At 41.2% G+C, this 215,647-nt stretch overlaps 10 protein-coding genes and 2 long non-coding RNA genes across 25 annotated transcripts; 8 read left to right on the top strand and 4 right to left on the bottom strand.

The window, feature by feature from the left end:
* Positions 1 to 2,201: 2,201 nt before the first annotated feature.
* On the top strand, positions 2,202 to 3,210 carry LOC139300881 (uncharacterized). The gene is made up of 3 exons (XR_011598872.1): positions 2,202 to 2,434; positions 2,814 to 2,868; positions 3,077 to 3,210. It is a non-coding gene; the product is annotated as an uncharacterized lncRNA (long non-coding RNA).
* A 1,130-nt stretch (positions 3,211 to 4,340) lies between these two features.
* Positions 4,341 to 21,029, top strand: sec31a (SEC31 homolog A, COPII coat complex component). 2 transcript variants are annotated; one of them, XM_070924223.1, is made up of 28 exons: positions 4,341 to 4,471; positions 5,361 to 5,440; positions 5,997 to 6,120; positions 6,215 to 6,413; positions 6,519 to 6,614; positions 6,971 to 7,111; positions 7,253 to 7,395; positions 7,987 to 8,086; positions 8,198 to 8,359; positions 8,588 to 8,740; positions 8,844 to 9,074; positions 9,168 to 9,242; positions 9,354 to 9,395; positions 10,804 to 11,289; positions 11,469 to 11,643; positions 11,788 to 11,966; positions 12,046 to 12,172; positions 12,275 to 12,420; positions 13,487 to 13,660; positions 14,713 to 14,970; positions 15,961 to 16,062; positions 16,416 to 16,518; positions 17,196 to 17,534; positions 18,078 to 18,133; positions 18,268 to 18,522; positions 18,829 to 18,948; positions 19,046 to 19,117; positions 19,454 to 21,029. In XM_070924223.1, exons 2-28 carry the CDS (start codon positions 5,362 to 5,364, stop codon positions 19,631 to 19,633), a joined length of 4,317 nt encoding a protein of 1,438 aa, XP_070780324.1. In that variant the 5' UTR covers positions 4,341 to 4,471; position 5,361; the 3' UTR covers positions 19,634 to 21,029. The 2 variants fall into 2 exon arrangements, with proteins under 2 accessions (XP_070780324.1, XP_070780325.1); XM_070924224.1 differs by lacking the exon at positions 17,196 to 17,534.
* Positions 21,030 to 22,874: 1,845 nt separating this feature from the next.
* Positions 22,875 to 26,475, top strand: tmem150c (transmembrane protein 150C). Its single transcript, XM_070924906.1, has 7 exons — positions 22,875 to 23,033; positions 23,387 to 23,470; positions 24,249 to 24,341; positions 24,441 to 24,508; positions 24,688 to 24,815; positions 24,928 to 25,105; positions 25,896 to 26,475. Exons 2-7 carry the CDS (start codon positions 23,397 to 23,399, stop codon positions 26,102 to 26,104), a joined length of 750 nt encoding a protein of 249 aa, XP_070781007.1. The 5' UTR covers positions 22,875 to 23,033; positions 23,387 to 23,396; the 3' UTR covers positions 26,105 to 26,475.
* Positions 26,476 to 26,997: 522 nt separating this feature from the next.
* Positions 26,998 to 32,537, bottom strand: enoph1 (enolase-phosphatase 1). The gene is made up of 6 exons (XM_070924135.1): positions 32,219 to 32,537; positions 31,278 to 31,379; positions 29,921 to 30,123; positions 29,029 to 29,161; positions 28,708 to 28,831; positions 26,998 to 28,000 (listed from the first exon to the last, which is right to left on the bottom strand). The coding sequence occupies exons 1-6, from the start codon at positions 32,300 to 32,302 to the stop codon at positions 27,861 to 27,863; spliced, it is 786 nt and encodes a 261-aa protein (XP_070780236.1). The 5' UTR covers positions 32,303 to 32,537; the 3' UTR covers positions 26,998 to 27,860.
* An 87-nt stretch (positions 32,538 to 32,624) lies between these two features.
* Positions 32,625 to 37,740, top strand: hnrnpd (heterogeneous nuclear ribonucleoprotein D). 5 transcript variants are annotated; one of them, XR_011598875.1, is made up of 9 exons: positions 32,625 to 33,079; positions 33,230 to 33,398; positions 33,727 to 33,888; positions 34,070 to 34,201; positions 34,333 to 34,432; positions 34,816 to 34,971; positions 35,076 to 35,169; positions 36,423 to 36,507; positions 37,390 to 37,740. XR_011598875.1 is itself a non-coding variant. In XM_070924134.1 (8 exons), the coding sequence occupies exons 1-7, from the start codon at positions 32,913 to 32,915 to the stop codon at positions 35,141 to 35,143; spliced, it is 951 nt and encodes a 316-aa protein (XP_070780235.1). In that variant the 5' UTR covers positions 32,625 to 32,912; the 3' UTR covers positions 35,144 to 35,169; positions 36,423 to 37,213. The 5 variants fall into 5 exon arrangements, 3 of the variants coding, with proteins under 3 accessions (XP_070780235.1, XP_070780234.1, XP_070780233.1); XR_011598874.1 differs by lacking the exon at positions 37,390 to 37,740 and adding an exon at positions 35,515 to 35,616 and having other exon boundaries at positions 36,423 to 37,213; XM_070924134.1 differs by lacking the exon at positions 37,390 to 37,740 and having other exon boundaries at positions 34,333 to 34,429; positions 36,423 to 37,213.
* On the bottom strand, positions 36,678 to 39,409 carry LOC139300927 (vesicle-associated membrane protein 8). Of its 2 annotated transcripts, none has more exons than XM_070924136.1 (3): positions 39,290 to 39,409; positions 38,343 to 38,513; positions 36,678 to 37,433 (listed from the first exon to the last, which is right to left on the bottom strand). In XM_070924136.1, the coding sequence occupies exons 1-3, from the start codon at positions 39,290 to 39,292 to the stop codon at positions 37,296 to 37,298; spliced, it is 312 nt and encodes a 103-aa protein (XP_070780237.1). In that variant the 5' UTR covers positions 39,293 to 39,409; the 3' UTR covers positions 36,678 to 37,295. The 2 variants fall into 2 exon arrangements, with proteins under 2 accessions (XP_070780237.1, XP_070780238.1); XM_070924137.1 differs by lacking the exon at positions 39,290 to 39,409 and adding an exon at positions 38,838 to 38,917.
* A 2,175-nt stretch (positions 39,410 to 41,584) lies between these two features.
* On the bottom strand, positions 41,585 to 42,964 carry LOC139301796 (uncharacterized). Its single transcript, XR_011598882.1, has 3 exons — positions 42,862 to 42,964; positions 42,202 to 42,377; positions 41,585 to 42,034 (listed from the first exon to the last, which is right to left on the bottom strand). It is a non-coding gene; the product is annotated as an uncharacterized lncRNA (long non-coding RNA).
* Positions 42,965 to 45,093: 2,129 nt separating this feature from the next.
* On the top strand, positions 45,094 to 49,721 carry mat2al (methionine adenosyltransferase II, alpha-like). The gene is made up of 9 exons (XM_070924499.1): positions 45,094 to 45,352; positions 46,221 to 46,298; positions 47,122 to 47,244; positions 47,347 to 47,459; positions 47,810 to 47,953; positions 48,108 to 48,326; positions 48,441 to 48,623; positions 49,065 to 49,198; positions 49,277 to 49,721. The coding sequence occupies exons 1-9, from the start codon at positions 45,277 to 45,279 to the stop codon at positions 49,377 to 49,379; spliced, it is 1,173 nt and encodes a 390-aa protein (XP_070780600.1). The 5' UTR covers positions 45,094 to 45,276; the 3' UTR covers positions 49,380 to 49,721.
* A 1,535-nt stretch (positions 49,722 to 51,256) lies between these two features.
* On the top strand, positions 51,257 to 70,716 carry LOC139300894 (aryl hydrocarbon receptor-like). The gene is made up of 12 exons (XM_070924091.1): positions 51,257 to 51,543; positions 54,592 to 54,770; positions 61,069 to 61,181; positions 61,274 to 61,363; positions 62,216 to 62,336; positions 62,421 to 62,426; positions 64,066 to 64,205; positions 64,731 to 64,933; positions 65,038 to 65,147; positions 65,256 to 65,397; positions 65,788 to 67,372; positions 68,448 to 70,716. Exons 1-12 carry the CDS (start codon positions 51,485 to 51,487, stop codon positions 68,541 to 68,543), a joined length of 2,844 nt encoding a protein of 947 aa, XP_070780192.1. The 5' UTR covers positions 51,257 to 51,484; the 3' UTR covers positions 68,544 to 70,716.
* A 19,910-nt stretch (positions 70,717 to 90,626) lies between these two features.
* zswim6 (zinc finger, SWIM-type containing 6) lies at positions 90,627 to 127,420 on the top strand. Of its 3 annotated transcripts, none has more exons than XM_070924518.1 (14): positions 90,627 to 91,053; positions 113,040 to 113,396; positions 114,690 to 114,838; positions 114,948 to 115,098; positions 117,141 to 117,320; positions 118,088 to 118,264; positions 118,362 to 118,508; positions 119,259 to 119,405; positions 120,347 to 120,607; positions 122,115 to 122,250; positions 123,118 to 123,275; positions 124,169 to 124,332; positions 124,422 to 124,503; positions 126,052 to 127,420. In XM_070924518.1, exons 1-14 carry the CDS (start codon positions 90,627 to 90,629, stop codon positions 126,912 to 126,914), a joined length of 3,399 nt encoding a protein of 1,132 aa, XP_070780619.1. In that variant the 3' UTR covers positions 126,915 to 127,420. The 3 variants fall into 3 exon arrangements, with proteins under 3 accessions (XP_070780619.1, XP_070780620.1, XP_070780618.1); XM_070924519.1 differs by having other exon boundaries at positions 119,259 to 119,425; positions 120,376 to 120,607; XM_070924517.1 differs by having other exon boundaries at positions 119,259 to 119,447; positions 120,362 to 120,607.
* A 28,796-nt stretch (positions 127,421 to 156,216) lies between these two features.
* Positions 156,217 to 168,498, top strand: LOC139301626 (kinesin-like protein KIF2A). Its single transcript, XM_070925063.1, has 20 exons — positions 156,217 to 156,277; positions 157,211 to 157,305; positions 157,591 to 157,710; positions 158,157 to 158,211; positions 159,222 to 159,358; positions 161,063 to 161,188; positions 161,391 to 161,486; positions 161,700 to 161,754; positions 161,855 to 162,017; positions 162,388 to 162,478; positions 162,555 to 162,618; positions 162,706 to 162,797; positions 163,352 to 163,494; positions 163,601 to 163,805; positions 164,804 to 164,914; positions 165,055 to 165,122; positions 166,378 to 166,522; positions 166,896 to 166,997; positions 167,432 to 167,567; positions 168,413 to 168,498. The coding sequence occupies exons 1-20, from the start codon at positions 156,217 to 156,219 to the stop codon at positions 168,496 to 168,498; spliced, it is 2,151 nt and encodes a 716-aa protein (XP_070781164.1).
* Positions 168,499 to 177,900: 9,402 nt separating this feature from the next.
* On the bottom strand, positions 177,901 to 201,989 carry LOC139300982 (membrane-associated phosphatidylinositol transfer protein 2-like). 6 transcript variants are annotated; one of them, XM_070924202.1, is made up of 27 exons: positions 201,912 to 201,989; positions 193,899 to 194,113; positions 192,792 to 192,913; positions 192,191 to 192,424; positions 189,626 to 189,961; positions 189,446 to 189,541; positions 188,679 to 188,783; positions 188,507 to 188,571; positions 187,868 to 187,924; positions 187,085 to 187,175; positions 186,763 to 186,916; positions 186,450 to 186,639; positions 186,241 to 186,360; positions 185,606 to 185,817; positions 184,967 to 185,142; positions 183,982 to 184,152; positions 183,736 to 183,876; positions 182,653 to 182,814; positions 182,283 to 182,549; positions 181,617 to 181,765; positions 180,674 to 180,790; positions 180,176 to 180,292; positions 179,899 to 180,047; positions 179,643 to 179,792; positions 178,893 to 179,076; positions 178,687 to 178,815; positions 177,901 to 178,269 (listed from the first exon to the last, which is right to left on the bottom strand). In XM_070924202.1, the coding sequence occupies exons 1-27, from the start codon at positions 201,987 to 201,989 to the stop codon at positions 177,901 to 177,903; spliced, it is 4,356 nt and encodes a 1,451-aa protein (XP_070780303.1). The 6 variants fall into 6 exon arrangements, with proteins under 6 accessions (XP_070780303.1, XP_070780304.1, XP_070780307.1 ...); XM_070924203.1 differs by lacking the exon at positions 187,868 to 187,924; XM_070924206.1 differs by lacking the exons at positions 182,283 to 182,549; positions 183,736 to 183,876; positions 187,868 to 187,924 and adding an exon at positions 188,090 to 188,093 and having other exon boundaries at positions 188,502 to 188,571.
* Positions 201,990 to 215,647: the final 13,658 nt, after the last annotated feature.

Below are 215,647 nucleotides of genomic sequence, written 5' to 3'. Positions count from 1 at the left end.
TCTTTTAGATGTTGTGAGTTTTATTGAGTCCTCCTGCTCTGAGAGGAACACGGTGTGTTTTGTAAGGCTGTGTGTCCCAAATCCATACTACATACTAATCGTCATAGTATACAAACATATCGACATACTTCTACACCATTTTATACTAACAGGAAATGATACAAAGCTTCACAAATAGACATCAAAATGTTTTTTCTAAGCTGTAGCAGCTGTTTGGGTTTTTTTTATTTTCCAAGATCACGCTGGATTTGGGACGTGAGAGCAACAGTTGTGGGCGGTGAAGAAGAGAAGTTAGCAAGCGAACACGAGGAAGAAACTGCATTCAACACGTTTAGTCTCAAGGATACAAATAATGTGTTTTGCTCAGAATGTAAAGTGGCCACCAACACACCTGTTCTGCCATAAAGTCGACTCTTACGATGCCAATAACGTTCTGTTATATTCTGCGTTATATTCAGAGGTGTTTCTAATATTTTGACCCCCTCATGTAATTAATTAGGGAGGACACCTCTCAATATAATGTAGTCCAGTACAACACCACCTTTAACTATGACTTCAGGAAGAAACATATAATTGAATTAACACGTTTTCCACAAAAACTTGAACAATATAATCTTCGTAAAATGTAGAATTTATGGCAGAGCTGTCGCAGTAAAGTAAAATAAAGTGTCCCTGAGTGTAACTTTAACTCCACGGTTTACCTGCTGTGAAGGAATAGAGCGCAACACACAGCAGCTCAGTATCACTCTCTGTATGTGACTCAACACTTTGAGTAAATTAATGTACCAAAACCCACTTTTTGCTCACTTGCCTGCTCGTACGCGTCTTGTTGGGAACCAGTGTGACTGAAATTCTCTCCCATTACACACGTCCAAAAAAAGTATGCAAACCGTTTTTGTAATTAGGTAACGTTCAACAATGTGGTGCATTTCTTTCACACAAATTAATTTATTCGGAGTGCTCTTTAGAGTACTTCAAATGATAAAACCCCACCGTGCCACCTCCTCAGCATCACGTCTAATAACACGATGTTTGTCTGTTGTAGAGTTGGCTGCCTTTCATCATTGTGGCTGAATGAGTTGTTTCACCAGCTCATCCTGAATAAACTACATCATGTTTTTTAAGATGAAAATGTGTCTGAATGCCTTTAATGTAATGAAAGATTGTGAATTTATTATTTCACCATTTATTTAGCCATGATAAATGTACTGTCACATGAGAGTCAATGTGTAAACAATGAAAAATATCTACAGGGCTCATGTAGTCAGCTGGGTTGAAGGTTTTGCATTGTATGAGACTATGTAAGGAATACATTTTAGTTTAAAGGGTTGTTCAAAATATTCTAATTGGCATTAGAAGCATCATTTTTAATGAGACTGAGATTCCACAGCCATGCTATCAGCTCGGGCAGAGTGGTGCTTTGAGCTAAATGCTTTTATTCTGTAATTATATGACACAATAAAGTGGAGGGTCAACTAAATCCTGGTCTCAGCTGCACCGTACTGATTCACAGAGGCAACCACATAACCCTTAATAAGAGTTTACTCTTATTAAGCAGTCCGTGACACACACATCTCATCACACACAGCTCCACGGTAGCACTGCACAAAGTTCAAGACAGAAAAGGTTTCTGAAGCATTTTTCATCACATTTACGTATGTGAGCTTGTGTAAAATTGAATTAATTAGCAAAAAAAAAAAAAATAGAATACTCTTAATTAAATGTTACTGGTTATGCAGTTGTTTGGCAGTCAAAGGACTATGTGCAAATATTTACACCATATACTGGTAAAATATATAGTTAGAGCAATGGAAAGTGCCTACTGTAGATACTGTCCCTTGTTTTGCTCACTCTTGCTCCTCCACTGCACCCTGAATGCATGGCCTAGTTCCAACTCTTGTTCGGTTGGAATTTTTGTACATTTCTTCTAACAAACATTCATATTTTGTTATATCCCAATTTTGATTGAAGTGTGCAATGTAATTAATCTATGAAAATGTATTAGTTACAACAAACTGTTAGGTATATGATTGCGCATGCCCAGTCTTCTTCACAAATTAGAGTAAAGTAGTACATCCCACGCAGTAGGTGGCGGTAACGCGCACAGAGCCGCAACTGTCAATAAATAAGACGAAGAAGAAGAAAAAGAAGACAAGTCGAAGAAGAAGAAGAAGTAGAAGTAGAAGTTAGGAAAGGGCTGGGTTAACAGCGTGTCGGATCCCGTCGGGTAAATGTCCATCTTCGAGGCAAGAACAGGCATTTATATTTGTATTTCACCTACAAGTGTTTTAAATGCACATTTTGTGCGTATTAAATAAATATAGTCGATATGTGTAGCTAGCTAGCTCGCTGTTCTCTCGAGCATAATTTTGAAGCGAGGTCTCGTTAGCTGAAGTTGTATCTCTGCACGTGGGGGCCCGTTTTCGGTAAATAGGTAAGTAAATTGTCAGTTGAATCTACTATTGCTTTGTTTTTGGTTATAATGTTTTGTAGACAACACACTTAGCACGCTTCACGTAGTAAACCCACCACCGCCAGAGCACGTGGTCAAGGAAAGTCACCGAGTTCCAGTGCGTGAGAAACGCGTCACGCCAAACTCCTATTTAAACTGTTGTTGTTTGGTGTCAACTCGTTTGTCAACAAAGATTAATTTAATTAACAGAACACAACTCAAACATGGTTAAGTTTAAGCAGCAATTATTCAATTCGGCACACATCCTATTCTCCTAACGCTTGTTTTTTTAATGTACAATTCGATGTACAAATGTATTCACGGTGTCCATAGTCTAAAAATCAAAATCTTGTTTTGACAGATCAACTGAAGAAAAGGAGTTCCAGTGAATTATGCTGTGTGGACCTGATATGAGCGTATGTATAGCAGTTCTGTTATGTTGTGAAGTGAATAGCCATCCCAATGATTATATCAATCACTACCCATCTGACCCATTCATTTGTCTGGGGAAGATTATCTTAGAACTTCAGAATGAGGGTTTTGGCACTCATCATCTAAAGAGTTTGCTGCTATTGTGTAATTTTTAACTTCTCAGTTTACTTTAATACTGCTTTATCATTTCAGGGTGCACCTGCTGAAGTGAAAGTGAGTTCAGGTGACGTCTTGACACAACTTCATCTACCATAAACACTTGACTGGTTTGTCTTTTTATTTTAAGTCATTCACTGCTGAATAAATACAAATTGTGAAGCAAAGTTGTTGTTTGTGTTTTGTGTTTTTTTCAGATGGGCGGGTATCTTTGGTGAAATGAGGTTTACAAGCTTTTTCAGACATTTCCATGCTTATCACCAGTGTGTTGATTTAATTAAATATAGAGGAATCTCATACTACTCATATACAGGTTGCTATTTTACAGTAAAAATGAATTGTTTAAAAAGATTAAGCCAATGGCACCCACCCTTTTTGGCTTGTGACACCTTCCAAGGTAGGGTGCTTAGATAGGGCTCCTCAGGTTTCTATTAAAAGGAACCCATTAATAATTCCACAGCCCCTCAGATTTATTCCCTGGGTCGGGAACCACTGGACTAAAGTAACTTGACTATTTTAAAGTAGTTAAAACCAGCTCCGCCTTGTTCCTGCTCTAACATTCATGTATTAATCTTAAAAGTTAAAGTACATTTTGCTGGTAATACTTACTGTACTTTTACTTGAGGGCAATTTTGGATGGAGGACTTTTACTTGTAATGGAGTGTTTTTACTTGTTCACTGTTGGTGCTGTTATTTAACTTAAAAACAATTTCTGTTACACAAAATATTGAGCAGAATTTATCAATCAGAATCAGAAATACTTTATTGATCCCCGGGGGGAAATTGTACAAGAACAATATAAGAAAAGTGACTTAGATGATTGAACCTTAACATGAAATTTTTGAGTATAAAAATAACTAACTGAAAGTAAAGAAAAGTATTTAGTTCGTTGAGTATCACTGTTTTCGTTCATCCTCTCCAGGGCTTTGATATATGATTTAAATGCATTTATAAATATATTCAAGTGGAGGTGATTATAGAATATTTGCATTCATGTATGAAATACTTCAATAAAATTATATTCTTAACAAATTCAATGTATTTGTCCTCCGAATTTCATCGTTTTAAATGTAAAATGTTGTAGTTCTTCCAGCTTCTCTTGATATTTAAGGTGCGGGAGTAGACTTGTTATGAAAATGTGACGCTAGCATAGTTAGCATGCTAGCAGGCGTAGCAGTGTCGACGTCTCCCGGAAGTTGTTCTTCTTCGCGGTAGGAGGAGACCGCTGCTTAGTGCCACGTTGATGGAGACCAGTGGGGACGTGGAAATCTGTCTTGAGTCCGTAGCCGGGACCCGGTAGCCGCTTCTTCTGTTTTTACAACCGTTAATCTTTAAGCAGAACCGAAAGGGGAACTCGCACGGCTGGAGGGCGTTTGTGTTTGTCACCTATTTTATGTGTGCGTTCATGTAAGAAGGAGCAAAGACGGGAAGGTAAGCCTCTTTGGTGAAGTAATAATATATGTGAGTGGGTCTCAGTGAGTGTAACTGTCTTCCCACTGTTTTATCTTGCCTGCACAGGCAGCTAGCAGGCTAGAAAACGTAATGTCCTCTTGTAGCTTGAGGACGTGCTGTACCGTGTCCCAGTAAATATGTACGGAAAGTGACAATAAACTGCAGCCCGTTTTCTGCCTTTTGACTTTCATTTCCACAACCACCGAGGCTCCTTATTGCCACTGCTGTGTGGCGTTTAATTGTTCCATCAGCTGTTAGCTTGCTGCTAGCTCCTACTGTACTTTTTGTTTGTTATTGTTAACCTTTGAATGCAAGAAGTGGACCGACTGGTTCCCCAGTTTCTTGAGAGCCAGATAATACACATGTAATGGTGTTGCTCCAACACAGCTCTACTATGCATTGCCCAAGTCGTCCTTAGTGTCAGTCAACGTAGGCCGTTGTCTGTAACTCTGTAACTAGTGTGTCTGTTACAGCAGCGGGGCTGAATGGTGGCGTGCAAAACCTGGTTTGCTTGTTTATAAACCAGACCAACCTCGTGCCTCGACTAGTTTGCCTCCTCTTACCTTTAAAGAATTGGTTCACATATTTTCTAGTCTATCTTAACACAATACTTACACTCAGTCAATGAACATATGGGCATGCAAAGTGCTTTTAGACACACTTGGAAAAATGTGAGTCTGTCCCTTTAATGTAAAGCCCAGCAGTATAAGCTATTTTTTTATTCATTCTGTCAGAGCTAAAATACATCAAACACTGTACGCTGTGCTGTCTGTGACGATCCCTGCAGAAGCCACATGGAGAGGAACAAAAATAAAATGATTGCACCTCATTGCACCGTAACCACTCTGTGGTAATTATTTTTTTCCAGGATGAAACTTAAAGAGATCAACCGCACAGCCATCCAGAGCTGGAGTCCTGCACAGCACCACCCCATCTACCTTGCAACAGGTATGAACATGCAGCGAGCTCAGGCGCAGGCCTGCTGCTATCTGGACTTTTGACAGGATGTTATATCACTTTTGTCAAGTCTTCCAGCCGTTCATACAACCACTGCAACTAGTCTGAGTCACGGAGAGTCCGACAGTCCCAACAGAAGACATGATGCTGCGTCATTTCCAGCACTATGCAGCGTACATTTATTTCATTTATTTAGTTTGACATTACAAGAAGGAGCACACTGACTCACACACAGCTGCAGCATCGTCAGACTTTAGACTGCTGTTAAATGCAAGTGTTATTGCTACAGTAGATATTAAAGATTACTTTTTAAACATAATTACATGTGTTTTTGCAGAATAATGCATCACTAATAAAATGTAAGGATTTCTTTAAAAGACTGAACAATATGGCAGATGTATGGTCTCTGACTGGCTGTTCTGACTCTGAGGAAACATGTTATTAATCATGTGATGACTTGAGAGCTGCTCTTAAAGGTTACTCTTACACTTTGCTGTGGTTATGTGGCAGAACATGCACCAAAGGTTCCTGTGCTCTCTTTCTGCAGGAACATCAGCCCAGCAGCTGGATGCCTCCTTCAGCACCAATGCCTCCTTGGAGTTTTTCGAGCTGGACTTGACTGATCCATCTCTGGACATGAAGTCATGTGGCAGCTTCTCCTCCTCTCACAGGTACTGAGAGCTGCTGGCTTCACTCAGGTTGTTGACTCTTCCCTTTCAGTGCAACTCCTCATCACTCACGCTTTGTACTCCTGTCTCCGCGCAGATACCACAAACTGGTGTGGGGTCCCTACGGTATGGATGACCAAGGTCACCCATCTGGGGTCCTTATCGCAGGAGGAGAGAACGGCAACGTCATCCTGTACGACCCCGCAAAGATCATCGCTGGAGAGAGCGACGTGATCATTGCTGAGAGTGAAAAGCACACGGGGCCAGTGAGAGCGCTCGACGTCAACCCGTTCCAGGTAGGATCCCTTGAACTCCAGCGTCGGTGACTTTAACATTATGTTCATGCGCTCGATTTAAAAACAGATGCAGGGACTCATTTTATGTTTTGTCCTCTGCTGCAGACAAACCTGGTCGCATCAGGTGGGAATGAGTCTGAAATTTATATCTGGGACATGAATAACTTCGGCTCGCCAATGACGCCAGGACCTAAAACTCAGGTATTTCTTAAACTACGCTTTACATTTATCTTCTACTGTTATTCGTAAATCTCAAAATTGACTTTCTGTGTCCTTCAACACGTTCAATGATTCAGTGATTTCTGCTGCCAAAATCTGAAGTTATTTTGTTTATGTCAGCTGGCTATCGATGGCTACTATTGTCAGATGTCACCATAATTAAGCGATAATGGCTATTTTCAAACAGTAGTAGTCCGAAGCCTAGTGCACATTCATGTTTGTTTTTGTGCCGTCATATTATGTGTGTGACATAATCTGTACCATCTCATGCATACAAGTGACAGTTAGAGTGTAATGAATGTATAATGACAAATAGAGCTCGTGTTTCTGCCTTAAAGCCTCAGGAGGACATCAGCTGTGTGTCGTGGAACAGACAGGTGCAACACATCCTGGCCTCCGCCAGCCCGAGTGGCCGAGCCTCAGTGTGGGACCTCCGCAAGAATGACCTCATTATCAAAGTTAGCGACCACAGCAACAGAGTACGTCGTCTCTTCTGCGCTCTGATGAAGTCACACAGATGCTGTCTCGGACAAAGAATATGTTGTTGTTGTTGTTCTGACTGATCTTTGGTCTGCTTTGACTTTGACTGTCTCCTTTTGTGTGTATGTGTTTGTTTTTAGATGCATTGCTCCGGGCTGGCGTGGAACCCAGAAGTGGCCACTCAGCTGGTCTTGTCCTCGGAGGACGACCGGATGCCGGTCATCCAGATGTGGGACTTACGTTTTGCTACCTCTCCTCTCAAGATTTTAGAGAATCACACACGGTAAACACACCTGTGACATGTGGCAGCTTTCCTTTGCAGTCTTAAAGGATATGACTGGTGATAGTTTTCATCTTTCTTACCGTCAACAAATCTCATGAAAATCAACAATGAATTGATCCTGTGAACGAGTATTACCTGATATATCTTCTTCCTCTTCTTCCTTGTTGTCCAAAAACTATTAAAAACACATCACTGAACCACACTGTTGCTCTGGGCGACATGTTCCTTCATCACCATGAACACACACACACACACACCGTCCTGCTGCCCCAAATACTCACTAGAGCACCTGCTGCTGAAAGTAGTGACTATAAATGCTCTGTTTCCTCTTGTTTGAGTGACGTTTGATACAAACTACAGCTGTTTAAAGAAATTATTTAACCTTTTTTTTAAAAAATCAATCTCTATATTTGTGACCTGTTTTTAAAGATTTACATCTTCAGTAGGAACCAGTGGGCTTGTATTGTAAAAAGTTTTGAGAGACGGACTAAGACATAGCCTGTTTTTGGTCTTTTCATCGGTTTTGTCGACAATATCCCTTAAAAATCATGTGGCTTTTTAAGACATAACTGTACTGTTCTTTATGTCCAGGGGCGTCCTGGCCATCGCCTGGAGCTTGGCTGATCCGGAGCTGCTCCTGAGCTGCGGGAAGGACAGCAGGATCCTGTGCTGGAATCCAAACACAGCGGAGGTAAAAGTTTACGGTATTTATATGTAGGTTATTGACACGACCAAAGTAGACAAAACACCAGCTCTCCTGTTGTCCCTCTGATGTTAGTAAATCGTCTGCCTGATTCTTCAGGTGCTGTACGAGCTGCCCATCAGCAGCCAGTGGTGCTTTGACATCCAGTGGTGCCCCAGGAACCCTGCGGTGCTGTCGGCCGCGGGCTTTGACGGACACATCGACATCTACTCCATCATGGGAGGCAGCAACCAGGCGCAGAGCCAGAGACACGCTGACCAGGTGAGATTAGATGGAACAAACCAAAACATATGCGGGTCAACAGAGACTCAATAAAGCCACAATGAGCCTGTTAGCTTATAGCAAGTATCATAGTTAAACGTCATTGTCTTCTTTTATATTTTGCAGCCGTTTCTTTGTTATTATTGATGCCTTTTCAGATACTGTGTGATTGCTGGGTGCTGTTGGGTTGTTTAGAGCTGTGATTTGGATTCTGGGTGTCTGTTACAGATCAGCAACTCGTTTGGGAACATGGATCCTTTTGGGACGGGACAAACTTTGCCCCCGCTGCAGCTGCCCCAAACTCCTGCCCCTCCAGCTGCAGTGAACCCCCTGAAGAAGCCACCCAAGTGGATCCGCAGACCTGTAGGAGCTTCGTTTGCTGTGAGTTCAGTTTTCTTCACCCTTTATGACATTGAGGATTGAGCTTCTTTGTTTTACCATCTGAAACAAAAATGACATTCTTTTGGCTTTTGTTCCCTCCTAGTTTGGTGGGAAGCTGGTATCTATGGAGAACACAAAGCAGAACCCTCAGCAGCCCCAGCAGCCCACTTCACATGTAGTACATATCAGCCAGGTTGTTACAGAAACGGCCCTTTTGAAGCGCTCCGATCAGCTGCAGGCCACTCTGAGTGCGGGCAGCTTTGTGGATTTCTGCCAGGAAAAGATCGGTGCAGCTGAAAATGAGTTTGAAAAGACTGTTTGGTCTTTCCTCAAGGTATGAAATCTGAATAAACTTGGAAATGTACAGTTTTCAGTAAATAATGCTGTCATTCTTTAAGTTGTTTGTGTGACTGTTTTGTGTTTCCAGGCTAACTTTCAAAGTGATATCCGCAGCAAGTATCTGGAGCTACTGGGGTACAACAAAGAGGAGCTAGCCTTAAAGGTGAGATTTTCTGGGCCCCCATATGACACTATTTACAACATTTTCTGTTTAATACTTTCATCAAGTGTCTTTCAGCACGTCCTGTGATAAACGTGTCCCTTTTGTTGTCAGATTTCCGCAGCACTAGAGGAGAAGCCTGCTGACCCTCCACAGGTGAGTTTGTTTAAAGCAGCAACTCTCACGGTGCATTTTAAAGGAACAGCTTTGTCATTTTGTGAAATACACTGATTTGCAGTCTTGCAGATAAAGACTGGAAATCGCTAGCCTGACTCTGTCCGAAGGTTAGAAAAATCAATCTACCAGCACCTCCTAAAGCTCACCAATTAACATGCTATATCTTGTTTGTTTAATTCATACAAAAGTGATACCAGAGATAATTCCCCGTAAAACATGTCCCGGACTCAAGGAAGGCAGAGCCACTAGCTGTGCTGTTTCCAGTCTTTATGCTAAGCTAAGCTAACAGTCTCCTAGCTCTAACTACTATAAACTAACTATTGTATTATGTAGGTTTCTAAATTACTGCTCATTCTGGTGCCCACATAGATTTGAATTAGACCCCGTGTGGCGATAAGTCACCACTGTTTATGACAACAACCAGTGATTATACAAGTGATGTGATGCAGTCTTATTATTATGGTGTTATTTGACCTTTCCAATGAAAATGAATTTAGAAAAACTTCAAAATCAGCGACTGTTTTAAATCTACAACAGGGAAACTTGTTTCTGTCCAGTTAGTAGAGATGTTTCCAAGTTGTCCATTACCTCTCTACTCTACTCTCCCTTTGTTCCCGCTTACTGAGCCGTTCACATTCTTTCACTGACAACAATAGTGACGGCAGCAATTAGCGCTTCAGTTCTTGGCTGTCTTACATTTTGCAATAAGGAAGTGTTGTAAGTATTTATAGAGATGAAGCCTCGTCTACGACTAAGACTACGCAGAGGAAGCTTTGTACAGATTTTACAATCAGCGAAAAAGCTAAAAACGATTTATTCTGCTTCAGGTTTCTGTTTTATTTCTTAAATCTGCACAACACTCTCATACACATTTGACTTTTTTCTGTGGCTGTGGATTGTCTCTGTGAACTCGTAAAGGTCTTGTCATGCTCTGAAGTCAAACATGACCCTGACTCCAGAGTCAAAGCCAAATTAGCTTTTATGCCAACCACTGCTAAAAAATGTGTTATCTTAATTGGACCAAAGAGCAGCTGATCCTGAGCTGTCTTTACCTTAAAATAAAGCCAAGTCTCGTCTAATATGTGCATGAATCCTTAATTAGCAAATTTGTCTTTACTTACTTACTTACTTTACTTAAATTTTACTTGAATTTCTGCGTCACATATCGAACACATCGTCTCCAAAGTTACTGAAGTGCAGACATGACCAGCAAATATGAGCATGGGTGCCAATTTGCAGTCCACATTTTCTCCAGCATTTGTTTGACCTGATCGGACTTTTATCTGTGGCGTCCAGAAGTATCTTGTTATTACTCCCCTACACACTTCCCCCCAAATATCGAATGATATCTCTGTGTTTGACCTCTTATCTTCCCCACAATATTCAGGTGGAGGTGCCTGCTCCAGCCAGCCTGCAGCCTTTGCCAGACCTCAGCCTTGTGCCGCCTGTTGACACTCCCGAGGCAGCCTTCGACATGATTGCTGCAGCGAACCTCCAGCCAGAAGCCACACTGGAACTGGACTCCACTCCTGAGGCAGCCTTCGACATGATTGCTGCAGCGAACCTCCAGCCGGAAGCCACACTGGAACTGGACTCCACTCCAGAGGCAGCGTTCGACATGATTGCTGCAACGAACCTTCAGCCAGAAGCTACACTGGAACTGGACTCCACTCCCGAGGCAGCGTTCGACATGATTGCTGCAGCAAACCTTCAGCCGGAAGCCACACTGGAACTGGACTCCGCTCCTGACCCAGAGACTGAAGAGCCAGCAGCAGCAGATCCAGAGGACGCTCTTACCAGCGAACCAGAAGAAAATGTGGACCAGGTTCTCCCAGAGGAGGAAGGAGAGGAAGAGGAGATCCCCTTGGAGGAGGTACACCTTCATCACTGCACATTTCCATAGACGCTGTCTTCTAGCTCAGTTAAATAGGCTCCAGAATAATGGTTGAAACTTAATTTGTGTGTTTTCTGTCTGCTAAACTTTTGGCAACCACGTGGGAGGAGGAGAAGAGTAAACTTGAGACATGACGGGATGCTTCTCTGGTGTTTCAGGAGATGGCAGCACCAGTGGAGGAGGAGCCCAGTCCTGCTGAGACCTCGGCCCCTGTCGAGGAGCCCATTGAGATGCCAGCTCCGGTTCCAGCTCCGGTTCCATCTCCAGCTCCGGTTCCAGCTCCAGCTCCAACTCCAGCTAATACAGAAGGAGTCAGTCTCAGCATCAGTCAAGGTAACAGCTCTTTCATGACATGAACCCACGGCAGCAGATTTCACTGAACAACAAACGAGACCAGAGAGAAAGAACGAACCAGTTAAAACGACTCTGTGTGTCTGATCATTGTAAAATATTCACGTTCTTTTGTCCTCCTGGAAGATGTGGACGGGCTGATCACACAGGCCCTGCTGACCGGAGACTTTGAGGGAGCCGTGGAGCTCTGTCTCCATGACAACCGAATGGCAGACAGCATCATCCTGGCCATCGCCGGAGGGGCCGAGCTCTTAGAGAAAACCCAGAAGAAGTATTTTACGAAAACACACAGCAAGATAACCAAGGTAACCACAAAGGACAATTGAGAGTTTATGAACTGAGAGTTTGTTGTCGATGATGTAACTTGATGTGTTTGTCCTGCAGCTGATCAGCGCAGTGGTGATGAAAGACTGGCACGACATCCTGAAGACGTGTGACCTGCAGAACTGGAGGGAGGCTCTGGCTGCTGTCATGACCTACGCTCAGCCCGAGGAGTTCTCCTCCCTCTGTGGTTAGTTTAGCCTTTTCCTCAGAGTTTCTGCCCCTTCAGTTAAATTCCGTTGTCTCTCAGCTGTGAATTTGTGCTCTCTAACTGAGCTCGTCTGTTTGTCAGACCTTCTCGGGGGCAGACTGGAGGCAGCAGAAGACGCTCAACTGCAAGCCCAGGCCTGTCTGTGTTACATCTGTGCTGGAAACGTGGAGAAACTGGTGACTTGTTGGACTCGAGCACAGAACGGACAGTGTCCACTGTCTCTCCAGGTGTGTTGAGACTCCAGCTCTGTATCTTAAACCTGCAATAACCGATTATTTTAGACACTTTAGGCAGCATATCTGTCCATCTGATGAATTTAAATCCAATATTCACTCTCTTGTACCTCTGTTTTTGGTCTCTAGTAACTCCTCAGAGAATGATCTGGCTCTTTAGCTGCTAAATGCTCAACTACGTTCACCAGCTGGTCGCTAACTTTGTTTTTTCTAGCCTTCAAACTCAGCTTTCATCAACCTTGTTTCCAGCAGCAGCAGAAAGCTGTTTTCAGAGAGAATTCTTTAATAAAATCTATTATACGCTACCTAGCACCAAAAGGCAGACAGACACTGTTAGAGACTGTTCTATTCTGGGATGCCCCCCCCCCAGACTCAGTGGAGGTGGTGGGAGAAAGCTATCATCCCTGAGGGAGAACATGTCCCACCCCATGCAGGACACTCTGGCAGCACTGGGCAGCTCCTTCAGTGACAGGCTGCTTCACCCGCGGTCTGTGAAGGAGAGGTACCGCAGGTCTTTCTGCTGCTGTCAGGCTCCACAATCAGACCTGTTCCCAGTAGACCACGCACACCGAAATGGACAATCCACTCAATACAATATTTCTGAATGTGTAACAAATGGTGCAATGTCTACGTCTCTTGCTATTGCATTATCCTGTATGCTGCTGTAACAATGCAAATTTCCCAGCTGAGGGATTTAAAGAAGGATTATCTTATCTTAGCTGGTGAACATAGTGGAGCATTTAGCAGCTAAAGAGCCAAAAGTTTCCCTCAGGAGTTGGTGGAGATCAAAGAAAAGTAGAGTGAATATTGAGCTTAAATTCATCGAGTGGTAATAAATGAATGCTAATGTTATTACATGTCTGCTGGATGTGCAAGTGTTTGCTAAATCCATAACCAAAATAAAAACTGGTGGAGAACAGGATCTTGGATAAGATGGAAACAGCGGGAACAGAAGGAAAAAGATGTTTTCAGCTTGTTCTGTTGTGACCAAAAAAGTCTGTTAATGCAGCTCAGATGTTTATTTTTAGCCATGCTAATGTGCTGAGTTTACGTCCCCCAGGACCTGGTGGAGAAGGTGGTGGTGCTGCAACGTGCAGTGGAGCAGACCCAGCGCTCTGGTCCCGCTGCTATTGGCATCCTGCTGGCTGAGAAGATGAGCCAGTACGCCAACCTGCTGGCCTCCCAGGGCAGCCTGTCCACCGCCATCACCTACCTGCCTGACAACACCAACCAGGTGCGGAACACATCAGGACTGGGCTGCACCAGCTGTTTGTAAATCCACCACTAGCTTTGTGTGTTGAGTTCTTAGAAACAACAGTGCCTTTCGTAAAGTGGGGGCAACATCTTTTCCTAGCGTCACTCAAGCAAAAGTTCAATGAAATACGTCAACAGGAAGTCAGCTGTAACAAAACTGTTTTAGGGGGGGCAAATTATATATAACTGATAACGTGTGTAACTCAACTGCAAAATCCGTTTTATCTATATATGCATACATTGAGAAAGTTAGTGTGAATGAGATTATGCTGACCTAACTGACATTATGTGATCAGTAAGTCATTAAAATATTATTATATTATTATAATGTGATTTAAAATCTTCCAAATTTACATCATTATTAAACAGCATTTTCAGTGTCGGGTCTTTTACTCTTAATCCTAAACGGGTCATATATTAGCAAGCTAACGCTAGTTTGGTCAGTTAAGCATAATTTACTAAATGAACATCAAGCTGTATTGAAGAAGACTTGAAACTAGCGACTGAGACCATAAAGTCATCAGGAAAATGTTTACTGAGGTAATAAATCGAGTGAGAAGTCGGGTCATTTTCTCATAGACTTCTATACAATCAGACTTCTTTTTGGAACCTGTGGAGTCGCCCCCTGCTGGCCATTAGAGAGAATGCAGGTTTAAAGCACTCGCATTGGCTTCACTTTTCAGACCCTGAGGTTGGTGCTTGGTTCAGTTACCTATGCAACAGGTACACCTGGAAGTTACTGGATGTAAACTAGTGGAACTAGTTTGTGTGGTGCAGCCCGTTTAGATTGAGTGATGTCTGAAAAGTCTTAAAAAGCACTGAATTCAGTTTCAGGTTTGATTGTGAAACAGGTATTAAATTACATTCTAAGTGGTATTGAAAGGGTTTTATTGAGTCTTTAATTTAACTGTGAACTCCACTTGTAAACACTAATATTATATTATAGCTCATTTAAGTTAATTAAATCATAATGAGACGCAGAGGGACTAACCCAACCTTTCTCATTTCACTCCACCCGTTTGGACCACGCAGGTTGCCGTACAGCAGCTTCGTGACCGCCTCAGTCGGGCTCTGGGGCAGCAGGCGGTGGCTCCTGCAGCTCCGGTACAAACCCAGAGGTCTCAGCCGCGGCTGCCCGCCCCCGCTCCGGCTCAGCGCGGCTCAGCCCTGCCCCGGCATCCGTTCGCCCCGGTCCAGCCCGCCATGGTGCCTCAGCCCGTCGCAGCAGCTCCAGTAGCCATGCCTACACCTGCTGCCTCCGCCCCAGCACAGCCGCAGTATTACCAGCCAGTATGTGTTTCCATTGTGTCACATAACACACAAGTTTTTACTGTTCTTATCACTCACAAACCTGAATCTGTGTGAAACCTGGTGTCTTCTTTTCAAACTTGTTCGACATCAGGACTCACACAGATTTAGGTTTGTGGTTTTATTAAACCTGAAGGCAAACTGGCCTTTTTCCTGTTCTTCCTCTAAAAACTCACTCGCGAGGGATGCGGTCCTAAAGCTGGTTTCCAGTCTGCAAAATGCTTCGACACTAACGGATGTCTTATCAAACCTTTCTCTTCCCATCACTCCTTTTATTAGCAAAGAGCAACGAAACACATAAAGGCAAGCAGATTATATCAGCTGCTCATTAAGTTTGTCGGTTCTCTGCAGCTGTTGTCTGTGAGTGAAAAGATCAGCTGATCATCAGAAATCAGCTGATCATCTCACGTCAATTTGAGAATCTCCCACTTAAAACTTCATTCGTGTCAACATTTTAATGAGATGAATTGAATAGTTGTGAGTCAGGACCTCCTCCGGACACAAAAGGTGATTATTCAGCCCTGAGTTTGAGTTATTTTAGCCTTTAGTTACTTGTGGAAAGACGAGCCTGAGAAGATTTTATAATCCATGCGGAGGACTTGCATTTGATAATTGGATTCTGTTTGATTGATTTGATGAAACGCTGTCAGACCTCATCCCTGTCACATGCTAAGGAACCACCTGGTGCTCATTGCCGTTTCCTGTGGTGCTGTAGTCATTTGGTTGATTGGGATTCCACTCATGCCGGGGTTTAAATCACACGCCGAGCCCTAAATGTACTCATGAAATATTAATGATGATGATGTTTGCCAGCAGTGCTTAAGAGCAAAATGTTGTGTTTGTGTAATTTGAACCCTGGCTCTGGTCCAATGTGCTGTGGTGTTGTTTTCTGGTGCCCCCCCCTCCTCCTCCTCCCCCCCCTCCATGCTGCGGCCATCATTGGTATGTGCCGTGTGTCTCTGTGTGCTTCAGGTGAGGGCTGCCTCCACTGTCACCTCCTGGAGTAACCAAACTCCCACAGCCCTCCCCAATGTCCCTCCTCCTCTTCAAGTAGGCAGCGCCTCAGACCAGCAGGTATACTGACCGACACACACCTTTGCTGATGTTTACAGATGTTCTTGCACGCAGGTGACCTTAATGATTGTGTTTTCATTGATCGGATCAAAACCTGATATCCCAAATTCTATCTGCTGTGGTTTCGGTGGTGACGCCTTCCACCTGTCTGTCCCCGTGGCTACACATCGCCGTCCCACTTCCTGTTGACGCTGTTTTCTCTGTCTCCTGTGATGCGTTCACTGTCTCCTCTCAGTCTTTCATGTGTCTGTGTGTTTAGATGTCACTCTTCACACACAGACGGTGTATCAGTGGATACTTCTCTATCTTTTGTTTTGAAACATGATTTCAGATTTCTTTTTGTGTTTTTGCAGGCGGAGCCTTCAAACTCCATGTACGGGATGCCCCCCTCCGGCACGGCTGCTGCACCTCCACCCTCCTCCACTCCTGCATACATGTTCTCCCATCAGTACCAGCGTAAGTGTTTTACATATTCTACCAGAGCAGTTAGCTGTGGATTACGAGGGTTATTGACTTCAGAGAGAAATCACAGTCTGAGGTTAAATGTCATCAAGCAACCTTGTCTCCTAAAAATGAAGTTTATAAACAACTTACATTTTTATATTGAGCTGCAGAATGTTTATACTGAACGCATCGTTTTTATAGTCACGTGTCGACAACAAACACAAGATCAGTATTTAACCAAAACCACCATCTTTCCCTGCCTTTAACTTTAACAAACAGAACTGTCAACTCTGACCTCTTCCACGTGACTGTTGCAAGTGAAAGTCATCCAGGCTGCGATTAAGTGAATTATTGGAATAGATGAACGTTATTTGTTGGAGACGGGGTTGCGTGAAGAGGTGGACAACATGCAGCCGTTCTTCTCTGTAAAACGCTGGCAAACATTTCCTCCTGGAGATGTTTGACTCTGTGATGTCTGAGCTCCTCGATGTCGTCGCACTCACTAACAGAAGAAGATGTTTTATCTCTTTGCCTGTTGAGTCTTTAACCTACAAGCTAAGCATAAAGCTCGTTAGCATGTTAGCATGCACTGTACTGTGAGTAGTCTGTATCTGTTTACATTGCGTGATACAGTTAATAGAACTTGCATGAGTTTTTCCACTAACATCATCTGTTGTATTGAATCCCAGCCTACCCCCAGGTCAGCCAGTACCCGCCTGGAGCTGGGGGGGCGCCTATCTATCAGCCTCTTCAGTACTCCTCCTCTGCTGCTGCTCCTCCTCCTGCTGAGCCTCCTGGCTTTCTCTCTCAGTACACACAGCCCGTCTCCTCTCAGCCGACATCTCCGGTCTATCCCGGACTACCTCCCATCGGCCCGTGCCTGTCCTCCTCTCCTCCCTCTCTTCCTCCTTTCTTTCCAACCTCCTCCTCCTTTTCCGCTCCTCCGTCCTCCGGAGCGCCTTTCCAGCACGGCGGGCCGGGATCTCCTGTGTCGTACATGCCTCTTCCTCCGCCGAGCGGATTCTCAGGTACACAGCTAGACCCCGACCCCGGGCTGATCCCCGGCTCTCAGAGACCAGGTCTGCATGGCTCTGATGGTCCTCACTGTGATGGTCCTCGCAGACTCACTCAGTCTGTGTGTTCAAAGACAAACGTGGCTCCAATTTCTAATTTCCTGCAATAATAGTTTTTCAGTTCAGGGCGTCTGAAGATGTATGAAGCCTGGAGTAGAATAATTATATATATATTAGATATTAGAATTAGTTTAATTACAATCAATTAATTATTTGATAAATTCTCAAAAAGTTGTTATAAATTAACAATTAACTAAATATGCATCGAAATTATACATGCTCTCCTTTAAAGAATCCTTTTTAAAATTAATTTTGCGATTCAATTAAAACATTATTCAGTCAATAATTAACATTTAATAGCAGAGTAATCAAAGTTTGTGATTAAAGCTATGGCTAACAAGTTGCATAATTTTCTGACACATTTTAAAAACCTAAAATATTGACTGTACCCTGGTTGTGTATGAACGAGTGAATGATTTGGGGGGGGTTTTTCTGCAGGACCTCAGAATGGCTGGAATGACCCCCCGGCTCTGAGCAGAGCATCAAAGAAGAAGGTAAGGCTGCGGACTGAAGTGCGTTACTGCAACACATCATGTGAATCTGTAGCTTGAGTTCACGTCTTCCTGCAGACGAAGACGGCGATGAGGATGGTGCACGTTTTAAATGACATGTCTTTGCCATCTTTCAGCAGGTTCGAGAGAACTACACCCCTCCCGCCCCCATCACTGCTCCCATCATGTCTCCGCTGGGCGCTGACCCTCAGGCCCAGCCGGTATCCTCCGTGGCCCCTCAGGCCATGGTTCAGGGCCCACACGGTGCCCAGGTCCCCTACTCAGGCATGCACCACCACCAGCAGCAGCTCTCCCCTCCACCCATGAACCCTGCAATGCCTAAGACCAGTATGGAGGGGGCGCCAGGAGCACCTACCGGAGATGTTATACAGGTATGTAGTTTTCTGTAGATTCTGACACAAAACAACACAAGTAAGAGTTTTGATTTGGAAATATTATAAAACTGGTGATTTTCTGTCTGTGCGACCCTCAGAAAACACATTATTGGCTGTAAGAGTTCATTATATGGTCTAACTCTCCAACTGATGGTTCAAAAAAGCTTTAATGTCTCACAAAATACACAGTTCTGTTGTTCCCTGATAAAAACATAACCATCTTTTAATATCCTAACTGTGGCCACTTGATTATAAACGATCTACTATTTATACTAATCTTTACTATCTGTTTAACCCTTTCAGCCGCTGCAGTCCATCCCTGCTGAGAAGATCATGAAGAAGCCCATCCCCGACGAGCACCTGGTCCTGAAGACCACATTCGAGGGGCTCATTCAGAAGTGCTTGGCTGTAGCTACCGACCCTGTGAGTCTTATCCGACAGGGACAACAATTAGACGTATCTCTATTTACCAAAGCGAATCATTAGATGTGTAATCGTACTTTATTTTATCTTTTCGCAGCAAACTAAGAGGAAGCTTGATGACGCCAACAAACGCCTGGAAGCGCTCTACGACAAACTCAGAGAGCAGACGGTGAGTATCCCGCTTGGCTTGGTTTCTAGCGTTATGACAGACGACAATAATAATAACAGGAAGAGGAAGAACTGGGATTCTAAAATGAGTTGGGGGCGACTTATTCTGAGTTAAACCTGGTCTTAATCTGGAGAATATCTGCCCGGTTTAAGAGGGTTTGGTGAATCCGTCTTGGAAACACTCGAACGAGCTTCACGACAACAATAAGAAGAAGAGACGTTCAGGATAGGATTAGGAAAATGTTGTTGCAGGACAGATCGATCCTGTTAAAGAGCAGTATTTGATAAAGTTTGCAGGATGTCAGAGCTCTGATCTTTCTCCTGTTCTTCTCTCCAGCTCTCTCCCGCCATTGTAGGAGGACTCCACAACATAGCCCGAAGTATAGAGGCCCGATCCTACGCGGAGGGTCTGAACATCCACACCCACATAGTCAGCAGCAGCAACTTCAGCGAGACGTCTGCCTTTATGCCCGTACTCAAGGTGGTGCTAACACAAGCCAACAAACTCGGGGTCTGATCGGGCAGAGAATCCCAGCTCCCAGCTCCCGGTGGAGAGCGGCCGGTCGGGGGGGGGGGTCGAGCTTGTTTCACGGGGAGCCGCGTTTGACTCGCCGTGCAAACGATGAAGGATTCTGAGATGTATGAAAATCCCGATGAATTCTTCTTTGTGCCATTTCATGTTTTCTGACACAACTCAAACACAAGCCATGCTGTCAGTCGCACTCAGTGGTGAAAGTAAATTCTGAGCCCACGCAACAAACAAAGGGCTGTTTGATAATGAATGCGACAATCTTATCGAAGCATAATAAAAAATAAAACCTCCAAACTTATAATGCAAATATAAGGAAGGCACAGTTTCAGCAGGAATAAATATAAAGAAAGTAGGAAAAGCAACAGGAGATTCAGGAATTTTAAGGGCATTTCTGTCTACTTGTGTTGAGATGATACAAAATAAATGAAGTCAACTTAAAGAATAAAGTTTATCTCATTGAATTAGGTATTAATAACAGACTGCTTACACAGCAGTGCAGCATGCTTTTGACTCACAACTGCGTGATCATGCAAACAATAATCATTTAAGAAATATTAGCTTGTTCGTCTTTATGTCTGTCAATATTTGTGCACTACAACAACAACAACAACGCTCGATACCTTTATAATCCATAAATACACAGAATTTTCTCTTTAAAGTACAAAATCATGCTTTATTTTTACATATAAATGCATCATTTCCTGCATGCAGGTTGCAGTAGAACTGCAAATGAGGCTGCAGATAAGAGAGAGAGATGATAGAGAACAGCAGGAGACAGAATATGGATTCATTTAACAACAGGGCATCAGAATTAAAGTTAAAACTAATAATAACATTGATGCTTGGAGTGCCAGTTTTTATTTTTATTTTTTTAACCTAATATGACTTTTGTCAGGGCTCTAAACCCCCTCGTTCTGCTTTTACTGTCTTACTTTCACCACTGGTGTCACTACGTACAACACATTGGACCAAGATATTGTCAGTGTGGGATATGTCAATGCAAAGCAACGCAGTCCCAGTTATTGAGGATGTTTAATGTTGATTTATTTCATTTTATTTCTTTTTCAGTGTAATCACGAGGCTCAGCTGAGTGCAATGGACTTTAGAAAAAAAAAAAAAGAGCTTTTATGGAATTTTAAAGTATGCATGCTTAAACAAACGCTAGCAGTCGTCTTTAATGGCATTCGACGGTAATTGTCTGCTAATGAATCAGACCTCAGAGGGAAACTGGAAGGAGACTTGTTCTTGATTTTCATTCCAACTATGATGAGGGCTGCAGTCTGAGTGGTCATCCTCAGTTTATGTTGTTAATAAAGGAAAACAAGTCTTTGTTTTAGATTGACTACATGCAATATTTTCAATAAATAGTATTTATTTACAATATGATGTTGCTATTTTTTATTTTAGTCGATTTCTTTTAAATTCATGAAATAAGAGATGGGAAGGGAAACGGCCTCCACCTGCAGTTAGTCTCTGCAGGAGTGGGTTTAATATTATATGTCAATATATAATGGCCCATTACAACGGGCCATACTGTCTCAACTACATTGAATTGAATTGATTGTAAATCATTCTACTTTAATAGCTTTCAGGCTACAGCCAATGCAGAAGATTAGCAAAGTAACTGGATGCACATTGAAACAACTGTTCAATTACAGTATCTGTATTTTATTGAAGGTTTAAATACTGTTTCAAAGGAAAAATGATGATATTTATTTATTATTTTGTTTCCCTAAAAGTGGTCAGATTTAAATGTATGCATGTAAAAGAGTTTACAACACAACAGCAGCTCTGTGAGGCTGCACTTAGGCACAGTGGAGCTTTAGCTAAATGCTAATACTAGCATGCTAACATGCTTACAATGACAATGTTGACATGCTGCTATCTAGCAGGTATAATGTTTACCATGTTAGTTCAGCATGTTAGTATGCAAATATTTGCAAATTAGCATTAAACACAAAGTACAGCTGAGGCCGGTGAGAATGTTATTAGTTTTATATTTAGTCATAAACCAAAATAGTGGACAAATAAAACCTTTGACCTGCTGGTGGCGCTAGAGGAAACGACAGAGGATCACCAAGGTGATTCATGCTGAGTGGAACATCTGTACAAGATAATAGCTTTCATTCTTACCATAAGGAGCAACATGTAGTCTGTCAGCTATAATCTTTGTATTGTAGGTGGTACATTATATCCCTCTTGGTTTAAAGAAGCATTTAAACAGTATACATGATCAGATGATAATCTGTTAGAGTGAACACAAATAGATCTTTTGTTTAACTCACAAAAAGCTCAGTAAACTGATCTGTCCTGTCGCTGTTTGAGACACTGCGTTAGATAAAGCTTCTGTACTGCTGTGTATACAGGACTCACCTGTGTTTGTCATGGCCGGATTAACTTGTTTGGGGCCCCGGAGCATTTGCTGTTGAACCGTTGACGCCTCCAAGTCCCCCACATGGCAAACTATAGATGGCAGCTTCATTATGTTTTGCACAAACACCCAGAAAGCAACCACCGCTGTAGACAGAAGTAGGCAGCTCTAGCTTTGCCGATTCAGATTAATAATACAAAATGTAATCAACAAATTAGTTCTTAGATATTATTATATGTTAAGCTGCCCAGCAGTACACAAATAGTAATAGTAATTAAAATTAGCTCCACTTAATCATCAATAAATCCAGTAATATAACAGATTATTCTGAAATGGGCCGTTCTGCATAACGAGTACTTTTACTTTTGTTGCTTTAAGCATATTTTGATGCTAATAATTTTACATAAGAAAGATTTTGAATGCTTGACTTTTACTTGTAACTGAGTATTTGTACACTGTAGTATTGCTACTTTAACTCAGAGGTGAGAGAAGTATTCAAATCCTTTACTTAAGTAAAAGTAGCAGTACCAGACTGGGAAAGTACTCCATTACAAGTAAAGGTCAAGCATTCAAAATATTACTTAAGTACAAATAAGTATTATTAATTATTATTATTATTATTATTGCTTAAAATAGCACAATAATAACACATAATGCTTAAAAACTGCTTTTACTTCAGTAAAATATCTGAATACTTATTCCACCACTATATTTATGACATTTGGATATTCTATTTATTTATTTATTTATTTATTTATTTACATTTCCGCGCTTTTCTTCTGAAGGACAGGCGCTCAAACCGGAAGTGTCATCTTACCACTGTACTGCTGTATGATGCCACGGCGACGTTACACCTTTTGCAGTATATGGAGGAGCTGTTAACGACGTTTATAAATGACATAGAAAGTAGATGAGAAGTTTATGTTTACAGTACTTTCAGTCTCCACCCACAACTGAACCCGGAGCGCTGGGACCAGACCGGGTCCGGTGAGAGCTGAACCACAGGGCGGACAGGTATGGTCGACAGTTTACGACAGTTACATGCTGTTTACAAACCAACGAGAATAACCTGTTTCCATAGTTCCCTACCTTTAATGTTTACGTACGTATGGAGAAGTGCTGCGTCCTGCTGCTGCTGTCTGTTAACAGTATTAAAACTTTCTCACTTCCTGTTTTGTCATTAAGTTTCATTTTAATGCAGTTTCTTAAATACATAGAAAAACTATAGAAGTTCTGACTGTATGATACATGTGACCTGAAGAATGTCTATTTCCCACCATCTCCCTGGCGACATTACACATCAAACATATTTAACAAATTAATATCTTCCAGACAAACTAACACAACTTCTTCTTCTGTGGTGTCAGAGGAGACAACATGTGGAATTGCAGCCCGTGGGCTCTTCTGCCTCTCATCTACTCTGTGTTCACTGCTGCTGGACTGTGGGTGGTGTAAGTTCTGTTAATTATAGGATTACCTTTAACTATCAGTTTGACAAAATAAAACCCACATCTCGAGCTTTCTTTGAAAGCTTCCTATATTATTTTGTATCGTCTGCTCTAGTATTAAGTATAATTTCTGTCAGTGTGGATCTGCTGTGGCAGGAAGCTTTGGACGGGAGTCAAACAGCTTTTCTTCCTCTCCGATGTGAATTAAATACTGAAGGTGCGGCTTTTGAGCCAACAGCAGAGTTCTGGTTCACCTGCAAAATGTCACTGAAAGACACACAAAAAGACAACAAAGAGAGACACAACTACTACAAAGGTACACAAAACGACTACAAAGAGACAAATGACTGCAAAGTGCTACAAAGAGATAAAACAACTACAAAATGACTACAAAGACAATGTCTACAAAGAGACAAAACGATAACAAAAACACAAAACACCTACAAAGAGATAAAAAAAAAAGGCTACAAAGACACGAAAACGACTACAAAGGCACACAAAATGACTAATGACAGAAATTACTACTAAGCCAGAAATTACATCTAAGACAAAATGACTACAAAAAGATGCAAAATGACTACAAAAAGACCAAACGACAACAAAAACACTAAACAACTACAAAGACACACAAAATGGCTATAAAAAGATAAAACGACTACAAAGACACAGACACTACTACTTAGAGACACACATCTGCCCTTCCTCCTGTAGCTGGTGACATTACAGTATTATTATTATTATTATATTTATCTTTAATATGTTGTTCCCTCCTTTTTAATAGATACTTTGTCGCTCTCTGGAATGAGAGGATAGTGCCCCTGGGCGCAAGAACCATTATTAGAAGAAATGGATCCTTTTATCCTCCCTACATTAGGTACATACTCATCATTTTCTTTTAACCATTTAATCATAGTTATTGTTGTAATATAATCTTTATTTTAGAAGAAGCAAATACAAAAGTCTCCCCTTTCAGTGTTGCAGGCAACTCTCCGCCCGCCAGCTGCATCTTCAGCGAGGTCATGAACTTGGCTGCGTTTGTGGGTAAGATCATGTTAATCCAGTTATAACTGATACACTGATATTCTATATTATTATTCTCATTAAATCCCATGAAAAGACCAAAAGAAACGGGAGAATATCACACTATTAATGCATGACCAGACAGAGTTGAATTAAGCCAACAGTTTAATTCATTTTCCGTTGGTTCTTCTGTATTACAGGGTTCATTATTGCCCTCCTCAGGTACTTTCAGCTGAAACCCAGAATAGACAAAGCGTGGCTGAATATCGGGAGTCTGGTGGCTTTCTCTATTGGCTGCTTTGGAATGACACTTGTAGGAAACTTCCAGGTAACGTTCATGTATTTGACCATTAATATGCCAGTTTATAGACTCACCTGCAGGTTCGGCTGCAGAGACTCGACGGGTAAAGAGCGAGTTCACTGATTGATTTCGGTTTTAGTTATTCACTGAGGAGATGATCCACAACTTCGGCACCTTCGTGACTTTCGGACTGGGGACGCTGTTCTGCTGGATGCAGTCCTACATCACCCTGAGAGTTAACATAAAGAATGAGGGGAAGCTGGCGGGTATCATTCGTTTCCTGTTGTCAGCATCCATCACTGTCAGCATGATACTCTGTATCCTTTTACTAATGAACTTATTTAAAAAGGTAATCACTGACATATTGTATGAAATCAATTTAAAGGAGCTCCGTGGAGTTTTCTTGTAAAGATATTCAAAGATAAATCCTGGAAACATCAAATATTTGACAATTTTGTTTGAAAAAATGACTTGAATAATTCAATATTTTGGGAAATCTTGCCGAGAGTTAGATGAGAAGATCCATACCAATAAATGGTAAGTGGTAAATATAGCAACCAGTTAGCTTAGCTTAGCATAAAGACTGGAAACAGAGAAACCGTTAGCCTGACTCTGCCCAAAATTTGTCGTTTTTACACTTAAGTGTTTGTACAGATTAAACAAATGAACAAATGGGGGTTGTTACCTTTAAACCGAGCCAGGCTAGGTGTTTCCAGTCTTTATGCTAAGCTAGGCTAACTGGCTGCTGGCTTAAGCTTCATATTTAAGGCACAGACATGACAGTTGCTCTACATTTTAACCCATCAGCAACAGGAGCTAACTGAGGTTATTATAATAATTATTATTATTATTATTATTATTATAAGAACCCTGTGATGGAATAGAACAACTTATCCTTTGCAAATATTTATTTACCTAATCGGTTGTCGATTTAATAATTGAATTGAATGATTTCAAAACGTTTGCCCTCTGCTCTCCGGTTGGATGGACCCAATTCTGTAAGTGAATCCCACATTAAAGTAGATGCAGACTGTGGTGGCAGAATCTGCTTGCATGTACTGTAATCCTTCATTGGCTTGTGTCTCACCCTTAACTCACCCGATGCGGTCTTCACCCTGATGTCTCGGCGTCTGCACATGCAAGCAGCCGAGTGCCAGTGGGCGCTGGTCATGTTCTTCCTCGTCTTCCTCGGCACTTTTGCCATCGAGTTTCGTCACTGCCGCTTCGACACAGTGTGCACGGACGTCTCTGGGCGTCCAGTGAGCCTGTCAGAGACCCCCCCTGAGGGGGCCAGGTACCAGCTGGACCAACTGTAAAGGTGTTGCACTGTCTCAGGATCCTCAGGTGTAGCTTCAGGAGACAGCATCGTGCTTTGAGATGCATTTATTCTACCTGACAAAGCTGCAAATGTTTTTTATGACTCTCATTTAACACTGTTGTTACCACTAGTGACACATCATCACCACTTAATGTTTGCATGTTTGACTGTTACATATTTTCTATCATTTAAAAGTTAAATTAAAAAAAAAAAGCTGGTTTATCAATCACGTTTCTTTATATGCAAAGAAGTTTTAAACATTACAAACTTTTAGATTATTTTTGTAACATTTCAAATGTTTTAGTTTTGGCTGATTGTGTGAATCTACAGAGATCATGACTTAAATGTTAAAATCATGTTTGCACAGTACGCAATGAGTATCAATAAAAATACAGCAACATTTGTCTAGAGTAAAGTTTGTGGATTATTTACAGTAACTGGAAAGAAGCTTAGTTTAGCTTAGCTTAGCATACAGACTGGAAACTCTTTGGGGAAATTCATTCTACAGTTATGAACTTTATTTTTAAGGCTGATAAGTGTATTTTTAGACTCGATGTGTTTAAATTGGACAGCCTTGAGGCTTTTAAAGCATTCAGCATTACCCCACCGGATTTTGATTCCTGGCAGCATCAACACGGCTTTGAGACTTACAGTCACACTTTAAACATGAAAGGAAACTGCTCCATTTAAAAAGGAATTTTTCAGCATTTTGGGAAATAAGCTTAATCACTTTCTTGCAGAGCATTAGATGAGAAGATTGATACCTCTCTCAAATCTGTACGCCACATATGAAGCTATCGCTGGCAGTTTAATGCACGAGCGATTCCATTAAAGGGAACATCAAGTATTAATATTACTAACATTTGGACAGAGGGAACAGACAGATGTCTGTGTGAGACAAGGCATTTATTGGAAGCAAGTTTGTAGATATCATTTCCTGACTTATACCAATTACGTTTCACACATAAATCATCAGTTTGGCAATCTTTAGGTAACTTTCCAACACCAACGTTACAGATGATCAAAGAGGATGGCACATTTAAATAGACACCATTCACCCGCGAGGGGACTAATTAAGACAAACGAAATGAGAACTTTCTGTCGGCAGCACCACCGCTGACTGCATCTATACTGTAGTTCTACTTTCTAAAACATTAATAATGTTAAACAGCTCAATCACGGGGTAAAACTTCATACATCTGGAGCACATGTGTATGTGTAGAGGGAGGAGGACAGCGCGTGGAAATGTTTACAAAACGGTGACAAATACGACACACACTTATAGTTGGAAAGTCGTGATTAACATCGGAGAGGTTCAGAACTGGCAACCGAATAAGGTTTATCTAAAAAGGTAAAAAGGTAAGTTAACTGTACATGTCATGTGCGGTTTCCTTCAGGCTCCTTTTGACTACAGCTTTTCTCTTCCCAGTCAATCAAACGGTCCAATGCGAGTGACGTTGCATCTGAGTTCCTATTATGCTGCGTAGATCTTGTTTCCATACATGCGAAAGGCATCCTGAAAAACCGGGATAGACTAACTTCTTACAGGCCGGGACTTCAGCAGCCCTACAGGTGGCTAACCGCAGCCTCAGCAGCACCTCCTACACTTCTTAAACTGTCAACGTGGAACAAACAAAAACATCAGAGTTGCAAAAAGGGGGAAGGGGAGAGGGTGGGGGGGCAAAGAGGAGAAGGAACAGGTCATTATGAAATGAAGACTGAGAAGTTCTCCCCGTCTTCCTCCACGCTCTGTGTTAAGCACGTCCCTTCAGTTCAAGTTGGCTAAAGGACGTAATGAGGTTATAGTGGACCCTCTCGTCATCTGTCAGCTCCATGTTTCCAGGCCGGACCACCACCAACACGTTCGCCCCGGCCTCTTCAGCTGCTTTAGCCTCTGCAATGACAAATTCAACCCTTTAAACTTTAATCCCACATTAATAGAGCCTTACTGCAAAGTGAAACGCATTAAGGCTTTTTGGCATGCTGTGCCTGTCAAACTCAAATCATCTTGAAAGGCTGGGCTTCCTTAAAAAAAGGTTCCTTGTGGAGATTGTGACACCTATTAGCGTGATGGAGCAATGTTTTCGTGTGTGGGTGCCTGTTTTGCTCCAGCCAATGGCTTCAAACTATTCCATTGATCAACAGGTGGCGGTAACTTGTCAAGAAACACACTAATGTGCCAATAAAGCAGGGAAGAAGAAGAAGACTGCAAGCCAGTAAACATGCATGTAAACAATGCAGAATTCAAACCTTTAAGAAAAATCAGACTTCTTATGAGGAAGGAAATGCATCCAACACGTTTGTTAGACCTCGGGGAGGCACACAGTGTGTTCTGGTGAGTAACACTGACTGTAAACAAACACTTTGTTTACATGAAAACGCAACAGGGCACCTTTAACAAGACTAAGAGTCTACAGTTATGCTAGCAGCTTTGTGAGGAGGTGCTTCCAGCTAAATGCTAATGTCAGCACGCTAACATGTTCACAAAGATAATGCTAGCATGTACTAAATCATAATAACATGATTTATATATATATATAATACATAGAGGGAACAAAATATGCAACATAATAATAAGATTATTGTTGCTAACAGACTTACCTCGAGTGACGTCGGTCAAGAATGTGATTTCCTGAGGTTGACAACCAATCCTCTCAGCGATTCTCTCATAGCTTTTGCCATCTACTTTAGCTCCTATACTGGTGTCAAAGTGACCATCGAATAACTGCAAGGATTAAAAAAAACATCTCATTAGCCACAACATCTGTGACTAATTAACAGCATGAGTTTACAATTTCTTCAACCAATTACAAAAACAACAAGCTCCTTCCCTGATAACACAGAAAGGTTATGTGAAACTACACAAATATGGACACCAGTTGGACAAATACAGTGCTGAATACACGATGAGAGAGTACTTACATCTAAAACATCTCCTTCAACAGAGTATCCAAACAGAAGTTTCTGTGCCTCCACGCTTCCAGAGGAGTAAATGTACACTTTCAGTCCTTGGTCTTTCCATCTTTTGATGGATGGAATCACATCCTGGTAGACTCTGTTCACGACGAGACAGAATTCAGAAGATAAACCGAATTCAACGACTTTTAGAAAGCTGATTAAGACCCCGTTTTTAGGTCCCAAAATCATCATGAAATTCAGAAATCAAACATTTGTAATAAATTTCAGCATGGTTTACAATTGTTTTCTATATTTCAACCCGGTTTAATTTAAAATAAATGTAACATTGACATATGCTGTCTGCACATCTGCAAACCCTTGTTTTGTCTTGTATGTCACGAGACAAACATAAAATATCTTTCCACGATCAGATAAAAACATTAAGTCAGAAAAAGTTTCCATTTAAAATATTGATATTTGCTAAAAAGAAAAAAAAAAGACAAAAAAATCGAGTATTAAAATAGTTGCTGATTCATTTTCTGTTGCTTGACTAATCAAGGTGGTAATAAGGGAGGCAATTTGAATCCAGCCCAGGAATGGCGGACTCCGCCACTACCAATGAAAACTACTATATAGAGACTTGAATAGCAAAAAATAACTACTCTTCTCTGTGTGGGACACAAACACACTTTCCAATTCAAACCACATGAGTCGTTACGTTTTCCAACTTCCTGGTTTTAAACGCAGTAATAACAGATGTTGTGAAACCGTCCTGGCTGATGATTGAGTTTGAGTACATACAATATTCATGATGATTATGTTTCTGGAAACCTTGTCATGTCATTACTTCAGTTTGAACAGAGCATTCGTATAAATGTATGAATTTTGAAGTGAGGAAAATGATCAGTGTACTTACTCGCCTTTGATTCTCCCAGAAGCATAAGCTGTTCTCCACATGTGACCTTGGAGCTGCTTGAGTGCTGTTGACTTCCTGTCTGCCGCCATCTGCCACAGCACATTATCCACTACTTCCCTAATGGCCTTCTCCTCGTCTGTGTGAACCGTCTGGTCCACGGCGTGGACAGGGCACGAACGGTTCTGCTTCATGTCCTCTTCAATCTGCCACGACAGTCAGGCTTTTCATTAAAGGGAGCATGTTTTGTGTTGTCTTTGCCAAAATAACATGAATGATCAGGTGGAGGTCAATTCATCAGGTATCAGGGGCACAACAGGCGTCATGGGCCAGTTTTTCACAAGGTTTTGTATCACGATTATTTAAATCAAGTCATCCACAGGTGTAATTGACGTATTATGACCACAAACTTTATAAAACATTTTTTAAGTGCAGCAATATAATATTACAATCCCTGCTTAAAGTTCAATAATTTGAGCAGAATTCAGTAGTTCACAGTAACGCCCACATCCTGACACATTTGTTGTTGTTTTGTACTCCAGCACACGGAATTAAATGTGTGTTTACATCCGTATGGTGTGAAATTATAATCCTTTTTATGCAATTTTAGGGGGACCAAATGAACAAACTCCATTGTATGTAAAATGCTTTACAATACTATGAATAAAATACAACAACTCCATCATCTATGCAAATCACCAGCTATAATATGATGCAATAGGAAGTAGGGCTCATTAAGGAGCCGTACAAAGGTTTGTTGGAAAAATGTATGCCATATGTCTATATTATATATATATATATATACACACACACACACACACTGTAGAGCTGAAACGAGAGCTGAAAATGAATCAGCAACTATTTTGATAATCGATGAATCATTTCTGTCATTTCATTCCACTTTCTCAAATGTGAATATTTCCTGGTTTTCTTAATGTTATATGATATTAAACTAAATATATTTTTGTTTTGGACTATTAGTAAGACAAAACAAGCAACATGAATATGCCAACTTGGAATTTGGGAAATTATGATGCCCATTTTTTTTTTTTTTACTATTTTCTGACATTTAATGGACCAAATGATTCGATAATCGATTTATCAAGAAAATAATGGAGGAGTTAATCAATAATAAAAATAATCATTAGTTGCAGCCCTAATACATTGACATTCATAGCAAAGGCCAAAGTATTCCCTCCTGCACTCACTAAGCTGTTGACACTAAGAGATTGTTAGCAGGAGGAGATTGGCCTCCTGTAGAACACAGAATACTAGATGCTGAATGACAACCTGCAGTAACTTTGGAAATAAAGCAGAACGTGATTCAATCAGTTGTGAATCGCACTCCTCATCCCTTTACCTGTTTCTTTAGCAGATGAACATCTTGTTTGCACTCGTCTTCTTCCCAGTGAGTGGACAGGTAATCCTCGAGGTGCTCCCTGATGTATGGAAATAAAATATCCTGAAAATGACAATGTGGAGTCATTAGGTCTGTCACCAGAGGGTTCTTGCAGAGAAATAAAATATTAGAATATCAGACACAAAATGTTCTGGTTTGTATTTATTTAAAATTTAACAAAATATATTTTCTGTGCCTTTGGTGCATAATATTGTGTCACATTAACGGGTTTGCTGCGTTCACGCCATATGGGATGGTAAAGATGGAAAAGATGTCCTGTGATAACTCCTAACATCTGTATGATTACAAAGTTGATTGTGTGAGAGTTAAAAAATACTGTGCATTGAGAATTTTACACTATATCCACTATAATTACTGTACATTGAACGACGGATTGTGGCTGATGGGAGTTGTCCATGTTTGTTTATCAATCATGTATACAATTATAAATAAAAGTTTATAAAAGTCAGAATTTCTCAGCAGTAATTTCGGCTTAGATGTTGACGTGAATGTTATTTACAGGTGAGAAACTGATATTTACGATAACTCTGATGCGACATGAACGCAGCATATGGTCTGTTTCTATCAAGTAGTGACTCTGAAGATCCTGACAATGACATTATAAACGATTTGGTTCCGTAAAGCGAATAAAAATTGAATCATAAAGTAAGAGAGCAACGAAATGTAGAAGCAGAAAAAGAAAAGTAGCGTTAGATTGAGGTATGACTGCTACAATGGTCAAACACCACCAAGCTATGCTGGTTTAGGTTAGCTGGCTGTTACTAGTGACAGGCATCTGTTAGCATGTCCGTACAGTCGGCGATCAGCGCTACACAATTAGCTAACATTACTTACTTACTATTGCTATGCTGAAAACAACAGTTCAGTCTAATAAAACTTACCTTTACAAATGTGATCGGCGTCGTTGTTCCTTCAATATCAAGCAAGAGTGCACTGGTACCAGCAGGAATTGAAACAGTGGCCATTTTTGAGGAGAGTCTGCAGCTGGTTAGCTGACGTTAGCTTAATTAGCAGCACCACAGTGTTAAAAACAACGCTACTCCTCGCTAGTTATCTCACCCGGACAGGTGAAGCAGAGCAAAGAGTATCTAACGCGCTAAGAAACGTACCACCTGGTTAGTTGTTAGCCACTAGCTAGCTACCCTTGCCATCACCTCGCAGCCGACACACTGACTCGACTCAAAAAACAGTGAGCACACATGTTCACAAGTGTCAGTTCGGCCTCCTGCCCGGTGGGAGGCGGCGCTGAGCCTGTCTTTGCAATCGCTAAACGGACACGAAGAAGAAGATGCGACGAAAACAAAACGACGCTCACAAATCACCCTTTAAATTATAGCAACCGAAACATTATTTTTTTTTTTTGCCTTACTGAAATACACTTTTGTCTAAATTCAGATTAACGTTACAATTTGATCCATCTAGACTAACGCCAAGAGCCGTTACTAACGATATATGATAATAGATTAGCTAGCTAGCATTAGCTGACAGCAAGTCGATAGCTTAGCTGCAACAGGGGATTCTGACGTAGCTTGACTTTCCGAGCTGTTTGGCGACAACTTTAGTTAGCAACTAAACATGTCGGACGATTACGAATTCAGCGATGACACGACCATGATGAGAATGGAAGAGGATGGAGAGGCTAACAGTGATGACCCGATGTCTGCGGCCGGGGACTGTGGCGTGATGGGGGGCGAGGCCGAGGGATCAAGAATTGACGCCAGTAAAAACGAGGAGGATGAAGGGTACGGTTACATTACACTTGCAGTTGGAATTAGTCTCCACAATTCAACGTGTTTAACAAACCAGTTAAATATGACAGCAACAAGTGCCGCTTTCTCGGTATGCAGCGATGTAGTTACGGTTTCTTTAAATGTGCTGTTTTTTGTCAATAGGAAGATGTTTGTGGGGGGGCTCAGCTGGGACACGACTAAGAAGGACCTGAAAGATTACTTTTCCAAGTATGGAGAGGTTGTAGACTGCACATTAAAACTGGACCCCATGACTGGCCGTTCAAGGGGCTTCGGCTTTGTGCTCTTCAAAGAACCTGACAGTGTCGACAAGGTGCTGACCTGCTGCCAACAGTAGTGTTTACAGTGTTACATGTAAAGCCACATGCACACTACTGGCTTATAATGTCATATAATGTATAATATGTCACTTTTGGCTCTGTGAACTTGAATTGCAAACATTTTCTTGCTTATAATAGAAAAAAAAGTGAAATTATTAATTGACAAATGAACAACATGAAATGAAACATTTAGTCTGATTATTAGGATTACAACAAATAAGCATTCTTTGCATTGGGGTCAGATGTCTTTAGTATAAACATAAACAAACCTGTGAGAACATTATGTTTCTATATGACCCCTTTGATCATTTTGTTATGAAGGTTGTTACCCAGAAGGAGCATAAACTCAATGGAAAGGTCATTGACCCCAAAAAAGCCAAAGCCATGAAGAGCAAGGAGCCCGTAAAGAAGATCTTCGTCGGTGGTCTCTCTCCAGACACCCCTGAGGAGAAAGTCAGAGAGTACTTTGGTGCATTCGGAGAGGTATATTTTTTTTCCTAGAGGCTCTGCATGACTGCATGTAGGGCTACTGACTAATTATATTAATCTCAGCTCTAGTAAATCAAAATTTACCTGCCTAATGTTTCCCTCTATAAACATAATTAAACACTTTTCATGAAGACTACTAAATATTATTTTATACATTCATTGGTGATGTGAACAGGTGGAGTCAATTGAACTTCCAATGGAGAACAAAACAAACAAAAGGAGAGGCTTCTGCTTCATCACATTCAAAGAAGAGGATCCAGTCAAGAGTATCATGGAGAAAAAGTACCATAATATTGGACTAAGCAAGGTAGAGGTTCCTTCTTCCTGTCAGATAAAACTTTATTACCTGGTTATGAGTTTGTCACATTCTGTGGTGAAGTTGTATAACTGACACATGACCACAAAGGAAATAAATCACCTTTATTGGTGTTTCTTTAGTGTGAAATAAAAGTGGCAATGTCCAAGGAACAGTACCAGCAGCAGCAGTACTGGGGAGGCAGAGGGGGGTACTCATCCAGGTCTCGAGGAAGAGGTGGTGGTGAGTGGAGAAAACGTTTGTGTTGTAAATAATGCGACCAATTCACCTTTTGAATCTCTGCTAAACATAGTTTAGTATATTAAATATAGTGTAGGACCTACTTAATCAAATCTTTAGTAATTTCTTTTTACAGGAGTAGTTCAGCGTTTTGGGAAATACGCTTATTCATACGAGAGTGAAGATGAGAAGATTGATATCAAAATGCCCAATAATGTAATGATAATGATAAAAAAAAAAACTTGATCTGAGTTTCTTATAGAACAAAGAATTAATCGCATGTGAAAAATAAGCTCAAGGTTTTGACTTGAAGTTTGAGTTTAGTGAAACGTGAGATGAAAAATGTTACGAAAAGCTTTTATAATTTAAATCCTGTTTGATTGCAGGTCCCAATCAAAATTGGAACCAGGGTTATGGCAACTACTGGAATCAAGGCTATGGAAATTATGGCAATTATGGTTACAACAATCAAGGATATGGAGGATATGGTGGCTACGATTACCCTGGTTACAACAACTATTACGGATATGGTGACTACAACGGTCAGTAAACCCATTAGTAAAACACTGATGATTTTCAGTTTCGTGTCAACCGTTTATTTTCTGTTACTTTATAAAATGATAAACGTTTTGTTCCACCCTTGTAGATCAATCTGGAGGATATGGCAAGTCTCCACGGCGTGGTGGTCACACCAACAGTTACAAGCCGTATTAATGGGAGAAACCCTCATCTTCAAGTAGGTATGTAAAAACAGAAATACACTACTTACTGTAAACTTAAAGTAGTCATATTTACTTTGCTGTTTGGTAACATTATGTGTAATTTCCTCTTGTAAATTTCTTTTTCTCAGCACCCTCAAGTGCTTTACAGTAGTGGTAACATAGAGGCTACACTCTTGTGGCGATTATTTTAACAGCTGGCCTTCTGCTGCCTCTTTTGCACCTTCTTTTTTTTTTAAACTGTAAAGTTAACAGGTAAAGTACTGCTACTACAGTAAATGGATGCCAAAGTTAAGGATGTGCAAGGAAACAGAAAAGGAAGTATGTTGTCTCCTAACTCTGACATACCTTGTTTGTACCTGCCAGCGGAGCTTCCTTGCAGGCCATGAGCTGACTCCCAGATACTCTCAGGGCCCGCTCAATGCGGACCGGGTACGAGAAGCATACGCTCTCGAATGCTGCCATTTGGTATGGTCTTACAACATCCTGTATCAGCATTTCTAAACTAAAACAATATGGGACACGTCCAGCTTTGTCATCTTTCTTTTCCATTTTAATTTGTTTGCAACTGTTTGTAATGTAAAACTTAAAATATACACATGTAATTGTCATTTTTTACAGGCCCTTACTCCCCCACAAGTAATGATTTATAAATATGAAAAAATAACTATTTGCTTTTCAAAGGATACGTACAGCATTCTCTGGACTTCCCAGTTCCTATTGTTAATATATGCATTCCTAATCTTATCTAAAATGCTTGTTTCTTTATTTAGCTCTTGTAGCCAGTAGTCCATGAGCTAAAACCTGGTTCGTAGTTGGACTCTACCGTGTTGGGGGATAAAGTGCTTTACTTTGTGTACATGTATTGTTCTGTTTTGTGTTACTGACAGCGATGGAAAAGACTCCTCTTTTGTTAATTTTCCTGTAACGAATTTTCCTCTTATAACCTTTTGTAAAACAACAAGTGTCACCACATTTCCAGAAATTTGCATGTAATGCTTTCTTTTAACGTGTATTTTTGACCAATCGAAGGTTTCTTCCATTTAGTATTTTGGCTTTGACCTCTTCAATTTATTGCACTTCAGGATTTCTAGCTTATGGACTAACTGTTTTTTAAACTGTAAAATGTAAAAATAATTGTTCTCAGTTTGTTTTTTCTTATTGTTTTTTACATTGGACATTAAAAACACGGGGGATTCCTATTTTCTTTTTTTTATAAATTGGACAGTTTTGTGTTCATCGCTAGCTGATTTGTTTTTGTTTGTTTCTCGCAGGTTTCAGAGTGATGAAAGACAGCTGAGGGCTGGTGGAGCTTTGGCCAGAGAGATGATGGTATCCAGCAAAGATCACTAGCTGATTGTAAGAACATAAATGAAGAGCACTATGACCTACAGCACATGTCCTCTATATTTACCTGTTGTATCTTTAAAAGTTTTGGATTTTTGATGTTTTGCATTTATTTAGATTAGTTTTAGCAGTTTGTGTTCCTCATCCCTTCTTGTTTTGTATTTATTGCTCTCAAATGCTGTTTGTGAATTGCTTCATTTATTACATAACTGTAATGTTAGCTTGGTTGGAACAGATTACACATTTATACAGTTCTGTGGTAGCAAAGATATATATAAAATGCGTTGTTACAATTTATCCTCTTTATCATAGTCATCAGTCATATAATATGTTATTACAGAGTTTGACATTCATAAACATACAGTATATATATACACACAGGTAATTAGACAAAAAGAAATGCGACAAAAATAAAAATAATAAACGCTCATTTGGATTTGTGATCCTTTGTGAAATAATGTTAATGACTGTTGGAGTGTTCAAGGAAGGATTTCAGCCAAGTTTCTAACAATTTAAGCTCTGCAGCTCTGAATTTTAGCCTCACATCATGAGCTTTTATCGCAGAGGAACCTAATCAATATGCTCGCAGATGTTACTTTTTTGATTTACATAAATATTTAGATCTATAAATATATCAGATCTTGTAGTTTGAGCTGAAATGGTCTGAGACTCTCATATGAGGTCAATTAACTGCTGAAATGTTCAATAAAAGCTGTCTGCAGGTCAGCCTCTGTCAAGCCACCACTTTGATTGCTTTCAGTCCTGAGCAGGTGACGGAGAACAGATGAGGATTTATACAATTATATAACCTTCGTGGCAAAGAGGATGATGAGGATCACGACGATCAGCACGATCACACCAATTATAATCATCATTTTAATGTTTTTCCACCAGTATTTCCTGGCAACCCGTGTGGACGTTCTTTGGAACGAGTCAGCCTGAAAAGAAACATAACGGAAAACCGAATAAAACACCAGAGAAGGAAGAACTCAGAGCCTCTACTTAAAGGGGGACGCCACCGATTTTACACATCAGTCTGTTCATCAGTCTGCATACGTACAAAATCTGATAAAAGTCTGAAAATGAATAAAATCTGTCGATGTGGAGTTTACCAGACCTCTGTAGCTCGCTCCTCTGCTTAAAGCTAGAGGCTCCAGGCTACATTAGCCACGGCTAGCATAACACACCTGAATCTCCTACTGAACTGAACTCGGTGATTGAGTGGCATTGTGGGTAATGTCGGCAGATTGTTAAAAGGAAGAAGAATGCGCGGAATAAAAAAAGACGTCATCTCTGGTTCTGTAGCATTGATTTTTATCATTGTACTTTAAACAGTCCACCACGAGTCCAACAATGATGTACCACTGCAGCGCTAAATCGGTGGGGTACTCTTTTAAGTAGAAGTACCAATACAATAATGTTAAAAGTACTCATTCTGCAGTAAAATGTCCCCTGTGACTGACACATCTGACATGCTACGTCGACGTTAGAGCAGCATTTTACTGTTGGTTTAAATACTTCGTTTTGTCACAGCAATGTTTGAAAGCTTTTCATGTTTTTTATGTTAAATCTTAATCTGAAATGCAGTTTTGTCTTGTAGTGTCGTATAAAGGACAATATTTCTTGGTAAATGTGGTGGAGTGGAAGTATAAAGTAGCAGAAAAGGGGAATACTCAAGTATCTCAAACTTGTACTTGACTACTTAAGTACATGCTGCTTTCCACCACTGCATAACACATTTTTCTAACAGCCGTGTTGTTTTAATGGGTCGTATATAAAAACGTGGTCTACAAAGTCCAGGACAGAGAGAGAGATCTCATCCTGCACCATCACGATCGAACACTTACAGAAGCCTGCAGGTCATCAGTCTTGCCGATCAGATCGTCTAGTCTGTCCCCCCTCTCCAGCACTTTGCTGATGTTGTCTTTCAGGATAACTTTAACCTCGTTCACCTGACCTTGCACTTGGTCAAGTTTAGCCGACGAGCCAGCGGCCGGTGGCTGAGAGCTTGTGGCAGCCTGGGGAAAAGTTTGTGTTCAACGTCAGTCACAATCTAAACAAATGTGCGACCATGCAAAGCAGACTGAAAGTCTGTAGCCACACTTTTTAAAGACAAAACCTCACTTCCTGCAACTGAGATAACAGGAAAAGGGCGCTATCAGGCTAGAGTCAGTTTACAGAGAGGCCAGAGTGACGGAAAACCAAGAAAACCTCACTGCGCTTACAAAGTAAAGCTGGTTAACAGACATGGAGACCTATAGAGGATCGTTTTAGATGATATCGAGATGAAAAACAAGCAGTGGCACATTTAGGATGACAAGTAGAAGAGGTACACCACCTACCATAGCAGCACTGTTTCAGTCACAACCAAGAAAAACAAAACAACTCGGCTTCATACAGAAAAGAAGAACCTCCACAAAGTCCTGTTTTCCAGTCCAGCCAGTATACTAAACAAACCCAGCGATCTGAGCTTCTTGTGACTGCATGAGTCACACAGTAAGAGCTGAACAAATGTCTGCTGAAGGTTGCACCTTTCCTGTGTTACTCATTAACTAACCTGTTGCCTCAATCAAAGTCTCATTGGCTTAACAGGAGCCGGTCATCAGCGCCACAGAGAACTAGATTTAGTCGGAACATGAACACGCAGTACTTTCATTTCCTGCTTTTAATGAAACATACTGCGTATTCATCACACCAGTACAGAAATATCAACAGTTCTAGACATTTAGTGGACAAGAAAGAACACATTTCAGTTTTAAACTTAGTTAGTCCCGGTTCTATGTGGTCTACATACCATCAGCTGTCAGAGCAACAGATGCAGGCGCTGGACTGATATGTCTGGGCAAAGGGCTCTGTTTTCAACACAGAGATATCTGCAAGGCAATAAAGGAGTGAAGTCACCCGCTTGCTTCACTTCATTTCCTCATCCTGTGCGGAGCAGTGTGTTATTTCAGCAGCGCAGAAACCAGCGCCCGGCAGTTTCTCTGTGCAAATACGCTTCATTCATCCCGTGCTGAAGCAGGAGTTTAGCTCAGCTGGTGTAACAGTACCTCCAGCTCTTCAACGTTTTACTACATTAGTGATGTACAGGAACAATGTCTCAGAAGTGTAAAAAGAAGTATGTCACACCACCTGACAGCGGTCTGTAATTTAAAGTCATCTGTGTTACTAAAACTGACGAGTGGAAGAAGTACTCAGATCATTTACTAAAGTAAAAGGAGCAATACTATATATATATATATATATACTATATATACTCTGTTACAAGTAAAACTAACTGGATTTAGTACTCTGATGCAGAAAAATGTCCTGTTTACTATTTACTATTACTATATAATATTATTGGATTATTATGACTGATGCTCTAATGTATAAGCATCATTTGACTGTTGTAGTTGGAGCTCATTTTAATTATAATACATTTCTATTTTATATACTGTAGTTTAACATCTTTCATAAACTCATAACAGGTTTTGTAAAATCTTCATTTGAAAAGTAACAGCTGAATATGTAGTGGAAACATAAAGTAGTATGAAATATAAATACTCAGTTTTACTTAAGGACAATACTGGAGTAAATGTACTTAGTTACTTAATTACTTTTTTAAATAAAAACAAGCTGACATAAGAAATTACATCTTCTGTCATATTTGAGTTTCTTTAAACAAACTGTTTACAGATTTCTAACTAGCTTGTAAACTTAAAGTGTTTGACAGAGAAACGCTGAAACGTTGAACCTTTTTTGAATATATATATAAAATGAAATGACATATTCAAGAGATAAATTGCACTTTAACGATTATTAATACTTTAATTAGCTTGTTAGTTGGCTAATAGTACTTTTAGCATTGTTAGCAATGCTAGCAGGATGGCTACAGGAATAGCAATGTCAGCCTGTCCAGACTTAAATATCTTAACTATTAAAAGGATTGCCATGAAATGTTGTCCAGACATTCATGTTCCCCAGAGGATGAATCCTCCTGACTTTGGTGACGATGACATTTTTGGTTCTGAGTGAAATTTCTTGTCAATTCTTGGATGGATTGCCATGAGATTCAGCACACGCGATCATGTCGCCCTCAGGATGAGTTTAACCCTTCATCTAGCAAACACCTGCAAAACTAATGGCATATTCTGATCAGCCTCAGCTGTAGCTACTGTGCTAATTAGCAGATATTAGCATGCTAACACGCTAAACTAAGATGGTGAACATGGTAAACATTATACTGGCTCATTATGAGCCTGTTAGCATGCTGATGTTAGCAAAAGTCTTGTTATCCCAAACATGTTGGGTGCCACATAACTTCAATATGATTCTAACTCAACGCTAAATCCTCCTCCACCACTTTTTGTTGCAACACAACTATCACAATGTGTGTGTGTGTGTGTGTGTGATCATCAGTCCTACACAGGGAAGTAGAGAGCAGGGTGGGGAGGAAGAGGTATAACTGTAGCCTGTGTCGTGGTAGTAACACTCCTGCATTCAAAATAAAATAGTAAAAGTACTCATTATGCAGCCAAAATGGGCCCCGTCCTTGTGACATTATTATATGGGTCATTCCGCCAAAAGAGTGCAATTTGCTCGTTGTAACTCTTCAAAATTAAACTTCATTTTTCATTCCATTTCAATATAGAATTTAGTAATATACACATTTACTCATTCAAAATGAGTACTGGTCAATCTCAGGCTACTTTATTTAATTTATTGCAACTTTCGAAAGTTTATTATCATTGCATTTTTTCTCTGCTGTTACCAAAACTCAAATGCCATTTTAAAACCATGTTTAAAAGAATATCAACCACATACATTTTTTTCCATTAGAAAAAGAGTTAATGTAGAAGAAATGGTTGGTTACATGATGAAAATACTAATATTTATGACAAAAAAATTACTATATTTTGACCAGAGTTGTATTTCTCTAAGAATGCAAAACAAACCTTTTCCTTTATAGGACATAAAAAAAACAAATTTAATCCAAAGATTGAGCATGTATTTCATTAAGCAATCAGACAACTGTTGGAACCAATATAAATGTAAAAATACAGTTTATTTTCTTTATTTTTGAAGAAACAATTGAATAATCAGAAAAAAACATTTGGTAACAGGAATGAAAATCGGTAACAGGAATGAGTATGTGAGTGCGTTATGTGAGTGTGTGTGATCTGTTTATTGTGTCAAACCCATTGCACTACTGAGCTACATGAAGAACATCATATTAAAATACATTGTTGCTAGTATTGGTAAGATTAAAAGACAGAACATATACAAAATTATTAAAATACATCAACATTTCAAAAAACTGTTAGAGGTAGTATAATGGGAGTAAAAAAGGAAAGGCCCACCAACTGCAAACTATGTGAGACATCAGGTTTGAATGAGAGATCTGAATTCTGTGTGTGTGTGTAAACGTACTGGCTTTGTGCCTTTGTGTATGACACAGTGAAAGACGAGAAAGAGTGATGTACTGTAGTGGTTTGTCGGTTTGTCTTGCTTCTCTCCCTTTAGCATGTCACGGATCCACAGTATTGGTTCTTTACATCTGAATAAGATAAAATGGACACAGATGTTACGTTCTTGGATCTATGCATTGACCATCATTTCCAATAAATTTGAAAATATTCTACACCTTCTACAAAATATATTCATTATCCCCAGTTTTACACCAATCATGACTTTAATAGATTTAAAAAAAAACAAGTAACTGACCTCTTCTAAGACTTTCTGTAGCTTTCCCCAGATTTCTTTGTCAATTTCCACATGACGTGATGTGACTGGTTTAGGGGGTTTGATGACGGACACAATATCATCGAACAGGTACCACAGAATATCATCTCGGGCTGGCCAGAAAAACCTGTTAAACCCCTACTTTTACTCAATGGTCCCTGTAATTATGATTCACAAAACTGATCTCAGATGACAGCAACTTTAGTTAGCCTATTTCATTTAAAATGTATGCAATCATGTAAACTAATTAATATTCATTCATTCATTATATTATTTACATTCATTCATTCATTGTATTCTTTTAATTAATATAAAAGGGCATCAGAGGGCACTAGCCTACTCATTGCTGTTACCGCCAACTCAGTGCTGTTACTCTTTATTTGAGTAACAGCAATGAGGGTAACAGCAATGAGTTTTTAGCATAAAATTAGCAATTGTGTGAAATCTAGCCACTTAGCATCTATGCTAGTAGCTTGAGCACATGGAGCACATTCTTAAGATTTAACTGAATATTTTACTTTTGATATCAACAAATATCGTCTTAGAGATAATTGAGGTAACAGGACTGAGTTTTTAGATTGACCGTCTCTGACACAGCTAATATATCATTAAATTTAAGGAAAAATAAATGAGATAACTTACTTTTGGTCTCCCCATGACTTGCAGAAGACCCAAATGATGTCACTTCCTGCAGAAAATGTCACTGGTGGAATATTCCAAAATTTTCAGAGGCGGGAATGTGTTTGGGTAACAGCAATGAGTGAAAACCTGGGGACAGCACTAAAATGTGAATTTTAACCAAAATATAATGATGTTTTTGTAAAACTTTTGTTTTACAAGTGTAGATAGAATATGGAGTCACACTTAAATGCAAAAAAAAATAGATTTTGGAAGGATTTTGTTCATGATGCATTGTGGTAAAGTGTAGCGTTTGGCTGTGGGGACAGGCAAGAAATGCTATGTATCAGTGTTTTGGATGCCTTTTTAAAATATTTAAAAAATATTTAAAAAATATATATCTGTAATTTCTACAATGATTCATGTGTACGGTGTTTTGTATATAATTTGTATTATATTATTACTTATGTTTATACATTTAATATACAATAATATGCTGGGGACGGAAATGTCACTCTTTTGGCGGAATCGCCCATATATTACTCTATCAGATTATTATTATTATTGATGCAATAACATGTAAGATACATTTTGTTTACATGTTGTAGCTGGCTGCAGTAGAGCTATTTTTGGTGGTTAAATCCACTGTTTAACAATGCATTTGTACTGTATACGCTCATTAAAAGTTTTTAAAATCTTCATCCGCAAAGGCGCTAGTCACTACAGGTAACTAATAAACGTAGTGGAGTAGAAGTATAACGTAGCATAACATTTAAACACTCATATAAAGCACCACTAACTCAGAATTGTACTTGAATAAACATACTTAGTTACTTTCCACCTCCGAGTAACAGTAACAGAAGTCCATATATTAATTCTATAGAAACAAGTGAAGAAATGCCTCAACAGTACTTTGTAGTACTAGAGATGTACTTCCCTGATGAAGAGGATCTCATGAGTCACACAAACTGAACTTTGCGAGTGTGCTGCACTTTGATGAGTGCTTGCCAAATACTAAAGAAACAGTGAAGGCATGCTTGAAGTCAAGTAATATAGTAAAATATATAAATGTACTATTACCTTAGATTATGAATAGTAAAGACAAACTGTGCAGTATGTGAGTATGAAGGTGCAGTATGCTGACTGTGTCTTATATAAGTAATCACAGACGTCATGGACTTTGTACACGTCAAGATGTTTGACTTTCAAACAGCTACTCAGTGAAGTATCTTAGATAATGTATGTTACTAAATTTCAGTGGTGGAATGTAAGTACATTTATTCAAGTAAGTACTGTACTTAAGTACAATTTATTATTGCTCTTGTACTCTTTACTCCACTACATTTATTTGATAGCTTTAGTTATTAGTTACTTTGCAGATTCAGATTATTAATACAAAACATAAATAAACTAATAAATGGATATATTATTATATGTTAAGCTGCACAGCAGTATATAAAGTAATTAAACTTAGCTCCACCGTTACCAGCCGCAACAATAAAATGACGAACTCATTAATGCATCAATACTTATAATACTATAATTATAAATAATATATTTTTCTTTTCTCTATTATTCTGAAATGAGACATTCTTCATAATAAGTATTTCTACACTGAAGTATTGCTACTTTTACTTAAGCAAAGGATCTGAGTACTTCTTTGATGATATGTTACCAAATGTAAGGTGATTGAGGTGAGTTATTATCATAAATATTATATTATTATTGTGTTATGATACAATACAGTCATATTATATTATATTAGTGCAGTTATTGTCAGTGGTGGAAGAAGTATTCAGATCTTTTACTTGAGTAGAAGTACAAAAGTATTAGTATAACATCATCACTTATTTGTTGATTATATTTTGTATTAATAAATCTGCATCTGCAAAGTAAATACAGGTATTAAATAAATGTAGCGGAGTAGAAATATAAAGTGGCAGAAAATGGAAATACTCAGGTGAAGTACAAGTACCTCAAAGTTGTACTTAGGTACAGTACTTCCACCACTGGTCATTGTTTTCAGGCGCCGTGTTGCGTCATAACAGCGACATCTTGAGGCTGCCCCGGCTGCTGCCTGAAGGACTTTCACTTGGAAACATTCCTCCTTTAGCCCACAGCCTTTCAAACACAGAAGGTACGCCGAGAGGGATATTAGTATTTAAAGTTGTAGTTTTTTAAGTATACTTCCTGTTCCTATTTACGGACGAAAAGTTGCATCAGTTTTTTTTCCCTCCGTTTTCCGCTGAATCCGTCGGTCCTAAGTCGAGCGTACAGCCGTCTAAAAGCTCCTCGGCTCAGCCCTCACAGTTAATTATTGCTTTTTATAATCAGTGTCGGCGAACATCAGAGGACACTTTCACTCATATATCGCGTTCAGCTGCTTTTTTTTTTAATCCCGTTCAGTTCAACTTTCCTGCTCCGACCGACGAGCCGAAGATGAACCCGAGCGGAGGAGCCCGCGGCGGGAAGACGTTCCTGTTCACATCCGAGTCTGTGGGAGAAGGACACTCTGGTACCGTACTCACGTCTAACTGTACACCGGCTACTTTGAACGGACTGTCTGTTACAGTGAAGAGGTGGAAGAAGTACTCAGATCCTTTACTCAAGTAGAAATACCACAGTCTAAAAATACTCCATTACAAGTAAAAGTACAGAAGTATTATCAACAATGGTGGTACTGTACTTAAATACTAATTTGAGGTACTGCTTGAGTGTTTCCATTTAATGCTACTTTATACTTACAAATATTGTACTTTTTACTGAGCTACATTTATCTAATGACTTAAGTTACTAGTTACTTTGCAGATTCAGATGAATAATACAAAATAAAAATCAACTCATAGATTATGATTATTCTTATTATTATGGATTAAGATACCCAGCAGTATATCAAGTAGTTGAAATGAACATTAGTGATGCTTATACGTTAATACATCAATAATTCCTCTTGAAATAAGGCGTTATCTTTATTCCTCATGTAAAGGTCTAAATGCTGAAACTGAATCCTTTATATATTTAGTTATTCCTTCATTTTATTAGCCGAAATGTAGTCAAATTTTACTCAAATCAGCCTAATAAATACCCATTGTATGTACGTTTTTAACTGTAGAGTGTTATTTACCCGATGAATTATCAAATTACAGAGCCCTCAAAGTCACTAAAGATTAGTCTGACACTGATTATTTAAAAAATCCCTTCTTGGGACCTCAGGGACTTTGTATAAAACCCCAAACAAATTCCTAGAAAGAATAATGACAACATGACCTCAGTGTCCTCAATGATAGCTATGGCCCTGTCAATTATATATATATATATATATGTATATGTATATGCTTCTGTCCCTGTTCTTTCCTTTTACGTCTCTGACTTTGTGTTCACAGATAAAATGTGTGATCAGATCAGTGATGCTGTACTCGATGCCTTTCTGAGTCAAGACCCTGACTCTAAAGTGGCCTGTGGTAAATATTCTGTCCTATTATACTGATGTTATCATATTACTGTCTTCAGGGGTAGATGGAAACATGCATTAATTCACATTTTCCTTTTGAAATTAACCATATTTGTGTATTAAATGAGGGAGAAGTAATAGATGTAATTTAGGAGTTCTTAACAAATTAAATTAACCATTTTTTTGTAAAATCATGTTAGACACAAATTATTATTATTCAGAGTAGAGTATTTTTATATGTCTTAAAAAATGTCCAGAGGGGATCTTTAAGTGTTTTTTGACAAAAACTTCTCATATATCGAACACTTTATGTCAAAAAACCTATTGGAACAATTAAACATGGAGCCAAATTCATTGTATGTCTTGTTCTGAGGCTTCACAGAGACCCCTCCCTTTGGTTTGTGTACTCACCACTCACCAGCTAATTGGAAAGCAACATGAGAATCATTAAATCTTTCCTTTTAGACAAACACGTAAGTCGTATAGCCGTCAATACTTGTTTTAATCTTATAAAGGTATATAATTAACTAATAATCTGAGAGTGGGCCAGTTTTTACCCTTTAGCTCAAAGTTCAGTGCATCATTATCTCGCTGGTATTCAACTCCCTCTAACTACAGTTAATCTCGTCTTTTTCTGCCCTTGTGCTCTCTTCTTGTGACTTTTTCCATTTATGTTCTTTGCATTTGCTTCATGAAAAAATTACACAAGAATGGACTGTTTTAGAAAATGATGACAAGCCATGATTATGTAATGCATTCAGTAAAGGAGTTCGTTCTACATGATACACAAAGTGCCTGAGTCAGATTCTTAACAATATAATGTGTTGTTACAGAGTGTGTGGCAAAGACAGGCATGATTTTACTGGTTGGAGAAGTGACATCTAAGGCCATAGTGGATCTCCAGTCAGTGGTCCGAAACACTGTGAAGAAGATTGGCTATGATGCCTCTTCAAAAGGTGTAGTATGGTGGGATTCATTCATTCTTATTGATAATAGTATTCAATAGTTTGTGCAGAATCTTACCGGGACATTAAGTGATTCTCAGCTGTGATCTGCAGGTTTTGACTATAAGACCTGCAATGTGCTGTTGGCGCTGGAGCCGCAGTGTGTGGAGATATCAGACTGCGTGTTTGAAGGCAGGGATCAGGAGGACATCGGTGCCGGGGACCAGGTTCAGTATCTGACCTTCAATCCTCAGCTTTATCCAAACTGCCATGTTTCACCACGTGGATTTAGAGAAGTTTGTTTTTGTCTTGTGAAGATGCTTGTAAAAAGGCACTTTGGTAAAGGAACCATGGTACGTTTGCAGTACAATCAGAAACACAGATTGTTGTCATTCGTTGTGTTTTGATCTGTCACTTAATATTTATTTAATATAAATGTAACAAAAACATTTCTACCTTAATTACATTTAGAAAAAGTACCACGTTTGGCATCAGGCAGGTATCTGATACCTCTCTTGTTGAAAACCATGCCAGGACTGCTCAGACTGGGTTTCCATGTTTCTGCTTGTCTCTTCAGGGTTTGATGTTTGGCTACGCCACAGATGAGACCGCGGAGTGTATGCCCTTAACCATCCTTCTGGCTCACAAGCTCAACTACAGGATGAAGGAGCTTTCACGCAACGGAGAGTGTCCTTGGATACTACCCGACTCCAAATCACAAGTGAGGCACTTCAGAAGAGAACAAAATGGGGGGCAACGTTCCCGGCTGGACTCTGACCTCGGTTGCATGACATTACCCAGCTCTCTCCCCTCGTTTCCTGTCTAATGAAGGCATAAAAATGTTTGCTTTTAGCTTTTTGCCGTCTTTGCTGCAGGTCACAGTGGAGTATAAAGACAACATGGGAGCCATGGAGCCACTCCGTGTTCACACTGTGGTCATCTCAGTACAACACAGCCCGGACATCACCCTGGAGGAGATCAGACGCAATCTGATGGAGAAGGTGGTGAAGGTCGTCATTCCTGCCAGGTACTTGGATGACAAGACCATCTTCCATCTGCTGCCGAGTGGGAAATTCCTTATAGGCGGCCCACAGGTGAGTAAGGACCGAACCACGGAGTTTCTTATGTAATAAGAAATGATAAATCAATGTGATTTTTTTTGATACGAGTGGTCAAGCAGGAGTTGATTCATGTTTTTGTTTCACCAGAGTGATGCAGGACTCACAGGGCGTAAAATCATAGTGGACACATATGGAGGATGGGGTGGGCACGGCGGGGGGGCGTTCTCTGGAAAAGATTACTCCAAAGTGGATCGGTCCGGAGCTTATGCAGCACGCTGGGTCGCCAAGTCTTTAGTCAAAGCCGGACTGTGCAGGAGGGCCCTCGTTCAGGTGAGGACGTTTATAAAGCTTCACCTGTTGCTCACTTCTTGTAAGTGTAAGAAAACCCGGCTTTTTTGCATCAAGGGGCTTTACAATCTGTACAGCCTACGACACCCTCTATCCTGAGACCACCTTCAATCCGGAGACGGAAAAACTAAAAAAATCTCTCTGGAAAAAAAGAGTCTGTCAATCAGTCTGTACCAAAAAACTTTACTTTTTGTTAATTACAATTTTGACCAAAGAAGTGCACAAGTCAAAACAAACCCTTAGGATATATCCACTGATATCTCATAAGCACTGGCATCAGCTGTCTTTCTGCCACTTATTTTAAAAAAGCAGGTTATTATTTTGTGTGTAATGCGTCTCATTAATCTTGAAATCTGTATATGAGATCAGGTTTCTGGTTGTAATGACTGAAGGCTTTGGTGTCCTGCCTGTTTTGCCCTTCAGATCTCATATGCTATCGGTGTGAGCCACCCACTCTCCATCTCAGTGTTTCACTACGGCACATCGAGCAGGGATGAAGACGAGCTGCTGCAAATAGTACAGAAGAACTTTGACCTGAGGCCTGGGGTCATAGTGAAGTATGTGTAGTATTAGTATGTAGCAGTGTTGTATTTATAGTCCTTTTCTGTACGTCTAACAGTGTGTTTCCTTTACAGAGAGCTGGGTTTGAAGCGGCCCATTTACCAGGCCACCGCCTGCTATGGTCACTTCGGCAGAGAGGAGTTCCCCTGGGAGAAACCAAAGTCTCTGGTGTTTTGAGTTTGAACCAGTTGGTCACATTCCACTTATAAAACAATCAAGAGTCCAATATGAGTCTCAGAATCCGTAGATCTAAATACAGCCGTGAATGACAACACAAATGTCTTTTCTCTGTCTTCTCTATAATTTCTGACCTTAAACTGAAAGTGCTCAGTGCCTTTATTGAAGCATGAACTTAGATTTTTTATTTTAACAAAACCACAATCGAGGTACTTTTCTGTATGAGAGACTGTAGTTACTCTTCGAGAATAATTATGCAATACATGTTAGATTTTTCTTGGAATGATGTAAAATTCATCACATATTTTGGTATTATGTAAAAAATAATATCTGGTGATTAAAGAGCAGCTAAAAAAAACTCACTGTTATGTTTTATTACCAAAGAATGGAATGTAGGACTTCCTCAAGTACTTTTACTTTACTAGTATTTCCATTTCGTGCTACTTTATACTTCAACTGCACTATAGTTCAGAGAGAAATGTTGTACTTCTTACTAATTTGTTTGACAGCCATAGTTCCTTAAGATCAAGATTTTACACATAAAACATAGGATGAACTGAGCAGAATAAATATGATGCATTGTTTTAAATGTATATATATTTATTTTATGTAATATATAGAGAATAGGTATAAATAAAAAACAACACTATAAATAAGATGATCTAACCTAACATTATATTCACCTTGACAAGCCACAACATTAAAATGCTTCTAACACATTAATCTAATATATAATCTGTGGTGGAAGAAGTATTCAGATACTTAACAAAAAGTAACAATACTACAGTTTAGAAATACTGTGTCACAAATAAAATCCAACACTTCAGTAAAAGTACAAAAGTATAAGAATCAAAATATACTCAAATTACCAAAAGTAAAAGTAGTCATATGCAGGATGGTACATTTCAGAATAGTATATCATCATATTATAATTATTGATCCATTAATGTGTTCACTTTAATGTTGCAGCTGGTGAAGGTGGAGCTTATTTTAAACACTTGTAAAAATTGTGAGTTTACCTTCCATGAATCAATAAAGTCTAATCTTTATTAATAATAACACTACTTACTTTGTATTATTATTATTATTATTATTATTATTATTATTGTAACTAGTAACTAAAGTTATTCAAATAAACATAGTGGAGTAAAGTAAGTATAATAATTCCCTCTGAATTGTAGTGGAGTAGAAATATAAAGTAGCATAAAATGTTTAAGTACAAGTACCTCAACATTTAAGTATAGGCTACTTGAGTAAATAGAGTACTTATACTTTTAGATACTTTCCACCACTGCTCACAGGAGACATTACGTACTTTCACTGTTGATACTTTAACAACATTTTGCTATTAATACTTATTACATTAAATACTTTTGCTTAAATAACATGCTCAATGCAGAACTTTTACTTGTAATGGAGTATTAATACAGTGTGGTACCGTTACTTGCACTGGGCCTCAGTACTACCACTGGATGGCGTTACAGGTTACACAACGCTGCTCAGGAGGAAGGACAACATGTCAACATGAGAAAACGACACAAAGCAGGGCTGCTGCCTCTTTACTGGCTTCGTGTCAAGCTCCACAGATTCTCCGGAAGTGTTCTCTATCTGTCTTGAGCCTCTGAAAAAGCTTCAGTAACAAGAGGCAGAGTATATTTACATGTACGCTGTGTTTTACAACCGAGGACACGGAGGATAAAACAAAGGCGAAGGTTTACGCCAATCAGAAACGGCGAGACAGAGAAGCCCGGATGTTACAGTGACGCTGATTGGCTGAATCCGACAGGCGGAGGACTGGGTGCGGTGAATGCCGCCGTACTTCCCCCGAAAAGTTGCGACTTTTTAAATGAGCTTCTGGCCGACGGGGTCGCTGCGAAGCCCCGCCAGACTCCAGACATGTGGATTACTTCTTTTCTGGGTCGGAGTGAGCTGAGATAAGGACATATAACTTGGAGGTTTTACTTGTTTTACAGGAGAAACACATCCAGGTTGTGTCGGGAGATTCAAAACATCAAACTTTTTATGCTAGTTTGAACATTTGGTGTTTTTTTTTTATTCTTTGAAGTGAAAGCAAAGAGAAAGTTGGTCGAAACCTTGGTGCCACCATGCCGGGGAACGGTGGAGTATATGCGGTGAAGAGGAGGAAGAAGCCCGCTCAGAAAATGTAAGTTTTAATGTGTAAAAACGTTATTTCTGTACCCTTATAAATGTCACCGCAGGGTACGAAACAGCCACTGCCGGCGGAGCCCAGCAGGCCTGGACTCCGCGCACCGTGGGCGGGCTCATGCTGGTCACTGTCAGTGGATCAATCAGTCATCTCCACCGTAATAATTACCGTATTACTATTATTATTAGTTGTAGTAATGCTACTAATCCTGTTACATTCACCTCGTGTTTCCACCCAGGCAATAGTCAGGTTGTTGTTTAGCGTCACTTGTGTGATTTATGATTTCCAAGCAGGCGGGGGCAGGTAGTGCGGGCAGGTAGTGCGGGCTACCTGCTGCAAATGTCACGCAAAGTTAATGACGTCAGGAGCAGATAAGGTGAGTCGGGCAGGAGAAGGTGGAGGAAGCAATCAGATCTTTTACTTAAAAAAAAAAAATGCAATACTACAGTGTAGAAATACAAGTAAAAGCTACACTTAAAAAGTAGAAAAGTATTAGCATCAAAATATACTTAAAGTACCAAAAGTGAAAGTACTCATTATGCAGAATGGTCCATTTCAGTATATTATATTATTGTATTATGATTACTGATGCGTTCATCACATGTTGCAGCTGGTGAAGGTGGAGTTACCTTTATATAATTACTTTATATGAAGTTGCTTAACTTATAATATATAATTTATCAGCTGATTTATATATTATATTGATATTGTATTAAGTAGTAGTAGTATCAAATAAATGTAGTGCAGTAGAAGTATAAAGTAGCATAAAATGGAAATGCAAAAAAGTACAGTACTTGAGTAAATGTACTTAGTTACATTCCACCACTGTAATCTGGTAACATACTATATATTATCAGTGTTTTATCTTTTACTTAAGTAAAAAATAATTACACCACAGTGTAGAAAAGTCACACATTCAAAATTGTATTATAGTTATTGATGCATTAATGTGTTCAACACTGTAAAGATGCAGCTGGTAAAGATTGAGTTCATTTAAATTACTTTATATACTGCTGGGGATCAATGATAATACATCATCACTTATGTTTTATTATATTTTGTATTAGTCTGAATCTGCAAAGTAAGAATAATATTTGCTCCTTCAATATACTGGAGTAGAAGTATAAAGTAGCATAAAATGGAAATACAGATGGAAGTACAGGTACCTCAAAATTGTACTTAAGTGCAGTACTTGAGTAAATGTGACTTTCCATCACTGAAAACAACCTGGATGATTCTGCATGATGAGCTGAAGAATCACACTTTTTAAAGAACAAACTTTACTTCACGTGATGTCCAGTGGATATCCAGTGATTTGTTATGGATACACTTTATTTATTTATTTATTTACTCACTCTCTTAGGAAATGTAGTATTTAGCTGTATTTGTCACAACCAGAGACTACTGTTAAGTTTTAAAAATTACTTTTTGTGGCACTTTTGGGTGGAATAATGCTTTTTTTCTACCATGTTATTCATCAGCAGCTGACATGTGATTCCAAGATAATACATTTGTCAACTATCTGCTTTTTTCCCTCTTAGTTTCCACATGATTTTTCCTCTCTCTCTCTCTCGCCGTGTTTCATGTCCTCATTCCTGCCTGCTTTGTTGTCCCTCCTCGTCCCTCCATCTCTGCTCTCAGATCTCTGTGTTTAGTCAGGGAGGGCTGGCACACAGCGCTGCAGCGTGTCCTGACACGCTGGAGAGGAATTACATTGTGGTAATTTGTTGTAGTAATGGCACAGGCCAAGTGGAAGATCAACACACACACATGCTGTCTCAAAATTATGATGTAACTTTTAAGGTAACTTGGCAAATATCTTTATTTTTAGCCACGCTAGCAGCATGACTGCGTGGACAGATGTCAGTCGGTCTGTCAGTCAATCACTTTGGTCCAGACTGAAATATCTCAACTGCTATTGGACGGATTGCCATGAAATGTGTTGCACGCATTCATGTTCCCCTCAGGATGAATTGCATTAACTTTGGTGATCCTCTGACTTCTCATCTAGCGCCACCGTCGGGTCAACGTTTTAAGGTGTCCGACGCTTTATGACCAAGCTGATGACGGTCCCGTCAGCATCAGCTGTACTTCTTTTGTGTTTAGTGCCATCAGCAAGTTATGTTAGCATGCTAAACTAAAATAGTGAACATGTTAAACATTAGACTTGCTTAGCATCAACATGTTAGCATAGATTTATAGTGACAGTTGACATAAATGATGAGACAGTTGAACTGCGTATTTTAGCACCAGAGCTAACCTGCTAACCTGCTACAGTAGATCACTGTAATGCAGTGATCCTCACCCCAAAGGGAGGAGAGCTTTTGTCATCAGCGCTCGTTTGGACTATAAAACATAAAAAAACGGTGAAAAATACTCCTCACAGTATCCAGTAGTCCAAGGTGAAGGAAGACATGAAAGCGGCTTATTCTTACATTTAAGAATCTGAATGTTTGGCATTTATGACTGAAACAATCAGTCAATTATCAAAATAGTTACTGATTCATTTTGTGTTGCAGCTCTAAAACAGACTGGGCTGCTTATACTGATGAGAACACTTAACTTTGTGGACGTCATTTCAATAATGAATTCTCAGTAACTCTGATATTTCTGGGTATTTATTACAAACGAAGGCTAATAGAGTGGATGTGCTAACCAATGACATTTCTCTCCGTGTGTTTTCCAGTCTTGTATATAATAGTAATGAAAACATGAGCCACACTGTCAACCTTTGCTGGCTCTTAAAACGCTTTGTTTGATGTGGTTCAGGGTTTATTTGGGCAGCAACCAACCTTGTCTCTTAGAGATTAAACACTGATATGTTCAAGAGACGTATTGTTTTCATAAACAGGAACAGTCTCCCACGTCCAAGCAAACAGACGTTTAAGTGCTCGTTACAGGATATGCAAAATCTACCTCGTACCAAAAACTCCCACTTCAGTTCTGGATGGAAATTCCACTATGTGTTGTAGATTCAAGTAGAGAAAGCATGTTTTAGCAAGCAGCATCACTGAACACATCCTCTTGTCTTGTGTGTTGTTTTAGTGCGAAGCCTCCACCTGCGAAGACCAATCCGTCCAAACGCCACCGGGACCGTCTGAACATAGAGCTGGACCATCTGACCAGCCTGCTGCCTTTCTCCAAGGAGGTCAGAGGTCGCCTGGACAAACTGTCCGTGCTCCGGCTCAGTGTGGGATGGCTCAAGGTTAAGAGTTACTTTCATGGTCAGTGACGTCTACCTCATAGTTTCGTGGAAGTTCTGGCAACTAACAGTAAAGGTTGCGCATAAAAGGTCACATGAAACTCGTGTATGTGGGTGAAATATTGAAAGTGAGAGACAGTATGTGTGGGACAATGTCTCAGGTGTGCAAATATGCTGCTCCAGACATTTTTGTGGCTGAGCCTTGAGTGTTTGGGGGGTGTCAGAGAGGGAACTTGACACTGTGAATAATGAATAGTCGCCCTGCTGGGAGGGAAACAGGAGAGTGTGCTGCAGGGCAGATGGAGTGTAGGCAGAGGAACATGAGACAGGCAGCAGAACAGTGGGTCTTTATTCTAACGCTGATCAAATACACACCCAGTCAAAGGTGGCAGTTAGTTGCTTACACCATCGGTACATTGTCCTGGTGTCAAAATGTGTCACTGAAATGATGGAGTCGTCCTCCTGTCAGCTCAAAGTGGGATTGAGGTGATTTAAGCACAAACAATCAGTTTAATCACATATGTTGCTTCGTATTGTTGTCTTCAAGCACGTAAACCACATGTTAAGATGTCTCTGATTAAAGGATAAGGCTGGTGATATTCTATATTTTTCTTATTTTCAACAAATCGCATGAAAAAACAAACAAAACCAAGAACGAATTGATCCTGCTAGTAAGTGTCATCCGTGTATCACACAGCCTGATGTATCTTCTTCCTCTGTGCCATAGAGCTCCATTGATGTGTCCACAAAAACACATCAGTGAGCCACACTGTTGCTCTGGGCGACGTGTTCCTTCATCACCATGAACACACACACACACTGTAGTTTATTTTGACTCAGTCCCACACAAACCGCCCTGCTGCCCCAAATACTCCCTAGAGCACCAAATGTGGATTCATCCGCCACTGAAGGAAATTATTTCGCCTTTTTAAAAAATGAAACTAATGTAGTTGTGACCTTTTCTTTTCAAGATTTATGTCTTTAGGCAGAGTAGGGAAGTCAGAAAGGATTGAGAGACGGACTAACTTCTTGTTTGTTTTGGTCTTTTCATGGGATTTGTTGACAATAATGAAAACGTAGAATAACACGAGCCTTACCATTTGTGTTTTGCAGTACGACATGAGCTAATTCAGTCCTTTTGAATTCAAGTTGAATCACAACAGAACAACATCGGGCTTCTAACATTCACATTTTGACAGGGTTTCTGTCAGCTGGAAGACTTGAGGCAGATTCAAAAGAACGGTCAAAATCGGAGCAGCAGAGCTTTTTTTAGTCCCTTCTGTGTCATAAGCTCCAAAAACAAACACTGAATCCTACATTTCCCATAATGCAACTCAATTGCATCTTTCATTAGACCCTCCCTGCCTGGTAATCACCCACATCTCTCAAACGCCACACCCATAGTCTGTAACACAGGCACTCTGTTATATATTCGAAGTCCCCGAGCCCAAGCTAACCTTGATGACATCACTATGACATCACCAGTGGTCATTTTCTCAGGCTTCACAAATCTCCATTCAGAGCCACAGAGGACATTAGACGACTGTTTACACCAGTAAACCCGACTTTTATATGTAAAGTCTTCCACTTGGCTCAGTCTTTCACAGCCCGGTCAAAGAAAACCAGGCTGCTCTCGTCTAAAATCTACCCAGCTATAGGCTTCGTTTTAACAAAATAGCAAGTAACCGGGGCCATCGTGGCCTCTCCTGCTCTGCTATCGGCCGGCTGATCGCTGCTGTTGATGGAGCAGAGGGGGGGGGATGAAGCCCGGTGGCACGACATGAGGGCTCTTGAGGAGGTGTGTTTGTGAATGGAGACGTTTGAACGACCGACACACTCAGTCGCCACGTTACCTGAGTGTTTGTTTATTATATATAGAGTGAAAGTCTGACCAGAGAGAGAAGTTGTTCTACACGTGAAGATGTTTTGATAATACATAATCTGCTCGCCACAAGGTTAACGTACAAGTAAAGGAAATGAAAACCGAACGAGTGAGTCGAGAGGTGGAGCATGAGAAGAAGCTGGTCGAAGTCGCTCCATTTTTGAGGCCTATCAGATGACGACCGTATCTACATCAGCACGTTCTGCCCCGCGCCGTCATACGTCAACATCATTTTATCTCCTCTCAGCTTTGATGTTGGTCCAGCCCGACATCACACACAAGCCGTCGTCAAGCACCGCTGTGCCTTGTTTAACGTCACCCACGAAACATAAAAGCATCAAAATGGATGTTTTAAGTCTCAAACTTACAGGCGAACCTCATGTCATTATCTGAGAACAGCTGCTGTCTATCAAACCAAACCTACATGTAAAGTCAGAGCAAAAAAATATAGTGGGATAGAAAGTTTAAAATGCAAGCTTGAGTAAATGTACCACTGTTTGAAGTATTTGAGATGTGCTGCTCAAACATTAGTGGTTTGAGCTTTTTGTTAGCTTCATTAAGCTTTTCCTTCCTATGGGCATTGACGCAAAGAGGTGAAACTAAATCTTCTTGACCCTGATTTGGTTATGCAAAGCAGAGGCTAGAGTCCAGAATGGTGGACCGATTGAACAATTAACATCTGTACAAAATGTTCTGAGCAGGTGTGGCGATATTTCACTGGATAAGTGAGAACTTCATCCTCCGGACACCGTGAAGCAAAGCCAAATTTCATGGCAGTCCGTCTAATAGCTGTTGAGATATCAGTCTGGTGGACTGACAGACGTTACCTCACTAGTGTTGCTAAAAGCACTATTGACCATGAATTTCCAGGATGAAAGCGCTTCAGTTTTAAGGTCTTAAGACCTCTCGCTGGCCTCCCCAATTAATTCTCTAATCTAATTCTCCGTCTAATCTTCTGCAGCAGTTTCCTCTGATTGTGGAGGATGTTTGTTCAGGGACGTTTAATACTGTCCACAACAAAGCCTTAAAAATAACCACAAAACGTTCACACAGTCTTTGAGGTGTTTTTTAGTTGATGGCTGAAGTGTGTTTGGATGTTTCAAATCTGTTGTTACATCAGGAGGAGGGAACAAAAGCAGGGAAGGGCTGTTGACTGATACGCTTTGTTGTTGTAGTTCAAGTGTGTAATATGAAAACAAATGTCTTGTTTGAGTCTGAAACACTCCCCTGTGTGCAGCATGTGTCACCTCGAGATATCAATAAACAAAGGAGACTTTCCTGCAGCAACATAGAGATATCTGTTCATATTCAAACAAACTATATTCCCATTTAAAAAAAACAAGCTCTCTCCGTCTCACACTGACGTCAGTTCAGTTAATGTAAAGTTTGTCCTCAACATATATATCATACATTAAAGGGTTCCTCTGGGGAACCTGTGTGGTACATTTACATTTGGATATCTGGACATCTGAGCACAGACTGTTGTTTCCTTCAGTCCCCGGTGATGCTGCTGCTGCTGCTGCTGCCATCACCTGGAGTGAAGGTTACCATGGTGAACCCATGTCACCGTAGCAACAGAATCCAGAGTCTGAGAAGGGCTCAGGAAGTCTGTCACCACGGGGGGGGTGGCGGGCTGGTTGTTCACGGCTGCTTCCTGTGTTTGTGGATAACGAGGGTGAACGAGGTCGACTCGAGGTCAGAGATGTCATTAACTCGGCCTCCAGCTGTATTTTCCTGCAGGATGAATCTGCTCTGCTTAAACAATGTGGACGAATATTAAGCGCAAGTAAAGGAAGCAGAAATGAAGCACAACTTCACCTAATTTTGTATTTCAGGTTTGATACTGTTAGTGGATGGTGGAAATAACAGAGTATATTAAGTGTTACGGGGTGGATCAACAAATTTGATGTACTTTGCTCAGGTTTTTCCACTTCAAGCTACTTTATACTCCACGACATCTCGGAGGGAAATATTTCCTTGGAATTAATGCTAATGACCTGACTCGCCCATCATCAGGTCAAAATTTAAATTTGTCCAATAATTAGATTTGTGTGTGTGTGTGTGTGGTGCTAATTAGGAAATGTTAGCATGCTAACATGTTACACTAAGACGGTTGAACACTAGACCTGCTAAACATCAGCATGTTAGCAATGTCATTGCGAGCATCTTAGCCTGCTGGTGTTAGCATTTAGCTCAAAGTACCGCTGTGCCTAAATACATCTTCACAGAGCTGCTAGCATGAATGTAGGCTGTTATTGTTGCGTTGTGCTCAATCAGAACTAGTGTGTAAGTGTTTGTGTTTGTTAACAGTTGTTCCAAATGAGCACGGTGGAAGGCGGAGTGAAAATCCGGCCGCCGCAGAGAGGCAGGAGACGGGATATTGTTTAAATATGGGGATGGCGGTGCACATTGTCAGGCGGTCTCTCCTGGAAGACAGTAATGCACCCAGTTGTTCACATGAAAAGTGACAAATAGTTGAATGAAGAATGAAAAAAGAGCACGAGAGAGAGGTTCAAGCCGTGGCTCCTCTAAAGGTGTGTGGGGGGAGGCACACTGGCAGCTCTAGTCTTGTTTCTCTCTCAGCTGTTTCTGAAGGGATACAGCTTTTCACACTCATCAGCACCCCCAACCCCCCACCCGCCCACCCACGTCTCTCCAGGACCACGTCTTTGGCGAGGTGAACTGACTCTGCGTGTGAACCCTCCACAGTGCTGAGCAGAGGAGGAAGACGAGGAGAGGGGAGGAGGAAGGGAGGCAGGATGGGAGTGAAGGGAAGAGGGGAGGCCAGATTTCAGTTTAAAACATTTATGAAACAGAAAGTCGACTTTTCAGTAACTCTGTTTGTGTGTCTGATATGTTTAGACTTTAAGATCACGTGTTTCGGTGTCACACTGAGTTTAATGCCTGAAGACGTGTTGATTATTATTATTATTATTATTACACCAATTCGCAGATCCCCAGAGTTGGTTACAGTTTCTGCTGTAATAAGAAACTCGAGATTCTTTCGCTCGTCTGAGTTTGTAGAAAGTTGCTCTTGACCGAGATGACAGGGCAAATTCCTGGGTTTGTGTGTGGGGGGGGGGCGAGAGGCAGATCCTGTGGTTTTGTGCGGTGGGAGGGGGAGGGAAGTTTGTTGGCGTGCCACAGAGTCATTACTGTAAGGAAAGGAAAGGAGGTATTGCTTAGCTGACTGAACGCCAGCGATCACAGATTAGATTACAGCTAGCTTAAAAAATCACTTTTTAACACAAAGACAAAACGCTGTTCCATCCTGCTTGAAAAATAAACTGACTTGTGTCGAGCAAGGTTTCCCCTGTTTTCAGCTTTTCTGTAAATGCAATATTTCATGCTTCCATCAGCTTAATTTGCAGCTAATTCTGTGTGAACTCTGGGTGCCTTTTTCCTACACAAACACTGTGCAGATGTGCAAACATAAAAGCGCATGCTCTCACTTGCTGTGTGTGATTTCTGATGTCTCCGGTTGCCCCGCTCACGGAGGTAAAAGCTGCCTGTAGGACGTCACGGATACTCTGATCCGTCCCACAAATAAACCAGTGAAACATTAGCAGGGATGCAGCAAAGACACATGCAGCGAGTTGTTGTAGAAACACACTGGATACCAAACAGTGTTGTGCTTTTGTTCACTTTAGCTCGAATGTTTCTCGGAGCCGGAGCATATTTGACCAGTTAAGAAGACAAAGCAAAGAGAAGGTGACACTTTTTAGGTTTTATGATTAGTTCAGCTCATCATAACACTTCTGGCCACCTGAAGAATATATAAAAGATTATTCAATATTCTCTCTCTTTCAGCTCTGTTTTTGGTCTCCACCAACTCCTGAGAAACATGTCTGTCTCTTTAGCTGCTAAATGCTCCACGATGTTCACCAGCTACTCGCTAACTGTGTCTGTCAGCAGGAAGTCTACAGCGGATTTATCAGAGCACTGATGACAGTGAACCAAAACAGTAAAGTTACAGTGAAACGATGACTGTCGGGTGATAATTCTCTGTGGGTTTGTCACTACGAGCGACGCCTTTCACATTACACCTTGTCAATTGCCCCATTAATAATATTAATAATATTGATCACAGCAGCTAATATCCACTACCAGCTTAACTTCAAACACTAAACTACCAAGAATAGAGCAAAATATATGCAGTAAATAATCCACAAGCCCTGAAAAGATAAATGTGAATTCAGATTTGAATAAAAGCCTGAACCTTTTTCATAGTGATTTGGTGAACTGACCCTTTAAGGCTTGTAATAAGATAAATTAGGGACATCATGACGTGAATTTATCCTCTAAGTTTGGTTTTATTTGTCACATATTTTGCCAGAGTGCTGTTCAATGTGTCACTTGTATGATGAGCTCACTTTTTTCCCGTTTGGCAGTTTCAGGACACTGAAAATCAGATTCTTTGTTGTTTATTTTATCGTAGCAGCATTCCAGAAGAACGCGAGGTCGGCTCCTCTCGTCTCTGCAAATGGCAGAAATGGACAGTCGGCGTCCCTGGACGGAGTCAGTTTCTCAGAGGGAGACCTCCTTCTCCAGGTGCAGCAACAAAACACTGGATTACACGCATGCACACGTGTTTATTCGTCAGCGTGCATGTGTGTCATTTCGTATTTCCGTGATTTCTGTAGGCTTTAAATGGTTTCGTGTTGGTTGTTACGACCGATGGCACCGTCTTCTACACGTCCCCGACCATCCAGGACTTCCTGGGCTTCCATCAGGTAAAACTGTGACACCAGACACTGTAAATATCTTTCTTTGTACCCGTGGTGGAGGATTTATTAACATGCTTTACTTACGTAGCAATACCACAGTGTAGAAATACTCTGTTACAAGTAAGTCCTGCTTTGAAAATGTGACTTAAGTTGAAGTATAGTAAAGTATTTACAGAAAAATATACTTAAAGTATGAAAAGTAAAAGTAGTCGTCCACCCACACAGGTGTTTTCACTAATGTTTCCCAACTAAACCTCTTCAGTCAGTGTAGAAACAACACTTGATTGACGTCTTTCTTTCCCTGTCTGTTGGGTTTTATATTACCTATTGGGGTGGGACAACCTGCATTACATCATTCTTATTAGTACATTGAGTTTGGTGACATCATGCAGTTACCAACACAGCTAACACACCCGGCTTACACCTGACTAGAGGTCAAATCAGCCAGAGTGACTTAAAACACACAAAACACAAGCTTTGTTTTATTTATTCCGTTAGCTACTCTGTTATATGTGTTTATTTAAAGAAATAGTTCAAGATGTGGAGGAATTTGCTTTCCTGCCAGGAGTTAGATGAGAAGCCAGCTAGCTTAGCTTAGGATAAAGACTGGAAACAGCTAGCCTGGCTGTGTCCAAAGGTAACAAAATGCTCCTACCAGCACGTCTAAAGTTCACTGTTAACACTGTCAACATATTATATCTCATTTGTTTAATCTGTACAAAATCAAACTGTGTGTGTAAACATGATGATCTGATCAGGCTAGCTGTTCGCCCTGTTCCCAGTCTTCATGCTATGCTAAGATAAGCTAACTAAAGTGAATGGAAGTGTAATTTAATTTAGATTCCTTTCTGTCATCAGTCCGACGTGGTCCACCAGAGTGTGTACGATCTCATTCACATGGACGACAGAGAGGCGTTCAGATGTCAGCTCCACTTCGCCCTCAACCCGAGCGAGAGCGGCTCACACGCCGGAGCAGAAGGTATGAATTCAACCTGTTTCATTCAGGGATTATCTGTAGATTTGGCTCGTGACCCCCTCTAACAAAAGCAATGTCTACTTGCAGCCCCTCGTCACTGGTCGCGTGTGGCCGCTGGTTGTGACCAGTTGTTTTATCTGAATCATTTCCAGATGCCAGAAGACATGCGATTATTAAGTAACTCACAAGAAGAAAAAGCAAACATTAGAGTGCAGCGAGGTCCCCAGGTAGGGAACGCACTTTATAGTAAGTTCAGTGTCAGCACTGGGTTGTCCAAATAACATGTGACCAATAAAACGAGAAACTCAGGACCGACAAACACAGATGTTCAATAAAACCTGACATACGGATTCACACATCAACTTTGGATATTTAAAGCAAATCTGGTGGAGTAAAAAGTGCAGTATTTGCATCTTAAATGTTGTGGAGTTAGACGTATAATGTTTCATAAAATGGAAATACTCATGTAAAGTACCTCAAATTTGTACTTATGTACAGTACATGGGTATAATACACTTAAATATACAGAAAACATCAGTTGAGTCACATGCCTCACACACTGTAATGGGTCAATGACAGGACGTTCTCACCCAACAAGAGGGCAAAACATCTTAATAGCAGTTCACTCTCCACCTGCTCCTCATATACTGAATGTACTGTATGTATAAGAGACTGTTTTAGGGGTGGGGGGGGCCTGTGGAGGGTCGTGGGGGTCACAAGCCTCTCGGCATTGCAGGGATGCTTTCATTTCACCTTCAGTCTGTTTCTGGAGCCGCTTGCAGTTCATGTGAACTCACAGACTGTCGATTCAAATACGTATCTTGTTTAAATGAATAAATTACACTTGACATGATGGATTTCATTTAAAATTATTGAGGATATGATTTCAGTTGCTTTCTGCAGCCAGAAAGACAAGAATTAAAGGTAAACTGTGGAGTTTTTGACCACTAGTAGAGCTCTGCAGCTGTTCATTTATGAATTTATTTATGTACATGCAGGCGACGCAATACACTTTCCCACCAGTGGTTTCATGCCATTCCACAGGTGGCAGTAATGCGTCAAACAAAGGCGGGGAAGAAGAAGACTGCTGACAGGCAAACATGGATGTAAACAATTCAAATTTCAAACTTTTAAGAAAGATTAGCTCTGCAGATGTTTTATGAGGAAGGAAATACATTCAACATGTTTGTCCTCAAGGACTCACACACAATAAGTTTTGGTGAAGTTTGTTTGTTTTACGTAAAACTCCACAGGACCCCTTTTAACAGCACGCAACCAAAACATGGACGTTTTGTATCCATAGAAATAACAAAATGAATGGGATCCTGATAACCATCAAGAAGATTAGAAGTTTTGTTTTTTTTACAGAAGAGGATTCTGTCTCTTTAAACTATCTCTGCTCTGCAAGAAAATTAACTGGCACCTATTTTGATCGATCAAATATTCCCTACTTCCAGTTCAACAAAACTGGTAATTGATGATTTCAACTTTGACAAGCGCTTTCACTTCCTGACATTTTATGGATGAAAATAAGTTAGTTTCAGCTCTAATTAGAACATATTTTGTATGATGTGGTTAAGTGTCTGTGTCTGTTTTTAATGGTATTCAGACACAGTATTTGTCCCACGTGGAGATGTAATAGGCAGAATATCAGATGCTGATGAACCTAGAAGGCAGATAAGGTGTTTAGAAACATTAACATCACTTTGATATTAGGGTTGTTTCTCTGCAGATGGGCAGTCCGGCAGTAAATCTTCGAGCAGCTCTGTGAACTTGTTTCCTCAGCACATCCCTCCGGAGAACTCCTCGTTTCTGGAACGAAGCTTCTGCTGTCGCCTTCGCTGCCTCCAGGACAACACCTCTGGATTCCTGGTACATTAAAGAAAGCATTTGTTAAGCTAAGAGGCTGCAGCTCTGTGAGGCAGAGCTAAATGCTAATGTCAGCATGCCAATGATGGTACTTTATGAAAGGTCAGATGAAGTCAGAGGATCGTCACAGTTGTCATGATTCAACTTATGAGAGCCAAAACATTTTGTGCCATCTGGCAGAAGTCGAGATATTAGTGAGTATAAGTGACACCTTTGACCTGCTGGTGCTGCTAGATGAAAAGACATCACCATCACCAAATTCACTTTTAATTAGTCTTCTGGAAACCATCAATGTCTGAACAGAACTTCATAGTAATCGATCTGATAGTTGTTGAGATATTTCAATCTAATTACGTCAGAATTTCACTCAAAACCAAAAATGTCAACCTCATTGTGCCGCTAGATGAAAAGTCAGTAGGGTTCATCCTCTGGGGATCGTGAATGGCAATCCATCAGTCAGACATTGCCATCTCTAGAGCTATTAGAGCTGTTAGCATCTCTTGATATGTTTGTTTGTGTCTCCTCCAGGCTCTAAACTTCAGTGGACGTCTGAAATACCTGCATTTGCAGGGAAACACCAGGCCTGATGGGACTGCTGCTCCTCCTCAGCTGGCCCTGTTTGCCATCGCCACACCCCTGCAGCCTCCTTCAGTCATGGCAATCCGGACTAAGACCCTCATCTTCCAGACTAAACACAGAATGGACTTTGCTCCTATGGGCATAGACACCAGGTTGGCATTTTTGGTGAATCTCTAAATATTTTTTTTGACACCAGCTTGGTAAGAGATTTAACCAGATCAGCTTCCATAACAGTCTGTCCCTTGTTTCCTTTCAGAGGGAAGCTGGTTTTAGGATATTCAGAGGTCGAGTTGGTCACAACAGGCTCTGGCTATCAGTTCGTCCACGCTGCTGACATGATGTACTGCGCTGACAACCACCTCAGGAGTGAGTTCTCCTATAAGACACTCTCTACTTCTCAGATCTAATTATACATTTGCTTTTAACCTCACGTCATTGTCAGTCTTACGTCGGTCTTACCTGCTCTGTCCTCAGTGATGAAGACTGGAGACAGTGGCTTCACCTTCTTCAGGCTGCTGACCAAAACAGGACACTGGTTGTGGGTTCAGGCCACCGCCAGGGTCGTCTTCAAGGGAGGGAGACCAGACTTCATCGTCGCTCGCCAGAAAGCCCTCACGTAAGCATCAGCTTTTTATCGAGCTAAGGACTCTTAAAGGATAGCGGGATGGACGACGGCCACAGTCCTCGTATTGTGAGGCTTCAGAAATCTGTGTTCAAGAAGTCTTCCTCTGAAGTTACGGTCTTTTAAGTACAAAATGATCTTTCTATCCTTTCACTGCAGCTCATCATGTGCTGCTACCTTATTGGTGAAAGTTGTTTGTGCTGCATGCAGCTTGAGAGAAAGCCTGCAGGCAGTACTCAGGGCTCAAACAATGTTTTTCATAAAAATAAACATAAAAATACGTTCCAAACCAAACCTACAGTCTTGATTTAAGCATTTAAAAGTACAGTATTTTCTAATGATAATAATATTAACCTTTGCATGTTGCAACTTATTTTTCTGTAGAAACGAAGAAGGAGAGGAACACTTGCACCAGAGGAGACAGCAGCTCCCCTTCAACCTCGCCACCGGTGAAGGAGTCCTGTACGACATTTCTCTGGATGCCTTCTCCGCCCCTGGTCCTCCTGGCTCCGGTGCACCGGGCACCTCGGAGCCCACAACAGAGAAACCTTTGGACCCGGCCTCCCTCCTGGGATCCCTTCGCCGGCAGGACCACTCTGTTTACACCCAGCCACAGAAACCCAGTCCCCAGCTCCCAATCTTCACCCAAATAGTGGACCTTGATTTCGAACAACCCTTGGAACAAGCCTTCCTGGACAGCCACGCTCTGCTCAGTGTGCCCGGCCAGATCCAGGCTTCACAGAAGAGGTCTATCACAGGGGACCTCACATCGGAAGCCATGATTGACTCGTTGGAGCAGATTTTGGGGGATATTGGGGATGGAGGGATAGAGGGTCTTGAGGTTGAGGAGACAGAGCTGAGGGGCTGGGAGAACACCATCGTCAGGATGAATAAAGAGAGGGAAGAAGCATCGAGGGAACTAAATCACATCCTGGCCAATGACGTGTTCTCATATGTGGAGGAGGCTCTGAGGAGAGAGACTGGAGGGTATGTGCAGGATTCAGATCAGACCGGGCCTCATGTTTCTGGGAACAGTTTATCCATTCAAGGACCGCATCCTGGGTCTGTGCTTTCAAACAATGAGCGTCAGTGGCAGCCAGTGACGGACATGACATCTGGGTTTGCAGAGCAGACTCTGTTGGAGGACGTTCGCGGGGGTGTTGGTTGTTCGACCGGACTAAAAGGTGCTTCTCAGGCTGTGTCTCACATGGCGGCACCCACACAGTGTCGTAACACTCAGCAGGGACACAGCTTTCGACTGTGGCCTCCCAGCAGCGGCAGTCACCACTGTGGCAACCAAATCATTTCAACACAGTCCTGCCGTAATGTTCACTCACAGCCCGACGTGCCGCAGCAGTCTTGGCTTCCATCTGCACAAAACACCAACAACTTCCACGGCAGCCGCCAGTCTGGCTCGCAACAAAGTGCACGATATACGTTAAGCCACGCTGGTTCGCAGCAGACTTGCATGGGGCCGCAGCTTCAGAGCCCTTCAGTGTGGCAACAACAGCAGCTGCCGCAAAGTTTTCACCATCACACACTGACACATTCCACACACACACCAGGCGGCGTGAACTCAACAGCTCACCCGCAAATACAGCGATTATCTGGCAGCTGCATGTATGAAAAAAGAGAAGGTCACATACCCAACGCTGCTACTGTTCCTACCGGACAGAACGGGCCCCTCCTGGGACCTACGTGCTCCAGAGGACCCACGCAGGCTGCAGGGACGACCGCAAACGCTCCCTTCATCCTGCCGCATCCAGGCATGGCAGTCGGGGTCATCAACCAGGGGATGATGCAGTCGTCCGGTCCCAACGCTCACATGGCTGCCTGCGTAGATGTGGGCAACATCAGTTTGGTTCATCTGAGTGGAGACAGCGCTGGCCTGGGAACAGCTCGGTCAGGATATCCACCTGAAAATGGATCATTACAGTCGTCGTTCTTCTGTTGGAACGGTGACACTCAGGTAAATAAGACACATTTTAAGTCATTTTGAGGTCAAAATTATTTCGGGATTACTGGCTGTATTTCCCAACTGTTTGTCCAGATGGTTATAATTTGTCTTAAAAACATTATATGGGCCTGGGCGCCCTGGTAGCTCACCGGGTAGAGCGCATACCACATAAGGCTGAGGTTCGATTCCGGCCCGGGTCCTTTTGCTGCATGTCATCCCCCTTCTCTCTCCCGCATTTCCTGTCTATGTATAGAAAACATTATATGGGCCTCAGGCAGTTCTTGTCCTGTTTTGATGAGCCTCTGAGTGTTGAAGTGAGAGTTATTTCAGACCTCCCATTCATTTTCTGCACAATGTTAAGGGACTGATGGTTGGAGCACTTCAATGTGCATGAACCTCTCCAGGTTTAATAGGAAATATCTGAAACATCCAAGCTTTAAGGAATAGTTTGACATTTTGGGAAATATCTGTCCATGTAAAATATAAGGCTATAGCCAGTTCGCGTAGCTTAGCATAAAGACTGGAAACAGGGGGAAACAGCTAGCCTAGCTAATTAACACATTTCATTCATAGCTGATCTTCTATTCTCATCAAACTCAAGAATAAATAAGTTAGAACAATAAAAACTGGTAGCCTTAACATAAACCTATAGTAGCTATAGTTAAATTATCCCGGCGGCACCTTTCTATGTTGAGGAACATTGAAGTTATCATTAAAAAACTGGCAAAATGGGAATTTACACTCTTTGAAAAAAGAGACGGACAGCGTGTTGCGTTACTATGACAACCAGCAACCGTGAGCTGTCATCATTAGTCTGAGCTGCTGTGTAACTCCACAGTTAACAGGCTTTTTAAATATGGTGATTGCTATGTGTATTGCTTATTTCCTCTGTTTTGATTAGTTTGAAAACAGTCAAGAGATCTGATCCTCACATGAGCAAATATTCTGTACTGATCAAGTATCAAGACCAGATTTATCAGCAGGGACGACTAGACTGGTAAACAGGACTTAACCTCCTACAGTCTTATCCAGCTGGAGGTTTTAATTTTCAGGATTATCACAGCATTTCTACACTTTTCTTCCACAGATCCCCAAAGTTCCCCTGAACAGTGTTGTTGACCCGTTTGCCTTCGCCGCCCTTCCTACTGGGAGCGTCAACCTTTCCCAAAACACTGGTCCATAGTCGCCCCTGACTGGACCGACAGATATGCCTGAGTGCGATGAAAGCACTTCTGAGATTATTCCTGTAGACAGAGGAGGAGATGACGAGGACCTTCCCTTCTAGGATACTTACATTTTATAGATGTTGTGTCTGCTGTGGCTCACCAAGAGATACAAACCTTCTCATTTCAAACCTTTCAAGTCTTTTGCTGATGATGTTAAAGTATCTTAACGTCTCTGGGCTTCTACCTTTGAGCCTTGACTCTTCAAATATTTATCTAACAATAAATAGCTTTTTATACATATTCATGCTGCAAGTAACCGACGATGTTGTGAAGTGACCTGTCAGCAGAATGGAAGCTGGACCCAAGTGGACTTGAGACCATAAGAAGTCTAGACTACAGCTTTTCTGTATCACATAAACTGTGAGGAATAACAGACGTGCAGTCTTCATGTGGGGGAGGATTTGGCATCAGTTGAACTGTGAATCTGTGAACACTCCTGTCCTGTAAACCTTTATATCTGTTTGTTAATATCCAGTTTATATCAGTGTTGTTCTTTAGAGTGCCGTTAAGACGACACATCATAGACCAGGAGGACTTTAAACCGGGTCATGGACCTTGTAATATCATTCATTTCCTATACTTGGCTTTAAAAAGTAAAACAAATGTTTGTCCTCATTATTGTAAAGTGAATGCAGCGTCTTATTATCAGTGAACCCAACCAAAGGGATTTGTATTAGCTTTAAAGGAGAAGTTCACACGTCCATATGTACGTTGAAACACTTTTTGCTTGCTGTGACCTTTCCTGCTGTTCGTACTGGGACATGAAAAGATGCCTTCCTGTCAAGCTTCCAGTGTAAGTGAACCCAAGTTTATCTGAAGTTAATGTGAGGCTTCATCAGTCTGAGTCAGACAGTGAGTATCTTCCAGTCTCTTCACTGCAGCCCAGCAAAGAAACACAGGAAACACACAGAAAAACAGACTTTAAACTTTGGAAGATACCCTTTAGATTTGTCTCAGACTACGTTGAAATCTTAGTAGTAAGGGGTCTCTTAACGGAGGAATGATTACAGCTCGATTAAACGGTTTTAAGGTAGACATCGTGAACTTTTCCTTTAACTGGGATGGTTTCGTTTCTGTCTCAAAAGTCGTCGTTTGGATTTTATTCAGCTGTGAAACTAAAGAGTGAAACGTAGAAACGAATCTTTTCCCCCACACAAACGCAGCTTTGTTGGAAAGAAAAGCAGACAGATGTTCCACATCTGACCATTTAGACTTGCCAATTATCTGGCAAGTTAACTTAGTTTTGTATTGATTGAACATGTTAGACATGAAACAATGCAGTATTAAAATACTGTAAAAATCTAGTTAACTTGAGCAGTTCTCTTCCCTCCCTCACTACCAACTGTTGATGTGCCCTTGAGCAAGACCTTTAAACTACAGTTGCCAACACTGTTTAACAAAAGACAGAAGCACCACCCACATTTAGCACCTATTAGTAGTATTTAAACATTGAATAAATGGCAGATAGAAGGACATTATAAGTGTTTATTTATGTACAGTATTTGTCAACAATTATAACTATATTTTCTAACTGTGCGGTATATTGTCATTCATTATCTGTTTATACACCAGCATCCAGTTATAGGTGCTTCACAGGAGAAGTTGTACTTTAAAAGGTCCTTATATCTACTAACAACTACATTATAGTGTGTTATAAACATGTGTTCATTGTTTTAAGTACTGATACTGCTTATAAATGCTAAATTATACTTAAACTGAATGAATTAGTGGTTAAATCTTCTACAATAATCAAATTTGGGATTAACGGTCTGCATGAGGGTAATGGATCCACGCAACCAGTAATATGTAATTCATTATTTCTATATGGGAGAAGTGGCAGCTCAGTGTGAACAGATCCAAACTACAGAGTCAGAACTATAATAACATACTGTATATTTTCAGTTTAAATGACGCATCCATCTCAGCCGTTTCAAAGAAGAACTTGCCTTGTCAAGTCAACTCGCATTCAAAAAGTAAGATGTGCACATTTCGGCCTGTAGGAGATTGCCATGTTATTGTGCTTCTGTTATTACAGGTAATGTTACTCTCTGTAGCTGCTTTGTATTCCTTGTGTTCAAGATATAACCGACAAGTCTAATTTATTTTGCCATTAAAGAACTGTAACCCCTCCTTTTAGCGTCATGTGTTATTCTCCATGCCGCACATGCAGTGTTATCTCTGGAGGGGTTCATGTGAGGACAGTGTGTGATTGTATTCAAACTGGGTCACCTGCTGTCATTAGAACTTCAGACCTCACAGCAGGTTTCAGGTTCAGCCCATTGTGATCTTGTGCTCTGTGTGGAGCTCCAGTGCCAACTTGTATTGTTATCTGTGGAGTATCTGTGTGCCTGATGGCATATTTAATGTTTTTGTTCCAGTCTTCCTGCTCCCACATCATCCCTCCTCTGAGATATGTGTTCCCACAAGCCGTTATGTAACCGCCAGCAGCCTCCCTGCTCTGTCTGTCCTTAGACAGCTGATTCCCCTTAATGTCTCTCCAGTGTCTCCTCTAGGCAGGACTGTGTGTCTGAATAAATGGATATAAAATCATTAAAAAAGGCTGCAGACAGAGGCCTAATACTTCGAGTCCACAGCCATGCAAGCAGCTCTGTGAGGCTGTACTTATGTACAGAGGCGCTTTGACCTAAATGCTAATGTCAACATGCTAACATCCTCACAATGATAGTGTTAACATGCCCAATGTTTAGCAGGAATATATGTTCACCATCTTAGTTTAGTGTGCTAGCATGCTGGCATTAGTTTAGTATCACGAAACACGCTCACAATATTAAAATGCTAAAATCAGCATGTTAACATGGTCCCTTATGTTTAGCAGATATAATGTGTACCATGGTCACCATCTTAGCGTGTTAGCATGTTAACATGAGCTACCTAGCACAAAACGCAACTCTTAATTCATCATAGCATTAGTATAGTATTCAAAATTCAAAAGAATTCACCTCAGCTCTGATTTGTGCGCCTGACTGGCTTAATTCGCCATAGCAACTGCACCTGAGGCTCGTGGGTATTGTAGTATTTACAGCAGCCAAACAAGATTAAGAGTCTACAGACATGCTAGCTCTGTCAGGCTGTACTTAGTAGTAGTGGTGCTTTATTCTAAATGCTAACATCAGCATGCTAACAATGACAGTGTTAAAATGTCATGCTGATGTTTACAGGAAACATTTGCTAATAGTCACCAGGTTTTGACAAGGAAGAAGAAATCTCTGCTTGCTTCTTAACAGACAACGTTATAGGAATGTAATGCTAAGTGTGTCATTTCCAATACTCTTTTAGCTCCCTCCATAGCAACAGAAGACATCATACAACAGTTTTCACAGGCTGAGTAGTCCTATTCATGGTGAATAAACTGATTTTCAGTTATTTTCCCCTTTAACAAGAGCTACTTTTGTACATATAAGTAGTTTAAATGCAAGTAATTTATTTATATTTAGGTTAAGTGACTTCAGGGTACTTCAACTGGAGTAGGATATAGTTGTACTCTTTCCACCTCTGAGGGACGATTCATGACCATAAAGACTTCAGAGCAATCACATGAACTCTTTGCTTTGGTGGTCAAGAACAACATACTGCAGATACATATTTATATAACGTGTGTAAAAGTTTAATTTTGGTGTATTAGATAAATATCGATTACTTTCCAAATTGAAGATAATTGACGATAGACTCAATTTCCTTTGTCTTGTGAGACGTAGTCATTGAACATACCATTCCTTTTAGAAATGGACATCCTGTTTCATCTCAAATCCTCAGATTACCATTTGTGTTGTGCTTAGAATCTTGTCTAAGTGAGCAATCACATAATGCAAAGCTAAACCATTATTTTACTTTTGGAAAACACTCAAAAGACCTGTACTTTAGCTGGGTGTTTTAAGCTTGTCTAAGTCCAGCTCTGAAATCCAAGCTGTCCCCGAAGAAAAGGCTGACTGGTGTGTCTGAATGAGGGATTAAAGACAAGGAAAAATAAAGTAACCCAATATCACAATCAACTGGACCCGATACGACATTCTCACGCGAGGAATCTGATGCTCTGTTAGGAAGCAAAAAGAAAGAGAGGAAGACGGGGGTTGTGAGAAAAGGGGAGATAGAGGGAGGAAGTGGCTCTAAAAACAAATGGCCGCTCTGGGAGCTGGTTCAAGCTTAAGGCAATAATGACAAAAGGTAGACTAGTGGGGAAAGAAATGCCTTAGACAGAAGATATTAATTAACTTTCTATGAACGTCCTGTCAGTTTGAGTCAGTAATTATGTGAATATTGCCTAGAAGTAGTCTGAATGTGAGATGAATGGATTAAAATCAGAGTTTAAATGTTTTGCAGGCTTGCCTCAGGCATTTTACTGATGTTTTTCTTATTTCAGGAAGTGCCGTATCATGTTCTTGTGGTTGCCTTAACAATATAATTGACTGTGGTACAAAGCTGTTCTGAATGTCCTAAAAATTAGTATGGCTGACTTGTACTTGAGTATTTAGTATTTTATAGGTTTATACTTCTATGTCACTATATTTCTATATTGTTTTTGTAAATGTTGTACTTTTTATTCTGTTATTTTAAGATTAAGATTTGTGACCTCTTACAAAGAAGTCGAGTCTGCTCGGGTCTTGTTGCCATGTTCGAGATGTTCAGGGCGAATTGTGTCTGAATTCAGACAATAAATGTCACTAATGTTGTATAGTAAAAATCTAGTTTTCACCAAAGAGAACATTTCCACCGTAAACTTCTCTATTTCATTTAAATAACAGTAACTAGCTAGCAAACTGGTTAACTGTAGGCTATATAAAATAGTTCAAACTAGCTAATTGTATATAAAGTTGCTCAAACTAGCTGACTGTAGGCTATATAAAGTAACTCAAACTAGCCAGCTGTCGGCTATATGAAGTGGCTAAAACTAGCTAACTGTATATAAAGTAGCTCAAACTAGCCACCTGTCGGCTATATGAAGTGGCTAAAACTAGCTAACTGTATATAAAGTAGCTCAAACTAGCTAACTGTAGGCTAAATAAAGTAGCTCAAACTAGCCACCTGTCGGCTAAATGAAGTGGCTAAAACTAGCTAACTGTATATAAAGCAGTTAAAACTAGCTAACTGAATATAAAGTAGTTAAACTAGCTAACTGTATATAAAGCAGTTAAAACTAGCTAACTGTATACAAAGCAGTTAAAACTAGCTAACTGTAGGCTATATAAAGTAGCTCAAAGTAGCCACCTGTCGGCTATATGAAGTGGCTAAAACTAGCTAACTGTATATAAAGTAGTTAAACTAGCTAACTGTATATAAAGTAGTTAAACTAGCTCCACCTCAAGCAGCTACAACAGTAACATGCTGCTCTTACCTTGATGCATCAGTATTAATGTCATGTTTAATATTAGTCAGAGGGGCAGTTTTACTGTTGATACATTTAGCTGATAACACTTCTGTAATGGATTCTTTTTCCATTGTTGTATTGAAGGATCTGTGTACTTCTTGCATCAGTGAGGCGTATCCTGACCCAACACAGCAGCAGGAAACAGTCTGCAGCTCCACACCAGAATGATACTTTGGCTCCATCATGTGGCAATGAAGAGTCCTACAGGAAATACTAAAGGTGCCCCTCAACTGTGACTCAGGAAATGTCAAGTTAGTCAGATAAATGACGTTGTTAATACTGATGCATCAATGTTAGAGCAGCATTTTACTGTTGTAGCTGCTCGAGGTGGAGCTAGTTTGAACTACTAGTTGTAACTACTTTAGCTGGTTAGCTAGTTTAGTCCAGTTCCCAACCTACAGCACACAGTCACGAGATAAATCAGGGCAAAGAAGGAAAAACAAAGTCCCGCTACACAAATCTGTTTTCATTTTTCTGACTTTTTCTCCAGTCTTTGTTTTCTGTGAAAACTGAATAAGTTGAACGGTTATTTAAATGAAACCATGTGAGAAGTTTAGAGGGGAAATGCCTCTTTGGTGGAACAACAGTAGACATCTGCAAAGTAACAAGGAGGCACTGAATTTATATAAGAGGTCAAAAATCAAAGAGGTTGGAAACCACTGGCTTCGTTTTAAACAATGCAAGTCTATCATTGTTTTTTTAATGTAAAATCTTAATTTAAAAGACAAATGTAGAGGAGTAAAAAATACAATATGTAGTATGAGATGTAGTTCAAGTATAAAGTAGCATAAAATGGAAATACTCAAGTAAAATACCTCAAAAGTGTACTTAAGTACAGTACTTGACTAAATGTAAAAGTAGATCATTTATTCTTCTTTTACAAATTGTTTTATATAACAAAGCGAGAGTACTGAGAAGTAGTTTGTAAAATGAGTTCCCTTTTGTTTATTCCCGTACTTAACGTGCATTATATCGACGCAGGTGAACTTGTTCTGCAGCTGCGCTGCCTGAAGGTGGAGCTGTTGTATTACGAGTGGGATGAACCCCAGTTTTGCCCTCCCAGCTACTGTACTCGGTGAGTAATGTCCCCAAGAGGAAATTCTTTTTCACAGTCAGGGCTAAAAAACATGACATACACCTACTGACTGAACAGTTACATCAGCTGTTTCCGAGAAGCTGATGAATAATTTCATCATGTTGTGATATTTAAATCCAGAGGGGGAGGCTGTTGAACATGTGGGGGAGAGAAAACCACTCTTTTTACTGACATTTTACCTGCAGAAAAAGCAGCTTCATTTCTAACATTTCACACACCAACACAGTTAAATAGAAGTTTGAAGGTTAGTTTCATTCTCAAATCACAAGACATCCAGCTGCAGTCAGTATAACACTGTACTTCAAGGCATTACTCAGTGTACATATACTCTAAAGGCAGTGATCCCTGTTCATTTACTCAAGTGCTATATTTAAGTACTTGAGTGTTTCCATTTTCTGTTTCTTGGTATTTATACTCCTCTACATGTCAGAGGTACATATTTTACTTTTTAACAGTATTATCACCAACCAGCTACTTCAGGTTTCAGCACACAGTCAGTTTGAGAATACTCTTTAGTGCACTAAGACTAACTTCTTTTACTCGTTTTAAACAAAATAAGGTCTTTGGGACCAGATTCTATGCATATTTCATAAGACTGATGCTTTTGCACTAATAGGGACTGAACTGCCCAGTGAAGTATTAAAACTATCTCCACCTGGAGCAGCTGCAACGGGATAATGCTGCTACACATTCATGCATTAATATTAACAATCTAATAATCTACATACTGTATAACACTGCTGTATGAAATACTAAGTACATTTAGCTGATAATACTTATGTACTTGTACTTTTAAATGCGTCCAGGGCTGCAGTACAGACACACACTTCCTGTCAATGAGGCTCAGGGGTGGAATTCTACTAAATACTAAATATTGTACTTTTTACTTCACTACAATTATCTGACGGCTTTAGTTACTAGTTACTCTACGAATTACAGATTTTTGCACACATAATATTTGAAGAGCTTATAAAATATGATGTTGATGAACTTGGAGAAGATAAAAAAAAATTAATCAAATTACAGATAGAAACGAGCATTAATTTGCATTTTCTTTTGGCGATTTTCTTGAAATTTGATTAAAATTTGTGCTACGTTTGGATGAAAACCTGGTTAATGTTTCAGCTACAAATGACGTGTCCATGTAGAACAAAAGAAGAAGCGTGAACAAGACAGCAGCTGCGTGTTTTGCTTACTTTATATACAAACCTGCTCTCGCTGATGTCTTTTTGGTATTTTTTGCACATATCATATGAAAATATGTCGTCTGTTTTTGTTCCAAAAAGGCTGAATGTGTGTTTGAAGAGGTTAAATTTCAAGATCTTCTATCTTATAAAAGAAATGTCATATTGCACGCTGAATGGCTGATATATATATATATATATATATATATATATATATATATATATATATATATATATATATATATGACAGGTAAAGTTGCAGGTATGTAATGAAATAGCCACGTTGACAAAGTGTTTTGTGAAATCCTTCTTTTGTTCTCACATTTTACTTTCAGTCCTTCTCACTCTGTCAAAGAAATTATTCATAATTTTCAATCAGCAATTCGTCAGTGTTTAACAGTAATTGAATTTTGATATGGGGGCAATTATTCATCATTTAAGGTTATTTGCATTAATTTGAAATATTAATGGGTTCTTTTGGGTGAGAGAAGAGATGAGTATTTGGTCACAGAGGAGCTCCACCTCTCCAGGCACATATCCACTGACATTACCCAGCATCCTTTGCACCGTCCAAAGAAGGGAGTCTGCAGATTTTCTTTCTTGAGAAATTAAACTGAAAATATAAAAAAAAAATGGGGGGGGGGGGGGGGGGGATTCTTTGAGCATTAAGCTTGAGCAAAATCCACAAAGTGTTTCCTCAAAATTATAATTGCAAATGATGATTTTCATGAAATTCAACGCCGTCTTTTAATCTCCCTCCAACGAACCTGTCAAGAACAAACATGTTGTCATGGTAACTGTGACATCTGCCTATCAAAGTCCTCTTTTTTTTCGGTCGGTGGTTCGGTCCCCTACTTTGGTCTAGTCTGAAACATCTCAACAACGACTGGATGGATTATGACATTTGGTTCAGACATTCATGGTCCACAGAGGATGAGTCTCTCAGACCTGATTTTTATTCTCTAGCGCCACCATGAGGTCGATATCAGAGGTTTTGAGTGAAATGACTCATCAGCTGTTCACGTTCTCTTTAGGGTGAATTGTGATCACTTTGTTGATCCCTTTTTACATCTAGCGCCATCATCAGGTCAACCTTTCAATTTGTCCAATACTTTGGTTTATGACCAAATATTTATATATTTATAACTGATGACATTCCCATCAGCCTCGTGTGTACTTTGTGTTTACTGCTAATTAGCATATGTTAGCATGCTAGCACGCTAAACTAAAATGGTGAGAATGGGAAACATTTTACATTTGACTTGCTAAACATCATTGTGAGCATGCTATCAGTGGCATTAAGTAAGTACAGCTTCACAGAGCTGCTAGCATGGCTTTTTTTTCTCCTTTTCGATACCAGATGATAATAGACAATCCAGTGGTGTTACATTTTCCCCTCAAATTTCAAGTATAATGAGATTTTGGGGCTGGACACACAGAGGTTACAGTATGAGGCTGTGAAGGTGTGAGATAAGACCAGATTAATAACAGAGAGAAGCTGGTTTCAGCCTGGAAAAGCTGATTTTCTGATTCAGCGCTCAGAGTGTCAGATGTCAGCGCCACGATTGTTTTGACACCCCGTTAAGAAATTCAGGAGGAGGACGGCCAGCTCATGAAATTTGCAGATCCTGATTGAATTTAGGATATTTTCATAAAGGCCGTGTGTGTGTGTGTGTGTGTGTGTGTGTAGGCTGTTGTTGGCTGAGATGGGGGTGCGATGGCTTTCTCCGCCTCTCTTACCTCCTCTCTTATGGGATTTGAGAGAGGAGGAGGGGGAGACTCCTCCACCCATCTATGTAGGTGCTCTCTTATATCAAGCAGACAGATATTGGATCTTTTTTTTTGTCTCACACACCTTTCTGTCTGGTCACGCTTGACTTTGCTCAGTCTTTGTACGTTTGTCAGACCTCAAAGCCTTCAAAGGGTCCCAGTTCCTCCTAACACCACCCTCCCACCAACCTCCACTGCCACAGACATGTCTAACCGGACTCCATGAGGAAAAATATGCTAACGTCACAAAGATAATGCTAACATAACAATGTTCGGCCGGTGTATTGTTTATCATGCTAACACTTGCCAAGTAGCACTACAGACAAAGTACAGCTGAGGAAAAGTTAACTAAAGTTTTTCCAATTCATCCTGAGGGGACTCATTTCATCCATTTAATAATTGTTGAGATATTTTACTCAAAACACACAAATCAACCTCCTGGTGGCGCTACAGGAAAAGTCAAAGGATTCATCCTCCGGGGACCATGAATGTCTGTACAACATTTCATGCCAGTCCATCTAATTGTTGATGAAACTTCGACCTCCCTGGAGCCGTGTCGCTGCAAATATGTGTTATAGCAGCTTTCAACATCTTGAATTCATACTTCTGAATGGAAACATCTCCCAGGTTCCTGAAACTCCCAGAGGAATGACTGACCTCTGCGTCCTCGGCCCTGATACTGTATTTCTTGCGAGGTCGTATAATAAAGTATTTAGTACGTGACTTTGTGAAGTTGGAACGATTCATTTTCGTGACCTAAATCTGCCATCTTCTCAGAAAACCCACCTCTTGAATATGAAGCAACCCCACTGACTGAAAGATGTTGGCTCATATGCAGATCGGGGGGCCGGATACTTTCCCCTCCTTTAACTTCTCTGTTTTAATGTATCACCTTGAGATCCACAGGGCATCCTCCCAGGAGTCCCTTTGTCTATGAATGCTAATGGGATCTTTCTATGTTAATAATAAATAGCTGCTGATAAAATAATAAATTTCTAATGTCCCTCTCAGACCTTTTTTCTTTCTCCTCCGTCTCAGATTAGTTTATCAGGGCTTTGCCGCCCCAAACACTTTGGGCTTAATTATTTAAAAAGCCTGAAAAATTCATATCCTTCTTTTTTTGGGTGCAAAAGCCATCGTTCAGCCTGTGAAAATTTGGAAAAAGAGGCGGTGGGGGATGAAATATTCAGCAGCGTGCAGGCCCTTCAATTATTTTTCAGATGCATGAATGTTAAAAAACACATGCGGGCTGAAATGAGCATTTTAAGGCAGAATAATTCCTACAGCAATATAATACAGCACTGTCAATTATTCAGGGCTAAATCTCCCCCCGCCGACACTTTACACATTTATGTTTAATCACATTCAGGGAATTTGGATACAATCACTTGGCTTGTCATTTGTTTTTTTTTCCACCCCGAAGCCATGCAATTAAATGTAAAGAAAAAAAAGTTTGAAGACATTTTATGCTGGCAAATATATATATATATATATATATATATATATAAAGTGCGTCCATTTGGGAGCAGAGCCCAGAGCTCCGGTTTGCTGCTCGCAGGCTTCCAGTTGCTTTACTGGTCAAACACTTTCTCGCTGCCTCCGCTGGTTCGGCTCCCATCAATGTTTAACAGACAACAAAACGTCAAATATGAAAAAAAAGCTGTTTCCACTCTCATCTGTAATTTAAGCATTGCTCCGTGTTATATCCTATCCCCGGTATCACTCTTCGCTACACAAATGCTTTTGTTTGCTGGCTGTCATTGTGCTGTATTATTTAGAAGCAGAACAAACAGAAAGCCCCCGCTTGTCTTCTTCTCTTCTTCCTAATTCATTTGAACACTGGCTCCTCGGGCTTGTCAGTGTATCTACCACAGGGATCAATTTCACCACTGCAAACCCACTGGATCAGATCAGGTGGGACGCACACACAACTCAAACGCCCACGCTGTCTTCGGCGAGCAAAGGCCCTCTGAGGAGGAGGAGGAGGAGGGTGACGACATCTTTTGGGGTGCTTTTTTTTTCCCCCCCTTCGCGCTGAGACGAGACGATGTGGAAAAAAAAAACACTAAACCTCCTTTTGAAACTTTCTGATTAACTTTTAGGAGAAGAGGTTGCAGTTTAATAACAGTTTAAAACTCCTTCATGTAATTGAAAAGCACATAAATGATGATGAGAGTTAAATGATGGGCTCGGAGACGTACGTGAGTCTCAAATTAATTTAAATGGCTGCCTGACATGCCCAGAGGTTCTGGGTCAGTTTCTCTTCCCCTCCCTCCGTCTCATCGTCTGTTCCTGTTTCATCCACTATTTCAATAAAGAATAAGCGGATAAAACAGACGAGATCTAGAGATAAATCTCTGAGAGGAATCTTGTCACAGACGTCACACAATTGCTGTTAAATTGAATTTTGAAATGAAGTAGAGCTAAACAATTAATCGATTAATCAATTATCAAAAGAAGGTTAACAAACATGCCAAAAGTTCCAGCTTTTCAAATTGTCTGTGTTTTATATTGTTGTAAACTTTAGTCTTGGAACTTGGACTAAAGTGACACTCTCCAACACTGACTGGATGTATCTCCTTCAAAAAAAAAAATATGGTTGTAAACTGAAAATATTTTTGATGAATCGATTTATCAAGAAAACAGTCGGCAGATTAATTGATAATGAAATGAATCATTAGTTGCAGCCCTAAATTGGATTACTGGATACTGATCATATTTGACTAAGAAGCTAATGTAGCAACAGTACAGGAGGAACTGGCTGTATTTTAAATTATTTAACCATTTAAGATACTAAAAAGTATAAATAATATGCATAAGTGCACTTGGAACCTGCTGAACCTCGTTCTTATTATTTATCATTATTTATCAAGAGTTTAACACTCACAAACTCTGTCAATTAACTCCAAAAACTCCCATCGCACATTCAGTAAGAAGCTGTTTGAGAAATTAGGTTTTCAGGGCCTTTAAACAAAGATGAAAGCCAGTGAATTTGCTTGAAATACACGTGCTGATGTAAGATTGAACAATATCTGGTCAAAAGCTCGATATCCAGACAGCTACACTTGCAGAATTGTGTGAAAGTTTCTCACTTAATCTTCTGATTGAGTGTAAAAAGCGTTACGTGACCTGAAGGTGACACCCATGTGTCTTAGCTGCTACATGCTACCCTCTGTACACCAGCTAATCGATAACTTTGTCTATCTGCTGTTCGGGTGCTACTTAACAGGTACGGTGGGTTTCTAGAGCCAAAACAGCAAAGTTGTGGGATAGAAAACCAGAACAATGAGCTGAAAGACGCTAAAACCCTCTGTAGTGCTGAAGGGAGTTACAGAGTCATATAATGCATTGTTGGTATACAAATATTGATTCCTTCTTTAATAACCCTCCATCTGAGAGACTTGGTTATTATGTCGTAACTTGTTCTCCATAGTCATACACTTGAGTACCAGTAAGAACCGGTGAGTATTTTATTGGTACCTGAACACTATGAATCACTGTGTTATAAAGTGTTACCCGTTTAATAGAGTCGAGCTTTGGAAGGATTTCGCCGGGCGATGTGAGGTCCTGTATCAGATTATCAGAAGTGAAACTAACGTCTAAAATGAACTTCAAAGACTGTAAACTGTGCAGGAGAAACATCTTTATCAAACTACTGTGCACAAACGTGAATAAAACTAAATTCCAGTGTGTCTGCGATGTGGACGAAAGCATTCAGCTGCGTTCGTTTGTGTTACACTAATAGATTTTGAAAGCGGACAGATTATTAAAACATTTATTAACCAGCTTCTTGCAATAAATTATTCATTTTGACGGCTCATTTTAAAAATCATGTCTGGTACATAGCTTACATTATTATTATATTAATACTGTTAGCATTAGCATAGCAAATTAGCATTATGGCATACATTATTAAGGATTATGGTTAAACCATGGATATCTTTATATACAGTCACAAGTCACGTTAAATAGAAAAAGAGCTTGTGACTGTAAACAAAATGAAACTCAATGCTCAGATTTTCTAAATCTTAGAATGAAAGCAAACAATTGAGTTCATGTTGATGTTTATTAAGTTATTAATCAATTAATTAAAATAAATCTCAAAAGTATAAACCTGGACCACAATTTAACCCAGTATTTTGGGTGTTGCAGTGTGTGAATGTGGGTAATGGTTTTTAAATGTATTTAAATGTGAAGCATTTTTTCACTCTAGCGCCATCATCAGGTCAAAATGTTAACTTGTTCAACATTTTACGTTTATGAGCAAATACCAGAAAAACTAATGACATTCCCATCAGCCTCAGCTGTACTTTGTGTTTAGTGCTAATTAGCAAATGTTAGCATGCTAACATGCTAAACTAAGATGGTGAACATGGTAAAGAGTATACCTGCTAAATGTTAGCTTGCAGTGGTGGGTCTTGGCTAAAAAGTCCCAAGTCATTTGCTCATTAGCAAATGTTAACATGCTAATACGCTGATGATCGAGAACATGGTAAACATTATACCTGCTAAACATCAGGACGTTAGCACTATCGTTGTGAGCATATTAGCATTAGCATCTCGCTCAATATGTTCTTATTCTTACCCTCACTCAGTATTACACACTGGCTCCATACATACATAACACTTCATTTTATAGCAAAATACGAGATATGAAATATTTAAATCTTTGGTGTATATTGTGGAGATATTATGGGGCGGGGGGTGGCGGGGGGGGGGGGGGGGTGGACTGGAGGTGCATAAAGAAGTGGGCAGCAGAGGTGGAGGGCAGAGACTGGAAGGAAGACACAGACAGAGGACAAAATATGAGAGGATACTGTATGTTTTAAACATGAAGTATATGCAGCACCGACGATGAGTTGTGGTTACACACACACACACACACACACACACACACACACACACACACACACACACACACACAGACTGTCTTATAATCCCTACAGGCCCCGGGGCCTCGCTCTCAGGCCCCTCAACTGGGTGACAACAAACCTGCCTCTCTGATTTATGGAAATGCAGATGGAGTTTTTATTACGCCTCCTCCTTACACACACACACACACACACACACACACACACGCATACACACACACACACACACGCATACACACACAAACACACACACATCCCTCTCTATTCAGCTTAAAGGAGGACAAAGGAGGTCAAACACTGTAAGAAATGTGTCAACTCTGCAACGAAAATGGTGATTAGATTATAGGCTGTGTGAGTGTGTGTGTGTGTGTGTGAGTGTGTGTGTGTGTGTGAGTGTGTGTGTGAGTGTGTATTGGGTCTGTGCATAAAGACATCTTGATATTTAATTGCAGTAATTAACATGTTTAAGGACACAATAAATTATACAGTATTTTGGGCAGCAGGTAATTCATGCAGGTCAGTGTGTTGCTGCATGAGAGTAGCTTTGTCTGTGTTTATGGGTTTATTTAGATCCTTTACTAATGTAAAAGTACAAAAGTATTATCAGCAAAATGTACATAAAGTAGCAAAAGTAAAAGTACTCCTGCTGCAGAAAAATGCCCCCTGTAACCCACTCACATCCCTTCACCCCATCGACTTCTTAATGTAATGAAACTAGTGAAACTAGCTTCATACAATGTATGTTTATATATATATTACACAATAAGGACACAATAAATTATACAGATATATATATATATATATATATATATATATATATATATATATATATATATATACACACACAATTCTAACTAGACTGTCACCTGATCAGAGGTCAATTTTCGATCAGATATAGCGGTACTAACTTACTCTTATTCTCATTTGGTTAAAAGTCTTAAAAAGCATATTTATAAAAGACTTTAGTCTCTGTTTTATAATCTTATTTTTTCTCATGTCATAAAGTAGTTGAGTGTAGTTTAAGTTTATGAAGTATTCAGTAGTGTAGTAGTATTCATTTTGTCTCCCTGAACATTACCTTTCATTCTTATTTGTATATAACTTGTTAGATTTTTTAAATAAACAAACTCAGTACTGTCCTGCTCGAGGTGGAATTCATAATTTGGACTTTTCTTTAATATTTGCTATTTTGTGAAACATAGATGGATCATTTTACCTCTTTGGGTGTCGAGCAGTTATTTAAATGAAACCATGTGAGAAGTTTAGAGGGGAAATGCGTCTTTGGTGGAACTAAAAACAACTCATAGACATCTGGAACAATCTGACAAGAGGCCTCAACTAGACACGGTTTCTTGCAAGAGATCACAAAAAGGTTGAGAACCTTGGAATGTCTCATGAAATGGAAGTAAGTATCTCTATATTAACTGAGCTTGTTAGTGCTGTTTTTCGAGGGGGTGGGGGGGTGGGGGGGGGGAGAGGTGTGAGAAATCCAAATGAGATCATATGTGCATTTGTTTCTCTGAGATGAATATTCATAACCCCCCAAATCATCTGTGTCGAGGCGCGGTGGGGGGAAGGTAAAGGTGCAAAAGAACCGCTTGGTTTTCGTTATCAGGGAGCGTAATCCTCTTTGTGAAAGATGCTCGTACTCTCTGTCAGTCTTTCGAACAGGAAGAGGAACAAAGGGAGAAAGTGAGGAAGGAAATGGTGAAGAATAAAGGAAAGCACCAACAGGAAGAGCGGGGCTACGCTTGTCCACTCACTTGTGAGATAAAAACACATAATTCATCCGCTGTTCCCGTGGTGACGCCTCTTCCAGCTCCTCAACACTTGAATATAAGAGCTCTCAACTCAATCCTCTCTTCCTGTCTTTCTTTCTTTCTCCCCTCCTCCTTTTTTATGCTCTTAACTATCCATCCTTTTTCATTTTTCACTTCAATTTCTTTTCTCTTTCGCTCATCCTCTCTGGAGTGCTCTTTATCCCCCAGTCCTCACTATCCTCCCCTCCCTCCCTCCCTCCCTTCTCTCTCTCTCTCATCTCATCCCCACCCCTCAGCGTTTAGTGATTAATGCGAGTTTTAATTGTCATGCTCACTTTTATGCTCATTAAAGTGTATTATGCAGCAGTTAGGGTATTAAAGTTCAGCGAGAAATTTCATGCATACTGATGAGAATGCAAATGAACCCAGCGTGAAAGGATACTATGGTTTGTGTTGTGCATGTGTGTGTGTGTGTGTGTGTGTGTGTGTGTGTGTGATTATCCCCAGGAGTGAGCCAGAGTGTCATTATCACCCGTACTAGCCATCTTAGCTGAGCAGAGAGAGTCCAACCATAGAAATCATGTTAATGGGGGTCTTAAAGCATTCTTTATGCCTGAATACCTGAATAGTATTTAACATACGATGCTGTATGTTGCTAAAAATGCTGCATGGGCTTTATTCAGTGAGGAACAATCAGGCCGAGTACTCAAATCAAATCGTTCTTAAATCATGTACATACAAAATAAAACTGAAAAAGTTGAAATTGAAGGTTTAGCATGAATATCTGCTACGAGATTCGAAGGCGTGCCATGTACAGTGTATGTGGAGTGAAAACAAAGAAAGCACATGTTCACGAGGTTAAAAAAGCAGCCATGTAGCAACAGCTTGAATGCAATTACTATATATTTATTTCAGTTGAGTGCAAGCGTGAAGATTTCGTTTTTTTCAGAAGCTAACAATAAACCAGGAAATGAGTATATGTTTCCTAACACTCGGGAGGAAGTAGTTCATTTCCTGTTGCACAGTTGTGTTTCCCCTGGTACGTGTTGTTGAAACTGTTTTAATACAACAATGACCCCGAGTGGGCAAGACTCATCGGCATTGAGGTCCTAAACTGCGATCCCGAGTAGCAAACAACTGTTAAAACGAGCGATCTCACATTGCGACACTGCGTAAAATTTAGCTTTTTTCAACTTCCCCCTGTAGTGCCGCTGGGCGCCTTTAATAATAATGATCTCTTTAGCTCAGCAGGTGGCTTCGGGCTGTAACGCCTGGTCCCGTTCAGCCTATCGCTCTCCCAGCTTTAAAGTCTGTATGTGTGAACGGCCCGTAAGAGTCTACAGCCATGCTAGCAGCTCTGTGTAGCTGTACATAGGAACAGCAGTGCCTTGAGCTAAATGCTAACCTCAATAGGCTAACACGCTCAGAATGACAATGCTAACATACTGATGATAAGTAGGTATAATGTTTACCATGTTCACGTTAGCATGCTAACATTTGCTAATTAGCATGAAGCACAAAGTACAGCTGAGGCTGATGGGAAGACAGATGCTGTATTTGGTAATCAACCAAAGTATTGAACAAACCTTTTTGAGCTGATGTTGGCGCTAGACACACAGTGAGCCCGGGACTTTTGGGGCCCCTGGAGGTCTAGGGCCATGGGGTAGCTGCCCAGTTTGCCCAGTTGGTAATCCAGACTAGTCTCCAGCTTTGCTAGCAGCTCTGTGAGGCTGTGCAGAGAGCTAAATGCTAACACGCGCACAATAACTTTGCTAACATGATGATGCCAAGAGTAGCTTAAAATAGCTTTAAATCTCATTTTCATTGACGTCAAACGTAAATGATAATGAGTTTTGACACAGCAAAGTATTAAACACACTTTGACCTGAGGATGGCGCTACATGAAAGGCCAGAGGATCCCCAGAGTTACTACAATTCATCCTGAAGGGAACAGGTCTGTGACAATCCACCCAGCATTTCTCTCACATATCAACCTCATGGTGGCACTACAGGAAAAATCGGGGGATCGCCAAAGTCGTTAGGATTCATCCTCTGAACATGAAGGAATGAAAATGTCACAGCAATCCATCAAATAGCTGTTGAGATATATTTCAGTGTGGATCGACCGACAGACAGACCGTCCGTGGAGCCACGCCGCTAGCATGGCTAAAACAGACAGCAGCAGCATGGAATAATAAATGAGGTCTCTTTATGAAATGTATGAACTCGGCGAGGAAACGATAAGAACCTTATTAACATAATGATTGTCTGAAATTTAAATGTAATACAGTGAAAGAGGACTGCAACCCAGTGCCTAAAAGATGAAGTTGTTCGAAGGTGGGTGTATTAATTCAAGACAGCTCGTCATGTGTGTCTATATTGCTGTCTTCCTCTCTCAGCCCACCTACTGTTGCTACCATGCTGAGTGAATAGGCTCAGTCATTACAGCGCTTCAACTGCGCTGTCTGCGGGGTAAAATGAGACAATAGTAAAGATTTTCAACCAGGGGGCCTAAATCATTTACACAGCATGGAGCAAGTGTGCTGAAATGAGGCTGCTGATAACTCTGTCCTGCAGGAGCAGCAGGTGGTACTGTAACTGAAAAAAAAAGAAATGGGAAGAAACAAGACAGACAAGCTCATTACGGTGACAAACAGTGTGTTTATGCATGAATAAAACTGTTTAAAATCATGAGTGAAATGTTCCCCTGGTGCTGATCAAAAGAAGACATCAAACATCTTCACCTGAAAGACAAAATACCACGAGTGTTACTGTTGGAAAGAAACAGAACTGTTAAGTGGGTGGGATGTTAGAAAAAATGAAGGTTTGTATTTCAGCTATAAGAGCTATCTACTACTACTACCACACTGTGAAAATACTCTGCTACACGTAAAAGTTGTTAATTAAGTTAAAGCATGTGACTAGAATCAGGAAGATGTACTTAAAGTATTAACAGTAAAAGTACTCAAAGCAGTAAAATGTTCCCTGTGACTGTAATACTATTATATTTACTATCATTTTGTATCGGACTCGGACCAACAGTCCAAACATCAAAATTACTGTTAAGATAAATTAAAATAATTAAAAGGAAAAGCAGCAAATCTTCACACTTGAGAAGCTGGAACCATTAAATGTTTCTATGTGAAAAAAATGACTTAAAAATATTTCAAAATAGTCAATTGACTAATTGATTAACTGACTAACTGTTTCAGCTGTACTTGTATAAACTCTTGGGTAGTTTCATTTACAACAAAATATCAGATTTTATAAGCTCCTCATATGTTTTGTGTGCAAAAATCTTAATTTCTAAAGTAACTAGTGACTAAAGCTGTCAAGTAATTGTAGTGAAGTAAAAAGTACAATATTACCCTCTGAGATGTAGTGGAGTAGAAGTGGAAAGTGCCATAAAAACACAGTACAGTACTTTAGTAAATATACTTATTATACTTAGTCACTTAGCTCCACCACTGCTAACCTCAGAGGCCCCTCAACAGCAGCTTCGCCATGTTAACCATCTACTGTATGACTCCTGACGTGGTTTTGAATCATTCACCTTCACATTTATGCATCTGTTGAACCAAATCACACCACATTCACTGCCCAAAACGCATTTCAGTTTCAACTGTCTACGTCACATTTTTCAGTTTAGCTAAGCTTTCCCTCTGGCTATGAAACACCAGCGAGACCAGATTAGCTCCACTTTTCTTGAAGCCCCGTTAATCAATATTCCTCATATTAACACTAAATTAAACAACTTCATGTAATGTGAAAGAAGCCACAGAGAACCATCGCCCAGCTCTGCAGCTCTATGGAGCTTTTTAGCCACTTGATAACACTCATTTCTGTGTGGCACATATGAAGCCAGACAGTTAGCTTAGCACGCATATTTATCACACGCACACACACACACACAAAGAGTGATATCAATCTCCTCTTCTAACTCACTGCCGATAAATGAACAAGCACATTTTCCAAATTGTAGAACTATTTATTTGAAGTCATAACTAGTGACGTGAGATGCAGTTTTCTATTTTCATAATGTGTTAATTAACTATCAGAGAACAAAGGACTACTGCTTTGTGTCACACACAGCAGTTCAACCATAAAAATGGTGCAAAACATTTTCACAAAGAACCTATTGTTTCAAGTGTAGCCCTCTATTCAGGGACCAGTTTACACCTGAGACTCCAGGTGAATGCAATTACCCATCTAATAAAACACAAACCCAGCAGTTGGGCCCCCAGGCCAACTGGCCAACAACAACATGACGATTATGCATAGTGAACTGTGTCCAGTTGGCCTGGGGAGAAAACGTTAATGTAGAAGTAATCAGGGTCAAAGAAACAATTACAAGCCCTCTCTAGACAGCGTGTGTTTCATTGTATTATCAGTGACTGAACTATGTATATCTACTTCAGTGCTGTACTTTACTGGTACTTTATATATAATAATATTCTGCTGCTGCTGTATAATTTTATTCCTGATACTTTGATCTGATTTGATCTGATAATACTTTTTTGAATAAATGACTTTTACAGAGTAGTATTACATTGTTGTATTGCTACTTTTACTTAGCAAAAGTTTGCTCATTCACTTTGTGGTGAAGAGTTGGAGAAGATGAGAAGATTGATACCATTATTATGTCTGTAGGATAAATGCTAATATAAGCTATCTATACGTTTAGCTTGGCTTAGCATAAAGACTGGAGACAGGGGGGAACACCTAGCCCGATTCTGTCCAAAGATAACGAAACCTGTGTGCTAGCACCTCTGAAGCTCACTAATTAACATGTTATATATGTTTGTTTAATCCTTGCTAAAAACTAGAGTCGTATGAGCGGTTGCCAGGCAACAAGTGGAGACTCCAGGAAGTTACTGTCCCTTTAAGGTAAAGATCTCAATACCTTTTCCGCCATCTTGTGTGTTATATTTTATTACTTTCCCATGTAACTACGAAATAAGAGCAACTCTGGCAGAGAGCTGGAGGAGATGAGAAAATTGATAACATACTCTTGTTTCTAGGGTAAATATTAATATAAGCTAACCGGCCACTTTTAATGCTAACCTTAGCTTGGCTTAGCATAAAAAACTGGAGACAGGAGGGAACAGCTAGCCCGATTCTGTCCAACGGTAACAACCGAATACGCCTGCTAGCGCCGCTGAAGCTTAACTTGGTTGTTTGATTCGTAAGAAAACCAGAATATTCCTTGGCTTTGAGCAGTTGCCAGGCAACCAGCGGTGACTCCAGGAAGTCGCTGTCCCTTTAAGGTAAAGATCTCAATACTTTTTCCAACATCGTGTATTATATTGAATTATTTCCCTCCTTGATGTGAGCTACACATTTAGCCTTTCTGTGAATTCACTCACACACGCAAACTTTCTTCAGACACACGGCACATCTCTACTATATATTTCCCATAGCGAGTTGTATTTTTTCTTTAAACGGATCCACATTCCAGCGGATCTTTAAACGTCACGGCGGTGGGGGGGGGGGGGGGGGGGGCTGCGTTCACCGCCCCCCTCCCCCAAAACCACGAGGCTTCAGTGTTGACAGGCCCATCACCGCCCATATTCAGTCCGGCTTTTCTAGTTCACCAGCAGACAAAGCAGCTCCCCCCGTCTCCCCATCTGTAATATCTGTAAAACGCCCACCGGTTAAAAACCACAGCCTGGAAGCAGAGACGGTCGTTCCTGCAACGACCCCCTTTTCAAAGCCTTTCATTCTGGTCTTGAATGTGGCTCACAAAGGATTAGCGGCCGTGCGGGAATTCCGCCCTCCAGTCCTTTTTTTAGCGCACGGTTTTCTGTTAATTTGTCAACAAAGGGGTTTGACAAGCTCGGAGAAGCCCCGCCCCCGTGTTTCCTTAAAAGGATGATTTGGCCATACACGGCCAGCAAGCGAGCCGTGGGTTTTCCCTTCCCCATCCCGTTCATATGGTGCGTTGACTTCCTCCGTCGCCGTTAAAGCGGAGCTATCATGGCGGAGCGCGTACAGCAGCCCCCAGCCAAGCGGCTCTGCTGTCGAACGGGCTACAATGCAACATGTAGACAAGGCCAGCGGGCCGCGGGGGCGCCGTGTGGCGGCTCGGCTTCCACCCAGGGCGAATCGAGCAAAACCCAGAACCCGGAGACTCTCCTGGACATCGCGGCGAGGAAAGTCGCGGAGAAGTGGCCGTTTCAAAGGGTAGAGGAGCGTTTCGAGCGGATCCCGGAGCCCGTCCAGAGACGGATCGTTTACTGGTCTTTCCCGAGGAGCGAGAGGGAGATCTGCATGTACTCGTCGTTCAACACCGGCGGGGAGGAGATCGGAAGTAGCGGGGAGAGCAGCGACGAGACGCGGCTGCCTTTCCGACGGGGCATCGCTCTGCTGGAGAGCGGCTGCGTGGACAACGTACTGCAAGTCGGTGAGTGATGCGATGGGACCGGGCACACCGAGAACAAACACAACCGCCCAGAAAACAACAACAACAACAACAACAACATGATCTATATTAATGATTACATGTGTGAGTGGCTCGGAGAATGTAGGCAGATAAAGTGACACAGTTTGACAACAAAGGGGGAAGCGGTCAGGCGGCAGAGGAGAGCCGACAATGGGGCTTTAAATCTGCTGGGTGCGTGAATGGGAATGTGCGACTGGGGCATTTAAATCCTGTTTTGCTCGGGGGCACTTTGAATGTGAAATGGAGGGTACAAAGCCTCAAAACCCACTAATTGCGTTGAAAATCAAGCTGTGGCTTTAACAAAGAGGACGCCACCGGACTTCATTGAGAAACTTTAACAGAATAAGGATAAATAACCAAATCTACTGCCTGCTGCTGCTTTGAGGGGCGTTAATAACGAGGCTAATGTGAAATTCAACCGTGTCAATTTGTGGCACTAAAGTCCCAAATATTTGTAAAGCTGCTTTGGGGTCAGGTCATCAGAAAGCATCTAAAAGTGCCTCATGTGTCCTTAATCTCAACAATATATCGAGCTGACGTGACTTCCTTAGCATCTGTAGGCGCTGAAGCTCATTTTCTATATTTAATGTCACAATTTCTTGCTATTAGTTTAGACTTTTGCTCTTCGGGAAGCACTAAAAAACGCAGCCTGACCTTTTTAAAATCAGTAATAAATGATTACATGAAAGTATTGAGTAATAAGGGAAGTGCTCAGTGTTGGGTTGGGTCTCAACTGACACACATTTCATTTGAATGAGTTGTTCTGCACGGCACAGTTGAGATGCTGTTGAATAATAATTGCACATGCACAGGGTGTCTTTGTCAGCAGAAACGTTGTGCGTCGCTGTGCTGCACAGAGCAGCTAATAAATGTGAGTTGGAAAGCAGTCAAAATATGCAGTCTCACATTATTGTTGTTATATATTTAGGCCTAGTGTGTTTATCACTGGGATGTTTTGGTGCAGAACAGCCAGTACAAGTAGTCTTGTACAAATGGCAAAAACGAGAATAGAGTTACCGTAAGGCGGTGTGGATTTTTTTCAGAGTGAAACAGGAACAGACACATGTGAACTGACAGCTGCTTGTGCATGACAACTTTTCTCCACCAACGACACTAAACTATGATCCAGTAAAGTTTGATTTTTCCGTCATTCAGTAGTAATGTTCTCACTGTTTTTTTTTTTTAATGTGCTTAGAGCAACGGCCCTCTTTGAGATTTTAATTACCCAGCACACATATCAAATGCCCAGCATTCCTATTATGAGTTTGGCACTTTGTTCCTATTTTCATGTTCATTTGTGTCTTTCAAGCTTCCCGTCGCCTCCAAAAGGAAGGCAAACAAAAGCATCTTTTCACTCCCTTGTTAAGTAGAAGAGATTTGGAAGGAGGAAGCGTATTGAGCACAGCGATTCTTTTAAATGGGCCATGATTCACACCAGTCCACAGCCAATTGGTTCAGGGTTGTGTCTTTGTGTGTGTGTCTGTAATCGAAAAGAAGACGACAGCGAGCTCTTTGGCTGTGAGGGAAGCAGACGTGGAGTTGAGTTGAAGAGATGGCTCGCTTTAATCAAGACGGTCTTGCAGCAGTCTTACAGCCCTTTATCATCACATGGTCGTCCTGAAGTCTTTGATTGTGTTGCAGCGTCTGTCACCTGTGAGCTCACCAGACTCGGGACACCTTCTCAGAGAGCGTTGAGGACTGTAATCCCATTACTCTGCATGGTTAATTTGAATTGTAATGCAATCTGAACACTTGAGTTTCTGCATGACTCGTCCCTCTCCCCCCACTTTTAAATGCAGGAGGTTCATGTGGGCTTTGTGAAGGGCCTCAGGGAATACACAATAACAACACACACCAGCCTCTGTCCTGCCAAAAGGAGGAGAGGCCTATATATTCCCAGATATTGGGAAATGTCTCTGTTGGGAAGAAACAGAATCTAGGTTGTTGTGCCAGAGAGTGAGGGGGCTCGATCTGCATGCTTACAAAGAGAAATAACAGTAGTGCTCATGCACACACAGGGAGGGTTTCTTTCTTGGCTGATTGCACCCCAGCCTGGAATTTGCTGGAAAAATAGAGCCAACAAGTGATAAATAAAAGATGTAATCTCCCCATGTGTGGGCTGTACCAGAGGAGGGAGGTTTTCTCGCAGCAGACCTTGAGGAAATGAATTGGCACACATTTGCTGTGGACCCTCGTCCTCCACAACAAACCCTCACTGTTAATCAGTGCAAAGATAAAGGACGCCAGTTTTTCTTTACAAGAGCAAATACTGCAGCTTCTTCAGTTTAGACTTGAGGGCTACTTTATTCCCCCGGTTGTACCCAATATCATAGTTTGTGGTGATATTATTGAGCTGCGAGCTGGACGACCAACAACAAAGGAATAACTGAAGTGTGCTGCTGCTCCAAATACACTCTGGGCTGAAGGCAGTTTAATACCAAACAATAATAAAAGTGTCCAGAGCTGAAATGATTAGTTGATAAGTCGACTCTTTTGACCAGCAACTAATCGTTCAAACCGGTTTGCAGCAAAAATGCCAATGATTTGATGGTTCCCGCTGCTGCTTTTCATTGTCTTACATTATAGTAAACTATATATTGGTTTTGGACTATTGGCCGGACAAAAAAAAAAGAACGTTTGAAGACATCGTCTTGGGCTCAGGGAAATATAATGGACATTTTACACACTTTTCTGATGTTTTGTAAAGTAAACAATTAATCGAGTAGATAATCCTTTGAAAATAATCTTAAAAAAAGATTGTGTGCTTGTTTCAACTCAAAAATCAAACATTAAAGATGCAAATGCAGGTTTTTCAGTTTCAATACAGTATATAGTAATTATTTCTTCATTGAGTGTTGCTATGCCTGCCCATTTAATTGCCATAAACATTTCATTGAGTTTCTAATTGAAAGTAGGAAAGTCAAAGTCACTGCCTCTGCACATTACATTTGAAAGACTTTTACTGATCAATGCATAAAATGAGATAAAAAAAAATTATATGCAATCAATTTCATGCATGCAGCACAATATTTTTAGTAAATAAAACATGAGACCTAGTGAAGATAAAAGTGTGATGTTGAATGTAAAATAGGTGAAATCAACATAAGCAGACTAAGTTCAAAGTCAATATATGATCACTAGAAAGAAAGTATTTTACTGGGTCCAAACCAAACTAGGACTCCACTAAAAAAGCTCAGAATTGGCTCCTCTTATTGAGCCCAATTCAACAACCTCCATTATCTTTTTAAACTCACAGAGGAAGACAAGCTCCTCTGGTGTGAAGTCATTTTGCAGTGAGTTTCATGCAGAGAAGCAGCTGAGGACATGAAAGCCTTTTGTCTAATTCGGTTTGCACTCAGGGTCAGAAAGCAGAAATACATCCTGTGTGCAGAAACAGGAGCTTCTACAAAGATTTCTAGATATATTGCAGAAAATCCTAAAGCAATAATGAGGTTAACATCATGACTCTGTGTCTGAGGTATAAGGAGACGTCCAGCCATAATACTGCTTTAGTTACCACAAACATAACATGACTTTCCTCCAAGTAAACCCACTAAATGTAGTCTAAAACGGCTGAATATAGATCTGAAACTAAAGCTTTAGACGGTCTGATGTCATTCATCACTTGTATCTGTTTGTAATTCAGAACGGGTTTCAGTTGGTTCAGATACAAACATCATCACTATAAAGCTACTAATCTACAGCCATGCTAACATGCTGGTGTTAAGCAGCTTTGATGTTTATAATGTTCACCATCTCAGTTTAGCTTGTTAGCATGCTAACCTTTTCTATTAGCCTTAAACACAAAGTACAGCTGATGGGAATGTATTTCTGTTTTTCCAGGTATTTAGTCAAAAACCAAAGTATTGGACGAGTTAAAGGTTTGACTTGATGATGCCACTGAATGAAAAGTTAAGGGATGAGACATGTACATGTCAGATAAAACAGTGAAAGCTTAAATTGAAGGTGTGAACATGTTAATGCATTTGAAAGTACAGCTATGGAGCAGTAGCTTGAATAGTATATGCATGAAGATTTGACCAGAAGCTAACAATAATTAAGGAAATAAGCTAATGTTTCCTGATGCATTCGCTGCCTTATATGAAACAAGACTAGGAGTCTACAGCAACACTGAAGGATGGACTTGTGGTGCTGTGAGCTAAACTCAAATATTAAGCAAATATGATGTTTACCATGTTCACCATCTTATTTTTGCTCTGCGAAAAGTTGCTAATTAGCACTGAACACAAAGCACAGCTGAGTATTGGGCAAAATAACATTTTGACCTGATGGTGGCGCTAGAGGAAAAGTCAGAGGATCACCAAAGTCTTTAGGATTCATCTGCTGAGGAACATGAATGTCTGTACAAAATTTCATAGCAATTCATGAAATAGTTGTTAAGATATTTCAATCTGGACCGACAGATGTTACCAACACGCTGCTAGTGTGGCTAAAAAAAACAACATTTCACAATAAAACGTCCTGGGTGTTGATGCTCAACTTCCAGTATTGTGGTCAGTATAAGAGGCCTAACTGCTTATTCATGAACACTTTCGAAATCCAATAATTCTTCTTTGATAGTGACACTAAAAACGAAGAAGTAGCTTCATCTCCGGCCTCGATGAGCCTTCTGGACACTGAAGGTTTAAACATGACGTGGACGTGGAGCAGCCCGTCTCAGCTCATACACATCAGTGTGTGGATGATGTCGAGGTATAGGTTTGAGCTGAAGTATAGGCTTCAGAGGCATGTTAAAGTATAGGCTGCAGTGTGTGTGTGTGTGTGTGTGTGTGTGCACTGAGCATGGTTATTTCAGACGGACAATCTGCACCGGCTTCGTCAAAACAGCTTCAAAATGGAGGGGAGAAAAAAGAAAGCTGTAAACTAACGTACACCACTACATTTACCAAAGTAAGGAAATACATGGTTTCTATATATGGTGGGAAAACATATACTGTAATATGTTTGTTACCTGTCTTACACAGTTATTAGGTCCCGTTTAAGCTGCTTGCACTTTACAGGAGGTCAAGTTCACACCTTCTCTCTTCCTCTGATCTCTTGCTGATATGCTTCCGTCTGCCATGTTAGGTCAAAGGTCATTGAAACAGCAGTGCTGTTAGTATGCAGTGTTTGTTAATTGGAAAATGGGAATCCCTATTTCATCTTCTTACTTACCTGCTCAGACAGGAATTAAAGGAACTGGGCGATAATTATTTTCATTTCGATTAATTTGCAGATTTTTTTTTTCTCAATTAATTATTTGGCCGATAAAGTGTAAGACAGTGTCCCAAAAGCCCAAGTTGACCTACCAACAGTTCAAAATCCAACAATATTCACTTTACTACTATGGAAGACTAAGAAAACCATCAAATATTCACATTTGAGTAATGAAAACCTGTAATTTCTTTAGCATTTTAGCTAAAAAAGAATGACTCAGCTTATTACTCCAATGTGTACGTGTGGATTTCTTACTTTCTCAGTGATGAGAGCATGATGTTTGGTTGTTTTTTTCATCTAAAACAGAGGTTTTGAAACTTGCACATAAACATCCATAAATCTGCTTAGAAATCATAGACAAAAGATGCTCCTTATGACTCCAGAACTTGCCTGAGAATCATCATGTTTTTAAGTTTTCTTCAGTATCAAAGTAATCCAGTGATTTTTGTCTTCACGTCCACGAGTACATTGCAAACAGGAACTGCTAATAGCTAATCCGGCATACTTTTTACAGTGCCAAGTTGCCAAAATGTAAACCGATATAGGCTAAAGAGGCATCTTTTCACTCGCTTGTTAAGTAGACAAGACTTGGAAGGAGAAATGGAAAATATCCTAAAATGCTGTTGTTTCAAACATTTACAGGGACGTTGTGTCTTTTCTGTCTGAGAGACATTTATGTGAGTTTGTGTCTGCGTGTTTGCACAACCCTACCAATTAAAACTCATGGTCATAACCGAGTTTGCATCAACATTACTGTCATTTTGTACACTGAAGTGCAGAATTTGAGACTCAGCCCTCAAGTCTGTCACAGGCCTGTTGCTTCATAGACGGAGGGCTGATAGAGAGTCATAGTCTGTCACTGCAGTCTGTGGATTCTGGTCTACCAAGTCTTGTGTATCTGTAGTTTTCCTCACATTTCCTCATGTGATATTTGAGAGGGTTTTGTTCTGCTGGCAGAGTGGCATACTGTCACCACACAGTGAAATCTCTCCGGGTCTCTCTGGTGCACGTCTGTCATCACACGAGTGCAGCCAAAAGTTTGCCGGCTCTGCCCTGAAACGGATGTTCTGGCTCTGCGGTCATCCAGTGTTACTCCCTTCATTATGTACTCCTGGTTTGCAGTGGTAGTACTCAGATCCTTAAGTAAAAGTACAAACACCACAATGTAAAAACACTCCATTACAAGTATTAAAAATCCTACTTAAGTAAAAGCACAGAAGTATTGTCGGCAAAATGTACTTAAAAATGGCCCCTGAGGCAGATTTACTATTATATATGACAGTGTAAGAGTTTAGTAGTAGTAGTTTTGTATTATTAGTAATACCTTTGAGCTTTAACGTCTTTCAGCTCTGTTTTTGGTCTCCACCAGCTCCTGAGGGAAATATCTGGCTCTTCAGCGGCTAAATGCTCCACTACCAGAACAGTAAAGTTGTTGGTCGGACAGATACACAATGAGCTGAAACTCACTATAAAGCTGCACATTCAGCTGATGATTCTCTGTAGGTTCAGCATGATAATTGTTTTCACGTTCACGTCATCTGACATATTGTTGTTATAAGAATATCGAATATAGCCGCTTTAACTAAATCTCCAATCGTGTGATGCAGTACATATTTATGAACCTGACTGCTAAACTCAGCAAACTATATTGAATTAAACTGTGTTATCTCTCTCTCTCACACACACACACACACACAAACACACACACACACACACACACAGATGCATATGAAGCCTCAGGCCTTTTGTACACTGATCACTGCCGACCAGCTCTCTCATCTGCAATTTTATGAAGAATCAATGGATCGGAGGCACACCTATTGAATGATGCAAAGCTTTGTGAGCATGCTGAGGGAGAGAGGCCCCCCCCCCCCCACACACACACAGTATGCTCAGCCTTGCAGGTTGTTGATCAGCATTAATGGTGTATGCATAGCACCTCAATATGCTTCTGCTCTGCAAGATCAATTTTTATTGGAGCTGCCTCGTGCTCACGCTTTGAAAACGAACGCTTGGCTGGATTTCACAGATACCAGTCACTGGCAGAAGCTGCCATTTTGAAAAATAGTTTCACACTACAGTGACCACAATAATAAAATTAAGACATCCAGTCAAACTGGCTGTTAACAGAGGCAGTGGATGTTAATGTCCTTACAACCGAGTCAGTGTTAGTTTTCCAGCTGTTGCTGGTTGAAGTCTTGGAGTTCTGCCCAGGTATTTTCCAGGTCAGTGTCAGACACCACGAGGAATGTGGCTAAACTCTTCATTTCTGCTTCCACACGGATAGAAGAAGCTAACACACATAATTGTAGACACACACTTTTAATTAGCTTATGCTGTTTAAAACACACTGGTGTTATTCTAGAGTTTTCCTTTTGTCAACGAATGGCATGAAAAAAACGACACACTTCTCTACTCGGTCTTTGGCTCTCGGCTCAAAGTCTGTTGGTTCCTAGATCTTAAGAAAACAGCCCACAAACATTTCATATTTAAAAAAAGGTAAATAACTTTCTAAAACAGCTGGTCACTGTGATTTTCAGCAAAACGTTACTCCAACAGGAGCGAATAGTCGATTTGTTGGGGACTATTTTCAGCTGCGGATTAATCCACATTTAGTGCTCTAGTGAGTATTTGGGGCAGCAGGACAGGCGGTAGTGTTGGATTGAGTCAAAATAAAGTCATACAATGGAACAGAGAAATAAGATAGATCTTGTTAAAAGGATCAGTTTATTATTGATTTTGCTATTTTCATGGGAGAAATATAGAATATCACCAGCCTCACCCTTTAAGGCGCAGGTTGGTTAGTAGATACATCTCACCACAGCAGCTCCAGACTGGTTGAGCTCTTTCTACATCCATCCACGTCTCCCTGATCTGTATTCCTCCGCCGTATCGCTTCATCATTAACCTTCAACTCGAGGGAGAGGAGAGGCGGCGGAGCAGAGAGGCGGGTGGAGGAGGGGAGTAACTAGTTTACCTCCGCCTGCCCTCAACCGGCTCGATAAATCCCGTTTTGTTCTCATCGGCACATTGTGCTTCTTCTTGGGCTCCACATAATGTTTCTGTTAATTTAAACAACTGGTGTAGATGCAGCTATCACTCTCATCTTCAATTAACCCCCCAGTCACTGTCTTCATTAATAGTTTGTTCCATGAAATGTCAGAAAATACCGAAAAATGTCCTCCATTATTTCCTAAAGCCCAAGGTGACGTCTTCACATAGCTTGTTGTTATTAATCAGCAACTATTTTGCTAATCGATTGACAGTTTAGGTCATTTTTTAAGCAGATATGCCAACCGTTTGTTCATTTTCTTTGTCATATATGACAGTAAACTCAATATCTTTGGGTTTTGGATTGTTGGTGGAATAAAACAAACCATTTGAACACATCTGCTTGAGCTGAGGGACATAATAACTTTTTTAAACTGCTTTCTGAAGTTTTATCGACAAAACGATTATCTAGAAAATAATCAGAAGATTAATCGAGAATGAAAATTTGCGTTCGTTGCAGCCCTGTTCAGGATGACTATCACAGAAAATCCAACTGAGACTCTAATGTTGGGGAATGTTTGACATAATTGACTAATCAATAATTTTTCTGTAAATCGACTAATCGATTAATTGCCTAATACTGATTTGCCTCTCAGAGTTTGTTGAAAACAGTGGAGTAGTCTCTTTTCTTCGGGCCGTCTGGGGAGTTTTATTCAACAGTGTCTCCACAAGTCAAAGCTTGCCGCTGTCCTCGCCTCATGGGAGCCCTGGGCCTCATGGGGTGGTCTTCGCCCTTCGGACCTCCGCAGCTCTGCAAACAGAGCACTTTAGTTAATAACAGGCGGAGTGCTTCAAGCATTTCAAACATATTAGCACTGCTAAGATTGCCCGTTCTTGATCTTTTCGACTCTCTTGAAAAAAGAAATGAAAATAAGAGCGTTTGCTGGCGGCCTGCGCCGAACGAGAAGCCCGAGCTTTTGTCTTTGTAGAGCAGGCGGCCCAACCTCTGCCCGAGTGTAAATCAGAAGCTGCTTATGAGCAATGCTTAGCTTTTAATGGGAACTTAAAGGTGTCATCCATCAGAGGCTGTTACCTCCGCTCACAGCCAGAGCATGCTTAATGAAGACTGATGGTCCCCCTCGCCTCGCCTCACACCGCAGAAACATCATGGCAGCTGAAGTCGGACTGAAATTCAAATAAACGTCCTTAATAAATTCTTCCTTAAAGAAGTCTGCATGTACTGTATGTATCCTTTAGTGTTTGGACTTTTGTAATTATCAAAAAGAAGAAATAACTGAAATAACGTGAACCAGAAGTAACATCTAGTGGGAATCACTGCTAGCGTTAGCATGCTAGGCTAACTAGCTTCCACCTTACGAGGGAAATACAGACTTAATAGCACGATGGCTTCTCCCAAAGGTTTAAGGTTGTAAAGAGACGGGTGTCTTAATCTGCTAACAGTAAACCCATGCTAAGTGGACTAGAGGATCCTCAAATGCCAGTCAGCCGTTGCCATGGGAACCCCCCCCCCCGAGAGGCTTGAAGCTGAGACCCTATTCCCACAAATCTATCCAAATAGGTTTTTATCCTCCGTTTGAAAACTGGAAAATTGTACACAATAGATGCAGTATGATTTTAGTTTATATATTAATACAGTGTGGAGAATCCAAATGTAAGTCTGACTTCTAATACAGCCCCCCCCCCCCACCCCTCCTGCTTGTGAACCTGCTCTGCCAGATAACTCTGCTGCCATCTGCTCTCAGTATCTATACGCCTGTGCTCGTTGAGCCCAGGGAGAGAGATCATCATACTGTTTGCTTAGCCAAATTTACCAAGTGGCCAGACTGTGTGTCTCCTGATGTTGTCACGGGACCTATAACCATCGAACTCCTGCCTTCAGCTCCTCACGCGGGGATCTCCTGCCTGGTTTCCGTTTATTATTCTGCCTCTTTGCATTCTCCACCTTTTTGCTCCGACGTCTCTATCTGCAATAACAAGCGAGCGATCTCGTTCTCCTGGTCCGACTGTAGCTGCAGGCCTTTCCCCAAACCTTCAGCAGAGATCTGACTCATCGATGAGTCTCTGCTTCGACAGGTACAACGTGTTGAAGTTTAGCAGAGTTAAGCAAAACCAGGTTTTGAGGTGCATCGTGAGACTGTTTGATCGTGTATTTATTGTCTAAACACTTCCAGGCAAACTGTTGCACAACCTTTTCACCACACATGAAACTTCGTCATGACTTTATGGTTTCAGCCAGCGTTTATGTGACTTGTCAAGCAAAATGACACAATTTGAAGCTCTGTGATTGGATGTTTCTTACAGAGATGCACCTTAGAAGTTATAGTTAACATCTCCTCTGATGTTTTTTTATTTTTTGTCAGAAAAAAGTTTCTTAATGACATTTTCAGAGCCAGTAGACTTTATACAACTATTTTCACAGGCTGACTAGTTTTCTCCGTGACGAGCGAACTGACCTTTATGTATGAGATCAGTTTAATAGAGAAGATAATTGACAGATGATTAGATAATGAAGGTAGGTTGCAGCCCTAATCATCGCGCATGGTTAAGCTCGACGACGTATTGCTTTTAGAAACCTGTACAGTCGCTCTTCAAAACTCTCACACACCTCAGAGATGACACAAGCTCCCACAAGCCCTGCAAACCCATCCGGTATGTTTCTGCGGGTATGCCTGGCATGCGCCTACAAGTTGAGTCATTGTTTTCATCTGTTAAGGATGAGTAATGTCGGTGCATTTGAAAAGCGTATCGACTGGGCTTTAATGCAGTTTGTAGCAGGGAGGGGTGGTGAGAGAAATGGATGGTTAACGGAGGATGATCCGATAAATGTGCAGTGCAGCTAGAGTTGAAATGAGGGGAGGATGGAGGACGTTTAAAGTCCTCCATTCAAAGTACTACTTAAAGTACCAAAGTATCATCAACAGAATGCAGTTACAGTATCGGACGTTAAAGTACTCGTTCTGCTGAAATACTGACGTTAGAGCAGCATTTTACTGTCGTAGCTGCTCGAGGTGGGTGTTCGAGTAGTTTGAGCAGCCAGTTGGTGTAATTGTGATCATCACTCTGTGTGTGTGTGTGTGTGTGTGTGTGTGTGTGTGTGTGTGTGTGTGTGTGTGTGTGTGTGTGTGTGTGTGTGTGTGTGTGTGTGTGTGTGTGTGTGTGTGAAGCTCTCAGTCGCTGCGAGGTGACATGACGAATCACATCGCAGCTGAACAGGAAGGCAGCTCCAGCTGGTGAATGAGATGCAGTGAGGAAAGGAGCCGGTTGGTTGAAGGCAGGAATAGAAAGATAACGTGAGACGACAGAAACCAAAATAACCGTGAACGCAAAGAAAGAGAGAGCCGGTTGATTAGGAGGAGGGTCAACGTGATCGTGGTGTTGTTTATCTCCTGGTCCGGTCACGCCTGCCGCTTCAGCCCAGCGGTTCTTTCCCCAGAAATGTTGAGCGAGCTGTATCGCCTGTTTAGCCCAAATAGAAAGGAGGTTGAGGGTGTGTGGTTCTGGTTTGATGTGCTGCCATGATACGGCGTGGCCTGCATCCTGTTTTGACAGTGAGGGGCCTCCTCCTCTGTGACGCCGTAGGAAAGTATTCCTTCCTCCTGCAGACGTTATGACGTTACGCTGACGGTTTAACGGTTGCTCTCAGTCGACTCCAGACAAAGACAAGCCCATATAATGTTGTTGGGCTAGTTCAGGGTACACACACACACACACACACACACACCTGATTTTATTGTTGATGATTTGACAAAAGCCTGCATTCTTCAGTTCTTTAAACCGACCTGGAGGCTCATTCACAGTCAGCTGGATCACGATTAGAGCTGCAACTATTGAACGATTAGCCGATCTGAAGAAGATTAGCAACTATTCGGCAACCATTTTGATAATCGATTCATCGGTTGAGTAATTTTTTAAACACAAAATGACAAATATTTTATTGTTCCATCTTCTCAAATGTGAGAATTCGCCACTTTTCTTGGTCTGACATTATAGTAAATTTAAAATGTTGACTTTTTTGACATTTCACATTTTTTTTTAGCATTTTTCACTTTTTTCTGGTGTTTTATAGACAATTAATCGATTTAACTATTGAAATAATCGTTAGTTGCAGCCCTAACAAGTTAACAACAGATCAGTCCTCTAACTGTGTTTGAAGAAATAAATGAGTTGGATGATAATCAACGGGATCATGTTAGCCTGATGACAACATCTGGTTTAGTTAAGCCTCGCCTGAAGAACAGGTCGTAATGATTCAGTCAGATGCTCTGAGTCATCTTGTACTTTAAAGCAACCAACATGAAGGAGTTGTTCCTTTTTGGTTCTCACTTTGTCATGTCTCTGTTCTCATGTTTATATACGTATTTATGCAAATGCAGCGTGTGAATGTGGAGATATGAACACACACTTACTGGAAGGAGTCGGCCCAGCCAGATGTGTTTTCACTACTAACTGCTGTAAAGTCATTTTTACCCCACAGGCTCTGTGTGTGGCTTTACTTCAGTGACATTTTTTTGACTGCAAATGTTTTTAAAATGTAAAAAGACAACAAAAAAAAACATACGGACGCATGTTGTAGTTTTTGTGCCAAGTTTGACGATGCTCGGATATGATTTGAATTATCTGCCATCCTCCCTGCAGGCTACTGCAACAGCACTTTCACCTCTGCACACACCCTCATACAACCCACCCACCACTCCACACCACACACTGGGGTTGTCGGGCTGCTTGTGACCTCAAGGAAGCAACTGTTGTCAGTTCAGAGGTCAAAGGTCACACTGGAGCTCGTGAAGAGCAGCTCTTCAGGTTGGACTGAACTTGTGTCCTGCAGGGTTTCTTCTCGGCCGTCTTGCCTCTTATTTCGTGCGTGTCTCAACGCTGAAGGTCCAGTTAACGTGACAAGATTAACAAGATTACCGCAGACAGCACATCCTAAACATAAAAAGTCCGCTAGTTTCTATTCATTACAATGCAGAGACTTGAGAGACGTAATCCATCACAGTGAAAATGTCAAAATACATTCTAATCTGATAATATAATATACATTATTCTGAGACAAGGATTTTAAGTATATTTTGATGCCAATACTTGACTTCTACTTGTAACAGAGTCTTTCTACACTGCTATGTTGATACCTTTACGTGAGTACTTCTTCCGCCACTGCTAGCAGATGAAAATGTGTCAATCCATTCACATCAGTGCACAGATGAGTCTGTTTTCTTTGGTCGCAGCGAGACTGTGGCAGAGTAGAGACTGTAATCTCAGGAGACGGTGAGAGCTGATCCAGTGGAGGGAAGCTGTGACATAAAGCTAAAACAAAACGCAGAAACAGCTGGAGTTGCACCACCACGCTCCCACAGGAGCAGAAGCTACGTTCAGGTTACTCTGAGTTAACTTCACTCAGAGCCCCGACGTCTCCCAACGCATGTGTTCCCACAGACTTCAGAGTTTTCTCCTCCCGTCGGCCTTTTGTCGGCCTGCTCCACTGATGTGCTGCTGATTCCCACATCCAGTTTCTCCTCTTTTCTTTGCTGTAGTTTCTTCCTCTTACTTTCTGGTTATTTTTGTCAGTATGTTAGCTGATGTGATCAAAGACGTGATGTAAATAATTTAGAGGAGTGAGCATACTTTCATCTTTTTTTCTTTTTTTATTCACCTCCTGTGAAAGCTACCAGATAAATCAAAGGCACTTAACAGCACAAGATGATCTTCAGTGAAGCCCTATCTTGTAGCTGTTTTAAAGGAACAGTTTAACATTTTGGGAAATATTTGCTTTCTTGCCAAGAGTTAGATGAGAGTTAGATATGAAGCTAGAACGAGGAGGTAGTTAGCTTAGCTTAGCATAAAGACTGGAAGCAGGGGGCAACAGCTAGCCTGGCAGGAAGTCGCTGCATCCGGCCAAGAGAGAGTCCAGCACAAAACCATAACTTTCGAGAGCTTTTCAAGTGCAGGTAGAGGGATTTTCTCACCTCTAGATAGAGCCAGGCTAGCTGTCTCCCCATTTCCCGTCTTTATGCTAAACTAAGCTAATTGTGTCCTGGTTTCAGCTTCATGTTTGATATAACATGAGACGGGTATCGATCTCCCGGGCAAAAATGTCCCAAAAATGTTGAACATGTACATGATTCAGAGAATATTCACATCCGTTGTATCAACCACGGCTCACATCTCGGAAAACAGCATTTAATAAACTACAATCACGCCGACATGTAAGCAAACACTAAAAGCCTTCATTTGATTTCGTTTGTGTCTTCGTGGGATTCCTGCGCTCATTAGCAGCAGCAGCGCAGCTCTGCGAGGATCTCTGTGGAGATCGCGCTGTATCTCAAGAGTGGGAACAAATGCATTTGGAGAGGAGAGGCAGTGGCCGGCCTGCTGATGGTCCTCAGAGGCTAAACAAATGTCTTTCACTGAGCACATCGGGAACAGACAGCACTCAAACAAATGCTTTTAAATGGGGAAAGACAGGGGGGAGAAAATCCCCTTCTGTCCCTTTAGAAGCTTGTTGTCAAACCTCTGATGGCCGTTATTTATCTTAGCAAGGACACATTGACGTAAACATGCTGGTGAGATTGCATGTTTGTCTGTCCGTGATCCTCCACGGAGGAGCCGCCTCCATCAGGGAGCTCGACGGGAACTGGTGGTTGTTTTCTCAGTTATTCTATTCTCAGAGTATTCTCAGAGTCTGGCACTGCTACTTTTACTTCAGTGAAGTATCTGAATACTTCTTCCACTGCTGGTTGTGAGAACAGTCAACAAGATAGCGTCTGTGTAAAAGTAGTGTCCAGTGTAAAAAAACAGGGGGGGTTAATAGGGGCCCAGCAGCTGATTTTGCCCCGGGGCCCCCAAGTAGATTAATTTGGCCACGATGAAAGCTGAATCACACCAAATTACACTGTAATTTTGAATATTCCACTCAACCAAAGTGAGCATGTAAGTCTAAGTAAGATATCAGCACTTGTACAGTTACATGCTACTCACTGATACATGGGGTGGACAAAATAATAGAAACACCTGTCAGTATAACGCAGTACAGTTCACAGTACACGCCTCAAAAGCAGTTTCCAGACTGAACATTATGGCCTTCATGAAGGGAGGATTTATTGCAGGACTGTTAGCTAGGTGTACCTAATAAACTGGCAGTTACGTGTAAATCTTCCTGTTTTTATGAACGTGTTAACATCTGACTTCACAACAGCACAAGATAAAGCTTTTTATATACATCTTCTCGGGCAATTTGACTGTTTTGATAATTAAATAATAGTTTTAGTAATTTTTTAAGTAAAAATGCTGGTTTTCTTTAGCTATGATAGTAAACTCAATATATGCACATTTTCATATACTTTTTCACTATTTTTGTACATTTTATAAACCAAACAATTAATTGGATTATCAAGAAACTAAACAATAGATTGATCAAAAATAAATAAAGTGTAATGCAGTCCTAGACTTGCATTATAATTATAATTTACAGTCTCCACTTTGCCTCATGTGACACCTGCCTGCACAGTCCTCAAATTACATTTCATGCGGCGAGTGTAGCATCTCTGAGTGCTTTCATAGTTGTTTTAGTAATTGACTCGTGCTGCCGCCACTATCTGCTCTGATAAAACCCTCTGAGAGGTTTCTACCAGGCCCGTCTCTCTCCTCTCACTGGCAGATTGAGTCATTGTTTGTGTTCGGTGGCTCTTTTCAAAGAGTTTCCAGTTTCCTCCCGGTGCTCACCACAGCCCGGACGGGCCTCGCTGGAGCCTGAATGGCAGCAATTGGACACAAATTTCAGCAGAGGCCCCGTTTTTATTGGACGGTGAAATGGACGCCATAAAACAGCGGCGTCCGCTTTGAGGAGTCGTTTTCTTGTCTGAGTGACGAGGCCGTTTGCAATTTCTCATGTGTTGTAAAGGCGGCCTCTAGTTTTTCTGACAGAGCTGAGGAATTTCAGTCCACTTGGTCGCGAAGGACTCCGTCCTCCTCGTAGTATTTCAGTGCAGTTTGCTATTTTCTAGAGGTCTGTTTCAAAAGCAGGAGATTTTATTAGACTGAGAAGCAGATAAATGGCTAAATAGTTAGTGGCAGGTATATTTATGAGTACACACACACACACACACACATATATACAAAGAGAGCATTGATTAGTATGTTCATACTGTAAGGAGCTGTTGGCGATCGCTTAAGAGGGACAGAGATTGACCCAGTTAACTGAAATCCTCATTGACCTCATTTTGAGCTCGCATGGAGGTGCATCCTCCTTACAACACACACACACACACACACACACACACACACACACACACACACACACACACACTTCAACCCCCCTTTTCTTTAGCACAACTCCTCCCCAGTTTACAACAGTAACAGTGGCAGAATTGCCACTCTAGCGTCTACCATTAGCCAGTTAGCTAGCTAATTAAGTTAACATTAGCGCTAGAGTTGTTTGAAAAGACCGTCTTCGTTTGGCTTTTTAGTGTTTTCAGCTGACCTGTTTTTAAAATTAGATGGTGGTCTTAAATAAGCAGTTATTGGCTACATTCGTGATACCATGCTTAAACATGGAGGCTAAAGCTAGCAAAAAGGTTAGCATCCTCACTAGCTTATTGTTCCTGTAGAAGACATGGGCATATAGAAGCAGTGTAGAGCGTGTTTGTCCTTTTGCTTTAAATATGATTGGGAGAAATGTAAGATCAGTCTATTATTTTGTTGTAACATAACCCTTTTTACGGCTGCTTAGCTTACATACTTTGACAAGCCAGACAGAGGTTAGAAGCTCTATTGTTTGTTAGCGTTAGCCTGATATTGTAGCATCCAGAACCAGCTTCCACACACAGTTGTTGTGCTAGTCGTGAACTATAACCCCACAAAATAATGTAGTTAGCTAAGTTAATGATATGCTAACTCTTTGTTTTAGAAGTAAAGCTGGGTTAGGTTATTACTGTGGGCAGTTAGCCGCGCATGCTAACGTCTGCAGCTTACATTAGAGCAGATAAACACATTATTTTGGTTTTGGAAAGGTTTAAAAAGAGAAACATCCAAACTTCTCAGAGTATTTACAGTATGTACACTGCTTCAACATGTGGAGAAAGCCTGTCTTGCTTAGCTTTGGTTGCTAACAGTTAGCGAATATTCAGTTGGCTACCTGGCTAGCCTACTTACTGAGTTTTTATATACCTGGTATCAATCCCTATAGCGACGGATGATCCAATCAATGCTCAGAAAAATGTTTCAGCCTGATTCTTGTTAGTTTTAATGGTGTCTGTGCCGTAATCACAGTAATCAGTTACACTAGTAACTACGCCATAAACTTATATAAGTGCACTGGGAAGCTGATCTGAAACCAGTCTTAAAGGACAGATGGTAATCAGCACACCGTAAGTATTGATTGGTTGTTTACTTCTCCTTCCTACAGCCCCAGAGGTGCCTCTGCATCTCCACAGGTGAGAGATTAGGTTCCCTGTTGTCATCAGAAGTACACACACACACACACACACACACACACACACACACACACACACACACACACACACCTTGACTGAGAAGCTCTCACTTACGCCCGACTGGCCAGCTTTGGAGGCCGAGTCGACTGAATGGTTGACTGGTGTGTATGCATGTGTGTAATGGAGTTGGGGGGGGTCGTGTTAAATGAAGGCTTTGGCTGCAGAGCTGAGAATGACCCCCTGCAGCCACAGTTTCACTGGGCGATGTTGCTCACAGCCTCTGGCATGAAGGTCTCCTTAGGCCGAACTCTGTTGGGAGCTGAGCTACTGCTCTTTCACAGGCTAATGTCCTGGCCTTGTTTTCAACCACAAAGACACCCCCCCCCTCCCCCCTTTCCCCCTCCTCATAGAGACACCCTCCTCTCTGAATCCTATAGAGACGGCTTAAGTCGACTACCTCGGGCTTAATTGGGAGTTAAGTGTTAAACCTCGGTTTCCAGGCGAGTGTATTCAGGGTCTCTGCAGGTCTCTGACGGTCTGAACAGACACTGAATGTAGTTTCTTTAAAAAAGGCCTCAGAAGTTATTAAAAAAATAAATTCAATTTACAAATCTGATATGTTTTCATGACATATACCTACAAACTAAAAGTGACCTGTAGCACTACTGCTAGCTACATACAGCTAGCTCATTGTCTTATGGGCAAGAGAGAACTTTTAGCAAACACTTTTGTTTGATCCATCCATGAATGTCCTGCTTAGCTTAGCACAAAGACTGGAAACAAGGGGACGGGGCAGCTAGCCTGGCTCTGTCTCCTCTCACTAATCAACATGTTATATCTCGTTTGATTAATCTGTACAAAAAAAACAAGTTATATATTTTTTTACGGGGGGATATGTGTCTGACTATTTCTTGGCCGGGTGCAGTGACTTCCTGCCAGGCTAGCTGTTCCCTGCTCCAGTCTTTATGCTAAGCTAACGACCTCCTGGCTCCAGAGAGTGGTATCAATCTTCTCATCTAACTCGTGGAAAATATTTCCCCAGATGTTGAGCTAATTATACCATTAGGAATTACTGTTATCCACCGCTCGGACGCACTGAAGAGATGTGACAAAATAATGAATCACTCTGGGCCTCGCCGTCCCTGCTGGTTGTCGTAGCGCTTTTATCGAAATTGCTTTCTGTGTGGCTTTAAAAAGTCTTGAATATAACTTTCAGAAACCCTGATACTACGCTGCGTTGGGGGTGAAGGAGTTAAGTTTGGTTGCTATGCAGTGCGCGGAGCTGTATTATGCAAGCTGTGAAGCGCAGACACGGGGAGAGGAAGTGCATTACAGAATGCTGAGCTCAGGGCTTTGGCTCGCCGCCAAGCATACACTCCTGCATGTGCACACACACTCAGCTGAGGGCATACCGATTTTTCCAGCAGCGCAGCGATCTCCTCCTCCTCCTCCTCCTCCTCCTCCTCCTCCTCGAGTCACTCTCTCTCTCTTTCTGTTACGTCAGTAGTTCAGCTGTGGGCCAGGCATGACTGGGGCAGGGCTGCGTAACGGAGAGCGCCACACTTTTTTTTTTCTGTGTGTGTTTGTATTTAACAGACAGGATGTGGACTTGTGGTGGTGTGAGGTGTGATCCAGTGTGTGCGTCTGCTCAACAGGGAAAGCAGCAGCAGCAACAACTGACAGCTCTGTTTCTATAAGTTTAGTTTTTTTTTCTGTGTCATGCCAAACGTGTGGCCTATCGCACATGAGATTACACAACACCACTATTTTACAGAACATACATCTTCCGGTCGCACATATACACAAAAACAAAAGATTACCTCATTATAAAGTACTTTAAAATGAACTGCACAGTGAAAAGAACTGCTAGTTTATCCCGATAAAGACGTAATGTTTCATATGTGAACAACTCGATCTTTGCGCGTCATCCCTGTTTACAAAAATCTGTTTTTATCTTCCTAAACAAAGTTCTGCCTTTCGGTTCCCAAGACGGGCAATAGAAAACCATCGCGCAGGTTTCGCTCTCAGATATTCTTTTGGTTTTGCTCAGCTCTGTATCACACAGCTCCACCACATATGCAGACAAACACCTACTCTGTTTACAGCGTTCTTCCACCCAGCAGGGGTGATATGTGTCAGCTCTGTGGTGTGTGTCACATGTATGAGAACATTTGAGAGGGGAAATCAAAATGTCCCAGCTAACGTTCCAGGGTGAATAGCACTGATAGTATTTTGCGCACACACTGAGCTGTTAGTCAGACCTGCGTAACACGAGAGACGCATTTCAGCTACGGTATACTGCTGAAGTGTGCACTGGTGGCCCACAGTGTGCAGCTCTGTCTGGTGTCACGGATTTCACTTCTTTTAGATGTAGGAAATGTTAGCTACAATGCTAGCTAAGATGTTTAATAGTGGAGTGTAGTTATAGACGGGAAATATAGTGAGAGACTTGGGGTTAGACATGCAACAAAGGTCTCTGGAAGTGGAGCAAACAACACATTATTCCTCTTACAATCAAAAGTTGAATTATTGAACAATGAAATGCTTAATTCAAAACACTTGTACTACTAGGAGCTTACGGTGGCTAATGTTAGCTTCGCCGCTGTGTTACTGCCACCACATTTAAAATAAACAGCTGTTTTAGACTCTGTCATGTCTCCACAGTAAATATGTAGCCAGAACTAGCAGCCAGTTAGCTTAGCTTCAAAACTAGCATAAAACAGGGGTTAAACGGCCACCAAAGGTAACAAAGTCCGTCAACCTGCACAAATTAACATGTTATGTCTTGTTTGTTTAATCATTGACAAAAGTGTAACAACAACAATTCACTGTTTTATGGGGGGGGGGGGGGGGGGGTTACGTGTTGGACCCCAACCCGTCATCGGCCTCACAGTCTCTCAGTCTGCACGACAACATGATGCAACAGGTACATCATGCAGCTCTGGTTGTGTGTCTCGGCGTGTGAGGCGGAGTACACGTCAGTTCATTTACTCGAGTACTTATTTTAGATTTAAAGAACAACATGCAGCGAAACTGAATCAGCACAGACCTTCACTAATTCACACAGATGATAAACACTCACTGTTGGCATCTGACAGCATCTGTTATCTGTGGTAACCCACTAACCCAGTCAGACACATACTGGTAACACGCTCACAATCTCTACGTCTCGTCATTGCAGGAGAATCTTATCATAAAGTATTTGTTGCTTAGTCATCTCTTGCTAACACATGTCCATCTCAATACTTAAACCCACTGCAGCTCCCATGAGCAGCTGCTGTGTTTTCAAATCTATATGAGTCATGGGTTTTTGTTGAAGTGGAAAATGTCAGCTCTCTTGCCCGGTCATGTGTGGTATAGATTATAAAGCATTTGCATCAGGGTTTATTTTCCTGTCAGAGACTCAAATACCTAAGCATGGAGAGGTATGTTCAAGAATGAGATTAAGGTCACGTCCACGTTGAAATCTGCCTCTCCGTCTCCGTTTACTCACACGGAGACGTATAGGTTTTAGCTTGAGAGAGGCCATAGGGTCGCCGCACAATAGCAGGTCTCTCTGCCTGTGGTGAAATGATCCCGTCATGGGGTGGAGGTAAGCACTGGAGGTGTTGTGGAAGGGAAATGAAAAGGAAATGAGAATATTTGAGTCTGTGCACTTTCCTCTCTGCCCTTTCACTCATCTGTCTTTCTCCTTGTGTCTTTCTTCTACTTTCCTCTTCCTGCCAGCACTTTCCCTGAGCGGCCCTGAGTTAGGTTGGACCACATTCCTGGTTTTGATGTTTACTCGAGAGTTGAAAGTTCGCACAGAAAGAGATGCAAAGGTAGAAAAGTAGTTCATGCGCCGGTATTTTTATTCACCCACCTTCGCAGCCCTACAGAGAGTTTTAGCAACTTTCAACTCGTTGTTTGGGTTTTGATTCACTCTCAGCGCTCTCATTGTGACGTTTTCAGCCTCAGCAGGCAGCCATTTTCAGAGGAAAAGCTGTTTAAACCCACCGTACGCTACCTGCTCAGCAGCAAACAAGACACAGTTAGAGGCTAGCTGGTGAATTTCCCTCAGGAGTTGGTAGAGAGTAAACAGAGCTAAAAGAGAGATAATATTGCTTCCATTGATGCTAATATTGATGCTCCGTATCAACTTAAGAAGCGCTAACACGTCAGGCTAAAAATCAGTTAATGTAGGTTGAAGTTAAGTGTTTTTATTTCTTTGTTTTTAAGGAGAGCTACACAGTGTAGCTACTCATTAAGTGCAGATGATTAACAGTAAATATTTCCTTGTTTTCTCTGCAGGGTTTCACCTCAGCGGCACAGTAAGGGAACCGGCCACGTCCTCGGAGCCCGAGCTCGTCTGCAACGTGAGCGTCAGCTTCGACCGCTGCAAGATCACCGCAGTAACCTGCAGCTGCGGCAACAAGGACATCTTCTACTGCGCACACGTGGTGGCGCTCTCGCTGTACAGAGTACGGAAGCCCGAGCAGGTCAAGCTGCGCCTGCCCATCTCAGAGACTCTTTTCCAAATGAACAGAGATCAGCTGCAGAAGTTCGTTCAGTACCTGATCACAGTGCATCACACCGAGGTGCTGCCGACGGCTCAGAAACTGGCGGATGAGATACTGTCGCAGAACTCCGAGATCAACCAGGTTCACGGTGAGTTCGGGGCCTGAAATAAGGGTGGTTATTTGTGATTTAAGTGGAAGAACGGGCTGAAGTCCCCCTTTTAACATGCATCCAGTAAAAAAAGCACCAACAAGCACGCACAAGCACCAAAGCACTTGTGTTAGATGTCCTCCATCTCGCTCCAGTGGAGGTCCAGCTGGAGGCTGCAGTCCTGAGAGACGACTCAGGAAAAACAAGCTGTTTAGGAGGACAGGAGGGAAACACACACCCACACACACACACACACACACACTTAAATCAGGCCATGTCTGAGTTGAACGCACTGCAGGAATGCATGAAGTGGGGAAAAGTTTGTGAGGAGTCTTGTTGTGTTTATGTGTTGCTGTTTTGGACGTTACAGAAACATTAAGGTCGCAGTGTGTTTAACATTATATCCTGAAAATCACTCAAATAATTATTTATCTGTTTATATAAACACTCAGTGTCCACTTTATTAGGTACACCTGCACAGTGTAGTATCATCACTTGTAGTGTTTTGTGACACACTCCGTTAGTTCTGGATATTTGGTACTACTTTGTTAGATGTTTTGTTGTGGAAATTTTGCTGCTTTGCCTGTTTGTGGTAATCTGAAGCACTTTGTGTTACAGTACATGAAATATTCCACTTTGTGTACATGTACACAGTTTTTTTAAATCTTTTATCTAACAGTAGTTTAATGACTGTATACATGTAAATACTTGCAGGTACTTGGTGGCTGTGCACTTTGGATTGTATTGCAGTTTGGCTTCATGTTCTCTGAGTCTCTGTGTTGAACATGAGGATGTATTCTTCATTATTGTTGCAGACTTTGCAGAGTCTGTGGTATTGATCAGTGTTTAAGCTTAACCAGCACTGCATTAATGCATTAATGCAAAAGGTGAAATATATGCTGACGCAGGAATATTCACGTCTGCTCCTCCCAGAAACAACAGCTTTCTGTTTAAACGTCTGTCAGCCAAGTGCTGCACTTAAGTACAATTTTAAGGTAATAATAATATTTTCTGCTACTTTATACTTCTACTCTACTACATTTCAGAGGGAAATATTGTACTTTTTACTGCACTACATTTATTTGATTGCCAGATTCAGATTATTAATACAAAATATAATCAACAAATACATTATGATGTATTATTATAGGTAAAGATAAGACTTTATTGATCCCCGGAGGGAAATTCAAAGCTACCTGTCAAGTAGTTAAAATCAGCTAAACACATAAATAATTATAATCTAATAATGTCAACTATTTCAACTCCGTGGTTTCCGTTGTCGTCCCGGTGCAGGAGCTCCAGATCCGACGGCGGGCGCCAGCGTGGACGATGAGAACTGCTGGCATCTGGACGAGGAGCAGGTTCAGGAACAGGTCAAGCTCTTTCTCTCCCAGGGCGGGTACCATGGCTCGGGAAAGCAGCTCAACTTACTGTTCAGCAAGGTGACAGCATCAGTTCCAACAGAACATCGTTATCGCTCTGCGGCGGCTTGTACGGCGACATTTACCTGCAATGCCCCCCCCTCCCCCTCCCCCTCCCATGTCTCTGCAGGTGAGGGAGATGCTGAAGATGAGGGACTCCAACGGAGCTCGCATGTTAACGCTGATCACAGAGCAGTTCATGGGCGACCCCAGACTGGCGCTGTGGAGGCAACAGGGAACCACCATGACTGACAAGTACAGGCAGCTGTGGGACGAACTCGGTACTGTGAGATCTCATTACAGCTGCATACACATCTGCATCACTACAGTACACATCTGCATCACTACAGTACACATCTGCATCACTACAGTCGACTTTAACTGAAATCATCTATTCTATATATCACGTCAAAGTAAACAATGCCTCATTCAGCATTCACCGTGTCCTTAAATAACCGCAGTTAGATAAAGATAGAAGATCATGAATGTAAACCTGGAAGCATGCAGCAAAACAAAAGCACGTTTTCATTTTCGTGTAACAAGGAGTTCATCTATTAAAGGCAGCAATGCTTTAATTAATCCGTCTTCCCGAAGATCGCAGTCTTCATGAAATACAGGATTAATCCCCATCCTGCTGTTTTCAAACCTCCCCCCATCCACTGATAATTATATATTAATTATTATTCAGCACGTGGCTTTAATTGAGACCCTTTTGCTTCACTTTGTTTTGATAATATTGAGCTTTATATTTAAAGCACTTCAGCATGAACTGGTTTGGTTTTAAGTGAAATATTTAAACTAATATTGGATGGATTTCTATGGATTTTGGTGCAGATACTCACGTTCCTCTCAGGATGAATTCTGAAGGTGCTCTCAGACAGCGACAGGTTGCCAAACAATGAATTGATTGAGATCAAATAAATGAATGAACAATGAACATGATTGTTAGTTGCAGCCCTAATTTAAACACTTCATGTGGCTGTAAATCTTCAGGAAACTCTTTAAAATCACCAGCAGAGCAGAACAAATAAATATATAAATATATAAATATATACATATATAAATATAAATGCACCTGTTCTGTTTCGCGGCGTTAGCGTTTCACAGATACGACCGCGGCGGTGCAGAAGCACCTTTGCTCTCTCCGTCTTCAGACTGCAGGTAGCCGATAAAACAGCAGCTGAACAAATGACTTCTGCTCATTTGCTTGCGATGGAAAGTGTTCAAAATCACTGGAAAATAAGTCGGGCTCTGCTGCAACATGTAAATGACGGCAGCCTGTAGGTCAGGTTTCTCCTCTCCCACCTTCTCCCCCCTCTGCTTTTGTTTTTCTTTACCCAATAACCCCCCCCCCCACGGTGTTGTAGATTTTTGCTCTGCATTTCGTCACTCACGTCTGACATCACGCTTGTCGGCGCTCTGTTTCCCCCCCCTTCGTTGTTGTCCTTGAAGCGGCCCTAACAAAGAGAGGAGGATAAAGCCTCTCTCCTCCTGTCCCCTCCCCCCATCCCCAGCCTCCCTCCCTCCCTCCCGCATTCACTTCCCCCTTCTTCCCTCTCCTCCCTGTCTTCCCCTTTTTTTTCCTCACTTCACTTCCTCTCTTTTCTTCTCCTGTTTCATTTTGTCGTCTGTCACGGTCGGACAAAAAGACGTCACCTTGGACTCGAACTGTTTTCTGACATTTTATAAACCAAGAAAATAAACTGCAAATGAATCAATAATAAAAATGATCATTAGTTGGAGACAGACTTCTTTTTAATAGACCTAAATATAATCTAATGAATGAATATTTGTGTTCAGACAGATATTTATAATGTTTAGCCATTGAGACCATTGTTGGGATTAATATCACTAGTAAAATTTATTAGCAACTTGTTTTCCATCTCAAAAGTAATATTTCTGTTAAACTTCAGCACCAACAATCATGAATTAAACGCTTTTATGTTTTCAATAAGCTGCCAAAAGCCTTCTTTTCTCTACACAGTGTTGACTGTGTTTCATCTCAGCTGGCTGGGGGCTTACCCGTGTCACAAATCCATCAGTCGATTAATTGATACAGAAAATTAATCCTCAACTATTTTATCAATTTTCAAGCAAAAACACAAAACATTTTATGGTTCCAGCTTCTCAAACGTGATGATTTGGTGCTCACATTATAGTAAAATGAATGTTTTGGGGTTTTGGACATTGTGATGGACATTTTTCACTTTTTTTCTGATTTATTTATAGACACACATGAAGATAATCGTTAATAAGAGTGTTTTGCTGCAGGGTGAGAGAGCACAGTGTGTGTTTATATCTCTGGATGTAAATGTGTGTGCAGGCGCCCTGTGGATGTGCATTGTGCTGAACCCCCACTATAAACCCGAGCAGAAGGGTTTCTGGCTTCGACAGCTTCGCAGGTGGAACAGCGTGGACGTCTGCCCCTTGGAGGACGGTAACCATGGCAGCGAGCTGACCAATCTGACCAACGCTCTGCCCCAGGGCCCTCCTGGCAACCCAGGTGAGATGACACCCGGCTGTGGAAGAGATGTCGCCTCCCTTCTTTCTTTATTTCCAAATCCTGAAAAGCATCTTTTCTCTTTCTCTTCTCTCCTGCAGCATCTCCTCTTCCTCCTCCTCCTCCTCCTCCTGTATTAACACTGTTAAGTCTTCGTTCTCCCCCCTCCCCCCTCTCTTTTAATCAAGTCTCCTTTCTTCAATCTCAGTGCGCCTGCAAGCCTTATTACCTTTTTAGTGTGGCTAATAGAATGAGCCTAATAACACAGTTGAGGTCCTGCAGCTTTTTCCACTAAATCAGAGAAAATATAGACACATGAACGTTTCTATCAGGTGGTAATAAAACTGTTTCGAATGAGAAGACAGGCGCCGCTATTACTGCTGCTGTTTTGTCCGTAATGGCCCTGCATTTGTTGTGTTATCGACGTTTTTTTAAATCCTGCTACAACAGGGGTTTTCAAAGTCGGCCCCCAAGAAGAGTGTGTCAGTCTGAGCCAAAATTTAGCTTATACTTGTTTATGTTTTAGCCGAATTAGCTATTAACAGCTCCTGTTTGCAGTGTAAACATGGATGTACAGACAACTTTCTCTGGATTACTTTCATACTGAAGAAATCTTAAAAACATGACAATTCTCAAGCAAGTTCAGGACTTACAAGGAGCGTCTTTATTCTTTGATTTCCGAGCAAATGCATGGATGTTTAATGGTGATGGACGGAGATGATGCTATCTTTGGAAAGTGTAGCATGACGCTTTGTGTTCGTCTCTCACAGATTCACTGACCCGGCCTCACCGGACGGTGTTCACGCGAGCGATCGAGGCCTGCGACCTGCACTGGCAGGACCCCCACCTGCAGCACATCATCACCGAGGACCACTACACCAACTACTGTTACCACGGCAACCTCGACAGCTCCCTCTTCGACGCCCGAGGGTGGCCCCTGTGGCACGGTGAGAGAGCAGGGACACGTGAGGTTCAGAGGGGGGACAAATTTAATTAATAAGAAGAAACAGAGGGAGAAATCTGAATATTTTCTTGTCCCCGCAGAGCACGTCCCGACCGCTTGTGCCCGAGTGGACGCCCTCAGGTCACATGGTTACCCCAAGGAAGCACTCAGATTGGCCATCGCGATAGTCAACACGCTGCGGAGGCAACAGCAGAAACAGCTGGAGTTCTTCCGCACTCACAAAAAAGGTCAGTTATCCTCCTTCAGTCTGTTGTTCAGTGCATATTTTCACATTTTCTTATTTTGCTATCAGTTCTTATTAAATCTTTTCTTCTTCTTCTTTATATATTTGGGCTCATAAAACATTTTAAGGCTGATTAAAAGTGAAAAGCATACATTTTGTAAACAAAGATTTTGTGCCTCTGGAAAAGCATAATTTTGCTCATTGTTTTTCATTTTACATTGAAAACTCCATAGAAAAAACTTCAGTATTCCGTCACTGAGAATGAGAAGCCAATAAGTCAAAACATGTAACAATGGGCTATAAACATACCTAACATATATTGATGATTTCATCCTGAACACGTCTGCCAGCTACAAAAAGAAAAGTTAGATAAATTTACAGCTTAAAACGGCTGCTTTCTGTCATGAAAGTACCTCCTTAAGATGTTGGTTGTTTTTAGGAAAATAGCAAATAAATCCCAGTTTGTGGGGTTCTAGTCAACACCATCAGACCTGCAGCAAACACCACCACTGCTGATTCAATCTGAATGGGCTGGGGTCGATTTCTAGCAAAAACTTAAGTGAATTAATTATTTTTTAATTGGTTCATTTATCCATCAATTTTCTGCCGCTTAATCTGGGTCCAGGTCACGTTAATTGATTAATTATATTAAAGAGAATTATTGTTATATACAGCTGAAACCCTGATAGTAACAACAAGGAGTATTAACTGTGTGTGTGTGTGTGTGTGTGTGTGTGTGTGTGTGTTACTGCAGAGCTGCTCCATAAAGGCATAACATCAGTCACCAACCTGGAGGGTTGGGTGGGCCACCCTCTGGACCCCATCGGCACCCTGTTCAGCACCCTCATGGAGACGGGGCGGGGCAGCGAGGACGTAGCCGCAGTCCTGCTCGACTTCTCAGGTACAAAGACAAGTACTCAAGTAAAAGCACTAGTACAACAGTGTAAAAATACTCCATTACAAACATTCAAAATTCTACTTATGTAAAAGTACATAAGTATTGTCAGCAAAAAGTACTTAAAGGCCCCTCCAAAGGGTCACCAGGTAAAGCTGAGGGGTCGTTTTTTTATTAAGAGGTCAGAAGCCAAAAAGGTTGAGAACGGCTGCATTCATCTTCAAAAACGTGTTGTATTTTAAGCTTATCATGAATGTACTTTGGTCCTTTAACCACTGACAGACGCAGTACACAAACACACACACACACACGTTCCTGAGTGTGATTCAAACATTTACGCTGCATTGATTGCGTCTTCCTGTCAGAGCTGCACGCCCTCAGGTTGCAATCAGCAGCGATGACACAGACGTGCTGATTGGCCTCCAGTCATCCTCCAATAACAGCTCATGAATAAGAAATGCAGCAGGAAAAACACTCCAATTAAAACGCATTAATTATGCAGGAAGCTCAGTTAGACGGATTTCAACACACTTTAGCCGGAGAGGACGGTCTCGCGTCACGCCTCAGTTACAGTTTCTCTTCTCAACTACATGAACTGGTGACGCTGCTGCATGGGAAAAGTTGTGAAAGTTTTCAATTAAGACTTCAAGCACTCTGCTATTTGTGTGTGTGTGTGTGTGTGTGTGTGTGTGTGTATTCATTAGGGACTGTTAACCCTCCTGGGATGAACTGTGAGGTCTGCCAAGACATCATTAAGCCATTAAAACACATGATTACCGTCCTCAGGAGGATACACACTCTAAAAAAGAACACCAGAATGAACAAATAGATCAATAGATTTATCAATACTCTACTCAATCCACAGCCCAAAGGGAACACCCCCTCCCTCCCACAAGCCATCTCTCACCCTGTCTCCCCCCCCCTCTCTCTCTCTGCTTCGCCCTCAGGCTCGCTGGCCTCAGGTAGGAGGACGGAGCATCCTGTTTTCCCAGCGCAGCGTTTCCTGGAGGAAGGCGAGTCGTTCATGTCGCTGGCTGTGGAGACGGCTCTGATTGGTTTAGGGCAGCAGAGGGTGATGCCAGACGGCCTCTACGCCCAGGAGAAAGTGTGTCGCAACGAAGAGCAGCTGTTGGCCAAGCTTCAAGAAGTCGATCTAGACGACAAGTTGGTGAAGATTTTCCGGAAGCAAGCTGTTTTCCTGCTAGAGGGTGAGTGAGAATCAAACATCGCAGTATTTACAAGTGTGTGTGTGTGTGTGTGTGTGTGTGTTTTCTTTGTGTTATATGATATTAAATTGGATGTCTTTGCACTTCTGGTCCACCTCACCTTTGACTATTTTGGACATTTTATAGACTCATAGATACTGAAAATAATCAATAGTTGTAATCCTTCTAAACTGAAGTACATGCAATATGGAAGTACAAGAGCACTGCGGAGCTTTGAGCTAAATGCTAACATGCTGACGTTTAGCAAGTACAGTGTTTACCGTGTTCACCGTCTTAGCATTGGTAATTAGGGTTGATGGGAATGTCATTAGTGTTGCAAGTGTTGGACGAATTAAAGGTTCTTCCCCGCTAATAGTTTTTGTCGTTACAGTCCCTTAGTGAGCTTTAGAGGTGCTGGAAAGTGGATTTTGTCAGCTTTGGACAGAGCCAGGCTAGCTGTTTCCACCTGTTTCCAGTCTTTATGCTAAGCTAAGCTAACCGTCTTAGATGAGAGTTTTATTGATTTTCTCATCCAAAAAGGTCAAACTATTCCTTTATATGTTTTCCCCAAATCCTGGACCCACGAAGGAAAACATGGTCCACACACAGGAGGACTCCGGTTTCACACCCTGAACCACAATCAGCTCTTTGTGCTTTAATTGTCTGTTAGTGTGCGCGGCGTTGTGTTAACTCTGTGTACATTTACACTTTGAATGTTTGTACGTCTGCGTTCACAATTGTGTGAGTGTATTGTTTGCATTGTCAGTCTGTTTGCTGACGTTGTGTGAATGCCTGTGTGTGTGTGTGTGTGTGTGTGTGTGTGTGTGTGTGTGTCTCATCATGGTTCAAGGCCGTTTTCGCTTCAAACCCACTAATGATAGAGCCGCTCGCCTCTCACATATGGCTCTGTTTGGTTGTGATTATAAAGTGGAGGCCCAAAGGAAGTCATTGTTCTTATCTTATCAAGGCAAGAGGTCATAACAAAAATCCCTCTTTTGTTCTCTTCCTTTAATATTTTAAAAGATAAGCTTAGTTTCTTTTTGTCAACAAATCCCATGAAAAGAAACGGGTAGAATAACAGCAGCCTTACATTTGTTTTCATTTCATTGAATTATTGTCTTAAAGAAAATCAATAATTAAACTAATTCAAGTTGTTTCATTGATTCCTTTTCGTGCTGCTACACTTTCAGCACTGACTAAAATGGCTTCCGCCTGCATAGTGAAACAAACTGTGCAGAGAAATCCAGCTTAGTAGCTTTTCCTTGAAGCCGTCGACCCTCCAGTTGTTGTTTCAGGATGTTCTGTGACGCTGAAAAGACAACGAACAAAGTGATCATCGTTCTGATTCACAGCTGAGCTCAGATCAGTCTGTGTGTTTGAATCAGTCTGAAATAATCTCATACACGAGGTCACCGTCCAGTCATATGTCACTCAGCTCCGCACGCTGAAATCTGTGTTTGTACAGACTGAACTGATCCCTATATCGTGTCCTGGTTTGTGTTTCTTCCAGCTGGTCCTTACAGTGGTCTGGGGGAGTTACTCTACAGAGAGAGCGTCCCCATGCACACTTTTGCCAAGTATCTCTTCACCTCCCTGCTACCTCATGACGCCGAACTGGCGTACAAAATTGCACTGAGGGCCATGCGGTGAGTAAACCTCCTTCCTCTTAAAAAAACTGTCATAAAACAGGAGGCAGGAAGTCACTCTCTAATAACGTTAAATGATGAAAATGATGATTAATCGGTTAAAGCATCAACAGCAAAATAAGTTTTAAAATCCATCAGTGATGCAGCCTGAGAGAGAAGTCGGGCTGATATCACGTCGTCTGATGAGGAGGAGCAGAAATAAAGAGGGAGTGAGACGGGGAGTTGCTGCCCTGGATCGGACTTTAAATGTAACCGCCTCCTCTTCCTCCTTTCAGTTCTGGTTTGGTTTGTGTGTGAAGGAGGTTGATGGATACCGAGAGGAGGAAAGAGAGAGGCAGATTTAGGAGCTATCTGGGGCACTGTTTAATGACAAAACCTCCTTTTGCTGGAATATTCACTAAATAATTCAACGCTGCTGAAAACGAGTTTTATAAAATGTGTGAATAATAAATACACACTGTTGGTTTCCTCCCTGACCGCCACGGGTGTTACGAAACTTTATTTCCTCTCGCCCAAATTAAACCCCTTTTGATTTTTATGATATGTAAATCTTTATATTTTTTTTAATCCCAGACTTGAATTACAAAGGAGGAATATTAGACTGCAGAAACGCGGCATCACGGCAGCTGTAATGGGATGAAACAGGAGGGCGTTTGGGGGGAAAAGGAATTGAGCTGTTATTTTTAAACTCATCCTTATTCTCGGTGAACGTGGCCTGAGGGGAAGATCCACCTGAGTCGACTGTGAAGGGAAACTATTGATTGACTCTATAAAAGCAACACTGCTCTCTGATTTTGCCCTTTTTTTCTCTTTACCTTTATGTCTAATAAAGAACTAATAAAGTTTTTCTCCTCTGTGTGTCTTCAGGTTGCCGGTCCTAGAGTCCACGCCCCCCTCCGGTGACTTGTCTCGGCCTCACCATATAGTGTCAGTGGTGCCCAACCGCCTCCCTCGCTGGTTCACCCTCAGCCACATAGAGACCCAACAGTGTGAACTGGCCTCCACCATGCTCACTGCTGCTAAAGGTACAACTAGCCGGCCGTCGCGTACCGTTTTTTTTGTTTTGTTTTGTTCGTAGTGTGCCGAGCTGAGCTGAGAGCAGCCTCAACCATCGAAGCCGCGCAAACGGCTTTTTAAATACCGCATAGAATGAAATGAATGACCCTTTTTCACAGTCAAAGAATGGCAGAAAACCAGTGGCGGCAATAAGGCGTACAATGATTTATAAAGCACATTTTAAAAAGACTTTTAACTGCAGCACAATCCATCCAGTTTATAGATAACAGCTGACGAAACAAGTTCAAACTGTACTAAAGATATTTAAGACTGTTTCATACCTTCTAAGGCCTTTTTTTTTGCTGGCAAGGAAAACTAAGCTGTTTACCTTGATGATGTGCTCGACGTGTGCTGGTCACAAGCCAACAAGGCAATTTTTATTGAAGAATAGCACTGCAGACAATAGCGCTGCATTTCCAATAGCTGCTTCACAGTAAAAGCCGGTGGAAGCAGCAGCAGTATGTTTTTCTTTTCCTATCTTTATTGAAGAGCGTGGTCTTTCAATTTAAGAGCACGACTTATTGATTTCACGTTCAGATTTTGTAATGCTTTCCCTCAAAACCCTGCCCTCGCACCCCCCTCTGCTTCTGCTCAGACTGCATTCAGCAGCTCCGATGCAGCTGAAAGCACGAACATGAGCGTCAGAGTGAAACTAAACTACAAACCACAGAGATTCAGTTAGACGTTACGAAAATACTCTTAAAATACACAGAGCTTTATCTTGTCTTGTGCGGACATACAGCAGTCCTGTTATGTAAAACCGATGCCTGTGAAAATCAATATCCGATAAAACAGGGTTTAATGGAGGATTTATGAGAATGACTTTGCCTCTGTGTCCCTGTTTTGTTTGTTGTGTTACCAGGCGATGCTCGTAAGCTAGAAACAGTGTTAGAGTCCATCCAGAAGAACATCCACTCCGCATCCCACATCTTCAAACTGGCCCAGGATGCCTTCAAAATTGCCACCCTCATGGACAGCCTGCCGGACATCACGCTGCTCAAAGTCTCCCTGGAGCTGGGTCTTCAGGTAAACAACACACACACACACACACACCGATTAACACACTTCATATCCTTTATAATGCAGACTCGGAGCTAACCTGGTGTTTGTTGCAGGTGATGAGAATGACGCTGTCTACCTTGAACTGGCGGAGGAGAGAGATGGTGCGATGGCTGGTCACTTGTGCTACTGAGGCTGGTGAGTTTGTTTCCCCACAAAAAGTAATGGACGCTGGCACGGCACATATGCAGCTTACAATGATAACGATGGCAGAATTACCACTTTACATGTTGAGTAATCTTTGATTTCATGCAGATAAAAAAACCAAAACAAAGCAGCTTCTCTTTCTAGTCGACGGCCGTCAATTTTATCAACTGTAGCTAGCTAATTTATTAATAAATACTAATTAAACTAAATGTAATTTAACTTAATTTAATTTATGATCACACAAGCCATTTTAAAGGTATTCTAAATATGCACTTGATAGCTTCACACATGAAATCATGTCAACAGCTTGAGGCTAAAACTAACTGGTTCCAGCCAAAACGTTAGCATCTCTGCTATGCACAGTAGAATGGTCCCCTTTGTTATAATATAATATATATTTATTATTATAATTATTGATGCACTGACCCATAAGCAGCTCGATTTCTTTTTCTCTACTATACAAGTATATCATTTGGGTAGTTTAATCTATAACGCTGCACTTTAATAAAGAATATCTCTCTAAGATTTGATCAGACATTTTCTGTTCAGAGGAGGGTGTTCCGGCGACCAGGACAAGACCTTTAAAAGTGGATTTCGGAGGGCTCTCAGCGGGAGGGAGGGAAGGGGAAAGGAATGAGTGGCAGGGTATAATTATGGAAGATTGTGGGCTGTTGGCTGATTAAGTGGGCCTCGTGTTTGGACTTGAATACTGAAACCCAGTGGCTGATTTTTCCCTGAAGTGGACAGGAAGCTGTGTCCAGAGGGACGGAGCTCTGTAGGGGAAAACCCCCTCCTAGATGATTTCTTGTGAATGTGTGTGTGTGTGTGTGGGGGGGGGGGGGGTTGACAAGGAGTCCCTGTTCCTGTGAGCCGAGTTTGAATGGATCCATTGAGAACATGCCAGTTGGTGATGTAGAGGGGGGCCAGACCATATAATGTCAGAGAATTAGAAATAGAATATTCAATAAGAAGGTGAAAAGCCATTGTAAGGCTGGTGATGCATTCAGTTTGAATTCTGGGAGTCTTTTATGATTTTGAGTACAACGGGTCAATAGGTCGAAGTATCGCATCAGTTAATCAAATAGAGGTTAAGGTTGAAAATGAAGGGTTTTAGTAGTATGACTTGTACATTCATATTGGTAGATTAGTTTGAATGTTGTCAGGGTCTAAAAGGGGCATTATAATTTTGCCAGCAGCAAAGAATTGTTATTCCTATATTATCTAGACTGCAGGATTCCTACTGAAGACATAAATCTTTAAAAACGGCTCACAAATATAGTTTCATTTTTAGAAGAAGGCTCAGTAATTTGTTGGGGACTATTTTCAGTGGTGTATGAATACATATTTGGTGTTTACAGGAGCAGGCTACTTAACTTTTAAGGGTTCATCTATGGTGTTTGACCAAATGGCAACCTGTAAAATGGATAAAGAAGAGGACCTAAGATTGAACCCTGGGGGACTCCACAATGACCTTAAAGCAGGCAGAAGACTTTCCGTCAGTAAGATCTTAAACTAATGTTTATTTTCCTCTCTTTCTAGGTGTGTTTGCGCTGGACAGCATCATGCAGAGCTGGTTCACCCTCTTCACCCCGACCGAAGCCACCAGCGTCGTGGCGAGCACAGTCATGTCCAACAGCACCATCGTCCGCCTGCATCTGGACTGCCATCAGCAGGAGAACCTGGCCAACTCCGCCCGCACCCTGGCCCTGCAGTGTGCCATGAAGGACCCCCAAAACTGTGCCCTCTCAGCTCTGACACTCTGCGAGAAGGACCACATTGCCTTCGAGACAGCCTATCAGATTGTACTGGACGCGGCCGCCACGGGAATGAACTACACACAGCTGTTTACAATAGCACGCTACATGGAGCACCGCGGCTATCCTATGAGGGCGTACAAACTAGCGACGTTAGCCATGACTCACCTGAACCTCAGCTACAACCAAGACACACACCCGGCGATCAACGACGTGCTCTGGGCGTGCGCTCTCAGCCACTCGCTGGGGAAAAATGAACTGGCATCCGTCATCCCCCTGGTGGTGAAGAGCGTCAAATGTGCCACCGTCTTGTCGGACATTTTGCGGCGGTGCACGTTGACGACGCCGGGCATGGTGGCGCTGCACAGTCGCAGGAACTCTGGGAAGCTGATGCCTCTGGACAAGGCTCCTCTCAGGCAGCTACTGGACGCCACGATCGGGGCCTACATCAACACGACGCACTCACGGCTGACGCACATCAGCCCGCGCCACTACAGCGAGTTCATCGAGTTCCTCAGTAAAGCCAGGGAGACGTTCCTGATGGCGCACGACGGACACATCCAGTTCACACAGTTCATAGACAACCTGAAACAGATATACAAGGGCAAGAAGAAACTCATGATGCTTGTTCGAGAGAGATTTGGTTGAAAGAGGATCAAATGACCAAATCGCCCCTTTTTACTTGAGTCTCCCTTTTTTTTTAAAAAATAAATAAATAAAATCCTTTCTAACTTGAAGTGAAAATCCTCCTAAAACAACATTCATGCAAAATCTTGTTCCTATGATTTGGCAAATGATGGACTGTGTGTGTGGAAGGAAAGTCACATTCATTCACAGCGAATATTTCCTTTTCATTGTGAGTTGAACCGAGCACGAGCGCAGTGTTGAAACGGTAATCGGTCAGCTAAAGATGACGGGAACGAGATATGAAACACGTCTGAAATTGAAGAAAAACACTGTAAACCATAAAAGCAACAGCTGGTATTGATTTGTATAAAACCATTTGCAGAAGGAGAGAACTGTCAACTCGTGGAAGTTTGTGTGTTTCCCTTTATATGTATGAAAGCGAGAGAGTAAGAGTTTTACACTGAGTATAAACTGTCCAGTGGCAGAATGTCCACCTTGCACTCTTCCTACTTCCCCCAGCTAACGTTCACAGCCTCAAAGAGAAGACAAACGGCTTTAAACCAAATGGAGCAACTCCATCTGAAGTGACAAGTACCTCTTTTTAAAAGGATCCAGCTTTACTCCCCCCCCCCTCCCTCTTCCTCCTCCTCTTCCTCTTCACCCATCTGCTCAGCGAACTGAAAGAAAATCTCCAAAATCACAACCAGAATTCATTCACTGGGTCGATATTTTGTTCCTGCTGATTGTTTTGGCTTTTGCAGTGTTGTCTCAAAACATTCAGTGTGCTTATTTTACGGACACATTCGTCACAGAAACACGGAAACAAACTGTCACAGTGCTTGCTCTTGTGGGAACTTGGCAACTGTCAACATACATTCTCAGGGATTTCTCGAAAAGAAGAAGCAGACAAAAAAAAACAAAAGAGAGAACAAAAGCATTTTATTGTCCTGTATATATGAAAGTATATGTCTGAATATTGAAAAAAAAAATGTATATGTTAACTAATTTATGAGAGAATATTCTATGTAAGGCACAATACTTGAAGCTGCAGTACTTTTGGTTTTTGAAACAAACATATCAGAAGGACTTCAACACGTTCGCCTTGCATCGCATCAGGGGGCCAGTTCAAAACGGTGAACACGCCGGCCGGTTTGGCTCTGCAGACATGTGATGGACTGCAGACGCTCGGCCAGCTTGTGAGACAGGAAGTGGACGTACAGGAAGTGCGTATTCTCCCGGACGCAGAATAATGAGGATCGTAGGAGTCGGAGAAAGAGACGACCGCGGACCGAACAGCCGTCTCCTCCTGCAGCGATTCAACACAAAGCCCGCCGTCTCTTCTTCTTCTTCTTCTCCGTCTTCTGACATCTCGACTTTGTGCAGGACAGAAAGTTGCTCTATACTGTAGGTCTTGACTGTTCCACTTTGTATTTTATTTTCACGCTTTTTGTGTATCTTTCCTCCTCTTCTTCAATTCCGTTTGTTTTCATTTCTCTCTAGAATTCCTCACACAAGAACAGCCTTCTTTCTTGCCTTGTCTTAATGCTTTAAAATAACCAAATGGGAGTTCTAACTACCAAACTTTTTTCATACGCCAGCCGACTTTGGTTACAACCTCCTTTAGTGTCTTTGATTTCTAGCTGAACTGGCTCTGTATTCTGTGCTTTAAAAGCTCATTTCATCTGTTTTTCAGTGTCGTCTCTTGTTAGTAGCTCCTCTTTTGTTTAGAAATGCTCCCTTTTTATTTATTACGTTAGGTAAATGATTGTACAACCATGTCAACATGCTCATGAAGTTGAAACTAAGATTTGATACACTGATCAATTTATTTATGTAACTAAATCACTGTTTTATAAACTTGTTAATGAAACGACATTTTGTTTTGATTAAATTCGTTTTTTGAGAGGACGAAGTCTTCCGTGTTCTTAATTATTTAAACTCTGAGAATAATTATAAAGTTTATTCTTGATCTTGGAAATAAAACAGTTTGACAAAATACTCTCAAAGCAAGAACCACTGTGCTTACTAGCTTTTTTTCTGGAGCTTTCAACTGCATCGAAGATTGTACGTTTATTTAATTTGTGAGAACATTTTCCGACCGCAGATTTATTATTGCAATTTATAATAAATTATAAGTGAAAATAGGAACAGTTATTGAAACATCCATCGCTTAAAGTCCGAAAATGATTTTTATTAAAGAATAACAAGTGTTTCTGTGAAGTAACGGAATAAAAGAGATTCCATCAACAAATTAAGACATTGTTAAGCCCATGAATGTTGACATTAAGGCGGTTATGAACTGGATTAATAGGACTGTCTATCAATTACAAAAGTTCCAGTGGCAGCAAAACCTTCATGGCTATTGATCCACGATGATCAGGATTAAAAAAAAAAGATTTGAGGAGCACAATTTATCAATTCAGTAAATTGGGAGGAGACTTGATGCGTGAGGGGGGGCGACCGCAGGAGTCTTTATTTATCTATGTGAGAAGAGAGAAGAAGAGATCATTTTGTATAGATCCTCAGTAAAACGTCTGTTAGTGGTCAAAGTGTCGATACCAGTCGTGTTTATGTAAATTTGTCCAGCAGCAGGATGTTGACACAGATGTTTATCCCAACGTTTTAAAGTTGAATTTGGTCAGAGGGCGAACAGAGCAGGAGAGACGACTCACAGATTAATGTCCTCGAGAGGGAAGTCATAATTTCTCGTAGTGCTCCTTTTACATCCTGCAAAGATAATTTGGGAATTTTAAGCTTTCCTTATCCCACTTCCTGTCTCTTGTCAGCAGCAGTCAGGAGCCTGTTGAAGGCAGGAAGCTCTTATAAAAAGGAAGTTTAGTTGAGGAAACAAAGGTCCATTAACTGATGGATATATGGTCCAAACTTAACATAAATACAGACTTTATTTGACTGAATTAGTGTCGAGCTCTGCGGCATGAAGAGGCTCCACGTATAAGCTGCATTTAACTAATATATAGATGAATTACTGAATCATCTGTCAGGTGTTACTGTCTTTTGATCAAGACGTGAGTATCATCACAGACCAGGATGCTGGTGGAGGAAATACTCCGTGAAGTAAGTGTAGAAATACTCCGTTACAAGTAAAAGATATGTCATGTTGTATCTCTGAGCACTCGGCTCTAGATGCCATTGCTTCTTCAGGCTATTTTTTTGGACCACACACACACCCCAAAATGGTGTCTACGTCAATCAGAGCACATCCTGTAACCAGGCAGCAGCTTATTTCTGTAACCCCATCTGTGTAACTGGCACCACAGATAAATCTTATCACCCTTAATCACACGTATCCTGTGTGGACCGGCCTGTTATTCCACTCCTGCTGCCACATTAGAGAAGCCATCGAGTCCGTATTATCTATCTATGATGGGAACTGCAAAGAGGGCTTCACATCTCAGAAGTTATTTATTTATTACTTATAAGCTCTATTATAAAAACAGCTGGACATCGTTGGGTGAAAGGCTGCATTATAATTCATGTTGATAAAGTAAAGCAAAAATCAGCAGGTTTAGTGGTCGTCTGTGGAAACTGTAACGTCATCGTTCTGATCATGAATGTGGACGTGAGCGCTCAGTTTTTTTATGCTGTGTGAACGGATCAGGACCAGAACTTTTAATCTGAGTTTACTTGTGACAACGAGCGAAGCATGAGATCAATATCAGAGTCAGAAATCAGTGGAATATTCGAACCGGATTAAATATGAAGCTCACGACTAAATAATTTAGAGGAATGCATCAGAATACAAGAGGAGGCAGATGATAAAATACAGATCCAGCCTGGAGAAGAGACTGCTGTAATCAATCAAATGTCAAACAGAGTGACGTGATGCAGATGGTCAAATCAGCGATTTCATTTTTCAGTTTCTGTCTGTCGGATTCTTGTTCTTGTTTCTCTTTTTTTGTGTAATCTTCCTCCTTTACATGTTATTTCTTTCCTCTTTTTGTTTACTAACTTTTATGTCTTTAATTTATTTTTCACAGTAAAATATAAGTATTGTAAGAATGCTAGAATTATAAATATCATCGTGTAAATCTATTACGCACTCTTGCAAGAAAGTATTTCTTAAAGGTTTATATATCATATAATTTGTGCAAACTTTGGTATTTGTACTTAGAAGCCTGTTAAGTTTTAATATATTTTCTTTTACAGTGCAACCTTTAAGCATCAGTTATTCTGGAAAAGTTGAGCACCTACTGTTTCCACTGAGTATGAACACGACTACAAACGTAAACAGCGATCTAGACTGTAAGATGGTTCAATTAAATGAAAAGAAGTGCCTGATATTTGCGATATTAGCCGAAGGTATCCCTGAATCGAGCCGCGGACTGAGGGTCTGACCCTGGAGCAGCTGAGCTGTAGATCACTGCTGCTCGGGTTTCGAGGCAGAAATACGAGGTTGGACAAAGCACCTTGGTGAAGATTACTAGACTGCACCAATCATCCATCACGCTCAGGCTTGTCCTTGGAATACATAATGTAATGATAATCTGATCCAGTATGCAAATGACGGCACAGTGGGGTGACTGCAGGGAGAACAGTCCACCTGTCCCCCCAACGCAAGTAGCCCCTGACTACAGATCTGATGTCAGATTACAGCCCTCAGTGGCTTTAAAGCAGACTGGAACAACTGAGTTTAAAAGACTTTTACTGAGCTGACCAACAACCTCATCTGCAGGGAGGTAACATGTGATTTAGCTGCTTTGTTAGAAACACAGTCTTCAGTGCAGTGGGAGATGTCACAGTTTGAGCAGCTCTATTTCTAATCCATATCAGAGCTGGTGGATCCACAATCCCATTGACTCAACGCGCCGTGACTGTCATGCCAACTTAGGTAATTAGACGAGGTGTCTGGCACTGAAACCACAACACACACATGCAGAGATGTTGTTGTTGCGACAGGAAATCCTCATGTGGGCGATGTCTGGAAGCCATTTTGTGTGATTCCCTTTTTCCCCCCATTGACACCAGACATAAATCTGCACGTCACACTGTGTGAGAAATATCAGATAAAGACTTCAGCTTTCTTCTGTCTGTCTTTCAACAAAGAAGGACTGTGGGAAATACACTTATTCGCTTTCTTGCCGGGAGTTAGATGAGAAGATCGATACCACTCTCATGTCGGCCTATTAGATGTGAAGCTACAGCCGGTAGCCAGTTAGCTTAGCTTGGTATCAAGACTGGAAGCTGGGGGAGGGGGGGTGGATCTAGCCTAAGCTAAATTAAATGGTTGCTAAAAAACAATAAAAATGAGAGATAAAAACACATTTATTTTAGAGTGCATCTGTCAAGAATGTATGGATTATATAAAGAACAAGTTAATGACTGCAGAGTGGAATGGGGCCTTTAACTTCTAGCAAGTAATCTGGAAAGCCTCCTTTACCTTTTCCCAAACTTTAGCCCACTTTAAATGATATGTTCCCACTCCTTAACGAAAATGACAATAAAGACGTTTTCTTTGTGCAAGATGAACCCTTCCCTCTGCCAACCAAAAACCACCACCAAGACTACAAATGTTAAGTCTAATGGTGACACTGGAGAGTCACGGTGAAAGTCAGGGGATCACCTAAGTCATTGGTATTCCTCCTCTGGGGACCATGAATGTCCGTGGAATATTTCATCATAATCCGTCCAATAGTTGTCGAGATATTTCTCTCAAATCCAAAAATGTCAAGCTCGTGGTGACACTAGAGGAAATGTCAGGATATCATCAAGTCAGTAGGCTTCATCCTCTGGAGGCCTTGAATGTCTGTACCACACCACCCTTACTGTCAGTCAACCCATGTATACATACATACAGTATTCTTACATAAACATACCATTATCTAAGTACCATTATCTGTCCATGTCTGACTGCCAGAATTTCCACTGTTATCGTCTAATTTTTGTACAAACAAAAATGAAAATCTTGCAAACAGAGAAGTTTGAAAGCTCTTTTACTTTGCGTGGAGACACAGAGATGTTCATCTGGTTGGAGTGTTAACCATCAGTGGTTTGCAATGCCAGTGAATTCTGTTCAAGTGAACTGGAACTGATGTCTTTTCACACATTCAAATGAAAACATAAGCCAAATAGTGTCACACTTCACTGATAGCCGATGCATCTTTTGCTCGTGTTGGAACATCCCTTTATTATTTCATCATTTCAATTACCTGCAGAGTTCAACGACCTGAGAAAAGATCTCAGTTTCAATCCAAACAGGACCTTTGTCTCCATCAAGGTGCATCACATTTATGACCTTTTCTTACAGGATGAAAACACTGTCGCTCTCTCCTCTCTCGTCACTCTTTCATCTGTGCCGACCGGACTCGGACTGGGAGCTGCTGCTGTTTTCATCTTGAGTCCCGTGGCCCGTAAAGTAGGAAACCTTCATATTCACAGCTTTAAAGGGGAATCCAAAATGTCACAAGCTGGAGCGATTGTTGTCCATAAAGTTTTCATAAATGTCACAGCGAGCGAAACAGCCAATAGCAATTAGGTGTTTCCTGAAAGGCCACCTTTTCACAACAAAATCCTCCTAACTGCCGTGCAAAGTCCAACAGCTACTTTGGTCAATTCATGAAACTTGCTTGATTCAAAAAATGGCTACTCTCAAGACAGAAACTCCAGCAATTACACTCATGGTCAGTTACACCGGCGGCCAGTAATGACAGTCCAATCAGAGTCTCGCTGGACCGATTGAAAATATCCTCTCCAGTCTCCTAGCAACAGAGCGGGGCCTCTCCGCCTGTTGATTGGCATTAACGAGCGCTGCAGATGTAGTGAGGCAGGTATCATCTCTTCACTGGGAGCCTTTTCAGAGGTGAATGAATGAATGGAAAATATCTGAACAAGGATTTGGTAGAAGAGTGTGGTCAACTTATTCAATCAGGCCTTTTTCTCTTGTGGAGAGGACACATGGGAACACTTCACTTTAAAACTCCCTATTTAGCATTTGTAAGGAGCATATCAGTATTTAATAAATGGTTTATAAAAACACTATAATGTAGTTGTAAGCAGCTATAAAGACATTTTTAAGTGTTTACTATGTGTAGTATTTCTTATCCACCATGGGAGGAGTTATCATTGTTAGCAAATACACTAATAAACATTATAGTCTGTCATAAACTATATATTAAATATTGTGTTATATACTGCCTGTAGAAAGCCAAAGTGCTACCAGAAACATTTCCGGGTATGTTTTTTGCTGAAATACTATGAAGGCTCCTTTATGGACATTTATGACCAGTGTCTATAATTAAATACCAATTAATAAAACTTACAGAGCTTACCTGAATGTATTAATTAGTAATAATTTGAGTACCCCCTTTAAATGATATATCTTTCTCACAGGTGGATTTGTGGGGAAAGCTGCCACTCATAAAAATGACAATAAAATAAAATTACATACAAATAAAACAAACCCATAATGTTTTGACATGTATTTACTGTTACACTTCTGGAGTTGAAGGCATGTTAGCATAGCTAACAAGTAATGGATAAACAGTTCAAACAGTAAGCTAAAACGATAAAAAAAAAAAAAATAGTTCACCAAAACTAATGGAGAAATGATTGAAACAGTTAGTTAATAGATAATAGATAAATGGTTGGTATAATAATAGCTAAAAGTAATTGGAAAATTATTGAAATTGTTAGCTAAAAGTAATTGAAAAATGGTTTAAATAGGCTAGTTAACCTAGCTAAAGTAATAAATAAATGGTTGGAGTAAATAGTTAACAGTAATGGATAAACAGTTGAAATAATGTATGTATGTGTAAATGTAGCGTATGGTTAGCTTAAAGTAGGCTACTAAACAGTTGAAATAATGTACGTACATGTAAATGTAGCGTATGGTTAGCTTAAAGTAGGCTACTAAACAGTTGAAATAATGTATGTGTGTAAATGTAGCGTATGGTTAGCTTAAAGTAGGCTACTAAACAGTTGAAATAATGTATGTGTGTAAATGTAGCGTATGGTTAGCTTAAAGTAGGCTACTAAACAGTTGAAATAATGTATGTATATGTAAATGTAGCGTATGGTTAGCTTAAAGTAGGCTACTAAACAGTTGAAACTATAGCTACGGTAAAAGAGAAACGGTTGAAACGGTTCGTTACATTAATAAATAAAATGTTGGAATAGTTAGCTAAAGTAAGAGATAGATAGCTAAATGAATGCTAAGCAGTTGAAATGGTTAGCTAAAAGTATTGGATAAATAGTTGAAATAGCTAAATGTATCAGATAAATAGTGAGCTAAAAGTATTAAACAGTTGAAATAGTTGGGCTAGTAATTGATAAATGGAAGCTGACTCCCAACATTAATTCAATTGTATGAAAACATTATTGCTTTTAATAATTAAAAGTGCTAATGATTAGAATATATGTGTTGTCTCGTATAGCGGTTGGAAAAGCTTTTCGTCCTCTACTGCCAATAAGAAAGGCTTGATCGACTTCTTGGAATGTAACATAGATGTTATTGTAATTTTGAATTTTGCCATTTCCAGGTGCTGAAACACCACGAAGGCTCCCCCAGAGATTAGCATGTCTGTTCCCAAGTGAAAATATGTGAAAGCTTTTATTGATATTTATGACCAGGGCTTATAATTAAACACTAATTAATACCTCCAGAGCTTTCGCCTCAGCGGTGTCTTCCACATCATCCCTGTCAGATGATTAATAGTCGCCATTTATTCACTCACCAACAAGCCCGCGAACTCAGCTTTCAGTAGAATTAAGTGATCATTTCACTCAAACCCATTACCACCTGAAAAGAAGCAGCCTGAATTTAATATCAAAATTGCTCCTCTTGATAACGTTCGACCTTTTCTGCGATAATTCCTCGCCACCTGATGTAACTGTGTAATGTAACCCCCCCCCCCCCCCCCCCCGTGAGATTTACGATAAAGAAAAAATTAATACATTAAAGTTAATTCATATGCCTTTGTTAAATTTCACCTGAGGGCATGTATTACCTTTTAGATTGTATTAAAATGCGAGGAGCAGTTAATTAATGTGCTTTAGCAGACTATATCTGCTATCTCAAACTCGGTGGGCTGTTTAAAGATTGGTGCTAATGTTTGACCATGTAATTATCCGTTAAGGTGCTTTTATTCTTCAGCAGGACCTGGTCTAACCAGGCCTTCCTGGTTTGTCTGCGTGGCGAAATGCACCTTTATGCGTGTTTTTATCAGTCCGGTGGTGCAGTCTGACCTTTGCCTCTGCTCTTTGAACAAATCACTAACTAGTCTGACTGTCAGGCCATGAAACAAACCAGACAAGAGGCCACACTGGAAACTACAGCGAGACGCAGAAGCTCATGTCGGGCGATTACAAAATATCCAGAGCAATATTTAAGACAAGTTCCCCACAAGAGTCAAAGGATTAGAACCACATTTAAAAGCACAACGAGGAGGACAAAGATGAAAATAAATAAAACCACAAATATGTTACCGAACAGACGCGAGTGAGGTATTAATCCTCTCATCTAACTCTCGGCAAAAAAGCCAAAATGTCCCGAAATGTCAAACTATTCTTTTAATGAAAGTGCTTTTTGTTTTTGTACGCGCACCGTCCACTGCCACCACCTCTCTATATGACTTTACTTTACAAAGATGTTGCTTCTTCACTTAATCCAAGCTGCAATTATGTTTCCCACTATACATACATTATACATTATATCGTGGTTTGGGAAAACAAATTAGTCTCATTTAAACGTCATTATCATTATTTTTTTAAAAGTCACCGATCCAGACACATTTTTATGACTTTTTTTCCTCCTTCATACAATTATGAAAATATTATCTAAATATTATAATAAAATATTATTGTTCGAAAAGTCGCATTTTTATTCTCTAAATATTACTATAACTATGAACTGTATTCTTGAAATATTCTGACTTTTTCGTATAAAACAAACAGAAAATAATATTTGCTATATTATCAATATCATCATATTATCTTATCAGAATAGTTGATTGTCAAATCAATCGACTAATCATTTCATCATTTCAGCTGTAATTATACATTTTCACTAAAGCTAAACTAAAGCTGTCAGATAACCGTAGTGAAGTAGAAAGTATTCAGTGGTATAAAGTTTGTAGTGAAGTACTTCAGTACTTGGTTACATGCCACCGCTGCTGCTGCTGCAGAATCTTGGAGCTCGATACGTATTTCTCTCTCATGACTTCCCCTCCTGATCTTTCTCAGGTATCATGTACTGACTGACTCCCTCTGTTCGTCAGCAGCGAATGTGTCACTCGCTGCGTGTTTCTCCACCTGAATGAAGTGTCATCCGCTGCTTGAGGAGGACGGATGAAACGAGGCTTTGGTGTCGAGCTTGTCAGATGTGGAGAACTGAGGCAGAGACAAAGGCAAAGGTGACGGCAGGAAGACAAAAAAAAAACAAAAAAAAAATGAGACTGAGTCATTCAAAGCCCCTCAGAGCTTCTCAACACTCGACGTGAACCTGAGGGCTGGAGCAGAGACATGCAGCAGAGCTGTGGTGGATAAGTTCTTTAAAACCATCTGCAGGTCTTTGTTTAGCACCTTTTACTCTGTCCTTACCCCACATGCATGGTGTCATTTGCTCAGCACAAACTCAGCTGTAAGTCTGACTTATCTTTATGAATTTAACGAAGTATAAAGCTGGCAAGAAAAAGGACACCAGAGCCTATAAAAATGAACAAATACCTGATGATAATCATTAAAAATATTATCATAGAACAGTTAAACGTTGGAAAGAGTATCGCTTCACTATTTATACACACAAACACAGCACAGTCTATTCACATGTCATGTGATTTTATCCCTTTTTCATTCTTTCATCACAGAAAATGTTAATAATTAAAAGTTATAATACTTCTGTCAAAAACATTTCTTTCTGGTCTACAGATGATACCATGTGAAAGCCCCATGTCAGCACTTTCCACTGTTTTTTACATGATATATAAATAAAGTTATGTTACCGTAAATAAAACACGCTCAGTGTATTCACCGTGCTTCTTCTTTGTATATTTATATCTCCATGACTCTAAATTCTAAATAAACGCTTTTCTTACTAATTGTGATGTGAGGCTCTTGTTTTCTATCACTGTGTTTTCAGCAGGTTCAAACCCTCCTGTTGATGAACTAATACTCAGTGACAGTCCAATTAAAAGTGAGTTCCTGTTGAGGACAGATAAGCGGAATGGAAAGTGTTGCTCACTAGTTCTGTAGATATTATATTACTGTAAAAGTCATTACAGCGAATTAGTCCAACATCTTCTGGATTTAACGTTTTTCTGAGAATATAGACTGTGGAAGGGGTCACCCAACTCTTCACAGAGAGGGATCAGAGAGGGACTGTGGAAAACCCACCTGAACCTGCTTTAGAGGAGGTGCAACTGCATACAAATGTAAATGTTTCAACATCCTGGAGCTTTCTACTTTGACCACTCACATTATTTCAAAGGTAGCCTCTGTGTTATTACTCTAAATTAGTCCTGACCCTAAACCTTATCTCCGCTCCACAGACAAACCTCCAAAGAGCAGGCTGAGACTCAACCCACCTGAATAGCAAACAAACAGAGCACAGGGGGCGAATGAGGTACTTGGGTTAGGGTTGGGGGGGGGGGGGGGGTGATGAAGGAGAGAGCGGATGAAAGGCTGAGAGGGAGGCTGCGACAGACAGCGAGGAGGATGTGGGGCTCTGCTGAATAAGTGAGAGATACAGACAGGAGGTTGTGAAAGAGCTGAGCAGTTGGAATGAGAGGCCATGAAGACTGATTATAAACTAAGAATAAAGAGGAGAGTGTGTCAGTCAGATAGCAACAGATTAGGGGGCAAAGGAGGAAGAGGAACAGATACTGAGATCACCACAGGAAGCTACAGAGGAGAAGGAACACATGAGAGCGAACCAAGTGTAGAAACAAGAGTCTACATGCTAGCAGCTCTGTGAGGCTGCTTTTAGGCACAACACTTGAGCAAAATGCTAATTGAGCATGCTAACATAAGATAAGACAGCAGCAGCATTATACAGTAGAAGTTAATTGTCTTTTTCTTTCTGCAGTGTCCATGTTTGTGTTGGTGTCTATTATTCATGTGAACTATAAATATCATCAACTGTGTTTTTGCTCATGACTGGGTCAGATGCAGTCTTGCGGTCTATACATCGCCTCGGCTAAATGACTGCAATTATGTCTCAAGCTGCAAGCAGCTCAGGCATGTTTTGGTCCCCATCTGGACCCAGACTGCACTCAACAGTGATGGCTTTCTCTTGCCCACTACCCTTTGTCTGTCTCTCTCCCTTTACCCATCTAGCCCGGAGGTTTTCAAATTGTGAGGCGCACCTCCCCGGGGGGCGCAGGAGAGTTGAAGGGGGTTCTGGAGGGAGAGAGGTGAGGCAAAGCTAACGCGTGAGGGGAAAGGGGCAGGTGCATGCCGGTGTTCTGAAAACAACAGGAAGTTAGTTATTGTAGCAGCAGTTGAAGCAGGATCAGTAGCTTTAACACAGGGCTCAGAGAGGCTATAAGGTACTTGGGTAACTGTTAGCGCCCAACTGCTACAATTTGCGTCAAGAATTACGCTCCTTCTCAGAGTCATAGCTCAGTCAAACATGAATACACCTTCTGAGGATATCATTATATTAGATTCCCATTGCAAATAAACGTCCATAAATCTGCTTACAAGTAATAGAAAAAAGACGCTTTTTATAACTCCAGAACTTGCCTGAGGATCCTCATGTTTTTACGTTTTCTTCAGTATCAAAGAAGTCCAGCAATAATTTTCTGAACATTCATGGGTACACTGCAAACAGGAGCTGCTGATAGCTAGTTCGGCATAGTTTTAATTGTGCCAATTTGCAAAAAGGACATATATAGGCTAAAAAACTGGGCTCAAGGTGTAGCCCACAGCGTAACTCGCTGAATCTGTGACATTATATTTCTTGTTTACATCCCCCAAAGCATTATGGGAACTGTAGATCCAAAACATAGGGCATGATTATCCCCCAAATAGAAATAAGACAAAGAATAATAATCGGAGAAAAGGAGGATGGGTGGTGTTTGAAAAGCCCTGATTTAGCCTCTTTCATACATGCAAAACCCCAAACTTCTCTAACGCATGGGATTTTAGGGAAATACTTCTTCCAGTGCACACATCGCCTCTTCTTCCATTTTCCCCAACCCCCCACCCCAGTCCTCAGTGTCTTGCTGCACCAGATTTGGGGTTGTGGCCCTCTGTGTCGTTTAGAGGACCTAGTGATCTGTGAACTGACAAGTGAACAATATTTGTACCAAATTTTTGTGCCAATCCATCCAGTAGTTAGATATTTCAGTCTGGGTCAAAGTTGTGGACAGACCAACCAACATTCCCATCCCAAGATGCCTCTGGGCTGAAAAGGGTTAAAAGGGAATATTAAGACAAATACTCAAACAGTATCCAGTATCCCGGTGACCACAAACACAGAAATCCTGCACCGTTCTCCAGAACTACAGTCTCGTCTTTGTACGAGGACACCAAGCAGCTACAACCAGCACATCATTAAATTTGTCATTTGTGTGTGTGCATGCAAGTGTGCATCTGGTGCATGTATATGATAATGGCCTTGCATGTTTTGGGGGGTGTTTATGCATACTCTGCATAATGTGTGTGCACCGAGTGTGTGTGTGTGTGTGTGTGTGTGTGAGTCTAAATGCACATGAACAATGGCGACCATGTGGCTGCAGTGGTGGTAATTGATGAATGGGATGTTTAAAGAGCAGAATATGAATGAAGAAGAGAGGACCCCCGAGGGAATACTCCACACCATTGTAATCAAAGCCCTGATAGTGTCCCCGCCTTTGACTAATGGTCCCAAAAAGAAGCCTCTTAGAGCCTGCCTATTCAATTCTGCTACCTCAGTGTGACACGGACCTCCAGAGAGAGGCCAGCAGGGTGGGAGGGCGACTTATGTCGGATCTTTTAAATCAGCCCAACCTTCCTGTCACTCAAATACAGGTGAGATCCCTGCGTGTGAACACTTAGGGAATGATGTGTTCAACTTAAGCCTGTTTTTGTCCGTCCCTTTACATCCATTTCACCTTTAGTTACTGTATGTCTCACTTGGAGGAGTGTACCTGGTCTGTGGCTGGTGATTTATGCCGCTCATACGAAGCCATTCTTCACGGGCAGCTTGAAGGAGGAGGTGGAGTACAAGGCGCTCATGAGGGATGGAGGGCAGGAAAGTGCTAATACAAAGAAAGCAATTCACAAACACACAGAGACACACACATTAATTAATGACACTGCACAAAACCAAATGACTCTCATTCATATATTATTACAGCAGTTATTACAATGACCTTCACACTGACCTCCACAGAAGTTTCTGTTCTGTTACAGAACTATAATAAGGTATGAAAACTGCAGTGACGGAAGTAAGAAGAAGTATTCAGGTCCTTTACTTAAGTACTGATACCGCACTGTGAAAGTACTCCACTACTAAGTAAAAGTCCTGCATTCAAAACCTTACTTAAGTAAAAGTATGTAAGTATCATCAGCAGATTTAGCTTCCACAGCAGTATGTGTTCTTACTTACACAGACTATCAGTAGTGTGTGTGTGTGTGTGTGTGTCTTATTCAGTATGAGCTCAGCAAATCAATAAGCCAAGTCAATTGAAGACAAGTCAATTTTACATGTACTAGAGTCTGATGGATACTGGGATTGTGAGGCTGATATCGAGAGTTTAAAAAACAACATATCGGCTGACTAAACAACAAAACCAGCAAATATAACTTAAACCTAAACTTCACTAGACATGAAATATTAATCAAAAACAGCAACAAATACCACAAAAATATAAAGTTGAGAAATAAAAATAAAATTATAATCACAACCTATTAGAACTTCTATAAACTATACTGACATATAATAGAAATTAAATGATATCACCAAAGACTTCTTTGTGTATTAAATTATCTTTTATGTACCAGTATTCTTATGTTTCTGTCTACGCAATGTAAGCTACAGGGTAACATTACTGATTGAAGTCCAATCAAAATGTATTTTCAGAACATATATGTGGATTTTATTGACAGCAATTTCTTATTACTAATCATCCGACACATACGGCAATACTTATATATCTGTGATATATAGCTAACGTATCAGCCGTGCTCTAATTTTTATTATATAGCCCAAAATCACAAGTTGGTCTCAGAGGGATTTAGAAGCTGAACATATGACTCACTCTGTCCTTACAACCTCGACTCGGAGAAGGAAAAAGCCCACACACTATAAAAACACTTTATCAGGAAAGAAGGAGATGCTGATGGCTGATTTACACATTAAACAGACATGGAGCGACATCACCATTCACGTGTTTGTGTCACCTGATGAATGACGTCCAGTATTCTCTCTCCGTTAGCTCTGTTTTTGGTCTCCTCCACCTCCTGAGGGAAACAGCTGTCTCTTTAGCTGCTAAATGCTCCACTATGATGGCCAGCTGGTCTCTAACTGTGTCTGTCTGCTGCAGGTAGTGTACTGGGTTTTTAGGCTAAAATGATGAGAGCGGTGAGAGTGAATCAAAACAGTCAAGTTGAGGGCTGTAAAACCAAAACAGTTAGCTAAAAGATGCTAAAAAGCTCCTTAGAGCTGAGGGGAGCTGCAGAGTCGGGTTTGTCCTTTTACACAACGCACAGTCATTTGATCCACTGTCAGATCTAATTGACAGAATTCACCAATAGAACTAACAATTGCTCATTTAACACAATTTGCTGATGACACAATGCTAACTTTTTAATTTACATTATCAAATATTAAAATGCACCAAACTGAGCAGTTCATGCTGTTGTTGCCACAATATAAGCACAAGTCCGCACAGCAGCTCAGTCACCTTTTTCTCTTAAATGTCACAGCGGTGCAGCCTAGAATATACAATCCAACACACACACACACATTATTACAAATGTATGGCATTACTCCTGCACACAGTGTGTTCGTGTGGCCTTTAGCAGGCGTCCTCAGAGACGTGGCATTGACAAACCTACAAACAGTAATTGGGCCATTATGACTCCCTGCGATGGTATTGATTCCACTGTTTTAGGTGCAGGCGGGTAATGGGTGTCTAGACAGAAGGGTTCATATTGCAGGCAGTAGGACCTGTGTGGTATTAGATACAGTAATCTTGATGTTGTTCATGACTCCGGTGTGTTGTTTTGTGTGTATCAGCTGATGGGAAATGATGTAATTTGGCAGCACATTTGAGAACTGACTGCACAGTGTTTCTGTGTGTTGAGAGCAGGTTCCTTGCTGTGAGCTGGTATTATATAAGATACTTGGGACAAACCTATGGACTAAGAGGAACTCCATATGGAAAAGGGAAGGAGAAAACACGGAGATGGAGTCCTCTTTTCCCCAATACAATTATCACCAGAGTTAAAACTAATCCCAGCGGCCTCAAGAGCCGAATGACTACAATCTGTTGCTTCCCAACTTTGAAAATCAACCTGAAGTCACCTGGAGAGCAGAAAGCAGGTGAGAGCGGTCTCATCAGAGCCTCGCTGCTGATCAAAATCAAATATTACTGAGGCTGCGTTTCCATGGCAATAATGTGCCGCCCCCTCCATGACATTTGGGGGTTCAGCTGTGCAGGATGTATCCCCCCCCCCCCTCCCTCCTTGTCTGTCTGCCTTCTTGGTCCGAGCGTGAGCAGAATAGATGAGTAAGCAGCATCTTGACCACCTTTTCACCTTGTGTGACTCTCCAGAGTTGTGTGCACAGCTCTCCCATGGGCTGCACAGGAACAGGATCCGGCCATGTGTGGCAAACACACACTCGCTGTGCTGCAGAATACTGCAGGTCCACAGAGAAATGCTGAGGCCATCGATTGCTTTCTCCACAGGGGCACAATGTGCAACCCGTGAGCCCACAAAATGTCAATGGATATGAATTGTGTAAAGAACTCTTGATCCCCTAATTCAATATTGTGGAGCTTCACAAAAGGTCGTACTGTAAGGTAAAATAACAACAATACCTCACACAGTCATTTTGTTTCTCACATTTTCAGCAGCGGTGGTAATATTAGATTTTTCACATTCATTCCTAATTATATATTATTTCAATATGTTGCATTATCACTAGCCTGACATCACCAGAACCTCTCAGTTAATTACTTTTTGACTTCCCAACGGGCGCACACCAAAATGCCTCTGGACGCTGCAACCGATCAGAGCGACAAAACGTGTGATGTAGCGCTGAACAGACCACAGCGTGCAGGGATGAGCTGTGATGGTGTAGCATCGATACGTCTGTGAACGAGTGTTGCCGTTTTTGCCACCAGAAATCGACTTGTTGATCTCTGATCGACTTTGACAACAAGTCCAGAAAAATCTATACAAACTTGTCAAAAGTGTCCCGAATACTTTCAACGAGTCGAACGGGATTAGAAGATGGGAAGAGGAAGAAAAAACAAGCCGCTTTGACATCAACAGCAGCAGATAAAAGGCATCAGGAGCCAAAGAAAACAAAACTAAATACAGAAACACACTGCGAATACAAAAAACACAACCATATACATATGCATAGACATATACAATAAACACGACCAAAAACAAAAAGCTAAGATTCACGCGTTGCAGGACTCAGATATTATTGCTGATATTTGTTATGCACCTAGCATTAGCCTCACTAGCCGTCCAACCAAATAAACTGACAACATACACACAACTAATGACTGAGCTAGCGTTAGAGCTCACGTTAAGTCTCTAGCTAGCTGTTTTCTATTTGCAGTGAACGCCGTTAGGCTGCATATGTGTTGTTAAATTGATGGAGATGTTTGCTGCTATTTGCATGTTTTTTTAGTTGCAGTGCATTGAGCTCTCAGGGCCACCGTACAGAAGAGACACTTTCTATCCTCACTGCTGTTTCTAACACCAGATCCTGCTGCCTTCCCACCTCCTGCCTGCAATATTCATCTGGGAGAGTGCTGTCATGATGAAACACACATTTTAATGCTTACAAGAACACTGCCCCGGGCTCTTTTCACAGCATCAGTCACCTACCATCAAATCAAAGCTGCTTCTGAGGGGTGAAAGTACGAAGAGGGCCCCGTACCGTATAAACGATAAACCACACTGAGAAAGACAAAATAACAGGAGTGGAGTACAGCGAACATTCAGAGGTAGCTGCTCAGCCGCGGGTTTTGGCTCAGTGTGCCGATGATCCAGTTTGGACTCTCGGCTCTCTGGTCCTTTGTTTAGACTGTCGCAGATGTTCCTGCCCCCGTGCTCATGTGCGTGAGGGAGGGATGATTTTCACCGTGGTCTACTGAGTTCCTTGCTACATTAGGTCGGGTCATTCCAGTGATTGCTGCCAAAGCTGCCAGAAGACCAAATGAATGTCTGAGGAGGAGGCAGGGAGCCACCACATGCACATATATTTACAGGCCAGAGGCCAAACAACACAAAGCTGGAACGTGACTCCAGCTTTTTAAAAAGCTTTTTGCAGAGGGATTTCTGTGCAACAAAAGTTTAGAGCATGGGCAGAACATTAATATTTTGTGAGCTTTTAATGTGAGCCTGAATTCCCATAATCATGATTATGCATAGAGCAACAATAAATGTGAAAACAACGCCTCATCTGCCTCTAATACTATTACCATGCAACATTGTGATATTCATATAATATTCTGCAAATAAAGAGATTGGTCGTTCCACCACTTTTATCCAGACTGAAATATATAAGTTTAATGGATGATTCCTACTGATTTTGGTCCATCTGACTTTCTCTCTATCTCTATTGGATAGATTGCCATGAAACGTGGTACATTCATGTCTCTGTCAGGATGAACTGTATTAACTTTGCTGATCCTCTGACTTTTCATCTACAGCCATGATTTGGTCAAAATTTCAATGTTAAAATTCAAATTTGTTCGATATTTTATACCAAATACCTGCAAAACTGCAATCTCTTCAACCTCAGCTGTTTTTGCTTGCTTTGTTTTTAGAGCTTATTAGCAAATGTTAGCATGCTAGCATTGTCATTGTGAGGAACTCTGTCTCCTAGAAATTACATTAATACAGTATTAAATTGTTTTCCCAATTATGTCGTGTTGACAAACGTAATCGGTGCCTGGATTATGTTCAGAGGCAACAGAATTATGACACCAGAGGTTGAGTTTCACAATAAATGCTAATAAAGACGTTGTGTCTTTCTCTAACCTTAACCAAGTGCTGCGAGTACCTAAACATAACCATAATACTGCCGTAGTGACTACAAGCGGATTTTGTATTGTGAGGTCAGATATTTTGGTGGAAAACAAATAAAATATGCTGTCAGTGAACATTTTACAGATGTGTTCAAAACATTTAGAGGTAGATCAGAAAATACAAGGTTCTTCACTGGAATTGCATGGATGAATTTGTAAATGTAAATAAATATACACTGAATGTGTATATACTCACAGTTGTGTACAGGTATGTAAAATACAGGACGGTATGTAGTTATGTAGTAAACTAAACCACTGATGTGGCTGTAGACTCTCATTCATTCATGTTATTGAGCATGAATGCACCTCATCTTCCTATAATACAATTTCAAAATGTAAATTTTCTAAAACATTCTGCAGATGTGGACACTTTTTAAGCTGCAGTTTAAGACAGGGTTATTCCGCTCTACTTTATTCTATTTACATTCGTGTTTTTGTTTGATTTTGAAAGAGGATGACTGGGAGGAAGATAAAAGCGATAAATGGCGCTAATCTTAGTAGGAAAAGTGTACTGCAAGGCGATTAAACAGATGAAGGGAATGACAAGGATTGTGGGTTGGAGAACAGTGTGTGTGTGTGTGTGTGTGTGTGTGCGCGCGCTGGGGGGGGTCAGCAGTATGAATGAACACACCAAGGGCCTCATTCTGTCTGGCCCATTGTCTTAATTGTCATACTATTCTGTTTTGCAGACACTGTCCTGTGATCACTGAAGCTGTATGAACACACAAACACACACACACACTCAGAGTTCATGCATGTTCAGAGGCTGGCAGCACCACTCACAGGTTTAACACTGTAAATGCATCACGTTGTATATCTACATTCAGTATATGTGTGTCCCACAGCTTTACCTGCTCTATCAGATATTTGTGGACCAATGTTCTGCACACATCACACTTCTTACAAAACAGCCCAGAAAGAGGAAAGCGTCACTGTTTGATCATTTATCAGGAGCGACTGGCTGGCTCAGGGTCTTACAGGTGTGGTTGTCCATCAGTGTCCAAAAAGTCTCCCCAGAAATAAATGTGACTGGCTGCTTAAAATTCCCAGAGGTTTATGGTTATTAATTATAGCAATTCAGGCATCTCTAATCCAGGTGTAGGTGATTAATAGTTGTCTGAGAGGTGGAGGACGAGGCCTTCAGCAGGTCCAACACCATAAATCTACTCTTCTCAAGGAAAGACGGACAGACGCTGCATCTAAAGTTATATCTATCAATCACACTATAAAGTATGTTTTTACTTTACGAAGCTCTTTTGCAAACTTTTTATCCCTTAGCTATGTGTTGTAATTATTGATTTATTAGTGTACTTTCAGGAGCAGCGCCTCAGACTTCCACACAGAGGGAGAGATTTATCGCAGCTCGTGGCTCTGTTTTGTGTATCCTCGCGCTGAGCTCGATGATGTGGGAGGCTGCTCATGCAAGAGAGGAATCCTCCACTCTCCACTTCATCCAGTGTCATGTAAGTTTTTTGGAAACCAAAGGCATCTCAATGAAGATGAATTATTCCTCACTAAGGATCAGCGCTTTCATTTCTCCCTGATCGAACTGAAGTTTGGCTGAGCAGAAGTTCTCAGGCACAACAACACATGCATTTTTCATAAAAGACAGATCCTGGAAAGCAGTTTGGAGTAAGATAGCAGTGACATATTTTGTGCTGAATACACCATGCATATTTCATAACAAAAAATGTTTTCTCCCCACCAGCTTTGTCGACGTACGGACTCGGAGGATTCGAGGGGGATAGAGCGCTGTTGAAATTTGAGAAAAGGGAGGTATTCATTGGAGGCCCTATTATTAACCATTTGTTTTGTACATAAATCATAAACTGAAAGCACACCACCAGAAGGAATATCCCATTATTGCTAACGGTATTTTATTTTTATTATACCTACATTTCCATAAACTATAATCAGCAGATAACCAGACAGAGAAAAGAGCAAAAAAGTTAAAGTTTTCAGGCTTTATTTTTAAATTAAAGTTCTATGCTACAGGCTACATTTAGCGTGATAGCTAGTTTTAGCAGTTTTTTTCCTCTCCATTGGTGAAATAACACACTTCATTATTTCGTTTTTTTCCCCTGATTGATTTGGTTGTGTATATTCTTATTTATACTACTATCTGTACTTGTACTTATACCTGAACAATAAATATTGCCTACGGTAACTGCTGCTCATTCTGTATATATCTTACAGTATTCATATCTGCCCCTCACATATCTTCATTACGCCACACTTTACTGCTTTTTTGCACTTCTGACTCAATCAAGTTGAATCTAATCTAATCTTATAATTCTTTTTTTATTTCCTGATAAAGGCTGACTGTCACAATGGAGATGGGAGACGGAGATGTGTTTTGTTTAAATTCAATACAATGTTCTATAAAAATGTCAAAAAGTGTAATTCTGGTCTTTGCCTGAATACAGTCACTGTGTTTTGGCTTCGTAGGGCCGCATTATCACATGCACACATTTAAATGTATGTGAAATGTGATGTAGTGCTCATATGATGGTAAATTCCCATCTGCCAGCAGAGCAGCACAATCACTCCCCGTCATCTTTCAACTGTCATCTGCTGCAGTTTGTCACAATCCATAGCATCCCACTGACTCGCCGGCTGACAGCTCTGGGGCCCCACTGAGGGGAATCAAACGGATTGCGAGCACAGCGATGTGTGCCAATTGAAAGGCACACACCCGTTTGTGAAATATACATTTTCAAATAAAAATTGACAAAGAAATGTAATCTCGATTCAAGGAGCGGTGGAGGCTTTGTCACTGGAGAAAATTAATTGTTACCCGCTCAGCGACGGCGTGTGACAGTTTTTGAATAGGCTAGATAATGGCTTTATCATCTCGCCGTGAAACAGCCATATTGAAATAAGTGACAAGCAGTGCAACAGGAAGGGCACGCAAGCCACCGATAACAGACGGGTTGGCAGAGAGGAATCGATGGAATCGCGTTTAAAACAGCACGAACATCATCTGACAAGACATCAATTTTCAGTGTGTTGACAAGTCTCAGAAGTAAAAATGATAAGACTTTCAGAGCTGCCAGAGACAAAAGACTCAACTAAATTTAGCCCAGTTTATGGCCCAGTTGATAGAGGATTGGTGGACAGAGGATGGCTGGGAGTATTGGATTTCTGTGCCACACGACTCTAATGCATCTCATTACAGAGCTAGTCCAGATAGATTTGGTTTAGAGAGAGTATCGGGTCAGAACGAGATGCATTAGATGGACTCATCAGCTGCCAGTGTGTCTGACTTCAACATAAACTCCATTTACAACAGCTTCTTGCGAGCACTTCATTTAAACATCTGGATCTGAATTCAAATGTAACTATCAATTTACAAATTGTTGTGCCAATTCTTGTGTTTATTGTATATTTCACATGCTTATTCATCCAAAACAAAGAGTCACTGTGGAGACCATCCTTGAAAAATGAAAAGGTGATTTTCATGGTTTTTGGTCAATTTTGAGTCAATTCATACAGGTGCATCTTACAAACCATTAATTTAATACATAATTATCCCCTTTAAAATACCTTAATTTCATCATTATTAAAGGAATTTTAAGGTAAAAGATTAAGGTTAGTTATTGCGTATTACTTAACGATCCTGTATCTTATGACATCAATAATGTTTGTACTTTGACGGATATTAAAGTGAATGAAGACGAGGATTTGAAGACAAAGAATCAAGACCATATCCAAAATTGTTTGAGAACGTCAAACGTCTGCTAAGCATCATTAAAAAGACGATTTTAACGATCTCCTCTTTGTCATTTGCTTGATATAATTTGAACAAAAGGCAGGAGTGCTCTGTGAAGACCACAGAAGAAACATTTAATGTGGGCAAATGAGCATGAAGAAATATAATGTGAAGCTAATGGTTCAAGGTCGTTATCAGGCTTAAAGAGGACAGACTGAAATGAGGAAGCTTGCTCCATCTAAGCTCATATAACTCTGACTTGTCAATCAGAGAATCACAATAACACATTCTTAGCATGTCAAGGTATCAACTGGATTCAAAGGAGCATTTTTGATGTCAGCCACATCAATCCATGTCGACAGCAGACCTGAAAACACTCGAGCATCTCTGCCTCATTCCTATTCCCCCGGAGTTTGTCTCTCTTGGGCAGAAAGATTTGACTCGGGCGTCTAGAATCAGCCCATGAAAACATAATGAGCAAACATGGCAGCGAAGAAAGCCTGATAGACGAAGGATTGGGAGGGGGGGGATTTCGTGCAGCACACAGTCCCACCACACTTCAAAGTAAAGCACCCTATCCCTGGAGAAGTCTCTCACTCCTCTCACCCTTAAATACTGCAGCAGCATCCTCCCCCTCCTGCCCTCCTCTTCTTCTTCCTCCTCTCACTTTCTGCCCCTCCAATTAAAGATCTCTGCCCTGCTCCCTGACAGTCACTGTAATGTCCTGCAGCTTTTCACTTTATTTGTAGCCTAAATAAAGACACAGCTCTCATATATGAATTCTAAATTATCTAATTTCACATTCGATTGACCTCCCCTGTTACACAAGGACATTGTTTAGCCGAGTAGACGTACAATGGCCTCGATTTCTTTTTATGCATAAAAGAACAGTGCGTGAGGTTAACGACAAGCATAACTTCTTCTTTTTTTTTCATTAAATGACATCAAGAGAGGAGAAACGATAGCTCTAACTGCCAATGAAACCCTGGGGGGATGTTGCAGCTCCAGTGAACAGGACTAAGGGCCCCATCGTTGCCAGAAACCATTACCCACTGAGGCCGCTCCACTGCCACGGCCTCCACCAAGGAAATGAAATCAGTTAAAATGGACGGTAATTCGATTGCCTCCTTTGTCCTCACAGAGCACTGCTCAGACCTTTCAGTCCTGCTTCCTCAGCACAGATCTTCAGATTTGACAGTGATTATTAATTAGCAGTGGGATTGCAGCCATTACAGTGCACGCAGTAGATGACATGTGCTTGCGCGGGTCATCTCAGAGTCAACAACGCACCGGCCGCTGACACTGCAGTCGTACACATCTCACAGAAGGTGGAGCAGGACGGCAGGCCGACAGCCAAGCTGTGAAAACAATCTTAACGATTTGCTGTCTGAGCTCGCAGTATGGACAAAGCAGGGCTCCGTTTCCCGATAACAATCGATGGTTTTACTCGTTTTCTATGAACGCTTTTAAATTTCTACACGTTTCCAGTGGTGGAATGTAACTAAGGAGGTACCTGCACTTCACTTATTTCCATTTTATGCCACTTTACACTTCTACTGCTACTAAGATTTTACGTACAAAATATAACTTATGAAACGTGATGCATTGCTATCAAGTTCATCAAATGTTTATACGCAAAATATATTAAACTACCATGTTATAGAAAAACTAGACCAAGAACTGCTTTAATCAGCAGCAGAATGTAAATGGGAATCGATGTTGTCAGACTGCTGTAGAATAAAAGTCTGTCATGTCTTTCACGCTGTACGTTAGCTTACGAAACTTGTCAGATATTTGATCAAATGTAGGTAAACAAGCAGCAACACAATGTGGCACATTCCCACTTCTGGTCCAGACAGGAGGAAAAGACAAAATTACAGATTCGGAGCTCTTCCTTATTGCCGAGGCGCATAAGATCAATACGCCTGATCATAACCACGGTATTAGCGTGCGTGTAAACACACCCACACTTCTAAGCATGTCAGGCATCAACCCCTCTGATTGTGTCGGTGGTGAAGCCGTCGATACTGTGCATGTCGTTACATGTCTGAGTGAAACTACGGCAGAATGCTGTAAATGTGATACAGGGAGTCGATATAAGCCTCTACACCACAGGTGAGTCATATCACCTGATTGAAGAGAGCATTACCTCACTGTGTGAATATACAGGCACTGAAACAGAAGAAGCAAGGCCTTTACAAAGTGAAGGCAAGCGGAAGAAAGGGGAATTTCCCAGTCCCAACCCGCCTTCAAAGGATTTTCATATGCAGTGTCTGTGCAGATCATGAATTATCCATGATTGCAAAATAGATCCCTTGCAGTAGCCGCACTACATGGAATATTGGTATGTAAAATAATGCGAATGATCCCCCGAAATATGTATGCATGCATAGCAGGTCTGGATTCAGTCTGTATTTTTCTAGCAGACAAATTAGCTCCGGTTGCCTGCGACAGCCAAATGTCATGAGTAGTTGAAAGGAGTTCGAATCCTGTTATAGAAGCATAATTGCACACAAAATGTAATTCATTGCATGACATTTTCATTGTACGACATGCTTCAGTGTATCCTCTAACCCCCGCTATTCACGCACACACACCTAGACACAACACCAGCACAATAATGCGTGTCCATTAATCCTCCAGAAACCAAAGCAAACAGAAAAAAGCACTCTCTCAAGTCTGACAGAGGAGGCTGTGGTTGCTGGGGAAACGCCTACGAGAGACAGTGATGGCCGACACCTCGGGGAGCGGATGGACTGATGGGTAGCGAGGGGATGTGTCGGTGTTTGTGTGTCTGTTCGTCTGTGAGTGTGTGTGTTGGGAGGAGAGGACGTGTGTTGTTAATGAAAGAGTGGAAAAAAAGGGGGGGAAGTGTGAATAAGTTGAGGAGGCAGTCTTCAGTCATGTTAGTGGATGGATGGTTGATCCACAGGGGGACTGACAGACACAGCTTGGGGCTTAGGCTTTTGGAGGGTCGTGGGTGGGTGGTGGGGGGCACTGACAGATGTTTGGATGAGCCGCTGTGGGTGCATCTCAATAATCTCAAGTTTCTCCCTTGTGTAACTATTCCTGCTCTCTTGAAGTAAACACAGATTTATGAGGTTTGTTTTAAGAATTTGTTTTTATCTGATGGTGCAGTGCACGGGCCTCGCTCAATTCAATCATTTTAAAGAATAAGTCTGGAGATATTCTGCATTTTACTGTATTGTCAATAAATCCCATAAATAGACCCAACAATGAATTGAGGCTACTAACTAAGTATTGTCTATGTATCCAAAGCCTCTGTGCCATAGACCAGTTCCCAGGAAAAAAGGAAGCAGTGTCTACTGGTTATTATCAGCTCAACCAAAGAACGACGTTTAACCACGTGGCTCTAGGGATGCAACGCAGATTTGTTGGCATGCTCACATTAGCATTTAGCTCAAAGCACAACTGTGCCTAAGCACAGCGCCACGGAGCTGCTCGCATGGCTGTATACTAAATCTTCTGTGTCTTTGTTTCATCTGAGTTTTACAGGTAAAATTATCCAGTAAAAGAAGTTAAATTCAGAGGTAAATCCGAGGTTTATTTAGAGTCAATCCCACGTACACCGTCCTGCTGCCACAAATACTCACGAGAGCACCAAACGTGGATTAATCCGCTGCTGAAAATAGTCCCCAACGTCTCCTCCTGTTTGAGTAACGTTTGCTGAAAATTACAGATTCCAGCTTTTTAAAGATATTTCTTAGCCTTCTCTAAAAATGAAACTATATATGATTATCATTGTGATTAGTATTGATATGTAGATCTTCAGTAGGAACCAATGAGCTTGGAACTGAGAGCCACAGAGAGGGTAGAGAAGTTGGAAAGTATTGAGAGACACATTAACACATTACTGCTATAACGATCTGGGATATCAGGTGAGTATTTCAGAAAGTGAGTAGTATTTACTCAGTAGTCTTACTGACTAATTTACTCCATAGATGATTTTATTTAGCTTGTTCTTTCTTTTCCTTTTTGCCCAGGGAGAATCTAATTCTTTTCACAAATGAAAACTAAAAAAACATGTCTGACACAAGTGCACTAGAAAACAGAAACTAAACGGCAATAAACTACAATAAAAGAGGAAAGTGAAACAACAGCACAATGCACTCAATAACCCAGATTCTGAGTGATTCACTGGTCCTGTAACAAGCCTCTGCTGCCACCCTGTGTTCACTGAGAGGAAGTTACAGCCCACAAACTCACATTTCAGGCAATAATTCTACACAATGTATATATAATTATGATATTTATGATATGGACTAAAATGTAGTATCAGCAGCTCTGATGTGAATCATGTGTGATGTGTATTCATTTAATTTTTGTACATTTTGTAGCACTGCTAATCTGCAAGCAGGTGTCATACACTTTAATCATCATTGAATTTAGTGGAATAAACTAATCTTTTACCATTAACCATGTAAATATTTATATATAATATATATATATATATATATATATATATATATATATAACTTTATAATAATAATAATAATAATAATAAGTAAGTTAATAATAAGTTAATTCTATTTACAATTTCTAGTTTTCATTTTCAGACCCACCTCAGAACTTAAAGAAACATGATTAGCTTATTAGCATGCTTCCAAACATACTTCAATTGTCCTTCAAGTTCAGTTCAGTTAACTGACATTTTAAAGGCAGCAGGGGACCTTTTTGTTTCCTATTTGTTTGTTTTTCATTTTCTCAGCAGATGTTTGTGATAAAAATCTTTCCACCTCCTCTGTCCTTGTGTTTTACTGGATATAGCAGCTGCCCTCCTGTGTTCACTTGTCTCAATCGCTTTGCTGTTCTGCTCTCAACTTGTGACATAAAATATTAATTGAATATTAAAGCAATATGGTGGTTAAACCCATTGGAGCCACTGGATAGGCTAGCACTGTGTATATAAAGGATAGCGATGGCCTCACAGGAGTTTATTGATAGTACAGCCACAAGAGTTTGAACTTCTTCTCTGCTCATCCATCACTGTCTGATTTAGATCGGCCACCAAACAGGACAGTAACAGACTACAACAGACAGCCAGGACTACAGACAAAATCATTTAGTGCCAACCTGCCCTCTATTCAGGACTTTTACATCTCCAGAGTCAGAAAACAGGCCCAGACATTAGCTTCTCCCCTCTGGTTGGCGCTACAGAGCACTGCCAACACCAAAACAACCAGACTCAACAGTTTCTACCCACAGGCCATCACTCTGATGAACAGTTAACATCAGTCATATAGTGTCAAAAACCCTGCAACACTAAAATATCCACTCATCTACAAATGATAAATTAAATTAAATTATATATATCTTATAGTTGAAATACACATCATCATTGTTAAATATAATCTAAGCATGCTGTATATACACATGTATACATGCATATACTGTACATAACCACCTACTTCATGTACATAAAGTAACTGTAATTAAAACATGAATCATTCAATATTTGTTCCAGCACTCTTTGCACTGTTGTATTCTTGTTTACAATTTAGAGAAACAGTTTGACTTGTAGGTAGACATTGTCTGTTGTTTATTGTTGCTTTTTATATATATTCATATGTACACATACCTATTTGTATGTATACAATAGTTCTTTGTTTATTTTTGGCTGTCTTTGTTCAGCTTTGCTGTCCATGTTTTTAACTGTATCTCTGTTGTTCTGTGTGTAACATTGAGAACAGGATAAATTCCTTGTATGTGTACACATACTTGGCCAATAAAGCTAAAAATTAATTATTAATAAAATTTGGATGCTGCATTTTGTAGTTGTAGATTTTCTATCGTATAATCTTGGACCATTTTCATTAGTTTATTCAGTTCATTTTTATATATGAGCAACTACAGTTATTACTATGAGCCATTTATAATCCACTCTATTTTTTAACTAATTTATTGTTGTCTCTCTCTCTCTCACTATATACGTATATGTTTTTGTTTGTTTTGTGCATTTGTACACAGTAGTTTGGCATGTTGTAGCTGTAGATCTTAAACCACGGCAAAGTGGTATTAAATATTGTACTTTTATATTGATCTATGTGACAAATAATGATTTTATTTAACTTCAGTTGAGCCTTTGGTATGAAAAATCTGCCTCTAGGTGTGTTTTTACTTTTTGTTAGGTACAGTTTTAATACAAATTTAATTAGGTCAAATTTAACACAAGATGCTTCTTCAAACTGTTCTGAGGCACGCCGCCCGCGCATGCGCACCTGCTCCTTCTCCTCTCCTGCTGCCTCTCCTGTGACTGACCGCCAGTGACCTCAGTTTCTGCAGCAGCACACAACTTGGACGGGCTTAGCACACGCGCGCACACACACGCGCGCATAAGCACACACACACACACAAAAAAAAATCAACACGAGGAGAGATGGCCGGTATTTTCGGGAAGATCTTCGTGGGCATTTATGTGGAGATAAAACGGAGCGACGGTACGTAGCTAGCTCCACACACACACACACACACATCCACATCACACATCACACCGCTCTCCATCCGGCGGGTCCGGATGAGAGCAGCTAACGTTACCGCTCACCGCAGCGGGGTGTTTATGCTAGCTAGCAAGCTACATCATCGTCTTCACCGGGATGTCGTGTTAAAACACCCGGCGAGTGAAGCGTTAGAGACGCAAAAACAACGGAGATGTTGTTTTCTGTCATTCTGCTGTCGACTGTCAGTCAAGCAGAAACACGCCGGCCGGCCGGCCAGCCAGCCCGGAGGAGCGGCCGGGCAGGCGGGCGGGTCCGTCCACCTGTGCGGCTGTCCGGCTAAAAATGACACCTGCCCTGCCTCGCTCTGTCCGCTGTGTCCTCTCCTCTGCATAATGGCTGAAACCCCTCCAGTGCTACTGACTGCACCAACCTGCACTGCATCATCCAGCAGTGGCCTGTGAATCATGGGCTGATGGCTGGCTGCATGTATGGGGCCTCTCCCCTCTCACTGCATCTCATCTCTCTGGCAGTAAAATAGCCTGGTTTAAAACTCATTTTTTACTCTACAAATATATGTAGAGACCTGCTGCCAAGAATCCAATTAACAGCCAGTGAACGCTTAAAGTTGTGTGTGACACAGTGAATGACAAGTCTCATCATGAGCCACACCCATTAGCCTCTCAGTATCCTTATTTTGGTGTTAAACTGTGACTGCAGGAATCCAAAATGTTAGGCATTGACGTGTTTTTTTTCCTGTATGAAATGATCAGAATATGTTATTCTCAGGTAGAGATATGTTTGGTTCATATGGCTCATTGGACGTGTTAGTGTCTGCCTCTGTGATTCAAGGCTAAAGCAGCATATAAGCATCGACTCTACGGTCCCATGCAGCACTGAGCAGATCTAGCATCTCTTTACGTCCTCTCTCTGCAGGACGAATACACCAGGCGATGGTCACGTCACTGCATGAGGACAACGATAGCGTGACAGTGGAGTGGATCGAGAACGGAGACACCAAAGGGAAGGAGGTATAGCTGCCACTTTCTGCCACTAACTTCCTGTATGAAGTCTTGGATTGACAGACTCTCTGATTGAATTTCTTTCTGTCTGTTCAGTGTGTCTGGAACATCTTAATTTGTGCTGCAGAGGTTAATTCCCTCACAGTCTCCATCTGAAAGAAATACTCTACTCTCCACTTCGGCTCTCTATACTCGAGTCTCTCTTGCAAAAGAGACCTTTATCTCAATGAGATTACCTGATTAAAGTTTACAATAATAATAATAATAATAATCTCTGCCTTGTTTCTGCCTCAGATCGATCTGGAGAGCGTCTTTGCTCTGAATCCAGATGTTGCTCCTGACGAGGAGATACCACAGAGTCCTGAGGCCCCTCTTCCTCCCTCCAACGTTGCCAAAACCAGCAAACTCCCCAAGGTTTGCTCCTCACCAGTTGCTACCAATTATCAAACCCTTTTCTCACACACGACATGTTCATAGATTAGCATTTCTGATTTGAAGAGAACATGCTGTCACATATCACATAAGGCTTCAAACTATTGTGTTATACAGATGAGCTGAAATTATCATTAGCGCAAAGTTTCTTTAAACTGTGAGGAAACAGGTTTTTCAAATATGTCTCACACCTTATTGTCATTGACGTAGCTTCTGTATTTTAATTAGAAGTCTGGTTGTGTAAACGTAGCTGCTAATGCACTTACAGGTGAGATCAGCTAATGTAATTTGTTCCTTTTCAGTATTTAATTCTCCATGAGGGTGACAGATACCCACTTTAATCTTGGGAGTGTTCTTGAACAGCGTCTGTGAACGAGGTCTACTTTTAACTCTCTTATGGTTTTTGGTTTCTGTCTTTTTATTTCCAGACCAGACGGATTACAGCAATACCAAAGGCTGAGAACGCTCCACGGGAGAATAGAGGTAAGTGTGATTTAAATCAGACGTTTTCAAACTCTGTTGAAGACATGTAACACACACAGTTCACACAGAGGGTCAGAGCCGATGCTGCACTGCTGCCTTCCACAGCCGAGGCAAAAAACCTAGTTCAGCTTAACTACATGCTTCTGCAGCTCTTCATCTAATGGACCGACCTGCGTGTGGCTCCCTATTTTGTCTTCTTTTTCCTCACAAACCAAAACCGACCTGCTAAATTAATGTCACACAGCTCCTCCGTAGTTATTTTTACTCCAGTTGCTCAAAGTTTGTTTTTAAATAAGATTTAGCGTAAGATATCCTTGTCTCCTTTTATCAAGCTTTGTTAAACGTGTAACGAAATTTAACATTACTTCGTCCATCCAATGTTTCAAAACGATTTCCTGACAAAAAGTGCAGAAAATGTGAATGTCAACACTTTGGTTTTCATAATAAAGGTTTACCGCTGCCTTCACATTAAAATAAATGCATTTATTGAAGCACTTGCAGAAAGCAGCAGCTTGCCGCAGCAAAATAAACAGGGCAGAGCAGAAAGTATTTAATGTAGATGGGTCACATCTGGCTGTTCCAGTCCGATTAATAAGGTCAGTACAGGTTATAGTGCCATGCAGTTACTTTAGATTTTAAGATATCCATCTTTGAGATTTTCTCCACCAACGCAGCACAGAGAGGTGAATGAAGTTTCATTTGTGGTGCTCAATGCATTTAAACATTAAATTTAAAAATATAAAAATTCAGCGTGTCTTTCCAGACACAATGTCTTTGTTACTCTGGATATTAAACAGTTTTCACAGGGATTGTTTATTTAGTACATTTTCTTGATTAGAAAGAAATTAGATAGAAATAGAAAGAATTAATAAATAATCAAAATACCGATTAGTTTGTTTCAGCTAAAACTAAAACTGTCTGCATGCATAGATACCAGCAGAGTTTGTTTGTTTGATAATTCTGCACAAATGGATGATTATCTTGGACTGTGTGCTCCTCAGCTGCAGCAGTGGGAACCACCCGGGCCCGTCCCAGCCAGCACAGCCAAGCTGCAGAGCCACCTCCACCAGCCATCGCTCCCCAGTCTGCACTCAACCAGTCCCTGTTACAGCAGCAGAACGGTAACACACACGCATGGATCACGCATGTCAGAGGTTATTCAAGTCACCATGCCTCAGCTTTTGTATTCTCTGATGTACTTGGAGGTAGTTTCGAAGCCCAGTGTGTGCGTTGTTATTTTGTGGTGGAGGGTGTGTTGCAGAGGCCACAACCAGTGATGTCATACTCCCACACAGCTGTGTGTGCGAGGGCGATAAAGGCTCTTTCACTGTTGCTCACTGGCTTGGCGTCTGGACTTGGACTCATACTACAGCACTTGTTTTAGTTTTCAGCTGTGGCTGTTGGAATTAGCATAAATGTAGTTTACTGTGGAGATATAAAATGTGCATTTGGAAAGCTGCAGAATTACTTCAACAGATAAGTCTGGAGACTTTCTAGATTTTGTTACTGTCAACATATCTTATTAAAAAGACCAAACCCAACAATGAATGTACCTAAAGTATCAAAAGAAAAAGTACTCATTGATGGAGCAAATGCTACTTACTTACAGTATTATACTGTTTGGTGGTTTAATCAATAGTAATGCATAATATTTTATAGAAAACTATGATAATTTGTATGTAAAATTTTAAAAAGGCCCTGCACACCTACAGTCCACAACACAGGTGTTTTCAATTGTTTTGCCTAAATACTGGTGTTCTTCATTGATCGCCCTCATTTAGATTTTGTTTCATTTGATGGGAGGCACAACTCACCCAATTATCATAACTCCACCCAACATACACCTAACTAACAGGTCTAATCAGCCAGAGTGACACCACCTGTGTTGGGGCAGAGCCTTCAATTACACTGGGGAACACAATTTTTGTTGAGTTAGGTCTGACAGCTGTTTTTAACTAATTGTTGGGTGCGGAATCCAAAACTGATCTCAGTTTTTCTCTATCACGTCAAGTTTTTGAACTATAGGATCCCCGTTTTCTTAAAAAATATGACAAATACTGTACTTAACAGATATGTGTGTGATAGTACTGACCTATTGGGAGCTGCACACACCCCTCACCGCACTGTCTCAATTGTGACTGCACAAACAAGTTGCCACGTAGCTGTAGATGAGTCCGATCGTAATCAGCTGGCAAGTCTTACTACAGCTAATCAGTGGAGTTCTGCTTATCTGGAGGGTAAGCTGTGGAGAAAAAACTTGACGTGCTAGAAAAAAACTGACTGCAATTTTGGAATCAGCATGCCAATTTTAGTTTTAATCAGCATAAAAATCTAACTCAACAGAAATTTTTTTTCAAACTGTTCCCCAGTGTTATCAAAGCAACTAATAACACTAGCCGCCAGATAATTTAGAGGAGTAAAAAGTACAGTATTTCCCTCTGAAATGTAGTGGAATAGAAGTATAAAGTATAGGCCTTTATAAAGTTCCTTCATCACCATGAGCACACACACTACTTTATTTTGACTTAATCCCACACACACACCGCCCTGCTGCCCCAAATACTCACTAGAGCATCAAATGTGGATTAATCCGCTGCTGAAAATAGTCCACAAATGCACGATTTCCTCCTGTATGTTGATAAAACTACAGTCAGCAGCAGTTTTAGGAAATGATTTAGCCCTTTGTTATATTAAAACTATATATTTGGGACCTGTTTTTAAAGGATTTATGTCTTCAGTAGGAGTGAATGGTCCTGGGGCCACAGACAGAGTAGGGAACTCTATAAGAAATATGTAGAATAATATCATCCTCATCCTTAAATCATTTTGGTTGTTAATTGTGATCAAATAGATTATTTTTGCTCCCTCCTCTGCAGCACGGAGGAAATCCAACTGTGTGAAGGAAGTGGAGAAGCTGCAGGAGAAACGAGAGAAGAGGCGACTTCAGCAACAAGAGCTCAGAGAGAAGAGGGCACAGGTGAGTTTAAGTTGCGTATAGGATCATGATAAATTATCTGCAATGTCATATAATCATGAGGTTTAAGATGAGCACTCCAGTGCATACATCATTCTGCACAGTGAAGCTTAAACATCTCAAAGTCGAGGAGAAATGTGTTTGTTTGTTTACTGCTTTTTAAGAGCATGTTTCATTCACTATTTTTTTTTCTGTTCCATTTCAGGAGGTGGATGTCAATTTACCAAACTATGAAATCATGTGTATGATCAGAGACTTCAGAGCCAGTCTGGACTACAGGCCTTTAACCAGTAATGATCTGGTAAGTCTAGTTTACAGCCGTGTTTCCAGAAGTGCTAGTTATGGTTATTTCCTCCACATCACATATTTATATATATATTATATGTATATATTTGTGAAGGTTCTGTCCAATGTCTGCAGCATAATAGGCAGTACATGCTCTGAGAAATGATGCAAAGCTATCCAGAAGAATAAACACACACAGCGTAGTACAATTTATCTGTTGCCGTTTCAGATCGAGGAGCACAGGATATGTGTATGTGTACGTGCACGTCCCCTCAATAAAAAAGGTAAGCGTTACTTTATTGGCAGACCGCTAAGCAAATTTTCATTCTCACAAATTTGCCAAATCATGAACAAAAAATGGGATCTTTTTTCATGTCCCTTCAGAGTTGACAATGAAGGATTTGGATGTGATAACCATTCCCAGTAAGGATGTGGTGATGGTCCACGAGCCCAAGCAGAAAGTCGACCTGACCCGCTACTTGGAGAACCAAACTTTCCGGTTTGACTACGCCTTTGATGAGAACTCCACCAATGAAATGGTTTACAGGTAATGTGTCCTTCTATGGGACCCCAAAATGTTCAATATTAAATAAATAAATGAGACATTATGAAATAAATCGCGTGACTCAACTCATAATATTTCATAATGTCACCTTTCATGACCGCGGTGTAGTTACCCCTCTCACATTTCAGCTAATCACATACCTACTGCCTCTCTTAAGCTAGCAAGCTCAACAACTCCTATCAAATGTGGCCAGTTAACTCCTGTTAGCTGGAGCAACAACAATGTCAACATTATTTTGAATCAACCAACTAGAGGCTGCTGCTCTAATGTATTTCCCACAATTTATTCATGTAATTAATTATTATATAATAACACTTCAGACCTCCATATTTTTCCGCTCCTCTGCTCCCAGGTTCACCGCTCAGCCACTGGTTGAGACCATTTTTGAAAGAGGGATGGCGACCTGCTTTGCATACGGACAAACTGGAAGTGGAAAAACACATGTGAGTGCTTTGATGTTAACTTGAGTTAGTTTGTTTTTAGTGCACTTTTCTTTTTTTAACTCATATGTCCTTTTAGACGATGGGGGGGGACTTTTCAGGAAAGAACCAGGACTGCTCTAAAGGGATCTACGCACTGTCCGGTTAGTTTCTCCCACATCTCTCTATCTTCACTGCTGGTTTACTCCATTTCACTGAAATCAAGTCTCCCTTTTTCTTTCCTCGTGCAGCCAGAGACGTCTTTCTCATGATCAAGAAGCCAAATTACAAGAAGTTGGATCTCCAAATCTTTGCCACATTTTTTGAGATTTACAGCGGGAAGGCAAGTGTCTTTTAACAAGATTAATAATGATTTTTTAATTTTATTTATGCAACTCAAACTCTGGCGGTCATTCCTAACTCTGGCTTACAGCACTGCTGTGCCCAGTAGAGTCTATGTAAATGGAATATAGGTAAATCAGATTCAAGATACATATAAATTTTGGCGTCATATTTTTGCATATATAACCTATCACTTAACTAGATTTGCCTGTACACATAAAAAGTGGTACTATTTTCTGCATTTCAAATGTTTCCTTTGTCTAACACTGCAAACTGGAAAGGAAAACTAGTTTTTACTTTGTCATAAAACAGCGACACCCTTACTAAATAACTCTGTAGTCTGAGTAATTTTAGTCCGAGTTTATCTTTCTGTCTCAGCTTTGTTCAAGAACCTTGTGTGTTCACTTCAGCTTGTGATTTGTTGCAGCATTTCAAACAGTTGCTTAGAGTTCGTCTGACATTTGGAGAGAAACATTACAGAAGCCCTGACAGGCACAATAAAGCTGTCGAGACGTCAGGTGAAACACTGAACCGATTTGTGTTTGTATTAAAAAGGTGTTTGACCTGCTAAATCGCAAAGCCAAGTTACGGGTCCTGGAGGACGGGAAGCAGCAGGTGCAGGTGGTGGGGCTGCAGGAGAGGGAGGTGAAATGCACAGAGGACGTCCTCAAACTCATCGAAGTGGGAAACAGCTGCAGGTAGGAAATTCAATTTAAATAACACGGCAGAAAGAGCAGCTGAATGAATGTTCCTCAAGAATAAGCTTTGTGTTTTTTTTCCTCTCTGTCCCCGTGTCTCCTTCAGGACTTCTGGCCAGACTTCGGCGAACGCTCACTCCTCTCGGAGCCATGCTGTGTTCCAGATCATTCTGCGTCGGCGGGGGAAGATGCACGGAAAGTTCTCCCTTATTGACCTGGCGGGGAATGAAAGAGGGGCAGACACGTCCAGCGCTGACCGTCAGACTCGCCTCGAAGGAGCCGAGATCAACAAGAGCCTGCTGGCACTAAAGGTCTCCTCCTCAGTGCTTCAGATATCCTGTACATCAGTGACCTTACTGTGAAGGTTCAGTAGTTTTTCTATGCTGCCTGGAAGCAACTCTGGATGCTGGCAGAGCCACACTGAACACATTCACAGTGCAGTCAGGAAGGATGTTTGGGTTTGGGTTTGGGGTCTGAATTGAGATTAAAGACAAAGTGGAATTTGGGCCAGGAAATATACGTAGCAGATCAGCAGCACACCGCAGACAGGCTTTAGCAGCCTGTGGTCAGTCAGCAGGCCGCTCAGAATGCAAACATGAGGTTTTTTAACAGCTAAATATTGTTGAAAATGTTTAAGTGTTTTTACCTTTATTTCATGATTATATTTTCAACATTCAACAGGACGTCTTGGCCACATTTCCTGGCAGACGCGAGTAAAATCCTTTCATATATTACAGTGTTATTGCGCAGGTTTGTAAGTGAGATGCCACAGTAGTTATGTTTACTTTCACCCTTCGTCTATACTGGGCCAGAGGGAGGATCTATATCACTCACACCTGCTTGTTGAATGTTTGAAGGCCTTCCCGCCTGCAGCCAGTTACATTTAGATTGATTAGCTGTGTTTCCATTGAAAACAATTTAAATGTGGCAAAAAGAGATGTGAATTAGGTGCGTTTCCATTAACTGGTTTGGATCAAATAAACAAGGCTTGGTGCAAAGCGTAGTTTCATCAGAAGTTGGCGGTATAGGCTACGCTTTATGCATGGCTGTAATCCGCCATGTTGCTTGTTTTGTCCAACCAACAGTCCAAAACCCAAATATATTCAATTTAATGTGATGTAAAAGAGAGAAAGCAGCAAATCCTCACATTTGAGAAGCTGAAACCAGAGAATATTTAACATTTTTCTTGACAAATATTTTACACGGTCGAGCGATTATTTTTGAAAATTGTTGTAGACTAATAGTATTCCAATATTAATGTGTTGTGCATTTAGAAACAGCCACTGAGGATGTTCCTGTCTTTCTGCAGGAGTGTATTCGAGCTCTGGGCAGAAACAAACCCCACACTCCCTTTAGAGCCAGCAAGTTAACCCAAGTGCTGAGGGACTCATTCATAGGAGAAAACTCCAGGACATGCATGGTAAGACACAGGCAGAGCTGTATGTATTATTAGTATTATTATTATTACTGTACCTCCTGTGGACAGGTGCATTATTTAAGATATGGTGATGGTTGGCAGATTTGTTGATAAATATTGATCTAATGCGTTTCCCTGCACAGATTGCAACCATCTCTCCTGGAATGGCGTCATGCGAAAACACCTTGAACACGCTGAGATACGCCAACAGGTAAAACTGATTGTTCTTTTGACGAGTTGCAATTTAAATTTTAATAAGGTGTTTTCATGTCTTGTAAATCAAGAGCGCAATATAACACATTAATCCAAAATACGCTCCTAAATAATGTAAATATGATGAGATTTATCACTTTATCCTCTCCATTAAATGTGTTTTAAGAGTCACCATAAAGCTTTAGTGTAAAAGCTGCGATTTGCAGGTAGAACTGGAAACACAGAGACGTATTTTATCAGTTTGATGATAATCTCGTTGGGGTTGTTTCTCTAGAATAGCACAGCACCAGCTACTATTTCTACGTTGAATCATTGGGTTCACGTCCGTTAGTCTTGGTTACCTTTCTGTCCCCGTTTGACTTTCTTCTCCTCACATGTTCATACTGATTGAATTAAATGAATGTGAGAATGTTGCACAACGTAACACGATCCTCTCCTGTCTCTTCTTCTTCTTCTTCTGTGGTTATGTGTTTTCCTGTCTCTCTCCTGCCATGTCTCCAGAGTAAAGGAGTTTGGGATAAGTCCCTCAGACATTCCCTTCTCTCAGAGTGGGGGCGGAGGGAGTCGCTCTGAGCTCTCCCCTACTTATGAGTACGATCACTTTACACTTCTCTCCACGGTGCCCTTCACTACAAGTCACCACCATATTGTGACATTACCCACACGACCCATTAGGAACCACTTTTTGTTGCTTCCTGTCCACTCAGAAGTTACCCCAAGTCACTTAGAGCCATAGAGTGTATTTATTTTTGTATTTAGATGTGCTAATAATTCTTCCCATGAGATTTGATGACAATAACAGAAATATAGAATATCATCAGCCTTATCCTTTTAACTGCAGGCTGTATTTGAAGTCCCCATTTACACCTTGCATTAACATGCAATCTGGGTCTGGATACTCATGACTGGGGCCAAAATATATTGGTGATACACATAAAAGAGTGTGTATCACCCATGATAATGCACATTGGCCCAAGTTCCCAAAGTTAAAAGGGATAACTTCTGTCTTTTTTTGTTGTTGTTAATTTTGCGTTAACAGTTTTCTCCACCAGCCATTATGTTTTATGTTGACCCGCTTTAAACCTGCATGCAGTCGGTCTGTATTGTTTGTTGTTCCGCTGGCCTGCTGAGCATTTTCACCAGCAACATGTCTTCTCTATAGTGCATGCAACTACCGACCGGTTACTACACAGTGTTGCTCGTCAGATACCTCAGCAGTAGTTATTTCACCAGCAGCACTGATGTGTTGTCAGGGTGAAGGAGCTCACAGTGGACCCTGCGGCAGCGATGGACAGCCGTCAGGGAGGACACGTCAACCAGCTGGAGGTGCTGGAGGCTCAGTGGGGAGTCGGGAGCTCTCCACAGAGAGACGACCTGAAGCTGCTCTGTGAACAGAACGTAAGCGACCTATTCACTCATGATTTAACATAGTTAGAACAATACTCAGTTTTTGCTGGCTGTAATCATTCCTCCTGTTCATACTGGCCGTTTTAGAGCCGAAGTGTTGGAGGAACTCCCAGGTTCTGTTCCAGAAACAAGAAAAACCTCATTCGAAACCCGACTGACCAGTTTTTGCCTCATTACAGCAAACAAAAACTGGTTCGATGTTCATAAAGGCACCTGACTATTGTTTTAAGAAAGACAGGAAAAATGTGAACCTGTCCTTTCATGTGCTAACAGTAGTTTTCAATGCATAACCGAAATGTTTAGGTTCCAAACTGCAGACCCTCATGTCACAGATATAACACAGACATGGTCGTGTTTTCTGTAGGAGGAAGAGGTTTCCCCGCAGCTCTTCACTTTCCATGAAGCCGTCTCTCAGCTGGTGGAGATGGAGGAGCAGGTTCTGGAGGACCACAGGGCGGTTTTCCAGGTACAGTAGAGCCTTCATTTTAACAGCGGCAGGTTTTGGGCTCACAGACGGCAATGGCTCATATCTGAGCAGCAGCGCAAGTGCAAACGGGCTGGCTGACGTGGAATATAGATTAGATTAATAAATTTACTCTCAGCAAATCACATCACTGGTCTCATAGTTCTGAAACAGCTGAGCTAATCACAGGGAAGCATGACAACAAGAGCTCAGCAAATGAAGAGACACTTCTTCAGGAAGTCATGTTGTTGTCTGGATGGTGTCACATGATATCGTAACAGCAGCTTTTGTACTGTAACGCATTTCAAACGCCGTTCTTCCTAAAAAGACGGCCATGATTGAGAAATTTAAGTGATTCACTCCTGTTCTCTTTAACAGTCCGATGTTACAAAGTTTAAACGAGACAGAAGGTGTTAAACTGCAGCATGTCCTTACAGGAGTCGATCCGCTGGCTGGAAGACGAGAAGGTGCTTTTGGAAATGACGGAGGAGGTCGACTACGACGTCGAGTCGTTTGCAACTCAACTAGAACAAATCCTGGATCAGAAGATAGACATTCTCACCGAGCTGAGAGGTGAAGATCATTTGTCCAGTCATGAAATGTTTAAGCCTCTTTCAGACATGAACTCCTTTATGTTAACCTGACAGCAGTTTAACATGTCGACCTCATGTCTGAATAAGCGCCCTGATCACTTTTAAGTTGCTAAGTCGGACCTGTAGCAATTCTGTAAAACGTTCAATACGACACAAGTTAAATGAATGAATGTCAGATTAACGTAATGGCTGCAGCAGCACAATAAACAGAGAGAGAAATGCGCATCTTTTACCGCCGCTTATGATCACTGAAATTCATTATCTGTCTTATGCACAAAAACAAAACAGTTTGATAAACCATGAAACACAGCGAAAGAGCCTATTTTAAGTTGTTGAGGAGATATAAAAACAATTTTTCAGAAGAGATTAAAAACTCTCACACAACCACAGTATGAATACAGGAATATCCAGGAAAAACACTTTAGCATGGGAGCTAATAGGAATTAAACTTAGCGTCCTGTCATTTAGTGCTCGTGCATGTCGGATGTTAAACAAGCAGCAGAACTAGTGGCTTCAACTGCAAAATAATTTTGATATCCATCGGTAGGCACATTTTCAATTTGAGAAAAGTCAAAATTTTAACATTTTAAGCTCACAGCTGTTCTCTATCTTGCCCCAAATATCAGACAAACACTGTGGCGTAAAATGTCCTGCCATGTCTGAATAATGCTGAATAAAGTAAAAGTCATCTCTGTCTGAATATCAAAAAGCCATCACTTTAACAGATAGATGAAGCAGCCATGTTGAGGATTTTGCAAACAAAGTATTTCTGTCTTGACAGTTCAGTCATTGTAAGCTGTGCTGTGATATTATTTTGTCTTTCAGATAAAGTCAAGTCTTTCCGTTCTGCACTCCAGGAAGAGGAGCAAGCTAGCCAACAGATAACCCCGAAGAGGCCTCGTGCACTATAGACACATTAAAATATATGTCACTGTAATATTGACTTGTGGTCAGAAAGGTGGAGGCCTGCTGTTGAGGAGGTCACTGTTGACAAAAAGAGCTGATTTAGCTCAGCTGTGATTTTATGACTTACTGTCTTCTCTGTTCGTTTGGTCTCTCCTCAACCTCTTTGCTGTACAGGCTGCCATCGCTTCCCATCATCCATCCGTCCATCTGTAAAACCACAGAGCAGACCGTCTTTGCTCTTCCATCCTTCTGTGAAGTGTATTTACAAGGTTTTGTATGTGTCACAAGTGCTTCATTTTAAACAAAAAAAAAAAAGGTGAATATTTATTTGTTTTAAATACATTTTTATAGGATCAAATCATAGCTTATCCTCACTTTGGCCAATTTTATAAACAACTTTTGCCATTTTGTGCAATATTTGGAGGAATTTCTTCCTGTTCAACCCCCTTGTTTCAGCTCAGGGGTGAACGGCATGTCGGGTTTATGTGTAAAATGAGCCACTGTGTGTTTGTGTTGATACTGTATGTAATATATGTTTGATTGAGAGAAAGCTTAAAACACAAAACTAACCATGCATTACATGAATTGACCTACTGGGGGCACTATAATCAAAGACAAAGCAACTGATTTCAGAGTGTGTTCCACACAACAATTACAGAAACGGTAATTTTTCATTTGCCAAAATAAAGAATGGCTACTTCTTGTCGCTCTACTTGTTTTCATTTATTCTGTTAAAATTTAATTTAAAAATGTTATGATTATGATAGATGCCTTGAGCTGTATGCCATATCTGCTACCTGCAGACTTTGTTTATTCATGACATTCAATTATGTTAAGAGTTCATACATTTTGAATTTATTGATATATTTATTTTTAAGCATTTGTGGGAACTTACTGAGTGCTCAATGACTTGCAGAAAAAAATGTGACACAAGTGGTAGAGAATAAGGCTTGAGTTATTCTATATTTTTGTGATTATAAACAATTTTAAAAGGCAGTAATTTCCTATAACAGCTGGACAACGTAGCAAATGTTATTCATACAGGAGGAAATTGTGCATTTGTCTGGGACTATTTTCAGCTGTGGATTAATAGACATTTGGTGCTCTGGTGCATTGATTAAAGTTACAGGATAGTTACCAGAAAATGGAAAAACTTAAATTATTATCAAATACATAAAAAATGATAATGTAATAAAAAAAAAAATATACAAGACATATTCACATTTGAGTTTAAAAGGAGAATTGACACAAATAGGATTAGAAATTGGTGTGATGCTGATCTTTAACAGGTAAATTAAAAGCTATGACAGACCGGCTACAGGGTCCAACACCAACCTGAATCAGTTACAACATCCGAACAGCAACTTTTGCAATTGAGAGTGCATGAAAACTACTAACAGAAAACAAAGTAATGGATACTTTTACTACTACTACATACTGGGGTAAATTTTGGGGATTGTAGAAATACTCTGAGAACAGCGGTAAGTGTTTTTAAAACGACCTTCTGGGGTTTTTAAAACACGACCGGTTGATAATCTCATCGGTTAGCTAGCTACCTCTATGAACCGAATTTAGCGGTATGCTAACACATGATATTAGCTAACACATGATATTAGCTAGTACATGATATTAGCTAACACATGATATTAGCTAGTACATGATATTAGCTAGTACATGATATTAGCTAACACATGATATTAGCATACTGGAGCTAGGTGTGCTGGAGAAAAGTTGTGCGACGTGTTTTAATGTTGGTGGACTTAAAAGGACAACGCTAACATTTACTTTGTTCAACATCTTCTTCACACAGAAACCAGTTTTCCCGCCTAACGGAGTAACTATGAATGCCGGTTTCAGACTAAAATGGCGTCCGCTCACCTGTGGCAGAGGTTCGGTGACTCCGTCCGAAATAGCGACAGTTGGTTAAATTAGCTTGCTGACCCCCGGAAACGCGTCCGTAGTCCGCAATTCACCCGGTCTACTGAGCCGGATTACTACTCCCTAAATCCACCATGAAACTGCCCGGACCCCAGACCGTCCAGTCCTCCGGGCCAACTGCAGCACACCGGACCGGACTACGGGAGGTAACCCGGGGACTCGATAAGCTCGTTTATGAGTCGAGAGGTGTCACTTGGTTCTGTTTTTTTGTGGCCCACTTTTTGCATTGAGTCTCAAACTGAGTAGCTGTTTGTTTGTTTGTTTGTTTGTTTTCTGTTGAGATATGGACTCTTGCTGAACTTGAACTGAATTTGAGCAGAGATGAGGACTCATTCATTCAAGTATTCCTTTACTTAAGTAAAAGTACTACTACCACACTGTGAAAATACTCCACTACAAGTACATTTACTTAAATATCAAAAGTAAAAGTACTCATTGTGCAGTAAAATGGTCCCTGTCCGTGTTTTCCTACTGTATATGATGTTTCTGGATTAATATGAATGTGTATGTTGCATTTTACTGCTGTAGATGTTTGAAGTTGAGCTAATTTTAACTAGTTTAATATACTTTACATACTTAATGTTCTCAACACATAAAGGGACACTTCATCCTTCAGTTTATCAGAAACATTCAAAATCACAGAATCTGGAGATGTGTGGTTTTCACTGGACTGGAAGGGTATGAAAAAATATCATCTGAAAAGTGACTAAAACTGTCGGACAAAAAAAAAAAGTACAATATTTGTCTCTGAGAGAAAAGTTTAACTTTTGACCAGATGATGGCGCTAGAGGAAAAGGGACAGGATCACCAAAGTTAATACAATTCATTCTGAGGGGGACGTGACATGAATGTCTGTAATACTTGTTGAGATATTTAAAGTGTCACCAGAGGAAGATCACCATGCCGCTGTAGCATGGCTAATAACATCACACGAACACATGTCGAGTTACCGTCCAATTGTATTTATTCCACAGTACAGACAATGGTAGAGAGAGCCGGGGGCCCGGGCAGAGGTCGGCCCGATCTGCATGAACACATATGCACTAGGAGACATCAGTACCTACTGTATCCTATGTCTGAAGACAGCAACACGTGAGTCAAAATCACTTAGAAAAGTAATTCTGATGCTGCTGTTGTTCATCAAGTACACACAGTGCTTCTATCAGTGGCTGTCAGTGTCATGAATGAAAAACAGGTTATGACCGTCTGTATGCAGCTGCTAACAGAATACAGAGACATACTGGAGAAACACTTTATTTTAAAGACCCGGTTTAGCATTTACATGCAGTATATTAACACTTAATAAATGGTTTATGACACTAAAATGTTTTGTAGTTGTAATCAGTTATAACATTTGTATTTACAAGTGTTTATTAATGTATTTGTCAACAACTATAACCCATCCTATGAAGCATCCATAACGTGTATAAATGCTTATATGCTTATATAAATGCAATATTATGTAACATAGAGTGAATAAATCCTTACAGTGTGTTATAAAGCATGTAATAACTCTTTATGGACACGTACACATCATTCACAGGCAGGTTTAATACTGTTATTAAGAGTATGCTATCAAGTATTAACTGTTTATTATCCTATTATGGATGCTTTATACTTCAGGAAGAGCTAAAGTTGTCACAAATACTGTCTTTATAATTGCTTACAACTACATTATAGTGTGTTATAATATGTTACAGTTTATTAAGTGTTAATATTCTGCTTATAAATGCGAAATAAGGGGGTTAAATAGTGTTACTGAAATACTTTCAAATTTGAGTGTGAAACTTTCAATTTTCAAACACTGCATATATCCAAAATATATATGAATTATTGCCACCATATATTTTGACACATAAAAGTCACAGACCTACAGCTCTTTAGTGTTTGTGATGTTTTATTTCAGTTGTGTATTTTAAAAGTATGATGATCCAACAGCTGGATTACCACCATGTGTGGGCGATGTAACATCCTAGTGTTTGGATTTATAAATAATTATGAATCATATAAAACTTAATAATAAGGCACCCTTTATAAGTTGTGAGAAATGGCTTTATTAATGGTCTATAAATTAATCTGTACAAAAACTGACAATTTGCTTCTTTGATCGTGGGTTTATGTGGCAAACTCTTTCCTGGCCGGGACCCTGCGAGGCCCCCAGGCTAGCTGTTTCAACCTGCTCTTCGTACTAAGCTAAACTCACTGGCTTCTTTTAACCATTAATAAAGCAACTAGTTACAACTTATCACCTCTCATTAGAAAGTGGTACCATAGAAAAGGTTTAGTAAGGTGTCAATAACTAAAACTAACACTGGACTGTGTGTTTTGAAACTGAGGATGAAGGTCTCTCTAAGCGTATTACTTGTTATCCAAATGTGGCAATAATTGTAATAATCTCAAATATAATCAGCAGGATGTTTTGATATATATTTCATTTAACAGTGAGGACATAGTGGACAACACAACTGGCTTATTATTGTAAAGCATGAAGGTTAAGTAGTTCCAATCTGACGAGATGACATGCAACAGCTTGTTAAATAGAGCTGCTTCGTTATGGGGGGGTTTCACTTTTTCATGCACCCGCTGCTGACTGAAAAAACAGTCTCCAGTTATATTTCAAAGGTTTTGTAAAATACTCCAGTTTGAAAAATAGGTACAGTAAGTCCTATAAAATGCTCAGCAGTTGACAGTTGACTGAGTAAAGAGACAGCAGAGGTCAACTGTAGCTCCAATACAAATAGTTTCCACGAGGTGTGAAACACAACTGCAGGTGGTGTGTGTATGATTTCAGACTGTGAAGTGCCTGTAGCTTGTATTGTGGTAGATTGTGCCCCTGCTGTGATAGTGGTTCTGCCTGGCTGTGATTGGAACAATAATATTGCACTGGTAAAAACAAAAACCGTACTGTGTTGGTCCGTAGCCTTGATGACCGCCAAAGTGACAAATAAAATGCTACATATTTCAAATATATTTCACCTGAAATTTCCAGAGTAACATCATGATCTTTAGGTAAATAAATAACTCTCAAACATATAAGTCCTACATATACATCTTTACAGTATGTACACTGACACATCCATGGCTCCTGAACAGTCTCAGAAACCAAATGGGCGGACATTCAACTCAGCAGCCAAACGGCCACAAAGGGGAACAAAAACCTGCCACCCACAGCACAACAGAAACTCAATGCAAAAGTCCATGACGTCTTGCAAAACAGCTTGTCCACGATTACAGCAACGCGATCGACCTCTGCTCTCAACTCGAAGCTAAAAAGACATCTTCAGTTTTCTGGTAAAGCCACTTTTCTTTCTCAGACATGGACACTATTAGGTTAAAAGGGTGGTAGTCACCTTTCAGTCAAAAACAGTAAGTAATGCTCTCAGTACACTTCTCCCCTTCTTACTGTCATAAACGGTTGGATTCTGTCTAAATCAGGAGTTTTCAAGGTGAGGTGAGAAGGACAGGTGCATGCAGGTGTTCTGAAAACAACAGGAAGTTAGTTATTGTAGTTTGGTTAGTTAGTCTGCTCATTTGGCCTGTTTAACAACAGTCAAATCTGAACACTCAGACATGATACATACATTTTTAGATTCAGTGTGACTTACACTTTCTGAGGATGTCATTATCTTCGCAAACAAACGTCCACAAATCTGCTTTAAAAAAAAAAATGAGTCCTTAAAACTCCAGAAGTTGCCTGAGAATCGTCACGTTTTTAAGTCTCCTTTCGTATCAAACGAATCCAGTGATAGTTGTCTGTACATCCATGGGTACGTTTACGCCACTTTTAATGGTGCCAATTTACCAAAATGTAAACAAACATAAGTTAAAAATAAAACAGGGCTCAAGTTGCAATAGCAACATTTTACTTTCTGTTTACATCTCCCAAAGCATTATGGGAACTGTAGCTCCAAAACGTAGAGCTTGATTATGTACCAAATAGAAGTAAGACAAAGAATAATAATAAGAGAATAGGAGGACAGGGGTGTGGGGGGGGGGGGGGGGTGCAGTTGATTGTGCCTGCGGAGGCGGGGGGGGGGGGGGGGGCTGTTTGGCACATTTACTTACATTATTTTCATATCCCGACAAAATGTACAGACGTGTGCGTACCTGCACATACAGTTTACCCTGAAATTAATAAAAAGTGTCATGCACTACAGAGGTGTTCAAATGTAGCAACATGAGATGGTAACTACAGTATATTTCCACCGTAAACTAGTGCAAAAAACAACAATGAGGTTACACAGTTGATTAACTACAGTATTAGAGGATGATTTTGGCTTTCTGTGGTGGGTTGAAGACATTGCTGATCACACAGAGTGGAAACAGACACTCTTGTGTTGTGTGGAAGCTGGGCATAAAACAACAGCATAGTAACATGAAGTGAACAAGAGGTACAGCTGCTCCACACATCCTTACTCCAAAAGCTGTCACAGGTTGAAAGGATAGCTCCACAATTTTATTTCTGCCTTGTGCCTTGAAGCAACAGTCAGGTTACCCATATGGACATTTGGCTATAATCATTCCTCCCATTCATACAGGCTATGAAAGATCCCCTCTTAATGTGCTTCCACTGGAGGTGATGGATTAGGGTTGTTTAAGTTTTTTAAGTCACAAATGACACCCAGATTTGAGAGATTTGAACCACTAGAGAAACTCTTCGCTAGTCTAAACTCTTCTCATTCAGTTGGAAAATTCTCTACATTATGTTATTTTGCTTGGTTTCGAGGGGAAGTATAGTTGCGTGTTGTCAGCGTAGCAATGAGATAAGGGATGTTGAATTTTTGAGCCCAGTGGAAGGATATATAATGAAAATAAAATAGGGCCTAGGATGGAGCCTTGGGGTACACCACAGGAGACAGTAGCAGAAGCAATCACAACTCACACTTATCTATGTTGTAGATAAAATTTAAACCATTCTACGGCCTTTCCCTGAATGCCTACGACATGTCAAAACTACAACATATCAAAACTGCAAAATCAAAAATAAGTCGGTTACTCTTAGTAGAGCTGACTCAGTACTGGGATGCATCCTGAAACCTGACTGGAATTTGTCTAAAATGTTGTTTTAATCAAATTTCATACGAAAAAGTCTGTAACTTTGGGAGATGTCCACTAGTTTTTACTAACTCAGACTGTCAGACTGTCATATTAGCTTAATACAAGCTTTTAATTCTGCACAGAACGAGGCCTGCGGATTTTGTCCCCCATCACTTACATTGGAAGCGCATTAGAAATCTTTTAATCTCCAGTATGAACAGGAGGAATGATTACAGCGAGCAAAAACTCACCACCTGATTGTTGTATTGAGACAGACTTTGTCTAAAATTGTAAACCTGTCCTTTAATGAGCTTGGGTGGCATCAGCACTGGAGAATCTGACTATTTTGTGCAAATCCTTTGTGTTTTTGGATTGGAGATGTGAGGTGGCTTCTTCTTCTTCTACGTCCACTTTGTATGAAAATACACAGTTCAGTAGAGAGAAGCAACAAAACAGTGTTTGCTCTCACGAGGGCACCACGAAAGGATCAATCCAGTCTTTTCGACATTCATGCTGAATCACTTCCAGCCCATTCTTCAGTCCATTTGGTAAAAATACTGAAAGATTAACAGGTTTCTGTAAGTGAAAGCTATGTGGAAATACTTCCTCGTCCATCCCAGGGTCCAGCCTTACGTGAAACGGGTCCGTCCTGTACGATATCCAACCAGCAAAAACAGCAAAAAGCCGGGGGAACACCACCCAAGTGTCTCCCAGCAGCAGCACAGGTGGGAAACAGAACACCACCAACAGGTGGATCAGAGGTATTGCAAGCAGATGAATATATAAAGGGATTGTTGCTGTGGACTGTACAGAGTTTCAGTTGTTGCTTTGATGCTGCATGCCCTGTTTGTCTGCTTTCTGTTCCATCTGTGGAGCAAGTGTCTTGTCGGATATTAAGGCCTTGGATGGCCCAGACAGTGGCCACACTGAAAGGGATAATACTACAGAGTTTCACACACGGTGGAATGAAAACTGGACTAGCAACCTGCTAGCACTATGACTTTAAATACATGTAGCATATCAGTGATGAACAAAATTGTTCTGTGACTAAGACAAGAAGTACTTTCACCTCTGATACAATACAGTTCATGATTTCAAATCCAGCTCTCAGATGTTTGAAGGATCAGCTCACCCAAACTACAAAAAGTACATGTTTTCTCACTCATTAACTCTGGAGGTATCCAGCCATGCAGATAGTTTGGGCTTTTTAAAGATTAATGTCTCCACCTAAATACAATGGAAGTGAACTGAATCTTGTTTGTGTTGCTCACAGCATTGAACATTTACATTTAAACAAGACTTAAGGGTCTACAGCCATGCTAGCTGCTCTGGGAGGCTAACTGCTAACGCCACTGACACCAGGTATAATGTTTACTATGTCCACCATCTTAGTTTAGCATGTTAGCATGCTAACATTCAATAATTAGCACTACACATAAAGTGCAGCCGAGGCTGATGGGAATGTCATTAGTTTTGCATGAATTTGATCACAAACTTCCAATAGTTGTTGAGACGTTTCACTCAAAACCAACTGAACTCATTGTGACCTTAAAAGAAGAGTATGGGGAACATCAATGTTTCTACATCGTTTCATGGCAATCAAGCTGCTAGTGTGGCTAAAAATTCAACATGTCCTCCCAGAGTGTCATAATGTTTTCTAATATTTTTAAAAAAGAATTAGAAAAAAAAACTGTGTGAAGACTCAATCGGGGTGAAGGCAGTAATCTCAGACAGATCAAGCCCTGAACAAATAACCCAAAACAAGCCACTACCACCAGAGGAAAGTGAGTTTGCCTCTTATGTAACTTGGATGAACCGGCTCTTTGAGATGTTAATCGGTGTTTCCTGACTTCCTCTCTCCTTCCTTTGTGTTATTGCCAGTCACTGCTGGGTAGAGTGTTGTGTTTGAAACTTGTCGTCGCTCAGCTGACAGTGAGACAGAAACAGAAGTGAAAGTCGTCGGCTTTTTGCCATGGCTGCCAATGAACTTGGCCTCAAACCCGTGCTCGACTGTTTGAAGATGAGTCTGGCTCTGCAGTTTGTCCTGAGCTCATGGGTGCGAATGCTAGGACGGTGTATCGTATATGAGTGTGTTCGGAAAGCGGAGGTGGGGGTTGTCCCGTTATACGAGATTAGTTTAAGGCTTACAATATTTCATTTAATTCTTCCTTGTCATTTTTTTAAATAGTTAGTGATGTATTCTATAAAAGTATTACTGTAAAAGAGTCATGCTACAGAATTGTCTTTTGTTTGCTGGATCCCACTTGGCCTGATTAGTCCACTCCTCCCGGACTGACCCCCCTCTATCCTCCTACCCTTTTAACACAAACCCTCCATCCACTTCCTCTTCTTCCGCCCTTCCCTCTTTGTCCAGTCCAGAGATCATGGTGGCTCAGGTCACGTCCTTCAACACCACAGCTCCACTGTGAACCTTATTTAGGGCCGAGTAACCCTCCACTGCCCTCCTTGGTGCTCCCGCTGCGGCCCCAGCACCCTGCAGCTATACTCATACTCCTCTGGGTCGCTGCCCCGACCCCTCGCTCCCGCTCCATCTCGCACTGGCTCAGCGTACGCTCAGTCCTCCCCGGCTGGTTGGGAGAGGCCGACCCCGCCCCTCCGGGCTGCTGAGACGAGATGGTGCGAAAGATGTGATTGCGTTTGCGAAGGAAGTCTCCACCGGCGGCACCCAACCCAAAGCTGCCCTTGCGGAGGACCATGCGGGTGCTGGCGGACTTGGCGGGACGAGACCTCTGGTTGTACTCCAGCTGGGACAGGTGGGAAGCGTAGCCATCCGGGATGAACTGGAAGAGACGCAAAGTCGACCAAATTTGGTTTATTAACCTGTATGAAGAGCTCAAACACACACATACCTTTTCACAGCCAACTGAAAACAGTGGGGGAGTGTAACAAAATAGTACAATAGTGAATCTTTACTCCACTACATTTATCTGACAGCTTTAGTTACTTTTCAGATTAAGATTTTACATAAAAAAATATGAGTTTATAACACGGAACACATTGTTAAAGACTGCTCAAGCTACAAACAATATTTCACAAAGATTAGAAATTAGCCCTACAAAAATGCTGCAAATGTGAAGAAATAAAAGATCACAATACTTCTTCCACCACTGCCTCACTTACCCCTGCTGTCGTGGAAATACCGCACTCTGATTGGTTGTCTAACATTATAAGAACAGGTTGGTGTTGTGGTAGATTACCTGACACTGGTGCTGCATTTTCTTGGTGGGCCTTCCCACTATGTAGATGTGGGACGGAGGCAGGCCGATAGACGAGTACACAGAGATGTCCTTGGTGGAGCCGTAGGCTGCAAAGATCCTCATGTGGGCCTAATCAAAGAGGACGTGAGCCTTTAGAGACTTCAAGGATTTTATTTTAGCGCCACCTCAAACAAGGCCTTCCTTACCTCGTTGATGAGGGATTTGAGGAAGTTGGCCTTGTGCCGCAGCGGGTCGTGAACCAGCCCATCGCAGAAGGAGACGACGCCATGGGGGAAGTTATGCTGAGAGAGCCAGGCCACCACACGCTGCTTCTGCATGTCTGGACGACCCGTTACGTATACGATCAAATAGCCCAAGTCCTGCCAGTATCTGCAAGAAATAATGAAACAAGCGGAGCACAGCGTCAGTTCAGGCAGAGCGCTGAGGTGGCACTTGCATTAGCCGATCAGCTGGTTTCTTCACCATCACTGGCTCATTCACAGCTGTGTGGTAACATCCAATTCAATTCATGCAGGTGTTCAGCACAGCCATTACAACCTGACACTTTTCACTACTACTCTGCAGAATCCCAGCTGCTGCTTTGATTCTCTGAAAGATCCTTCTGACAAATCAACAATGCAACCATTTACTATAAACAGTCAATGCCTTGGCGCAGGTGTATCCGGTCGGATGATAATTGAGAGCGCGTGCTGAAAGATATACAGTTACATACACACACACAAAATATAATATATAAGTAGTACATGCTGTGGTATTTAAGGCAAAAAACATAACAAACATGTAGTAAAGTTTGAGGGAGCGACTGGCCGCCGCCATCTTGAATTCTTTTGCGTTCTACAGTGAACTGTGTAATAAAGTTATCTAGACAACCTGTGTGTTAGCAATATATTATTGCAGAATAAACCCACAGAGAGCTCTGGGTGTGTGATCCTTACCTCACCACATCCACAGCTCCAGCTCGAACCTTTGGGTCGCTGCCCATTATAGACACACTGGCAGCAAACGACCCGTCAATACTGAACACTACAAACTCTGTTCCTCGTGGGACGATACTCAGGTAGCTGTCTGCAAATGTGTGGTCACCCCTGTGAGAGGAACAGCAGGGGGAGGGAGAGGAGGAAAAGCCGTTGTGAGATGTACAAGTAAAATACACATTTGTTTTGTATGTGAAATAACAATGACGTCGCATACCTGACCACCATTTTGACAGGATACACCCCGATACCCAGCTTTTTGCTCTCAGGGATTACATAAGAGACACGTCCACTGCTGTTGGTGAGCTCCGTGTCAAAGTACACCCACTCTCCAGAGGGAGGCTGGGTCATGATGTGGATGTCAATCTGCAGGAAATAACACAGAAGATCTTCTCAACACGACACTCTGTACGACTCTGAGTGACCTCGGCGACACAGATGGTGACGCGGTTACATAACCCGTCTGGTGCATCACAGCTGGACGCCGTCATTACCTTCTCTCCAGTAAGGGTGACCATGTCCAGAGGGCCGTACATGAAACGTCCCATCACCATCTGGGCTCCGTCCTCCGTGAACACGACGTCACTCACGCGGTGGTTAGCCGTCACATTCTGACGCACAGAAGAGGACAGAACAGGAAGTCAGGATGGGGGGGGGGGGGGGGCACATCCTCCTCACTTTTACAGTTTGGGTTCGATTCACTCTGTAAAATATCTCTGAACAGAGTCTTCTCACGGTGCTGCTGCCAGAATCCAGATGAGAGAAGCTCTAAGTTCATCAAAATATAAATGAAGCTCAGCAATTAAGCTTTACGAGCAGTGGCGACTTTCTTGCCCTGGGTTCCACCTCTCAGGCATCAATAGGACTGCCCTGTCCTCCTGTGGGAGTTTTTTGGGGCTGCATGCAGTGGTGGAAGAAGTACTGAGATCCTCAGCTGAAGTAAGATTACATTTTCTGTGCGAAATGCAGTTAAAAACAAAGAGAGCTCTTACTCTGATTTTAACATGAGTCCTCTTGCGGAGCCACTTCTCGCGAGGTTTGGAGGGAGTGAATTCAGACACTTCTTTACCATCCAGCTCCAAAATACTGGAGTTCTCATGTCTCATCACCTGGGGAAGATAAGTGCTTTTAAATAAATAGCCCAGAACATTTTTAATCTATCCCAGTTTCACACTCAAGCAGTAAATGGTTTCAGCTTCGCGGTCATCCTGATCTTCACACTGGGCAGGATGCTTCTGCTTGCCTCAGCACTCCACAGTTCAGCGTGGAGCTAATGTGATTTAAAGTTTCAGATTTTATTTGGTGCACTTTCTCTGCTTGCTTTCTTGGCTTCCACCTGTATATTCTGGTTCGTCACAGCAATAAAAATAAATGTAATTATTTATGAAAAATAACCATTAAAATTGATGATAAATTGCTGTAGCATCGTGTTAGCTTTGGCTGAAGTGTGCAGTGCTTCAAGGTTTATGGCTTTGCACTAAACTGTAGATCGTAGCTGGAGCTGAATGTTCAGTGTGAAGAAAACAATGGAGAACTGTGTGAAATCTACTTATAAACTACAAAAATGAGCAGAATAAAATACAGCAATTCTGTGCTATTACTTTCATGGCATTAAAGAAGCAATTACAGCCACAGAAGGGAGAAGGCTACAGCCATGCTAGCAGCAAAATATTCAGCAGTTTCGATAAAAAACAAAAAATGTCAACCTGCTGGTGGGGCTAGAAGTAAAGTCAGGGGATCACCAAAGTAGTTAGGATTCATCCTCTGGAGACCATTTATGTTTGTTACCAAATTTCATTGCAATCCATCTGATAGTTGTTGAGATATTTCAGTCTGGACCAACGTAGCCCATCGTTAGTGCAACGCCACTAGCATGGCTGAAAATAAACTTTCAATTTAAAGATAAAATGAAATTATTATCATTTATAGATGAACCTGTCTGAGTAAGAAAGAGACGACGTCTGTAGACTCCCAGTAGGAGGCATGGAAGAGATGAGGCAGAGCCACTGTGGGAAATGCTGTCAGGGCATCAGGACAGTACAGGGCGTAGTCCATCCTCTTGCTGCCCCACCACCGGGAAGCAACTACAGCGGGAAGGGAACGAGGAAAAGATGGGAAAAAAAGAAAGACAGAGTGAGTTTAGGAATCAGTGGGTCCAGTATCTAGATTGATAGTTTGTGGTGTCCACTGCAGATCTACATTCTGCTCATCTAGAGATGAACAGTTCAGGGTTATCACAAACTGGAGGAGGTTAAAAGATAGGAAGCACTAGACTCTGAACTATAAATAAAAACAGACAGTGAGGAGTTTTAAAGAGGTTTGGAACACACTCTCCCAAGAAAACTCAGACTCTGTGAGAACCTTGTCAAAGTCTTTTTCTGGTAGTCTTGCAAAGGAAAGCACAGAAGTAGTTCTCATGAAACTGAGCTTCAGAGAAGTCGCACAAGAGGGATTAGGGGCCTTTGTAGTTATTGAAACAGGACTACTGAGGAGGACTATCTGAGAGAGGAAGATGCCAGAGGAGGAAGGACAGAGCACAGGGGATGAGGATGGAGCCTAGCATCCTTCCCTCATGTCCTCTGACTACAGCTCCCAGGGTACCTTGCTCTATGTTCTTCAGCACCCCGGGTGACGGGGGCGCCGAGCTGATGTCTGTGATGTCAGACGGGACATCGGTGAGGTCAGAGGTCATGTCAGAGCTAACGTCCGAGCTCTGCTCAGACTCCACACCGTTGGGTTTCGGGAACACCTGACGGATTTTCTGGCGCGACCGTGTGGACGAACTCCGAGAGGCAAATCTATTGTAGGGTAGAGCCAGCTGGGACAGCAGACTGGGCCTTTTAGTGTGGCTGACCTCACGTTTGTGTGCTGAGGGGATGTTTGGAGGGAGGAAATGAGAATGTCAACACATAAACTGTCAGCTTGTAGACCAAAACTTGGGTCAGGCACGGGAGGTTAGAGGTCAACTCACTGGTGGCGATGTTGGAGGCAGTGTAAGAGTCGGCTAAGCCTGACACCTGGCTGGCTATGCTGGCCTCGCTGGCCCTGCGGTTGAAGCGAAGGTGAGGGACCCCCGGTGATGTGGAGGGCGGGTACTGGCCGTCCACAAACACATGCGAGTGAAGAGCATCCGCTGCAGAGACGTTAGAGAGCAGTTAGAGTCATTAGAGTCAAGAATTCATGATTATAAGTCGATGAAATACTGATTTAAGGAAAATTCCAGTTAGTTATGATTTCGGTCTTATTTCCGTAGCTTTGGCATCATTTCTGTTCTCTTTCTTGTCCAGAAGAACAAAAAAACTGCCATAACCTACCATGACACACTTCTGAGTCTGTTTGATTCCTGTATAGCTGACAATAAGCCAATATGTGAATGTGATATCGTAAAACTTTCGGTTAACGGAGTTACAAGTCAGGAAAGTAACTGCTGAGATCACCAGATCAGGCAGGTTGTAAACAAGACAACTGGGATGTCGCTAATAAGTATGGAAGGTCTAAACTAAACTAGGAGAGGTTATTCCTACAGCTTAGCAATTAAAGGAATATTTTTTTTAATTATATTGGCGGTATCTGTACGGTAAATATGAAGCTACAGCCAGTAGCCGGTTAGCTTAGCTTAGAAGAAAAAAAGGGTGTAAACAGGTGGAAACCTGGTTCTGTCCAAAGGTAACAGAATCCGCCTACCAGCTCACGTGTTAAAAACAACATTGTTGTGATCTTACTGGGGATTATGCGTGGGACTATTTCTTGACTGGGCACAGGGACTTCCTGGAGTCTTGCTGTCACCGTGAGGTTGCCAGGCACTAATTAGCGAGCTTTAGAGGAGTAGTACATTTTGTTTTGATTTTGTTACCCTCGGACAGAGAAACTATGTAAATAAGACTTTCCCTTTAATATAAGTCAAAGACTGCATCAGAAAAACAAACACAAGAGGCACAAAAGAGAATTTATAATTGTGCTTTGGCAACACACTATTGAAGTGAATTGAACTGATCAAGAGAGCAACAGGACAGATGGACTGCGAGTGACGGAGACAAAGCTAACAGATACGCACTCTCTGTGAGGAGCTGCGAGGTCTGCCAGTTGAGGACGGGCACGGGGATGGAGGTCTCATTGACGGCGCTCTCCTGCCAGCGGTGGGACGCTGCACCACCAGACTCCATCAGAAGCTGAGGGTTACTCTGCACGGTCTCAACTAGGAAGCCAGACGAAGGGAAGAAGAAAGAGACGAGAGTTACGTAAGACTCACCTCCACGTAGAGCAGAGAAATGTCTCAGGATGGATGTTTGTGTGGACCCACCCAAGAGAGCTGAGTGTCCGTCACCCAGAGGAAAGCGCTGGTAACGGGGGACACTAAAAGGAGGCAGCAGGTGGAACCGCTTGTCCAGGAGAGGCTCGAGGCGGGAGGCCGAGGGATCGGCCGGATGAAACAGGTTGTAAACCTGCTGACAGGCCGGACGCAGAGCGGACACTGGAGAGGGGGAGGAAACACAATGGAAGAGCTGTAATAGATGAGAAGATGGATACGACTCTCATACCTGTACACTGAATATGAACAGCAGGCGATTAGCTTAGCTTAGCTTAAAGACTGGGGGAAACAGCTAGCCTGGCTCTGTTCAAAAGTAAAAAAATATGTGCCAATGTGTTAAATCTTCAACGAGTGTGAAACAAACGAGTGGAGTTATGTGATCGACGATTTCTCGGCCGATGGCGGTGACTTAATAAAGTAGTTCCAGCTCTAATAATTGTCAAAACAAACTATGTATTGTAAAGAGAGCGGGCATAATAAGCTGTAGCTTTCCAGTTTGTGTAGTTTTGTTTTCTTCTGTATTGTTTTGTTGGCCTTTGTGATTATTTATGGATAAAAATAAACCCCAATCAATCAAAACAATGAGAAATAAAAGAGAAACAATAAACAACCAACATTCCTTGAACAACCATAATCATATCCAGTTAGTCCAGATGTTAACCCAACAGCTGCAGGTCAGTAACCTTTCTCCTTTAAACCCCAAAGGACACACAATGCAGTCAGATCGGTGCCTCTGTGAGCTCTGACTTCAATCACGTATTTGTCTTGTCTCAGCCAAAACTTTATCAGCCTTTGAGATCAGAAACTTGACCCCTGACCCCTGGAAAAAAAAAAACCCACTTCCTGCTCATCTGGCAAAAGGAAAATCATTAGAAAAGACCTTTTAAACCTACAGTATACGCTTAGTCACGTCACAATAAACCGAAAGCAAACTAAAACAAAAGGTGCACAAAAAAAAGGAGAAAACCTTCCTCACCGTCTAACGAGGGCACCACAGTCTTCCTCAGTGCGAGCACCAACCCCAGAGGAGAGCCGAAGAGGAAGAAGTCATTCACCTCGAAGTCAAACTTTCCCAGCGAGCCTCCTTCCAGCATGGTGCTGTTGCTGGAGCGCCGTGATCCGGGTTCCCCGAGGAGCACGCTGGAGTGAAGGCTGCTCAGACAAAACATTATTATCAGCGTTAATTTCTTAATAAAACTATGACGGTGGAGACCTATTGTTCATGATTAAAAACAAGACTGAAACTAAATCAAAAGCAACCTCTGAAAAGGAGAACTATGACGACGCGTGTTACGTTTTTAATCAACGAATAAAAACTGTGAAAGACGGACGAATGAACTAAAGCAATGTTTTATTCAATGACCTGCATGTATCTGCAGAGTCACATCGTGTAGCTCCTGATTAGTAAAACAGTTTCCTCCGCTGAGTATCTCCTGTTCAGGTTTGCTGTTTGACCTGTTGCATTACAGTTAATAAGAAGCATCTTACATTCAGTAATATTATGTCTCAGTCAGTTATGTTATCTGACGTTAACGCTTATTGGCAGAAACAGATTTTTTTTTAAAATCAAAATCAGGTAACAAAACGAACACTGCATACATTAGCTGAACGTTACCTGGACAGGAAGGCCTGGTGATGTTTGATGGTGTCCAGCTCGTACGTGGAGGAGTCGCTGCGCTTGCGTGGAAGTTGCCTCTTGGGGTCGTCGGGCCCCGAGCAGCGAGGGATGTCGATGTTGCTGCGGCTGAGATGGCGGCTTCCTTCGAGGGACGGCGAGGAAGGAGAGACGCTGTTTATGACAATACCTGGAGAAAGAAGGTCTGTGTCCTGGGAGACGGAACGAAACAAAGAACATCGTCAGGCTCGAAACAAGTGATTAAAAGGAATCTACAAGTTTACAGTTTTTATAGTTTTAGGTTTTGGTTTAGGCAGCGGGGCTCCAGGGATGGACACGCTGCTCAGACCACCACTTTGGCCCAGTTCAAACATCACTTAACGTTTCTAGCGCCACCATCAGGTCCAAATTTTACTTTGGTTGGTGACAAAGCAAACTAACAACATTCCCATCAGCCTCAGCTGTACTTTGTGTTTAGTGCTAATTAGCAAATGTAAGCACCCACTAGCATGTTTTTTGTGACATCAGTGTGTTAGCATTGTCCTAGTGTGCTGATGTTAGCATTTAGCTCCAGTCTCGCAGAGCCGTTAGCGTGGCTGTAGTCTTGCCTGACGTCAGAGAGTTGAGGTTGATACCTGAACACTGATGGCGCTGCCCCGTCTGCTGCTGTTCTGGCTTTCCGACACCGTCACAGAGCTGCTGCACAGAGCATCAAACCCCAGGATGCCCCCGACACAGTCCCCAATAACACACACCTGCGTCGGAAAACAAAGCACATAAACATGAATACACATAATTGAGCTTCATCTGAGGAGAAATGTGTCCCTCCAGGTTACACACTGACCTGGCCATTAAAGGACGCTCCTTCTAAAGACCTGATGAAGTCACTATACACCTGATTGGCTCGTAAGATGACGGTTGCCACGGCGTCTTGGTACTGTGGCGCAGAGGTAGCCAAAAGGGGCAGAGCAGCCAGAGGGATGTGGTCCTGACTGCTGGACAGGCAGCCCTCGTCGTAGCTGTAGGGGCTCAGACTGCAGAGCAGGAAGGACACGATGTTATCCGTCCGTACGTGAGCTTAACAGTTTCACAGCAGGTTGTGCATTTATTACAGCAGATTATTTAAATGCCGTTGAACACTCGAGAGTATTGCTCACTTGGAGACTAGTGAGAATGCGTCGACACACACGGCAGGACACGGGACCATCCGGATGGCGATGCGGCCCAGAGCTGCAGGGTAATGGACCCTCATCACGGTCTCAAAAGCCCCACTCAGCGTGTTCACGTCTGCCTGCTTGCTGTTCTGCTCACCTGCAGACAAACAAGAACAGGGTCAAACATTTGTTTCTGTCGGACTCCCAAACCTTCACATTACACATCATAAACATATTGATTACAGCCACTTGAATCATGGAGTTAGACTTTAGAATTGAAGTGTGAGTTTCATAATAATGTTACAGGTTTTGGTTGCTGCCGTACCAGAGCCGGTGTCCAGAATGTTTCCTCCATGCAGGACCAGAACGAGGACGTGGATTTTGGACGGCTGGAGACACTGCTGAGACGAACAATCCTGCGGGTGAGAGGACGGAAGAAGAAGGAAAGGAAACAGGAGACGGGGTTAATAGGGATGAAGGAGCGAACAGATTACAGGAAAACAGGGTGGAAGGAGAGAAGATTACAGACACAGGAGACAAGTGAGCAAAATACTGAAAACAAGTCGATTAATAGATTAGTCGAATTACATTTATTTTATCTGAAACAAATTTGATAATTGATTAATCGTTTGACATTTATAAAGCATTCCACCAGGATGTGCTGCTCTTCTCTGTTTTAAATCAAGATCAAGACCATGGGATACGATTGAAAGCTCCAGAACAGCTGCAGCCAGTTAGCTTAGCTTAGCACAAAGACTCTGCAAACAGGGGTAAACAGGTGTTTGCAGTCAGGCTCTGTCTAAAGTTAACAAACCTCTAAAACCTAAAACTAACCTCTAAAGCTCACTAATAAACACGTTATATCTCGTTTAATCAACACTCAAAGTGGGGGTTATGAGGGTTATGTGTCGGACTATTTCTTGGTCGAGACCAGCAACTTCCTCCAGTATCCGCTGGTTGCCTGGCAACTGCTCAAGAACCAAGAAATAGTGAGTTGTATATTATGCTCTACACACGAAATTTAATCTATTCCAATGTTCTCTTACATGTCCTACAATGTGCTCTAAGCTCCTAAGATGTCTTAATGCAATTCTGCTCTTAAACTTACATTTAGTTTTCTGGAAAACCTGATGGATTGATGTCCTTGTCTTTCTGAGACACAACGCTGGACACAAAGAGCAAGAACACACATCCAAAACCAGCATTTATACAAACTCACACAGTGTAACCTGTGACAGCCTTAGGGCCCTATTTTAAGTACACAGCGTCTCTAAGTGCATGTTTGTGCAGCAGCGCGAAGTGATTCATAAATACACTCTCAGCCAATCACATCGCTGGTCTCACAGCTCTGAAATAGCAGAACAATAAATGGAAAGACGCTTCTTAAGGAAGTCATGTTGTGGCTAGAATCAGAATCAGAATCAGCTTTATTGGCCAAGCATGTGGACATTTGTGTACGTTATTGATAGAAATAAATAATGAAAAACGTGTTTGGTGAAGAGCACAGGTTTAATTCATCTCATATTGTAAAACGCGATTCTTGTGTCGTTGAGCCGACGTGAAAATAGGACCCTTAATCTTTGTACCTCCTGACGGCTGCAGCACAGAGTGGATCCTAATTTCACTACAGAGGCAGGATGACTGAAAGCTAATTTAGGAGGAGGAGTATTATCTACAAGCTATTTAATTAAGGGCCTTAGTGTGAGTGAGACATGAATGAAATTAGAAAAAAGTGAAGAAACTGTACCTCCATCTGCCTCTCCTCATTACTCATCACAGCGTACTCCCCGGCCGACTCCTGATACAAAGTTTCTGTGAAAACATAAACTCCTTCACTGATATTCAAAGAAAAGGTGACTCAAACTATAAAAGTAAGTCCTGAGGACGTGTTTCTCATTTACACAAGGAGAGCCACCTACCTTGTGCTTCATCCACCTCTATCGTTTCCATCTTGTCCATCAGATCATTGGAGCTCCACTTGGTGATCTCTTTTGCAAACATCTCCTCGTTGTCAGAAAAGTCCTCTGCAAGACACACCGAAGACCTCCGATATAAATCATCTAAAACAACCGGTCTCACGACACGGACCAGAATCAAACACGACTCATACGTTTGTGCTGCTTGTTTTTAAGTCACTCAATGGACTGGCCCCTTTTGAAGCCCCAGACCTCGTCCAGGTCTCTGAGGTCTTCTGACCTGAAGCTGTTCCACCGTCCAGGCTGAAAAGCAGAGGGGATCGAGCCTTTGTACGTCACGCTGTCTGTGTTTGTTGGGGGCGTTTTGCTTCGGGTGCCGATGAGACATGGAATACAATCCGGGAGGTCCGGTTTGAGTAACAGATCTGAGAATCTGAAGGCTTCAACATGCTGCACAGCGGTTTATAATACTGACAGAGAGGGTTTTAAAACTCTGGAAATAGAAATGATGTTCTATTTTCTATTATCTTTCCATCACAAGGTAAACAGCAGAAATGTGCCTTGAAAATTGTACAAAACGTTGTGCGACTTCTGTTGTTTCTAAATGTACTTATGACTTATTATACATGAAGTGACTTGGCTGTCTTTCTGGCAGCGATTTTTGAAGAGTAAGAACATTTACAGCAGGTTTCATTTAGTGAATCTAACATAACAGCCGAAGTGAGAACGAAGCAGGAGGCGCTACCGAAACATGAAACTGATGGTTTTACCGTGAGCGTCAAAGAACTCGTCGTCTGTACTGTCCTCCGAGTCTCGGGCGATGCTCTGCATCCTCCACTCTGAAATGCTCTGGTGAGACGGACTCCCTGTAAACACCCAGAACACATCGGTCAGGTCAGACGTTTGCCAAAAGCTAATGAATGAGGTGAAAACCACAAACTCGTCCTCACCGCCTCTCTTAGACGACCTGTTGGAGGATCTAGAGGAGGTTGACCACTGCTTGGTGAGCTCCCCTCGTGTCTCCAGCGAATCTCCCAGCTTTCCTCCTCCTTCTGCCTCTGCAGCCGATCCCGCAGTCTCGGCTCCCTGCTCCTGGTCCTGGCTGACGGAGGAGCCGTTGGTCTCCGCGGCCCCCTCTTCATTGAAGCTGTACTGGGCCATCTTTTTAGCTAAAGCCAGCTGGGTCTCCAGCTCCAGCTGCCTGATGTCCTCGATGGTCAGGCCGTACCACTCGTCCTGCCAGCACCACGCCTGCCGGTGGGCCCGAACCATCACTTTGCGCAGACCTGGAGGGACGACAACAAGGAGTGAGGAGCGAATCCTATTTCTAAGACAAAAATCTACCAAAGTGGATTCACCTTAAAAACATATAGTTATGATTCACAGTTGAGAGCGGCAGGTGAAGGTCCAGGTAAAGGGTGTAGGTTCAGATTCAGACATGAAGTCTGGTGTCCTGTGAGTGTTTTCATAGTGTGGTATTACTATTTTTACAGTAAAGGCTTTGAAGACTTCTTCCACCACAGGTCCTGAGGATCACTTTGAAGGGGAAATGACGTGTAGATTTACTTTGACAAATATATTTGTTATTCTCTCGATGCGTCATTCTTCTGCTGCACTGGGCTCTCCCTCCCACAGCACTTCTTGATTAAAAAAATGTTCCACAGATATCTGAAAATATATTCCAAATCAAAACAAAAGACTGAAGAAAGCTCTGGATTCTGAAAGGTGATCTGTCAGAGGAGCTTTGTTTTGAATCAGTGTCTTTCTCTTGATGAACTAAACAAGCACCAGCTGGTTATCAAACCCGAACCCTCCCATTAAAACATCCAACGTGGCAATAAAAGCCAAAATTAGCAAGCAGGGAACGCTATTACGTTAATATCCAGTGAAAATAACCACTAACGCATAATGAAATAAAGCATGAATGTGGAAATTGCTGAAATGAATGATTAATAAAGGTTCTGCATTATACAACCCAGAGGCCCTCAGCACAATGTATAAAAAGACACTGGTGTGTTAGAACTGCTGTGTGATAATATTCATGATCCAGGCTTCATGCAGATGAGATGCAGTTTAGAGGAGAAGTCCAGTAAACAGCCGCAGATGCAATTAGCATTAAAACAAAGGAAAAGTTCCTTTAAGTAAGTGGCAAAACGCAGGTTTTGTGGTTGAAGTTCTGCTGATGAGACCAGCGAACGCCGTGAAGGGCAGCTGCTGCCTCATTAGCCTGGAAGTAAATGCTGCGAGGGAGCGTAAACAGTCTTAAATCACAGCCGGGAAACAGAAACAGTCCAACACGGGCAGGAAATGAATCCAGTCTGCTGCGTTATCTCGGGCAGCCAGACTCTTCTCTCTGCTCCTGCCTCTCACACACTTCCTGTCCTGTCTCAGGTATCGTCAGCGTTTCCTTTGTTTATTGATTCATTCATTTATTTCCCCGTCCTCTCACTATTCCTCACGCTCACTTTGCAGATCATTTCTTTTTCAGTATCTCCCTCCTCGGCTCTCTCTCCGCTCCAGACCAGAGGGGTTTTCATTAATCAGTGGTTAATCATTACAGGGATCAGGTCTATTGTTCTCTTATAGACCTGCTGCTTACTGACACTGACACAGAAACATCCTGAATATACAATTTATTTTCTATTCGCAACTTTTCAGCATTGATCCGGACTTTTTGGGATTATTCCCAAATGTTTCACATCAACTATACATGATTATTCCCAACTTTTCAAGGTTATCACTGACTTTTCAGGATTATTCCTGTTTCAGGATCATTTCCATCTTTTTTTATGTTTTATCTGACTTTTCATGGCTGTCCCTGATTTATTAGGATTATTCTCTGCTGTTCAACGTTATCACTAACTTTGTGAGTTGGGAAAAAGTCAGTGATAACCTTGAAATTCCTCACTTCATGGCTATCCTTTACTTTTTAGAGTTATTCTCAATTTTCCAGCAGGACCCTGATTTGTGAGGATTATTCCCAATTTCATTTTATTGTGACTTTAAGGGTTATTTTAGAGTTATACTCTTTTCACCTTTAGTACAGATGTTTCTGGATTATTCCCAATTTCTTTAGGATTATTGCCAATTTTTCATTTCAATCCTGTCTTTTAATGTTTGTCCCTGACTTTTCAGAGTTATTACCATTTTCCAATCACAATGACCATTATTCTGGATTTTGCAACTTTTCATGTTCATCCTTTACTTTTAGTTTTTTTCAGGTTATTCCTACATTTTCATATTTATCCCTGATTTCAAAGGATTATTCCCAAATTTTCCAGGGTTTTCCTGACTTTTCAAGGTTATCCCTGTTATTTGTCAGGAACTTACTTTAAAACTGATCATTCTTTCCATATTTTTATTGTAAATTTCATATTTAGGATTCTTGACTTGCACTATTTGTTTCTTTTTCTCGTTTATTGCGTCTGTTATGCACCAAAATACCAAAGTAAATTCCTTGCATGCCGAAAACCTGATTCTTGAGGACGCACACACTCAACACATGCCACACCTACCCATGTCGTGTATGAAGCGCTCGATCTTGGACTGCATGCCCCAGTATCTGAACTCCACTTTGCAGAGCTTGTAGGCACACATGACGGGGCTTTGACCGTGATTCTGGTTGATCTCCTCGATCCAGTCGTCCGACAGCGGCCCCCGCTTGGTCTTGATCGACTGATACAGCTTAGGGTCTTCTTCCACCAGGTACTCGTGAGGGGGGATGTAGTCCTTCACGATGTCTATGGGGTCTACAAAATTATAATGAATCACACAAATGCAAAACTGACGCAGATGTCACGACGTCCTGACTGAACACCTGCCTCAAGAGTTGTGTGTGTGTGTGTGTGTGTGACTTTTACGTAATCACTCCCTGCAGGGAATATGTCTGGAGCAGGCTGCACATTTCTCCTGCACCCCAGTGAATTTTAGTATTCAGAGGCTCAACACAAGCTCCTGCACTCCCCCAGTCTGCATCTCACCGTCTGCCTTTTCACTGCAAACCACGTCGAGTAAATCTGAATCCTGATCCTGCTCACGAGTCGAGCTCAAAGAGTACACTTAGCTTCATAACTGTAGCAGAGGAGGGTGTTATTGCGTGCACGGTGATAGACTTACCTACAGTCCTCTGTCTCTTTTCAGCAGAGGACATATTGAAGACGTCCACTTGATTTCCAGTATCTGGTTTATAATATGTCTCGATGTCTATGGAGAATTTCTCTACAAAGGGACACGTGTACCTGAGAGACACAACAAACGGTGGTTTAGAAGTCGGGTTGCAACTTCCTGCATCACGTTGGCAGTTTATAGCAAAACATTAACCAAGCTGTGACATGAACCTCTCCAGTGATGTAGACGCCAAAATCATCCACGTGTCCCCCTGTTTACCAAACTGCCGTGTCTAAAACGTATAGCTCATTGAATTGAAATCATTAATCGATTAGTTGATCAATAGAAAATCAAAGGCCAATAGTTTTTTTTTGATAGTTGATTGATCACTTGAGTCATTTTACAATCAAAAACAACAAACATTTGCTGGTCCCAGCTTCTCAAATGTGATGATTTGCTGCTTTTGTTTGTCTCATGTGACAGAAAACCGAATAGTTTTATATTCACATTTTATGACTTTTTTCTTTAATAGACAAAAATTAATCGAGAAAATTGGCAGATTGTTTGACAGCATGGCTGCATAGCTTCGGTGACGTCCTGTAAATCAAATCAATGAGATCCAACATCAACTGTATTAACCTGCTGCCAAGAACATAAAATCCTGCTGGCCTGAAAAAGAATCTAGACTGGTCAGTTTGGAGAAATTAAGTCATCGGGAGGATATAAAAAGTTGGCAACAGAGCGTTTGATTATTCAGCTGAAATTCTTCCAAATAAAAAAATAAAAAGCTCCGTCAGCAATATCAAGTGGACGTTATTTCATTCGTCCAATTTATGAGTCTAGAAGCCACATAATAAAAACCATTAACAACGTTTTACGATAAAAAAAGGTCAGTCTTTGTACTTTCGATAACGCCAGCTGCCTGAAATCGCTTAATGTAATATATGCTTAAGTGTTAACGCGGAGCAAATGTTTAGCACGGGCCACAGGGATGTTTTACTGTCTATTTTAGTGTCTCAGCACTTCTGCAACATCCCCATGCCTTCCCAACGACCATTCTTCATTTTTAATATCTGTGTTATGAGTCACTTTGCGCTCCTTGTGTGGTTGTCTCACCGGGTCCGTGTATAAGGGTAGGCGTTCCAGGACTCCTCCTCCACTCGAAGGGCAGCTTGAGGCAGAATGGCACAGAACCAGGACGGGATGTGTTTGCCGATGTGATAGACCTTGTGCGTGTACTGGCCCGAGCCTCCGGGGCCGTCCTCGTAAGGCTTGTTCTCCAGGATCTCCACCCCGCTGCCCTCGCCACAGCTCTCCTCCCGGCTCTTCTTCTGCAAGGCGGCAGAGACACGACGGGACAGAGGGAGGTGATGTATACTGTCAGTCATGTTGTCTTGCATTTTGTTTTATTATTTCACAGTTAGTTTCCTTGATAGAGACTTGAAACGTTTTGATAAATAAAGTTGTAAACATGAAGGAACTCCAAACAATGTTCACTGAGATTAAAAACATTTTTACTTTTTGGTTTATAAAGCAAACGCTCTCTCCACTTCTTGGCCTTTTCTTGAAATAATGTTGTACTTCTGTTGTTTCTATTGAGAGCACAGAGCTCTCTGGTCTTATCCCTGATTTATGCTCAATTCTAGTGTGTTTTCATAACGAGTACAATACACAACACAAGAGTTTTGGGTGTCTTTTTCTTTAGCCTTTCCAGAGCCTAAAATACAAGAGAGAAAGAGTAAAGAATGGATAAAACAGCATGTTTTGTCTGGCTAACTAGCTTCCTTCCAAGGCCAAGAAGCCTTTTCATTATTTTGTGGGGTAACGGGTTCACGATGCCTTCTGTAGATCTCAGGCTGACATTAGCAGCTCTGTCCTGCTCTCTTTTTTGCCTTTGGGGAGGTTTAATGCTGCACTTCAGCCGATGTTACCCGAAATAGTGTTCCTAAGTTTGTAGCTACCGTAGCTCACTAGCTACAGCTGATAAAACCTGCCAGCGACAGTTGTCATCTGTCTGAAATAAAGGATCTATACATTTATGAGAATTTCGTTGGTAAAAAACGGTCACCGTTAGCGTTGTAAATTGCACACGTAGACAATGACAGGTGGAGAAACAGGCAGCCCAGATGAGCATATCAACATCTCTCACACTGTTTAGAGATATTAGAGAGGAAATCAAACTGAAACAATCCCACTTATTTTGTTAAACGCCGGGTTGAGATGTGATTCAGTGCAGAAACAGCTAATTTAAGCAACGAGGCCAACCTCATCCAGACACCCTGCCGTCCTCCCTCCTTTAACTTCCCATTAAAGCCCTGACACAGCGCTCCTGTCTCTCAGCCAGGTGAGATCCACTCCCCTCTGGCTGGATGGATGATGCAGCAGAGGCAAAGTGATGAGCTGCAAAGAAAAAAGCTGCCACATGGAGAAAAAAAAAAAAAGAACCTGCTTTTCTTTTCATTCTTTTAGTCACATCCGACCTCTCGTTTATACTCTACATCTGTTTTTTTCTTCTTCAAATCCTCCTCATTCCTCCACAGCTCGCTTTTCTCTCTTCTTGTTCTGCACTAAATAATCAAATGGAAGGCCGATTCATCACACCTGACGAAAAAGAGATCCTATAACTCATTATAACATTCTCAAAATAATGAGAAACGTTCTCAAAATAATGAGAAATGTTCTCGAAATAATGAGAAACGTTCTCAAAACAATGAGAAATGTTCTCGAAATAATGAGAAACGTTCTCGAAATAATGAGAAATGTTCTCGAAATAATGAGAAACGTTCTCAAAACAATGAGAAATGTTCTCGAAATAATGAGAAATGTTCTCGAAATAATGAGAAAACAATGAGAAACGTTCTCAAAACAATGAGAAATGTTCTCGAAATAATGAGAAATGTTCTCGAAATAATGAGAAACGTTCTCAAAACAATGAGAAATGTTCTCGAAATAATGAGAAATGTTCTCAAAACAATGAGAAACGTTCTCAAAACAATGAGAAATGTTCTCGAAATAACGAGAAATGTTCTCGAAATAATGAGAAATGTTCTCAAAACAATGAGAAACGTTCTCGAAACAATGAGAAATGTTCTCGAAATAATGAGAAACGTTCTCAAAATATTCACTTAGATTAACACATTATTTTGAGATACTAACTCATATTTTTGAGAAAGTTTCTCATTATTTTGAGAACATTTCTCATTATTTTGAGATACTAAGTTATTATTTCAAGAACATTTCTCATTATTTTGAGATACTAAGTCATTATTTTCAGAACATTTCTCATTATTTTGAGATACTAAGTCATTATTTTGAGATACTAAGTCATTATTTTCAGAACATTTCTCATTATTTTGAGATACTAAGTTATTATTTTGAGAATGTTTCTCATTATTTTCAGAACATTTCTCATTATTTCGAGAACGTTTCTCATTATTTTGAGATACTAAGTTATTATTTTGAGAATGTTTCTCATTATTTTCAGAACATTTCTCATTATTTTGAGATACTAAGTTATTATTTCAAGAACATTTCTCATTTTGAGAATGTTTCTCATTATTTTCAGAACATTTCTCATTATTTTGAGATACTAAGTCATTATCTTGAGATACTAAGTTATTATTTCAAGAACATTTCTCATTATTTTGAGAACATTTCTCATTGTTTTGAGAACATTTCTCATTGTTTTGAAATACTAAGTTTTTATTTCGAGAATGTTTCTCATTATTTTTAGAACATTTCTCATTGTTTCGAGAACGTTTCTCATTGTTTTTCTCATTACTTTCAGATATAAAGTCATTATTTCGAGCACGTTTCTCATTATTTTGAGATACTAAGTTATTATTTCGAGAATGTTTCTCGTTGTTTCGAGAACGTTTCTCATTGTTTCGAGAAGGTCTGTCACACTGGTGTGCTTCCATATCGATGAGTTCAGGTGAGGCAGACTTTAAAGAAGCTCTTTATCATTTCCCTTTCTCTCCCCAGCACGTAACTTCCTGTACTAAAAGGCAGCAGATGGTTCAGGCCCACAGATCCCGTAAGACTGAGCTGTGTATTAAGCCTGTTGATCCACGGAGGGAGCCGTGGATTACAGCATCAGTTCATAAATACACTACATCTCCATTGAGACTGTAACCGTCTGGGTTGTTTCACTCAGCTGGTAAAATAAATTAAAACACTCCAGGATCTGACATAGGAGCCCAATTATCTACCCTTACCTAAGTCGTATTTATTAATCATTCATCAATTAATGGATTAGTCTGTCTACACACAATTTTATAAGTGATTAATATGTTAAGGAAAAACGTCAAACAGTCTCTATTTCCAGTTTATAAAATGTGCGAAATGTGCTGCTTTTCTTATGTTTTATGTCACTGTATATTAAATGTTTTTGGATTTTATACAAAACAAACACATTTACCTTGAGCTCTGGGAAATTGTGATGGCCATTTTTCACAATTTTTGTATAGCATTTTTCAGTCATCCTTCTTACACTTCAACAGGTTTGTTTGTTTGCTTTCTGTTCATTAAGATAAAGATTAGGGCCAGATTAACCACGGGCCAAAACTGAGCATGTGTCCGGTGTATCCCTATTTATTACCACAGATTGAACCTGGGGTATTTGAGACCTCTGGGGGTCTGAGGTCCCAGGGTAGTCTTGCAGCCTTGAAACAAATAAACACACTGATGATGGAGCAGGTACTTTCAGGGTGCCAATAATCAGTCAATAATCAGTCAAATAATCACATCACATCCATGATAAACATTCGACCTAATGCGCTGTAGTTTTAACAAATTGATTAAATCTTAAATCTTTATTTGCATTTGCTCTACATTTTAATCTCACTGCTGCGTCAGTGTGAACACCATCAGATGACCGTACTGTGGAGAGACACTGTATCCCACTTTCAAACTGATGATTGAAAACCTATTTTATTCCGTCCATTGTAATGTGCTGCGGGTCGAGGAACAGCACCATGTGAATACAAATCATCGTGATCATTATTAACAGCAAGAGTGGGGGGCTCTGGGTCAAGAATGAGAGCTCAGATTGAACACGGAGCTCTCCTCAGAAGACTTTAGGGAGGTGATATCAGTAATGAAGGTCAGAGGAGGCAAACAGCTGGAAAATTGCTGTAATCTAGCAGGTAATGTAATTTAGGTGAGGAGCTAAGGGCCTTAAATTACCCTCCTGGCGTCTGCGTCCTCTCTGCTGCACAGACGATCTGTATTAATAACACACATCTTAGAGCAAAGAGCTAAAGTGTCGACCATACAGCGTCTCCCCGGGGACTGTGAGGAGGTTTATGGATCTTTATGAAAAAAAAACAGAGGTGATTCTACGAGTCTGAACAAACAGACGACCGAGACTGAAGATCTAAAGATGGAACTGATCAGTGGGCTGTCCTGCTGTCAGCGGTGTTAATATAACATAACCTTCAATTCCCTCTCTGCTGCTGCGCTCCAAAACAGCTGTCATGTGCAACAATAGTTGAAGCTTTTCTAAACCCACAGTGAGGATGCTGCGTCTGCTGCTGAATCGTTGAGGCATGAAAGAAGCCAACAAGCGTCTACAGCAGCTCTGTGAGGCTGTACTGAGCTAAATGCTAACGTCAGCGCGCAAACATGCTAAGAATGACAATGCTAATGTTTAGTAGATATAATGATCACCATTTTAGTTTGGCACTGATGAGCACTAAAGTACAGCTGCGGATGATGGGAATGTCATTATGTCATGAACCAAAGAATTGGACAAATTAAATTATTATTAAGTTTTAACCAGCTGGTGGCGCTAGAGGGAGAGTCAGAGGATCATCAAAGTCAGTGGGATTCATCATCGGGAAACCATGAATATGTGCACCAAATTTCATGCCAATCCATTCAATAGTTGTTGAGATATTTCAGTCTGGACCAACAGTTTTTTTCCATCCAAGGCTGAGAATCTGTTGGTTAGTACAGCTGAGGCTGATGGGAATGTTGGGAATGTCAAAGTACCGAAGGACACGAATGTCACAGCAATCCATCCAATAGTTGTTGAGGCATTTCACACAACATAAATGTCAACCTCATGGAGGCGCTACAGGAGAAGTCATTGAATCACCAACATCAGTCCATCTTGGGTTAAATGTTCTTTCCAGGAATCTTCCTAGAAAGCTATTGGGAAATTATTAGGAAAAAATATGGACCTGTGAAGTTACAGAGTTACAGAAGTCTTGAAAGTCCTTGGAAGTAATAAAAATATGGTGAATTAAGTGTTTGACTCCCAAAGATCTACACAAGGAAAGATGAGTCAGAACTGGGCCGCAAAGCAAGAGGAGGCACTTATCCAGTTTGACACAAAGAGAAAGAAATAGCTAATATAAAATATATAACAGCTGACAGGAAAAGACAGACGAGGAGAAGAAGTGAAAGAAAACAGATCTCATGTACAATTTGAGAAGTGCTACTAGCTTGGGCAGACACTCTGTGGACCACGTCTGTGGAATCATAATGGGTCTGGCTTTTCTGCCGGGCTGAGCTGTCCCTGAATAATTTATGTGACACTGCAAGGTTAGCATAAACCAGGGGTACACAGCTCCCCTCCTCAGGCCTGCGTTCAGTCCAACTGGAGCAACAGCAGAACCTCATGCATCAAACGTTATCACAGGCAGCTCAGACTTCTCATACACCCCCCTCCGTTAGCTGCTCTGCCATTTTTCAAGCTCTGTGCCTGTTTTCAGTTTGAAAGTGGCGACACTCATGTTTCAAACTGTCACGTCTCTGGTTAAATAAAACAAAAATGCCATGAGAACTCACATACGCCGACAACAAGTGGACAAAATTATATATTTCACTTAATAAACCATCACAGGTCACATTAAGAAACTTGTTTTTGGTTATTTTTAGCTAAAATGTTCTGAAATATCTCAACAACTACTGGATAGATTGATATGAAATTTGGTACAAATATTCATGTTCCCTTCATGATAAACTGCAATAACTTTGGTGATTTTCTGACTTTTCATCTAGCGCCATTATCAGGTCAAAAGTTTTGGTTTATGTCCAAATACCTGCAAAACTAATGACGCTCCCATCAGCCTCAGCTGTGCTTTGTGTTTAGTGCTAATTAGTAAACGTCAGCACGCTAACACACTAAACTAAGCTGGTGAACGTGGTAAACAGTATATCTGCATGTTAGCATTGTCGTTAAGCATTTGTTGGGGACTATTTTCAGTGGCGGATTAATCCATATTTTGTGCTCTAGTGAGTATTTGGGGCAGCAGGACGGTGTGTGTGTGTGTGTGTGTGTGTGTGTGAGTGTGTGTTCATGGTAATGAAGGACAGGAACAGAGAGAAAAAGGAGTTAAACACTAAAATATATTATGACTAACTGTTCATGTTATTGTGTCCACGCCCCCCCCCCCCCCCGTACATGAGTGATGCAAATAACTTAAACTGTATGCTGTATTTAGAGCTAGACATAATGTTGTCATGGTAACGCCGACTGCACCATCATGTCTGTCCTGCCTACCTCCCCCCTCCCTTCAACCCCGCTCTCTCTCTCTCTATGTCTCTCGCCCATATCACAAACAAATGATGGCAGCGACAGCCATGCTGCAGCTGATGTCACCGGTTACCATGGCAACCGGCGCTCAACTGTGACGCTGAGCAGGAGGAGGGGTCCCCCAGTGGATATGTGTGTGTGTGTGTGTGTGTGTGTGTGTGTGTGCGCGCACAGGTAATAATGTGCGTTATCAAAGCTGATATTATAGATAATAGATTAATATTATTGTTTTCATTTTATGTTATTGTTGAGTATTTTAATCAATTTTATTTTAATTGCCTCCTGAAATGTATCTTTCACTCTGAAGACTGTCAGTCTGTCAGTTATCTCTGAGTTTCAGCTTCTTTTCAGGAGAATTATCTGTAAATAAAAACAGATTTTAACCATTTTATTTTACCCCAAAATGCACAAGAATGTTTTTCAGCCCCGAGTAGTGTCTGCAGTCTCCTTCACAGGCTGCATACAGCCCTCAAAAACCTCCAAACGGAGGATAGGACGGTCTGTATGTTGCCTGTTATTTAACTCTCTTCAGTGTAAATGGACAAAATAAGTTTAATGAAATACAGTTCAACAGCACCACAAACTACACCCTCCAAAATGATGGTACAGTTGAATCAACACCTCTGTAAAACAGTTTTATTACAACCTCCATGAAGGGAGGATTTATTGCAGGGCTGTTGTATTAGACTGCATTAGTTTTAGCTTTGTGTACATAATAAACCGGCAACTGAGTTAGTAATTATAGAGGCGAAATTAAAATGAAATCACAAAAAGCCAGTCAGGTAGAACATCGTGACTCGTGCACTCCAACAAAGGGCGGAGATCCGATCATCTGGTTTATTAAAGAGACGGACACGTTCAGACACGTTTTAAAACACACGATCATTTGTGCCTGACAGGATGTTTCTACAATTACCTTAAATTACACCTCCAGTATTCTTCAGCAGGCTGAATGTGAACTCTGCACAGAGAAGCTCAAACATCCAAATGAAGCAACAATAAACAAAACACATCTTTGAATGGAGGGGGACTTTAACATCCTCTGAGTGTCCAACCTGTCGTTCTTCTTCTTTGGCGTTTGTGTTTTTGATCATAATGATTAAATTCTCAGTCCCATTATATAAATTTGTTATGAAAGACACCGAGCTGAAATGCTTCCTTTTCCTTCATTCATGGCTAATTTGACTAAAACATGGCGGCTTGTGTTTACTCTTCTGCATTTATTCACTTCTTACTCATAGGGAGTATTTTTAATGTGTGTGTATTTGAACAGAATTATGAAATGAAACACAATCCACAGGCATATGGAGCACCATCTGGTCTGCAGAACAACACTGCCCCCCTGACCCTCCGACCATGTTCTCCAGCACCCTTGTTCTGGTAGAGTACGACACGATGACACTTTAAACTCCTGACCTCACCGCCGCCTCCACACACAAACTCACATGATCCGAATCATCGCCCGACTCACAGCTTCCTCGTGCTTCATTAGCAACCAAACAAACACTCATCAAATCCTCTCATTTGAGATAATATAAAGAGGTTTTCCCCACTACAGTGTGATTTATCTGAGGAAGACCACTCACCTGGATCATGTAGAGCTGAGCAATGCGGTACTCCTCCACGCTCATTGGCATGGGGATGCGATACTCCTTGATCAGCATGGTTGTGCTTGAATCAGTCCAACTCTGTGTGTGTGTGTGTGTGTGTGTGTGTGTGTCCAGAGGGGAAGGAGTGTTAGCCGGTAGACGCTCCTCTCGGTCGGCTTCGCTACCCAAGCAGCATGTTCAAACAGCGAGGACGGGAGTCATCGTTATTCACACCTGAGACAGGAGAAAAGAAGACAGACTCTCAGTGAGATGAAGGCATGAGAATATGTAGATTTTAGCTTCCAGCGTTACTTACAAACCAGAGGAGGAGTTAGCGTGTTTGTCTCAAGGATTAAACCCCCGTACACAAGCCAACACATCCTGTATGTGTCCTCCAGTCCTCCTACAGATCTATTACAAGGTAATCCACTGACCCAGCAGCATCCCTGAAATCCCCCAGCAACCTAAATCCCAACTCAGTCTACACACTGAAGATTCAGCCAAGATGTGGTCAACGTAGCCTTTAAATCCAACACAGCTCTCGTCTACTGTGAGTCCTCTGCGGTGCAGAGTATCTTTATTGTGTGGTACTACTGTTTTTACTGAAGTAAAGGATCTGGATACTTCGTCCACCACTGATCCTCTGATGTCTGTGTCCATAAAGAAAACAGTATTTAGGGTCATCGCTCGCCCGCTCCCTAAAGAACCAACACTGTCAGCCTTTCTTCCAACATCAACACCCGTCTGTGCAAACAGCAGAGATACAGTGTGATGTTTGTCAGGCTGCTGCGCTGCGCGTCCACCTGCTGAGCGACCAGTCACACGAGTTCAGGAGAGTCACATGACCGAGGCTACTTAATCCCACACAGATTAAGAACGACTGTAAATCTGATGCTGTCTCAACATGAGAGAGAAAAGAGGAGGAGCTGAAATGTCAAATGAAGAGTGGTGTTTGTGTGTGTGTGTGTGTGTGTGTGTGCAGGTTGTGTCCATCTGTGCATGATTAGGCTATGCATGTTTGGTCAAGCTGCTGTAGCAGATGAACCTTAGAGGTCAGGAAGTACAGTATGTCAGTGAAAGCAGCCTGGAAGCTTCAGCAGCTACGCTAGCAGCGTGTCCTTCGTGAGGACAAACCGTCCCACAGAAGCTGTGGCGCTTTGGTCCAGACTGAAATGTCTGAACAACTGTTGGATAGATTGCCATGAAACCTGGTACAAAGATTCATGGTCACCAGAGGATGAACCCCTGACTTTTCATCTAGCGCCATCATCAGGTCAAAATCTTAATTTGTTCAATACTTCGATTTATGACCAAATACCTGCAAAACTAATGACATTCCCATCAGCCTCCGCTGTACTTGATTGATTTTAATCCGCTAATGTTAGCATGCTAACACGCTAAACGGTAAGATGGTGAATATGGTCAACAAAAGCACAGATGTAGAATATGAATAGTAGAGTTTCCATGAGTAAAATATCTCCATAGCATAATTTAAAAAGATATCATTTAAAAGTTATTTCAGCTTAGAGAGAATCAAGAATCAAGAAATACAGAAATATATCATCATTTCGTCCTCCAAATTACAGTGAGACTTTCTCCATGAAATATTCTCCATATCCTGCTCTTTAACTGCCATGACACATATAATAAACAATCACTACAGGTATTAAGACCGCATCGCTGTGTATAAACCATGAATGAACATCCAAATCCATGCTGCTCTCCAGAGGCTGTAATGTACGACCTTATTTACTGTGCTGAGGGGATTTGTGCTCTGATACAATTACAGCAGGGAGATGGAGTGGCATTTCTCACTGAATCCTGTGAAGAATAAGTCCTTGACCGAGAGAAAGAACTGCTATATATAGAGACACGGTAATCCCCATAAAGCAAAATGCGAGACAGAGACGGATGAAAACTGACACATCAACAGACAGACAGATAGTCATGCGTGAAGACCGAGCCTTTTGTTTTTTATTTGCCTCCATCAGCTCTCGGTGAGGAGTGAGTCAGCACATCAGATACAGCAGCATCCATCCACTGAAAAACATAAACTGAAGAATAAGCTGAGGAGGACGACTGCTTTACGGCGAGGAATGAGGATGTTATTCCAGCTCATTACTCGAAGAATGTTACTAGAAGTCTTTTTAGGCAAAAATGCCAGATCTCCTCTGTTTTATATCATTGTAAAGCAAATATCTTTGGGTTTTGGAGTGTTTTCTGTGTTTTCACTGTTGGGAATCGAGAAATAGTTGGCAAATTTAGCAATACTGACAATAATCGTTAGTTGCAGCCCTAGATACTACATTACGTGTCTAGGTCTGGTCAAAGTGGCAACCGTTTCAGCACCTTTCAGCTCATTATTTAGCTGTCAGGCCCACAACTCTACTGTCTGGGTCCCTCTCACAGCTCTCGTCGCGTTGTTTTCGCTGTACACAACTTGCTCAGCAGCAAACGGCAGACAGACATAATTAGCAACTAGCTGGTGGAGCTTTTAGCAGCTAAAGAGCCAGATATTTCCCTCAGGAGTTGGTGGAGACCAAAAACAGAGCTGAAAGAGAGAGAATATCAGACTTACATCCATCAGGTGGAGACAAACACGACATCAAATGAATGATCATGTTGCTCTGTGACTGCTGGACGTGTAAATAATCAACGGCTTGCTAACAAGTTCAACATATCATGTAAAATGATCACAAGTTCCCAGAGTCCGAGGGGACGTCTTCAGAGTCCCGTGTCCAACCAACATCTTAGAGTCTCCTCACATGTGAGAAGCTGGAACCAGAGGATGTTTTGGCATTTCAATTTCAATCGACAAATCGATTAACTCACTAATTGTTGTTACTAGAGCAGTTTACGTATTTTCCACCATCAGCTCTGTTAACATTTACTGCAGTGTAGGCATTCAATATTTTATTACACAACTGGGATACAACTTCTGTAACATAAGATGAATAAACAACCTGAGACAGAAAAGTAAAGAACATTAAATATAGTAGTTAGTATATAAGCAAGGCTTTTAATGTTATCCAGTGTGTCTGTAACAGTAGCAACAGAGGCCACAATAAGCTTTACTTCAGTCCTTTCTAATAAGATGAGCACTTAACCCTGAAAGTAGAACGTTAAAATACTGGGCTCTGTCTGTCGGCAACCGCATACTTCAATCCCATTTTTTTTCTGAATAACAGGAAGTACTTCATCATCATGTGAGGTAATGCTTTTCATCTCAACATCCTTCAATATCTCTTTGTGGATATGGCTCCATTCCCTGTAATTACTTTGGGAAGGTCCACAGCCGAGTTCAAACCTAAACAAAGTTCCCCTGGGCTTATGGCCAATTTCCCACAGACCTACCAAAACCACAGCACATAGGAAATTAGCTTTCTGCCTTCGCCTTGTACCTCTATCCACCCTCGTCCATTTAGCGTTTGCACCTCGTATTACAGCATTAGGAATAAAACATGGAGCCAATCATAAAGGAAGATTGACCGCTATAGAAATCAGAAACTGCGAGCACTGCTGGGCGGCTCAAATTGCATCAAAAAAGGTGGGGGAAGCATTTTCACAATCACCAACAGAAGTCTTCACGCAGCCGCTGGCAGATTTCAAAACAATCCTATAGTTTCCTGGTTAAATCCGAAAGCTTCCTAATTGAGCTCACAGCAGAAAATCACAGTCAGTGTCCGCTCCGCCTCCGCAGAGAAAGTAAATGTCTCATCTGCACCACTGAGAGGGCGACTGGCTGCCAGCTGCCCCCCATCAAAGTCCTGTGTGATGGCAGACTGAGAAGGCCTACAGCTAAATTGCACCGAATTTGCCACCGAGGAAACCGACACAGAGGAAAAACAGCTCTGGTCCATTAAACACAGCACCGCCTGCCAGCAGCTTGTTCCCGAGGGGGGGGGGGGGGGCTTTCTGCTCAACCGACCCCCTGAAAAACGCACCCCAGCCTACCCTCCACCCATCCACACTAAACTAAAACCCTGTGTCTTACCACAGAGACAGACTGTGAATGTTTCAGCCTGAATGTCAAGAGCTGAGACCACTATTTTCAGCTATTTCAGCAGCTACTATCTAAAAAACGCTGCAAATCAGATCGATGTTCTGCAGAGATGCAAAAGTTATTATTACTTATTCTATTAAAACAATACTCTCAAATTGGGCAAACAGGTGCCTACTTACAGACAGCAGATACAGAACATTATCATTCATTTGGAGTCATGTCTCCAACTGATGATTGAAAGTCCAATATTCACTCTCCTCTTAGCTCCTGGGGGAAATGTCAGGCTCTTTAGCTGCTAAATGCTCCACTATGTGGGCAGAAAGTAGATTTATCAGAGCTTTTGTTGTTGTAAACAGCTGTCTGCTGCTGGAAACAACAGTATGAGAGCAGTGAGAGTGAACCAAAACAGTAAAGTGGTGGGCCATAAAAGCAGTAATGTTAGCATAGCATACAAACGACATCTATTGCATGTCTGTCCGGCAAGAGGGACCCCCTCCCCCTCCTCCCTTTTTATGGGTTAGGGTTAGGGTTAACGTCTTTATCTAAACGTTAGCACAAAAACGTAACGTTAGCATGAAGAAAAGTAACGTTAGCATCTAAAAAAGTCATGTTAGCATGAAAAAATAAAGTTTTTAAAGAAGACCTCTTTGTGATTTCTTTTTCTGAGCATAACAACATGTTGCTTTCTTCATCCAAAGCCTGATCACCAAAGCATTGATCATAGAGCCTGATTAACTTTTGCATTATTCATTAAACAGCCATTAATACGCAGTAACAGTGTGACCTGTCTTGCCTTAAAACAGATGTTTCTTCCTCACCCATTTCTGGACAAAAAATATCCACAACCTACATGCTACATGCTAAGAGCTAATTCTGCACTCTGAAGTGAAAGGGAGGTTTCTTTTTTTGGGGGGGATATTACACATTCTTCACCCGTTTATCGACTCCTCACGTTGATGATGGTTTCTACCCTCGTGTGCATGAGCATCTCACAGTGACGTCATATGGAAACCGTCTATTTGTGAGGTTTCTGTACAGTAAGTTCTCGTTTAATGTGTGATGGTCATGTTTAATTGATGAGACTTTAAATTCCTCAGAACATATCTCACGAGGACACATGGTATATATATATATATATATATATATATATATATATATATATATATATATATATATATGAACTACATGTACAGGGTATGTCACACTGGAATCAGACACACACTATCACATTTAAGCTCCTGTCTTTGTTACACATCACAGTGTGATGCACACAGATGCATCTGATTCGATTCTTCAGCGGTTAGAAGAGCTACACGAGTCGTGCTGCGCTAACAAGATCCCCTGGCGGGATTTGTCCCATGCTTTTGATAATCACAACACACACAGATTTAAAACACACCACGGCATTCCTCACATCTGATGGAACATGACGTCTGCCGCGCACACACAGGCAGGCCGAGGACGACAAACACAGCGAGGAGGATTTCTCCAGGTTTCATGAGAAATCCCAAGAGTCAAGTAACATACTGGGCGCTTTTGTTACGTACTTTAATTCTTATTCAAATGAGCTAGATTTCAACATGCAGTCATCAGCAGCAGCTGTAGCTAAACTGCACTTAACACTAAAATATTTACAGTGAAAATGAGCAAAAGATAATCAGATTCAAATGTTATTTAATGTCTTTCCTGTTGTTAAGTATTGCCTATAGTTGAGCTCCCTCCCATCAGCATACAATACTCAGAGAGAGAAACTCCCTGAACGTGCAGCACATCACAACCACCCAACATGACCATTAAACATGTGTTGCTTCGCTGCAACAACACGTTTCATCTCTACATGATGCTTCCAGATAAATCCCACGCCAACATCAAACATGAGCCCATTTATATTTCCCTTGCAGTAAAATTACAAAGCCGCCTCGAACAGCGGCCACCTGCAGATCCTCAACCTAGTGTGTCTTTCCATGAGCCACGGTCCAACAGGCAGGCGTCCATGTTTTCTCAGTTAAGGAGGAAACAGCTCAGAAATGTTCCACGCCTGCGATCAACAGAAGTATTTTAGATCTACAAGTGAAAGAAAGCAGAAGGAGACACCTCACCACAGCTGCCCCACTGATCCACCAAGCAGAGGCTTAGGGGCCATTGCAGATCCTGGTCCCACAGAGACCAGCAGCCCAGGCATCCTTCCACCCCATCCCTTCACTCCCTGCTCCTTTCCTCTGCCGTCTGCTGTCAGCCAATACTCTCCGGCTCTCGCCCCCCCCCCCCCCCCCCCGATCGGGAAGGAGCTTCGCTTTTTAAATCCTCGCTGAGAAATAAGAGAAGGTATCGATTCTCTCTCTCTCTCTCTCCTCCACCTCTTCCCTCTCTTCTTCCCCCATCCACCTCTGTTCTGCCCCCCCTCACTGTCTCCACCTCTTCGGGACTGAGGAAGCTCTGTTACCACGGAGACGCATGAGGCTGAAGCCTGATTGGTGGAGTTTGTTGTGATGCAGCATGTCGGCGGTGCAGCCCACCAGATTGATTGCCTCTTCCGTGCACATCACTCTGTAACGCTGATCCAGAATCTGCTCTCCTCTTGTTTAATCATCGCGCCTCATCAAGTCAGTTTTGGACCGATACACAGGAACATGTGTTCAATATGAGGCCCTCTAACTCAGTTTGAAGGTAAGCCTTTGTGTTTTGTTGTAAATGTCCTCCACTAACATGAATCTCTTTTTGATTCAACTTCCATAAGAATAACTACAAACCAAAAAAGTGAATCTACCTTAGAGTTGTTTGGTGAGTCCTTTTACTTACTATTCATGTGATTAGTATTTTACTAACTTTATTAACGAGGACACAATGTTGGATAGTCATACTAAACGTTGCCAAAGTTACCAAAAATGTTTCCAACCGCCGTGTCTATCTGATGTCAGACAGGTACGGATGTCCTTATATGGTGTCTCTGCTCCAGGACAGACCAGATGTTTGTGTTTACGTCAACGTTGCTTAGTAACGTTAGGTTTACAGTTTTGGAGATTCTTCCAAAGAGTTCCGGAACTTGGCCGGCCAATCAGAAGAAAGTTGGCTTATCAGGGAGGGGGGGGGGCTTAAAGAGACAGGAGCTCAAACGACTTGTTTCAAACAGAGGGTGAACTGAGGGGCTGCAGGAAGGGCCAGTCGAAGATAAATCAGGACTTTTTTTGAGCTGTGAATCATGCAAAGCTTCTCTAGTGGAGTCTCAAAATGAAAATATAAAGCTGAAATGAGTATAAGAGGTCCCGTTTAATATATTGATCTACTGTTAATATTCAGTTACCCCAAACCTCAACAAAAATGCAAAATAAAGATTGATTACATTTTCTCTCTTCCTGTTTGTACAACGTCTCATTTTTCATCATCTAGAGAAAACAATTATCAGAAATACTAAAAACCTTCATTAACTGATCAAAGTGTACAACAAATGGGTATAATGGTCTATAAAATGCCAAAGAAAACATGTCCAAGGTGACACTGAACAAACGTCTTGTTTTGTCCGAGAGTCAGATTGTCATTTTACAATGATAATGATCATGTTAATGATCTTAAACAGAGACAAACAGGAAATCCTGACATTTAAGAAGCTGGAACTAGGCACATTTTGAATTTTTTACTTTAAAAAATAACTATGATTATTGTCAGTATTGATTAATTTGCAGTTTATTTTCTTGATTAATCATTTGGTCTACAAAATGCAAGAAAACAAGTCTTTTTAAACTTTGCCATTTTGGCGTTAAATGCATTAAAATTGTTGCATGTCTACATCTAGAGGAAGCTATCGAGTGGTTAGTAGTTATCAATACCATTCATGAATCCCTTTTATCTGAGCTCCCGGAGGCAGATCACCTGCTCTGATGATTATGCATCTATTTGCAGGATGTCGTGACCGTCCTGCTTTTCTTGCCTTGTATTTTTCTCGCATGCTTTGTCCACAGAATTTGAATGAGCCAGCTGAGTGACGTGGACGCGTCTCTCCTTTTGACTAACAAATCTGTGAACGAGCAAACACTGTAGACATGCTATTATTCCAGACTGTAGCTGTGACGCCGTTCTAGTGCCTACAATCTACATTTACATGTGGATACTGCAGCAGCTTTTCTACACATAAAATACTGCATGCTTAACATCCTGTACACAGTAATTCAGTAGCTGGCAGTAGACCCCATTTAGCATACAGACATGGGCGTGGTATCAATCTTCTCATCTAACCCTCAACAAGAAAGCAAACAAGCATATTTCTCTAAATGTTGAACTTTTCCGTTAAACTCTCATGTCTGTACACTAGATTTGAAGCTACTGCTAGCAGCAGGCTAACCTAGCTTAGCATTAAGATTGGAAACAGGGGGAAACAGCTAGCCTGTCAAAATCCGCCTACCAGCACCTCTAAAGCTCACTAATGTTTTATCTTGTTTGTTTTATCATAAAAACACAACAATTAAAACAACACTTCACTGTTTTTCGGGGGGTTAAGTGTCGGACTGTTTCTTGGCCAAGACCAGTAGCTTCCAGTCTCTGCTGGTTGCCTGGCAACTGGTTTGGTGTTTTCACACTTTATTAGTTTTGGTATGGATTAAACAAACAAGAAACGTGATAATTAGTGAGCTTTAGAGGTGCTGATACACAGACTTTGTTACCTTCGGATAAGACAGATCCAGGCAAGCTGTTTCCCCCTGTTTACAGTCTTTATGCTAAGCTAAGCTAACCAGCTGCTGGCTTCATATTTAACGAACAAATCTGAGAGTGGTATCAATCTTCTCATCTAACTCTCGGCAAGAAAGTGAATAAGTGTATTTCCCAAAACGTCAAACTACTTCCTTCAAGGATTCTGAAAAACTGTTGTTAAACGATCTTCTGGGTTAAAGATATTTATTTTTCCAGAAAATCCGACACTTAGCTCTGAGACTGCGAATGTTAATACATGAGAAGCACTGGAGCTATTTCTTTGAATGAGACCTGATGTGCACTGAGTGAGCGCTGCGAGCGGAGGACAAACTCCATGACTCACATGTCTATGCTGTATAAAAGTCTCTTTAATTACATCCAGCCAACACGTCTCAGTGGGTTTGAGGTTAAAAATATCCCACCTGCAGCCAGTCGTGTTCTATAGGGGATTGTGTGGCTGCTGCTTCATCTTTAGGGACATTTCGAGCACAATATCAAGCGCAAGAATTGAGGCCTTTTAGCTGTGAGGATGAACCCGAAGACAGCAACAGATCACAAAAGGCAAAGTTACACCGAGATTAAATTTACTGTCATACCAACGAACAGGAAGTGAGGCTGAGAATGAGAATGAGCTTTGTGATTTGTGCAGCAGCCCCGCGGTACATCGCTCTCAGACTCTCGTTTTATCTGCAAGCTGCAGGGATGTACATCCTCAGAATGAAATGACTTGTTGATGGGTACTCCGCCCAGCACACACACACACACACACACACACACACACACTTTATCTGAGCATCAGCAGAACACACACTAACTGAATCAACCTCTGCTCTCTTAAACACCACAGTCCCGCTGTACACGCAGCTCCACAACGTGAACATCTGCCACTATTACGCCTGTTAATTTGTGATATTGTCAAACACATCTTTCCTCACCAGACACTCCTGTTACTCATCCTGCACGCATCAAACGGGGGGGGGCAGGTTACTGTTCGTCAGCTCCTGTGATGTTACTGGCGGTATTTAACGGGACGTCACGCTGCCTGCTGCTGCAGCATGTGTTCAATTCCCAGTGGATTGCTATTTTTATTTTTCATGTCAGAGTTTTAATTTGAGGTTACATGGTGCAAAAGGTACATCAAGTACTGTACTTTACTACTGTACTACCATTTTGAGGTACTTGTCTTGCTAACCAGCAATATTGACCTAAATTTTGCTAACATTAGCCACCGTAAGCTACTTGTTATACCAGAGCAGGTTTTATCAGAAAAATCCCTGAATGTGTTGACTTGAGAAAAGGTGTGTTTTATTGTTTATCATATCTACTTTTCATTTGAGAGAGAAATAATATTGTTCCTCCTCTAAAAACTTTTAATAAAAATAACATTTAAAAATACAATTATTATGATCATTATTCATTAATTTTTTGTTTGTTGAATTGTCTGTTAATTAATTGTTTTTCTGTCTGAGGAACCCATTGAAAATAAGATTGTGCGTCTCAAGGGGTCCGTTTTGAAATTTTGAAATAATAGTTAAAGTAGTTAAACTAGCTAACTGTATATAAAGTAGTTAAACTAGCTAACTGTATATAAAGTAGTTAAACTAGCTAACTGTGTATAAAGCAGTTAAACTAGCTAACTGTGTATAAAGTAAACTAGCTAACTGTGTATAAAGTAGTTAAACTAGCTAACTGTGTATAAAGTAGTTAAACTAGCTAACTGTATATAAAGCAGTTAAACTAGCTAACTGTGTATAAAGTAGTTAAACTAGCTAACTGTATATAAAGTAGTTAAACTAGCTAACTGTGTATAAAGCAGTTAAACTAGCTAACTGTGTATAAAGTAAACTAGCTAACTGTGTATAAAGTAGTTAAACTAGCTAACTGTGTATAAAGTAGTTAAACTAGCTAACTGTATATAAAGCAGTTAAACTAGCTAACTGTGTATAAAGTAGTTAAACTAGCTAACTGTGTATAAAGTAGTTAAACTAGCTAACTGTGTATAAAGCAGTTAAACTAGCTAACTGTATATAAAGTAGTTAAACTAGCTAACTGTGTATAAAGTAATTAAACTAGCTCCACCTCGAGCAGCTACAACAGTAAAATGCTGCTCTAACATTGATGCATCAGTATTAACAATCTAATAATGTAATAATAATAACAGAATCAGATATCAGTCACATATGACATTTTACTGCAGAACCAGTACTTTTACTTTTGATGCCAATACTAAAATGGGATTTTGAATGAAGAAAAGAATCTGAATATTTCCTCCTACACTGATCAGCTGACAGAAAATATTTGGATGTCAAAACTTCAGATTTGAGATGCCGTCACTGACCTGCGGTCCATCTCCAGCGATGGTTTCAAACCTTCCTCCTGTGAATGAGAAGCAGTCGACATGAGACTTGCACAGTGAGATGAATTCAGAGCTTAAGAGCTAACACACACACACACAAATGTCCCACTTATATTGCATAAATACCATATATGGGACAGAAGTCATGTTTCGAAACAGTTTCCTTCCTCAATCCAGTTTCAGAAAAGCAAACAATGCAATAGGGCATGCACAAGCTATCGTTTAAAAACTGATTTCTGGGTATGAAATTAGCTAGAAGTGTCTTTTCCTTGAGGGATGCCAAACATGTTCAGCCACAGCTCATGTGATCATCTGACACTGTCAAAACATCACAACATGAAAAGAGGCGTGGGCAGCAAATGAGAGCCAACGCAGCCCTGACGTGATGGCTGGGTGATGAGAGAGGACGGGCTATTTTTAGCTCAGGGCGGCGGTGGAGGTGGAGGGGAAACAGAGGGGGGGTGCAGAGAGCAGCGTGATGGTGGTGGGGCTGTTAGCAGGGGTTAGCTGTGATGCTTCTCAAATTGCTCTGCTTTCCTGCCTTCTGGTAAATGGCGGCTAAGCATCACTATCTGAAGAGGATCTCAGCTAAATCACACCGTTCATCTGGGCCTCCGTCGCTTTGTGCATCTATAACGGTGATCAGTGCACTTAACAAACAAACATTTGAGGAATGAGGAATCTGAAATACACTGATTTTCCTGCTGCTTGGTTCAGATATTTAAAAAAAGACTTTTCTTCTGAGGCTCAGACTGATTTAAGGCCACCAGCAGCAACATTAAACATTTAAAATACTTTCAGGAAAATTCCCCTCTTGGACATTTTTACATATCAATCTATGATTTACAACGAGTTCCTGGATTTTTCTCATTTTAAGGCAGCAGAACAAGCTGTAAACGCAACATTACATTATATCACTGTGTATATATATATATATAACCTTTATTTAATCAGGTCTTCTTCTGAGACCTGAGCACAGACAAAGCCAGGTAATAACTAAAGGGTAAATACATACGAGAAATATAACCAGACAAACAAAAACACATATAACATACAAAGAACAGAGTCGGACGTAACAAAATACAGCATCAGAGACAATCAGACATCATTAAATAGATTTGAAGTTTAAAATCAGCCAGTGGGATGAGACGTTAAAGTTTTAAAATCCTAGTAGTGGAAGGCAGTATTTACCTGCGAGGTAACTTGAGTTAAACAGTCCTGAGATCTGCTCTGGTGAGCAGCGGTTTTAAATTTGAGCGGAGGAGTGATAAACTGAGGCAGCTTTTGCAGGAGACCTTTATAAATAAAAATGATAACCGTGCACAGTGGTGAGGATGATCTTTTTCTCCTGTAATGAAACACAGAGCACGATGATAAACTGCATCAAGTTGTTTTAAGGTGAAACGAGCAGCAGGAGAATAAAGGATTGTTGACTGTACAATCATTATCTCGTGATCCTCGAGAGAGAGAAAAGGGCAGATTGTAACCTTGAGTTGAAGAGCAGCCAAATGCATACAAGACTGTGTCATCTGCATACAAATGGTAAGTTGATACAGGCAAAGAAATGCCTATTTACACACCCAGTTGACACGAAGCAACATTAGCATTCATGTGGAGTCGTTTTTCTGGCCACCTGAAAATCTGCGTCCAATATTCATTCTCATTTTAGCTCTAATCTGGTCTCCACCAACTCCTGAGGGAAATATCTGGTGCTTTAGCGGCTAAATGCTCCACTGTGTTCACCAGCTAGTTGCTTACTGGGTTCGGTTTGGTGCTGCCAAAAAAACGACAATATGGGAGTGAGAGAGTGAACCAAGTCCTTTCATATTACATGTAGTCATTTGACCCATTGTTTATATTTAGAAATATTGATTAGTGCAGCTTTAATGGAAGTGACAAAGGAGACTGCTAGCAAATATACTTTAATGCAGACTTTAAAAATCAGTTTTGCAAATGTTTCATGAGGAAAGAAACGTGAATGACTTTTGTTTGCTTACAAGAAAACAAAATATGTACATGTTAGTGGTGTATATTCCCAAACAAATGTGTAATTAATAAAATAACCACAAACTAATCTAGACTAAGGGTCTGGACCAGTTGGAAATCCAGCTCTGAGTCCTGGTCTATCACAAACACCTGACACACTTACAAGCAGCCTTGCAAAGTCAACAAACAAACTATTACGTCAAATAAACGCTGTGAGTTGTTTCTAGAGAGGAAAGCGGCAGATAAGCAGCTACTCCTTTTATAACCTCCTCATCTTCACATTGTCGTGAACGGAGGAACTGCGGAGGAGTGGGGGGGGGGGGGGGGGGGGGCAAGAAATGAGAAGGCTGAGAAGAAGAAAAGGTGACGCAGGGATGATGGTTTGTTGTGGTTTCAAATTTGACACCTGAGCACGAATACGTACACATACCTACACACAGGAAGAAGAGGCAGAGCAGGTGGAAGTGGTAGGAAGGGGGGGGGGGGCTGCTGTTAATGAGATATAGACAAGGGAACAGTAGGACAGATAAAGGGGGGCCAATACCATTACCGTTTGGCCCGGCTCCAGAGGCCTCCGAGGCCGGCTAACATGCAGAGTAGCGTGGGTGACACGGAGCGCGCTCCCCGGAGCCAGACTGCAGTGACACCCGGCCATTTCACCCACTTTCATTTGTCACGGAGATTAAGCATCCATTAAGAGTGCAG

Source organism: Enoplosus armatus, chromosome 18 (genome assembly GCF_043641665.1).
Source record: "Enoplosus armatus isolate fEnoArm2 chromosome 18, fEnoArm2.hap1, whole genome shotgun sequence".
NCBI lineage: Eukaryota > Metazoa > Chordata > Actinopteri > Centrarchiformes > Enoplosidae > Enoplosus > Enoplosus armatus.
This window is presented reverse-complemented; position numbering and strand designations above follow the sequence as displayed.

Coding starts and splice junctions, on each gene's coding strand:
- tmem150c (XM_070924906.1), top strand. CDS start 23,397: ATGTGGAATTGCAGCCCGTGGGCTCTTCTGCCTCTCATCTACTCTGTG. Junction 24,816..24,927: donor CACTTGTAGGAAACTTCCAG/GTAACGTTCATG, acceptor TTTCGGTTTTAG/TTATTCACTGAGGAGATGAT. Junction 25,106..25,895: donor CACTGTCAGCATGATACTCT/GTATCCTTTTAC, acceptor CACCCGATGCGG/TCTTCACCCTGATGTCTCGG.
- LOC139300982 (XM_070924202.1), bottom strand. CDS start 201,989: ATGCTGATCAAGGAGTATCGCATCCCCATGCCAATGAGCGTGGAGGAG. Junction 189,542..189,625: donor CAGGTCGTCTAAGAGAGGCG/GTGAGGACGAGT, acceptor GGGTGTTTACAG/GGAGTCCGTCTCACCAGAGC. Junction 188,784..189,445: donor CGAGTTCTTTGACGCTCACG/GTAAAACCATCA, acceptor TGTGTCTTGCAG/AGGACTTTTCTGACAACGAG.
- hnrnpd (XM_070924133.1), top strand. CDS start 32,913: ATGTCGGACGATTACGAATTCAGCGATGACACGACCATGATGAGAATG. Junction 34,433..34,815: donor GTCTCGAGGAAGAGGTGGTG/GTGAGTGGAGAA, acceptor GTTTGATTGCAG/GTCCCAATCAAAATTGGAAC. Junction 34,972..35,075: donor CGGATATGGTGACTACAACG/GTCAGTAAACCC, acceptor CCACCCTTGTAG/ATCAATCTGGAGGATATGGC.
- mat2al (XM_070924499.1), top strand. CDS start 45,277: ATGAACCCGAGCGGAGGAGCCCGCGGCGGGAAGACGTTCCTGTTCACA. Junction 48,327..48,440: donor TCCTTATAGGCGGCCCACAG/GTGAGTAAGGAC, acceptor TTGTTTCACCAG/AGTGATGCAGGACTCACAGG. Junction 49,199..49,276: donor AGGCCTGGGGTCATAGTGAA/GTATGTGTAGTA, acceptor TTTCCTTTACAG/AGAGCTGGGTTTGAAGCGGC.
- LOC139300894 (XM_070924091.1), top strand. CDS start 51,485: ATGCCGGGGAACGGTGGAGTATATGCGGTGAAGAGGAGGAAGAAGCCC. Junction 54,771..61,068: donor GGTTAAGAGTTACTTTCATG/GTCAGTGACGTC, acceptor ATTTTATCGTAG/CAGCATTCCAGAAGAACGCG. Junction 64,206..64,730: donor ACAACACCTCTGGATTCCTG/GTACATTAAAGA, acceptor TGTCTCCTCCAG/GCTCTAAACTTCAGTGGACG.
- sec31a (XM_070924223.1), top strand. CDS start 5,362: ATGAAACTTAAAGAGATCAACCGCACAGCCATCCAGAGCTGGAGTCCT. Junction 9,243..9,353: donor AAGAGGAGCTAGCCTTAAAG/GTGAGATTTTCT, acceptor TTTTGTTGTCAG/ATTTCCGCAGCACTAGAGGA. Junction 11,644..11,787: donor CAGTCTCAGCATCAGTCAAG/GTAACAGCTCTT, acceptor TCCTCCTGGAAG/ATGTGGACGGGCTGATCACA.
- LOC139301626 (XM_070925063.1), top strand. CDS start 156,217: ATGGCCGGTATTTTCGGGAAGATCTTCGTGGGCATTTATGTGGAGATA. Junction 157,306..157,590: donor GAGACACCAAAGGGAAGGAG/GTATAGCTGCCA, acceptor TTTCTGCCTCAG/ATCGATCTGGAGAGCGTCTT. Junction 163,806..164,803: donor AGAGCCTGCTGGCACTAAAG/GTCTCCTCCTCA, acceptor GTCTTTCTGCAG/GAGTGTATTCGAGCTCTGGG.
- zswim6 (XM_070924517.1), top strand. CDS start 90,627: ATGGCGGAGCGCGTACAGCAGCCCCCAGCCAAGCGGCTCTGCTGTCGA. Junction 118,509..119,258: donor CTTCCGCACTCACAAAAAAG/GTCAGTTATCCT, acceptor GTGTTACTGCAG/AGCTGCTCCATAAAGGCATA. Junction 120,608..122,114: donor AGCTGTTTTCCTGCTAGAGG/GTGAGTGAGAAT, acceptor TGTTTCTTCCAG/CTGGTCCTTACAGTGGTCTG.
- enoph1 (XM_070924135.1), bottom strand. CDS start 32,302: ATGGCCACTGTTTCAATTCCTGCTGGTACCAGTGCACTCTTGCTTGAT. Junction 28,832..29,028: donor TTGAAGGAGATGTTTTAGAT/GTAAGTACTCTC, acceptor TAATCCTTGCAG/TTATTCGATGGTCACTTTGA. Junction 28,001..28,707: donor CTTGACCGACGTCACTCGAG/GTAAGTCTGTTA, acceptor TTGTCATTGCAG/AGGCTAAAGCAGCTGAAGAG.
- LOC139300927 (XM_070924136.1), bottom strand. Junction 37,434..38,342: donor CTGATGACCTGCAGGCTTCT/GTAAGTGTTCGA, acceptor GTTTCTTTTCAG/GCTGACTCGTTCCAAAGAAC.